The sequence below is a fragment of the Salvelinus alpinus genome, chromosome 17 (genome assembly GCF_045679555.1).
Source record: "Salvelinus alpinus chromosome 17, SLU_Salpinus.1, whole genome shotgun sequence".
In the NCBI taxonomy this organism is placed as follows: Eukaryota; Metazoa; Chordata; class Actinopteri; order Salmoniformes; family Salmonidae; genus Salvelinus; species Salvelinus alpinus.
Window position 1 is genome coordinate 34,116,371 of NC_092102.1, and position 243,793 is coordinate 34,360,163.

The following is a 243,793-nucleotide window of genomic DNA, read 5'->3' on the forward strand; positions in this document are numbered from 1 at the left end:
ACACACACACGCATATTCTCTCTCTCTCTCACACACACACACACACACACACACACACACACACACACACACACACACACACACACACACACATTCTCCCCCCACTCTCTTTAGATGTGAATGAGTGTTGGCGCTACCCTGGCCGCCTTTGTGCCCAGACCTGTGAGAACACCCCGGGATCCTATCAGTGTTCCTGCACCGCTGGGTTCAGCTTATCCAGGGATGGCAAGAACTGTGAAGGTCGGTCTGTCTGTCTGTCTGTCTGTCTGTCTGTCTGTCTGTCTGTCTGTCTGTCTGTCTGTCTGTCTGTCTGTCTGTCTGTCTGTCTGTCTGTCTGTCTGTCTGTCTGTCTGTCTGTCTGTCTGTCTGTCTGTCTGTCTGTCTGTCCTGCAACACCCCCAGCAGTACAGAGAAGGCTTTTGTTCCCCCGTCACACCTCTAGAGGACTGTAAGATTCGACTGATAGTAGTAGTGGATAGTGGATGTTGGTGGAGAGACAGAGACACAGACATATGTTGCATTCTGTGGTGTCATGGCATTGTTTTAGGAGTCTTTTTCCATCTTTGAATGTCTTACAGATGTGAATGAGTGTCTAACCAACCCCTGCAGTCAGGAGTGTGCCAACATCTATGGCTCCTACCAGTGTTACTGCAGGCAGGGCTCCTACCTAAGGGAGGATGGACACACCTGTGAAGACATTGATGAGTGTGCCCAGAGCATTGGCCACCTGTGTTCCTTTAAGTGTGTCAACGTCCCAGGGAGCTACCAGTGTGCTTGTCCCGAGTACGGTTACACCATGTCTCCCAACGGACGCTCCTGCAGAGGTGAGGAGACACTGATACACACATTACACACACACACACACGCACGCACACACACACACACACACACACACACACACACACACACACACACACACACACACACACACACACACACACACACACACACACACACACACACACACACACACACACACACACACACACACACACACACACATTACCTCTGAGCTGACTATGGTTTGGGTTACAGACATAGACGAGTGTACCATCGGGGCCCATAACTGTTCCTTGGCTGAGACCTGCTACAACATCCAGGGAGGCTTTCGCTGTCTGTCCTTCAATTGTCCACAGAACTACCGCAAATCCTCTGACATGTAAGTGACTGTATCTCTACTAATCCGATATCCCAGGACTCCTTGGAAAAGAGAGGAACTACAGTTGAATTGAAGAATTGTAATCTTTTGTGTTGTTGGAAAAGTTCAAACAACAATGAATGGACATTTTCAGAGGTATTTTCATGTTGCCCTCTGGGGCTGGAAAACTGTGCTCTCTTGATTTTCTCAAAGTTCAAAGTTCTTTAGAGGTTTTTCTCCAACTAGTGGAGTGTACGCAGGAAGGAACAATGTTTCCCTTGAGAGGAATGTGTCAGGCTGGGTAATCAGATCAATGCTGTGAAACAGAAAGGCCACAGTGGACACAGAGGCCATGATAGATCAGCCAGGATTCAGAAGAGCTGTCTGCGATTGGCTTTATTTCTCTTCTATCTTATTCTGAAATGACCTGGAAAAACAGTCAAGTTTTGCCTCTATGATTCTGCCCATTTGACTGTTATTATTTATGATGTGTTGATTCCATGACTGACTGACTGACTGACTGACTGACTATCTGGCTCATGTTTTGACTGTTCTCATTCTGTGAGTCTGTCTTTTTCATTATTTTCATTCTGATTAATATAGTTTTGAAATTCTGACTCTCTCATTGGCTGGTCCTCTAGGCGCTGTGAACGACAGAGCTGCCCCAACTTGCTGGACTGTCAGAACTCTCCTCTCAGGATCACCTACTACCACCTGAGCTTCCAAACCAACATCGTCATCCCTGCCCAGATCTTCCGCATCGGCCCCTCCCCCGCCTACTCCGGGGACAACGTCATCATCAGCATCACCCAGGGCAACTTGGAGAACTACTTTAGCACGCGGAAGCTGAACGCCTACACGGGCGCGGTGTACATGCACAGGCAGGTGCGTGAGCCACGGGACTTTCTGATTGATGTGGAGATGAAGCTTTGGAGACAGGGCACCTTCACTACGTTCCTGGCCCGGATCTATGTCTTCATCACGGCCAACTCACTCTAACAGACTGGCCCCCAGCCTCACCCTACTTCCACCCTTGTCCCACCCCCTCAATGGACAGCCCATCCCCTTCTATCCCCCTAGCCCTACACCTCAATGGACAGCCCATCCCCTTCTATCCCCCTAGCTCTACCCCTCAATGGACAGCACCTCCCCTTCTATCCCCCTAGCCCTACCCCTCAATGGACAGCCCATCCCCTTCTATCCCCCTAGCTCTACCCCTCAATGGACAGCCCATCCCCTTCTATCCCCCTAGCTCTACCCCTCAATGGACAGCCCATCCCCTTCTATCCCCCTAGCCCTACCCCTCAATGGACAGCCCATCCCCTTCTATCCCCCTAGCTCTACCCCTCAATGGACAGCACCTCCCCTTCTATCCCCCTAGCTCTACCCCTCAATGGACAGCACCTCCCCTTCTATCCCCCTAGCTCTACCCCTCAATGGACAGCATCTCCCCTTCTATCCCCCTAGCTCTACCCCTCAATGGACAGCACCTCCCCTTCTATCCCCCTAGCTCTACCCCTCAATGGACAGCCTATCCCCTTCTATCCCCCTTACCCTACCCCTCAATGGACAGCCTATCCCCCTAGCCCTACCCCTCAATGGACAGCCTATCCCCTTCTATCCCCCTAGCTCTACCCCTCAATGGACAGCCCATCCCCTTCTATCCCCCTAGCTCTACCCCTCAATGGACAGCCCATCCCCTTCTATCCCCCTAGCCCTACCCCTCAATGGACAGCACCTCCCCTTCTATCCCCCTAGCCCTACCCCTCAATGGACAGCCCATCCCCTTCTATCCCCCTAGCCCTACCCCTCAATGGACAGCCTATCCCCTTCTATCCCCCTAGCCCTACCCCTCAATGGACAGCCTATCCCCCTAGCCCTACCCCTCAATGGACAGCCCATCCCCTTCTACCCCCCTAGCTCTACCCCTCAATGGACAGCCCATCCCCTTCTATCCCCCTAGCCCTACCCCTCAATGGACAGCCCATCCCCTTCTATCCCCCTAGCCCTACCCCTCAATGGACAGCCCATCCCCTTCTATCCCCCTAGCCCTACCCCTCAATGGACAGCCTATCCCCCTAGCTCTACCCCTCAATGGACAGCCCATCCCCTTCTACCCCCCTAGCTCTACCCCTCAATGGACAGCCCATCCCCTTCTATCCCCCTAGCCCTACCCCTCAATGGACAGCCCATCCCCTTCTATCCCCCTAGCCCTACCCCTCAATGGACAGCCCATCCCCTTCTATCCCCCTAGCCCTACCCCTCAATGGACAGCCTATCCCCCTAGCTCTACCCCTCAATGGACAGCCCATCCCCTTCTATCCCCCTAGCTCTACCCCTCAATGGACAGCCCATCCCCTTCTATCCCCCTAGCCCTACCCCTCAATGGACAGCACCTCCCCTTCTATCCCCCTAGCCCTACCCCTCAATGGACAGCCCATCCCCTTCTATCCCCCTAGCCCTACCCCTCAATGGACAGCACCTCCCCTTCTATCCCCCTAGCCCTACCCCTCAATGGACAGCCCATCCCCTTCTATCCCCCTAGCCCTACCCCTCAATGGACAGCCTATCCCCCTAGCCCTACCCCTCAATGGACAGCCTATCCCCTTCTATCCCCCTCGCTCTACCCCTCAATGGACAGCCCATCCCCTTCTATCCCCCTAGCTCTACCCCTCAATGGACAGCCCATCCCCTTCTATCCCCCTAGCCCTACCCCTCAATGGACAGCCCATCCCCTTCTATCCCCCTAGCCCTACCCCTCAATGGACAGCCCATCCCCTTCTATCCCCCTAGCCCTACCCCTCAATGGACAGCACATCCCCTTCTATCCCCCTAGCTCTACCCCTCAATGGACAGCCCATCCCCTTCTATCCTCCTAGCCCTACCCCTCAATGGACAGCCCATCCCCTTCTATCCCCCTAGCTCTACCCCTCAATGGACAGCCCATCCCCTTCTATCCCCCTAGCTCTACCCCTCAATGGACAGCACCTCCCCTTCTATCCCCCTAGCTCTACCCCTCAATGGACAGCCTATCCCCTTCTATCCCCCTTACCCTACCCCTCAATGGACAGCCTATCCCCCTAGCCCTACCCCTCAATGGACAGCCTATCCCCTTCTATCCCCCTAGCTCTACCCCTCAATGGACAGCCCATCCCCTTCTATCCCCCTAGCTCTACCCCTCAATGGACAGCCCATCCCCTTCTATCCCCCTAGCCCTACCCCTCAATGGACAGCACCTCCCCTTCTATCCCCCTAGCCCTACCCCTCAATGGACAGCCCATCCCCCTCTATCCCCCTAGCCCTACCCCTCAATGGACAGCCTATCCCCCTAGCCCTACCCCTCAATGGACAGCCTATCCCCTTCTATCCCCCTAGCTCTACCCCTCAATGGACAGCCCATCCCCTTCTATCCCCCTAGCTCTACCCCTCAATGGACAGCCCATCCCCTTCTATCCCCCTAGCCCTACCCCTCAATGGACAGCCCATCCCCTTCTATCCCCCTAGCCCTACCCCTCAATGGACAGCCCATCCCCTTCTATCCCCCTAGCCCTACCCCTCAATGGACAGCACCTCCCCTTCTATCCCCCTTACCCTACCCCTCAATGGACAGCCTATCCCCCTAGCCCTACCCCTCAATGGACAGCCTATCCCCTTCTATCCCCCTAGCTCTACCCCTCAATGGACAGCCCATCCCCTTCTATCCCCCTAGCTCTACCCCTCAATGGACAGCCCATCCCCTTCTATCCCCCTAGCCCTACCCCTCAATGGACAGCACCTCCCCTTCTATCCCCCTAGCCCTACCCCTCAATGGACAGCCCATCCCCTTCTATCCCACTAGCCCTACCCCTCAATGGACAGCCCATCCCCTTCTATCCCCCTAGCCCTACCCCTCAATGGACAGCACCTCCCCTTCTATCCCCCTAGCCCTACCCCTCAATGGACAGCACCTCCCCTTCTATCCCCCTAGCCCTACCCCTCAATGGACAGCCCATCCCCTTCTATCCCCCTAGCCCTACCCCTCAATGGACAGCCCATCCCCTTCTATCCCCCTAGCCCTACCCCTCAATGGACAGCCCACCCCTTCTATCCCCCTAACCCTACCCCTCAATGGACAGCCCATCCCCTTCTATCCCCCTAGCCCTACCCCTCAATGGACAGCCCATCCCCTTCTATCCCCCTAGCTCTACCCCTCAATGGACAGCACCTCCCCTTCTATCCCCCTAGCTCTACCCCTCAATGGACAGCCCATCCCCTTCTATCCCCCTAGCCCTACCCCTCAATGGACAGCCTATCCCCCTAGCCCTACCCCTCAATGGACAGCCCATCCCCTTCTATCCCCCTTACCCTACCCCTCAATGGACAGCCTATCCCCCTAGCCCTACCCCTCAATGGACAGCCTATCCCCTTCTATCCCCCTAGCTCTACCCCTCAATGGACAGCCCATCCCCTTCTATCCCCCTAGCCCTACCCCTCAATGGACAGCACCTCCCCTTCTATCCCCCTAGCCCTACCCCTCAATGGACAGCCTATCCCCTTCTATCCCCCTTACCCTACCCCTCAATGGACAGCCTATCCCCCTAGCCCTACCCCTCAATGGACAGCCTATCCCCTTCTATCCCCCTAGCTCTACCCCTCAATGGACAGCCCATCCCCTTCTATCCCCCTAGCTCTACCCCTCAATGGACAGCCCATCCCCTTCTATCCCCCTAGCCCTACCCCTCAATGGACAGCACCTCCCCTTCTATCCCCCTAGCCCTACCCCTCAATGGACAGCCCATCCCCTTCTATCCCCCTAGCCCTACCCCTCAATGGACAGCCCATCCCCTTCTATCCCCCTAGCCCTACCCCTCAATGGACAGCACCTCCCCTTCTATCCCCCTAGCCCTACCCCTCAATGGACAGCCCATCCCCTTCTATCCCCCTAGCCCTACACCTCAATGGACAGCCCATCCCCTTCTATCCCCCTAGCCCTACCCCTCAATGGACAGCCCATCCCCTTCTATCCCCCTAGCCCTACCCCTCAATGGACAGCCCATCCCCTTCTATCCCCCTAACCCTACCCCTCAATGGACAGCCCATCCCCTTCTATCCCCCTAGCCCTACCCCTCAATGGACAGCCCATCCCCTTCTATCCCCCTAGCTCTACCCCTCAATGGACAGCCCATCCCCTTCTATCCCCCTAGCTCTACCCCTCAATGGACAGCCCATCCCCTTCTATCCCCCTAGCCCTACCCCTCAATGGACAGCCCATCCCCTTCTATCCCCCTAGCCCTACCCCTCAATGGACAGCCCATCCCCTTCTATCCCCCTAGCCCTACCCCTCAATGGACAGCCCATCCCCTTCTATCCCCCTAGCCCTACCCCTCAATGGACAGCCCATCCCCTTCTATCCCCCTAGCTCTACCCCTCAATGGACAGCCCATCCCCTTCTATCCCCCTAGCTCTACCCCTCAATGGACAGCCCATCCCCTTCTATCCCCCTAACCCTACCCCTCAATGGACAGCCCATCCCCTTCTATCCCCCTAGCCCTACCCCTCAATGGACAGCCCATCCCCTTCTATCCCCCTAGCTCTACCCCTCAATGGACAGCCCATCCCCTTCTATCCCCCTAACCCTACCCCTCAATGGACAGCCCATCCCCTTCTATCCCCCTAGCCCTACCCCTCAATGGACAGCCCATCCCCTTCTATCCCCCTAGCCCTACCCCTCAATGGACAGCCCATCCCCTTCTATCCCCCTTACCCTACCCCTCAATGGACAGCTAGTCTTCAGCACAGCCCTGCATTTGTTTCCTACCATACTGACCGTCTAGTAGACGAGATGCCCAGTTTTATAACACACTGATGATATCAAAAAGTCGTTTTGCACAGTTAACAAAAAAACGATTCAACTTAAGAAGTTAAGTTACCTGGCTGCCTTACAATCGGTCAACTAGTAGTTCGAAATGAGTTGACAAAACATAATATGAGTGACATTAGTTTATCAAGTTGATTCAAGTTGAAATCTTAGGTCAGTGGGCTAGACGTAACACTAGTTTTTCCAGTGTAGAGAAGGGCTCTCTAACCCCAGTTAACCCGATTCAGCTTATCAACCAGCTAATTATTACAATCAGGTGTGCTAGCTTCAGGTTGGAACGAAAACTTACAGGATGGTAGCTCTCCAGGAACAGGGTTGGAGATCCCTGGTGTTAGTGTGTGGCTGTCTTTAACCCACTAAGACAGGTTGTGTCAGGGCCTCAATCCAAATTCTCTCTCTTCTATCTCCCTTAAGCTGCTGTTCCTTTCTATCCTCTTGAAGAATGTTGTACCACTATGCTAATTTAATATCACAGTATATTATGACATGTATTTGTACTTACTGTATGTATTATTCAGACACATTAGATATGACTGGATGTATCATATTTTGTTCCGCTATTTTCATAAGCTGCAAATAATTTTTAGTAAAAATGAAAACTACACAAACTGTTTGATGTTCCGTGTCTACTGTATGACCTATAACAGTAGCTATAGCCGATGAACAGATTCAAATGAAATACAAGGCATGTTTTTTTACACATACAATCCAACTTAAGAAAAGTATTCAATTGAATTGACTTTAAATTAGTGCTACTCCTGTCTATGTTCACACAGTACAAGTGAATCCAGAAGTGGTTCCAATGTTAGCACCATGTCAGAACATGTTATACTGTTAATATACATGCTTATTTACATACCTTTTCACACCTCCCTAGTGAGATCACCACCGTGAGAGAGGTCTTTATTTACACTAGCTTACCGACAATATGAAATATAAAGAACATACATGCTTTATGATGACTAATCAGAACCAGGGCTGTTATCATAGTGTGAAATACCTGTAACAAAAACATATTATCTGATGTATATTAATATAATGAATCACTGTATGAAGCAGAGGATTTTAAAGTAGCTGTCCAGTGTTTCCAGATTTCTATGAATAATTCATTTCAGTATGAGTGAATGTTTTTTTTACCCCAACTCTGATATTGTAGCACTTGTTGAAAGAGTAACATCTCCATCTACAGGATATAGTGTGCTCTACACTCATGATTTAGTTCTACGCCATTGCTGCATGGCTGGAATTCAATACAACTCACAATGGCAATGTAAAAGATGCGTCATAAAGGCTTGGGTTTTGAGCCAAAACGGGTCCCGATTGTAAATTTTTTTCACAATCATATGGTTCGTTACTAATCCAATTCGTACAATGTGTTACACATTTGTTGTGGTTAAGATCTCGTTCAATCTCTTCAAGTGTCTGTTGACAAACTTCTGCCCATATACACTACCTGGTACAGTGGTAGGTTTTCACAGAACCCAAATTCATTCTGTGGTTTTATATGACCATGGCACAAACAACTGCTCTGTAAATACCACGATGCAGGTGGTAAGGTCAGAAAGAGTGTAGAATTCACATAAATTCTACAGAATGTGGGACTAATATTATTAGAATCTCAGAATAGAAACTTTTTCAAATGGTGTCGATAAAAGAAGATAAGATACCTCTTTTTTATTTGCTTCAGTTTGAGTTCAGGTCATCTGCTCCTCTAGCTCTGGGCTCTGAGGACCTTACCATTGTAAACACGGAAAGGGTGTGAGTGGCTCCTTGACAACTGTATTAATGTATATTGCACATCCAAACAGAAACGTTTGCCAGTTATCTGCTCACTAGAATGAGTTATGTTTCCAAAGGTCATTTCAACAAAAGAATCTAAATTACATTTTGTTTTCCACTCTCCCTTGTCTAATTTTAGTCTAGAGCTCTTCGCTTGGCTCTGAGAGCAAATGTGATAGCAATTACAGCACACATGCTTCAAAGCTAACCCATGTCTTCCACAGATACTGAGCTGTACAGTATGTACACTGTACTAAAATATAAACACAGCATGTTAATTTTGGTCCCAGGTATCATGAGCTGAAATAAAAGATCCCAGTCATTTTCCATATGCACAAAACGCTTATTTCTCTAAAATGTGATTACAGAAAGTGAGCATTTCTCCTTTGCCAAGACAATTCATCCAACTGACAGTTGGGGCATATCAAGAAGCTGATTAAACAGCATGATCATTACACAGGTGCACCTTGTGCTGGGGACAATAAATGGCCACACAACCATGCCACAGATGTCTCAAGTTTTGAGGAAGAGTGCAATTGGCATGCTTACTGCAGGAATGTCCACCAGAGCTGTTGCCAGATAGTTAAATGTTAATTTCTCTAACATAAGCCGAGGCGGCTTTTAGAGAATTTGGAAGTACGTCCAACTGGCCCACTGCAGACCAGCCCAGGACCTCCAAATCTGTCTTCTTCACCTGCGGGATTGTTTGAGACCAGCCACCCTGACAGCTGATGAAACAGGTGTTATGCACAACCAAACATTTTCTGCAGAAACCGTCTCAGGGAAGCTCATCTGCATGCTCGTCGCCTTCACCAGGGTCTTGACCTGACTGTAGTTCGGCGTTGTGACCGACTTCAGTGGGCAAATGCTCACCTTCTATGGCCACAGGCACGCTGGACAAGTTGGCCACTGGCACGCCGGTTTCAACTGTATCGCCAACTGTGTGGGCGAGCGGTTTGCTAATGTCATCATTGTGAACAAAGTGCCCCATGGTGGCGGTGGAGTTATGGTAGGGCAGGCATAAGCTACGGACAACGAACACAACTGCATTTTATCGATGGCAATTTGAATGCACAGAGATACCATGATGAGATTCTGAGGCCCATTGCTGTACCATTTACCTGCTGCCGTCACCTCACGTTTCAGCATGATAATTCACGGCTCAATGTCGCAAGCATCTGTACAGAAGTCCTGGAAGCTGAAAATGTCCCAGTTCTTCAATGACCTGCATACTCACCAGACATGTCACCCATTGAACATCTTTGGGATGCTCTGGATCACCGTGTACGACACCGTGTTCCAGTTCCCGCCAATATCCAGCAACTTCGCACAGCTGTTGAAGAGGAATGGGACAACATTCCACAGGCCACAATCAACAGCCTGATCAACTCTATGTGAAGGAGATGTGTCGCGCTGCATGAGGCAAATGGTTGTCACACCAGATACTGACTGTTTTTCTTATCCACTCCCCTACCTTTTTTTAAGGTATCTGTGACCAACAGATGCATATCTGTATTCCCAGTCATGTGAAATCCATAGATTAGGGCCTAATGAATTTATTTCAATTGACTGATTTCCTTATATGAACTGTAACTCAGTAAAATCTTTGAAATTGTTACATGTTGCGTTTATATTTTTGTTCAGTGTAGTATGTAACTAGTATGCACCTGTTGTAGTATACAAAATAAATCCTACTGACAAATATCAACAGACATAAACAGTTATGTGCTTACTGTACATGATGACTGTAGGCTGCTATCATGATGACATTCTTTCTCAACTCATATGGTTCAGCCCAAGACAAAAAGTGGTCAGCAGCTTTAGCTATACTGACCAACCCTACAGTACACTTTATGGGTGTATTGAGTGGCTCTCCCCTCCGCGTTCACTAGAGTCAAGTCCAAGCACTTCCTGCCATTGAGGTGCCATCCCACACGTACTTATGAGTGCACTGGCCTTGATCGATGGTCCCCTTCCCTAATTAACTTTATCTGCTGCTCTAGATTGGCTTGTGTTGTGTTTCAGTGGCTCAGTGAATCATGCATCCCAGAGAGGGGAAGTTAAAATCTCCTAAGGACAGTCACAGGAAGTTCTGAAGTCTCCTACACAAAGGGAGAGGGACAAGAGAAAGTTATAGGATTCAGGTTAGAGCCGATGACAATGACAACATGTTAGAAGGCCAGCAGTGTTTTGACCTTTGTGGTTCAGCGGAGGCCTTGATAGTGTTTACACACAGATAAATATATTTTCCTTCTATCTAACCAACATTAAGAAATGTAGAGCCTGTCGAAGGATGAATTAAGAAGCTTTCTGTAACGGTCGTCTGTTGAAGAAGGTGTGGACCAACGCACAGCGTGGTAAGTGTTTAAGCTGTCTTTATTAAAACTGAACACTGAGACAAAATAACCAAAAATAGAACAACACGAAACAGTTCTGTTTGGTGCAGACACAAAACAGAAAACAACTACCCACAAAAACCATGTGGGAAAAAGCTACCTAAGTATGGTTCTCAATCAGAGACAACGATAGACAGCTGTCCCTGATTGAGAACCACACCCGGCCAAACCACAAAGAAAATACAAAACATAGAAAATTAACGTAGAATGCCCACCCAAATCACACCCTGACCAAACCAAAACAGAGACATAAAAAGCTCTCTACGGTCAGGGCGTGACACTTTCATAATCAAACAAGGAAGCATCAAATTGTTCCTGAGAGTCTGAAATTCCATTAGTTTGGAATGAACCTGATGGAATCTTTAGCCTTATATAATGTAACCTTATACACATTCCTTACACTAATCAGATGCCACCTCAGCATCCTTGTTGTAACATGAAGATAAGCAGAAATGTGATTACCAAAATCAAATGTGATTCCTTCCCAAACTTAGGCCTACCTCCCAAGTAGAGAAATCTTTCCTGGTTAAATTGGATGAAGTAAATGCAGATAGTCACGCTGAAGTATTGTGACACTGCAGACTTTTCTATTTAGCTCCAAGATGTACTAGTCCAGATTGAGCTTGTAATTGGTATACGGTCGCTATCACAATAAGTGGTAGTAGAATAGAGGCCTGAGGGCACACTTTATATGTTGTGAATTCTGTTTTGAACGAATTGTAATGTTTTTAAAATGTATAACTGCCTTAATTTTTGCTGGACCCCAGGAAGATTAGCTGGCAGCAGCTAATGGGGATCCATAATAAATACAAATACAATCTGTGGTTTGTGAGGAGGGGATGTGTGAGTGGGAGAGGGGTTGGGAGAGGGGTTGGGAGAGGGGTTGTTGTAGACACGGTTGTCTTTGATTTCTCAGGTGGTCGTCACCTGAGGGGGAGTGTTAATGGACATTCTCAGCTCCAGACATGAACAGGCTAGTGCACCCTCTCCTCTGGCTAGTGCACACTCTCCTCTGGCTGCCTTACATGGAGGGAAGTGTGCATGATTAGAGGCACTGGAGCTAACTATCTGTGTTCCTCCAACGAACTCACTCCCTTAGAGTGCTCAGGCCAGCCCTGGCACTAGCACAGGTGTCACACACTAGTACTTTCAGAGAAGTCCGATCTGATATGTTACATTTTGGTTCCACATTTTGATTATGTATCTGTTGTCTTAAAACTCAGATGATTATTGATGTACTGTATGTGTTGTGTAGGTAGGCTATCAATCATTACATAGATGAAAACCACTACAGTATCAGAATCTGTAGTATCTTAATTGACAGAATGTGAGGATAATTTTGTCACAACGTCTTAATGATTTCAGGAAGTGAGGAGGAAGTGACTAAGCGAGCTAAGCCTGGAAGGCACTGCTCTGTGTTTGGTTTCTCTAGAGTTAAACCATGCAATTGGCTCTGTCAAGAGGTCAGACATAACTACAGGTACCTAAATGGGACATACAGTGGCTTGCAAGAGTATCCATCCCCTTGGCGTTTTCCTATTTTGTTGCATTACAACCTGTAATTTAAATAGATTTTTGTTTGGATTTTATATAAGGGACATACACAAAATAGTCCAAATTGGTGAAGTGAAATGAAAAAATATTACTTAATTAATTAAAAAATTAACTGAAAAGTGGTGCGTGCATATGTATTCACCCCCTTTTTTATGAAGCCCCTAAATAAGATCTGGTGCAACAAATTACCTTCAGAAGTCACATAATTAGTTAAATAAAGTCCACCTGTGTGCAATCTAAGTGTCACATGATCTGTCACATAATCTCAGTATACATACACCGGTTCTGAAAGGCCCCAGAGCAAGCGACACCATGAAGACCAAGGAGCTCTACAAACAGGTCAGGGTAAAAGTTGTGGAGAAGTACAGATCAGGGTTGGGTTTAAAAAATATATCTTTAACTTTGAACATCCCACGGAGCACCATTAAATCCATTACTAAAAAATTTAAAGAATATGGCACCACAACAAACCTGCCAAGAGAGGGCCGCCCACCAAAACTCACGGACCAGGCAAGGAGGGCATTAATCAGAGAGGCAACAAAGAGACCAAAGATAACCCTGATGGAGCTGCAAAGCTCCACAGTGGAGATTGGAGTATCTGTCCATAGGACCACTTTAAGCCATACACTCCACAGAGCTGGGCTTTATCGAAGAGTGGCCAGAAAAAAGCCATTGATTAAAGAAAAAAATAAGCAAACACGTTTGGTGTTCGCAAAAAGGCATGTGGGAGACTCCCCAAACATATGGAAGATGGTAATCTGGTCAGATGAGACAAACATTTTGCTAAACAGACACTATGTCTGGCGCGAACCCAACACCTCTCATCACCCCGAGGACACCATCCCCATGCTGTGGGGATGTTTTTCATCGGCAGGGACTGGAAAACTGGTCAGAATTGAAGGAATGATGATGGCTCTTAAATACAGGGAAATTCTTGAGGGAAACCTGTTTCAGTCTTCCAGAGATTTGAGACTGGGACGGAGGTTAACCTTCCAGCAGGACAATGACCCTAAGCATACTGCTAAAGCAACACCTGAGTGGTTTAAGTGGAAACATTTAAATGTCTTGGAATGGCCTAGTCAAAGCCCAGACCTCAATCCAATTGAGAATCTGTGGTATGACTTAAAGATTGCTGTACACCAGCGGAACCCATCCAACTTGAAGGAGCTGGAGCAGTTTTGCCTTGAATGGGAAAAAATCCCAGTGACTAGATGTGGCAAGCTTATAGAAACATACCCCAAGAGACTTGCAGCTGTAATTGCTGCAAAAGGTGGCTCTACAAAGTATTGACTTTGGGGTGGATAGTTATGCACACTCAAGTTTTCTTATTTCTTTGTCTTATTTCTTGTTTGTTTCACAATAAAAAATATGTTGCATCTTCAAAGTGGTAGGCATGTTGTGTAAATCAAATGATACAAACCCCCAAACAATCTATTTTAATTCCAGGTTGTAAATCAACAAAATAGGAAAAATGCCAAGGGGGTGAATACTTTCGCAAGCCACTGTAATTATCCCCAGGAATGGGTGACAAGAATTGGAAGGGAGATACTTTGGACTATACCCTGGGTAAAGAAGCTATCAACTGCTAAAGGCATAAGCAAGTATTAAGTAAGTGTAGGATCATCTGGGTTACATAACATGGAGTCTCTTCCACCATGTGCGATGGAAGTGTTCCTTTAAGAGCTGGGATAGAGATGCTGGGTGTCTGGTCCTTGGGAAGAGAGAGAGAGAGAGAGAGAGAGAGAGAGAGAGAGAGAGAGAGGAATTTGCCTGAGAGAATGAGAGAAGGTATGTGAGAGTACCTGTCACACCGGGGCTCCTGTGTGTTTGCTGTTTGTTGGTTAAGTTCCAATCGGATAACATTCCCAGTATCCTTGTTGACCCTTCTCTCTGATCAAAGGACTGGACTGTATCAAGTAACAAATAGGGTAATTGCTCCACTTACCCTTCTGGTGGGCTAAATACTATTCAATGTCATAGGTCTTACATCTCTATCCAAACTGGACAGATCTGGGACTAGGGATAGTGAACAACGGCAGATGAAAGAGAACAAGAAGGGAGCATACATTTTTTTGCTCCCTGCTTGGGAAGATTTACTGCAGTCCTAATGTCAAGTCAACCCATCAGCAACACAACCTCTGACCAATGGGAGACAAGCTGGAGATGAAGAATTTCCTAGTTAACTGCCATTTTGACAGTGTGCAATGCCAGAAAGGCAGACTTTTGACAGCACAAATATTGCTTTCACCATTTCTGATTTACTGTACTGAGCTTTCACCATTGGCAAATTTCATGCAGAGTAGATTGTTTAGAGGAATTTGTAATGCCAATATTTTTGTCCTTTAGCAGACACTCTTATCCAGAGTGACTTACAGGAGCAATTAGGGTTAAGTGCATTGCTCAAGGGTAAATCAACAGATTTTTCATCTAGTTGGCTCAGGGATTCAAACCAGAAACCTTTCGGTTACTGGCCCAACACTCTTGACCACTAGGCTACCTGCCGCGTGTGTGTTTCATTATTGATTTACAGTAAGTATCAAATTAAAAGTGATACGAAATGTATTTCTTCTCTTGCATTGAGAGAAATTACAACTCCATAAAAAGTATATTCTCTAACCAAAATAAAACTACTATATCCATTACTTACTTTGCAGCAAACATTTAGAATGTAATTCATGTTGTGTTATCAAACACTTAATACATGTAGAGATTTTACTTAACTGCCCTCTTATTCATACTGCAACGTACTGGTTCATCCCAAGATTAGTGTTGAGACTATAGTGTAGATAAAGAGTAGTGTTGAGACTGTAGATAAAGAGTAGTGTTGAGACTGTAGATAAAGAGTAGTGTTGAAACTATAGTGTAGATAAAGAGTAGTGTTGAGACTGTAGATAAAGAGTAGTGTTGAGACTGTAGATAAAGAGTAGTGTTGAGACTGTAGATAAAGAGTAGTGTTGAGACTAGATAAAGAGTAGTGTTGAAACTATAGTGTAGATAAAGAGTAGTGTTGAGACTGTAGATAAAGAGTAGTGTTGAGACTGTAGATAAAGAGTAGTGTTCAGACTGTAGATAAAGAGTAGTGTTGAGACTATAGTGTAGATAAAGAGTAGTGTTGAAACTAGTGGGTAGATAAAGAGTAGTGTTGAGACTGCAGATAAAGAGTAGTGTTGAGACTATAGTGTAGATAAAGAGTAGTGTTGAGACTGTAGATAAAGAGTAGTGTTGAGACTGTAGATAAAGAGTAGTGTTGAGACTGTAGATAAAGAGTAGTGTTGAGACTATAGTGAAGATAAAGAGTAGTGTTGAGACTAGTGGGTAGATAAAGAGTAGTGTTGAGACAGCAGATAAAGAGTAGTGTTGAGACTATAGTGTAGATACAGAGTAGTGTTGAGACTATAGTGTAGATAAAGAGTAGTGTTGAGACTGTAGATAAAGAGTAGTGTTGAGACTGCAGATAAAGAGTAGTGTTGAGACTGTAGATAAAGAGTAGTGTTGAGACTGTAGATAAAGAGTAGTGTTGAAACTAGTGGGTAGATAAAGAGTAGTGTTGAGACTGTAGATAAAGAGTAGTGTTGAGACTGTAGTGTAGATAAAGAGTAGTGTTGAGACTATAGTGTAGATAAGGAGTAGTGTTGAGACTATAGGGTAGATAAAGAGTAGTGTTGAGACTGTAGATAAAGAGTAGTGTTGAGACTATAGTGTAGATAAATAGTAGTGTTGAGACTGTAGATAAAGAGTAGTGTTGAGACTATAGTGTAGATAAAGAGTAGTGTTGAGACTGTAGATAAAGAGTAGTGTTGAGACTATAGTGTAGATAAATAGTAGTGTTGAGACTATAGTGTAGATAAAGAGTAGTGTTGAGACTGTAGATAAAGAGTAGTGTTGAGACTATAGTGTAGATAAAGAGTAGTGTTGAGACTATAGGGTAGATAAAGAGTAGTGTTGAGACTGTAGATAAAGAGTAGTGTTGAGACTATAGTGTAGATAAATAGTAGTGTTGAGACTGTAGATAAAGAGTAGTGTTGAGACTATAGTGTAGATAAATAGTAGTGTTGAGACTGTAGATAAAGAGTAGTGTTGAGACTGTAGATAAAGAGTAGTGTTGAGACTGTAGATAAAGAGTAGTGTTGAGACTGTAGATAAAGAGTAGTGTTGAGACTATAGTGTAGATAAAGAGTAGTGTTGAGACTGTAGATAAAGAGTAGTGTTGAGACTGTAGATAAAGAGTAGTGTTGAGACTGCAGATAAAGAGTAGTGTTGAGACTATAGTGTAGATAAAGAGTAGTGTTGAGACTATAGTGTAGATAAAGAGTAGTGTTGAGACTGTAGATAAAGAGTAGTGTTGAGACTATAGTGTAGATAAAGAGTAGTGTTGAGACTATAGGGTAGATAAAGAGTAGTGTTGAGACTGTAGATAAAGAGTAGTGTTGAGACTATAGTGTAGATAACTAGTAGTGTTGAGACTGTAGATAAAGAGTAGTGTTGAGACTATAGTGTAGATAAATAGTAGTGTTGAGACTGTAGATAAAGAGTAGTGGTGAGACTATAGTGTAGATAAAGAGTAGTGTTGAGACTGTAGATAAAGAGTAGTGTTGAGACTGTAGATAAAGAGTAGTGTTGAGACTATAGTGTAGATAAAGAGTAGTGTTGAGACTGTAGATAAAGAGTAGTGTTGAGACTGTAGATAAAGAGTAGTGTTGAGACTGCATATAAAGAGTAGTGTTGAGACTATAGTGTAGATAAAGAGTAGTGTTGAGACTATAGTGTAGATAAAGAGTAGTGTTGAGACTATAGTGTAGATAAAGAGTAGTGTTGAGACTGTAGATAAAGAGTAGTGTTGAGACTGTAGATAAAGAGTAGTGTTGAGACTAGATAAAGAGTAGTGTTGAAACTATAGTGTAGATAAAGAGTAGTGTTGAGACTGTAGATAAAGAGTAGTGTTGAGACTGTAGATAAAGAGTAGTGTTCAGACTGTAGATAAAGAGTAGTGTTGAGACTATAGTGTAGATAAAGAGTAGTGTTGAAACTAGTGGGTAGATAAAGAGTAGTGTTGAGACTGCAGATAAAGAGTAGTGTTGAGACTATAGTGTAGATAAAGAGTAGTGTTGAGACTGGAGATAAAGAGTAGTGTTGAGACTGTAGATAAAGAGTAGTGTTGAGACTGTAGATAAAGAGTAGTGTTGAGACTATAGTGAAGATAAAGAGTAGTGTTGAGACTAGTGGGTAGATAAAGAGTAGTGTTGAGACAGCAGATAAAGAGTAGTGTTGAGACTATAGTGTAGATACAGAGTAGTGTTGAGACAATAGTGTAGATAAAGAGTAGTGTTGAGACTGTAGATAAAGAGTAGTGTTGAGACTGCAGATAAAGAGTAGTGTTGAGACTGTAGATAAAGAGTAGTGTTGAGACTGTAGATAAAGAGTAGTGTTGAAACTAGTGGGTAGATAAAGAGTAGTGTTGACACTGTAGATAAAGAGTAGTGTTGAGACTGTAGTGTAGATAAAGAGTAGTGTTGAGACTATAGTGTAGATAAGGAGTAGTGTTGAGACTATAGGGTAGATAAAGAGTAGTGTTGAGACTGTAGATAAAGAGTAGTGTTGAGACTATAGTGTAGATAAATAGTAGTGTTGAGACTGTAGATAAAGAGTAGTGTTGAGACTATAGTGTAGATAAAGAGTAGTGTTGAGACTGTAGATAAAGAGTAGTGTTGAGACTATAGTGTAGATAAATAGTAGTGTTGAGACTATAGTGTAGATAAAGAGTAGTGTTGAGACTGTAGATAAAGAGTAGTGTTGAGACTATAGTGTAGATAAAGAGTAGTGTTGAGACTATAGGGTAGATAAAGAGTAGTGTTGAGACTGTAGATAAAGAGTAGTGTTGAGACTATAGTGTAGATAAATAGTAGTGTTGAGACTGTAGATAAAGAGTAGTGTTGAGACTATAGTGTAGATAAATAGTAGTGTTGAGACTGTAGATAAAGAGTAGTGTTGAGACTGTAGATAAAGAGTAGTGTTGAGACTGTAGATAAAGAGTAGTGTTGAGACTGTAGATAAAGAGTAGTGTTGAGACTATAGTGTAGATAAAGAGTAGTGTTGAGACTGTAGATAAAGAGTAGTGTTGAGACTGTAGATAAAGAGTAGTGTTGAGACTGCAGATAAAGAGTAGTGTTGAGACTATAGTGTAGATAAAGAGTAGTGTTGAGACTATAGTGTAGATAAAGAGTAGTGTTGAGACTGTAGATAAAGAGTAGTGTTGAGACTATAGTGTAGATAAAGAGTAGTGTTGAGACTATAGGGTAGATAAAGAGTAGTGTTGAGACTGTAGATAAAGAGTAGTGTTGAGACTATAGTGTAGATAACTAGTAGTGTTGAGACTGTAGATAAAGAGTAGTGTTGAGACTATAGTGTAGATAAATAGTAGTGTTGAGACTGTAGATAAAGAGTAGTGGTGAGACTATAGTGTAGATAAAGAGTAGTGTTGAGACTGTAGATAAAGAGTAGTGTTGAGACTGTAGATAAAGAGTAGTGTTGAGACTATAGTGTAGATAAAGAGTAGTGTTGAGACTGTAGATAAAGAGTAGTGTTGAGACTGTAGATAAAGAGTAGTGTTGAGACTGCATATAAAGAGTAGTGTTGAGACTATAGTGTAGATAAAGAGTAGTGTTGAGACTATAGTGTAGATAAAGAGTAGTGTTGAGACTGTAGATAAAGAGTAGTGTTGAGACTGCAGATAAAGAGTAGTGTTGAGACTGTAGATAAAGAGTAGTGTTGAAACTAGTGGGTAGATAAAGAGTAGTGTTGAGACTGTAGATAAAGAGTAGTGTTGAGACTATAGTGTAGATAAAGAGTAGTGTTGAGACTATAGGGTAGATAAAGAGTAGTGTTGAGACTGTAGAAACAGAGTAGTGTTTAGACTGTAGATAAAGAGTAGTGTTGAGACTATAGGGTAGATAAAGAGTAGTGTTGAGACTGTAGATAAAGAGTAGTGTTGAGACTGTAGATAAAGAGTAGTGTTGAGACTATAGTGTAGATAAAGAGTAGTGTTGAAACTAGTGGGTAGATAAAGAGTAGTGTTGAGACTGCAGATAAAGAGTAGTGTTGAAACTGCAGAATAAAGAGTAGCGTTGAGACTGCAGATAAAGATTAGTGTTGAGACTATAGTGTAGATAAAAAGTAGTGTTGAGACTATAGGGTAGATAAAGAGTAGTGTTGAGACTGGAGATAAAGAGTAGTGTTGAGACTGCAGAAAAAGTGTAGTGTTGAGACTGTAGATAAAGAGTAGTGTTGAGACTGTAGATAAAGAGTAGTGTTGAGACTGTAGATAAAGAGTAGTGTTGAGACTGTAGATAAAGAGTAGTGTTGACACTGTAGTGTAGATAAAGAGTAGTGTTGAGACTGTAGTGTAGATAAAGAGTAGTGTTGAGACTGTAGATAAAGAGTAGTGTTGAGACTGTAGATAAAGAGTAGTGTTGAGACTATAGTGTAGATAAAGAGTAGTGTTGAGACTGTAGATAAAGAGTAGTGTTGAGACTATAGTGTAGATAAATAGTAGTGTTGAGACTGTAGATAAAGAGTAGTGTTGAGACTATAGTGTAGATAAAGAGTAGTGTTGAGACTGTAGATAAAGAGTAGTGTTGAGACTGTAGATAAAGAGTAGTGTTGACACTATAGTGTAGATAAAGAGTAGTGTTGAGACTGCAGATAAAGAGTAGTGTTGAGACTGTAGATAAAGAGTAGTGTTGAGACTGTAGATAAAGAGTAGTGTTGAAACTGCAGATAAAAAGTAGCGTTGAGACTGCAGATAAAGATTAGTGTTGAGACTATAGTGTAGATAAAGAGTAGTGTTGAGACTGTAGATAAAGAGTAGTGTTGAGACTATAGGGTAGATAAAGAGTAGTGTTGAGACTGTAGATAAAGAGTAGTGTTGAGACTGCAGATAAAGAGTAGTGTTGAGACTGTAGATAAAGAGTAGTGTTGAAACTGCAGATAAAGAGTAGCGTTGAGACTGCAGATAAAGATTAGTGTTGAGACTAGTGTAGATAAAGAGTAGTGTTGAGACTATAGGGTAGATAAAGAGTAGTGTTGAGACTGTAGAAAAAGAGTAGTGTTGAGACTGCAGATAAAGAGTAGTGTTGAGACTGTAGATAAAGAGTAGTGTTGACACTATAGTGTAGATAAAGAGTAGTGTTGAAACTAGTGGGTAGATAAAGAGTAGTGTTGAGACTGCAGATAAAGAGTAGTGTTGAGACTGTAGATAAAGAGTAGTGTTGAGACTGTAGATAAAGAGTAGTGTTGAAACTGCAGATAAAAAGTAGCGTTGAGACTGCAGATAAAGATTAGTGTTGAGACTATAGTGTAGATAAAGAGTAGTGTTGAGACTGTAGATAAAGAGTAGTGTTGAGACTATAGGGTAGATAAAGAGTAGTGTTGAGACTGTAGATAAAGAGTAGTGTTGAGACTGCAGATAAAGAGTAGTGTTGAAACTGCAGATAAAGAGTAGCGTTGAGACTGCAGATAAAGATTAGTGTTGAGACTAGTGTAGATAAAGAGTAGTGTTGAGACTATAGGGTAGATAAAGAGTAGTGTTGAGACTGTAGATAAAGAGTAGTGTTGAGACTGCAGATAAAGAGTAGTGTTGAGACTGTAGATAAAGAGTAGTGTTGAGACTGTAGATAAAGAGTAGTGTTGAGACTGTAGATAAAGAGTAGTGTTGAGACTATAGTGTAGATAAAGAGTAGTGTTGAGACTGTAGATAAAGAGTAGTGTTGAGACTGTAGATAAAGAGTAGTGTTGACACTATAGTCTAGATAAAGAGTAGTGTTGAAACTAGTGGGTAGATAAAGAGTAGTGTTGAGACTGCAGATAAAGAGTAGTGTTGAGACTGTAGATAAAGAGTAGTGTTGAGACTGTAGATAAAGAGTAGTGTTGAGACTATAGTGTAGATAAAGAGTAGTGTTGAAACTAGTGGGTAGATAAAGAGTAGTGTTGAGACTGCAGATAAAGAGTAGTGTTGAGACTGCAGATAAAGAGTAGTGTTGAGACTGTAGATAAAGAGTAGTGTTGAGACTGCAGATAAAGAGTAGTGTTGAGACTGTAGATAAAGAGTAGTGTTGAGACTGTAGATAAAGAGTAGTGTTGAAACTAGTGGGTAGATAAAGAGTAGTGTTGACACTGTAGATAAAGAGTAGTGTTGAGACTGTAGTGTAGATAAAGAGTAGTGTTGAGACTATAGTGTAGATAAGGAGTAGTGTTGAGACTATAGGGTAGATAAAGAGTAGTGTTGAGACTGTAGATAAAGAGTAGTGTTGAGACTATAGTGTAGATAAATAGTAGTGTTGAGACTGTAGATAAAGAGTAGTGTTGAGACTATAGTGTAGATAAAGAGTAGTGTTGAGACTGTAGATAAAGAGTAGTGTTGAGACTATAGTGTAGATAAATAGTAGTGTTGAGACTATAGTGTAGATAAAGAGTAGTGTTGAGACTGTAGATAAAGAGTAGTGTTGAGACTATAGTGTAGATAAAGAGTAGTGTTGAGACTATAGGGTAGATAAAGAGTAGTGTTGAGACTGTAGATAAAGAGTAGTGTTGAGACTATAGTGTAGATAAATAGTAGTGTTGAGACTGTAGATAAAGAGTAGTGTTGAGACTATAGTGTAGATAAATAGTAGTGTTGAGACTGTAGATAAAGAGTAGTGTTGAGACTGTAGATAAAGAGTAGTGTTGAGACTGTAGATAAAGAGTAGTGTTGAGACTGTAGATAAAGAGTAGTGTTGAGACTATAGTGTAGATAAAGAGTAGTGTTGAGACTGTAGATAAAGAGTAGTGTTGAGACTGTAGATAAAGAGTAGTGTTGAGACTGCAGATAAAGAGTAGTGTTGAGACTATAGTGTAGATAAAGAGTAGTGTTGAGACTATAGTGTAGATAAAGAGTAGTGTTGAGACTGTAGATAAAGAGTAGTGTTGAGACTATAGTGTAGATAAAGAGTAGTGTTGAGACTATAGGGTAGATAAAGAGTAGTGTTGAGACTGTAGATAAAGAGTAGTGTTGAGACTATAGTGTAGATAACTAGTAGTGTTGAGACTGTAGATAAAGAGTAGTGTTGAGACTATAGTGTAGATAAATAGTAGTGTTGAGACTGTAGATAAAGAGTAGTGGTGAGACTATAGTGTAGATAAAGAGTAGTGTTGAGACTGTAGATAAAGAGTAGTGTTGAGACTGTAGATAAAGAGTAGTGTTGAGACTATAGTGTAGATAAAGAGTAGTGTTGAGACTGTAGATAAAGAGTAGTGTTGAGACTGTAGATAAAGAGTAGTGTTGAGACTGCATATAAAGAGTAGTGTTGAGACTATAGTGTAGATAAAGAGTAGTGTTGAGACTATAGTGTAGATAAAGAGTAGTGTTGAGACTGTAGATAAAGAGTAGTGTTGAGACTGCAGATAAAGAGTAGTGTTGAGACTGTAGATAAAGAGTAGTGTTGAAACTAGTGGGTAGATAAAGAGTAGTGTTGAGACTGTAGATAAAGAGTAGTGTTGAGACTATAGTGTAGATAAAGAGTAGTGTTGAGACTATAGGGTAGATAAAGAGTAGTGTTGAGACTGTAGAAACAGAGTAGTGTTTAGACTGTAGATAAAGAGTAGTGTTGAGACTATAGGGTAGATAAAGAGTAGTGTTGAGACTGTAGATAAAGAGTAGTGTTGAGACTGTAGATAAAGAGTAGTGTTGAGACTATAGTGTAGATAAAGAGTAGTGTTGAAACTAGTGGGTAGATAAAGAGTAGTGTTGAGACTGCAGATAAAGAGTAGTGTTGAAACTGCAGAATAAAGAGTAGCGTTGAGACTGCAGATAAAGATTAGTGTTGAGACTATAGTGTAGATAAAAAGTAGTGTTGAGACTATAGGGTAGATAAAGAGTAGTGTTGAGACTGGAGATAAAGAGTAGTGTTGAGACTGCAGAAAAAGTGTAGTGTTGAGACTGTAGATAAAGAGTAGTGTTGAGACTGTAGATAAAGAGTAGTGTTGAGACTGTAGATAAAGAGTAGTGTTGAGACTGTAGATAAAGAGTAGTGTTGACACTGTAGTGTAGATAAAGAGTAGTGTTGAGACTGTAGTGTAGATAAAGAGTAGTGTTGAGACTGTAGATAAAGAGTAGTGTTGAGACTGTAGATAAAGAGTAGTGTTGAGACTATAGTGTAGATAAAGAGTAGTGTTGAGACTGTAGATAAAGAGTAGTGTTGAGACTATAGTGTAGATAAATAGTAGTGTTGAGACTGTAGATAAAGAGTAGTGTTGAGACTATAGTGTAGATAAAGAGTAGTGTTGAGACTGTAGATAAAGAGTAGTGTTGAGACTGTAGATAAAGAGTAGTGTTGACACTATAGTGTAGATAAAGAGTAGTGTTGAGACTGCAGATAAAGAGTAGTGTTGAGACTGTAGATAAAGAGTAGTGTTGAGACTGTAGATAAAGAGTAGTGTTGAAACTGCAGATAAAAAGTAGCGTTGAGACTGCAGATAAAGATTAGTGTTGAGACTATAGTGTAGATAAAGAGTAGTGTTGAGACTGTAGATAAAGAGTAGTGTTGAGACTATAGGGTAGATAAAGAGTAGTGTTGAGACTGTAGATAAAGAGTAGTGTTGAGACTGCAGATAAAGAGTAGTGTTGAGACTGTAGATAAAGAGTAGTGTTGAAACTGCAGATAAAGAGTAGCGTTGAGACTGCAGATAAAGATTAGTGTTGAGACTAGTGTAGATAAAGAGTAGTGTTGAGACTATAGGGTAGATAAAGAGTAGTGTTGAGACTGTAGAAAAAGAGTAGTGTTGAGACTGCAGATAAAGAGTAGTGTTGAGACTGTAGATAAAGAGTAGTGTTGACACTATAGTGTAGATAAAGAGTAGTGTTGAAACTAGTGGGTAGATAAAGAGTAGTGTTGAGACTGCAGATAAAGAGTAGTGTTGAGACTGTAGATAAAGAGTAGTGTTGAGACTGTAGATAAAGAGTAGTGTTGAAACTGCAGATAAAAAGTAGCGTTGAGACTGCAGATAAAGATTAGTGTTGAGACTATAGTGTAGATAAAGAGTAGTGTTGAGACTGTAGATAAAGAGTAGTGTTGAGACTATAGGGTAGATAAAGAGTAGTGTTGAGACTGTAGATAAAGAGTAGTGTTGAGACTGCAGATAAAGAGTAGTGTTGAAACTGCAGATAAAGAGTAGCGTTGAGACTGCAGATAAAGATTAGTGTTGAGACTAGTGTAGATAAAGAGTAGTGTTGAGACTATAGGGTAGATAAAGAGTAGTGTTGAGACTGTAGATAAAGAGTAGTGTTGAGACTGCAGATAAAGAGTAGTGTTGAGACTGTAGATAAAGAGTAGTGTTGAGACTGTAGATAAAGAGTAGTGTTGAGACTGTAGATAAAGAGTAGTGTTGAGACTATAGTGTAGATAAAGAGTAGTGTTGAGACTGTAGATAAAGAGTAGTGTTGAGACTGTAGATAAAGAGTAGTGTTGACACTATAGTCTAGATAAAGAGTAGTGTTGAAACTAGTGGGTAGATAAAGAGTAGTGTTGAGACTGCAGATAAAGAGTAGTGTTGAGACTGTAGATAAAGAGTAGTGTTGAGACTGTAGATAAAGAGTAGTGTTGAGACTATAGTGTAGATAAAGAGTAGTGTTGAAACTAGTGGGTAGATAAAGAGTAGTGTTGAGACTGCAGATAAAGAGTAGTGTTGAAACTGCAGAATAAAGAGTAGCGTTGAGACTGCAGATAAAGATTAGTGTTGAGACTATAGTGTAGATAAAAAGTAGTGTTGAGACTATAGGGTAGATAAAGAGTAGTGTTGAGACTGGAGATAAAGAGTAGTGTTGAGACTGCAGAAAAAGTGTAGTGTTGAGACTGTAGATAAAGAGTAGTGTTGAGACTGTAGATAAAGAGTAGTGTTGAGACTGTAGATAAAGAGTAGTGTTGAGACTGTAGATAAAGAGTAGTGTTGACACTGTAGTGTAGATAAAGAGTAGTGTTGAGACTGTAGTGTAGATAAAGAGTAGTGTTGAGACTGTAGATAAAGAGTAGTGTTGAGACTGTAGATAAAGAGTAGTGTTGAGACTATAGTGTAGATAAAGAGTAGTGTTGAGACTGTAGATAAAGAGTAGTGTTGAGACTATAGTGTAGATAAATAGTAGTGTTGAGACTGTAGATAAAGAGTAGTGTTGAGACTATAGTGTAGATAAAGAGTAGTGTTGAGACTGTAGATAAAGAGTAGTGTTGAGACTGTAGATAAAGAGTAGTGTTGACACTATAGTGTAGATAAAGAGTAGTGTTGAGACTGCAGATAAAGAGTAGTGTTGAGACTGTAGATAAAGAGTAGTGTTGAGACTGTAGATAAAGAGTAGTGTTGAAACTGCAGATAAAAAGTAGCGTTGAGACTGCAGATAAAGATTAGTGTTGAGACTATAGTGTAGATAAAGAGTAGTGTTGAGACTGTAGATAAAGAGTAGTGTTGAGACTATAGGGTAGATAAAGAGTAGTGTTGAGACTGTAGATAAAGAGTAGTGTTGAGACTGCAGATAAAGAGTAGTGTTGAGACTGTAGATAAAGAGTAGTGTTGAAACTGCAGATAAAGAGTAGCGTTGAGACTGCAGATAAAGATTAGTGTTGAGACTAGTGTAGATAAAGAGTAGTGTTGAGACTATAGGGTAGATAAAGAGTAGTGTTGAGACTGTAGAAAAAGAGTAGTGTTGAGACTGCAGATAAAGAGTAGTGTTGAGACTGTAGATAAAGAGTAGTGTTGACACTATAGTGTAGATAAAGAGTAGTGTTGAAACTAGTGGGTAGATAAAGAGTAGTGTTGAGACTGCAGATAAAGAGTAGTGTTGAGACTGTAGATAAAGAGTAGTGTTGAGACTGTAGATAAAGAGTAGTGTTGAAACTGCAGATAAAAAGTAGCGTTGAGACTGCAGATAAAGATTAGTGTTGAGACTATAGTGTAGATAAAGAGTAGTGTTGAGACTGTAGATAAAGAGTAGTGTTGAGACTATAGGGTAGATAAAGAGTAGTGTTGAGACTGTAGATAAAGAGTAGTGTTGAGACTGCAGATAAAGAGTAGTGTTGAAACTGCAGATAAAGAGTAGCGTTGAGACTGCAGATAAAGATTAGTGTTGAGACTAGTGTAGATAAAGAGTAGTGTTGAGACTATAGGGTAGATAAAGAGTAGTGTTGAGACTGTAGATAAAGAGTAGTGTTGAGACTGCAGATAAAGAGTAGTGTTGAGACTGTAGATAAAGAGTAGTGTTGAGACTGTAGATAAAGAGTAGTGTTGAGACTGTAGATAAAGAGTAGTGTTGAGACTATAGTGTAGATAAAGAGTAGTGTTGAGACTGTAGATAAAGAGTAGTGTTGAGACTGTAGATAAAGAGTAGTGTTGACACTATAGTCTAGATAAAGAGTAGTGTTGAAACTAGTGGGTAGATAAAGAGTAGTGTTGAGACTGCAGATAAAGAGTAGTGTTGAGACTGTAGATAAAGAGTAGTGTTGAGACTGTAGATAAAGAGTAGTGTTGAGACTATAGGGTAGATAAAGAGTAGTGTTGAGACTGTAGATAAAGAGTAGTGTTGAGACTGCAGATAAAGAGTAGTGTTGAGACTGTAGATAAAGAGTAGTGTTGAAACTGCAGATAAAGAGTAGCGTTGAGACTGCAGATAAAGATTAGTGTTGAGACTAGTGTAGATAAAGAGTAGTGTTGAGACTATAGGGTAGACAAAGAGTAGTGTTGAGACTGTAGATAAAGAGTAGTGTTGAGACTGCAGATAAAGAGTAGTGTTGAGACTGTAGATAAAGAGTAGTGTTGAGACTATAGTTTAGATAAATAGTAGTGTTGAGACTGTAGATAAAGAGTAGTGTTGAGACTATAGTGTAGATAAAGAGTAGTGTTGAGACTGTAGATAAAGAGTAGTGTTGAGACTGTAGATAAAGAGTAGTGTTGACACTATAGTGTAGATAAAGAGTAGTGTTGAAACTAGTGGGTAGATAAAGAGTAGTGTTGAGACTGCAGATAAAGAGTAGTGTTGAGACTGTAGATAAAGAGTAGTGTTGAGACTGTAGATAAAGAGTAGTGTTGAAACTGCAGATAAAAAGTAGCGTTGAGACTGCAGATAAAGATTAGTGTTGAGACTATAGTGTAGATAAAGAGTAGTGTTGAGACTGTAGATAAAGAGTAGTGTTGAGACTATAGTGTAGATAAAGAGTAGTGTTGAGACTATAGGGTAGATAAAGAGTAGTGTTGAGACTGTATAAACAGAGTAGTGTTTAGACTGTAGATAAAGAGTAGTGTTGAGACTATAGGGTAGATAAAGAGTAGTGTTGAGACTGTAGATAAAGAGTAGTGTTGAGACTGTAGATAAAGAGTAGTGTTGAGACTATAGTGTAGATAAAGAGTAGTGTTGAAACTAGTGGGTAGATAAAGAGTAGTGTTGAGACTGCAGATAAAGAGTAGTGTTGAAACTGCAGAATAAAGAGTAGCGTTGAGACTGCAGATAAAGATTAGTGTTGAGACTATAGTGTAGATAAAAAGTAGTGTTGAGACAATAGGGTAGATAAAGAGTAGTGTTGAGACTGGAGATAAAGAGTAGTGTTGAGACTGCAGAAAAAGTGTAGTGTTGAGACTGTAGATAAAGAGTAGTGTTGAGACTGTAGATAAAGAGTAGTGTTGAGACTGTAGATAAAGAGTAGTGTTGAGACTGTAGATAAAGAGTAGTGTTGACACTGTAGTGTAGATAAAGAGTAGTGTTGAGACTGTAGTGTAGATAAAGAGTAGTGTTGAGACTGTAGATAAAGAGTAGTGTTGAGACTGTAGATAAAGAGTAGTGTTGAGACTATAGTGTAGATAAAGAGTAGTGTTGAGACTGTAGATAAAGAGTAGTGTTGAGACTATAGTGTAGATAAATAGTAGTGTTGAGACTGTAGATAAAGAGTAGTGTTGAGACTATAGTGTAGATAAAGAGTAGTGTTGAGACTGTAGATAAAGAGTAGTGTTGAGACTGTAGATAAAGAGTAGTGTTGACACTATAGTGTAGATAAAGAGTAGTGTTGAGACTGCAGATAAAGAGTAGTGTTGAGACTGTAGATAAAGAGTAGTGTTGAGACTGTAGATAAAGAGTAGTGTTGAAACTGCAGATAAAAAGTAGCGTTGAGACTGCAGATAAAGATTAGTGTTGAGACTATAGTGTAGATAAAGAGTAGTGTTGAGACTGTAGATAAAGAGTAGTGTTGAGACTATAGGGTAGATAAAGAGTAGTGTTGAGAACGTAGATAAAGAGTAGTGTTGAGACTGCAGATAAAGAGTAGTGTTGAGACTGTAGATAAAGAGTAGTGTTGAAACTGCAGATAAAGAGTAGCGTTGAGACTGCAGATAAAGATTAGTGTTGAGACTAGTGTAGATAAAGAGTAGTGTAGAGACTATAGGGTAGATAAAGAGTAGTGTTGAGACTGTAGAAAAAGAGTAGTGTTGAGACTGCAGATAAAGAGTAGTGTTGAGACTGTAGATAAAGAGTAGTGTTGACACTATAGTGTAGATAAAGAGTAGTGTTGAAACTAGTGGGTAGATAAAGAGTACTGTTGAGACTGCAGATAAAGAGTAGTGTTGAGACTGTAGATAAAGAGTAGTGTTGAGACTGTAGATAAAGAGTAGTGTTGAAACTGCAGATAAAAAGTAGCGTTGAGACTGCAGATAAAGATTAGTGTTGAGACTATAGTGTAGATAAAGAGTAGTGTTGAGACTGTAGATAAAGAGTAGTGTTGAGACTATAGGGTAGATAAAGAGTAGTGTTGAGACTGTAGATAAAGAGTAGTGTTGAGACTGCAGATAAAGAGTAGTGTTGAAACTGCAGATAAAGAGTAGCGTTGAGACTGCAGATAAAGATTAGTGTTGAGACTAGTGTAGATAAAGAGTAGTGTTGAGACTATAGGGTAGATAAAGAGTAGTGTTGAGACTGTAGATAAAGAGTAGTGTTGAGACTGCAGATAAAGAGTAGTGTTGAGACTGTAGATAAAGAGTAGTGTTGAGACTGTAGATAAAGAGTAGTGTTGAGACTGTAGATAAAGAGTAGTGTTGAGACTATAGTGTAGATAAAGAGTAGTGTTGAGACTGTAGATAAAGAGTAGTGTTGAGACTGTAGATAAAGAGTAGTGTTGACACTATAGTCTAGATAAAGAGTAGTGTTGAAACTAGTGGGTAGATAAAGAGTAGTGTTGAGACTGCAGATAAAGAGTAGTGTTGAGACTGTAGATAAAGAGTAGTGTTGAGACTGTAGATAAAGAGTAGTGTTGAGACTATAGGGTAGATAAAGAGTAGTGTTGAGACTGTAGATAAAGAGTAGTGTTGAGACTGCAGATAAAGAGTAGTGTTGAGACTGTAGATAAAGAGTAGTGTTGAAACTGCAGATAAAGAGTAGCGTTGAGACTGCAGATAAAGATTAGTGTTGAGACTAGTGTAGATAAAGAGTAGTGTTGAGACTATAGGGTAGATAAAGAGTAGTGTTGAGACTGTAGATAAAGAGTAGTGTTGAGACTGCAGATAAAGAGTAGTGTTGAGACTGTAGATAAAGAGTAGTGTTGAGACTATAGTGTAGATAAATAGTAGTGTTGAGACTGTAGATAAAGAGTAGTGTTGAGACTATAGTGTAGATAAAGAGTAGTGTTGAGACTGTAGATAAAGAGTAGTGTTGAGACTGTAGATAAAGAGTAGTGTTGACACTATAGTGTAGATAAAGAGTAGTGTTGAAACTAGTGGGTAGATAAAGAGTAGTGTTGAGACTGCAGATAAAGAGTAGTGTTGAGACTGTAGATAAAGAGTAGTGTTGAGACTGTAGATAAAGAGTAGTGTTGAAACTGCAGATAAAAAGTAGCGTTGAGACTGCAGATAAAGATTAGTGTTGAGACTATAGTGTAGATAAAGAGTAGTGTTGAGACTGTAGATAAAGAGTAGTGTTGAGACTATAGGGTAGATAAAGAGTAGTGTTGAGACTGTAGATAAAGAGTAGTGTTGAGACTGCAGATAAAGAGTAGTGTTGAGACTGTAGATAAAGAGTAGTGTTGAAACTGCAGATAAAGAGTAGCGTTGAGACTGCAGATAAAGATTAGTGTTGAGACTAGTGTAGATAAAGAGTAGTGTTGAGACTATAGGGTAGATAAAGAGTAGTGTTGAGACTGTAGATAAAGAGTAGTGTTGAGACTGCAGATAAAGAGTAGTGTTGAGACTGTAGATAAAGAGTAGTGTTGAGACTGTAGATAAAGAGTAGTGTTGAGACTGTAGATAAAGAGTAGTGTTCAGACTGTAGATAAAGAGTAGTGTTGAGACTGTAGTGTAGATAAAGAGTAGTGTTGAGACTGTAGATAAAGAGTAGTGTTGAGACTGTAGTGTAGATAAAGAGTAGTGCTGAGACTGTAGTGTAGATAAAGAGTAGTGTTGAGACTGTAGATAAAGAGTAGTGTTGAGACTGTAGATAAAGAGTAGTGTTGAGACTGTAGTGTAGATAAAGAGTAGTGTTGAGACTGTAGATAAAGAGTAGTGTTGAGACTGTAGATAAAGAGTAGTGTTGAGATTGTAGTGTAGATAAAGAGTAGTGTTGAGACTGTAGTGTAGATAAAGAGTAGTGTTGAGACTGTAGATAAAGAGTAGTGTTGAGACTGTAGATAAAGAGTAGTGTTGAGACTGTAGTGTAGATAAAGAGTAGTGTTGAGACTGTAGTGTAGATAAAGAGTAGTGTTGAGACTGTAGATAAAGAGTAGTGTTGAGACTGTAGATAAAGAGTAGTGTGGAGACTGTAGTGTAGATAAAGAGTAGTGTTGAGACTGTAGTGTAGATAAAGAGTAGTGTTGAGACTGTAGTGTAGATAAAGAGTACTGTTGAGACTGTAGTGTAGATAAAGAGTAGTGTGGCGACTGTAGTGTAGATAAGGAGTAGTGTTGATACTGTAGATAAAGAGTAGTGTTGAGACTGTAGATAAAGAGTAGTGTTGAGACTGTAGATAAAGAGTCGTGTTGAGACTGTAGATAAAGAGTAGTGTTGAGACTGTAGATAAAGAGTAGTGTTGAGACTGTAGATAAAGAGTAGTGTTGAGACTGTAGATAAAGAGTAGTGTTGAGACTGTAGATAAAGAGTAGTGTTGAGACTGTAGTGTAGATAAGAGTAGTGTTGAGACTGTAGTGTAGATAAAGAGTAGTGTTGAGACTGTAGTGTAGATAAAGAGTAGTGTTGAGACTGTAGTGTAGATAAAGAGTAGTGTTGAGACTGTAGTGTAGATAAAGAGTAGTGTTGAGACTGTAGTGTAGATAAAGAGTAGTGTTGAGACTGTAGATAAAGAGTAGTGTTGAGACTGTAGTGTAGATAAAGAGTAGTGTTGAGACTGTAGATAAAGAGTAGTGTTGAGACTGTAGATAAAGAGTAGTGTTGAGACTGTAGATAAAGAGTAGTGTTGAGACTATAGTGTAGATAAAGAGTAGTGTTGAGACTGTAGTGTAGATAAAGAGTAGTGTTGAGACTGTAGTGTAGATAAAGAGTAGAGTTGAGACTGTAGATAAAGAGTAGTGTTGAGACTGTAGTGTAGATAAAGAGTAGTGTTGAGACTGTAGTGCAGTTAAAGAGTAGTGTTGAGACTGTCGTTTAGATAAAGAGTAGTGTTGAGACTGTAGTGTAGATAAAGAGTAGTGTTGAGACTGTAGTGTAGATAAAGAGTAGTGTTGAGACTGTAGTGTAGATAAAGAGTAGTGTTGAGACTGTCGTGTAGATAAAGAGTAGTGTTGAGACTGTAGTGTAGATAAAGAGTAGTGTTGAGACTGTAGATAAAGAGTAGTGTTGAGACTGTCGTGTAGATAAAGAGTAGTGTTGAGACTATAGATAAAGAGTAGTGTTGAGACTGTAGTGTAGATAAAGAGTAGTGTTGAGACTGTAGTGTAGATAAAGAGTAGTGTTGAGACTGTAGATAAAGAGTAGTGTTGAGACTGTAGATAAAGAGCAGTGTTGAGACTGTAGATAAAGAGTAGTGTTGAGACTGTAGATAAAGAGTAGTGTTGAGACTGTAGATAAAGAGTAGTGTTGAGACGGTAGTGTAGATAAGAGTAGTGTTGAGACTGTAGTGTAGATAAAGAGTAGTGTTGAGACTGTAGTGTAGATAAAGAGTAGTGTTGAGACTGTAGTGTAGATAAAGAGTAGTGTTGAGACTGTAGTGTAGATAAAGAGTAGTGTTGAGACTGTAGTGTAGATAAAGAGTAGTGTTGAGACTGTAGATAAAGAGTAGTGTTGAGACTGTAGTGTAAATAAAGAGTAGTGTTGAGACTGTAGATAAAGAGTAGTGTTGAGACTGTAGATGAAGAGTAGTGTTGAGACTGTAGATAAAGAGTAGTGTTGAGACTATAGTGTAGATAAAGAGTAGTGTTGAGACTGTAGTGTAGATAAAGAGTAGTGTTGAGACTGTAGTGTAGATAAAGAGTAGAGTTGAGACTGTAGATAAAGAGTAGTGTTGAGACTGTAGTGTAGATAAAGAGTAGTGTTGAGACTGTAGTGCAGTTAAAGAGTAGTGTTGAGACTGTCGTTTAGATAAAGAGTAGTGTTGAGACTGTAGTGTAGATAAAGAGTAGTGTTGAGACTGTAGTGTAGATAAAGAGTAGTGTTGAGACTGTAGTGTAGATAAAGAGTAGTGTTGAGACTGTCGTGTAGATAAAGAGTAGTGTTGAGACTGTAGTGTAGATAAAGAGTAGTGTTGAGACTGTAGATAAAGAGTAGTGTTGAGACTGTCGTGTAGATAAAGAGTAGTGTTGAGACTATAGATAAAGAGTAGTGTTGAGACTGTAATGTAGATAAGAGTAGTGTTGAGACTGTAGTGTAGATAAGAGTAGTGTTGAGACTGTAGTGTAGATAAAGAGTAGTGTTGAGACTGTAGTGTAGATAAAGAGTAGTGTTGAGACTGTAGTGTAGATAAAGAGTAGTGTTGAGACTGTAGTGTAGATAAAGAGTAGTGTTGAGACTGTAGTGTAGATAAAGAGTAGTGTTGAGACTGTAGATAAAGAGTAGTGTTGAGACTGTAGTGTAGATAAAGAGTAGTGTTGAGACTGTAGATAAAGAGTAGTGTTGAGACTGTAGATAAAGAGTAGTGTTGAGACTGTAGATAAAGAGTAGTGTTGAGACTATAGTGTAGATAAAGAGTAGTGTTGAGACTGTAGTGTAGATAAAGAGTAGTGTTGAGACTGTAGTGTAGATAAAGAGTAGAGTTGAGACTGTAGATAAAGAGTAGTGTTGAGACTGTAGTGTAGATAAAGAGTAGTGTTGAGACTGTAGTGCAGTTAAAGAGTAGTTTTGAGACTGTCGTTTAGATAAAGAGTAGTGTTGAGACTGTAGTGTAGATAAAGAGTAGTGTTGAGACTGTAGTGTAGATAAAGAGTAGTGTTGAGACTGTAGTGTAGATAAAGAGTAGTGTTGAGACTGTCGTGTAGATAAAGAGTAGTGTTGAGACTGTAGTGTAGATAAAGAGTAGTGTTGAGACTGTAGATAAAGAGTAGTGTTGAGACTGTCGTGTAGATAAAGAGTAGTGTTGAGACTATAGATAAAGAGTAGTGTTGAGACTGTAGTGTAGATAAAGAGTAGTGTTGAGACTGTAGTGTAGATAAAGAGTAGTGTTGAGACTGTAGATAAAGAGTAGTGTTGAGACTGTAGATAAAGAGCAGTGTTGAGACTGTAGTTAAAGAGTAGTGTTGAGACTGTAGATAAAGAGTAGTGTTGAGACTGTAGATAAAGAGTAGTGTTTAGACTGTAGATAAAGAGTAGTGTTGAGACGGTAGTGTAGATAAGAGTAGTGTTGAGACTGTAGTGTAGATAAAGAGTAGTGTTGAGACTGTAGTGTAGATAAAGAGTAGTGTTGAGACTGTAGTGTAGATAAAGAGTAGTGTTGAGACTGTCGTGTAGATAAAGAGTAGTGTTGAGACTGTAGTGTAGATAAAGAGTAGTGTTGAGACTGTAGATAAAGAGTAGTGTTGAGACTGTCGTGTAGATAAAGAGTAGTGTTGAGACTATAGATAAAGAGTAGTGTTGAGACTGTAGTGTAGATAAAGAGTAGTGTTGAGACTGTAGTGTAGATAAAGAGTAGTGTTGAGACTGTAGATAAAGAGTAGTGTTGAGACTGTAGATAAAGAGCAGTGTTGAGACTGTAGATAAAGAGTAGTGTTGAGACTGTAGATAAAGAGTAGTGTTGAGACTGTAGATAAAGAGTAGTGTTGAGACTGTAGATAAAGAGTAGTGTTGAGACGGTAGTGTAGATAAGAGTAGTGTTGAGACTGTAGTGTAGATAAAGAGTAGTGTTGAGACTGTAGTGTAGATAAAGAGTAGTGTTGAGACTGTAGTGTAGATAAAGAGTAGTGTTGAGACTGTAGTGTAGATAAAGAGTAGTGTTGAGACTGTAGTGTAGATAAAGAGTAGTGTTGAGACTGTAGATAAAGAGTAGTGTTGAGACTGTAGTGTAAATAAAGAGTAGTGTTGAGACTGTAGATAAAGAGTAGTGTTGAGACTGTAGATAAAGAGTAGTGTTGAGACTGTAGATAAAGAGTAGTGTTGAGACTATAGTGTAGATAAAGAGTAGTGTTGAGACTGTAGTGTAGATAAAGAGTAGTGTTGAGACTGTAGTGTAGATAAAGAGTAGAGTTGAGACTGTAGATAAAGAGTAGTGTTGAGACTGTAGTGTAGATAAAGAGTAGTGTTGAGACTGTAGTGCAGTTAAAGAGTAGTGTTGAGACTGTCGTTTAGATAAAGAGTAGTGTTGAGACTGTAGTGTAGATAAAGAGTAGTGTTGAGACTGTAGTGTAGATAAAGAGTAGTGTTGAGACTGTAGTGTAGATAAAGAGTAGAGTTGAGACTGTAGATAAAGAGTAGTGTTGAGACTGTAGTGTAGATAAAGAGTAGTGTTGAGACTGTAGTGCAGTTAAAGAGTAGTGTTGAGACTGTCGTTTAGATAAAGAGTAGTGTTGAGACTGTAGTGTAGATAAAGAGTAGTGTTGAGACTGTAGTGTAGATAAAGAGTAGTGTTGAGACTGTAGTGTAGATAAAGAGTAGTGTTGAGACTGTCGTGTAGATAAAGAGTAGTGTTGAGACTGTAGTGTAGATAAAGAGTAGTGTTGAGACTGTAGATAAAGAGTAGTGTTGAGACTGTCGTGTAGATAAAGAGTAGTGTTGAGACTATAGATAAAGAGTAGTGTTGAGACTGTAGTGTAGATAAAGAGTAGTGTTGAGACTGTAGTGTAGATAAAGAGTAGTGTTGAGACTGTAGATAAAGAGTAGTGTTGAGACTGTAGATAAAGAGCAGTGTTGAGACTGTAGATAAAGAGTAGTGTTGAGACTGTAGATAAAGAGTAGTGTTGAGACTGTAGATAAAGAGTAGTGTTGAGACTGTAGATAAAGAGTAGTGTTGAGACTGTAGGTAAAGAGTAGTGTTGAGACTGTAGATAAAGAGTAGTGTTGAGACTGTAGATAAAGAGTAGTGTTGAGACTGTAGATAAAGAGTAGTGTTGAGACTGTAGATAAAGAGTAGTGTTGAGACTGTAGATAAAGAGTAGTGTTGAGACTGCAGATAAAGAGTAGTGTTGAGACTGTAGCGTAGATAAAGCAGCAGACAAAGCTAATTGCTATCACTTGTATTTGCCATTTTCTTTAGTATATTATATATCATATCAACCATGTCATTGAACACCTAGTGATAGCAATACATCTGATGTCCCATGCAGTCCCACAGTAAATGGGTAAAAACAAGCCTCCTTCGGATAACTGGATCAATTTTACATTTCAGAATCTGAATTGTGCAAGATGCAACAGGTACTTGCTTTCAAGGCTGTCTACATACCAGGGTGACCGCAGAGCAGTCTAATTCTCTCCTTATTCCAACCACCACCCCCTCCGGCTTTCTCTCTGATAAAACCCTGTACTCCTTCCAAAAAAACAACATTTCTTCGGGATGTGTACATTTGTTTGTGTTTACGCCTAAAACGACGTATTTTTTATGACACTTGACAAAGTCTTCCATTTAGAAAGAGAGTGAAAATGTAGTAGAAAAGGAGCCTCTTTTACATAGAGGAGCTGTGTTTTAAAATGGCCGACGTACAGCTGTCATACATTACAGGACCCGAGCAGCCAGAGAGTCAGTTTCGTTAGCAGGCATTACAAACAAACGTAAACATTCCCACTTGCCATTGTTCTTGTCGCTGTCATACAATAGTTTACTGCTCTGTTAGGGAGATTGATGCCTGTGTGTTTATCTATCCACTCTCTGAGTGACAGGTTATTATCGAGGCGTATTCATAAATACAAACAGCAATCAGCATAAATCTTGTCACTGCCACCGTTTAATACAATATGCTGAAAAAATAGGATTCTAAAGATGGGCCTGATTCCTTGTTATTTCTATCTAATTATATAACTAGTCACTGATGCACGCTCTTAAGACTCATACTCAACACGCCCAGATAATGGTCTTGTTCGAGGGGGGAATTTCCCACTCTTCACGTTATCTTATCTCCCCAATAGCCCGAGGAGCTGAATGGGCACCCGTCTACAGCCTAGGGGATCCAAAACCTCTGTTTGGAAGACAAGAAATACTGTATGACATTCAACAATGTCTCCACATGAGAGACAGACACTCCAAGCCTGTGGAAAGCCTCTTCAGACTGATACAGTGTCACTGTGTAGGCATGATGATCTGTTCTGAGGCCTGTCCTACCTCAGCAGTCTGGCATGGGTCAGGAATGTCACGTGGACATCTCAAAACAGCTTGTGGATTGTGTATAGTTTGCGTTTATTGTAAAATATTGTCTTTATGTCATAATGCCAACATTCCAGGTAATCTAATCTAAGGAAGTGGGCAGCACTCATTCACAGTAATGTAACTGTAGTGTAACCTGCATGTCCTTTGTGTTTCCTTTGTTACATTTCAACAGGTGCACATCTCACAACGTTGGCATAAAACCCAGTCTAAAACTGACCAATCATCAGTTTTCTCATACAAAACCTGAGTGTGGATCTGTACTTATAGGTCTACTGAGCTCCTGACAGCAGAGTTGGAGCTGATGGTTAAAAGATGATGACTATTACAGTTTTTCTGGTGTTGCTGCTCTGCTCTCTGTTTGGGCCACATAGCCATGATGACAGAGTGAAAGACATCACTAACCAGGTTCCCTATGTAGACAGACAGAGTAGCGTGGATGAAGATCAGATTGACAGGCTGGATGAAGCTGAAGGTGACCCTGGTTCTGAGCTGACGGGACCGCAATTTGGACTGAGCTGAGGGCTCTGAGAGACATGGTGGTAGAGCAGAGAGTTGAGCTGAGGTTCATGGAGGCCAGAGTGACAGCTGCTGAGTACCATTTGGACCAACAGCAGACAGAGAATGAAGGTGAGTGAGCTGAGAGACATGTTTATGTATATGTATATGTATTTGTCAAAGGAGGCTGGTGGGAGAAGCTATAGGAGGACAAGCTCATTGTAATGGCTGGAATGGAATAAATGGAATGATATCAAACAAATCAAACATATGGAAACCACATGTATGACTCGGTTCCATTTATTAAACTAAACTAGCCCTCTAGCCCGAGGGTAGAACTTCTGAGACCAGGCTAGTAGAAAACGTTCCCTACTAGCCCAGCTGGCCAGTGCCCAAAATGCTTAAGTTCCAGCCCTGAGTGCTACAGTAGCATACATTTTTGTATGGATGAATTTAAATTAATTGAGATATTTCCATAGAATAACAAAATCTCTGACGAAGGCCGTGAGACCGATACGTACGCTTATTAAAGATCAGTGATACTATCGAGAGCAGTGTGCGGTTTCCTTTTTCCTTCATCTTGTTCAACTGTTACCATGCACCTGCAAAAAAGATTGGTCAGATGTGCGAGTGCCTTTTGAACATAGAATAACAATAACAACAATATATTGTTCTTGTTATTTCAGCTCAAGCAGACAAGCTGATGGACATGGAGGCCAAGATGGCAGATGCTGAGACCCACGTGGAGGAACTGCAGACAGAGAATGAAGGTAATTCATGATTAATTAGATAATCAGGCAACAGTAAAATGAGCATTTATCACTAATGTTATGGTAACAAGGAATTAATACATTTGTCATTTTAGCACAAGCGGGTTTTCTGACAGGCAGGGGAGTCAGGATGACAGCTGTTGAAAGTCATCTGGAGGAACTGCAGACAGAGAATGAAGGTAAACAATGACAATTAAATACACAACAGATACAACGGATCACAAGCAACATGAACATTTCTAATGTGATTTTCTGCAAAGCACAAGTGATACATTAAGAGGACCACAATGAAAATAAGCCTTCAGGCTTTACTGTGTTTTATCCTCAATAATTGTTTATGTATGTAATGTTGTCTCTGGCTGGAGCAGCACTACTACTTTTAAATGTAAAAACATGTCAATTCATCCACCAATCAAATAGTCTTGGCTGTTGACAACAAATTAATTCCTGTTATCTTTAGTCCAAGTAGCAGAGTTGAGTGCAATGAGAGAGAATTGGAATACCACAGAGAGCCAGGTAGAGGGACTGAAGACACACAGTGACGGTAGATAAACTCACATAGAAGTAACATGTTTTCTTCTCTTTGTTGAAAATTATAACATGATAATAACTGCTCTCTCATAATTGTAATTTCAGCTCAAAGTGTGGAGCTGGGTGTCACAAAGGTCAAGCTCTGTGGAAGCCAGGTTGACAGCCAATGAGAAGAGCCAAGTGGATGGACTGGAGAGAGAGCAGGAAGGTCAGAGGTGGACTGGGGACAACACCATGTGCAGTGACTACCCACTGGGCACAGACATCAATTCAATGTCTATTCCACGTTGGTTCAACGTAATTTAATTGAAATGACGTGGAAACAACATCAGACTGTTAAACAGCCGTCACTAACACTGAGTAGCTGCTGCCAACATACTGACTCAAATCTCTAGCCACTTTAATAACTAAAAATTGGATGTAATAAATGTTTCACTAGTCACCTTAAACAATGCCACTTTATATAATGTTTACATACCCTACATTACTCATCTCATATGTATATACTGTACTCTATACCATCTACTGCATCTTGCCTATGCCACACAGCCATCGCTCATCCATATATTTATATATTTATATGTACATATTCTTATTCATTCCTTTACACTTGTGTGTATAAGGTAGTTGTTGTGAAATTGTTAGATTAATTGTTAGATATTACTGCACGGTCGGAACTAGAAGCACAAGCATTTCGCTACACTTGCATTAACATCTGCTAGCCATGTGTATGTGACCAATAACATTTGATTTGATTTGACTCAACCAGTGTGTGACCAGTGGGTAGATTTCATGGGAGTTGTGGACTGAAATAATATATACAGTATTTGTTGGTTTCAACACAAACAATGGAGCTGAGAGATCTGTCTGCCAGGTCAAACATCACTGAGAATCAGGTGGCTGAACGGGAGACGATGGTGGTGTTGCTGGAATCATCAGTGGAGGGCCTCCAGAGCCTTAATGATAGTAAATTAATATTGCACTGGAAAGTGTGTGAATGGTGAGTGTGAAAAGTCTGAGAGTGATAAAGTACAGCATGAGGGCAATACCTACTCCCTCTGTCCCGGTTTGAGTCTCAAACACTGCCTTTTAAAAAAGGACCACTTTGGTTGAGGTGGACATTACGTTATGAAAACCATCAACAAATTCCTCAGATAAAAGAGGAAAATGACATTGCATGAATGTGATCATTGTTTCCTTCCCTTTGGTGTTTCACATCATAAACCTCTGGGAATGCAACTGCATCACTGTTTAAGCTTTGACTCAGATCCATTCAGACGCTTTGTTGTGCAGTCAGTCAGATCATACATATTCACACACACACACACACACACACACACACACACACACACACACACACACACACACACACACACACACACACACACACACACACACACACACACACACACACACACACACACACACACACACACACACACACACACACACACACACACACACACACACACACACACACACACACACACACACACACACACACACACACACACCCTTCTTTATCAGTCATCTACTACAGCCCTGATAACCATTATGAACACCACTCTGTGGCTGAAAAGAGACATGCAAGTACTCCAGTTCCCTCTATTCACTGCCAGTGGCCGTGGTTACAACAGGTTATGTTGAGAAGTAGCATTTGGTCTCCCCCCTCTCCCTTAGCAAAGACTGCTGTGCATGTCTGTATCCCAGTGACGATGAATGATGTGAGCTAAGATCTCCACAGAGATTCCAACATGGTGTCAAAGCATGCCCTCTCTGTATCTGTGTCACATGACAAGTTGTCATACTATCCTTTGGTAAGGACACAGTAACATATCTACTTCCTCAAAGTATGATAGACACTTTTCTAAGAAGGTGAAAAGGGGTGTTATCTAGAACCTAAAATGGTTCTTCAGCTGTCTCCATAGGAGAACCCTTTGAATAACCCTTGTTGGTTCCAAGTAGAACCCTTTTGGTTCCAAGTATAACTGTTTTGGGTTCCATGTAGAACCCCTTCCACAGAGGGTTCTACATGGAACCCAAAATAGTTCTACCTGGAACCAAAAAGGGTTTCACCTAGAACCAAAAAAGGGTTCTCCTATGGGGACAGCCGAAAAACCCTTTTGGAACCTTTTTTCTAAGAGTGTATGCGATAAACAATAAATACAGTCAGTAGGCCTACACCAATTTCTTCTCGTGCAGTACGTAAAAGTCAAAAAGGCAGGCCCATGTCAGGTGAGAGTTGCTCGTCCCAGTCGGCAGGAATAATTCACCTGAGTTTATGGAAAGCGCCTGCAGTGCCTTGGAGAAGCGGTGGCTTCTTTGAATGTTAAGATCCTACCCCCAGCTACAGCCACAGTACCAAGAGCTCTGCTCTGCTGCACCAAAACTGGCTGATCAAACAGCTGCCAATATGAAGAGGACTGCCATATCCTCTCTGAAATGAATACACCTTTCTTGCGTCTCACTTTTTTTTCTCTCTCACTCATCAGGTCGATTTTTTTTCTCTCCCAATGGCATTTAATTCTACGTTGCATGTCCCCACTATAGACAGTTTGGATAGGGAGTTTCAAGACACTTTGCAAACAGAAAGAGCTGTTCAGAGAACCTCACTTCTACAAAGGTCATGAATCACATTGTGGTGCATTATCATCAGAGGGGAAGGGGGAAACCTAGTCAGTTGTACAGCTGAATGCATTCAATCGAAATGTGTCTTCCGCATTTAACCCAACCCCTCTGAATCAGAGAGGTGCTGCCTTAACCGACGTCATCGGCACGCGGGGACCAGTTGGGACATCATCAGGGACATCAGGCCAACTTATTACAGCCTTGTCATCAGGGACATCAGGCCAACTTATTACAGCCTTGTCATCAGGGACATCAGGCCAACTTATTAATGCCTTGTCATCAGGGACATCAGGCCAACTTATTAATGCCTTGTCATCAGGGACATCAGGCCAACTTATTAATGCCTTGTCATCAGGGACATCAGGCCAACTTATTACAGCATTATCATCAGGGACATCAGGCCAACTTATTACAGCATTATCATCAGGGACATCAGGCCAACTTATTACAGCCTTGTCATCAGGGACATCAGGCCAACTTATTACAGCCTTGTCATCAGGGACATCAGGCCAACTTATTACAGCCTTGTCATCAGGGACATCAGGCCAACTTATTACAGCATTATCATCAGGGACATCAGGCCAACTTATTACAGCCTTGTCATCAGGGACATCAGGCCAACTTATTACAGCATTATCATCAGGGACATCAGGCCAACTTATTACAGCATTCCCACTGAAAACCCAATATGCAAATCCATGTGAATGTGCAGTCCAAATCAAGTCTGACATTAAAGTAGAAATTGCAAACTTTAGAAGCCTTTTAAACCTCAAATACACTACACGTTTTCATTTGCTGCTGTGCAGGAAAATTCTCAGCAACAAAAGACCGGTCAAATGAAGATCCTACATCTTTATTCCCAGACTCCTCTCTATCATGTTGACTTTTAATTGTGTGTGCAGCTGTGAAAACCCCCAAGATTAACGACTCTTAGTTGTGTGGTTGGTGAATCAGATGGGTAGAAGAGACACAGAGGATGGTTAAGGCTTGTTAATTACCAAGGCAGGGAATTCCCTATTGGAAATAGTCAATCACAATGTTTAATTTGCACGAGCAAATCTTTCATCTAGGTGATTTTCTTTCTGTGGGATTGTTCAGATGTGAAGGCTCATTAATCGTGACAGTGTTGGGCAGGTTGCGTGCCACCTCTCTCTCTGATGGCTTAGCTATTGGGATCTATTGAACTGTGAATGTTATGGTTAGGGCTGGGTTCATCCGTAAACCATTAAAGTACAAGGGGCAGGACTTTCTGGTTTCATGAACTTACAAATGCAATACTTGTGTGTGTGTGTGTGTGTGTGTGTGTGTGTGTGTGTGTGTGTGTGTGTGTGTGTGTGTGTGTGTGAGTGTGAGTGTGAGTGTGAGTGTGAGTGTGAGTGTGTGTGTGTGTGTGTGTGTGTGTGTGTGTGTGTGTGTGTGTGTGTGTGTGTGTGTGTGAGAGTGTGAGTGTGTGTGTGTGTGTGTGTGTGTGTGTGTGTGTGTGTGTGTGTGTGTGTGTGTCTGTCTGTCTGTCTGTCTGTCTGTCTGTCTGTCTGTCTGTCTGTCTGTCTGTCTGTCTGTCTGTGTTTTCCATTACAGCCATTAACTTTGTCAGGCCTTCACAAGCTTTGCATCTCATTAGTAACATGTACATCAACAATCTAGTTTATTTGCACATAAGAGGACATTGTTGTTGGTAATATGTAGATCATGGCTATAAAATGTATTGTCAGGTCTAAGATGAGAATCGGAGTGTAGCCATGTTAGCAGCTTCTGCTAATCATAGGCCCATGAGTTCCACAGTAGGTGCTATTAGTGCTCTTTTCACCACTACAAAACATGTTTGGTGCAAGCAAAGCCCAGAGGCTCAACTGACAGTAGACGTGCATTCCATTCTGCCTGATTTAAAAGCAAAGTCTAATCTTTTTATGAATGACCTTGATCAGAGATGAGCATGAGGCATTTTCTTGATCAAATAGAAATTGGGTTTACAGAAAGGTAGGAGTTGTTTTACCATTGGAGGGGACCTACCCCTGATGATGAAAGAGTTAAATCTTCAATCACCCTGGTAAAATGATATGAGTGTATGTCGGGAGCTTCAGTGAAAATATAGTCGAGCCCAAGGGCTTCTTTCAGATGCAAATCCAAGCGTGTTCCATGTGGGTTTCAGAGGCCTAGCACCATAATCTGGTCTGAGCATTACTACAGTTTTGATTACCAAACACACACACGCACACACGCACACACGCACACACGCACATGTAACGGATGTGAAATGGCTAGCTAGTTAGCGGTGGTGCGTGCTAATAGCCTTTCAATCGGTGACGTCACTTGCTCTGAGACCTTGAAGTAGTGGTTCCCCTTGCTCTTTTGTGGAGCGATGGGTAACGATGCTTCGTGGGTGACTGTTGTTGATGTGTGCAGAGGGTCCCTGGTTCGCGCCCGGGTCGGGGCGAGGGGACGGACTAAAGTTAAACTGTTACATTGATGCTGTTGACCCGGATCACTGGTTGCTGTGGAAAAGGAGGAGGTCGAAAGGGGGGTGAGTGTAACGGATGTGAAATGGCTAGCTAGTTAGCGGTGGTGCGTGCTAATAGCCTTTCAATCGGTGATGTCACTTGCTCTGAGACCTTGAAGTAGTGGTTCCCCTTGCTCTGCAAGGGCCGCGGCTTTTGTGGAGCGATGGGTAACGATGCACACACGCACGCACACACGCACATGTAACGGATGTGAAATGGCTAGCTAGTTAGCGGTGGTGCGTGCTAATAGCCTTTCAATCGGTGACGTCACTTGCTCTGAGAACTTGAAGTAGTGGTTCCCCTTGCTCTGCAAGGGCCGCGGCTTTTGTGGAGCGATGGGTAACGATGCTTCGTGGGTGACTGTTGTTGATGTGTGCAGAGGTCCCTGGTTCGCGCCCGGGGCGAGGGGACGGACTAAAGTTAAACTGTTACACACACACACACAAAGGGCCAGTGGTGTAGTGGAGGGTATACTCAGGTAAAAGCCATATACCCACTTTTTTTTCAGTGGGTATTGTACTTACTTATACTTACTTCTTAATCCATACCGATGCGTATCAAAGTATTGTAGTGGAGGTATACGACTTATCAATTATGTAGTACAATAGAGAAATCATGCACAAAGTAGCCTACACAATCGCAAAGCACGTGAAATATATTCACATGGGTAGGAAAGTTCATTAGAAGAATGTATGAAAGCGTGAAAATGACCATATCTAAGTGGTCGCTTGTCAGAATCTTTTTTTTTAAGTGTCATATTCTTCTTGGGGTGTATATCAACAGACTTTAATAAGATTTCATGTTGCTAAAATGCTGTCAGTTCCAGCTACAATAGTCATTTACAACATTAACAATGTCTACACTGTATTTCTGATCAATTTGATGTTATTTTAAAGGACAAAATAAAATAGCTTTTCTTTTCTAAGTGACCCCAAACTTTTGAATGGTAGTGTAAGTTATTTTCAAAGAGGCGGTTAACAACAGCAAGTTCACTGCAATGAAAAACAGTTCCACCCACCAGATGATGATCATTTGAAACTTAACTTCTTGTTGAAAGTTATTCTTGAAAAGGGAGAAGCTAACAAATTAGCAACAACATCCTCCTTGATAACACCTGCTGCAGCCGGTGCAAACTAGCCGACAACAAAAGCTAGCTAGCTACACTGTTGGAAAACTACTGCTGGCTATTGCGCAGTGACCTTCTTCTTCTTCTTCTTCTTCTTCTTCTTCTTCTTCTTCTTCTTCTTCTATGATATCATGGCGGTCCGCAAACAATCGTTTTAGTGCATGCCGCCACCTGCTGTGCTGGAATGTACGATCAATCATGATGTGCCCAATTCTTTACTACCATGAAAATACAATTTAAGACCAAATAAATCCTTAACCCCCCCCCCCCCCCCCCCAACCCCATTAAACTTTATCTATATCATGCGAAACACTCCACCCTTAGGATTGTTCAGCATGTCAACAACCATTTCAAGAGAAACATCCGTTACCCCCAATATCGCTTTTGCTGTCTTCACAATAACCTTCAAACTGGCATTTCTGCTTTCCACAACCCGAGTCGTATTGATAACCTTACCAATAAACGCTATGAAGTCAACTTTCTTGAATTTGACATTTTTCTGGTCTCTGTCGTGACTCGGTCTCGGACCCCTTGTCTCCCTCCCGGTCTCGACTCGGTCCCCCCCCCCCTGGTCTCTGTCTTGACTCGGTCTCGGACCCCTTGTCTCCCTCCCGGTCTCGACTCGGTCCCCCCCCCCCCTGGTCTCTGTCTTGACTCGGTCTCGAACCCCTTGTCTCCCTCCCGGTCTCGACTCGGTCCCCCCCCCCTGGTCTCTGTCTTGACTCGGTCTCGCACCCCTTGTCTCCCTCCCGGTCTCGACTCGGTCCCCCCCCCCCCCCCGGTCTCTGTCTTGACTCGGTCTCGCACCCCTTGTCTCCCTCCCGGTCTCGACTCGGTCCCCCCCCCCCCCTGGTCTCTGTCTTGACTCGGTCTCGGACCCCTTGTCTCCCTCCCGGTCTCGACTCGGTCCCCCCCCCCCTGGTCTCTGTCTTGACTCGGTCTCGGACCCCTTGTCTCCCTCCCGGTCTCGACTCGGTCCCCCCCCCCTGGTCTCTGTCTTGACTCGGTCTCGGACCCCTTGTCTCCCTCCCGGTCTCGACTCGGTCCCCCCCCACCTGGTCTCTGTCTTGACTCGGTCTCGAACCCCTTGTCTCCCTCCCGGTCTCGACTCGGTCCCCCCCCCCCTGGTCTCTGTCTTGACTCGGTCTCGGACCCCTTGTCTCCCTCCCGGTCTCGACTCGGTCACCCCCCCCCTGGTCTCTGTCATGACTCGGTCTCGGACCCCTTGTCTCCCTCCCGGTCTCGACTCGGTCCCCCCCCCCCTGGTCTCTGTCTTGACTCGGTCTCGGACCCCTTGTCTCCCTCCCGGTCTCGACTCGGTCCCCCCCCCCCCTGGTCTCTGTCTTGACTCGGTCTCGGACCCCTTGTCTCCCTCCCGGTCTCGACTCGGTCCCCCCCCCCTGGTCTCTGTCTTGACTCGGTCTCGGACCCCTTGTCTCCCTCCCGGTCTCGACTCGGTCCCCCACCCCCTGGTCTCTGTCTTGACTCGGTCTCGGACCCCTTGTCTCCCTCCCGGTCTCGACTCGGTCCCCCCCCCTGGTCTCTGTCTTGACTCGGTCTCGGACCCCTTGTCTCCCTCCCGGTCTCGACTCGGTCCCCCCCCCCCCTGGTCTCTGTCTTGACTCGGTCTCGGACCCCTTGTCTCCCTCCCGGTCTCGACTCGGTCCCCCCCCCCCCTGGTCTCTGTCTTGACTCGGTCTCGGACCCCTTGTCTCCCTCCCGGTCTCGACTCGGTCCCCCCCCCCCCCTGGTCTCTGTCTTGACTCGGTCTCGGACCCCTTGTCTCCCTCCCGGTCTCGACTCGGTCCCCCCCCCCCCTGGTCTCTGTCTTGACTCGGTCTCGGACCCCTTGTCTCCCTCCCGGTCTCGACTCGGTCCCCCCCCCCCGGTCTCTGTCTTGACTCGGTCTCGGACCCCTTGTCTCCCTCCCGGTCTCGACTCGGCCCCCCCCCCCGGTCTTGGTCTTGACTTGGACTCGATTTGCTCCGGTCTTGGTTTTGAATCGGTCTCGCTTTAGGTGGTCTCGAACACAACACTGGCTCACACACACAACCAGAACTGATCCGAGACAGCGGTTTCTATGGAAATGAGGGCTTGTACCCTGGCCAGAGCCTAAAGATGCCTATCTCCTTAGAATCCTGAAAACACCTGATTGTACTCAGATTCAAATGCATTGCACTGAACCGGACAGAGAGGGACTGTTCTCTGGCAATACACACAGGAATTATTTTCCCTCGTGTCCGTGGTAACAGGGCCAATGATGTTCTATCAGAGACCAATACACTTGAAAATATCTCTAGTTGTCTACAATATGATTCGTTCTCTTTCCTTTTATAGCCAGTCTATTGGACAAAAGCATCATGAGAGGGCTATGCAGTCAAAACAACAACACTTTACGGGTAGTTAAAATCATCAAATTTCAAGATGTTTCACATCAACACAGGGTCCTCCTTTCAGTAATACCTTGATAATACCATAGAAATAACTTACTGTCATTACAGTTTCCATTTACTGTTCAAACATTACAAATCATTCTTGTCTGCATGACGTTGCACAATAATGATGGTTTAAAGGCACAATGCAGATGTTTTTCTCTCAATATCAAATAATTTCTGGGTAACAATTAAGTTCCTTACTGTGATTGTTTTCATAGCTTCTTAGCAAGAGAAATTTCTCAAGCAAGACTTTTGCTATAACTGTCTGGGAGTGGTCTGAGTGGGAGGGGAAAACTTCAAACTAGCTGTTATTGGCAGAGGTTTGGAACTCTCTTTTTTATTGGTGTATTAACTAATTTAACTCCTGGTGATGTCACCAGGCAGGCCTAAACTCCATCCCAGCAAAACAGGCAGAAATTGCAGGCAGTATTTTCATGTGGCTCTTACACTAAGGGCATTATCATAATTTTCACAGTATTATTCCAACCACATAGTGTGGAAATATACACTGATTATACCAAACATAATATTGAGCCCCCCCTTTTGCCCACAGAAAAGCCTCAATTCATCAGGGCATGGACTCTGTCAAAAGTGTTGCACAGGGATGCTGGTCCATGTTGACGCTAATGCTTCCCACAGTTGTGTCAAGTTGGCTGGAAGTCAGCAGCGTTGCAGTTCTTGACACAAACCGGTGCGCCTGGCACACACTACAATACCCTGTTTAAAGGCACTTACATTTTTTCATCAGTGGTTTGCTGACTCTATAATGCATAATCTGAGAAATAACCTCTTCCCCCTAGATGACTGTGTTATGTTGTGCAACCTTCTGAGTACACTAGTTGGCTTCCACCACAGTCTCCTCCAGGAAACAGTGATAGCAGGTTCATATTTACCTTGGCTTGGTGCTTATCTGCCTTGATGATATTTGTGTTATGAGAGACATAGTTCTGGGTGGCCTCAAGGGTCTTTGTGAGGCGATGCTTCGTTACACTCGGCCAATCTAGGTGAATTTCAATCACACTTTGAAGTCTGCGGAATCATGTTTATTTGCTTAAAGCGATGTCACCCTTTTCATATCAAGTGACCCAATTCAGTGTGACGTAAGTGTAGAGATAGTGTGTTGGGAATCAAAAGCTCAGCTGTTGAAGGATGAAAAATGTTTACCTTTGACACAGGAAGTGATACTTGGTCTAGGTGATGAACTATCACTGCCTATCGGTCATGGTAGAAACCCCTCATTTGGCTCGGCTGCTGAAGTATGTCGCAATCACTAGGAAGAATTTTCTTCCTTAGGTATGCAGCTTTTTGTTGTATTTAGACTTAAGAAGCTCTGAATTCCTAATTGAGGAAGAACTGAAAGTGTTGTGTTTCTGCAATAGCTGTAAGAATAATTGAACAGGCCCAGCCTTTGGAATGAGCAGTGTTACCTGCAGGGCTCAGTTTCTCCTATTCTGCTTCATTGACTTTAATATGGGCTTCTTCTATAGGTTATCTCCAGACTTGTTCACACAGGAGCAGATGACTCAAAACTTTGTAAAGGATGTATCATGGGAGCGGGGAGAAGCTTAGGTTGTGAAACAGCTTGATTTGTGTTGTCCTAAAACCCCTTATCAAACAATGGAGTAAATGCCACTCACCACAAATGAGTCTACCTAGAACATGTTTTTACTCACTTAGTTTTTGTCAGGAATGCTGCATGTTTCATTCACCCCTACCCTGTACACAGAAAGCTCTCTCTGCTCTGTCTCTCTGTTGAAACAGAGGGACACCCATGTAGTTGATCAATACTTTTTTATTGTTTCAGTAAGACTGGATAGGTGAAAGCAATTTGATGACGCAGAGTCGGCCATATTACTTTCACCTATCCACGGTAGACATACAGTGGATAGGTGAAACTGGTTATACACCTGGTTATACACCTGGAATGGAATCCATGTGAGAGTGTTGGGCCTTCATGCCGGTCACCTCTCCTCTGCTTTCCTCTCAGCTGGTGTCAGGCATTCCAGAGAGCTTCCTTCTGTCTCTCCCCCTGCCGTTAGTAACACAGCGGCTGTGGAATGCACACTGTCTGTCTGCTGTAAGTGGATTTGAAGGTTATACATTTTCTGTAGGTGAGCAATGGGCAGAGTTGTAGAATGATGATGAGTTGGGGCTTGTTTCAGGAGAAACAATGTAGCTGCTGGAGTAATGAGCTAGCGTTAAGTGTTTTCTAAAGGCATTTTTCCTCTTCGAGGTGCAATCGTTGTCACATCGCAAGACTGCGCTGCAGCACGTTGGACTTCAAAGAACATTTAAGTGGGAAAACGGTGTGTGTGAATTTCAATTTGCTATAATATTACTGAAATACAACATTTACCAACATTTTGGATGGATTGAGATAAGGAAATCAATGGATGCATACTGTCAGCTCCAAATTACGTAAGGTACCTTATTACGTATATTGTTCTCTAATACAAGTACTGTACAGGCAGGGATGATCACATACTGTGCAGCCATGACAACAGGTATGTCTTAAACAAACTTCCCACTGGGCAAAAACTGGTTGAATCAACGTTGTTTCCACATCATTTCAGCCCCAAGAAATCTATGTGATGACGTTAATCAATGTGGAAAACTGATTGGATTTGAAAAAAGTCATCAACGTAAGGGAATTTCATATTTTTTTCAGCCTACTTTTAACCTAAATTCAATGACATGGTGACATTTTTTGTTGATTTCACATTGAATTCACGTTAGTTGACAAATCAACCAAATGTAAATCAAAACTAGACGTTTAACTGACATCTGTGCCAAGTAGGTTGGTATTCTTTGGTATTTTATGACATGGAACCCGAATAAACAACGATAAACAAACCAAACTGTTTACCACAGTAATATTATCATTGGTGAACATAACAAGAAGCCAAATCAAACTCTGTCATCTCTCTCTCTACAATGTGCATGGGACACTTATATCTCCCATAAAACACTGTGCCGTGTACACAAGCTTCCCTACCAACACGCCCCAGGCTGGGGGAGGGGGATGACCTGGCAGGCAACTAAATGAAACTAATCAAACGTTAGAGAAATTTAGCTGGTGATGAGAGTGAGACAGAATCTGAAAATATGAAGCTTGATTAGTTAAAGTATGCAACACAGTGTACACTTGTTTGTATAGCTGTAAAACTTCATCAAGTGCCAGAGAAAGAGTTGGGGTGTTTTTGTATGACAGCTTTTTTAAATAAGCCAGGAAAGTCATTGGCTATGTTGACTGTTGTTTTTGCATTACCTAAGCATCTGAAGATCTGATATTAAATCATCCAGCTCCTGGTTGTTAATATAAATGGATTAACCTGCCAGATTAACCAGTCAATCTGTTTTTATTCTCCTCCACGTGAAATTAGTCTTCTTTGTGCAAAGTAAGATAGTGCGGGTCGATTCGGTCGACAGAGCATCTTGAAGGAATGAATGCATTGCTCTTCTTCTTATTGAAAACATAAATCCAAACACTACTAGAATGACTCGCTTCCCAGAAACCTCCAAACTCACTGCATTTTCCACTGTAAATGTATGCAGCAGCTCTCAGCCAATCCGGTCCTTCGTTTTCAAGATGAGGAGACATTGTGTGGCCATCTCTCTGACAGAATTACTGTCATGGTTGACAGGATGACTCTCTTAAAGCGATAAAAGAAGTGTTGATCCTGAAACAGCTGGCAGGCTGGTGGTGAGATCTTGACAGATTCTACTCTCACCTAACTTCTTTAGAATGCCACACTACCTCTGGTCCGTACTGAAGTTTGGTCGTTTCACCAATTCGGTGCCTTTTGATAAGTGCAACTTGGTCCCCAAAAAATTATGATTTCACCTCATTTTAACAATCTGTCATATGTTCACCTTCATAAAAAACATGTTTTCACATCCCAAGAGCTTAAATAAAAAACATATGTAAGTGCCTATTAAGTGCCAAATAAAGCAACAGGTTTGACCATAACAGGGTTGATGATTTCATCTTAAATCAGTCATAAATCCCCTTGTGACAGCTTGTTGTGGCAATCGAATGCAAGCTTCACAATTTATTATTTATTGTTAAATCATTTCTAGCCTGTCTATACATGGGTAACTGGGTTGAAGTGTTATGCTCGAACCGCTCAGTCTTCCACCACAAAACACCTGTAAATGGTCAAAAAGTGTAGAATCAGCTCACCTGTTTTCACTCTATGATTATACTATTAGATGTTCAATGTTTCTTTCGAAAAAAGGATTTGTTTACCATATTTAAACGAGGGTTCAGTTCACGCAACAGGGTTGAGTCACTAATCACTAAATGAGTCACTAATCACATTAAATAATAATCTTCAGAAATTACTTTGTCAAAGCAACAAAATATTTAAAGCTTTACAATGATAGTGAAACTTTGAGAAATGTTGCCAATTAAATGGGTTAAAATCTTCCTAGAAGTGACACAGGGTTGACGGAGAGACATTTTGAAATGCTGCATGTTTTTCACTTTAGCAAGCTTTTATTCATATAAAAAAATCGGATTTATTGAATTCTCGATGTGGTCTATATTAAAGGGCACTTCATTTAATATAACAGGCTTTTATTCAATATTCAGTGCACAATTTCTACTTAAAATATCAAAGGGACGCAAAAGGCACTCTTTTCATGGAACGACCCAGATCAGGCTCAGTCTGTCAGAATTATACTGTTTTCATAATGCGGACACTCCTGAACAGAAAATCATTTAAAAATATGATATAATTTTTGCACGCACTGTATATAGATTTTTCTATTGTGTTATTGACTGTAAGTTTCTTTATGTGTAACTCTAAGTGGTTTTTGTTTTTGTCACACTGCTTTGCTTTATCTTGGCCAGGTCGCAGTTGTAAATGAGAACTTGTTCTCAACTGACCTGGTTAAATAAAGGTGAAATTTAAAAAAAATTAAAAACATTGAAAAAATAATATACTTTATTATCCCAGAAGAATAATTTTTACTTGGACAATTCAAGAGTGCTGCTCCTTCCACATAAATACATAGAATCAATTGACACAAAATGCATTGAATAGCACCCCATGATACACCCCCCTCCCCACCCACACAAAAACAAATCAGTCCACAGAGTCTTTTGATGTCTTGTAGGCAGAGGAAGATGGGTTACATATACATCTCTTTATATAGTCTGGGCCCTCTACTTTCTTCTCTCAGAACTGTTCTTTCATTTGAGGGGAGATTTTCAAGCCTACTGTTACCTGAGGCTTGTTTTTATGGGTTTTGTAAACGTTTTAGATTGAAGGTCTTTGTCGACCAAAATATCACCAGGATTTTAGTCGAAACCTTCATAAAATAAAATGAAATTGAAGTGTCATGCATCACAATCATCATTCATTAATTTCAAGCAGCATTTTCACTCTAATTGCTTCAGCTTGACCCTCCTCTTGTCTCTGTCAGGTATCTAGTTGGAGGGATGGGAGAGAGCCTGTAAAACCAGAGACAACAGTAGATGTGCATGTTTGTTCACATACTGTAGCTGCCCCATTGACTCGCTCTCTTTCTCTCTTCCCATTTCTCTCGCTGTCTGTCTCCCTCTCTCTCTTCCCCTCTCTCTCTCCCTGTCTGTCTGTCTCTCTCTCTTCCCTTATCTATCTCTCTCTCTCTCTGTCTGTCTCTCACTCTTCCCCTTCCCCTCCTCTCTCTCTCTCGATATGACTAAAGTGCTGGAGGGACAGAAGCCATTTTTCATGTAATTACAGCAAACCTGCCTGACTGGCTCTAAGACGTGCTGTGAAAGGAGGGAACTTGACTTGCATGCACTGTACAGCCCACCAAGTCATCCTGGATCCACATACACTACTACTTCAACTGCACTGTGTAACTTCCTCCATCCTGTACTTACTATGGACCTGTCCTTTCATAAAGTGTAACATTATGCTGTAACATGAGTGGTTTTGTATGGGGTGGAGTGCAGCAAATGGATAGATACCATGGATTCACCTGTTCTACCGTTTATGTTCAATTTACAGTTTATTGGATTAGGCTTCCATGGCAGATTTCTATTCATTTCATACTACCATTGAGATAGGCATGAATTTAGGACCTTTTAACATTTAGCTTTTAGAAACCACACCCCACTCTGTTGTCTTTATATATTCAGAGTCATTTATCACAATTGTTTTCTTATTTTTGACTGATGATGTTCAATGAACATGCGTCCCCGTTGGTATTTCCAGACCTCACATGTTAGTGCTTAGATTTTACTCTGTTTTTCACTGTGAGCTTAAGATACCCTAGTTACTCTTGTAGGATCTTAATTTGATCACTATTTTGTTGCTGAGAATGTTCCAGCACAGCATTTCCTGTTGCTGCAGGATTATTTTTATGCTGTAGCAAACAGGCTCAAATGAAGACCCTGTATAACTTCATATCTAGAGCATCCTCGCTGAAAACATAAATGTCTTCATGATAGTGGAATTTTTCCACTGACATTGTACACATATATATCATCATATGACCCAACGTTGACAACTGCAGTCTGCTCTGAAAGGGGCATTAGTGGAATGGAATTCCCCCCAGGATAGATCTCTGCTGTCTATAGATATGGCCGCTCACTGTCTTTAGGGTGGAGAGCAGAGCCAGGCTTCAACAAAAACAGTCTTTAGTTTGACTCCGTCTTTTCTCAATCACCTGGGAAATACCTGTAGTTTCATCCCCTTTCTAACATTGCTATTCCTCTGTGTTTGATACAGTAATGAAGTGACTCAGTGAGTAATATTGTATTCACACTGTTAATGGATTGATGTATGTGACAAACAATGGGCAGAAGTGCCAGGTACACGGTGATCAAAGACTTGTGCTGTACAGCGCCTTCAGAAAGTTATCATACCTCTTGACTTAATTCACATTTAGTTGTGTTACAGGCTGAATTCAAAATGGAAATAGATTTGTTTTCTTACCCATCTACACACAATACCTCATAATGACAAAGTGAAAACATGTTTTAAGAAAATTTGGCAAATTTATTGAAAAAATGAAATACAGAAATATCTAATTTACGTAAGAATTCACACTCCTTTGCTATGATAGTCCAAATTGAGCTCAGGTGCATTCATTTTCCTTTGATAATCCTTGAGATGGCCACCTGTGGCCAATTCCATTGTTTGGACATGATTTAAAAAGAAATACACTTGTCTATATAAGGTCCCACAGTTGACAGTGCATGTCAAAGCAGTAACTATACAATGAAGTCCGTAGATCTCTGAGATAGAATTGTGATGAGGCATATATATCTGGGGAAGGGTATAAAACAATTTCTACAGTGTTTAAAGTTTCCAAGAGCACAGTGGTCTCCATCATTGGGAAATGTAAAAAATATGGAACTACCCAGCCTCTGCCGAGAGCTGGCCGTCCAACCAAACTGACCCACCGGGCAAGAAGGAACTTGGTCAGGGAGGTGACCAAGAACACAATGACAACTCTGACAGAACTACAGAGTTCCTTGGTTGAGATGGGAGAACCTACCAGAAGAACAACAGTCTCTGGATAAAACCAGGCACAACTCATCACCCGTCTAACACCATCCCTACCATGAAGCATGGTGGTGGCAGCATCATGCTATGGGGATGCTTTTCAGTGGTAGGGACTGGTAGACTGGTAAGGATAGAGGGAGCAATGAATGGAGCAAATCCTTGTTGAGAAGCTGCTTCAGAGTTCAAACAACCTTAGACTGGGTGAAGATTTACGTTCCAACAGGACAATGACCCAAAGCATACAGCCTGGAATGGCTTCAGAACAAGAATGTGAAAGACTTTGAGAGGCCCAGCCAAAGCCCAGACTTGAATCCCATTGAAAAGACTTGAAGATTGCTGTTCATTGCCACTCCCCATCTAACTTAACACCGCTTGAGAAAATTTGCAAGATAGAATGGGAGAAATCCACAAATCCAGATGTGCAAAGCTGATACAGGCATACACAAGACGGCTCAAAGCTGTAATCACTGCCAAAGGTGCGTCTACAAAGTATTGATTCAGGGGTGTGAATATTTATGTACATGAGATATTTCTGTATTTCATTTTCGATACATTTGCAAAAATGTGTTTTCATTTTTGTCATTATGGGGTATTGTGTGTAGATGGGTGAGAAAAACATTTAATTCATTTTGAATTTGGGCTTTAACACAACAACATGTGGAGTAAGTCAAGGGGTAGGAATACTTTCTGAAGGCACTGTATGTTATACTTGTCCATAACCCCAGGGGGCGACTGTCCCTTTCCATTCTCTCTGCCATGCAAACTGTGCTCCCCTATCACAGCAGCGTTAGAGCAAATCTTTTATCTGAGCTAGATCTGACCAAATAGGTACATACACTACCATTCAAAAGTTTGGGGTCACTTAGAAATGTCCTTGTTTTTGAAAGAATAGCACATTTTTTGTCCGTTAAAATAACATCAAATTGATCAGAAATACAGTGTAGACATTGTTAATGTTGTAAATGACTATTGTAGATGGAAACGGCAGATTTTTTAAAATGGAACATCTACATAGGCGTACAGAGGCCCATTATCAGCAACCATCACTCCTGTGTTCCAATGGCACGTTGAGTTAGCTAATCCAAGTTTATCATTTTAAAAGGCTAAGTGATCATTAGAAAACCATTTTGCAATTATGTTAGCACAGCTGAAAACTGTTGTTCTGATTAAAGAAGCAATAAAACTGGCCTTCTTTAGACTAGTTGAGTATCTGGAGCATCAGCATTTGTGGGTTCGATTACAGTCTCAAAATGGCCAGAAACAAATAACTTTCTTCTGAAACTCGACAGTCTTGTTCTGAGAAATGAAGGCTATTCCATCTGAGAAACTGCCAAGAAACTGAAGATCTTGTACAACGCTGTGTACATCTCCCTTCACAGAAAAGCGCAAACTGGCTCTAGCCAGAATAGAAAGAGGAGTGGGAGGCTGCGGTGCACAACTGAGCAAAAGGACAAGTCAATTAGTGTCTAGTTTGAGAAAACCTCAAATACACTACACATTTTACATTTCCTGCAAATTTCCTATAAATTTCTTCTGCAACATGGTGATCAAATTAAAATCCTACATCTGTACTAACGGACATCTACTACATTTGATTCACACAATCATCAGCAGCTTCTTTATCTATCTTTATTGGTCTCATGAACATCTTGAAGAACGATCTGGCCTTAATTACCGTTTACTCTACCTGGCACACCTCAGAGCCTGGCCACCCCTCAGAGCCTGGTTCCTCTCTAGGTTTCTTCCTAGGTTCCTGCCTTTTGAGTTTTTCTTACTAGGTTCCTGCCTTTTGAGTTTTCTTAGCCACCGTGCTTCTACTGTACTGCTGTTTGGGGTTTTAGGCTGGGTTTCTGTATAAGCACTTTGTGACATCTGCTGATGTAAAAAACCCTTTACAAATACATTTGATTTGATTTGGCTTTATTAATACATTTGATTTATACTCTGCCTTTCCCTGCATTTTTAAAAAAGACATTCAAGGGTGTGGATTAGGCTCCAAGTGGCAAGCCTTTCTCTCTATTCCAACAAAACAACCAGGATCCCAGAACTCAGAATGTCTGTATTACCCAGCGAATGGGAGGGATTTGTCCTGTGATGACTAGTCATTCCTTCAGACCTTTATGAATTAATCCCTTACGAAACAGTGGGCCCTGTCTCTATACAGGCTGGTGGAGTGAAGTCACTTAAGGCTGTTTTTTAATGCCTTTACTTAAGCAGTTCTTTGAAGGGTTGCCCTCTAGTACTACCCGGGGCAGAGGAGTGGAGAAGTTACCATAGACTTTTGGCATAGTCTTCTGAAACTTGGAGTAAAGCATTTATACATAATGTGACTATCTGCCTGCCAGACAAAGAAATATGATATAGAGCCCTCTAAAAAGACACTATTGGACAGGGCTTAAAAAGCCATGATGTATCTTTTATGAGCAAGTTCATGCCAACTAATGATGATGAAATCAACTCAGGTTGTGTTTTTCCACATACAGTGCATTCGGAAAGAATTGACTTTTTCCACATTTTGTTACGTTACAGCTTTATTCTAAAATGGATTAAATCAACCTACACATACACACACAATACACCATAATGACAAAGCAAAAAGTGTTTTTTAGACATTTTTGCAAATGTATTAAAAACTTTGCACATTTACTTAAGTATTCAAACCCTTTACTCAGTACTTTGTTGAAGCACCTTTGGCAGCAATTACAGCCTCGAGTCTTCTTGGGTATGACACTACAAGCTTGGAACACCTGTATTTGGGGAGTTTCTCCCATTCTTCTCAAGCTCTGTCAGGTTGGATGGGGAGCGTCGCTGCACAGCTATTTTCAGGTCTCATCAGAGATGTTCGATCGGGTTCAAGTCCGGGCTCTGGCTGGGCCACTCAAGAACATTCAGAGACTTGTCCCGAAGCCAATCCTGCATTGTCTTGGCTGTGCGCTTAGGGTTGTTGTCCTGTTGGAAGGTGAAAATTCGCCCCAGTCTGAGGTCCTGAGCACTCTGGAGCAGGTTTTCATCAAGGATCTCTCTGTACGTTGCTCCGTTCATCTTTCCATCGATCCTGACTAGTCTCCTAGTCCCTGCCGCTTAAAAACATCCCCACAGCATGATGCTGCCGCCACCATGCTTCACTGTAGGGATGGTGACAGGTTTCCTCCAGATGTGACGCTTGGCATTCAGGCCAAAGAGTTCAATCTTGGTTTAATCAGACCAGAGAATCTTGTTTCTCATGGTCTGAGTATGAAGGCACAAGGCGAGACCCAAATGCAGACACAGGAGGCAGATGGTTGGAGTCTTACAATGTTTATTAATCCAAAGGGGTAGGCAAGAGAATGGTTGTGGACAGGCAAAAAGGTCAAAACCAGATCAGAGTTCAGGAGGTACAGAGTGGCAGACAAGCTCGTGGTCAAGGCGGGTACAAAGTCCAGAAACAGGCAAGGGTCAAAACCAGGAGGACTAGAAAAAGGAGAATGCAAAAAGCAGGAGAACGGGAAAAACGCAAACTTCTTCCATTTAAGAATGATGGAGGCCAACGTGTTCTTGGGGACCTTCAATGCTGCAGAAACTTTTTGGTACCCTTCTCCAGATTTTTGCCTCAACACAATCCTGTCTCGGAGCTCTACGGACAATTCCTTCGATCTCATGGCTTGGTTTTTACCCTGACATGCACTGTCAACTGTGGGACCTTATATAGACAGGTGTGTGCCTTTCCAAATCATGTCCAATCAATAGAATTTACCACAGTTGGACTCCAATCAAGTTGTAGAAACATCTCAAGGATGATCAATGGAAACAGGATGCACCTGAGCTCAATTTCGAGTCTCATAGCAAATGGTCTGAATACTTAAATAAGGTATTTCTGTTTTTTATTTGTTATAAATTTGCTAAAATTTCTAAAAACCTTTTTCGCTTTGTCATTATGGGGTATTGGGTGTTGATTGATGAGGGGAAAAAATTATTTAATACATTTTAGAGTAAGGCTGTAATGTAACAAAATGTGAAAAAGTCAAGGTGTCTGAATACTTTCCGAATGCACTGTACATCAACGACAACATTATATTAATATTCTTGTAGGGAGCATGTTTGATCACTGGGGGAAAACATATTACATTGATTGCATCTCATCCTGGAATTTGATTAGATTTTTTAAACTATTATTGATGACTAAATAATTGAATTTCATAATTGTTCTGAGTCCACGACCAATGACACATATACCGTATCAAACATGGAAAGGGTATACTGTACTTCTCATCTTGAACTTTATTGAACTTTATTGTCTCATGATGTGTGTATGACTACATTATCTTTGCATGCAGCCTCCCCATATACTAGCTATATGTATTACAGTAGAGTTTTGATGTCTTAACTTGTCTCCCTCTCTTGCCTTTGAAGGTCTGCCACCTGCAGCAAGCTTCCACCAGTTAAAGGCTACATCAGCAGTGTAGATGTCTTCAGCCTGTACCTGGAAAAACTCAGCGTCATGCTGCATCTTGTAGAGGATTCTAGCTATCTTGCCAATGCTCATAATTTTCATAGATATCATAATCAAAGCAACCCTGATATATGCAGGCTCTAAGGCACACACACATATTTATCGAGACATTCTTTAGGAATCTGTCAATTTTATGAATCATTTGAAATCATCAACCTGTGGGCCAAAATTGTGTTGTTTTTTCATAGATGGATGATTCAAAAACAAACAAAAGCCACATGCTGTGCTGCATAATCCTGTATCAACCTGCTTAATGGTTACTGTGCTATGATGTACTCCATTAATAGTGAGTAAGGAAGGACAAATACTGGTGTTTATTCAGGCTTAAATAGACACAAATGTCAGGTAAGATTTTCAGTCAGGAAATACTGTGTCTTCATCATGTGGACTTGCTATGAGGGGAAACAGTTAAAGTAGAAATTCTATGAATTACAACATGCCCACTCTACCTGCCATTCTCTGAACTACTCACTGTGCCCCAGGCAGTCCTTTTGGAGTGTACCCATGGAGATAGAACAATATGGTCTACTGTATGATTGTACCCCTACTCTTTTTACCTAAGTCGGTTTTGGACTTGTCCCTGTATCACCAGCCATGACCTGCGGTGTTAAACCATCCCTCCTATTGAGATGCTACTGTAACTAGACCACCAGACACCTCTTTGTTGCTCTTCCTGTAATCAGAGATCAGTGCTTTTGAACAAGTGTAATTTATGATGGAAGTGATCGCTCAGGTATCTGTGCCGACTGACAATTACCACTCTTTTTCTTCTGAAGGAGGTAGGGGTGACAATAGTTCATGGTGATAACAGTATACTTTTCCCCCCTGTGGGACCGGCCTTTCAATAGACACGTCCTTCCACACCATCCCATTTATTATGCCTTCTCTAAGCACCCTGACATGTCCTGCTAATGTCTTCCTCTCCTCATTGCATGGTCTCTTGGTTGAAGAACAGCCTCCAGTCTTAACACTTCCTGCCAGAAATCCCTAGTGGGAGTTTGGGACTGTTTACTCTTAATGCAGTGTCACCATTTACCAGCCTTTTCTTTTCTTAGCGAATCTCTGGAGCCTAAACTACATGCCACTGTGGATGTCACACTCAAATAATGTATGCCTATTTCCTAACAATTGGGGAGTTCAAGTTCAATTCTTGGACCGACTCTCTTCTCTGTTTACATCAATGATGTCGCTCTTGCTGCTGGTGATTCTCTGATCCACCTCTACGCAGACGACACTATTCTGTATACTTCTGGCCCTTCTTTTGACACTGTGTTAACAACCCTCCAGGCGAGCTTCAATGCCATACAACTCTCCTTCCGTGGCCTCCAACTGCTCTTAAATACAAGTAAAACCAAATGCATGCTCTTCAACCGATCACTGCCTGCTCCTGCCCGCCTGTCCAACATCACTACTTTGGACGGCTCTGACTTAGAATATGTGGACACCTACAAATACCTAGGTGTCTGGTTAGACTGTAAACTCTCCTTCCAGACTCACATCAAACATCTCCAATCCAAAGTCAAATCTAGAATTGGCTTCCTATTCCGCAACAAAGCATCCTTTACTCATGCTGCCAAACATACCCTTGTAAAACTGACCATCCTACCAATCCTCGACTTCGGTGATGTCATTTACAAAATAGCCTCCAAAACCCTACTCAATAAATTGGATGCAGTCTATCACAGTGCCATCCGTTTTGTCACCAAAGCCCCATATACTACCCACCACTGCGACCTGTACACTCTCGTTGGCTGGCCCTCGCTTCATACTCGTCGCCAAACCCACTGGTTCCAGGTCATCTACAAGACCCTGCTAGGTAAAGTCCCCCCTTATCTCAGCTCGCTGGTCACCATAGCAGCACCTACCTGTAGCACGCGCTCCAGCAGGTATATCTCTCTAGTCACCCCCAAAACCAATTCTTCCTTTGGACGCCTCTCCTTCCAGTTCTCTGCTGCCAATGACTGGAACGAACTACAAAAATCTCTGAAACTGGAAACACCTATCTCCCTCACTAGCTTTAAGCACCAGCTGTCAGAGCAGCTCATAGATTACTGCACCTGTACATAACCCATCTACAATTTAGCCCAAACAACTACCTCTTTACCTACTGTATTTATTTATTAATTTATTTTGCTCCTTTGCACCCCATTATTTCTGTCTCTACTTTGCACTTTCTTCCACTGCAAACCAACCATTCCATTGTTTTTTTTTAGTTTTTATTTTACTTGCTGTGTTGTACTCACTTCGCCTCCATGGCCTTTTATATTTTTATTTATTTATACATATATTTGTTTGCCTTCACCTCCCTTATCTCACCTCACTTGCTCACATTGTATATAGACTTATTATTATTTTTTATTTTTTTTTCACTGTATTATTGACTATATGTTTGTTTTACTCCATGTGTAACTATGTGTTGTTGTATGTGTCGAACTGCTTTGCTTTATCTTGGCCAGGTCGCAATTGTAAATGAGAACGTGTTCTCAATTTGCCTACCTGGTTAAATAAAGGTTAAATAAAATAAATAAAAAATAAAATAAAAACTACAGAGTACTGTAATTAAATGACTCAACTTCTCTTTTTCATCGTTGATCATGTCCATCCTAATGATAAATAGAATACAGATGTAGGATCTTAATTTGATCACACTGTTGTTGCCGTAAATGCCAACTTGCAGTGTATTCAACGGTTAAAATTTCAACATAAACATTTCAGACTTTATTTGCCATCATAAAAAATGTATCAACCCCTACAAAAATTCCATACATTTTAATCCACACAATAATTCCCCTTTCCTGTTGTTGCAGGATTATTTTCCTGCTGTGAGAAACTGGTCAAATTAAGATCTTACATCAGTGCAATCATTCTGGAGAGACAAACTAACCTCTGATTGGTGTCTGAATGATACAATGATCCTCTTTTCCTCCATCTCTCTCTTTATCCTCCATCTTTTGTCCCGTTCGTTATCTCATTACCATTACTTAGGCTGACCTCAGAGCAGTGCACCCAACTGTGATCCTCTGCCACACACAACAACCTTTGACCTCCATGTGAACTGTAGAACCATCTACAAGTGTCACAAGGGGCCATTCCCACACTGGGCCTTTTCCAGGACATGTTTCCATGGGGGCTGAGGATAAGGTCAATTTCCCAACCAACCCCATACAATGGAAAGTGCTTTGAGCACCTGGTGGAAAAAAAATGTTTCTTCTTCTCGGGGGTACATTTTCAGAATAGCCTAACCAGTGTGTATAGGGAAACTGACCGGAGGTACCATTCATCAAAGCTCTTCACCACTGAGGTCTTTCAACTGTTGACAGCAAACACTGCCTGTCATTTACAGAGAGGGAGTCAGGGATGTAGAACTACTCTGGGTGGAAGATTCTCACCTTATCTACTGTTAAGTTTACTCTTTAATCAACTGAGTTCTAGGTTGTTTTTTTAATCTACAGTATGGTTCTTTTTAAAGCTGCAATTTGTAACTTTTTGGGCAACCCAACCAAATTCACATAGAAATGTGTGTTATAGATCTGTCATTCTCATTGAAAGCAAGTCTAAGAAGAGGTAGATATGTTCTATGTGCGCTATTTCTATGCTTCCTGTTCTTATGTTTCTGTTTTGTACTGAAATTTAGCAAACTATTAGAATGTTAGAAACCAGCAAATGGAGGCGGGATTTTTGGAGGTGGAGGTGTCATAATACCCATAAAACCTAGCAGTCAAACAGGGAAATGGTTCCAACTGTTTTTCCACCACTCATTTTCCCCATTTGGGATTTTAAATACACTTAAAATAAGGGCTGTGTTTCGTGTAGGATTACCCTGGCATGACGTTTTGATAACCATGTAAATCTCTCTCGGACAATGTGACTTTTATCAATATATTTGACTATTTACTCCCAGATTAAAAAATGTTAATTAGCATCAAAGTAGACATCATGCAAAACTACAAAACACCTTTGCTAACAGGTATTGTGTCAATTTAAAACCTGCACAGGACAGTTCACAGAATTGTCTATTTAAAGAAATGTAACCAGTTTATTCATTACTCCATTTAGCTAACATTAGATAGTTAATAAAGAGATTTGTTTGCCTCGATTCGGCAGTCCTGTCCAGATCATTATGGAATTTGTAGTTCTTTACGATAGCCATATTAGCAGCTAATTAACATTTCATTTTTGGGTGGTAAATACAGGTGAATATATTGATAAAAGTCACCTTGTCCTAGAGAGATTTACATGGTTATCAAAACGTCACGCCAGGGTAAGCCTTCACGGAACACAGCTCTTATTTTAAGTGTTTCTAAAATCCTCTGTAGGAAAAATGAATGGTGGAAAAGCAATTGGAACCATTTCCCTGTTTGACCGCAAGGTTTTATGGGTATTATGACTCATACTGTGGTACTCTCTTGTGCATCTATAATTGGGCAGAACACATTTTCTCTGCTATTACAGATTTTGTTGTTACAGCTAAATCATGCTTTGCTCTAAAAACACATACGAAGTTGAAACTCCCCTGTTGTGTATTTTACTATCTGTAAAACCAGAGGGAAAGGCAATGCTTATATTATTGATCTGACTGAGATCTATTCATGCCTGTCTCTTTGCGAACCAGTGGAATCATGAACAGTATTTTGTACATTATTTTCACCTGTGTCCCACAGATTTGCCTCACTGTGCCTTTTTAGTAGCACATTCACCACTCTCTCAAATGGCTAACTCCGCTCTCTCGCGGCACAGGCCGATGGCCTGAGAAGTGAAACGAACTAGGCCTACCCCTACTCCAGCTCGCAGTCAGCTCTGCTGACAATGTGTTTGCGAGATGCTGGACAAAAGGCAATTTTAAAACCTTCCCCCCTTATAAAACTGCTACCCAAGCAAGCAAAAACCGAGTCTCGGAGAATGAGTGCACAACTGGTAAATAGTGGCTTATAGATAGAGGATGTCAGTCAGTGAAGTGGCTATAGCTGCCGGCAGATACTTCTATTGCATTAACTTTGAAGGGCTCTGGCCAATATTTCTTAGCCAGCTAGGATGAAGTAAGATGCTAACGTTAAACGGAACCTACCTCAGCAGGAGCAAAAAATACGCTACCAAGTTCTCATAACTTTGATTTACAGAAAGTAGGCTGAGACAGACAGTGATGTGGCGCTCAGGGGTGAGGCTGATGCAGACTGCAATGCATGCAGGAGGAAGCAGATGAGACAGCGAGAGAGAGGAAGCAAGCAGAGAGAGAGGTTAGTACAGTGGTTCCCAAACTTGGGGTTCGGGCCCCATGTCCCTGAGAACATCTGTACTAATCATGTCAAACAAGTTAGGAACAAAAGAAGAAGATGTGTTTCCATATGAACATCTCCACATGGCCTATCGTCCTTATAGTCTACATTCAAATGCAATCAAAATGCAAACAATACAGTTTAAAGAATATCAGACATTTTTGTATCGTTGCTGATGCTACAGTATGTATCATTGTGAATAATTTCTCATATTTCCCCCCTTTCAGGGGTATAACATTGCAATTGTATAGCTAATAGGTTATGTGTTTGTAGATCAACTGAGGTGAAGGAACCTACAGCAGCTAAGGTGATAATGGCTGGGGTCATTTTTGCTTGTTTTTTCAAATAGCATTTTAAAGTTGTTTAAATGTATAGAAATGCAGTAAATGAGCTTCAACTTTAAAAAAAAATTCTGGAACCTCACTAAAACTCAAACCCCGGTTACAGCCTTGGGTGTTATCCATCACTTGGCACAACAGGAGTCGAGGAACAGAAGATGAATGATATAATAGCTCTGACCACATGGCTTAGTTATTTAAACTGGCAGCATCAGCTCAAAGTGTTACATGGCTCTCTGCAATGATACATTTAGTAGCAAGTCCGGGCAGGTAGCAAGATGCTGGAGGAGAGAATGCCTTGCAACTCCCTCTGAACCCATCAGCCAAGTGACAGGATTTGGAAGCTATGGCACCATCAGTAAAGTACACACAGAATGTTTATTCCACAATGACTTGTTTGTGCACCTTTCCTCACCGTTCTCTAAGACAGGCATCACCACTTCAACATCAAAGAAACATGACATTTGACATGTTAATATGAAGGAGTAGTCCGAAGAGTAAGTCTCTTTAATTGAAAAAGTGGAGAAGATTTGGCTCAATTTGAAGTTAGATGCTGTTCCTTTCTTCTTCCCAGTTCCCAGATCATGGGGTTACAGATGTTGGATCTTAATTTGACCAGTATTGTCGCAGCAAAATAATGTTGCAGCAACTGAATTTGCCCATTTAGTCCATAATGTTTGATCGGTAGTTAGGCTATTAGCTGGCCAAAATTAGGCTACATGAAAAGTGCAATACTGTTAATATAACATTGTGTTAGTGTATGTTTTCACTGAATTCATGTAAATCATGAAACTCATCTGCATTTCCTTCTGTGCAGGAAAATTCTCAGCAACAAAAGAGTGGTCAAATTAAGATCCTACATCTATGTGTGTTGAACCGGTGAGGTGAACACTAGTTGGAGAGGGCTTTCGAAATCCGTCGGCAACTACTGACTGACAGTGAGAGTGAGCAACTCTATGGTTAGTTATAAACCTTTTGCACTGTCAACCAGAGAGGAAAGCTTGGCTGGCTTGCCGGCAGACATACTGCTGGAGGAAGATCAGGGATATTTCCCAAGTGTCTCTGGGCCTTGTGGGGTTACACTAAGGTTGGTGTTTTTGTTCAAAACATCCCGTGTCAGGACGCCCGAGACGTCGGCAGATTACTGTAAGCTTGGCTCAGGTGACGTTATCAGAGAGGGGGGCGGGCATGAGGGCCTTCCATACCCTGTTTCAAACTACTCACAGAGAAAAAATGAAAAGTATCGCATGGGGCCGCTGAGATCTTTTGACGATACTGCATTACAGTATATTACACAGCTCATGGACAATCATCAAAGACGGTCTTTAAACAGTGCACTCAAAGGTCTCATTTCTTGATTGCTCATATGCATTGCTGTGCCCTGACTACATATTTCAGGAGCTTTCTCCACCACAGGGGCTGTTTGAACGGGTATCCTCCACTTGAATGTCCCCTAGATAGCTGAGAAGACCTCTGTCAGGGGCTCTTCCTGACGACAATTCCAGGAGGCTGTCATGCCAAACGTGTTTACATGGGAAATCAGATAGACCCTGTGAGGGTTGCTTGGAGGATCTCTCTTGTGGGGAGTGGATACTGTCGGCTATCTGCCGCTTCAATCGCATGGCCTCCAACACCACGCACACATTGTTAAGAGACTGCACAATGAGTGTATGTGCCCATATCTCAGAGAGACCTTGTACTCTACAATTTACTGCTGCAGAGCTCAGGTGCTTGTGCATGTCCCAACCAGAGGAAAAACAAAAGTACCTGTGACTGACAGAATCATGTGTCAGAAGATTTATGGACAGTGTGAGAGAGAGAGAGAGAGAGAGAGAGAGAGAGAGAGAGAGAGAGAGAGAGAGAGAGAGAGAGAGAGAGAGAGAGAGAGAGAGAGAGAGAGAGAGAGAGAGAGAGAGAGAGAGAGAGAGAGAGAGAGAGAGAGAGAGAGAGAGAGAGAGAGAGAGAGAGAGAGAGAGAGAGAGAGAGACAGACAGACAGACAGACAGACAGACAGACAGACAGACAGACAGACAGACAGACAGACAGACAGACAGACAGACAGACAGACAGACGAGTGGAAAGCACATTTTCTCTCTCCTCCCCCTCTCCCAAATTACTGTCTTTACTGGTGTTCTATGAGTGAAGTGCTTGAAACCAGCTAATTATTGTTCTGACACATAGAGGCTGGTTTGTTTTGAATTAAGATACTGTAAATAAGTATATATTTCCAATTTCTTTAAACTTTTAATGCCGTGAAATTGTGAGTCACCTCCCGCTACTATAGATGTCATTGTATGCATACCATATATAGCCAGCCTGTTCACAAATCAAAGCTGGAAAGATGAAATGTTATCGCTGGACTCTAATCCTCTGGATGGTTAGGTAGACTCACAACAATTAAGCTACACCCGCAATAACATCTGCTAAACACGTGTATGCTACCAATACAAATTGATTGGATTTGATTTGAAGTGAGTATGAAGAGTAGAGCTGACATTTTTATAGAATTAAATTCTGTGCCAAATCTGGTGAGCGGCACCAAAAGCCTTGAATTAAGATAAAATAAGTTGAACTCTGTGTTTTGTATGTCAATATTAGTGGTAAGACTACATTGCTGTCATCTGCATCTCAAATAGATGCCAAAGACTCACTGATGTTAGATTCCATCAGGTGAAACCTGTTGACGGGCAATCTCATCACTATTCCAAACAGGTGATATTGAGAATGAATAAGTTATAAGTGCTTTAAATGAATAATGAGTGATTTAGACGGTGGGTACTAGCTACAGCAGACTGAATGGCTGCCCTAATGTAGCAGGTCTCAGCAGCAGATAGGGAAGCCATGGCAAGCCTCCAGCAACAACACAGAGATACAGCCAGACTACTAACTATAAATCAGTCACTACCGCCAATCTCCAGGTAACGCAGGTGCTACCCCTGGCATCAATGTGTGTGTGTGTACATGTGTGTGTGTTTGTGCTTGTGTATTTGTAAACAAACCTTCAAAGAGTACAACCCCCCCAGTTCAGAGTGACATGTCTATTACACCCCTGAATGGTTTGGCAGTGACACAGTCTTGTTTATGGAGAAGCACAGTTAAGGGTATAATTAGTATTGCAGTGATCCTCTAACTTGATTAAGAGTGTCTGGCTTATGCCGTGATATCAAAGAACATGGGGTTTTGGTTTGATGAAACAGTGTGTTTGTGGGGGGTGTGGGAGAGACTGTGTCTTCTGTTGTGGTGTAGATCTTACTGAGTCACAAGGCAGGTGGATCACACACACACACACACACACACACGTACGTCCTTGCACGCACACACAAACGCACGCACACGCACACGCACACGCACACACACACACACACACACACACACACACACACACACACACACACACACACACACACACACACACACACACACACACACACACACAAACAAACACAAACAGATCCAATGTGAAGGCTTCTTTAGGTCACTGACAATATGACTGTAACAGCACCTCATTTAATTATTACTCACCATAAATGGATGCTGAACCATTAGGGGAGCTCTGACATAAGGATGCATCATTCACAGAATCTACCCAAGCCTGAGATTCTCCACAGTCATTGAAAGGTTAGCTGAAGACTAAGTGAGTGTGAATTGGCCTAAGATGACCCATATTAGATCCTCAGAGATGTAGAGGGCGGGAAGACTTCTTTAGACAATGTGATAATGTGGTGAGTTTTCAACACAAACCCTGGTTTAACTTTAACCAGGGCTGTTTAGCCAGCTGCCTTTTCTTATGCTGGACTCTATTGAAGCAATGAACACTGGAAGCTTTTCTCTCAACCACAAATAAGTCACAGTTACAACCCTCTTCAGGGGTCAACAATCGCAATACATTCCAGTATAATTTTTGTTAGAGTACTTCAGGTGCAGCCGGACCCCTATTTAGAGCGCTGGGCCCATATTCATAAAGTGTCTCAGAGTAAAAGTGTTGATCTAGGATCAGCCCCCCACCCTATCCATTCATTATTCTAAAAGGCTAAACTGATCCAAGATCAGCACTCCTACTCTGAGATGCTCTATGAATACGGCCCTGTAACAGAATATTACATCAGAAAAAGATTTTATTAGGGAATGAATGAAGGCCCTCACTGTAGGAATGTAAGTGGTCTTCACAAAATTTGTGAAATATTGAGCTATTGGCCAAATTCATATATAACTTTATTTCAGAGGGTCATTGCAACCAAGTTATCCGTTAACACCTTTCTCTCCCTGTTCTAGTTTTATTAGGAAAGTGGAAGTGGGCGATTGTGGGCTTGAGCATCGTTAACATTTCCCTGACATGTCAGCCGGCATCTCCTTTGGACTGCCTCACATTTTCTGGGGTGCAGAGGGAGTTGTTGTAGCAACTAGGGGCTTTAGGAGTGAATGAAGCAGATGTGCTGGTCATCTATCAGCTGACAGCTCCAACTCCTCCCTGCCTGAGCAAGTCATCACCACCGTGACAGCCAGCCCAACCAGCCTCATCAATTACACCAACATCCTACCATTAGTGCACAAACGCTTTTCTCCTCCGTTACATTCAACCGCGTCCTTCCCAGTCTGAGGCCAAGATGGGCCCTCAATTAAGTCTGAATAACTTTCGGCACTTTCTCCAGGAATGTCTCTTTTTCTTTTCCCCTGCTTACTTCACAGTTTGCAGCCATAGAGTGAACCGTGTCAGTGATTGATTTAACTCTAAGCATTTAAGCCTTACCATGATCACATATGATATCTATGGTCTATTAGCTTCATTGTCTTTAGCAAATAATAGTTTGCTCAATGTGGCGTGTTGTAGCCTAATGGCAGCATAAAACTGTCATACAATACAATCAACTTAAAGTCCAAGTAATAAAGCCCATAGTTAATTAATGTGTAGTTAACATGTGATTAATATGTAATAACATTGTGGATTTAGAGACCAGGCTATATTTAGGCTGAAAATCAGAACCAATTTGAGTTGCCTCTCTTGTCGTGCAAGTTCTGTATCATCTTCATTTGAGCCTGTTTGCTACAGCAGGACAATAATCCTGCAGCAACAGGACATGTGAATTATTATGTGGGTTATAATTACGGGTTGATACATTCATACATTTTTTTCGGCTAACTCAAGTCTGAAATTTCAAAGGGGAAATTACAAACGTAAGTATTTTTAAAGCTGAAATACACTACAAGTTTGACATTTCTTACAGTGCAGGAAAGTTCTCCTACAACAGGGTGATCAAATAAAGATCTGCAGGGTTAGTAGTGAAATGAAACCCTCAGAGTCATGGCTTGTTAGTCTTATCCTGTTCCTGTATTCCAACCATAGCAGTCATGAAGTGCAGTAAACAAAGCAGTTTGAACACAGCCATATATTCACAGGGACAAACACATGGTTCCAAATAACATACAGTATACAGTACAACAATGAAGTGACAGCAGTGGCAAACACAAGATCGTACATTTTCCCACATGGATTTAACAGAGGGATAAAGAGGGAAGAGTGTGATATTGAATTATGCCAGAAGAAATAGTATAAATAAGACATTTATATAAAAATAGGCTTTTTCAAAATATACTCTCTTTACCAATATTTACCAAAAAGAGTGTCTGGTTGAATATGTCTTGTTAAATTTAGTCAGCTTGAGGTGAGCATTGTCATTCAACACAGACAGTAGTGTTGATGCCCTTAGACCACAGTGAGGGATTCTCCAGACTAGCAGCAAACAGAAGGAAGACTAAGTCCACGTACAAAATGGCACCCTATTCCCCATATAGTGCACTACTTTTGGCCAGAGCCACTACAGAGGGAATAGGGTACGATTTCAGATTAAGCACAAACTCATGAGAAAGTCAATGTCAGTAGCCTATTACCAGCCTAACCTGGAACAATCTGAGCAACATAATATTCCAGGTTGACCTAATTCCAGTGTATGACTCTAAGTTCTATTTTGGATTGCATTAACAAACAAAACAATAACAAAAACTCTCATTGGGGAAGAACCCACCATCTACACAATTAAGACTTGCTCCATAATGGATAAAATCAGTAGTTTCTTTATGAAATAAATTAATATGATTTATTTGTCTCTAAATACAGTGTGTTAAATATTCCCGATGGCTGTTTAATTTCATTTGTGCATAGCATTTCTTATTGAGCTACACTCTTAGAAAAAAATGTGCTATCTACAACCGAAAAGGGTTCTTTGGCTGTCCCCATAGGAGAACCCTTTGAATAATCATTTTTGGTTCCAGGTAGAACCCTTATGGGTTCCATGTAAAATCCTTTCCACAGAGGGTTCTATATGGAACCCAGAAGGGTTCTACCTGGAAGGGTTATACTATGGGGACAGCTGAAGAGCCCTTTCAGAACCCCTTTTCTAAGAGTGTACAGGTACAGAGAACTACAGTAGTAGCACAGTCCAGCATTATATCCAGCATTGATTTATGGTGAGCGTTGGGGGAATCCATTCACTCTACAGTCAACAGATAGTACACATCCATCCATAGCTTTTTAACAGTCTCAGCATTGACACCTAGTCCAAAAACATAGGCTGGCTGGCTGGCAGATAGCGCAGTGTGTTATAGTTCATGTCCTGAGGCTGTCCCATCCTGCCATCCAGGACACAGTGTGTTTCCCTTTATGGTGATCTGTTGCAGGCATCTCAGTATATGTCCAATGAGAGGGAAGAAGGAGCATTGTGTGCAGACAAATTCGCTGTTGTTCCATCTTCTGCTTATGTCTACTGCTGCTGCAGTACTGCTGCAAAAACAGCAATGATCCATTACCTAAAAAAGTTTCCATTATGCACACACACACACACACATATACACACACACATATACACACACACATATACACACACACACATATACACACACACACATATACACACATACACACACACATATACACACACACACATATACACACACACACACACATACACACACACACACACACACACACACACACACACACACACACACACACACACACACACACACACACACACACACACACACACACACACACACACACACACACACACACACACACACACACACACACACACACCCGACGGTCCAATAAATACTGTCATTTGCAGGTGTACACCTCTGTCCTCTCGCTGCAGGTGTTGCATTTGACGTAGCAGCACCACAGGAACTTGCAGTTGCACTGCCACACGCGGGAGTACTGGTGTGTGTTGTACCCTCGTCCACAGCACATCAGGTCACAGCCGCTGATCTGCTGCGTAACAGTCTTATTACACATCCGGCCCTGCGTCCCCATACTGCCTGTCACCGGGTCCGCCTCGCAGTAGTTAGGGGACTTCTCAATGAACACAAGGTCTGTGTCCATGGGCTTCCGGTAGGAGTAGGGCTTCTTGATCTTGAGGAATTTGGGCCGCTTGTTGCGGCTGGCTTTGACCGGTTCCACGTGCACAGCATGGGCATACTTCTCTTTGAGAATGTAGCCGAGCTCGCGGAACTTGGGAAGTTTAGTCCAGCAGGTTTTAGTGGTGCAGGAGCCCGAAACACCATGACACTTGCATTCCAGATGCATGTTCTTCTCCAGGATCTAGACACACAAACAACCAGGAGAGAGGTTACCTTTACAGGCCTTGCAAACCATCTGCTGAAGCTTCTATCACTATTTATAAAAGTAGGTAATTGAAAAAGAAAAGCATCTGCAAACATACCATACTATTATGTTTATAATGCACTTATACTGCACGATAATGGCCCCAAGGGTTCCATGTTTATTGTCATAATAACATGATCCTCTGAAATCAAAACATTCTGTGCAGGCCCAAGAGTCAGTGGATGTTGAAGTAAATTACAGGCCTACATAGTTTGATTGCTGAAAATAGCAACATAGCACAGTGACATACTCTGAGACTCAGGTATGTAAACGTCAAGGAAGTGGGTAACATTGTGTGCACAGTGCAGCGTTAGATCAGTAACTAGCTACTTGTGAATACAACAGCCCTTTAGAAAACAGTAGCTTTATTCAGACTGTACACAGGAGCCATAATTCTGGATCAGGTTACAGTCTCCTTGTGTGTAGGAGTGAATGGACAAGCTGCTGAATGATGTGGATTACTGTTAAAGCCTGCTCCGATGACTATTACAAGTGTCTGCTATCTCAACCTGAAAAGGCACAGCCAACACTATAGCTACACTAATGTACTTGTCCCAATTCCTTGAACTAAATTGTATGGGGAGTTTGTTTGGTATCTACTATCTACATGCTAAAATAGATAGAGATTTGGAGAGTTCCCGCAATCAATGACAAGTGAAAAACCTTTAATTATGTTGCATAAGAACAATGCATATTGATTTTCCTTGTCCACAAATTCTAGAATCAATAAAACAGATTGTATTTTAGTGCCTTTTACTGGAAATGTATACAAATGCATGAAAGTGCGGAGAAACAACGGTCTTTGCAGTTAGGCCTCCGTGGTATACCAGACAACACTTGGCTTCCCAGTTCCTAATCCATCAGTAGCCCTGTGACCAACACTTGTGACAGGCTTTGTCTGGTCGTATTGGACCTGGGGGCTGTGAACCGCGCTCCTGCTCAGTGTCACTGCTTTGATTAGCATAAATAAAGGAGGGGGGATAACTATCAAAACAGAGAGGCCATTTATTACCAAGGAGAAGGAAAAAAGAAAAAGCCCAACTGATCTGAATCCACTAGTGTAGCCCGTCTCACTGTGAGAGGCAATTTAGCTGTCTAGATAAGCGGGATGAATTCAGGCCCCACACAGAAAGGCAACAGTGAGCTGTTGAGCACAATGTGTGAGTGAAGGCTTTTCAGTCTGTCTGGGTACGTGTTGGTGGTTTGAATCAGGCCTCTGTGGCACAGAAAGAAGAGAGAGAGAGGGGTAAGGCTTGACTCTGGAGGGAGAGGTGCTTCTTTCCTCTTCACTAACTCCAGTGTACTGCTAAGGTGCCTCGCCCAAGTTGTTTGGCACAATTATTCCGCTTCTTCTTTGACTTGCAGACTTGCTGGAGTCTCAGGGCTGATCTATTATTTGCTGCAGCCATGGATGCACAGGAGCCTTGATCTGAGAATGTGAACAGTCCCTAGTCCTTGATCCATCTTGGTTGTTTCTAGGGATTTGCCACAGTGTTAGTCATTGACAGACTACAAGCCATACAAAACAGCAGGTGACTCACATAAGTTGCTTTAAAGTCTTCGTTAGGCAGGTAACCGCTCCCAAGAGACATGGTGATACAGTAGATATGATTCTACGATGTTAGGAGAGGTTATGGACAATAAGTATCACATAGAAACCTGTGGCACAAGACTATCACACACAATAAGTGCTTGACTCTGCAATATCAGACAATCCAAGGAATTTAGGTATTGTGATAAACCTGAAGTAACTGTATCTTCTCCCAAAAGTGCAGAGCATAGGGAGCACTCTAGTGTACAGTGTCAATTTGTTTTCAGCCCAGAGATCTGGGTCGTAATCAAACCCTGCCACTTAAACTGCTCTTCCCCCCCTAAAAGCTTCCATTTATTTCACTGCCTGTTTAATCTTGGCCCCAATGCCCAGATCCTTGGCAAGGTCCACTCGCTTCTGAGCATGGTGGAGACTACTAAATCACAACAGCCATGGTTACTGAGGTCTAGCCTACATTCGGAAGGCCATGTCGTTAACCAACACTTCGGTCTCAGATTTAGATTCGGTCTTTACTTTCAAGTCTTCTCTGTACCCGTTTGGGTAAACTACAGCATATTTTATCTTCAAGAAACTAGTTCCTGATTACAGTAAAGAAATTATAAGAGATTACTGAGATTGTTCCGAAAAATCTATGTTTGTCTGATGTTTTCATACCACAAATAACGTTGTTGTTTTTTGAGTGAACTACCCTCAGATTTTGTTGTATTGAAATGTTTTTGGGAGAATGGTCCTACATCACCTAATTAAATATTCTGGGATCCAGTTTCGGTTTGCTGGGATGACATTTTTACCATGGAAAATACATGCTGCCTTCCATCTAAGATCCTTCCCTATGGAGAGAGAAACAGGAAATGGAGTGGTGTAGTCATGTACCTTGCATCCCACCTCGTTGATGTGAAGGTTCATCAGAGATCTGGCTTTCTGTTTGAAAATGCATGGAGCCTTCAATCTACAGATGTGCTATCTTAATTTGTTTCAGAGGATTTTCCTGCACAGCCGGAAATGTAAACTTGTAGTATATTTGGGATTTAAAAAGGCTCATAATTTCCACGTAAACATTTCAGACTTGATTTGCCCTAACAGAAAATGTATCAACCCCTACAGAAATGTCCATTAATTAAAATCCACATAATGATTAACATTTCCTGTTGCTGCAGGAATATTTTACTGCATTGAGAAACTGTTCAAATTAAGATAGCACATTTGTAAGAGCCTTCCCTATGGAGAAAGAAACAAGTTTTGGAGTGGGTGGTCACGTACCTTGCGTCCCACCTCGTTGTTATGCAGGTTCATGAGAGACCTGGCGTTCTGTTTGACCTCCCTGGCATCAACGAACACCTTCGAGAAGCCCAGGCCGTAGCTGATGTCTGCTGAACAGCCTCCCCACTTCCAGCCCTGGCCTTTACTGTAGAAACCCTGCTTCTCCGTATCACAGCTGCAGTCACTCAGGTTTCCCTGCGTACAGGCTGCAGTGATGGCGTGGGCAACTCCGGCCGCAATGATGGCATAGGTGAACGCAGCCTCTTTACTGCCTAGGAGAGAACATAGGAGGAACTTGAGTATTTTACTGACTTGCAGTTCATACTTTTAATGATGAATGAGTGTGATATCTGGAAGATATCTGATATCAGGAATAATGCATCTATTTATGGTGCTACAGCTGTATGTTTCACCACTTGATAAATAGAACAGGGATAAGGGAGGAAATCTGAATTTTCATTACATACTTCCGTCTAAATGGTGTATATAAAATATACTGTATACTGTATGTTGAAAAATAGCAATTTGAAAGCAGATTAACCATTAAGTGTGAGTGCTCATATCAAACTCTTTGTCAGTCTCACTCACGACCACTCAATGACTAAGGTAATCTGGAAACTGGCCTGCCTTTTAACCAAAATGGCTGTGAACTTCCAAGTCAATAAAGCAGTATGAATGAGAGGGCTTTGGAGAAGGAAGAGCTATTGATCCGATCAGAGCCTGGTACGCTCTGTGTATTCTTGCAGGGTGGATCTTGATCCAGAGGTTATCTCCCCAAGGTCCGACTAACAAATCATTTACGCACACTGGGGTGTTTGAATTATCGGCAAATAGTTTAAGGTTAACCTGCCATGATTTAAAGAGAGAGCTTCTTGCAAAAATATTTTAGTCACAGCATGTATTTCAAGGTCTCAAGATGATAAGTAAATAGGGAACAGGGAAACTGGCTAATACCAAGTTTTAATACCAAGCTTTAATGTACAAGTGCATACTTGTGTAATTTTCCAATGAGTTAGTTTAGTTTAACATTATTTCCTGATGCAAACAAATGGGTCGCAGATATCAATCTTATTATTAACCAAACATGAATTCTCTGTGTGCATGCATAGAGAGTGAAATATCTGCATCTGAAGTTATGTAGCTAGAGTATATACAAACAATAAGCTACTGATGGCAATATCCATCATATCTATGTAAACAAACTCCTCCAGTTGACATTTCCTCAAAACAAACATGATACCATCCTCGGTACTTTCTGGTGAACACAGATTCACTAGGTGCTGCTGCCCTGTTCTTGATAAACATCTTGGATCTGTGCCCTTGCCATTGGAAAAAAACTCATATTGAGGCATCAATTATGTGGACGTTTTTATAGATTCGATTGGCCCCGAGCCAAAAAAAGAAGGTGTGCCAGCATAAAGTCAGTCAGTTCTGGCTGCTCCGCTGTTCATTTTTCCCCAGATCATTGGTTCAAAACAAAGGAGGGTAGGAATTATTTAGTACTTTGTCATGAGACCTGAGTGGAAAGACCTAAAAGCAACGGAAGCAATGCTTTGAAGTGTTGAATATGAATACTCTTATTGCACGTTATATGTAGAAAAGTCTATTTTTAAAAAGTCTAATAAAATGTTATTTCAGTATTCATGTTGGTTGATACGCAACGCACACAATACTACTGAAAAACTACTGAAATACTAAAAACATTAGATGCACCTTGCACCCCTGCAAACAAAAAAACCCTAGGCTGCCTTTCCTAGGCCACAAGTGAGAGCATGCAAGCTCCACCCCACTCACGCTAGACATCAACAATGGCATTCATTTCTAACCACTAATCTGATCAGTGAAACCAATCTATTTTGCATGGTTGTCCATGCCAAACTCTTCAATGTCTTAAACCACTCATTCATGAAGAAAACATATTGTGAAAGACCACCGTTTTCACTTGAACAGCAGGAGAGGATTATGCCTTTCACACCAACAGCTGTAGATAGCAAAGACCTTTTCATAGTGCCAACCAACCAATAATATTGCGATCTGCTATTGAACGCACTAGTTGTGGATTTATAGTAATGCATTGTATGAAGGGAAATAAGAGATCAGAAGATGACAAGTAGCTATCCTGTAGTCTACACTCTTTAAAAAAAAGGTGCTATCTAGAACCTTAATGGGTTCTTCAGCTGTCCCCATAGGAGAACCCTCTGAAGAACCCTTTTTGGTACACGTTTAACCCTTTTGGTTCCAGGTAGAACTCTTTTGGGTTCTCTGTAGAAAGGGTTCTACATGGAAACAAAAAGGGTTCTCCTATGGGGACAGCCAAAGAACCCTTTTGGAACCCATTTTTCTAAGAGTGTAGCTACTTGTCATTGATGGTTTAAACACCAACAGTTTTCTATTACAATGCTATTAGTTACATGTGTTGTGTGCGACTCTGTTGAAGAGCTCAACTCCAGGTTGGGATAGGATAAGATCCTAGACTACATTCTAGTTGCACCCTGAATATGCAACAATCTGGTGGTTGCCACAGATTCACCATCTGCTGAATATCTGATCACATTGGGATCAACATCAGCTGCTCTGTTATCCAGAGTATCTGTGACTTTGTGCAATATTATGCACAGGAGCATACTCCAAGAAGTCCTTCAGACAACTCCAGGGCATGTTTGATAGGCACAACATGGAAAAGTTCTTATTGAACAAGTTCAGCCTCCATTGTACCAGCCATGAGCCTGCATCTACTGTAGGCCATCCCTGTGTCCCCAAATACATCCAATACATTCATCAATGCTATTGCCTGACCAGGTAGCTTCAGTACTTCATTTGAACCTTTCCTGTCTTTCATTATTCCCCTGTGTATGTTCAGTTTAGTATTTTAGGACTTTATTTCTCTGTACTTTCTATCCACTGTAACTTATACCCGTGGTAAGATTGTCGTCTTTACTGTGAGAGCCACAGCACCCAGTGATAGAGAAAGATAAAGACCAGTGAATATGTGTCTCAGGAGACTACGCTGCACTGAAAAGACAGGCTGTCAATGTTCACAAGAGCTTTGTTACTATGCTGGCTTCTGATACCTTTTGGACTTGTTCAGTTCCTCTCCTTTCTCTCACTCTGGCTCTCTCTTGTAAGACCAGTGTTAGACTTTAGAGATAGGAAGTAAATGACACAGCTTCAACCTAACCATGATAATTTAGGTTATTGGGAAAATGTGTATGCTGTTACAATTAAGTTGCCTGTTGATACTTCTAGTGTATAGCCTATGGGAAACGTTTTTAAATCTCTCAGTGAACATATTGTAATTGCCTCAGCATGTTGCTCTCAAATGGACACGTAATACTCTTTCTCTAAAGTGTGTCCATGTTATCGACGCACACATAATGCAAGTATATATAGCCTAAAGACAGGAATGTATACGCACTGGTGACATTAAAAAGGGGAAATATATTAGCACCTATGAGTCCGTAGATAATATTCAGAAAATCAACAAACGATTTGTGTCAAATATCATTTGAATATATAGGCTATGCCAGGTTCTCAAAAGGATACGGGACATTTGGCTGCATGCGGCACTGTGCGCTCTTGACGCACAATGCGAAAGCTAATCCACAGGCCTATATATATTATACAATTGGGGAAATTTTCAGTAATGAAATGACATTTAAAAATTCTCTAACCAAACTTGAATTGATTTGCAACATACCCACTTTCAACTCTTTTCCGAAGACCGTTCTCTCTCCAAGCGCAGAGCAGTTCCAGCGCCCATTTTTGAATTGAAACTGACACTCGTTGATCCCCATTTGGGCTCCCTCTCCGATGACAATAATGGCATCGGGGCGACTCTGGCAGATTATCCGCTGTCGGGGAGCCAACCCGGGAATCTTGTTACAGATTATACTCGCACCTAGCGCGACCACGGATGAAAAACCACTGTGAGGGTACAAGAGTTAGACATGGAATTAAAGTGACTGCCAGATATTGCTATATGGACAACATGGTTTTCAAACTCCTAGATACAACCGTGTATATTAAAGCTTTATTACATGTTTATAATATGAAATAGGGTTATACATTCATACAATTTAAAAGCACAGACTTAATGTTTTCCTTGCCTCTTGAGGTTATTGGTTTGTAGAAATACGAGACATATTCCCTTAAACTCAATGAACCTGTCTTTGAGTAATCTACAAGTGTGTTACAAAATAGAAAGGACTAAACTGAAGCATTCTGTAGCCTAATTTATAAACTTAATGTATTTGATTTGTATGGGCCAAGAGATCGGAATAAACTTCGTCATGTGGTTTCTAATTGTAAAAACTCAGATTTTCCATCAACTCGATAGACTTTTTGGAACAGAATAATTAAACAAACTCTCAGAAACCTTGCATTGTTCACGGGCCAATGTCAAATGAACAATGAACATAATTTACGTAGATGGATAATTACAATAATTGAAAGAAATTTTAATTTATAGAAACGTAGCCCGTGGAACAAAATGACAAAATGACATCCGAAACGTTCTGTTATAGTCTATACTCTTTATGTTTTATATTTTGATATTTAGGAACATAACAATGTGAGATGAACATGCCTATGAGAATCAAACTCACCCGATTTTCAAATAGACAATCCCAAGGCAAAGCAAAACCCGAAAAATCCAGCGTCTAGTTTTCCGACTCATGGTGCTTCCACTCTCAGTTTCATGCAATGTGTAAGCGAAAATGATGAATAGATAGATATTCTCCGATAGTCACTGTCCAAGTATCCAAAGTTACTCCAAGTCGATACCAACGAATATCCCCAATAGTTACTCTCAATTATTTGATATAGTTTCCTAGCTGTAATGATTTCCGTAAATTCCCCTTAAGTGTCCCCTTTGCTGCGCCGGCTTGTCATTGCGAGGGTGTCACAGGTAAAACTAAGGATGAGAAAGTATTGTAGTGTGATTATCTCCTTCTCACAGTTCATTTGCTACCCGCATGATCTATATATCTGGCTCATATATCCGGGGCGTGTTCAGAGAAGACATAGGGCCCTACTGTGGAATCCCGCCTGGGCTGAATCTCTCCACAACTATTCCAGTTGTGTCAGTTCACCTACTCAGTAAGCCTTTTACCTGTCTAATAAATGAAAGCACACACGCAGTGGATAGTGATGGTTGTACATCTTGTGCGTTGATAATGAGAATATATTATTTTCACTAATGGCGTATGATTATCATTAAATAGGCTACTACTTTGATTTCTGTAGCGTCAAAAAAAACTGTGTCTATGTATGTTATCTTTCCTTTATACTTCAAAAATAAACATAGCCCAACTCGAACTGCCGAACTCATCTCAAATTAAATTGCATGCATACATTTTCATTGCACTCACTAAATAAATTGTCCACATAACCTACTTTGAATTAAAACATGTCAGCAAATGGTCACCTTTATATGTACCATGTTGGCACAATTTGTACATAACTTGCTTACCTGTGACAGCTCCTTCCTTCATCACATACGTCCAGCGCATCCTTGCGTCTCTGTTTTGGATAAGTTTTACCATTTATAATAGCGCCATCTGCAGACGAATTAAGATAGGTAGCGTTGAAAACTGAATAAAGATTCGCTGAAATTATATTTGACAGCCAGCAATACAGCACATCTGTAAAAAGTAAAATTATTGTCTGATTTAAGATTTGTCGTTTTTTCCAGAAAATTATTTAATCCGAGCATCAAGTGTCTGTAAAGTAGCTAAGAGAGTCACAATAAACTCTCAGAAGCATAAGTAAAAATTCTAGTTTTGAATATAGCCTATTCTCTATCTGTTTCAGAATAACGTTCCACATATTGTTGCTCTTTTGTCAAGCGGTTGCTTTACTTTGAAACATAATGCTATTATTCATTTGTAATATATCTGTTGATAGATTTGGGCAATTCCACGATAACGGAGTACTCAGATGCAAAGTTTGGTAACATAATGATGGTTTGTGCTGTTTGTGCCCTTATTCTCTTTCCAAACTTTGCATCTGCACTGTTCTTCAAGTAAATGTGTTTTTGTCAAAGTTTCACTGGAAATTGTTAAAAGTGGTCCTTCTGCATATAGTTGTGTGGTTTGTTTAACTTTGCAATCATTGTTTTTTGTTTGATGTACATTTTAAAGTGAAAAATCCAAATCTCAGTGTCACTCTGTTAACATGGAATTGCCAATTTAGGCTATTTCAATAAGGCTGCATTTACACAGGCAGCCCTATTTGGATTTTTTTTGCCACTAATTGGTTTTCTCTATGTTCGACATCAGCATTAAAAATACTAGATACAAGTCAGAGATCCAGGGTAAAGTGTCGAGTTGAGACGTTTAATATCTTAATTTATTTAGATTCTCGAAACCTGTTACTTTAACAAGCTTGTCCCCAAGTGCCATTTTGTCAGTTGTACTCATTTTCATGGTTGTGTTTTTAATGTCTTTTTGGTCTAACTGCCACACATTTCCTCCCACTTCAGTTGAGCAGGTGGAGAAATTGTTGGTATTTGAGGGCAAGACCTCGGACATCCTTCTGGAAGGGAAGGGCAGCAACACTCTGTAATACATTTCTATAGCACTTTTCATAATCTCAAAGCACTTCAAAAGCTCAAAAAACAAATAAACAGTTGTGTAGCTACTGAACCTTCTCCTTCACAAAGTATGGCACCCCCTTGTGTGATGCCTCAGCAGCTCTGGCCACCAGAAAGCTCACCACACACAGTTCAGAGTAGTAGCCAGTCGTCCTCACTACGAGCCCTCTGTCTCAGTACTGCATTCCTTTACTGCATCTCACATTCCTTTCAAGCTTCAATTGATGTTTTCAAAAGATCGGGAAACAGCAGCCAGGTGAAACAAAAAAAGCTGGTACAGTTAGTGGTGCACGACTCCAGGATTTGGATTTGTGATTGGAGTCGACTCTTGCTCAACTCCAACGGTTGGAGTCATAGGAGTCAACTCTTGCTCGACTCCCAAAACACAAATTTAATGGATGCTCATACACACCATCTCATTTTAATTTAACCTTTAATTTATCAGGGAGTCATACTGAGACCAATATCTCTTTTACAGATGAGCCCTGAATTACATTAATTACAGAAAAAAAACACATCAATATAAATACAAAATGCAAGCAAAAAGAACAACATGGTCATAAAAAACAAACATTCATCAGTAATAAGGTCCTCAATCACCTTTCTGAATTGCACTAAAGGCACCAAAATATCAAATTTAAGAACATTTTGAAGATTGTTCCACAAATAAGGTGCAAGAAACCTAAAAGCTGATTTACCTAACTCAATAGAGACCAAAGGAATTTCCGAAGTTAACCATCCCTGAGACCGGGGGTGGTAACTCATATGTCTAAAGTTCAGTAAAGATGTTCGGTAAAGTCAGTGGCGTATATTCATGGACGCCAAGCGAAGCCAGGCTTCCCCAAAAAAGTAAGTATTTTATGTTTTTATTTTCATCTTACGTCTCTCGGTGTTTCATAATTTTCCTTAAATTCGCAAGAGTCTGAATGTATCTCACAGGAGAAAGCATCCGAGCAAGTGAAACAGCACCCCTCTGTCACTCTACGTGTAGGCCATCTATTTGATACTGTCAAGTCCAAACGAGTATGACCTTGTTGCCGCCCTATCCTAAATTAGCCATGGATGGAGGTAGGGATTTGGTTTGATTTAATTCTCTGTACTGGCCAATGATTATAATGGCGATTCTGATCCAAGCATTTATTCATACATTGTTGTGCCCCTGGCCTGAGAGGATGGAAGTTCAATATGTAGTTAGAGGTAGAAGGCTAATGTTAACTAGAGGACGATTCACACAGGATTCTTTTTTCCAAACTGCCCTCTGTAATTCTTTTTTTTTTTCTCAAATTGAATTGACTCATGATGGAAGCCTGGAGGTTTTTATTGTAGTCGTGACGATATTTCAACACCGTGTCTAGACGATAATAGGCTACACTGATAACTCGTGCTTGGCTGCAAAATGTATAGGTCTCCCTATAATATTTACATTTATGAAGTGTGATCATAATCATTATTTTAGCGATCTATAAATGGTAGACATCCTTCCTAATAACAATGCCCAACATCCTGCTGCTTTGCGCTGCTGAACCGTATTTGCACTTGACTGTTTATGGATGAGAAAGTTTTCCACAGTTGTTTACACACGTTTGCTGAATCTTTGCCCCATTTTCCCAAAACACAAAACCACAAAATGCAAAACTCTAGCAAATCTCTAGCAAAAGCAAACACTGCATTCAAAACTGTTTTCTCTCTTTCCAAAATATTTTTTTTGTGCATCAAAATGACACATGAATAGATCTGTCTACCAACCAACAACACACTGATGCATATCCCATCAGTAGGTTTATGCCTTTTGCATTTTCAGCGTTACACTGTAGCCGGCTGTAAAATATTGTTACAGTAATGTATACCTACTCAGATATACATAAATAAACACACACAAATGCAATACAGTAACAAAAACATTGTCATTTACTTCCAAAATGCAGTATTTTTGAACACTTGTGTTTTGTATGGAACACTTTCCATGCCCAACAGGAGAAAACCAGGAAAAACATTCAGGAAGATAAAGGGTTTTCTGTAAAAAAAGAAAAATGAAAGTGGCTCAATTTTTCTAAACTCTAAACACAAAAAGACAAAAACACATGCAAAATGTAAGGAAAAAGACATTAGGCTGCATCCTGCCTCCTATTTTGGTCTGGCCACAGCACCTCATCTACATCACAAGCGATGTTCTCCCTGGCTAAACAGCAGGGAAAGAATCTTCTGGAGTGACGGATCCAGCCACCACGTCAACTTCACCGCATGCATCCTCCATTGCCTGGGGAAGAGGCATGTGTGCGAGGGGATGGCGGTCATACACCTTCCATCGCCATGCAGAAAAAACTATTCAATTGCGTTTAGGAATGGAGAACATGGTGGGAGGTATAGAACAATAAATTGTGGGTGTTCGATGAACCAGTTGCGGACCAGATCAGCCCGGTGGAAACTCACGTTGTCCCAGATGACAACATACCTGGGCTGCTCTGGTCCATCCCTCCACTCGGCTGGAATGAGGATGCCATGTAGTGTGTCCAGGAATGTGATGAGAAGGGCGGTGTTGTAGGGACCAAGGTTGGCATGGTGATGGAGGACGCCTTGCTGGCTAACGGCTGCGCACATGGTGATATTCCCTCCACGCTGTCCAGGGCCATTCACAATGGCACGGGGGCCAATAATGTTCCGTCCCCATCCCCTTCTTTTGGCTGGGTTAAAGCCAGCCTCATCAATGTAAATATAAACGTCCTGAATTGCAGCAGCATCCAGCTCTAAGACTCTCTGAAACAGACAAGACAATATGTGACAGACCTAGAGCAGTCAATATGGTGAGGCACAATACACTGGATTACAGTACTGTAATGTGTCTATACAGTGCTGATATGATAGTAAATTCACAGTATAGTACTTGTACATATTCATAGCGCTGTTCTTTAACTCTCTCTGAGTTTTTCTCAAATGGCACCTTGTAGACCTGTTTCATCCAGATTCGGTTGCGCTGTAATACACGGTCCAATGTAGACAAGCCCACCTGGTGAATGTTGTTGAATATTGTGTTGTCTGCAATTATGTGGTTCTGGATTTCTCATTGTCTAATGGTATTGTTTGCCACCACCATGTTCACAATAGCGTTCTCCTGTTCTGGTGTGAACAGCCGGTGTCTTCCACCATGGCCTGGCCATCTCTCAGTTCTGCAGAAGAACCACAAATATGATATGATTGGTTACAGTAAGCTAAAATAATCTATTTTCTTTCAATATGAAATTATATTACTGTAATATAGGCCTACTGATATTTCGGACTGCAGAATACTACAGTATACATACATAAAGAGCATAATGTAGATGGTAGGTAACTTACCGATTGTCATTTCTGAATGTACGGATGATAGATGCAACTGTGTAGCGGCTCAGGTTGGGCTGAACTCTCTGCCCAGCCTCCCTCATAGTCAATCCATGGTTGAGCACATGGTCAACCAATGTGGCCCTGATCTCATCTGAGACAACTGTACTTCCTCGTCCTCCTCTTACTCTCACTCCTTCACCTCCAGCTCTTTCTTCACCATTGACATCCATTTTCCTCCAGAACAGGAGAGCTCATCTGTGGCCTTTTCTAGTGCTAAAGCTCTGATTTCTAAGTGAACCATTCAGCAACTAGTGTTTACACCTGTGAGGAGTGGGTGTTGCCAATTGGTGTATAGAGCTTGGCATTGTGATTGGCGTTGCTTTCCAAAGGGACTAAAGAGATTTTAATTTCGAATGTTGTGCCTAATATAGAGAACTGTGTGTAGTGTTTTGCAAAAAGTGTGATATAGAATTGAAAGCTGAGTGTAAAGCTGGAATTGTGCTTGCAATTTTGGAGACTTGGTTTAGGGATTTGGTACATGAGTTTCAGGTTTCTGTGATTGCGTTTCAAGTTCCAATTTTAGTGTGTAAACAATTGGGAAAACTGTAACTTGCCATTTCCAAAAAGTTTAGCGGGGATGCTGCTTTGCGATCTATTGCCTAGGACAGGGCTCTCCAACCCTGTTTGTGGAGAGCTACCAGGTTTTCATTAAATAAGCTATAGGCAATACTTTTTATTGGACATTTAGGCCTAATTAAACTGATGCATTTGGCAATGTTCAACTTCAATTCACTGGCACTATAAGAATATCTTAGCCATAATCATTGATAGCCTAATATATACTTCATTATAAACTGGGTGGTTCGAGCCCTGAATGATGATTGGCTGACAGCCGGGGTATATCAGACCGTATACCACGGGTATGACAAAACATGTATTTTTACTGCTCTAATTACGTTGGTAACCAGTTTATAATAGCAATAAGGCACCTCGGGTGTTTGTGATATATGGCCAATATACCACGGCTAAGGGCTGTGTCCAGGCATTGCGTCGTGCATAAGAACAGCCCTTAGTCGTGGTATATTGGCCATATACCACATCTCCTCGGGCCTTATTGCATATACTTTTGGTGAATTTACGAGGCATTGCTAGATACAGATTACCAAAATATAGCCTAAGTGCACGGTTCCGACCGCCTCTCTACCTGCTCTCTCTCCCTCTCCTGGTCCTCTTTCTCTTTGCTATGAAAATCGCTAAATATGTGTTTGGTCTTCGGTCTGTCGCGAGTAGAATAGCTCAGCCTACTCATTGATAGCCCCTACTTTAGTGAACTTGCATGAGACATTGCATGCAAAGAAATTGCGAAATACAGCATTGCGTTAGCCTATAGCCTACATCTTTTGATTATCGATGCACGATTCGGACTTTCTCCCTGGTTGCCGACATGCCTACCTATGCCTGGCTGTGACCCCTCCGTCTCTCGCTAGGTTGCTCTTTCGTTGCTGTGAAAGATGCGAAAGTGTGTTCACGAAGTAGACTACGGAAAATAGTTTCCTCCGTTGCAACAATACTGAATGTTAGGAGTCGATTCCAGCATGACACCCAGAAATGGGAGTCGACGAATCGATTCATTTGGAGTCGACTCCCCACTACTAGGTACAGTGTCCAGATGCATAATTCGAACAAAAACAATTAGCAAGCTAGCTACCCATGCCAGCTACCCATGCCAAAAAGAGTAGCTTCAAGGACCCTAATGGACCAATCTCCTTCATTTATGTGGTAAAGTTTTCAGTCTTATTTGTTGTGCGTATCTACTACGGATGATAATAACCATGGATAAGATTGGATTGTTTATTTTGGTGCTCTACTAGTATCAGGGAAACTCATGTCAGCACAATGCATAGTATCTGCAGTGTTCTAGATCAATATTCTATTCTCCCCTAGATGTATTCTTTAAAATACTTTGGCCCTTGTTTAGCCAGGATATCTCATGGAATAAAAATCTATTTGTAAGAGTGTGTGGAAATGGATTGTCTCTCAGGATCGTTTACGTGTAGTCACTACGTCTCAGGACCTGTCCTTAAGAATGTGGAAAACTGACAGAGACGAAGGGCTCAGCCTGGAAAGTCGATACTACTTACTGGGAGCCTCTCACTCCATGTCCAGGTACAGAAGACATTTCCATCCATCAAGGAAACAAATAAGATAGTACATTCTGTCTCTGTATTTAAGTACTGTAGTGATGAACTGATGTACATTTCATGTTGTGTGTTTACAAAGCATTCATAATGTGGTCTGTGATTACTGAAGCATTTTGGCATCAGTGGAAGCAGTGGATATGAAGGATGTCCTTGAAGGATGTCCTGAAGGCCTACTCTTTCAACTCCCGTGCAACACTCCTCCCTGTGGGAGGACTTCACAGGTTCTACAGCAGTTCGCACCAGTCACTGAAATGTCTACATATGTACGAGCAGTGGTGTAAAGTACCTAAGTAAAAATACTTTTAAGTATTACTTAAGTAGTTTTTGTACCTGTACCTTACTATTTATATTTTTGATAACTTTTACTCCACTACATTCCAAAAGATTGATTTCCAAGATGGCGAGGCAGTCAGACGTCTTTGTCTTTGTCCTGTCGTGTCCCTTGTATATATCATTTTATATATTTTTCTTTGCATATCTTTAAATATTTTCCTAAACCTCAACTTCTAAATACTCTCCTGCAACCCGCCTCACCCAATGTGGCGTGGATCTGTTTTTTTTTCTCTAAAGTATTTATATTTACTTAGGATCTGGAATCCCTCAATTGAAGCTAGCCAGCTAACTAGCTACCAGCTATCAGTCAGCAAACCACTGCTAGCAGTCATCAGCTAACCTTTAGCTCGGAAAGAAATCGCCTACTAACTGCTAGCTTGTTAGCCCCGCCCTGCTAACTGTCTGAATCGCCGTGTCCCCAGCCAGCCCAACGACTCACTGGACCCATATGATCACTTGGCAACACATGCCTCTCTCTAATATCAATATGCCTCATCCATTACTGTCCTGGTTAGTGGTTACTGTCTTATTTCACTGTAGAGCCTCTAGCCCTGCTCAATATGCCTTAACCAACCATGTTGTTCCACCTCCTACATATGCGATGACATCACCTGGTTTAAACGTCTCTAGAGACTATATCTCTCTCATCATTACTCAATGCCTAGGTTTACCTCTAATGTACTCACATCCTACCTTTGTCTGTACACTATGCCTTGAATCTATGCTATCGTGCCCAGAAACCTGCTCCTTTTACTCTCTGTTCTGAATGTGCTTGACGGCCAGTTCGTATAGCCTTTAGCCATACCCTTATCCTACTTCTCTGTTCGTCTGGTGATGTAGAGGTTAATCCAGGTCCTGCAGTGCCTAGCTCCACTCCCACTCCCCAGGTGCTCTCATTTGTTGACTTCTGTAACCTTAAAAGCCTTGGTTTCATGCATGTTAACATTAGAAGCCTACTCCCTAAGTTTGTTTTACTCACTGCTTTAGCACACTCTGCCAACCCAGATGTCTGAATCCTGGCTTAAGAAAACCACCAAAAACCCTGAAATCTCCATCCCTAACGATAACATTTTCCTCCAAGATAGAACTGCCAAAGGGGGCGGTGTTGCAATCTACTGCAAAGATAGCCTGCAGAGTTCTGTCTTACTACCCGGTCTGTACCCAAACAATTTGAGCTTCTACTTCGAAAAATGCACCCTTCCAGAAACAAGTCGCTCACTGTTGCCGCTTGCTATAGACCATCATCTGCCCCCAGCTGTGCCCTCGACACCATATGTGAATTTATTGCCCCCCATCGATCTTCTGAGCTCGTGCTACTAGGTGACCTAAACTGGGACATGATTAACACCCCGGCCATCCTACAATCTAAGCTTGATGCCCTTAATCTCACACAAATTATCAATGAACCTACCAGGTACAACCCCAAATCCGTAAACACGGGCACCCTCATAGATATCATCCTAACTAACTCGCCCTCCAAATACACCTCTGCTGTTTTCAATCAAGATCTCAGCGATCTCTGCCTCATTGCCTGCATCCGTGATGGGTCTGCGATCAAACGACCACCCCTCATCATTGTCAAACGCTCCCTGAAACACTTCAGCGAGCAGGCCTTTCTAATCGACCTGGCCCGTGTATCCTGGAAGGATATTGACCTCATCCCATCAGTAGAGGATGCCTGGTTATTTTTTTTAAATGCCTTCCTCACCATCTTAAATAAGCATGCCCCATTCAAGAAATGTAGAACCAGGAACAGATATAGCCCATGGTTCTCTCCAGACCTGACTGCCCTTAACCAACACAAAAACATCCTGTGGCGTTCTGCATTAGCATCGAATAGCCCCCGTGAGATGCAACTTTCAGGGAAGTTAGAAACCAATATACACAGGCAGTTAGAAAAGCCAAGGCTAGCTTTTTCAAGCAGAAATTTGCTTCCTGCAACACGAACGCCAAAAGTTCTGGGACACTGTAAAGTCCATGGAGAATAAGAGCACCTCCTCCCAGCTGCCCACTGCACTGAGGATAGGAAACTCTGTCACCACCGATAAATCCACTATAATTTAACATTTCAATAAGCATTTTTCTATGGCAGGCCATGCTTTCCACCTGGCTACCCCTACCCCGATCAACAGCACTGCACCCTCCACAGCAATGCCCAAGCCTTCCCCATTTCTCCTTCTCCCAAATCCAGTCAGCTGATTTTCTGAAAGAGCTGCAAAATCTGGACCCCTACAAATCAGCTGGGCTAGACAATCTGGACCCTCTCTTTCTAAAATTATCTGCCGAAATTGTTGCAACCCCTATTACTAGCCTGTTCAACCTCTCATTCGTATCGTCTGAGATTCCCAAAGATTGGAAAGCTGCCGCGGTCATCCCCCTCTTCAAAGGGGGTGACACTCTAGACCCAAACTGCTACAGACCTATATCTATCCTACCCTGTCTTTCTAAGGTCTTCGAAAGCCAAGTTAACAAAACAGATTACCGACCGTTGCAAATCCCACCGTACCTTCTCCGCTATGCAATCTGGTTTCAAAGCATCCTTCACTCATGCTGCCAAACATACCCTCGTAAAACTGACCATCCTACCGATCCTCGACTTCGGCGATGTCATCTATAAAATAGCCTCCAACACTCTACTCAGCAAATTGGATGCAGTCTATCACAGTGCCATCCGTTTTGTCACCAAAGCCCCATACACTACCCACCACTGCGATCTGTGCGCTCTCGTTGGCTGGCCCTCGCTTCATACTCGTCGCCAAACCCACTGGGTACAGGTTATCTACAAGTCTCTGCTAGGTAAAGCCCGTGCCTTATCTCAGCTCACTGGTCACCATAGCAGCACCCATTCGTAGCACACGCTCCAGCAGGTATATCTCACCGGTCACCCCCAAAGCCAATTCTTCCTTTGGCTGCCTCTCCTTCCAGTTCTCTGCTGCCAATGACTGAAACGAACTGCAAAAATCACTAAAGCTGGAGACTCTTACCTCCCTCACTAGCTTTAAGCACCAGCTGTCAGAGCAGCTCACAGATCACTGCACCTGTACATAGCTCATCTGTAAATAGCCCATCCAATCTACCTCATGATACTGTATTAATTTATTTAACTTGCTCCTTTGCACCCCAGTATCTCTACTTGCACATTCATCTTCTGCACATTCTACCATTCCAGTGTTTAATTGCTATATTGTAATTACTTCGCCACCATGGCCTATTTATTGCCTTACCTCTCTTATCCTACCTCATTTGCACATGCTGTATATATTTCTTCTACTGTATTATTGATTGTATGTTTGTTTTTACTCCATGTGTTGTTGTTGTATGTGTCGAACTGCTGTGCTTTATCTTGGCCAGGTCGCAGTTGCAAATGAGAACTTGTTCTCAACTAGCCTACCTGGTTAAATAAAGGTGAAATAAATAAAAACTTCCGACTTCAACTGTATCTTTACTTTTACTCAAGTATGAAAATTGGGTCTTTTTTCCACCACTGTTTACGAGTAGTTTAATCACTGCTATTGTGCCTGCTTTATAAACCATTTGTTTATGCAATTGACATTGTAATCAATAACTAATGCAGATTAATATTGCCATTATGTTAAGCCTGCCCATGCAAGAATGAATGGGAAAACCATTGCAGTTTACCGTGCCATGATACTTTATTTTTGTGTAATACCACATTTCTGTACAGGGATGGTGATAATCACTGAGCTGGCTTTATGTGGAGATGAAGTGTGTTGTGTTGGATGTTACATGTTCAATATAACTACAAGTCTTTAAGGCATATACTGTAACAAATACTCCCCCTTGATCTGCTTAACAAAACCAAACTGACACTTTAATTTTAAACTCTGAAATAAACTGCATTTCCTTGGGTCTGCATTGTAACTGTACAATATTGAGGTAAACAAGTCATATATTATATACAATACACTTAAAGTACAATATGTGATGACAAAATAACAAAAACTGTGGATTCAAAACCCAAACTGCGCAGGAAGGCACAACATACAGTGGCAAGAAAAAGTATGTGAACTCTTTGGAATTATCTGGATTTCTGCATAAATTGGTCATAAAATTAGATCTGATCGTCATCAAAGTCACAAAAACAGACAAACACAGTCTGCTTAAACTAATAACACACAAATTATATTGAATACATAATTTAAACATTCACAGTCTAGGTTGGAAAAAGTATGTGAACCCCTAGGCTAATGACTCCTCCAAAAGCTATTTGGAGTCAGGAGTCCAATCAATGAGACGAGATTGGAGATGTTGGTTAGAGCTGCCTTGCCATATAAAAACACTTCCAAATTTGAGTTGCTACTCACAAGAAGCATTGCTTGATGTGAACCATGCCTCGAACAAAAGAGATCTCAGAAGACCTAAGATTAAGAATTGTTGACTTGCATAAAGCTGAAAAAGGTTACAAAAGTATCTCTAAAAGCCTTGATGTTCATCAGTCCACGGTAAGACAAATTGTCTGTAAATGGAGAAAGTTCAGCACTGTTGCTTCTCTCTCTAGGAGTGGCCGTCCTGCAGAGATGACTGCAAGAGCACAGCGCAGAATGCTCAATGAGCTTAAGAAGAATCCTAGAGTGTCAGCTAAAGACTTACAAAAATCTCTGGAACATGCTAACATCTCTGTTGACGAGTCTACAATACGTAAAACACTAAACAAGAATGGTGTTCATGGGAGGACACCACGGAAGAAGCCACTGCTGTCCAAAAAAAACATTGCTGCACATCTGAATTTCGCAAAAGAGCATCTGGATGTTCCACAGCGCTACTGGCAAAATATTCTGTGGACAGATGAAACTAAAGTTGAGTTGTTTGGAAGGAACACACAACACTATGTGTGGAGAAAAAAAGGCACAGCACACCAACATCAAAACCTCATCCCAACTGTAAAGTATGGTGAAAGGAGCATCATGGTTTGGAGCTGCTTTGCTGCCTCAGGGCCTGGACAGCTTGCTATCATTGACGGAAAAATTAATTCCCAAGTTTAGCAAGACATTTTGCAGGAGAATGTAAGGCTATCTGTCCGCCAATTGAAGCTCAACAGAAGTTGGGTGATGCAACAGGACAATGACGTAAAACACAGAAGTAAATCAACAACAGAATGACTTCAACAGAAGAAAATACGCCTTCTGGGATGGCCCAGTCAGAGTCCTGACCTCAACCCGATTGAGATGCTGTGGCATGACCTCAAGAGAGCAGTTCACACCAGACATCCCAAGAATATTGCTGAACTGAAACAGTTTTGTAAAGAGGAATGGTTCAAAATTCTCCTCCTGACCGCTGTGCAGGTCTGATCCGCAACTACAGAAAACGTTTGCTTGAGGTTATGCTGCCAACGGAGGGTCAACCAGTTATTAAATCCAAGGGTTCACATACTTTTTCCACCCTGCACTGCGAATGTTTACATGGTGTGTGTTCAATAAAGACATGAAAACGTATAATTGTTTGTGTGTCATTAGTTTAAGCAGAATGTGTTTGTCTATTGTTGTGACCTAGATGAAGATCAGATCAAATTTTATGACCAATTGATGCAGAAGTCCAGGTAATTCCAAAGGGTTCACATACTTTTTCTTGCCACTGTATATGGCTGTTTAATATATAACAAGTCTCTACATAGGGACAGTCTGGAACAGAATCCAGCAGGGCTATGGGGTCAGCATAATGGGGCCAGGAGGCATAAATGGTACCTCATCCTCCTCTATGGCTATAAACCTCATGTCATGTAGGACCAGCCTGAGGATCTCTGTCATGGCCGGATACACCGCTGAGCATTGTCCCATCTGTGAAGAGTCAAAACAGCTGTTTATACCGCTTTAAACTACTGTTGTTAAAAGGGAGAACGCTACATCATCTAGTATTCTACCTTGGTGAAAGCCTTGATGGTGCGCTCCAGGAAAGCAGCCTCCACCTCTTCTGGTATTGTGAGAACATGAGCCATACAGTCCAGAATGCACATCAACATCTCCCTGGGAGCCTGGAGGGGATGTGGTCAAATAGAATACAGCTTTATTGTTGAACGAAAATGTGTCTTGTGTCTTTCCGAACACCCCCAGAAACTGTGGGCCTTTTGTGGGGAGCAATTATGGGGGGTTTAAGTGCCTTGCTCAAGGGCACAAGGTAGGAGATGGTACATGGGATCAGAGACCAACAGCCTTCCAACTGCAGGTTTGGTTCAATTCCCATTTTTGTGTTGCCTGGCCCGGGGCTTTCGGCTGCTCTAACCTCTAGGCAACTGCTGTACCCAAATGAATAGGTTAACTGAACAGAAGTAGTCAGTAGATTCACACAGTATTTAGCAAGTCCAAGTTTTCTGTGGTAGATCTATCATGTACAGTAGGATTGGGCCCAGAGTGAGAAGCCCTGATGTGGCCTACAATAAGTGCTGCTGACCTGGTCCAGTGGTTTGAAGACAGCCTCTGGGTTTGCAGGGTCACTGTCGTTAAGGTCCAGTTTCTGTACATCTCTGACGGAGATGACTGGCTCCTTCAGCTGCTCCAGCCAGGTCCACATCAGCCCAGAGAGCACAAACGGGTCCTTCTCCAATGTACACAGCCTCTCCCACGCCCCTCCCATGTTTAACCCGGACTGCAAACAGATACAAAATAGACAATCATTGCTGCCCAAGCACACAAAAGGCCAAATGGAGTTAACCTAATGGCACTGCAGTATCAAAAAGGAAAATCAAACCTATAGGAATTTCCTTTATGTACAAATGTAGTTGTCAGATAAGGGTCAGGTAAACATGAGTTGTCAATTGTGCTATGTTACTCTATAAGTACCATTACACATCTAATAATATTTCAGTATATAGAAATATAAGTATATTGTATGGACAGTATTTTTTTTAAACGATGCGATTAAATATAGAGTTCCTACCTGCCAGGCGTGGAGTCTCTCCCTGTGTTCCTCCTCTCCATCCAGCTCCAGATCCACAGCCAGGGCCTGGGCCACCAGCACCCGCCTGGCCTCCTTGGACAGCTCTGTCTGGATGGTGATGAAGGGCACCTCTGACTCCTCTATCTGAAACACCTGGGACACATTCTCATTTTTCTCTAACATCTCCCTCTGCTTCTTCCTCCACCTAAACAACATGCTGCCAAACGTTTTCTGCTTAGGGTGGCACTCAGACTCGCTGCTCTGGCAGGCTTTCTGCCTCTTCTTTAGGAGTGGGGATCCCTCCGCCAGGCTCTTCTGCTCCCAGAGGGACCCATGGGGGAAGGATCCATTTTGGGAGCTGTACGTGGTGGTGACAGGGCTGACCGTTGCCAGGGTTCTATGCAGGGAGTTCAGGGAGGGAGAACAGGCCACAGGCACGTTGCTAGCGGACATAAAGTTGGAGAGAGGTTGGGTCAGCAGGTGGAGTTCAGAGCCTAGCCTCTGCACGTCTGACTCGCTGTAGCTCAGGCTCTTGCGGTGGTAGAAGAGGGCCGGTTCGTTGGCGTGTCGGTGTTTCGTTGGGGGTCCCGGTAAGCGGGGCCGGTCCCCCATGCTGCCTCCCCCGAAGCTACCCTTGGTGAAGCCAAAGTCGTAGTAGCGCTCAAACTCCATCTCCTCCTCGGCGGTCATGTCATTGACGTCCAGCATATCCTCCTCGATAACCTGACGGTGCTCAGCGATGTCCAGCAGCAGCTTGCAGATCACATGGATGATCTTGGGCAGGTGCCTGAGCTCCCGTCGCTCATAGCCGTGCAGCATGTGTCTCTGGCGGGTCAGGAACTGGGACAGGGTGACTGGGTTAGTCCTGGGCTCAGCGCAGGAGAAAATACTCCTGATGGGGACCAGGAACTGGGCAAACTCCCGCACGCAATACAGCTGACCTCTGGTTTGGATGGAGTTGGGACGTTTAGAACGTACAAACACGATGGCCTGGTCAGCGGTCATCCTGGTGGCGAAGACCAGGTAACACGCTAACAACACACCTGAGAGAAGACACAGGCAAAACCATCAGCGTTAGGGTCAGTCGTGACCACAAAGCATAGTCATTTTGATTACTATGACTGTCAAACTTTTTTGTCCTATAGTACATTACCTGTTCTTCCCAGACCAGCATGACAGTGGACAGACATTTTCCCCTCCTGCATCGCAAAGGACATGACTTTCACCATGTCCAGGATGGATGTGAGGGAGGCCACCCCGTAGTCATTCCATCCAAAGTTATAGAAATATACTGGAGTATAAGGACAGTCATTATTTTACCATTCTCATGGTAAGTTTGCCTTTGGCTTCTTTAGTTTTCCTCATTGTAGAGAAATAGTCATAAACTTACTATCATTCTCCATGAACACCTCAGGTCGGTAGGAGAATCCACTCTCTGGTTCCAGTGTGTTGGGACCACAGCTGGCGTGTTCCCCTGGTCTCTGCAGGTTTATCACGGTCTTTAGGCCACATCTACACACACACACTGAATTAGGAATCTATTATTTTATCTTTACTAGCTGTATTGAACTGATTTATGAGGACAGTAAATCATGAAATAGTAAATCTATTAAATTACCTTTTAAATTGGTCAATGATGTTGTACTTTTCTATTAATGCAGTAGAGGGCCTGGCCATGGCAAGTAGGTTCTCTGTGACCCTGAAAAGAAAGGCATGCTTCTGCATAAAACGTATGGGTATAATCCACTTACGTTCAACATACACATTTTCATAGAGCCTTTCTGATTCCTACCAGGAGGAGTAGAGGCCTTTGATGGCCTGCTCGTCCTCGCTCCAGCGGTCAGGGTCCTCATACTTGCAGTTCAGACCTCCACACCCTATGGAGCACTGTGTGGCTCCAGGTATGACATGACGTATCACCTCCCCGACCAACGTGTAATTCGCCCGGGGGGTTCTGACTGGGAGACACAGGGAGGATTGGGGGTTTTATAGGAGAGATGAGGGGTGATATCAAGGGTGGTGGGATGGTGGTGTTTGTAGAATATCGTCCTCTGTCACTTCAACCATCTGACCTCAGCAGTTTCCGCTCAGAATTATATTTGATGTTGTAGTCTGCTTGTGGAGACATGTTGGAAAGAACTGATACATTCAATGGACTACCATACAGGTATCATACACTACATTGTTTCTTCTTTCTGAATCCAACTGCAGAATCAACATCTGTGATTGGATTAGCACATTGTAAATAAGTAGTGTCAAGCTTAACTATGAGGTGTTCACAATGTAAAGAAGTAGTATCAAGCTTAAGTATGAGGTGTTCAGCCATTTACAGCTAGCTAATCTGTCTGGCACACTCCACCAGACGTAACCGAATTACTGTAAAAATAGCAACACAAAAACCTATTTCAACTCTTCATACATACTGAACAATTTGTTTTATTAACAGTATATATTATCCTCTATGATATAGTATAGGCATACCTGACTCCATGAACCGGTAGGGGACTCCACTGCTCGTCTGAGGGTGGAGTACTAGAGGACGGAATACTCAGGCAGACATCCACTGCCATGGCAGTGCCTTGGCATGCGCACACGCACACGCACACACACACACACACACACACACACACACACACACTCTAAGATAAAAACCTAAACACATTAACAAAGTAACAGCAACCTCAAAATAGTAAAATAAAGTATCCTCAGCACTTACACCTGTAGCAACAAGGATGTGGAGCTAGTGATCGTCAGCATCTTCAGACATCAACCTAAAACGACTCCACATGCCCACGTTGGACCACAGACAGTAGTCTGCTCAGATGCTTTAAATCTAAGCTTTAGTAGTCCTGCACCACCACAGGTCTTCAGTTAATCAGCCTGGATTATCTCTGGAAATTAGGGTTTGGCAACGACACCATCCACTGCATTCGTTATGCTCATCTCTGGACTGGCAGTGCCATGTATCTCACCAGGAACAGGTATTTTGATCCATGGGAATACAGCATCCTGGGCTGCCTCCGTTGAGAGGAGTCAGAGAAAGGAGGAACATCAGAGGTGTAGGTTGAACCGTGGCATGGCTCTGGACGTTAAGACACCTCCCTGGACGCTCCTCTTCTCTCCTCCTTAGTCATGTACTGTACCTCCCTCAGGAGGAAGAGCAGCAGGTCTATTCCTGACTCCTGGATTAACCCACTAATCTCATTACTGTACAAATAGGTTCAACAGGCAAAAGCCCGTGGCCAATCCACCTCACAATAGAGCAAAAATGACTGGTCATCTCTGACCATGTAGATTTGAACTCCCTTCAGTTCATAACCACCCTGAGATAACACTTGTTAGTCGGATCAATCATCCAGAGATATCATGTGATCAGAAATCAATACATCCAATGTATAGTATGTTTACACCAAAATATTAACTGTACTCTCATTGAGTCATTCAGTGTGCTATGCTGCACTGTATATCAATCCTACACACAAAGAAAATCCTATGGTACATTTTTTGGTTGATGGGATTAACAACCAAAGTGAACTGTCATTGACTGTGATATCCAGGTTCAGACACTGTAAAGAAGATTGAGTCGATCCTATTCAGGTAAGGGGCAGGACCTGAATGAAATAGGAAGCACAGTGTCAAGTTCGATCATGATTTGCTTACCTGAGGTACTTGAAAGCTGATTATGGATCCGTCTAAGGGAAAGATACGACACTGACGCATCTCAGGCCATTCTGCAACAATGAATGGTAATTGGGAAGGGAAAGTGTCCTTGAGGTCCCTCTGGTAAGATAGAACCTTCTGGTAGGGTAGAACATGTTGCTTACAATGGCTTTCACAACAGATGAATGTGTGACATGGTAAGGATGATAAATTGATTAGCGGATTAACAGTCCTGCACTTAACTGATTGTGTTGTTCATGAAGGATTTAAGGTTACTGTAATCTCTTGTATTATCTGATTAGCTTAGTACTTCAGTCTAGTTGAATCCTCTGATGACACAATGCGCCTTTAATTTGGTAACACTTTAGATACATTTTTATTGTGTAGTTACATTGTAATGACTCTAGTAACATTGTATTACTGTGCTGTTACATTGTGAAATTATATTGTGTGGTTGCATCCACAGTGGAACAAAGACTCTCCATATGTAAATTGTGACTAAATTCTACTCCTTTTCTGCTTAATTGTACTCTTTTCTACAGATATCTAATTGTGTAGGAGTCTTACATAAGAGGGTGATACATGGCCTCTGGATGAGAGGATATCGTTGAGAAGATTAGCCTGGCCTGATGAATGAGATCATAGTGTGGGACAGCTGTCCAGGCAGGCCTAACCAGGGACAGACACAACTAAATTAACATCTAGAAACAACCTCTAGTCCCTCCCCCTAGACACTTAATCTAGATCTGAACGCTTTCGCTAAGTAAACAAAAACTGCATCACTTTACAGAAACAGGAGATCGGCTCGTGCCCTATTGGCATTTCTGGCTCAGACAAGGCTAGAAGTACCCTCCGATAGCCAGGGGGTTACCGTGGTTTCCTGCAGAGGAGAAACATGGACCTGATGGCTCCACCACCTGGCTACAAATGGCAGTGACAGGCAAGGATTCCAGAGCAGGAAAATAGAATGAATCCTCACTTTGTTTATAAAGCAGCTCAGATTGCAATATGTCAACTATTTCACCTAATAAAAGGAGTCACATCAATGTATATAATTCAAATCTTTTAATTTCATTTTATCTTGTTCTTACTTCCCTCCAAGTTAAATAAGGAACCATAGTGTTCTAAAAGTCAACATACAGTATAAACATGAATTCAAAATGTAAAATAACAAATGCACATAAGGAACTGTGCCTTTCACAACCAACAGTACCGTAATCAAGTGAAACAGCATCATGATAAAGGTAATAGAATCACAAAATGTATTTATACTGTAATATTATTACTCCACGTAGGATGAGAGAACAATGGGTTAACTCAACCAATAAAGGATCAACTTAATATAAAATATTATATTGAGCTGTTACCTCAATGTGACACAGCACAATATCCAGTGGTGGAGTAAATGAAGTCTAATTGCTGAATTGAATCTTAAAATTATTTGGCATCTGACCATAGAAGCACATAATGCCCACTGCCTGAGAGCTGCCTGAGAGATACTGAGCAGGTACAAGTTGACTCTAACTATTGATACAGGATAAGATATAGTTGTTTAATCCTAAAGGTTATAAATAGGACTGAGGGTAAGGTAATCTGATTCTAGATCTGTGATTAGGGGCAACTTCTACCTTCACCAAGAGACCCAGCAGTCTCTTTTTGGATGAGGTGATCAGTGCTGGGTGTACCGGTCCTGTTTCTTTCCTCTCTGATCCCCTCTGTGGCTCTCAGCTGACATGCCAGCACACACTTATTTCTTCTTCTTTCTCGGAGGCCCTTTCAGAGAGAGAGAGAACGAGAGTAGAGAGTAGTTAATGAACAACACACTGACACAAAGGTAACCCCCTCTTCTGACAACCTGACAAAGCAAATTCAGAGGCCTCGTGGTACTCTAGGACAGAAACCCTGCTACATTGAGATGGTGGGGGCATCTAAACAGTGTGGTTATTTTCCTGTCATACAGTCAGAGAGCTGTCCCACCTGCAGATACTGCAGTGCTCTTCCAGATCTTGTGGTTGAGTTTCTCCCCCAGCAGGTAGAGGGGGGCCATGGTGATGGACGACACCCCCAGGAATATCACCAGGCCCATAGGACTCAGATGCTCCATGATGGGGTACACCCAGATACCAGCCACATGGTGCACCCACAGAACCCTGAGAGAGGGAGGGGGGAGGGGTTATAGGAAGATGTCCAAATGTTGTTAAAGTATCATAACATTCAGTCAAGAAGTGGAGGAGTAAGAGGCGGCCTCGAAGAAACAGAGCATTTTTCGTCAAACCACAACAACTTAACAATGTGATTGCTAGAACCTTACTTACCATCCCAGATAAAGAACAACTAAGACGGACAGACCTAGAAGGCCTCTCATCTTGCTGCCATATCTATGAGGCTGAATATACATCTGCAACAGCGCCAATGGCAGGGTGACAGTATGCTGTAAGCAGAGGGAAAAGACATGACTGAAATAAAGACTGACAGAAACCAACCCTATCATCATAGCCCCACGTGTAACAAATGTGTAATAGTTCATTGCATGTTTTGATGCATTGTGGCCACATAAACAAGGGTATGTCATGTTAGTGTTAGGCAAGAACTAAAAACATGCATCACCTGGAATAGATTGAGAAACAATAGGATAGACTGGAGGAATAGGTCAGGCCATTATGTACTCAGCAATGCCTGCTTGTGAAACATCTACAGCAAGTGTCTGTTAGACTTTTGTAAATCAAATCAAATTGTATTGGTCACATACACATGGTTAGCAGATGTTAATTTGAGTGTAGCGAAATGCTTGTGCTTCTAGTTCCGACCGTGCAGTAATATCTAACAATTTCACAACAACTCCCACGTGTAAAGGAATGAATAAGAATATGTACATATAAATATATGGATGAGCGTTGGCCATGCGGCATAGGCAAGATGCAGTAGATGGTATAGAATACAGTATATACATATGAGGTGAGTAATGTAGGGTATGTAAACATTATATAAAGTGGCATTGTTTAAAGTGACACATTTATTACATCCAATTTTTTATTATTAAAGTGGCTAGAGATTTGAGTCAGTATGTTGGCAGCAGCTACTCAATGTTAGTGATGGCTGTTTAACAGTCTGATGGCCTTGAGATAGATACTGAAAAACAACTTCTCGGTCCTAGCTTTGATGCACCTGTACTGACCTCACCTTCTGGATGATAGCGGGGTGAACAGACAGTGGCTCGGGTGTTTGTTGTCATTGATGACCTTTTTGGCCTTCCCATGGCATCGGGTGCTGTAGGTGTCCTGGAGGGCAGGTAGTTTTCCCCCGGTGAAGCGTTGTGCAGACCTCACTACCCTCTGGAGAGCCTTACAGTTGTGGACAGAGCAGTTGCCGTACCAGGTGGTGATAAGGCCCGACAGGATGCTCTCGATTGTGTATCTGTAAAAGTTTGTGTGTTTTCGGTGACAAGACAAATTTCTTCAGCCACCCGAGGTTGAAGAGGCGCTGTTGCGCCTTCTTCACCACGCTGTCTGTGTGGGTGGACCATTTCAGTTTGTCAGTGATGTGTACGCCGAGGAACTTAAAACTTTCCACCTTCTCCACTACTGTCCCGTCGATGTGGATAGGGGGGTGCTCCCTCTGCTGTTTCCTGAAGTCCATGATCATCTCCTTTGTTTTGTTGACGTTGAGTGTGGGGTTATTTTCCTGACACCACACTCCGAGGGCTCTCACCTCCTCCCTGTAGGCCGTCTCATCGTTGTTGGTAATCAAGACTACCACTGTAGTGTCGTCTGCAAACTTGATGATTGAGTTGGTGGCGTGCATGGCCACGGAGTCATCGGTGAATAGGGAGTACAGGAGAGAGCTGAGAACGCACCCTTGTGGGGCCCCAGTGTTGAGGATCAGCGGGGTGGCGATGTTGTTTCCTACCCTCACCACCTGGGGGTGGCCCGTCAGAAAGTCCAGGACCCAGTTGCACAGGGCTGGGTCGAGACCCAGGGTCTTGAGCTTAATGATGAGTTTGCAGGGTACTATGGTGTTAAATGCTGAGCTGTAATCAATGAACAGCATTCTTACATAGGTATTCCTCTTGTCCAGATATATTAGGTCAGTGTGATTGCGTCGTCTGTGAACCTATTGGGGCGATAAGCAAATTGGAGTGGGTCTAGGGTGTCAGGTAGGGTGGAGGTGATTTGATCCTTGACTAGTCTCTCAAAGCCCTTCATGATGATGGAAGTGAGTGTTCCGGGGCGATAGTCGTTTAGCTCAGTTACCTTAGCTCTCTTGGGAACAGGAACAATGGTGGCCCTCTTGAAGCATGTGGGAACAGCAGACTGGGATAGGGATTGATTGAATACGTCCGTAAACACACCAGCCAGCTGGTCTGCGCATGCTCTGAGGACGTGGCTAGGGATGCCGTCTGGGCTGGCAGCCTTGCGAGGGTTAACACGTTTAAATGTTTTACTCACGTTGGCTGTGGTGAAGGAGAGCCCGCAGGTTTTGGTAATGGGCCGTGTCAGTGGCACTGTATTGTCTTCAAAGCGAGCAAAGAAGTTGTTTAGTTTGTCGGGGAGCAAGACGTCAGTGTCCGCGACGGGGCTGGTTTTCCTTTTGTAATCCGTGATTGACTGTAGACCCTGCCACATACATCTCGTGTCTGAGCCATTGAATTGCGACTCTACTTTGTCTCTATACTGATGCTTAGCTTGTTTGATTGTCTTGCAGAGGGAATAGCTACACTGTTTGTATTCGGTCATGTTTCCGGTCGCCTTGCCATGATTAAAAGCAATGGTTCGGGCTTTCAGTTTTGCGCGAATGCTGCCATCAATCCACGGTTTCTGGTTGGGGAAGGTTTTAATAGTCGCTGTGGGTACAACATCACTGATGCACTTGATAATAAACTCGCTCACCGAATCAGCGTATACATCAAAAATGTTTGTCTGAGGCTATCCGGAACATATCCCAATCCACGTGATCGAAGCAATCTTGAAGCGTGGACCAGCGTTGAACAGACCTGAGCCCAGGCGTTTCCTGATTTAGTTTCTGTCTATATGCTGGGAACAACAAAATGGAGTCGTGGTCAGATATGCCGAAAGGAGAGCGAGGGAGGGCTTTGTATGCGTTGCGGAAGTTAGAGTAACAATGATCCAGAATGCTGCCAGCCCGGGTCGCGCATTAGATATGCTGATAAAATTTAGGGAACCTTGTTTTCAGATTAGCTTTGTTAAAATACCCAGCTACAATAATGCAGCCTCAGGATATGTGGCTTCTAGTTTACATAGAGTCCAATAAAGTGCTTTCAGGTCCGTCGAGGTGTCTGCTTGGGGGGGATATACACGGCTGTGATTATAATCGAAGATAATTCTCTTGGTAGATAATGCGGTCAGCAACGAATCGCCCTTGCCGTCTCTGCCTGGCCGGTTCCCCTCTCTCCACTGGGATTCTCTGCCTCTAACCCTATTACAGGGGCTGAGTCACTGGCTTACTGGTGCTCTTCCATGCCGTCCCTAGGAGGGGTGCGTCACTTGAGTGGGTTGAGTCACTGACGGGGTCTTCCTATCTGGGTTGGCGCCCCCCCTTGGGTTGTGCCGTGGCGGAGATCTTTGTGGGCTCGGCCTTGTCTCAGGATGGTAAGTTGGTGGTTGAAGATATCCCTCTAGTGGTGTGGGGGCTGTGCTTTGGCAAAGTGGGTGGGGTTATATCCTTCCTGTTTGGCCCTGTCATCGGCCAGTGTCTCCTGACCCCTCCTGTCTCAGCCTCCAGTATTTATGCTGCAGTAGTTTATGTGTCGGGGGGCTAGGGTCAGTTTGTTATATCTGGAGTACTTCTCCTGTCTTATCCGGTGTCCTGTGTGAATTTAAGTATGCTCTCTCTAATTCTCTCTTTCTCTCTCGGAGGACCTGAGCCCTAGGACCATGCCTCAGGACTACCTGGCATGATGACTCCTTGCTGTCCCCAGTCCACCTGGCTGTGCTGCTGCTCCAGTTTCAACTGTTCTGCCTGCGGCTATGGAACCCTGACCTGTTCACCGGACGTGCTACCTGTCCCAGACCTGCTGTTTTCAACTCTCTAGAGAGCAGGAGCGGTAGAGATACTCTTAATGATCGGCTATGAAAAGCCAACTGACATTTACTCCTGAGGTGCTGACTTGCTGCACCCTCGACAACTACTGTGATTATTATTATTTGACCATGCTGGTAATTTATGAACATTTGAACATCTTGGCCATGTTCTGTTATAATCTCCACCCGGCACAGCCAGAAGAGGACTGGCCACCCCTCATAGTCTGGTTCTTCTCTAGGTTTCTTCCTAGGTTTTGGCCTTTCTAGGGAGTTTTTCCTAGCCACCGTGCTTCTACACCTGCATTGCTTGCTGTTTGGGGTTTTAGGCTGGGTTTCTGTACAGCACTTTGAGATATCAGCTGATGTAAGAAGGGCTATATAAATACATTTCATTTGATTGTAAGGAATTCTAGGTCAGGTGAACAAAAGGACTTGAGTTCCTGTATGTTGTTATGATCACATCACGACTCTATAATCATAAGATTATGATTATCCCTGCCCTTCTTCTTACCAGAGAGATGTTTGTTTCTGTCGGAGCAATGCGTGAAGAAACCAGGTGGCTGTACTGACTCTGATAACGTATCCCGAGTGAGCCATGTTTCCGAGAAACAGAGAGTGTTACAATCTCTGATGTCTCTCTGGAAGGCAACCCTTGCTCGAATTTCGTCTACCTTGTTGTCAAGAGACTGGACATTGACGAGTAGTATACTCGGGAGCGGTGAGCCCGTCCACGAAGCCTGACCAGAAGACCGCTCCGTCTGTTCCTTCTGCGGCGCCGTTGTTTTGGTCGCCTACTGGGATCCGATCCATTGTCCTGGGTGGTGGTCCAAACAGAGGATCTGCTTCGGGAAAGTCGTATTCCTGGTCGTAATGTTGGTAAGTTGACATTGCTCTTATATCCAATAGTTCTTCCTGACTGTATGTGATAAGACTTAAGATTTCCTGGGGTAACAGTGCAAGATATAATACATTAAAAAAGTAAATACTGCATAGTTTCCTAAGAATGCAACGCGGCCAACTCTGTCGGTGCCATCCTGTACAGCTCGCAATGTGTTAAAACCAGTTCTGACAAGGTATTCTACTGTTAAAATTGTAAAACTGACCAGGTGTGTACAGTACAGGTGCAGTGGAGACAGAGGCCACAGAGTGAGAGGTGTGTCCATTGTGCTGACAGATTACTAATGTAGTCTTGATGGCTCAGTTGGTTGGAAAACACTGGCAACACCACATTGTTGTGTGACTGGCTACATTAATTCATGTGAAATGCAACCATAATTGAAAGATCAGAGACACTGTTCAAAGCATGTGAATCTGACCATAACCCTATTCAGAAACATCTACCCTTGAATTACTAGGACATGACTTCTTCAAAGATCCATGTGATACAAAGCCACACTGACCTGCACAACCAATTGGATACAGCCCCATATTTAACAGAATACATTGGGATCACACAGTCAGTACAAAGTCCACCATGTGCAGTACGTGCACATGATTGTGACACTTACCATAGCATGGTTCAACCAGATAGGAATAATGTCATCAAGAAACTTTGGAAACACCAGCTCTCTGTTGTAGTGATATATCGACCAGAAGGACAAGAACACAAACTGGGGATTAGAGATGAAGAGAAAATTGGTTATTATGTCCAAATACATGTTTTCAGTAATACCAGTTTAGATGTACTGTTGATTATACACGTCATAAATGTAGTCAAATGTGCACACACACACAAAATATAAATATAGACATTAAAGGCACTTACTGTCCCAATAGGAAAAGCCCAAATAGTGAAAATGGTGTCTCTTAATTTCACTAAGAGGAGAGGTACACCACACCTCAAATTTTTGGATGGCAATATCAGGTGGATAATGTCAATCAAAACAACGAGTCCGAAGAACACTGTCTGCAAAACCTTGGGAAAAATGATGCAGAAATGGTTAGACTACCATTACTTAGGACACCGCCTCTAGCAATATGGCTATATAACACAGCAATGCAATTATAGAATTGTCTCACTTGGCTCGAAGCCACAGCAAGGTAAAAAATGATGTAGGGTAATACAATAACGCGGATGTGTAAACTATTTCTAAAATTTTCTAACATAACATAGCCACCAACCACACTCACCAGATTGAGGAAAGTCAGATATTTCCAGCGGCCTCCGTATGTTTTAGCTCCTGGGTGGCCCTGTGTGATTTTCAATGAGCAATTCGCCGATAAGGTAAAGACATACCATGAAAATATTACTACATGAATAAGGAGATATGATCCCCATGACATGCTCGTAGCCATTTTGACAGCTTTTGAGCTTCCGCACAGATAGAACAATGAGACAGATATTTCACCGGATGTATAAATGTGAAGCATCCGGTTGCCGTTTCCACTCTCTACCATATAATGACGAGAGGAAGCCCAGTGGCCGTTTGTTTGTTTTTAACTCTTGTCCTTCCTCTACCCTCAACCTCTCCCATATATTTATGATGTCCATCCAGTTTAATTTCTATTTGCCATATCTTTCAAACTGTGCTCTTTCAAATAAGTTCTTAACCTATATACGTTTTACGGGCACAGTATGTTTGAAATTATTTATCTTGCTGTTATTAGTTGCTATTAGTCCCAACCTTCAGCTCCATTCAAGCCCTCCCATCTGTCTCTTAACGACATCCATATTGGATGTCTAGTTGCCATATATTTTACATCTGTGCTGTGACGTTTCTCAAAAGTTCTGAGCCTTTCCATTGTAAATAAACATTTTTGCAAAAAGTATTATTATATTGTTGATCGATTGACTATGACTTTTCAGATCGCCAAGTAGTGCTATCTGCAGGGTTAGCTCCAGGTAAATATTGCAATTCTTCAGCCATTCCTGGACCTGTGACCAAAAACAAGCTACATATGGACAGTACCAAAACAAATGATCTAATGATTCTGCCTCTTCGCAGCAAAATCTGCTGCGCTGGGAAGGTTGTATCCCCCATATAAATAACATTTTGTTGGTTGCAAGAATTCTGTATAATAGTTTAAATTGAAAAATGCAACATTTTGAATCTGGGTCGTTTTGCGTCTCAGTTCATAAACCATGTGCCATGGAATCGGTACGTCAAAAATCTCTTCCCAACCATTTTGCAATCTATAAATATATGTTTTAGTTAGCTGCATGTATGACACCCGTCGTTTTTATGATATAATTTACGAAGATTATACTTTTTTCTTTTTTTTAATCAATAAATAATGTTTTTTTTTTATCAGTTAGTATATCGGAGTCCAACCACAATATTTGTTGTATTATTTGTTCTGTCTTTTCTGGTGGATTAAATTGAAATTACAAGCAACTTTCTATGGCTTGTTTTAAAAAATAGTGATATTTAAGAGATTATCTCTTTTTCAAATAACTGAAAGTGAGAGGTTGTAATTTGAATAATGGGAAAAAGGCCTTTCTTGAACATAGGGTGAGACATTCTTACTAATTTGCTAGAGAACCAGTTTGGATTTAAGTATAACTTTTGTATGACTGAAGCCTTTAGTGGGAGGTCGAATTCAATTCATTATATAAATAGGCCCGTTTCATTTTGTCTGGCTTGCCTTTCCAAATAAAATGGAATCTTTTTTTCTCATAAAATGTTTAAAACTGTTCGCTAGGTGTAGGTAAGACCATGAACAAATAGGTAAACTGGGATATGACTAAATAGGGTGATTTCAGGGTGATTTTTCCACAAATAGAAAGTTATTTACCTTTCCATGGTAGCAAGATCTTATCTATTTTTGCAAACTTTCTATAAACATTTATTGGAGTGAAATTATGTATTTCTTTCGGGATATGTATACCGAGTATATCCACATCACCATCAGACCATTTTATTGGTAAACTACATGGAAAGTAAAAGTAGTATTTTTTTGTGATCCAATACATAATATAGTAGAATTATCATAATTTGGTTGTAATCCAGAGAGGTTATAAAAATGATCTAGATCCTCCATGAGGCTGTGGAGGGATCCAAGTTGTAGATTTAAAAGAAAACATTCATCATCAGTGTACAATGACACCTTGGTTTTTAGCACTGTATTTCTAATCCCTTGATATTATTGTTGGATCTGAAATTAATAGCTAACATTTCGATGGCCATAATAAATAGATATGCCAATAGTGGGCAACCTTGTTTCACTCCTCTTGACAGTTAAAAACTTTCTGAGATGTAGCCATTATTTACCTAGGGTTACTATAGGGTTACTATACATAATTTTAACCCATTTTATAAGTGATTCTCCAAAATTGAAATGTTCCAGGCATTTATATATAAACTCCAGTCGTACTTTATCAAAAGGCTTTTCAAAGTCTTATCTCCAATGTATCATCCCTGTAAAAAACCTGTCTGATTAGAATGAATAATGTTCGACAATACCTTTTTAATTCTATACGCTATACATTTTACAAGCATTTTTGCATCACAACACAACTGTAAGGAGGCTCCAATTTTTTTAATGGACTGGATCTTTATATTTCCCACTCATTATTACTGTTTCAGTAATAATGAAATCAGACCTTGTTGAGTGTCTGATAATCTACCATTTGCATATGAGTGATTAAAACATGCTAATAACGTCCTCTGAGTATATCAAAAAAGGTTTGGTATACCTCAACTGGTATACCATCCAGCCCTGGAGTTTTCCCGGACTTAAAGGCTTTAATTCCTCTGTAATTTCACCTTCGCATGAGTCATTCTGTATGGCTGTTAATTTTACATTATTAATAGAAAACAAATCCGTACAATTAGCTTTGGTTAGAGGAGATGAAGGAGACTGAAACGAAAACATATGCTTAAAGTACTTTGCTTCCTCTTTAAAAATATAATTTGGCGAATCATAGGTTACTCAGTAATTTGTAACAAGTTTCAGTAAATTATTTTTAGAAGTATTTCTATGTTGAATATTAAAACATAATTTACTGCATTTTTCCCCATATTCCATCCAGTTTGCTTTATTCTAATATATTACACTTGATCTTTGTTGATTAAGTTCCCCCATTTCTTTTTGTTTTCCGTCCAACTTATTTTGAGCCTCTATGGTACAGTTTTTATTGCTGTCTATCTGTTCTGTTAGAGTCGCCCCCTAGACCTTCTATTTCCTTTGTTAGTACTGACTCCTTTGACCTAAATTGCTTTTGTTTTAGAGATGAGTAGCCTACTCAATTGCATGGCCTCTAAAGGCACATTTAAAAGTGGCACATTTAAAAGTGTCCCATACAATAAGCGGATTTGCTGTACATATGTTATGTCGGAAAAAATCTGTTATAAATTCCTCTGTCCTAGTTAAAAAACAAGTTATCATCCAATAGACTTTGATTACATTTCCAATATCCTCACCCACGTGGAAATTCAGCAAGAGTAATGTATATGCCAATTATCTGATGGTCCGACCGCATTCTATCCCCTATCAACACTTTTTTCACTTTTGGTGCCAACAAGAATGATATGATCGTCCGCTATGTATATCTCAGTAGGTCAGGTTATTTAAGCCTCCATATATCTATGAAACCATGACATTCATGATTTTCTTAAGAGCATGAGGGTGATAGTTTGTAGTGTGATTTCCTTTACAGTCCATTAAGGTATTTAAAACAGTATTATAATCTCCCACCATAATAATAGAGTCTTGTATTGCTTGCAGGATTGATAATGTATTATATATATTTTCAAATAAGCGATGATCATCATTATTTGGTCCGTAAAGGTTAATGAGCCACATCTGTTTATGGTCCAATAACATATTTAAAATCATCTACCTTGCAGATCTGTTTGGACAATTTGCACATTCAGATCAAAATGACTGTTAATTAATATCATCACCCCTTTTGAGTTTCTTTACCCATGGGAGAAGTATATTTCACCCCCCAGTCCATTTTCCACTCACCTTCATCTAAAATTGTAGAATGAGTTTCCTGTAAACAACATATATTATATTTCTTCTCTTTGAACCAGGTAAATATTGTTCTTCTTTTCTTATTATCTGCTAAGCCATTACAATTACAACTAGCTTTTTTTTTTTACCCACTATGATTAATATGTTCTCATTGGAAACGACAGGCTGTGGTCTATATTGGGTTAGTTATACAAATCTTTGGAATCCGTGTAGCAGTGTGCAGCAAAGAACCTAAATGTACATCAATAACACAACCTAGAGGCCGGGTGCAGTACTCCTCAACGGTCAGAAAGATCCAATGTAACGATTTTAACCGCCAGAGACAAAAACAATACTAACTAACAACCGTAAGCGCACGGTACAGTTCACATTATGACTAATATTACATCGCGTGCAACAGCACAAATAGAATGTTGCAATGTCCTCAGGGTGCGTAACTTGCTCATCATCATTTCTACAGCATCGTCGGCTACGGGGTATGGTGTCAAATCCAATTCAAAAATTAAACGAGCACTAGATGGCGCACGCGAGTAAAATGAAACATCATTGCGCAAGCAAACAGTCGAGAGAAGAAAGTTGGTCGACCAAGCAGAGGTCAGGACAGGTCCCAGAAGTATACATGCCCGCCGAGAGCGCAGATTAAATTTGAGAGTTTGCAAGTGTGACATTGAGCGAGCAGAACATCATTGCCACAGCTCAAAAATAGACATTTCTTAAACAGTACATATAGAACTGTAAGCAAAGAAACGTGATTCAAACGTCTAAAACTTTATATGAAAGCATAAAATTGTCTACCAGCAATAGTAATTTATCATTGTAAAGTTTTCTATCTCAATTTCTCAAATTGTTCTCTCAAATCGTGGCAGTTTTGGGGTTGGACCTCGGCTGATGGGGGCGGGCTTAAAGGCGGGTGCGTGTCTAGAAATCTTCGATTGGTCACTTTCACCGGAGTGTAGGACGAACTAACAAATTCCTATCATTGGCAAGTCCTGTGATGTGATTGGCTATTATGAGCCTTCTGTTTGTGATGCACTGCAGAGCGATTTGATTGAGTTGATTGGTGCGTTGCAAAAAGCGGGCAGAACACAAGAGAGAAAAAAACAAAGAACACAGTAGAGGCCTGGGTGCAGGTCTTGTGTATAATGATGCTTCAGACAGACATGTGTGGGGAAGTGGATGCTGAGTTTGAATCAAGCAGTGTGTCTAGCAGTTGGTGAAAATGGATGTCCTGAATGGACAACAGTAGTGTCGAAAACTGTAACAAAAAAGTCTGTCAAAGTGACCAGGAGTGGTCTTATTTTCAACTCATTGTATTTCTGAAGAACAGAGGAAAATTGCAGTGGACCTCAAAAGAATCCAGACAGCAGAAGTTTCGTCCTTTGAACTTCGGAGTAGAGCACCTGTCAAAGGAGTCATCGCAGGGGTTCAATTTGAATACCTGAAGATAATTCCTGGTGTGGTTGCTGCCCGGCATCTGACCCACCGGGTGAATGGAGAAAAATAAGAAAGTCTGTCCATCCTGTTGTTTTTTGATATAGAGCATCTACCTACGCATGAGAAGCTTGGTTATGTCAGATGGTGGTGGTGGGGATCATGATCCCGAGTTCCTGGAGTTCCCTGTAAAGGTGAAGGAGATTGGGGTGGCAAAAGTTAGAGCAACCATTCGAATCTCCTATAGAAAGGCAATTCAAATAATTGAGAAAACAAGTGATGCTAGTGACAATATGGTAGTGGATGCACCACAGCGTGTAGTAAATGTTTCCTGGCAGTCAAAAGATACCCTGTGTGTTAAGGTGGATTTTGTGGCATTCATTGCCACAGTTATAAACTATAAGTCTAAAATAAATCTAAGAAACTGGACATTATTGTGGCTGCGGCAGAAAAGTTTTTGGGACTTAAGGATTTTACATCTGAAGACTTGCAAGGGGTACTGGCGCCGGAAGACGGCCCACCCCCCCAGGCTCCCCTTGAGCCTGTGTAGGGATCAGATATGGTCGTTTTTTTGGTAGTTTGTTTCAGTTTTTTTGAGGGAGGATGCTGTTTCCATCCCACACAGTAGGTGGCGGGATGCACATTCAATTGGGCAATCGCCAATATACCATAGAAGAGCTGTCTTTTTAGCTAGCTAGTAGGTTTGAGCAGTAAGCGCCAAACAACTTGGGAAACCCAGCAGCTTGATAACCAAATAAATTCTAATAGGTATACTATACGTTGAGTTCAGTGGAATCTACTTGCTAAAGTCAGTTATAGCTTATTACTTGTTAGTCAGAAATGTGTGTCTGTAAAAGCAGACAGTCAGCTCTAGCAAACACCATAAAACAAGTCCACTAATTACAGGCAGGGGCCAATGCTTAGGTTAAGCCCAAGGACACACACAGCACATGGGGAATGTTGAATTACATGAAGACACAAAGGGAAGAATCTGCTACAGTTCATTCAGTACATAACAAGTCTCAAATAATAGAATATTAACTGACCTATGATAAACTCAGGTTAACATATCAGCTTTATTCGCCAAATACATTTGCATGTACAGGAATGACTGAAATGGTGCTGCCACAATAAACAAAATACAGACAGACAATAAACAACATTTACAGACCAAAAAATATATAGATGCAGAATCACATACAGTATGTACACTGTGAGTGCTATAAGCTACATTATAAATGATGCATGTAAGAGATGTGCAGAGAGTGCAAAGAGCCATGTGCAGTTCTGGGATGATAGTGCAGTGAATAGTCTGTGGATGAATAGCGCAGAGTACAAAGTCCATGGATGACAGGATCATCGTAGACCAGGTTGCCGGCTGGATGAGGGCCATGGCACAAGGGGAAGAAACTGTTCAGGTGGCGTGAGGTTTTGGTCGTGATTGACCTGAACCGTTTGCCAGAGGGGACGGAAGGGGTTGGCAATGATCTTTCCTGCACGCTTCCTTGCCCTGGAGTCGTGCAGGACCTCGAAGGAGGGCAGGTGGCAGCCAATGACCCTCTCAGCAGACCGGACAATCCGTTGCCGTGATGGAGGGGCTGAGGATGGACTCGTTGATGGTTGTTTACAACTGCACTGAGGAAAACAGATTTGTTTTATAGTAATTGTCTGATTGGGAACTACAATTGTCTTTCAATTACAGAATCTCAAATTATTTCAATTTGTCATTGGAAGTTTTATTGAAAACTGTCAGTAATACAGGAGTCAAATCGCAGGGAGTCTCATCAGATCAGATGATATCAGCAAGCCAGAGCCACTACAGACACCCTGGTTCGAATCCAGGCTGTATCACAACCGGCCGTGATTGGGAGTCCCATAGGGCGGCACACAATTGGCCCAGCGTCGTCCGGGTTTGGCCAGTGTAGGCCGTCATTGTAAATAAGAATTTGTTCTTAACTGACTTGCCTGGTTAAATAAAGGTTCAATTAAATAACATCTGTGGAAAGAGCACAAGTAGAACAACATATGTAAGTGTGACCACAGAAGGCTGCTGAGGGGAGAACAGCTCAAAATAATGGCTGGAACGGAGCAAATGGATTGGCATCAAACACCTGGAAACCATGTGTTTGATGTATTTGATACTATTCCACTCATCATTACCACCAGCACGTTATCCTCAATTAAGGTACAGCACCACCAACCTCCTGTGCTGCAAACAGAATACATTTCCACCTAAAACAATGACATGAGCTCTGTCCCAATGAATCTCTGCTCAACTCCTCACATCCTTCTCAAAACCCATTGGAGGAAGTCTGAGGCGAGGAACCTTGGGTCGTCTCCTCCAATGGGGTTGAAGATGTCTTGATCACCCTCTGGCTGTTGTCCAGACAGAGGTAGCGTTGGAAGGTGTCCCACGCATTGTTTGTGGCCACGTCACCTCCCCCAGAAACAGTGAAGATCTCCAGGTTCTTAGTGTCAGCATAATCAATAATCAGCAATAATCAGCATAATCTATAGAGAGTGCAGAACAATACAGGATATGGAATTAGATTTAGTATGGAGTCGAAGTCCCAACTTAAAATCCTTGTACAATTCGCAGCTGAGCCATTGTTTTGTGGGGGGCAGGGGTATATCAGCTTTAATATTGCAGATGTATTGTGGCCTCCATCAATGTAATTGTCTGGATTATTTCCAATCCCGCATACATTTTATTTCGTAAATATGTATATACAGTGCCTTCGGAAAGTATTCAGACCCCTTGACTTTTTCCATATTTTGTAAGGTTACAGCCTTATTCTAAAATGTATTAAACTGTTGTTTTTCTCAATCTACACACAATATCCCATAATGACAAAGCAAAAACAGGTCTTTAGACATGTTTGCAAATGTACTCAAAATAAAAAACTGAAATATAATTTCAATAAGTATTCAGACCCTTTACTCAGTACTTTGTTGAAGCACTTTTGGCAGTGATTACAGCCTCGCGTCTTCTTGGGTATGACGCTAAAAGCTTGGCACACCTGTATTTGAGTATTTTCTCCCATTGTTCTCTGCAGATACTCTCAAGCTCTGTCAGGTTGGATAGGGAGCGTTGCTGCACAGCTATTTTCAGGTCTCTCCAGAGATGTTGGATCGGGTTCAAGTCCGGGCTCTGGCTGGGCCACTCAAGGACATTCAGAGACTTGTCCCGAAGCCACCCATGCGTTGTCTTGGCTGAGTACTTAGGGTCGTTGTTCTGTTGGAAGGTGAACCTTCACCCCAGTCTGAGGTCCTGAGTGTTCTGGAGCAGGTTTTCATCAAGGATCTTTGTACTTTGCTCCGTTCATCTTTCCCTCGATCCTGACTAGTCTCCCAGTCCGTGCTGCTAAAAAACATCCCCACAGCATGATGCTGCCACCACCATGCTTCACCGTAGGGATGTTGGCAGGTTTCCTCCAGACATGATGCTTGGCATCCTGTCTCAGAGCTCTACAGACAATTCCTTAGACCTCATGGCTTGGTTTTAGCTCTGACATACACTGTCAACTGTGGGACCTTATATAGACAGATGTGTGGCTTTCGAAATCATGTCCAATCAATTTAATTTACCACAGGTGGATTCCAATCAAGTTGTAGAAACATATCAAGGATGATCAATGGAAACATGCACCTGAGCTCAATTTTGACTCTCATACTGTTGCAAAGGGTCTGAATACTTATGTAAATAAGGTATTTTTATTTGTTATTTTTAATACATTTGCAAAAATGTCTAAAAACCAGTTTTTGCCTTATCATTATGGGGTATTGTGTGTAGATTGCTGAGGAAATTGTTTTATGTAATCCATTTTAGTATAAGGCTGTAACGTAACAAAATCTGGAAAAAGTCAAAGGGTCTAAATACTTTCCGAAGGCACTATATATATTTTCCTTTATTATTTTCCCGTAACCCTACCACCCCTCCCTTAATTGCACGAAACTAATGGACAACAACACTTCGCCTACTACATGCTATATACATTTTACGGACACAGTATATTTTACAATAGTTATCTTGTTATTTTTAGTCCCACCCTTCAGCTCCATTCAACCCCTCCCATCCATCTCTGCATGCCATCCAGTTTCTATTTGCCATATATTTTTCAACTGTGCTGTGATGTTTAACAAATGTTCTGAACCTTTCTATTCTCATCGTTCCAACAGATTATAAATTAAAGATAACAATTTTTGCTAAGAGTACTCAGCGCTTGTGTGGCCTACCACTTCGCTGCTGAGCCGTTGTTGCTCCTAGATGTTTCCACTTCACAATAACAACACTTACAGTTGACCGGGGCAGCTCTAGCAGGGACGAAATGTCACAAACTGACTTGCTAGAAAGGGGGCATCCTATGACGTTGAAAGTCACTGAGGTCTTCAGTAAGGCCATTCTCTTGTCTATGGAGATTTCATGGCTGTGTGCTCAATTTTATTCACCTGTCAGCAACGTCTGTGGCTGAAACAGCCAAAGTCACAAATTTGAAGGGGTGTCCACATACACTATATATACAAAAGTATGTGCTGAGTTGTGTAAGGCATAAGATGAGTTGGTGACTCACTGATCCAAACTTGGCGTCTTCTGCCTTGTTGGTGTAGTGGTCCAAAGACAAAGAAGAAGCCTGACTCCACCAGGTGAAATGTTTTCTCTCTACACACACTGATCTGTCTCCCGAGAACAACTGGAATGAGAGAAAGGAAAATAAGATATTACAAAACTTCACAGAGAGTTCAATTGGAGTGTAAATGTCTTTACATCTTAATGTTGCATTCGAGATAACAGTCCATTTACATACTGCTGTAGCTGTATCAAAAGAGGCAACTATGGATAATCATTTAGCTAAATAAAGTGTGATACAAAAGTATTGGGACAGTGACAATTTTTTTGTTTGTTTTGGCTCTGTACTCAAGCACTTTGGACTTGAAATGATACAATGACTATGAGGTTCAAGTGCAGATTGTCAGCTTTAATATGAGGGTATTTTCCTCCATATCAACACTTTTTGTACTACTACGATTATGATATTTGTGCATCTAACTTTCTCACTCATTATTCATAATTCATTCAGGACTATCCGTAATCATGGTAGCATCCACATTAATGGTACAATGCTCTTAGTTAAACCAGGAACGGTATAGAAAACTAAACCACCTTGGCTTTGGTTAAACCACATGGTTAACATTAGTTAGTTAGCTTCCTAGCTAGCTGACGTTAAAGGAAACTTACACCCAAAAACAAAATGTTGGTATTTGTTTCATTAGTCCACTGTTGTCATAGTCCCAAAATGTTTTGGTTGTCAGCAATCACGTTTTCAAGATATGTAACTTTCAAAATACAGAAATCAACCCCGTATGATACATTTTGCGTCACATATACAAAATGCCCCATATACTACCCACCACTGCAACCTGTACGCTCTCGTTGGCTGGCCCTCGCTTCATACTCGTCGCCAAACCCACTGGCTCCAGGTCATCTACAAGACCCTGCTAGGTAAAGTCCCGCCTTATCTCTGCTCGCTGGTCACCATAGCAGCACCCACCCGTAGCACGCGCTCCAGCAGATATATCTCACTTGTCACCCCCAAAGCAAATTCCTCCTTTGGCCGCCTCTCCTTCCAGTTCTCTGCTGCCATTGACTGGAACGAACGACAAAAACCTCTGAAACTGGAAACACTTATCTCCCGCACTAGCTTTAAGCACCAGCTGTCAGAGCAGCTCACAGATCACTGCACCTGTACATAGCCCATCTATAAATAGCACCAACAACTACCTCTTCCGCTACTGTATTTATTTATTTTGCTCCTTTGCACCCCAGTATTTCTACTTTGCACACTCATCTACTGTCAAATCTACCATTCCAGTGTTTTAATTGCTATATTGTATTTACTTCACCACCATGGCCTATTTATTGCCTTTACCTCCCTTATCTCACCTCATTTGCTCACATTGTATATAGACTTATTTTTCAACTGTATTGACTGTATGTTAGTTTTACTCCACGTGTAACTCTGTGTTGTTATATGTGTCGAACTGCTTTGCTTTATCTTGGCCAGGTCGCAGTTGTAAATGAGAACTTGTTCTCAACTTGCCTACCTGGTTAAATAAATAAAAAAGTATTTATCTTGCTCCTTTGCACCCCAGTATCTCTACTTGCACATTCATCTTCTGCACATCCACCATTCCAGTGTTAAATTGATATATTGTAATTACTTCGCCACCATGGCCTATTTATTGCCTTACCTCCCTTATCCTACCTCATTTGCACACACTGTATATAGACTTTTTCTACTGTATTATTGACTGTATGTTTGTTTATTCCATGTGTAACTATGTGTTGTTGTATGTGTCAAACTGCTTTGCTTTATCTTGGCCAGGTCGCAGTTGTAAATGAGAACCTGTTCTCAGCTAGCCTACCTGGTTAAATAAAGGTGAAATAAAAATAAATAAATAAACATGATGCAAATAGCAGCATCAAATGATGCAAATTGCATCACTCTATTTTTTTTTTATACCTTTATTTAACTAGGCAAGTCAGGTAAGAACAAATTCTTATTTAGAATAACGGCCTACCCCGCCCAAACCGTCCCCTAACCCGGACGACACTGGGCCAATTCAAATCAAATCGAACAGGTGTAGATCTTACAGTGAAATGCTTACTTACAAGCCCTTTACCAACAATGCAGTTAAGAAAAAATAAGTGTTAAGTAAAAAAATACATATGTAATTTAAAAAAATCTATAATTAAAGAGCAGCAGTAAACAGTAGCAGTAGCAAGGCACAGTAACAGTAGCAGGGCTATATACAGGGGGTACCAGTTCAGAGTCAATGTGCGGGGGCACAGGTTAGTCGAGGTAATATGTACATGTAGGAAGAGTTAAAGTGACTATGCATAGATAATAAACAGAGAACTGTTCAGGAGTCTTATGGCTTGGGAGTAGAAGCTGTTAAGAAGCCTTTTGGACCTAGACTTGGTGCTTGGGTACCGCTGCCGTGCGGTAGCAGAGAGAACAGTCTATGACTAGGGTGGCTGGAGTCTTTGGTAATTTTTAAGGCCTTCCTCTGACACCGCCTGGTATAGAGGACCTGGATGGCAGGAAGCTTGGCCCCATTGATGTACTGGGCCGTACGCACTACCATCTGTAGTGCCTTGCGGTCAGAAGCCAAGCAGTTGCCATAACAGGCAGTGATGCAACCAGTCAGGATGCTCTTGATGGTGCAGCTGTATAACCTTTTTGAGGATCTGAGGACCCATGCCAAATCTTTTCAGTCTCCTGAGAGGGAATAGGCATTGTCGTGCCCTCTTCACGACTGTCTTGGTGTGTTTGGAACATGATAGTTTGTTGGTGAAGTGGACATCAAGGAACTTGAAGCTCTCAACCTGCTCCACTACAGCCCCTTCGATGAGAATGGGGATTGTGCTCAGTCTTCCTTTTCCTGTAGTCCACAATCATCTCCTTTGTCTTGATCACGTTGAGGGAGAGGTTGTTATCCTGGCACCACATTGCCAGGTCTCTGACCTCCTCCCTATAGGCTGTCTCATCGTTGTCGGTGATCAGGCCTACCACTGTTGTATCGTCGGCAAACTTAATGATGGTGTTGGAGTCGTGCTTGGCCATGCAGTCATGAGTGAACCGGTACTGAGCACTCACCCCTGAGGGGCCCCTGTGTTGAAGATCAGCGTGGCAGAGGACAACATTGAAAAAAGGACAGATCTTAGGCTGGTGTCTCACCTCAGACTTGTTTGTCATGAGAGTTCCTGCCATTAGTCATAGGCTACAGACAATATAGAAGCAACATTAGCAAATACTCAATTATCATTTCTAAGCTTACATTTACATTTACATTTAAGTCATTTAGCAGACGCTCTTATCCAGAGCGACTTACAAATTGGTGCATTCACCTTATGATATCCAGTGGAACAACCACTTTACAATAGTGCATCTAACTCTTTTAAGGGGGGGGGGGGGTTAGAAGGATTACTTTATCCTATCCTAGGTATTCCTTAAAGAGGTGAGGTTTCAGGTGTCTCCGGAAGGTGGTGATTGACTCCGCTGACCTGGCGTCGTGAGGGAGTTTGTTCCACCATTGGGGTGCCAGAGCAGCGAACAGTTTTGACTGGGCTGAGCGGGAACTGTACTTCCTCAGAGGTAGGGAGGCGAGCAGGCCAGAGGTGGATGAACGCAGTGCCCTTGTTTGGGTGTAGGGCCTGATCAGAGCCTGAAGGTACGGAGGTGCCGTTCCCCTCACAGCTCCGTAGGCAAGCACCATGGTCTTGTAACGGATGCGAGCTTCAACTGGAAGCCAGTGGAGAGAGCGGAGGAGCGGGGTGACGTGAGAGAACTTTGGAAAGTTGAACACCAGACGGGCTGCGGCGTTCTGGATGAGTTGTAGGGGTTTAATGGCACAGGCAGTGCCAGCTTCTCATTTATTATTTTAAAAAGCACGAAGACCAGTAGAATAGGTGATGTCCTTCCTGCCTCCGGAAGGACAGAAGCCTGGGATGGATACAAGGGGGCCTGGGGTAGATTACATGGGGCAGGGGCTGAACGTGAGGCAGGAGGGAGCGCTGGAGGTACCTGTATGTTCAAGGGTTCATACATAATACATACAGAGAATACATAAGTGACAGCTACAGTACTAACCATTCCCAGCACCATGAGAACAAATCTACAGCCAAGCCGCAGCATGAATGGTAAGTGACAGCTACTAGATGTAGTTATGTAGCTATAGGACAAAGAATGCATAGGCCTATATGACAAGATACAGGAAGGGAGTGTCATCATGGAAGGGTTTTCATCTTTGCAAAAGTACACACTGCATTTATGGAAAGCATGTATATAAAGTTGTGTAGCATTCAATGCATGTCATATCTACATGGGCAAATAGTAAGATTAACACAATGCATATCTTCCATTATTGTAAAGTATTCATGCATGCAGAACGTCAAGGGAATTGAATAGCCTACCTAACATTGCAACAACACGTTGCAGACGCATATCTATGTCTAGATTGAAATGCAAGGCAAATATCACGGTTTTCACAGCGTTAAACTAGCTAACATAATACATGTATTAGCTAATACTAGATTTATTGTACCATATACTGGAAAATTGTGCCATATACTGGAACCGAAAATAAACTACTGTACGCTAACGTTACTGTACTGTACTTTAGCCTGCATCGCGTGCACATGCTTTCACAACGTTATCACAACTGCCCAAACGTTTTATACCATACAACAAAGCACGATTTTAAGCGATAGTACGCATTAAAATAGTTACGATTGTAAAAATATTATTAAAAAATGCAGCCAAGTTGTGGCTGATTCTAACGTTAGTTAGGTAACGTTACCGATGACAAAACCAATGCTACTTGCATCATAGGTAGATGACACCAGAGATCGCACCGTATAATAATGTTCACAATTCAATTTTACATTCTTACAACTTCACAGATGTAGCAATAACATTACAATGGATTTCATGCAGCTTATAAAATATACTTACGCTGTAACTCTCTCTTCGTGTGATGTAAACAACAATGATCCGATCAGGGGAAAGCGTCATGGCCGCCGCTAGTTTTTTGAAAATTCTGGTTGGGGCAGGGTCTAAAGTCAAAGGGCAAATATGATTGGACCACATGTCAAACAGGAGATGGTGGTTGGATACAATTATTTGCGACTGTCTCATATTCCCATTGGTGACTTTTCGCTAGTTGAGACAATTTGACAAGCTGAGGCAACGTTAACATATGTTTCCCATGCCAATAAAGCCCCTTGAATTGAATTGACTAGCTAGACATCGGATTGGCTGACAGTGTTGTCAGTCATTTCACTGTTGAGCTAATCGAGACAGAGAAGAATGCGCTCCAAAAGGCGCATAGGCTCAAAAGAAGCGCAATGAGCATATTCACTATTTATTATTGTTGGGTCAGTGCCACCTGAAACTTTGTTTTTGGACAATAATTTCCTCCTCCAGGTTAGATGGACTTCAAATTGCACAATTTGTGTTTTCCCTTTTCATTTTTATGAAAATGTTTTTATCTGTTTGTCAGATGTTGGCCTATACTACCCTGCATTTTTTGTCAAATAAAAAATAGGATTCTGCTAATGTCTCCAGACAAAGTCTGGTAGAATTGTTTGAAATGTGTTTATAAAGACAAAAGGAGAAGAAACAGATATGATATTTCCTATAGCCTAGGCCTACTCTACGCCACTACACTGCAGTTTAAAAAAATAAATATTATTAGCCTAAATTATATTAGCCCAATCTACTCATCACTTTAGGAATAGCAAACCATCTTACACAAGTCTGCAAATGCAATGATAGATTAATGGAATACTTTATTATAAAGCTGCATTTTTATGGTGAAAATTAGCTTCCCCAAACTTGAAACTCACATGCCGCCTATGGGAGAGGGACAGAGAGAGACCCAACTCAACTCAAACTAAACTGTCTATCGTACTGTCTAACTCCAAACCCCCACAACTGAATAGATAAAAGCACATCATCAGCACACCGCTTACAAAGCAGAGCTGATAGCTCTCCATGCAGAATGAGGCCCAAATAGAAATATTCCATGTTTTTTTCTCTCCCCTTCCCCAATTCCATTATCATTTAGATCAATAATGCAACTGGATTTATTTTGTACCATTTTTTTTGCAACACCACCCATTCTTGCAGTCTTACCATCTCACAACCATTGGGTGCTGCAGCACCTCCAGCACCCCTACTTCCCGCGGCAATGGGGCTTGTGCACAAACGCTCTTACAGGGTATCTCATAAAGCCTAGCTGACATGAGAAGGGAGAGACTCATAAACATTTTTTTATTTGGATGAAGTGGGTTTCCTTACTCCATCCACCATACAGGTCAGTCAACGTGCACCAATCACTTAATCTACTTTTTCAGGTATAGGCCTATCATCTGCATCCATTTAATGCAAAACCCCATAAATAACCCCCTCGACAGGTGCTTCGGAAATCCATACACATAAAAAAAAAGCACGCTCATGGTTTGGGCCCCAAAAGCCACACATGAAAAAGTACTTGAAACCTTTTGTAGATGAATGTATGTCAAATGGAAAAATCTTGAAGGTGCTATTGTAAATAACAAAGTCTGTCCTTTAATTTTAGTCAATGACTCAGTTGCTAGACCTCTTCTTCAGAACTTTAAACAGTTTAATGGGGAATTTAGCTGCACTTTGTCTCCATAAAGGTACTGTAGCAGCAAAAGGAAGAGGGCATACGCGTGCATATCCTTTTGAGGAAAACAGTCAACTCAAAAATCCGCCTCAGACTGACTTATTTATAGATTCAGCACTAGAGTCTGGCAAAGCTGGAAAGGGAATTAAAGACCCCAGTATTTTATCTTGGCTTGGAACATTTTGTTTGTTCATGCAAACCACCAAGCTGAAGGTTTATTACATATTTTTTTGAAGTGTGAATAGATGTCAAGTCTTACTGGACCTTCTCACAAAAAAGTCAAGAAGAAGCCACTGTATCTAGCATAGGATATAGAATATGTACATGAAAAAGGTCTTTACACAAAAACATAAAAGTATGGAATATGAATAGTTGTTAATAGTTCTTTATTTATTTATTTTTTAAATTGTACATTTAATTAAAGAAGAAGCCACTGTATCTATATAGCATGGCATTTGAACATGGAATAATATTAGGCTATGTCATGTTAATGGACAAGTGTAAATACTATACGTGTGAAATTGTCTGTTGCAAGAGATGGTCCAGTGATACTTGACAAAAAAGTAGGCTATCTAAAGAAGCCACTGTATCTACCATGGAATATGTACATGGAATATGTCATGAGACAAGAACATGAATGTATAGAATATGAAAACTTAAAAAACCCATTTACACCTACATTGATGTGTGAAATTAAATGCTTATTAATGTGAACCTTGTCATAAAAATAGCTTGAAATTTGAAATTTATTATTGTTTCTCCTTTGTGTGTATTACATTATTTTGTTATAATATTAACAATCTGGTCACCTTGTAGACTATATGTCAACGCCAAGTATTTACACGCATTTCTGGAATATATTGTCAGGCATACGCATTATTTACATGCATTCCTGGAATACATTGTCAGACATGCACATTATTTACATGCATTTCTGGAATACATTGTCAGACATACACATTATTTACATGCATCTCTGGAATACATTGTCAGACATACACATTATTTACATGCATTTCTGGAATACATTGTCAGACATACACATTATTTACATGCATCTCTGGAATACATTGTCAGACATACACATTATTTACATGCATCTCTGGAATACATTTTAAAGCATTACATGTATTTGAGCAAATATGCAAATGTATCTACATGTATTTGAAATGTATTTGAAATACTCATACAAAATCTGAATAAGACCAGGGGCCATATGTGTATCAAGCCTCTTAGAGTAGGGGTGCTGGTCTAGGATCGGGTTCCTTCTGTCAATGTAATCGTATTTATAGTGATCTAAAAGGCTAAACTGATCTTAAATCAGCAGCACTGCTACTTTGAGATATTTGATATGCCTACATACGCCCCCCAGCTCTTGACTTCAAACGGATCCCCCCAGGTAAAATTGATCCAAAACAACTACAATAAACGAATCTAGGGATTTCTTAGTTTCCATCACAACTTTACTTATTTTGTTTCCTTTCTTTTTCATGACTGTAGGCCACTCATTCTCACTCTCTGTACACTCAACTTAACATGTCCCGCCATCAGTTTCGAACAGAACATACAGTTGAAGTCAGAAGTTTACATACACTTAGGTTGGAGTCATTAAAAGTTTTTCAACCACTCCATGAATTTCTTGTTAACAAACTATAGTTTTGGCAAGTCGGTTAGAACATCTACTTTGTGCATGACACAAGTAATTTTTCCAACAATTGTTTACAGACAGAATATTTCACTTATAATTCACTGTATCACAATTCCAGTGACATACACTAAGTTGACTGTGCCTTTAAACAGCTTGGAAAATTCCAGAAAATTATGTCATGGCTTTAGAAGCTTCTGATTGGATAATTGACATAATTTGAGTCAATTGGAGGTGTATCTGTGGATGTATTTCAAGGCCTACCTTCAAACTCAGTGCCTCTTTGCTTGACATCATGGGAAAATCAAAAGAAATCAGCCAAGACCTCCACAAGTCTGGTTCATCATTGGGAGCAATATCCAAACGCCTGAAGGTACCACATTCATCTGTACAAACAATAGTATGCAAGTATAAACACCATGGGACCGCGCAGCCGTCATACCGCTCAGGAAGGAGACGAGTTCTGTTTCCTAGAGATGAATGTAAATCAATCCCAGAACAGCAGCAAAGGACCTTGTGAAGATGCTGGAGGAAACAGGTACAAAGTATCTATATCCACAGTAAAACGAGTCCTATATTGACATAACCTGAGTGGCTGCTCAGCAAGGAAGAAGCCACTGCTCCAAAACCGTCATAAAAAAGCCAGAATACGGTTTGCAACTGCACATGGGGACAAAGATCGTACTTTTTGGAGAAATGTCCTCTGGTCTGATGAAACAAAAATAGAACTGTTTGGCCATAATGACCATCGTTATGTTTGGAGGAAAAAGGGGGAGGCTTGCAAGCCGAAGAACACCATCCCAACCGTGACGCACGGGGGTGGCAGCATCATGTTGTGGGGTTGCGTTGCTGCAGGAGGGACTGGTACACTTCACAAAATAGATGGCATCATGAGGGAGAACAATTATGTGGATATATTGAAGCAACATCTCAAGACATCAGTCAGGAAGTTAAAGCTTGGTAACAAATGGGTCTTCCAAATGGACAATGATCCCAAGCATACTTCCAAAGTTGTGGCAAAATGGCTTAAGGACAACAAAGTCAAGGTATTAGAGTGGCACTCACAAAGCCCTGACCTCAAACCTATAGAAAACCTGTGGGCAGAACTGAATAAATGTTTGAGCAAGGAGGCCTACAAACCTGACTCAGTTACACCAGCTCTGTCAGGAGGAATGGGCCAAAATTCACCCAACTTATTGTGGGAAGCTTGTGGAAGGCTACACAAAACATTTGACGTTAACCAATTTTAAAGGCAATGCTACCAAATACTAATTGAGTGTATGTAAACTTCTGACCCACTGGGAATGTGATGAAAGAAATAAAAAATGAAATTAATCATTCTCTCTACTATTATTCTGACATTTCACATTCTTAAAATAAAATGGTAATCCTAATTGACCTAAAACAAGGAATTTTTTACTAGGATTAAATGTCAGGAATTGTGAAAAACTGAGTTTAAATGTAGTTGGCTAAGGTGTATGTAAACTTCAGACTTCAACTGTACGTTTCCGCCATCTATTTTTTAATTTAATTTTATTCAACAGTAAAATGCAAAACACAAAATACAGAATAGCCAGAGGGATTACACAAAGAAATAAGGAAGATAAAAATATAGAAAATAATAATACATCCATATATCAAATACAGACATGCAACGGATACATTTTTTAAACTTTCTTTTTTGCATACGTTTTAATGATTCTAAATAGTTTTCCAAATCAGATTTTTTTTTTAAATAAATGTATTTTTCTTCATAAAATGTGATTTTTTTGTGTGAAACGTTTTCCTAATAAAATAAAGAGATTTATGACATACTGACGTTTAATTGTGGAATCGGTGTAGTACAATGTCAAACTTAGATATTTCTATGGTTGTATGCATTTTGTTGCCAATATATAGTTTCACATCAGTCCAGAACACCTCACTATTTAAACATTTACAAAATAAGTGTTCAATAGATTCAGTTTCTAGTTCACAAAAACTATATTCACTGGTAAAATCAGGTATATATTTAGAAATCAAGCTATAACACGGAACCCAAACCGGCTGCGACATCGTGCATACATTTATTTTGTCCCTCTACACCAATCGCGATCACGACACTCAGGTTAAAATATCAAAACAAACTCTGAACCAATTACATTAATTTGGGGACAGGTCGAAAAGCATTAAACATTTATGGCAATTTAGCTAGTTAGCTTGCACTTGCTAGCTAATTTGTCCTATTTAACTAGCTTGCTGTTGCTAGCTAATTTGTCCAGGGATATAAACATTAGGTTGTTATTTTACCTGAAATGCACAAGGTCCTCTACTCCGACAATTAATCCACACATAAAACGGTCAACCGAATCATTTCTAGTCATCTCTCCTCCTTCCAGGCTTTTTCATCTTTGAATTTATATGGTGATTGGCAACTAAACTTTCATAGTATTACCACGACAACCGGCAACACAATTCGTCTTTCAATCACCCACGTGGGTATAACCAATGAGGAGATGGCACGTTGGTACCTGCTCCTATAAACCAATGAGGAGATGGGAGAGGCAGGACTTGCAGCACGATCTATAAACAACTCAATGTTTATATCCCAGGACAAATTAGCTAGCAACAGGAAGCTAGCTAAATAGGAAAAATTAGCTAGCAAGTGCAAGCTAACTAGCTAAATTGCCATACATGTTTAATGCTTTTCGAACTGTCACCTAATTAATGTCATTGGTTCAGAGTTTGTTTTGATATTTTAACCTGCATGTTGTGATCGCATTTGATGTAGAGGGACAAAATAAATGTATGCACGATGGCGCACTCGCGCAGCTGGTTTGGGTTCCGTGTTATTAGCCCTTGGCAACGCAGATGCTCGTTGATGAGCGCGAGCAGTGTGGGTGCAATAATTGAATAACAGATTTCTAAATTTATTTTGCAATGCTGGCGCACGCGACGAGAGCGGTGGTCAGCCTATATTACACGGGTAGAATCTATGGATAATCTTAAAGGTGATCTCCTTTACGTTATTGGTCACCATACATTTGTGTGGAGTGAGTCAAGCACGGCGCCAGTTTAAATGAAACGATTGAAATCCCCCCCAAAATATATATCCCTTATTAAACTATTGTTTAATTTCTTATCTACTAAACCTATGCCATTCACCTGGATATTGCTTACATTAGATGTTCCAAAATATGCATTATTCTGAAGTAAGATTTTATCCCACTAGGTATAGCTTTTATAACAGTGTCATATTCCTTGCTTGAAACCTCGAAGTTGTATATTTCCATAAATTCTCTCTGCTTAAATAGATTCCCACGAATACTAACTAATTGGCTGACAAGGACAATCTTTTTTGAGAACCAATTACGGTAAAATAACATCTTGTTTCTATGTAATATCGACCCATTATTCCATATAAAACATTTATGAGGTGAAAAGTTCTGTTTATACAGCAAAGACCAGCACATTAAAGCCTGTTTGTGAAAAGCCACCAATTTCACAGGAAGTTTACCCATGTGAGGGATTTGTCTGTGGTACTACATTTCCCATCAACCACCATTCTTATCTCGTACTCTCAGCTGAGTGATCTGACAGCGACCGACCGCTTCTTCCCCAATCGCTCAGCAGCCGGGGAGAGGCGAAGGGCAAAGGAACAGCAATCAAGGAGCAGTTGTAGGGGATAATGGACAAGCCTCCCCTTCCGGAAGAAAGCAAAGAAACCAAAGCTACATGACCGAAAACGTAATTCCCAAAGCGGCAACGAGAAACACAAGAGTATCAATCATGCAGTTCAAATACAGAAGAATCGAATAATCTATTCCAACGAAAGGGTTCTCCGTGATCCTTCAAGTTTGGAACCGCTTCAAGCCGTCCCGTCCCCACATTGTACGTCGCTGGCGCATTGGCTGCGGTTGATCGATCACCATCGTCCATAGTATGTCCGTGGAGGACCAGCGCTATTCCGACGCGATGCGGGTGCTAGAGGCCGGACCGGAGTGGCTACGAGCCGAGATCGAGCGCCTTTCCCGGGAGCTGAGTGAGACTACCCATGAGAAGATCCAAGCGGCGGAGTACGGGCTGGCGGTACTGGAGGAGAAACAGCAGCTGAAACAGCAGTATGACGACCTGGAGATCGAATACGAGACCGTGCGCCAGGAATTGGACATGCTCAAAGAGGTAGGCATATAAGTAGTAGTCTTTTACTGGGGTCTATTTACTGCATTAAATGTACAGTGCTATAAAATACCATCGATTTTATGTTTGCATGAATGATATAGGCCCTATGCGTATTTATTATTGGCAGCTGTAAGCCTAGCCTATGATATGTCCTGAAATGTTTTTTTAGCATTCTATTCTGACCAGTACTCCCCACCCCACAAGGTCAGCTGTAAGGGGTGAGGAGATGATGACGTATTTGTAACCTTGCCTCATGCTCTATCAGTGATTCCCCTGGCCTCTGTGGGTGCATTGATATTCTTGCCATACTGCCTCTTCTCTCTAGCCGTGCTTAGTAATATTTGCATGCCCATACAGTGTTTGCTGTGTATAGTCATTTTCTGTGGGATTTGAAATGTGAACTCTAATACATTGCACCGCTGAAATAGTACTCTGATGAAGATGAAGATGAGTTACCTGACCAATGCTGAAAGTTCTATCATCACAAATGTATTTGAGTAATGGTTATCCACTGACACCCTGCTTATTAAGTGCTTTGATAGTCTATGAAAAGCGCTGTAGAATTGTAATAAATGATTATTATTAATGTGTAACTAATTAAAATGTGGACATTCACTCCATTGCTTTTGGTTGATATGGTTTCATTTCTAATTTACACACACATGAAAGCTTTCAAATGCTCATTAAGACAGTACTCTTACTAAAGCAGTCTCCCAAACCAGAGGACCTGAATGATCTGGTATTTCCAGTACGGTTTGAAAGAGGCGGGCATGTGGTTTTTGAATTTTGAAAGTTCCCGCCTGAAAAGAGGAAGGATGAGTAACTTATTAATGGAGGAAACTAAAGGAGTTCCGACCATTCAGAAATGGGAGGAATGCTGACTGTTAGTCAGGGCAGGGAGACAGGATAAAGGACTGTCCTGTGTTTCCAAACTGTGAAAACCCCTTTCCCACTTAAATTTCACATGCCAGTCCTAGATCTCTCTTCCCTTTCCTGGCAGAGGTTTCAGCAGCCTTGTGATTTTGATTAGGAGAGAGAGAGCAGGGTAAGAGATGGGTTAGGGAGTAAGAGAGTCAGAGGGAACCGCTGCAGCGGCTGAACAGCTCACGTGTCCCAGGGCAGTTTGGTAGAAAAAGGGGATGCCCTTTTTAGCACTGAGGAGATTTCTTCCCAGAGCGTCACTTCATGGCCTGGATGAGTCGCTTCCTGCTATGTGGAATCCATTTCTGAGGGGTTCCACTAGTTAGCACAGCCACAAAGTCAGATTCCACAGCCAAAAAGTCCAAATTGGCTACATTTGGTTTAATTTAATTTAATTTGGTTTAAGGTTAGGGTTACATTTGACATTTATATTTTAGACATTTATCACGACTTACAGTAGTGATTACATACATTTTGATACTTATCTTAAGGTTTATAAATACAATTGTAAGAAGATTAATTCTGGAAATGGGTGGGGTTTATGACTTTGTGGGTATAGAAGCTAGTGACGACTCAGATCTTACATCCCTCTTTCGTCCCACATGACTAGAATAGACCAATCATTCGTGCTCAGTTGGCCGGGTACCCCATGATGCTGCACTCCTCCTTGCCTTGCTTAACATGTGCACAGCTCCCTTGGGTGTGTGAATATGTGAGTGGGATGAGGATTGAGATGGAAAGAGAAAGGGAGGGAGGCAGAGAAAGAGAGAGAGGCAGAGAAAGAGAGAGAGGTACCCTTGGCTGAACAGATATGACGCAGTAAAATCTGAAGGAAATTAGCTCATTGTTTCTCTCTATCCCCCCTCTCCTCAGTCTTCTCTCCCATTTTCTTTCCTTCCCTATTGCATGTCTCTCTTTCTCTCCCCCTCTCTCTCCCCTTCTTCCTCTGTGCATAGTGGCTGGGTTTTAGAGAGGTTTTCTTGGGGCTGTCTCAGAAGCCTCTCTTCTGTGTTCCCATGCATTCCCCTGGCCAGAATCTCAGAATAACAACATGAAACCTCTGAATAGAGGAAACAGACTGGAAACAAGCAAGAATGGTAACCATGGCAGTAAAAGAGAGAGAATGGGATAAACTGGTTGCTCCTAGATACAGATGGAGTGCTTTTGTTTTTCTTCTGCTTTCTTGATTATTTTCCAAGACAATAATTGTTTCAAAAAGCAGTCTGAATCACTGCATTTTTGTCTGACTTATGAAGTTAGTGACCCGTTGACTTTGTCACTGATATGGAGTAATGAACAAATGTCCAATATCCACTGTTTGTGCAGTGATTCTGGTTTGATGATCAGTCAAAGTTTGTCCATTTGGAAATCAGTTCATTGTTTGTCTGGCTGCCATGTGTGGGCCTATTGTAGATATTGATTTTTTTTTTAAACCTTTTATTTAAGTAGGCAAGTCAGTCAAGAACAAATTCTTATTTACAAACACGGCCTAGGGAAAGTGGGTTAACTGCCTTGTTCAGGGGCAGAACAACAGATTTTTACCTTGTCAGCTTGAGGATTTGATCTAGCAACCTTTCGGTTACTGGCCCAACGCTCTAACCACTAGGCTACCTGCCGCCCCATTTGCATTGAGTCATGCCTGGATCCGAATGGTGTGTCGAAATTGAATTGATATTTTGCCATTTTAGTGACTACCCTCGATGTAGCCTAGCTAAGGAGATGACATCATTGCCATGATAAATGTGTTTCTTCCGCTCCGCTTGGTAGATGAAACAATGGTTTTATTACTGCCAGTGTTAGATGTATGGTCAAGTCCTGGCTGATACTAGCCTTCTGTCCAACACTACTTTTTTAGTATTAGAAATCCCAGAGTGCAAAGAACCTTGGTGTGACCTTGGAAAACACCCTGTCATTCTCTGCGAACATCAAAGCAGTGACTCGCTCCTGCAGGTTCATGCTCTACAACGTCTGTAGAGTACGACCTTTCCTCACACAGGAAGCAGCACAGATCCTGATCCAGGCACTTGTCATCTCCCGTCTAGACTACCGCAACTCTCTGTTGGCTGGGCTCCCCGCTTGTGCCATCAAACCCCTGCACCTTATCCAGAATGCCGCAGCCCACCGGATGTTCAACCTTCCTAAATTCTCCCATGTCACCCTGCTCCTCCGCACACTCCACTGTCTTCCAGTCGAAGCTTGCATCATCTTCCAGACCATGGTGCTTACCTACGGAGCAGCAAGAGGAACTGCACCTCCTTACCTTCAGGCTATACTCAAACCCTACATCCCAACCTGAGCACTCCGTTCCACCACCTCTGGTCTCTTGGCCGTCCCACCCTTACGAGAGGTCAGCTCCCACTCAGCCCAGTCAAAGCTCTTCTCTGTCCTGATGGAACAAGCTTCCCCCTAAAGTCAGGACAGCAGACAGCAGAGTCTCTACCATCTTAGTAAAACGTCTGAAACCCTACCTCTTTGAAGAGCCCAGCTCGACGCCCCCGACGCCCCCCTCCCTACTTCTATTTTCCCACTAGCACGGACTTTGCTGATAAATACTATGCTGAGGGAAAATGTACATGATACGATTGCAATGTGTTGTTGTTTCACCTAGCTATCTTAAGATAAATCCATTAATTGTAAGTCGCTCTTGATAAGTGTCTACTACATGACTAAAATGTAAAAATGTTTAATGTAAGAAATGTCCCATCTGTGTAGCCATTAACCACAATAATAACCAGAGGGCAGTGATATCCGGGGATTGTTGTGTTGTCTGGTCTTGTACCTTTAGGGTTAAACGTTGGCCGTAGGTCATTGGTCAAGGTTTATTGTAAAAGGTGACTCTAAAAGGAAAAACATTTCCCCTCCCCCTCCTCCATCTTCCCCCTCCCCCATCCGCCCTACGCTTTCTCTCCCAGCCCTCCTCTCCCTCTGTGGTGGTGTGTGGAGGCAGGAAGCTCTGTTATCAGGAAAGAGGACGGGGGAAAAAACAGATCCTTTTCAACTCTGACTTCCTTTAGTTCGCTGTGGGATAGCAGCTGGATACCTGGTTAACATTGTCAGAGACAAGAGAGGCCTGTCCGACTGGTGTCTAAAAATACACCTTATCTATATCTGTGGGAAATATAATAATCATTCAAAATGTCTTCATATTTCATATTATACAGGAAGCCTGAATTGAATTATCTGTAACAGAAGAGACGAGTTGTTCTGTTGAAACAAACTCTTAGCTCACATGGCCTCTAGAAGTACAGTGCACTAATGCAATTATAGGTCTTCAGTCACAATGGGTTGTCTGAATTCAAATAGCTCATTTATTTTTGCCTGCCACTGTGTGTTGAGTTAGGGCAGTGCTATTAGTAGCAATTCTGGTTTACTGCTATTAGTTTTCTATAGCGACTGCAAACGGTCTAGCTGACCTCTACAAACAGAATGTTGGCTGTCCTTTGTCTCTAGGGGTATTTAAGACTGTTGGACTACTGTCTAGTCAGGTAAATGTCATGTTGAATGACCATTTTCTCTGGAGATGGTTGTACCTGGTTACTATTTACCCTGCTGAATACCATGTTTGGTTTTCCTTTCTCTTTGGCGGTCCTCTCTGAGGACTTAGACAGGTCGGAATAAAAGACCTGGAAGATTTATACTGTCTGTCCAACACTGAACCCTGTCCAGATGACACACACACTCAGCCTGTGTGTATGTCTCTGTGTGTACACCTAGTTCATATTTGTTGCGTGTTTAAAAAGTTTTTAAAACTATTTTGTTCCAATCTGGGTGGAACAAGCAGGTCAGAAGTCATCTTTGGCAGTGAGCAAAGTCCAGCTGCAATGGTGTACAGTAGGTCAAACCCCGGGGGCAGTCAACGACAGACCTGAAGAAGAGGACACACACACTAGTCAACACGACTTGGGAGGCAGTGTGCCTGTGAATAAGTGTGACTGAGGCTGCTGCTGCAGAATGGCATATAATGGAACATGAGAGACCATCCATGAGGCTATAACTATGGATGGATTTGATATAGTATATTTTGAGGATATTTTCTGTTTTTCTATAGGTCCATCCGCTGAATACTTACATGTTTTCCCCCTCATGTTGTTTTCACGTTTTCTAGAAGACAGTGTTCTAGGAATCCTCCTGCCCTCCTAATTGCTAGTCGCCCTGACTTACTGTTCCCATCCTATTCCATAGGACTCATAGCTATAACATAAGGTTGCGATCTCTCTGTTTGGCTTTGCTTTTGACTCTTGTCATTGTTTGTGAGTGAGTGGACTGGTGGCAAGCTAACTTTCCCTCCCTAATCTTACACCCACCTCACAGGGGTAGAGGGTGCTTACTGCTTGGTGACTGTTGCTAGCTACCCATTGATAGCCCATAGCGAGGGGAAGTGGGTGGCAGTCTGAGCTAGCCGCTACGGCTACGCTGGATTAGAGTGTCCATCTGTTGTCCAGTGTGACCTACATCCTGGGTCACTTGGCTCCCAGCCCCTGTGAGGTGTTTTGGGGTGTTTCTCAGTAGTTTAAAGTGGATTCCTCTCCTCGTCTCCTTTCCGGCATCTCCTTCGTCTTCAATGATCAGATCGTATCAAAACACAACATACATTTTTTTTCATATTGTAGGTTTATAAGAGGAGGTTTAGTACTTCCTTTAGTTCTATAAAGTAATAAAGGAACTCACCACCCTGTGATGTGAAGACTGTGGACTTTCACCTCTTACATTAACCATTTACACTCGTGGGAATTGGCCTATATGGATAGAAATGTTTCTTACTGAAGAAATATGAAAAGCATATGCCCAACAATGGTAGCCATTGAAAGGGAACAGTTTGGATATTATGGGGAAATGATTAGACCAAAAGGTGAGGACAACAGTTCACTGGACACAAGACTGAATCCAATCATTACACTATTGATTTTATGTGCATTGTACATTTCATTTGTTGATATCGAAATCTGAAAATACTCAGGATATATTCAGTAACATGATAAGACTATTCTGTGGGGTAGGTGCAACATAGGACAAAAACATTACAAGGCTTTGAGTGAGAGGACTAGCTGGTGTCTCCAAGTGGACACAAACCTCCAAAGTGTGCACAACTCCTAAGCAATTTCAATTCACTTTTATGACGTAAAGAAGAGTTTTCAACTATAAGGTACTTTTTTGAGCTCCTAGCTGTGCCGTTGAGGAACTAGAGCAAGCACACCTGTAGTTGTTTCATTTGGAACACAACCCTGCATCCCCGCCATCACACAATTATTGTTGTTGTTTATGGAGTCCAAGAACGGTCCATTAGAAATCGCAATCTGGGTTAGGTGGGAAAGATTTAAAAGCTTCTTCTGTTGCCAACATGATTAGCTAAGTTATAAAATACGATCTTACAGTGTTAGACTTTCACAAGGCAAATTAGAGAAACAGATGGTCATTTTGGTGCACATAGAAAATAGTCATGAGTGCATTGAGGTGCGTGTGCCCCGGCAAATTTTCTGCACAATGAACACTCACTCACTCACTCACTCACTCACTCACTCACTCACTCACTCAGCTGTGGAATTCTCCCTGACAATCGGAGTCCAAGACAGGGTTAAGTTTAATAAAAACTGTCCGCTCTGTCCTTGACTCGCTGGTCTTTGTGTGCCTGAGCCCGATGGGGTTAACAGGTCTTGGGTGTCACAGACGAAGGGTGAGTGAAACGCTCACAGAGGAGAACAAAATACAGATTGAGAGAGGCGTCCCATTGTGGCCATATTTGAAAGGACAGGTCACTTTTAAATGCCAATTCACTAACATACATATGTCCTTCAACAAAGATGTTTGGTGTGACTTTAAATTCTTCCACTGTGTTTGACCTAGGATCCCCATTGGATCCATTTTAAAAATAGGAGGAGGATAACACAGTCCCATCTGCTGCCTTATAAGGGAAGAAATGTCGGAAAGTTTGATTGTAGTCCAACGGTTGGATTGGGCTCTGGTAGTAGGGAGTGTTTGTCTGGTGTGTTTGCCCCAGTATGGAGCCCTGATGGTGGGGTTGGTCAGAGATGGACAGGGCCTCCCTCCATGTAGCCATCAAACCGTGTGTGTTTGATGGGAATTCTTCTCTAAACTATGTCCCTCCTCCTGCCCTCTCCCCGTATTGTAGAGGGTATTTTAACAAGCCCTTTCATCTGTGGCGGCCCTGCGCCGGACATCCACTCCGCAATTAAGGGGTAATCTTTTCTAAATGGCACTAAATAAAGTCCCAAATCCCCTCCCTTCTGGGCCTAAGAGGATGAATCCCAGCCACTGTGCTCAGGGCTTACGGAGGTCTGGGAGCCAGGCCAGAGCCCAGCGACACTCCACGCTCAGCCCAGGGAAGGGAGGGCCTGTCTGGGTGCCCTGCTAGCCTACTCGACTGTCTGTCTGCCTGTCTGTCTCCACCGGGTCTGTCGTGCTTCTCTGGTGTCCTATAGATTAGGCCAACCTGAAATGAAGTCAGATAGAGGATGTGTGGGTCCAATGTGAGGTAGAGCAGAAAGCAGTGTCAGCAATGTCTCAAAAACAACCTTCAGAAAAGAGTTCCACTCTAGATTTGTCAAGTGAAGCCAACAATCTGTATCTGGTGTAACTAAAATCACTTGGACCGAGCTACCATATATGGTGCCTTGGACTGTACAAAGACCCGACTGCTGTTAGCCTTGATGAATAAATGGCTTTTGTTTCTACCATCAGTGATGGATAAAGGACCAGCAGGCTGTATTAATCACAGATCAAGTGTATGTTGGTTGCTGGGTGTTTAAGTCTGAGGTACTGTACAGTGAAGCACTTTGAGTTGTTTGGTGGCTCTACTGAAACAGGAGCTGAGTGTAAGTGAAGCAGAGCACAGGGCCAGGGTGGCTCTACTGAAACAGGAGCTGAGTGTAAGTGAAGCAGAGCACAGGGCCAGGGTGGCTCTACTGAAACAGGAGCTGAGTGTAAGTGAAGCAGAGCACAGGGCCAGGGTGGCTCTACTGAAACAGGAGCTGAGTGTAAGTGAAGCAGAGCACAGGGCCAGGGTGGCTCTACTGAAACAGGAGCTGAGTGTAAGTGAAGCAGAGGACAGGGCCAGGGTGGCTCTACTGAAACAGGAGCTGAGTGTAAGTGAAGCAGAGGACAGGGCCAGGGTGGCTCTACTGAAACAGGAGCTGAGTGTAAGTGAAGCAGAGGACAGGGCCAGGGTGGCTCTACTGAAACAGGAGCTGAGTGTAAGTGAAGCAGAGGACAGGGCCAGGGTGGCTCTACTGAAACAGGAGCTGAGTGTAAGTGAAGCAGAGGACAGGGCCAGGGTGGCTCTACTGAAACAGGAGCTGAGTGTAAGTGAAGCAGAGCACAGGGCCAGGGTGGCTCTACTGAAACAGGAGCTGAGTGTAAGTGAAGCAGAGCACAGGGCCAGGGTGGCTCTACTGAAACAGGAGCTGAGTGTAAGTGAAGCAGAGCACAGGGCCAGGGTGGCTGTATTGAAACAGGAGCTGAGTGAAGCAGAGCACAGGGCCAGGGTGGTTGTATTGAAACAGGAGCTGAGTGAAGCAGAGCACAGGGCCAGGGTGGCTGTATTGAAACAGGAGCTGAGTGAAGCAGAGCACAGGGCCAGGGTGGCTGTATTGAAACAGTCAATCAATCAAATTATTTATAAAGCCCTTTTTAAATCAGCAGATGTCACCAAGTGCTTATATAGAAACCCAGCCTAAAACCCCAAAGAGCAAGCAATGCAGATGTAGAAGCACAGTGGCTAGGAAAAACTCCTTAGAGAGACAGGAACCTAGGAAGAAACCTAGAGAGGAACCAGGCTCCGAGGGGTGGCCAGTCCTCTTCATGCTGTGCCTGTTGGAGATTATGAGAATACATGGCCAGATTAAGGCCAGGAGCTGAGTGTTTGTGAAGCAGGGTAGTAGCTGGGTGGTGTGGCAGGGGGAGGAGCTGTGTTTGTCTCTTCTTCAGTTATGAGGTTTGGTGTAGGTGTGTCTCTGGTGGGAGGGTTAGTCAGGTGAACTGTTGCTGTTTGCTTTGGGAGACAGCAGCCATGACATCAGCAAGAGTAAAGGTTTAGAATTTCAGGTGCCTGGTATTATGTTTCAGGTGCCTGGTATTTCCAGGGTATAACTGTCTGTTAGATCACTTCTCTGGGTTTTACTGTAGTGCAACACACATGATGGACAGCATGTGGAGACTGACTGCCCCCTTGCCTAGCTAAGTATATAGTACCCAGGATGATGTCATTACTGACTGGAGTGGAAGCTCTCTCGCCACAATCAGATATCAAGTAGCTTACCTGTGTCTCGTCAATATCCCTCTCACTGGCCAAGTCTCAGTCTTATCAGATTTGGTGTGGTAGAAGTTCATGTTCATGGGAATTTTGACTCACTTCAGCCACCGTTTCTAAACACATGCCCTGTTGAGTCCGCCACCTCTCTGTTGTGGTGGGAGCCATGGTGGGGCCATGCCCCCCGCCCCCAGGATGCCACCCTAGAGCGGGTTAAATTCCAGACCCCCATCTGCCCTCTCTAGTGCAGTATGAACCCCAGATTACAGCATCGGGCCATATTAGCTGTATTTAGCATTCGGAGGGTATTAGACTGAGGATAACGGCAATTTGGGGTTTTCCTCAACCACCCGGAGTACCCCTGGAATTCAGCAGGGCATAAAGAGACAGTGTGTGTGATCTGATTGACTGTGTGTGTTTGTGTGTGTGTGTGGACTGGTGATTGTTTCTTTGGACATTAGATCGAGGCAGCTCTGAATTAATGATTCCAGTCACAGTGCATTGAGAGTAGCAGTACAGTGGCCCAGCAGGGTCATTCTTCCACTAGTGTAATCCTATTAGTGGAGCACTATGGCCAGATCAGGCTATAAGTAGAGCATGAGGTCATCATGGCGGGCCTGAGATCCTCTGTCACGATGTTAGGGTTTAAACAGAAGAGCTCTGGTCTCTGTGTACGGCTGACATTCTCCTGCCTCCTCCACTCATCGCCTTCATAAATCCCTCAACACAAAGAACCCAATGTGTGTGAATGGGCCATCTGAGACCATGTGTGCATGCCTGTGTGCGTGTATGTTACAGAGTTGGTGCTGTAAACTGACGGAGGGGAGCCTCTCATTTCTCTCCTTCCCCACTTCTCCCCACTTCTCCCCTCTCTCCTGTCCTCCTCCTCTTTCTGTTGTTCTTTATCTCTCTGTCATCACATTCTGTCCGTTCCTCAACTAGCTGATTAGGCTAGACGTTTTGTCTTCACCACAGAATGTACTCTTCAGCACATTTTTTATCTAACTTGTGTCTCTTAATTGTCTCTCTCAAATGTGTCCTATATCAATGATTGTGCTAATGATTATTATTACACATATTCTGAGAGTGAAAGGCTTGTTAGTCCCATGATTTTCACTGCTGTTCAGCTAGACACTGGATACTATCACTGGTGTTCAGCTAGACACTGGTTACTGTCACTGGTGTTTAGCTAGACACTGGGTACTGTCACTGGTGTTCACTTAGACACTGGGTACTGTCACTGGTGTTCAGCTAGACACTGGGTACTGCCAGTGGTGTTCAGCTAGACACTGGGTACTGTCACTGGTGTTCACCTAGACACTGGGTACTGCCACTGGTGTTCAGCTAGACACTGGGTACTGTCACTGGTGTTCAGCTAGACACTGGGTACTGTCACTGGTGTTCAGCTAGACACTGGGTACTGTCACTGGTGTTTAGCTAGACACTGGGTACTGTCACTGGTGTTCACTTAGACACTGGGTACTGTCACTGGTGTTCAGCTAGACACTGGGTACTGCCAGTGGTGTTCAGCTAGACACTGGGTACTGTCACTGGTGTTCAGCTAGACACTGGGTACTGTCACTGGTGTTCATCTAGACACTGGGTACTGCCAGTGGTGTTCAGCTAGACACTGGGTACTGCCACTGGTGTTCAGCTAGACACTGGGTACTGTCACTGGTGTTCAGCTAGACACTGGGTACTGTCACTGGTGTTCAGCTAGACACTGGGTACTGCCACTGGTGTTCAGCTAGACACTGGGTACTGCCACTGGTGTTCAGCTAGACACTGGGTACTGCCAGTGGTGTTCAGCTAGACACTGGGTACTGTCACTGGTGTTCAGCTAGACACTGGGTACTGTCACTGGTGTTCAGCTAGACACTGGGTACTGCCAGTGGTGTTCAGCTAGACACTGGGTACTGTCACTGGTGTTCAGCTAGACACTGGGTACTGTCACTGGTGTTCACTTAGACACTGGGTACTGCCACTGGTGTTCACTTAGACACTGGGTACTGCCAGTGGTGTTCAGCTAGACACTGGGTACTGTCACTGGTGTTCAGCTAGACACTGGGTACTGTCACTGGTGTTCAGCTAGACACTGGGTACTGTCACTGGTGTTCAGCTAGACACTGGGTACTGTCACTGGTGTTCAGCTAGACACTGGGTACTGTCATTGGTGTTCAGCTAGACACTGGGTACTGTCACTGGTGTTCAGCTAGACACTGGGTACTGTCACTGGTGTTCAGCTAGACACTGGGTACTGTCACTGGTGTTCACTTAGACACTGGGTACTGTCACTGGTGTTCAGCTAGACACTGGGTACTGTCACTGGTGTTCACCTAGACACTGGGTACTGCCAGTGGTGTTCAGCTAGACACTGGGTACTGTCACTGGTGTTCAGCTAGACACTGGGTACTGTCACTGGTGTTCAGCTAGACACTGGGTACTGTCACTGGTGTTCAGCTCGACACTGGGTACTGTCACTGGTGTTCAGCTAGACACTGGGTACTGTCACTGGTGTTCAGCTAGACACTGGGTACTGTCACTGGTGTTCAGCTAGACACTGGGTACTGTCAGTGGTGTTCAGCTAGACACTGGGTACTGTCAGTGGTGTTCAGCTAGACACTGGGTACTGTCACTGGTGTTCAGCTAGACACTGGGTACTGTCACTGGTGTTCAGCTAGACACTGGGTACTGCCACTGGTGTTCAGCTAGACACTGGGTACTGTCACTGGTGTTCACTTAGACACTGGGTACTGCCACTGGTGTTCACTTAGACACTGGGTACTGCCAGTGGTGTTCAGCTAGACACTGGGTACTGTCACTGGTGTTCAGCTAGACACTGGGTACTGTCACTGGTGTTCAGCTAGACACTGGGTACTGTCACTGGTGTTCAGCTAGACACTGGGTACTGTCACTGGTGTTCAGCTAGACACTGGGTACTGTCATTGGTGTTCAGCTAGACACTGGGTACTGTCACTGGTGTTCAGCTAGACACTGGGTACTGTCACTGGTGTTCAGCTAGACACTGGGTACTGTCACTGGTGTTCACTTAGACACTGGGTACTGTCACTGGTGTTCAGCTAGACACTGGGTACTGTCACTGGTGTTCATCTAGACACTGGGTACTGCCAGTGGTGTTCAGCTAGACACTGGGTACTGCCACTGGTGTTCAGCTAGACACTGGGTACTGTCACTGGTGTTCAGCTAGACACTGGGTACTGTCACTGGTGTTCAGCTAGACACTGGGTACTGCCACTGGTGTTCAGCTAGACACTGGGTACTGCCACTGGTGTTCAGCTAGACACTGGGTACTGCCAGTGGTGTTCAGCTAGACACTGGGTACTGTCACTGGTGTTCAGCTAGACACTGGGTACTGCCAGTGGTGTTCAGCTAGACACTGGGTACTGTCACTGGTGTTCACTTAGACACTGGGTACTGTCACTGGTGTTCAGCTAGACACTGGGTACTGTCACTGGTGTTCAGCTAGACACTGGGTACTGTCACTGGTGTTCACTTAGACACTGGGTACTGTCACTGGTGTTCAGCTAGACACTGGGTACTGTCACTGGTGTTCAGCTAGACACTGGGTACTGCCACTGGTGTTCAGCTAGACACTGGGTACTGTCACTGGTGTTCAGCTAGACACTGGGTACTGTCACTGGTGTTCAGCTAGACACTGGGTACTGTCACTGGTGTTTAGCTAGACACTGGGTACTGTCACTGGTGTTCACTTAGACACTGGGTACTGTCACTGGTGTTCAGCTAGACACTGGGTACTGTCACTGGTGTTCAGCTAGACACTGGGTACTGTCAGTGGTGTTCAGCTAGACACTGGGTACTGTCAGTGGTGTTCAGCTAGACACTGGGTACTGTCACTGGTGTTCAGCTAGACACTGGGTACTGTCACTGGTGTTCAGCTAGACACTGGGTACTGTCACTGGTGTTCAGCTAGACACTGGGTACTGCCACTGGTGTTCAGCTAGACACTGGGTACTGTCACTGGTGTTCACTTAGACACTGGGTACTGCCAGTGGTGTTCAGCTAGACACTGGGTACTGTCACTGGTGTTCAGCTAGACACTGGGTACTGTCACTGGTGTTCAGCTAGACACTGGGTACTGTCACTGGTGTTCAGCTAGACACTGGGTACTGTCACTGGTGTTCAGCTAGACACTGGGTACTGTCATTGGTGTTCAGCTAGACACTGGGTACTGTCACTGGTGTTCAGCTAGACACTGGGTACTGTCACTGGTGTTCAGCTAGACACTGGGTACTGTCACTGGTGTTCACTTAGACACTGGGTACTGTCACTGGTGTTCAGCTAGACACTGGGTACTGTCACTGGTGTTCACTTAGACACTGGGTACTGCCAGTGGTGTTCAGCTAGACACTGGGTACTGTCACTGGTGTTCAGCTAGACACTGGGTACTGTCACTGGTGTTCAGCTAGACACTGGGTACTGTCACTGGTGTTCAGCTAGACACTGGGTACTGTCACTGGTGTTCAGCTAGACACTGGGTACTGTCACTGGTGTTCAGCTAGACACTGGGTACTGTCAGTGGTGTTCAGCTAGACACTGGGTACTGTCAGTGGTGTTCAGCTAGACACTGGGTACTGTCAGTGGTGTTCAGCTAGACACTGGGTACTGTCACTGGTGTTCAGCTAGACACTGGGTACTGTCACTGGTGTTCAGCTAGACACTGGGTACTGCCACTGGTGTTCAGCTAGACACTGGGTACTGTCACTGGTGTTCACTTAGACACTGGGTACTGCCACTGGTGTTCACTTAGACACTGGGTACTGCCAGTGGTGTTCAGCTAGACACTGGGTACTGTCACTGGTGTTCAGCTAGACACTGGGTACTGTCACTGGTGTTCAGCTAGACACTGGGTACTGTCACTGGTGTTCAGCTAGACACTGGGTACTGTCACTGGTGTTCAGCTAGACACTGGGTACTGTCATTGGTGTTCAGCTAGACACTGGGTACTGTCACTGGTGTTCAGCTAGACACTGGGTACTGTCACTGGTGTTCAGCTAGACACTGGGTACTGTCACTGGTGTTCACTTAGACACTGGGTACTGTCACTGGTGTTCAGCTAGACACTGGGTACTGTCACTGGTGTTCACTTAGACACTGGGTACTGCCAGTGGTGTTCAGCTAGACACTGGGTACTGTCACTGGTGTTCAGCTAGACACTGGGTACTGTCACTGGTGTTCAGCTAGACACTGGGTACTGTCACTGGTGTTCAGCTAGACACTGGGTACTGTCACTGGTGTTCAGCTAGACACTGGGTACTGTCACTGGTGTTCAGCTAGACACTGGGTACTGTCACTGGTGTTCAGCTAGACACTGGGTACTGTCACTGGTGTTCAGCTAGACACTGGGTACTGTCACTGGTGTTCAGCTAGACACTGGGTACTGTCACTGGTGTTCACTTAGACACTGGGTACTGTCACTGGTGTTCACTTAGACACTGGGTACTGTCACTGGTGTTCAGCTAGACACTGGGTACTGCCAGTGGTGTTCAGCTAGACACTGGGTACTGTCACTGGTGTTCACTTAGACACTGGGTACTGTCACTGGTGTTCACTTAGACACTGGGTACTGTCACTGGTGTTCAGCTAGACACTGGGTACTGTCACTGGTGTTCAGCTAGACACTGGGTACTGCCAGTGGTGTTCAGCTAGACACTGGGTACTGTCAGTGGTGTTCAGCTAGACACTGGGTACTGTCAGTGGTGTTCAGCTAGACACTGGGTACTGTCACTGGTGTTCAGCTAGACACTGGGTACTGCCGCTGTTGTTCACTTAGACACTGGGTACTGCCAGTGGTGTTCAGCTAGACACTGTGTACTGTCACTGGTGTTCAGCTAGACACTGGGTACTGTCACTGGTGTTCAGCTAGACACTGGGTACTGTCACTGGTGTTCAGCTAGACACTGGGTACTGTCACTGGTGTTCACTTAGACACTGGGTACTGCCAGTGGTGTTCAGCTAGACACTGGGTACTGTCACTGGTGTTCAGCTAGACACTGGGTACTGTCACTGGTGTTCAGCTAGACACTGGGTACTGTCACTGGTGTTCAGCTAGACACTGGGTACTGTCACTGGTGTTCAGCTAGACACTGGGTACTGCCAGTGGTGTTCAGCTAGACACTGGGTACTGTCACTGGTGTTCAGCTAGACACTGGGTACTGCCACTGGTGTTCACTTAGACACTGGGTACTGCCAGTGGTGTTCAGCTAGACACTGTGTACTGTCACTGGTGTTCAGCTAGACACTGGGTACTGTCACTGGTGTTCAGCTAGACACTGGGTACTGTCACTGGTGTTCAGCTAGACACTGGGTACTGTCACTGGTGTTCACTTAGACACTGGGTACTGCCAGTGGTGTTCAGCTAGACACTGGGTACTGTCACTGGTGTTCAGCTAGACACTGGGTACTGTCACTGGTGTTCAGCTAGACACTGGGTACTGTCACTGGTGTTCAGCTAGACACTGGGTACTGTCACTGGTGTTCAGCTAGACACTGGGTACTGCCAGTGGTGTTCAGCTAGACACTGGGTACTGTCACTGGTGTTCACTTAGACACTGGGTACTGTCACTGGTGTTCAGCTAGACACTGGTTACTGTCACTGGTGTTCGGCTTAGATTCACTTAACCATACATACTATTTGTACTTGCACTGACCCTCACCTGGTTATGTAATGTTTCTGGAGATAGGCTCTCTATTCTCTGCCTGGTCAAGAGTAAATGCCTGTCAGTGTCAGGGTGGTTATGTGATGCTGTTTCTGCAAGTATACTGTATGTTATATAAATGGATCAGATGTGTGTGTGTGTGTGTGTGTGTGTGTGTGTGTGTGTGTGTGTGTGTGTGTGTGTGTGTGTGTGTGTGTGTGTGTGTGTGTGTGTGTGTGTGTGTGTGTGTGTGTGTGTGTGTGTGTGTGTGTGTGTGTGTGTGTGTGTTTACTTGACTCCCGCCTGCATAGTTCCTTTTATGAAAGTGTATGAATTAACTCTATTATCGGATCGCCATCAAACCCTGTTTATGCTCTCTGCCTTGCCAAGCGCTCCAGGCGACCTGAGATACAGTAGTTTAGTTTACACCCACACACCCTTAACGGATCCAGGGAAACAGCCTTACCACCCTACCCCGCTCCTCCCTGCTTGTTGTGAGCAACACTGTACCTTCCCTCTCCCCATTTTGTGATTTAAGACCTACAGTGCATTCTGAAAGTATTCAGACTCCTTGACTTTCTCAAAATGCTGTTACGTTACAGCCTTATTCTAAAATGGATTAAATACAAAAAAATCCTCATCAATCTAAACACAATAACTCATAATGACAAAGCGAAAACAGGTTTTTAGAAATGTTTGTAAATGTATAAAAAAAATTAAAACAGAAATACCTTATTTACATAAGTATTCAGACCTTTTGCTATGATACTTGAAATTGAGCTCTGGTGCATCCTGTTTCCATTGATTATCCTTGATATGTCACTACAACTTGATTGGAGTCCACCTGTGGTAAATTCAATTGATTGGACATGATTTGGAAAGGCACACACCTGTCTATATAAGGTCCCACAGTTGACAGTGCATGTCAGAGCAAAAAACAAGCCATGAGGTCGAATGAATTGTCCGTAGGGCTCCAAGACAGGATTGTGTCAAGGCACAAATCTGGGGAAGGGTACCAAAAGATTTCTGCAGCATTGAAGGTCCCCAAGAACACAGTGGCCTCCATCATTCTTAAATGGAAGAAGTTTGGAACCCCCAAGACCCTTCCTAGAGCTGGCCGCCCGGCCAAACATTGAACTCGTTGGCCTAAATGCCAAGCGTGACGTCTGGAGGAAACCTGGCACCATCCCTACGGTGAAGCATGGTGGTGGCAGCATCATGCTGTGGGGATGTTTTTCAGCAGCAGGGACTGGGAGACTAGTCAGGATTGAGGGAAAGATGAACGGAGAAAAGTACAGAGAGGTCCTTGATGAAATCCTGCTCCAGAGCGCTCAGGGCCTCAGACTGGGACGAAGGTTCACCTTCCAATAGGACAACAACCCTAAGCACACAAGATAATGCCAAGATAATGCAGGAGTGGCTTCAAGACAAGTCTCTGAATGTCCTTGAGTGGGCCAGCCAGAGCCGAACATCTCTGGAGAGACCTGAAAATAGCTGTGCAGCGACGCTCTCCATCCAACCTGACAGAGCTTCAGAGGATCTGCAGAGAAGAATGGAAGAAATTCCCCAAATACAGGTTTCAAGCTTGTAGCATCATACACAAGAAGACTTGACGCTGTAATCGCTGCCAAAGGTGCTTCAACAAAGTACTGAGTAAAGGGACTGAATACTTATGTAAATGTGATATTTCAGTTTTTCATTTGTAATAAATGTGCAAACATTTCTAAAAACCTATTTTAGATTTCTCATTATGGGGTATTGTGTGTAGATTGATGAGGGACAAAACGACTTAATCAATTTTAGAATAAGGCTGTAACGTAACAAAATGTGGAAAAAGTCTTTATCAAATGTCATGTCTCTGCTTCAGAGCCCGACAACAAGACATCTTTCTTGCACCCAGCCCTCCTCAGAGGTTAAGATAAGAGAGATAAGGCCATACTTCAAGGGCATCTCTAGAGGCATCAAGTCTCAACCCTGCTTGGCCTCCTCACTCCTAACCCATGGCGTCTTGACTCCCTCCGTCCGCTCTCCCTCAGCTACCTCCCTGTTGCTCCTCACAGCTCCTTCCCTCTATTGAATTACAGTCCAACCATGCATCCTGTTTACCTCAACACAGCCCTAGCTGGTTAATTATAGGAGTACGGAAGCAGCTGAAATATGGCTCTATGGACCAGACCGGACATCTTTGAGAGAATAGGAGGTACAGAGCAGAGGCATAGAGTTCATTAAAATCCCTGTCCACCCCCTTTTATGTTTTGAATACTGAAGATGGTAGCCTGGCTACCCATACACATTGCTCCGTCCAAACGCCACACCCACAAACGTTTCATCCCCAAAATGAATGTATTGCGATAGACAGAGCAGGGAATTCAATAACGTATGAGTCGTCAGACAATGAAGATGGGTGTTTGTGGAAGCAATGTGTTGGTTTTCTCTCAGTGGGGTGTTTAAATACACTGTTTCCTGTTCTGACTATCGCCAAGGAAACGGAGGATACCTACCCCTCTGAGCTGATGCTGTGATGTGGTCCTTAACCAGCATCTACTAATGTGTTCTAATTTAACACACATATACTCACGCTCTAGTATGTGGATGAATGTGCTAATGACCTGGCTATTACACACGTGCTCAGTGCTGTATGAGAGATTGGATCCGCCTCCCCTCCTGAGCCTCTCCCCCAGGAGAACACCCTCAGGGCATATAGGGGGAGAATTGGCCCTGGTGGTGTATAAGAAGTCCCCTTGGGGTACGGGAACATGCCCAAAAACTAAAGAGGGGCACGGGGGGAGGGGGTATTATTAGCATAATACAGAGCGCAGGGATAATTATGTTTATTGCATTAGTTGACACATACACACACACACACACACACACACACACAGGTGTGACCAGCCCCACCCCTATCTTCAATCGAGGGGCTCAGACATGGAAAGGAGAGCTTATATTGGGATGAGGTGTCAGACTCAGTGATGAAATACCTCCGTTAATTTATGCATCCATCCATCCATCTTACACTGCAGCCTGCGGCTCACTGTTTGAATGACCATGTTGAAGAGCTTGGGGGCACTGTGTGTATAGTGTATCTGGGTGGGTCCATGGTTTGCCTTCTGAGTCCCACCACACTACCAGACCCAGCTCCACTGGGCCACCCTCTCATTCCAGGCTATGGCCCCAGGCCTTCTGTTAACACCCCCCCCACCATCCCACTCCCCCGTATTCCACCAGGCCCTCAGTGAAAGTAGGCCAGTCAATTTGGGTCCCTTCTCACTCCCTGAATATCTCCCCCAGTATCCTCCTTTCTCCGCCTGGGTGTGTGTGGAGCCTGGGTGTGTGTGGAGCCTGGGTGTGTGTGGAGCCTGGGTGGGTGTGGAGCCTGGGTGTGTGTGGAGCCTGGGTGTGTGTGGAGCCTGGGTGGGTGTGGAGCCTGGGTGGGTGTGGAGCCTGGGTGGGTGTGGAGCCTGGGTGGGTGTGGAGCCTGGGTGGGTGTGGAGCCTGGGTGTGTGTGGAGCCTGGGTGGGTGTGGAGCCTGGGTGGGTGTGGAGCCTGTGTGGGTGTGGAGCCTGGGTGGGTGTGGAGCCTGGGTGGGTGTGGAACCTGGGTGTGTGTGTGGAGCCTGGGTGTGTGTGTGGAGCATGTGTGTGTGTGGAGCCTGGGTGGGTGTGGAGCCTGGGTGGGTGTGGAGGAGAGCGGACCATAGTCAGGGAAACCCAACTGGAACACTGCTATATGTGCTATTGTATGTCAGACATGTAGGAGGGGAGGCAGGGAGGGATGGTGCTAGAAAATGGGTGAAGCAGGAGGGGTGGATCAAGACCGATCACAAGGGACTAGGAAGGGGTAGGGGGATTGTGTGTGTTTTGGAAAGGAGGGTAGGTATGGGGAGATTGTAATTGGATGTGTGCCAGTCTCTCAGGGGTCCTTGAGAACTGGGACTAAGAGATGGAGTGATGGAGTGGGAGAGGGGGTGGGGTGGCAAGGCCCAGTGCCAGGCTTTCCTGTGGGAACCAGCCTGCTCTCTTTTAGGTGTGAATAGAAGAGAGCAAAACCCTGCTCGGTTACACCAGAAGTCTTCCTAATGAGTTTAAAGAGCCACGACTCAGAAGGGAAGTGCTTAACCATTGTTAGGCTGTGTTAGGAGGGATATGTGGCCTGCATTTGCACTGTATTTCTCTCCCAAGTATTTCACTGCATTGTGTATGTTAGAGTTAAAGTATATTAAGGTAGACTAATGATGAGATATCCATCATTTGACAGAAAGTCAATGCAGTTCTTGGAAGTGAACATCCATGCATTTCGCTTGGACTAATTTCTCACTTAAAGGATAGTGTGCATATGAAACCTAGCAATTTGTCATTGTAATGCAGAATGGTTAATGCATGTGACATTGTGTCTGTCTGTGTGTCTGTCTGTCTGTCTGTATGATGGATTGGGTCTCATATGGCAGGTCTGTACCTTCCTGACCTGACAATTAACCCCACTGGGAGAGAGGGCAGGAGTGACTAGCCCCCCACACCCAGAGACCAATTACTGCTAGTGGGAAAGGGGTCATTATTCTCTGTCTGTGGTGGGGGGGGGCTAGCCAAGAGACTGGGTTGGTTGGGTGGGTGGGTTAGCAGATAGGAATTGGGGTGGATCGGTGTGGAATCGAGGGTGAGGGGTTGATGGGTGTGGAATCGAGGGTGAGGGGTTGATGGGTGTGGAATCGAGGGTGAGGGGTTGATGGGTGTGGAATCGAGGGTGAGGGGTTGATGGGTGTGGATTTTTTTTTCTTCTCACCTTTATTTAACCAGGTAGGCAAGTTGAGAACAAGTTCTCATTTACAATTGCGACCTGGCCAAGATAAAGCAAAGCAGTTGGACACATACAACAACACAGAGTTACACATGGAGTAAAGCTAACATACAGTCAATGATACAGTAGAAAAATAAGTCTACATACAATGTGAGCAAATGAGGTGAGATAAGGGAGGTAAAGGCAAAAAAAAGGCCATGGTGGCGAGGTAAATACAATATAGCAAGTAAAACACTGGAATGGTAGATTTGCAGTAGAAGAATGTGCAAAATATAAATATAAATAAAGGGGTGCAAAGGAGCAAAATAAATAAATACAGTAGGGGAAGAGGTAGTTGTTTGGGCTAAATTATAGATCGGCTATGTACAGGTGCAGTAATCTGTGAGCTGCTCTGACAGCTGGTGCTTAAAGCTAGTGAGGGAGATAAGTGTTTCCAGTTTCAGAGATTTTTGTAGTTCGTTCCAGTCATTGGCAGCAGAGAACTGGAAGGAGAGGGGGCCAAGGTAGGAATTGGCTTTGGGGGTGACCAGAGAGATATACCTGCTGGAGCGCGTGCTACAGGTGGGTGCTGCTATGGTGACCAGCGAGCTGAGATAAGGGGGGACTTACCTAGCAGGGTCTTGTAGATGACCTGGAGCCAGTGGGTTTGGCGACGAGTATGAAGCGAGGGCCAGCCAACGAGAGCGTACAGGTCGCATTGGTGGGTAGTATATGGGGCTTTGGTGACAAAACGGATGGCACTGTGATAGACTGCATCCAATTTATTGAGTAGGGTATTGGAGGCTATTTTGTAAATTACATCGCCGAAGTCGAGGATCGGTAGGATGGTCAGTTTTACGAGGGTTTGTTTGGCAGCATGAGTGAAGGATGCTTTGTTGCGAAATAGGAAGCCAATTCTAGATTTAATTTTGGATTGGAGATGTTTGATGTGAGTCTGGAAGGAGAGTTTACAGTCTAACCAGACACCTAGGTATTTGTAGTTGTCCACATATTCTAAGTCAGAACCGTCCAGAGTAGTGATGCTGGACGGGCGGGCAGGTGCAGGCAGCGATCGGTTGAAGAGCATGCATTTAGTTTTACTTGTATTTAAGAGCAGTTGGAGGCCATGGAAGGAGAGTTGTATGGCATTGAAGCTCGTCTGGAGGGTTGTTAACAGTGTCCAAAGAAGGGCCAGAAGTATACAGAATGGTGTCGTCTGTGTAGAGGTGGATCAGAGACTCACCAGCAGCAAGAGCGACATCATTGATGTATACAGAGAAGAGAGTCGGCCCAAGAATTGAACCCTGTTGCACCCCCATAGAGACTGCCAGAGGCCCGGACAACAGGCCCTCCGATTTGACACACTGAACTCTATCAGAGAAGTAGTTGGTAAACCAGGCGAGGCAATCATTTGAGAAACCAAGGCTATCGAGTCTGCCGATGAGGATGTGGTGATTGACAGAGTCGAAAGCCTTGGCCAGGTCAATGAATACGGCTGCACAGTATTGTTTCTTATTGATGGCGGTTAAGATATCGTTTAGGATCTTGAGCGTAGCTGAGGTGCACCCATGACCAGCTCTGAAACCAGATTGCATAGCGGTGAAGGTGCGGTGGGATTCGAAATGGTCGGAAATCTGTTTGTTGACTTGGCTTTCGAAGACCTTAGAAAGGCAGGGTAGGATAGATATAGGTCTGTAGCAGTTAGGGTCAAGAGTGTCCCCCCCTTTGAAAAGGGGGATGACCGTAGCTGCTTTCCAATCTTTGGGAATCTCAGACGACACAAAAGGGAGGTTGAACAGGCTAGTAATAGGGGTTGCAACAATTTCGGCAGATCATTTTAGAAAGAAAGGGTCCAGATTGTCTAGCCCGGCTGATTTGTAGCGGTCCAGATTTTGCAGCTCTTTCAGAACATCAGCTGACTGGATTTGGGAGAAGGAGAAATGGGGAAGGCTTGGTCGAGTTGCTGTGGGGGGTGCAGTGCTGTTGACCGGGGTAGGGGTAGCCAGGTGGAAAGCGTGGCCAGCCGTAGAAAAATGTTATAGAAATTCTCAATTATAGTGGATTTATCTGTGGTAACAGTTTCCTATCCTCAGTGCAGTTGGCAGCTAGGAGGAGCTGTTCATATTCTCCATGGACTTTACAGTGTCCGAGAACTTTTTGGAGTTCGTGTTGCAGGAAGCAAATTTCTGCTTGAAAAAGCTAGCCTTGGCTTTTCTAACTGCCTGTGTATATTGGTTTCTAACTTCCCTGAAAAGTTGCATATCACGGGGGCTGTTCGATGCTAATGCAGAATGCCACAGGATGTTTTTGTGTTGGCTAAGGGCAGTCAGGTCTGGAGAGAACCATGGGCTATATCTGTTCCTGGTTCTAAATTTCTTGATTGGGGCATGCTTATTTAAGATGGTGAGGAAGGCATTTAAAAAAAATAACCAGGCATCCTATACTGACGGGATGAGGTCAATATCCTTCCAGGATACCCGGGCCAGGTCGATTAGAAAGGCCTGCTCGCTGAAGTGTTTCAGGGAGCGTTTGACAGTGATGAGTGGAGGTCGTTTGACCGCTGACCCATTACGGATGCAGGCAATGAGGCAGTGATCGCTGAGATCTTGGTTGAAAACAGCAAAGGTGTATTTGGAGGGCAAATTGGTTTGGATGATATCTATGAGGGTGCCCGTGTTTACGGCTTTGGGGTGGTACCTGGTAGGTTCATTGATAATTTGTGTGAGATTGAGGGCATCAAGCTTAGATTGTAGGATGGCTGGGGTGTTAAGCATGTTCCAGTTTAGGTCACCTAGCAGCACGAGCTCTGAAGATAGATGGGGGGCAATCAGTTCACATATGGTGTCCAGAGCACAGCTGGAGGCAGAGGGTGGTCTATAGCAGGCGGCAACGGTGAGAGACTTGTTTTTAGAGAGGTGGATTTTCAAAAGAGAAGTTCAAATTATTTGGGTACAAAATCAAATCAAATGTATTTATATAGCCCTTCTTACATCAGCTGATATCTCAAAGTGCTGTACAGAAACCCAGCCTAAAACCCCAAACAGCAAGCAATGCAGGTGTAGAAGCACGGTGGCTAGGAAAAACTCCCTAGAAAGGCCAAAACCTAGGAAGAAACCTAGAGAGGAACCAGGCTATGAGGGGTGGCCAGTCCTCTTCTGGCTGTGCCGGGTGGAGATTATAACAGAACATGGCCAAGATGTTCAAATGTTCATAAATGACCAGCATGGTCAAATAATAATAATCACAGTAGTTGTCGAGGGTGCAGCAAGTCAGCACCTCAGGAGTAAATGTCAGTTGGCTTTTCATAGCCGATCATTAAGAGTATCTCTACCGCTCCTGCTGTCTCTAGAGAGTTGAAAACAGCAGGTCTGGGACAGGTAGCACGTCCGGTGAACAGGTCAAGGTTCCATAGTCGCAGGCAGAACAGTTGAAACTGGAGCAGCAGCACGGCCAGGTGGACTGGGGACAGCAAGGAGTCATCATGCCAGGTAGTCCTGAGGCATGGTCCTAGGGCTCAGGTTCTCCGAGAGAGAGAAAGAGAGAATTAGAGAGAGCATACTTAAATTCACACAGGACACCGAATAAGACAGGAGAAGTACTCCAGATATAACAGACTGACCCTAGCCCCCCGACACATAAACTACTGCAGACCTGGATAGTAGGACAGAACTTTGCAGGCTATCTCTGCAGTAGATTGCAACACCGCCCCCTTTGGCCGTTCTATCTTGTCTGAAAATGTTGTAGTTAGGGAGGGAGATTTCAAAGTTTTTGGTGGTCTTCCTAAGCCAGGATTCAGACACGGCTAGGACATCTGGGTTGACAGAGTGTGCTAAAGCAGTGAATAAAACAAACTTAGTGAGGAGGCTTCTAATGTTAACATGCATGAAACCAAGGCTATTACCGTTACAGGGAATAGGAGTGGAGCTAGGCACTGCAGGGCCTGGATTCACCTCTACATCGCCAGAGGAACAGAGGAGGAGTAGGATACGGGTACGGCTAAAAGCTATGAGAATTGGTCGTCTAGGACGTCCGGAACAGAGAGTAAAAGGAGCCGGTTTCTGGGGGCGATAAAATAGCTTCAAGGTATAATGTACAGACAAAGGTATGGTAGGATGTGAATACAGTGGATAAGGCATATTGGCATTAAGGAGAGGCATGCTTAGCCGAGTGATCATAAGGGTCGAGTGAGTAGTGAGGTTGGTTGGGGTCACGGCGATTCAGACAGCTAGCCGGGCCATGGGTAGCAAGCTGGCAGAGGATGGAGGTCTGTTTTTAGCCACCTCGTGCGTTTCCGTCGGTAGATTAGTGGGGTTCCGTGTGGTAGAGGGGACCAATCCAATTGGAATAGAGGGTGAGGGGTGGATGGGTGTGGAATAGAGGGTGAGGGGTGGATGGGTGTGGAATAGAGGGTGAGGGTTTTGGGCCATAAGCGGGCAGAGAGAGGGAAGGAAGGGATTTGGAATGAGGGATACATCGGGTGAGTGAATAAATGAGTTAGGAGGTGGGGATGCACAGGAAGGAGGCAAATCTGGTATATCGTTTACCCCTCCCTCCCTCCCTCCCTCCCTCCCTCCCTCCCTCCCTCCCTCCCTCCCTCACCCTACTCCCTTCATCACATCCTAATTGATTAGACATGTCTGAGTAGTGATATATGGGGCTGTGATGATGAAGGAGAGGTCTCGTATACAGTATTTGTCTAATGTAAGATAATCCAGCTTAAATGACAGCTGGCTTTCTGGATTGATTTTTAAATGATATCTGTTAAGTACCAGCTCAACCCCCCCCCCCCCCCCCCCCGAATGAGCCTGTGCTGCACTGAGCGTCTCTGATATGAGTCATGATATCAACACCAGAGACGGGCTCTGATATGAGTAATGGTATCAACACCAGAGACAGGCTCTGATATGAGTAATGATATCAACACCAGAGACAGGCTCTGATATGAGTCATGATATCAACACCAGAGACGGGCTCTGATATGAGTCATGATATCAACACCAGAGACAGGCTCTGATATGAGTTATGGTTTCAACACCAGAGACAGGCTCTGATTTGAGTAATTGTATCAACACCAGAGACAGGCTCTGATATGAGTCATGATATCAACACCAGAGACGTGCTCTGATATGAGTAATGATATCAACACCAGAGACAGGCTCTGATATGAGTAATGGTATCAACACCAGAGACAGGCTCTGATATGAGTCATGATATCAACACCAGAGACGTGCTCTGATATGAGTCATGATATCAACACCAGAGACAGGCTCTGATATGAGTAATGGTATCAACACCAGAGACAGGCTCTGATATGAGTCATGATATCAACACCAGAGACAGGCTCTGATATGAGTAATGATATCAACACCAGAGACAGGCTCTGATATGAGTAATGATATCAACACCAGAGACAGGCTCTGATATGAGTAATGGTATCAACACCAGAGACAGGCTCTGATATGAGTAATGATATCAACACCAGAGACAGGCTCTGATATGAGTAATGATATCAACACCAGAGACAGGCTCTGATATGAGTAATGATATCAACACCAGAGACAGGCTCTGATATGAGTAATGATATCAACACCAGAGACAGGCTCTGATATGAGTAATGATATCAACACCAGAGACGGGCTCTGATATGAGTAATGATATCAACACCAGAGACGGGCTCTGATATGAGTAATGATATCAACACCAGAGACGGGCTCTGATATGAGTAATGATATCAACACCAGAGACAGGCTCTGATATGAGTCATGGTATCAACACCAGAGACAGGCTCTGATATGAGTAATGATATCAACACCAGAGACGGGCTCTGATATGAGTCATGATATCAACACCAGAGACGGGCTCTGATATGAGTAATGATATCAACACCAGAGACAGGCTCTGATATGAGTAATGGTATCAACACCAGAGACGGGCTCTGATATGAGTAATGATATCAACACCAGAGACGGGCTCTGATATGAGTAATGGTATCAACACCAGAGACGGGCTCTGATATGAGTAATGGTATCAACACCAGAGACGTGCTCTGATATGAGTAATGGTATCAACACCAGAGACGGGCTCTGATATGAGTAATGGTATCAACACCAGAGACGGGCTCTGATATGAGTCATGATATCAACACCAGAGACGGGCTCTGATATGAGTCATGATATCAACACCAGAGACGGGCTCTGATATGAGTAATGATATCAACACCAGAGACGGGCTCTGATATGAGTCATGATATCAACACCAGAGACAGGCTCTGATATGAGTCATGATATCAACACCAGAGACGGGCTCTGATATGAGTCATGATATCAACACCAGAGACGGGCTCTGATATGAGTAATGATATCAACACCAGAGACAGGCTCTGATATGAGTCATGGTATCAACACCAGAGACGGGCTCTGATATGAGTCATGATATCAACACCAGAGACGGGCTCTGATATGAGTCATGATATCAACACCAGAGACGGGCTCTGATATGAGTCATGATATCAACACCAGAGACGGGCTCTGATATGAGTCATGATATCAACACCAGAGACAGGCTCTGATATGAGTAATGGTATCAACACCAGAGACAGGCTCTGATATGAGTAATGGTATCAACACCAGAGACAGGCTCTGATATGAGTAATGATATCAACACCAGAGACGTGCTCTGATATGAGTAATGGTATCAACACCAGAGACAGGCTCTGATATGAGTAATGATATCAACACCAGAGACAGGCTCTGATATGAGTAATGATATCAACACCAGAGACAGGCTCTGATATGAGTAATGGTATCAACACCAGAGACAGGCTCTGATATGAGTAATGATATCAACACCAGAGACAGGCTCTGATATGAGTAATGATATCAACACCAGAGACGTGCTCTGATATGAGTAATGGTATCAACACCAGAGACGGGCTCTGATATGAGTAATGGTATCAACACCAGAGACAGGCTCTGATATGAGTAATGATATCAACACCAGAGACAGGCTCTGATATGAGTAATGATATCAACACCAGAGACGTGCTCTGATATGAGTAATGGTATCAACACCAGAGACGGGCTCTGATATGAGTAATGGTATCAACACCAGAGACGGGCTCTGATATGAGTAATGATATCAACACCAGAGACAGGCTCTGATATGAGTAATGATATCAACACCAGAGACGGGCTCTGATATGAGTAATGATATCAACACCAGAGACAGGCTCTGATATGAGTTATGATATCAACACCAGAGACAGGCTCTGATATGAGTAATGATATCAACACCAGAGACAGGCTCTGATATGAGTAATGATATCAACACCAGAGACAGGCTCTGATATGAGTAATGATATCAACACCAGAGACGGGCTCTGATATGAGTAATGATATCAACACCAGAGACAGGCTCTGATATGAGTAATGATATCAACACCAGAGACGTGCTCTGATATGAGTAATGGTATCAACACCAGAGACGGGCTCTGATATGAGTAATGGTATCAACACCAGAGACGGGCTCTGATATGAGTAATGGTATCAACACCAGAGACAGGCTCTGATATGAGTAATGATATCAACACCAGAGACGGGCTCTGATATGAGTAATGATATCAACACCAGAGACAGGCTCTGATATGAGTAATGATATCAACACCAGAGACAGGCTCTGATATGAGTAATGATATCAACACCAGAGACAGGCTCTGATATGAGTAATGATATCAACACCAGAGACAGGCTCTGATATGAGTAATGATATCAACACCAGAGACGGGCTCTGATATGAGTAATGATATCAACACCAGAGACAGGCTCTGATATGAGTAATGATATCAACACCAGAGACGGGCTCTGATATGAGTAATGATATCAACACCAGAGACGGGCTCTGATAGGTGCGCCTGATGTATGCAGCCTTAGAATCAGTGCCCTCCCTTGAGAGAGTTTCCTTTCCTCATGGTCAGTTGTAGATTTAGCAGCCAGACAATAGACTGCATATATAACCTCTAGAGGACAGCCCCCTACAGCTGCTTGCCTTTTTTTCTATAGACTGCTACATATAAATATCCTCTAGTATATTATACAGATGATTCCTTACTATTCAATAGACTGGATTAAAACCACTACTAGAAAAAAACATGCCCCTCCCTTATTATTCAATAGACTGTATGGATTACTAGTTTAACCCATCCGTTACATACATTTCTGTTGAGACCGGAGGCAAATAAGCAGAGAAAATTGCTTGGAGATATTTGGGTTCCCTCCTTTGCGTTGCGAAACAGCACCCTGCCAGAATAACTGTTTTTTCTCTGGTAGGGAGAAATAACACAAATGTTTTTCTGTAGACTTTTAACTTCCAGTGTTTTTTCTATGTAAATAAACCACTAACTCAGTTCAGGTCGAACCTGTTCAGAAAACTACCCTACCTCCTCACCTCACATACAGTGCATCAATCTACACACAATACTCCATAATGACAAAGCAAAAACAGTTTTTTTGAAATGTTTGCACAATAAAAAATTCACTGAAATATTACATTTACATAAGTATTCAGACCCTTTACTCAGTACTTTGTTGAAGAACCTTTGGCTGAGATTACAGCCTTGAGTCTTCTTGGGTATAACGCGACAAGCTTGGCACACCTGTATTTGGGGAGTTTCTCCCATTCTTCTCTGCAGATCCTCTCAAGTTCTGTCAGGTTGGATGGGGAGCGTCGCTGCACAGCTATTTTCAGGTCTCTTCAGAAATGTTGGAGAGAGGCTGGGCCACTCAAGGACATTCAGAGACTTGTCTCGAAGCCACTCCTGCGTTGTCTTTGCGGTTTGCTTAGGGTCGTTGTCCTGTTGGAAGGTGAACCTACGCCCCATTCTGAGGTCCTGAGCGCTCTGGAGCATTTAAAAAAAATCAAGGATCTCTCTGTACTTTGCTCCGTTCATCTTTCCCTTGATTCTGACTAGTCTCCCAGTCTGTGCCGCTGAAAAACATACCCACATCATGATGTTGCCACCACCGTGCTTCACAGTAGGGATGGTGCCAGGTTTCCTGCCGTTTGGCAGGAGGGCTGTTATGTGCCTTTTACTGAGTAGTGGCTTCCGTCTGGCCACCCTACCATAAAGGCAAGAAGTTGTTTGTGCTGATGTTAAAGTGAGGGCCGTTGTACAAAACATGTAATCAGCAATTGGATCATCTCTAATGAATCAGAGTATCAAAGCCAATTAGTATTTCCTAAACGCTGCTTTGCACACATGTTCAGGCTCTGGCCCAACCCATCAGTTTCTGGGACCAATCAGAACTCTTTGATTGGGTTTGCATTCGAGAAGTCATCGGGAATGAGATTAAATCCAGACTCATCGTGGAGAAGAAACGTTAGTGGGCGTGGCATTTGGCTGGAGCAATGTAAATGGGTAGACAGGCAGGGCTAATAGGCCCCGCTGCTAAGATCCACCCACAGATAACAACGTATTAAAAAAAGAAAAACGTGTTTTAATGCAGAGCTCTGTTGGTTAGTGCCACGGCAAAGTCCATAATGAGTGCTTTTACCCTGTAATAACACAGTACTACTGACCCACTGAGGCCCAGCCCGATACAGATGCAGACACTGTCTCTCTCTATCATCTAGTACAATAACAGTGCAAGGTTCTAGGTCCTTCCATTGCAGGTGTTTCACTAAACTTCCAATTGACACATTTAACCTTTCTCCTCTTCCCTTTGTTGTTGCTGTAAAATAGAATGTGTTCTCAGCTTACTAACCTGGCACTATAAGGGTTAAACATGAAGATAGCACACTGACAGAATCGCTAACACAGCTACTAGTAGTACATTCATTGAATAAGAAATTAGGCCTTGGTGATTCTCTCCAATCACATCTGATTATAGCACTAATCAGACTTAAGTGGATTGCCTGAGAGCCACAGTAGTCTATTCCCTTTGTTGAGAGGAGGCACATAGATATACACTGTTCTGTCAGCTGTGTAAAGGGCCTCCTGAGTCTGATTCTAGTACAGAGACACTGTATTGTGTGTGTGTGTGCGTGTGTGAGCGAGTGAGTGAGGGGGTTTCATTCCTCCAGCCTCTCTCTCTGCGTCTGGCATTCTCCATCTAACGTGACCCTCCAGCCCTTCTATTATAGAGAAATTATGGGGGGGGGAATCAATACAGTTACGTATCGCAATATTATATTGATATTTGACTCCAAGTATCGATTTGTAAAAATAAAGACATTTAAAAAATAAATATATATATGTTATACTGTAGGCAGTGCTAGTTGGCTGTACCTGCGCCAAAACTCCTGTATTTTTCATCCTATAGCTTGTTCTTCATCAATAGTGAGCCAACATGTTTTCAACGCTTCTATTTCCCTGACTGATCAAAACTTCTCTCATGGCTCTCTCTTTTCTTTCCGTGAGCAATATGTTTGGAACATCAAATCGCAACACAATTGCAGTATCGTATCGATAAGAATCGCACCTTACTATTGTGATAATATTGTATCGTGAGGTCCGTGGCAATTCCCAGCACTACTCTGGAGGTGTGTACACTCCCGGGCCTGCAGTAGTAGCTGTTTTTAGGGGATGAAGTTCAGATGTCTCAGCCCCCTCATCTTCTGGCAGTTTAATCTCATGATGAGGAGAGAAACACAAAAACACTTTGATCCCCAGCAAGATAAAACACTTTGATCCCCAGCCAGATAAAACACTTTGATCCCCAGCCAGATAAAACACTTTGATGATCCCCAGCCAGATAAAACACTTTGATCCCCAGCCAGATAAAACACTTTGATGATCCCCAGCCAGATAAAACAATTTGATCCCCAGCCAGATAAAACACTTTGATCCCCAGCCAGATAAAACACTTTGATGATCCCCAGCCAGATAAAACAATTTGATCCCCAGCCAGATAAAACACTTTGATCCCCAGCTAGATAAAACACTTTGCTGATCCCCAGCCAGATAAAACAATTTGATCACCAGCCAGATAAAACACTTTGATGATCCCCAGCCAGATAAAACACTTTGATGATCCCCAGCCAGATAAAACACTTTGCTGATCCCCAGCCAGATAAAACACTTTGCTGATCCCCAGCCAGATAAAACACTTTGATGATCCCCAGCCAGATACAACTATTTGATCCCCAGCCAGATAAAACACTTTGATTATCCCCAGCCAGATAAAACAATTTGATCCCCAGCTAGATAAAACACTTTGCTGATCCCCAGCCAGATAAAACACTTTGATGATCCCCAGCCAGATAAAACAATTTGATACCCAGCCAGATAAAACACTTTGATCCCCAGCCAGATAAAACCCAATTCTGCTGTTTGTCTGTGAGTTTCAATGCTTTAGTGTGCGTTTGCCTGTTGTGTCTAACCTCTCACACACTGCTCCCTGGGCTCTTTGGTATAGTTTTTCTTCCCATCACTGTGTGTTTCGAAACCCCAGCAGTACTGAGAACTCTAAACACTGTCTGGAGGAAGAGCGAGCCCCAACATGGAGCACCAGGTGCTGGAGTACACCTGACTGCAAGGCAAATAGGACAAATGAAAATGCGCAATAGCAAGTGTGTAAAAAGTGTGTGCGCGCATGTGCATGAATAATAGCCCAATGGCTCTTTTCAGTGCAGAGAATCAATGTGGCTTTCTGCCAGACAATAGCTAATGTCTTTGCCTCCGTTTATCTCGTTTTCTCTCTCTCTCCTTTCCCCTTTCTCTCTCTCTCACTTTTCTCTCTCTCTCTCCCTTTTGTCTCTCTCTCCCTTCCCTCTCTCTCATTTTCCTGTCTCTCCCTTCCCTCTGTCTCCTTCTCTCTCACTCTTGGAAATTATGATTCTCTCATTCTGAAACAGGTCCGTACAATGAAGGACCTCGTCGTTAATCAGATCATCATCGTTTTATCTCCTGATAGATGACTCATGTCTGGATCTGCTGAGAGTTGGAGGGAAAATATGTTACTTGATTTCTATCTGTAGAATTGTATGTACTATAGAACAGGCCCAGTTGTCACGGTAACATAGCCCAGATCACATGTTTTCCATGTGACATGATGAAAGCCTACTGAAGGTGTTCCATGATGAAGGAGATGAGGTTTGAAATATAGGGAATGAACAGCGTTAACCATGTTGTGATGTGAGGAATCTACTTTCTGCATTTCTCTCTTTCTCTCTCTCTCTCTCGCTGGTGAGGAGGCTCATTCAGACAGAAGTGATAATTAGCTCTCTGTTACTCATTAACACGTTGCCATTGGCTTTGAGATCACTGTAGCACATCAACCACCAGTGCCACTGCTCTCTGGGTACATGAGTAGCAGAACCACACATATCCATGTGAAAGGCTTAACATTCCTCACCAAGGCTTTATAGGAGTAGCATGCAGATGAGGGAAAAACAGGGTCAGCTCTTTTGTTTAGCAATAGAAATGACCTCAGATGCTGTCAGAGGGAATGAGGGAATGTGAGAGAACCTCAAGTGCCAGGGTCAGTGTGTGTATGTCCATTATGAAGAACACACTTGTAGAAATCCATAATTGTAAGCATTTGGCAATGGGCACTAAATATAGAAACTGCAGACACACCTCGAAGCTGTGAGAGGTAATGAAAAAACTGTCTGCGCAGTGCTCCGGGAATGACAGAGAGAGGCAGAGAGGAAGGAAGAGAAAGAGCGAGAGCGAGAAAGAGGGAGGATGTTTCTGTTTGTGAATTGTGATTCACGAAGCAGGAAGAACCACTGAGTTGCACTGTTTTTCTCTTTAACCTTGTCTCGTATGAATCATCCTGAACCATCCGCTAGGGAAACAGAATGTAAGCTTGCGAGATCAGGATGGTTTGTACGAGGCTAGCTATAACCTCCCCTCTCCACTGCTCTGTTCTGAAGACACTCATAACCCTGAAAAAATGTTGCCTTTAGCCAATGTGTGATTTGGTTTTGTGTATTAGAGGGGGCCCCTTTTGCGAATAAGCAGATTACTGCTAACATGCGCTAATTGAGTGACTGTCAGTGACTGACATAACAAGTCGAAAACTGCTGATACACAACCACATTCTGAGGGCCCTAGTTGCCGTGGGGCCCTACGCACAACGCATAGTCTGCGTATACGTGCACTGAAACACAGAGCAGTCTTCAGGGAGCTGAGGCACTGCAGAGGCATGCAGGGTCGAGTCACTGATTATTATCAACTGCTATGTGACTGACTGCCTGTCTGAGTAACTAGTACAGGCCCTCTCTCTCTCTCATTATATAACACTACTACCTCTGTGTGTGTGTGTGTGTGTGTGTGTGTGTGTGTGTGTGTGTGTGTGTGTGTGTGTGTGTGTGTGTGTGTGTGTGTGTGTGTGTGTGTGTGTGTGTGTGTGTGTGTGTGTGTGTGTTACTGTATAAACTGGTTAGTGTGTGTGTGTGTGTGTGTTAGATACAGTATTTAACTGGTTTAAACCTGGTTGTCAGTATTTTTGTTTCCATAATCAATCTAGTTGAAGCTATGTTTATCTTCAAATCTCTCTGTCTCACTCTGTTGCTGGTCCAAAGGTCTTGGTGCCTACTGTACCTTCTCTCTCACGTTTCTGGGCTGTACTGCGGGTGGTGGTGGTGGCCTGATGGGTGTGTTGTGTGTTGTGCCCTGCCAGCGTGGTATTGCCCTGTGAGCGTACCCAATGGTGTCTTATCGGATACAGCCAGGGTGTGTACCATTCGTTTAGCTATCAGAATCTGGCATAGAGATACTGTCATAGTGAACAGTCCTGGGTTTGTTGTTAAGCTCATTTTGCAATTTCTGTGTTATTTTTCTGCAGTACAGCAGTGTATTTGTGTTGTGTGTTGTGTGTTGTGTGTGCTGACTGACCAGTCACTAGGTCAGTGTGCTACTCACATTCATCCAGCCCCTGTGGAGACTGCAATGTAGGGGCCAGAAAACACTTAGATCGTCCTTCCTTTACTCTGTCTCTCAGAGACAGAGACAGAGACAGAGACAGAGACAGAGACAGAGACAGAGACAGAGACAGAGACAGAGACAGAGACAGACAGACAGACAGACAGACAGACAGACAGACAGACAGACAGACAGACAGACAGACAGACAGACAGACAGACAGACAGACAGACAGACAGACAGACAACAAGGGGAAATAGAACAAGAGAGAGAGTCTCTCTCTCTCTCTCTCTCAATTCAATTCAATTTGCTTTATTGGCATGACGTAATAATGTACATATTGCCAAAGCTTATTTTGGATATTTACAATATAAAAATAAAAATGAGAATCAAAATTGACAACAGTAACAACAATAACCAAGTGTCAAAATAACCATACATTCAACAATAACAATAAACATACAGTAACCCTGAAAACATGTGCAGGTTGATTGGTTTGTCAGACACTGTCCCTCAACTTATCTCTCTCTCTCTCTCTCTATCTCTCTCTCTCTATCAATAACATTTTAATCTCTTTCCCCTTGCTAGCTTCCTTTGATGTCAATATTGTATTTTATTTGATTAATTAACTTTTTCCAGATCTGGGTTCTCTTTCTTGCTTTTTGTACTCTCTCTCTTGTTCTATTTCCCCTTGTTGTTTATCTCTGTCTGTCTGTCTCTTCACCAGTATTGTTCAGGGACAGTACATGGTCAGTACAATCACCATGGGTCAGTGAGTTCCGAAGGCTTACAGTATAGCCAAGGTCAGCCGCCTGACCTCTGGGGCACCATGAGAGTTATTTAAGATACTCCTCATATAGGCAGGGTTTAAGACGTTTTCAGAAGATGGGCAGGGAATCTACTGTCCTGACTTTAGGGGGAAGATGGGCAGGGAATCTACTGTCCTGACTTTAGGGGGAAGATGGGCAGGGAATCTACTGTCCTGACTTTAGGGGGAAGATGGGCAGGGAATCTACTGTCCTGACTTTAGGGGGAAGATGGGCAGGGAATCTACTGTCCTGACTTTAGGGGGAAGATGGGCAGGGAATCTACTGTCCTGACTTTAGGGGGAAGATGGGCAGGGAATCTACTGTCCTGACTTTAGGGGGAAGATGGGCAGGGAATCTACTGTCCTGACTTTAGGGGGAAGATGGGCAGGGAATATATTGTCCTGACTTTAGGGGGAAGATGGGCAGGGAATCTATTGTCCTGACTTTAGGGGGAAGATGGGCAGGGAATCTACTGTCCTGACTTTAGGGGGAAGATGGGCAGGGAATCTACTGTCCTGACTTTAGGGGGAAGATGGGCAGGGAATCTACTGTCCTGACTTTAGGGGGAAGATGGGCAAGGAATCTACTGTCCTGACTTTAGGGGGAAGATGGGCAAGGAATCTACTGTCCTGACTTTAGGTGGAAAATGGGCAAGGAATCTACTGTCCTGACTTTAGGGTGAAGATGGGCAAGGAATCTACTGTCCTGACTTTAGGGGGAAGATGGGGAGGGAATCTACTGTCCTGACTTTAGGGGGAAGATGGGCAGGGAATCTACTGTCCTGACTTTAGGGGGAAGATGGGCAGGGAATATATTGTCCTGACTTTAGGGGGAAGATGGGCAGGGAATCTATTGTCCTGACTTTAGGGGGAAGATGGGCAGGGAATCTATTGTCCTGACTTTAGGTGGAAGATGGGCAGGGAATCTACTGTCCTGACTTTAGGGGGAAGATGGGCCGGGAATCTACTGTCCTGACTTTAGGGGGAAGCTTGTTCCATCAGGACAGAGAAGAGCTTTGACTGGGCTGAGTGGGAGCTGACCTCTCATATGGGTTGGAGGGCCAAGAGACCAGAGGTGGTGGAACGGAGTGCTCAGGTTGGGATGTAGGGTTTGAGTATAGCCTGAAGGTAAGGAGGTGCAGTTCCTCTTGCTGCTCCGTAGGTAAGCACCATGGTCTGGAAGATGATGCAAGCTTCGACTGGAAGACAGTGGAGTGTGCGGAGGAGCAGGGGGACATGGGAGAATTTAGGAAGGTTGAACATCCGGTGGGCTGCGGCATTCTGGATAAGGTGCAGGGGTTTGATGGCACAAGCGGGGAGCCCAGCCAACAGAGAGTTGCGGTAGTCTAGACGGGAGATGACAAGTGCCTGGATCAGGATCTGTGCTGCTTCCTGTGTGAGGAAAGGTCGTACTCTACAGATGTTGTAGAGCAGTGTTTCTCAAACTTGGTCCTCAGGACCCCAAGCGGTGCACATTAACTTTTTTGCCCTAGCACTAAACAGGTGATTCAAATAATTAGGGCTAGGGCAAAAAAACTAAATGTGCACCGAGTTTGAGAAACACTGTTTTTGAGCGTGAACCTGCAGGAGCAAGTCACTGCCTTGGTGTTTGCAGAGAACGACAGGGGTTGTCATTCAGGGCCATTTTGTTGTTGTATGTTTGTTTTTGATGGAAGATGGAGGGGATAGCAGTGTGGGGTTAAACAGGAGTTTAAGGATCATCACAAGGTCAGAGATTGGAGAAGCTGATCCAAATCTGAATAGCATTGATCCGGATAGTGTGGGCTCCAACAGGGTTTGGCCCTGAGGCAATGTTTGTTAAAAGAACTGGAATCGATTAGTTCACCACAGGCCTTTCTCAGTGGACTGCAGCAGTGCATACACATGTAGAGAGAGAACAGATAAGAGGCTTAACTTAGTCTTCTGCTAGTTTCATCTTCTGCTTCTGAAGGTCTTGCTGTATCTCTGGAGGATCTCTCCCTTCTTCCAACCGCAGTGTTGGCCCTGATCAACCCCCTCTAACAAGAAGCCTGCTTCTCTCCCATTGGAACATGAGGGAAAACATAGAGTATCTCAGACAGCTGGAGTTTAGTTTGACACCACAGGCTCTGCTTCTTAAAGGTTTAAAATATTGATTTGTTTAAACCTGGTAGAGAGCATGAAGAGCAACCCGTTCCCTTTCTACTCGTTACAGGTTTAGAGGAAGGCGGTGTGTTTGTGAGTGGGAGGGATGAGGGATGAGGGGATGATGCTTGTTGGAGTAGAAGATTGAACTCTTTGACCCTGCCCTCCCTAGTACCCTACTCTAACCTGCCCTCCCTAGTACCCTACTCTAACCTGCCCTCCCTAGTACCCTGCTCTAACCTGCCCTCCCTAGTACCCTGCTCTAACCTGCCCTCCCTAGTACCCTGCTCTAACCTGCCCTCCCTAGTACCCTACTCTAACCTGCCCTCCCTAGTACCCTACTCTAACCTGCCCTCCCTAGTACCCTGCTCTAACCTGCCCTCCTTAGTACCCTGCTTTAACCTGCCCTCCCTAGTACCTACTCTAACCTGCCCTCCCTAGTACCTACTCTAACCTGCCCTCCCTAGTACCCTACTCTAACCTGCCCTCCCTAGTACCCTACTCTAACCTGCCCTCCCTAGTACCCTACTCTAACCTGTCCTCCCTAGTACCCTACTCTAACCTGCCCTCCCTAGTACCCTACTCTAACCTTCTCTCTGAGCTGATGTATAGCTTTAAATCAGGTGGTCTTTGGGCTTAAATAGTTAGTAGTCAGTCATCCTGACCAGGAACTGTGTCTAGGATCATAAATGATCTGACTAACAAAAGAGTCTGTCTTAACTATTGAACAATGGAGGATTTGTTTGCTGATCTGTTGGCCAATCAAATTCTCCAATATCCTGGTTGTCATACTCAGTCCACATTTTTAGGAACCTGCTAGTTGATACCAAACACAGGCCTCTGTCCGCACCAGATCTTTATTTCCAGTAACTAGAGTTTCAAGTTTGTGTGATTAATTAATTAGAAATCTTACTCATGAGAGTCCAAACAGAAATCATTAGCCGTACGAATCTCCTACCCTTTGAAGATTAGTCACAAGTTTCTCTCTCATATAACGAGTAATCATATCCCCTGTGATTCTGTCTGCTATAGAAAGGGATGGAACGAAAGATAGAACAAGAGATGGTGAGAAAGAGAAGCAGACAGATGGAGAGGAAGGTTAGAGATGACACCACATCATCTGCCTCCTCAGAACATCACATGATGATGAAGCTAACTGTGATGATGTGCCTTGCGGACTGCCTGGGGTCCTTTAGGGATCAGAACCCAGCAGGAAGTCTGGTTAGATCCATCCCATAATATATGAGTTAATGTGGAATCAGACCCTGTACACTGCAGAGGGCCAAACCTCCTGAGGCTTCTGTCTTCTCCCATTCAGCATGCTGGAGCTTGTATCTTGTTTTCACATGGTACCACATAAATCTGACTGATTCTTTCTCTTAAGTGTCAGTTGTCACGTACCATACAGATCTTTGTGTGGTATCATGTATGCCCATTTTATTGGCCATATCACAATGTGCTAATTCCCACTCACATCCTCTCACAGTTAACTAAAACATATGGTGCTGTATTGAGGTGTCTGGGATTCCGCATTAAGATTTGGATTGCGTGTGCACCTACCCCCCCACCCCCCAAAAAAAGTTACCAAACACGTAGGGGTTGAGATTAAGGGGCTTGGATCAGCAGAATTTGGCTGGGTGCCCCCCGTTTGAAGCCTGCCTGCCTGCCTGTCCCCCCGGTCAGTGTCCCCCCCCAATCCCCACCACAAACACCCAGATTATAGTGATAGGATTCCCCTACTTTCTGATTTGGTTAATCCCTACTTTTAATGACAATCTAATCAAAGATGGTTGATGAGGTTTGGGTGGAGAGGGGGGCTAGATTTGGGGCACACTGTATGGTGTGTGTGGTAGAACTCATAACGTGTGGATACATTATGTAGACGGACTATAAATCTGGTCATTTATCATCTATTATGGTATCCCAAGGTCTATGAGCTCAGTGTTGAGTCTGTGTGGACACCTAACGCAATGCTGGCCTTCAGAGGGGCATGTAGGGACATGTTCATAAGAGACCTCCAGTTCCATGAGGCCTGTGTTTACATTCTTCTAAGCCATAAGCCTCTCCAGGCCTGTGGGTATGTGTGCTAGCTAAGGTGTAGGTGGCCTGAGGTCCTTGACTTCTTGTTCCATGCTACAGCCAGAACCATTAAACCCTTCTAGAGTCATTCCAGGCTTCCATTGAAAGCATACCGTTGTTCTCAACCAAAATGTTTATCTGATCAACGATGCCATCTACTTTCCTGCACCCTCTATCTCTCCCCAACACGTGAGATGTCCATCATGCACTAGACATGGAGTGTGTGTACTGTAGAGTGTATGTGTAGAGTGTGTGTAGTGTAGAGTGTGTGTAGTGTATCTGTAGAGTGTGTGTATGTGTAGAGTTAATGTGTAGAGTGTGTGTACTGTAGAGTGAATGTGTAGTGTGTGTGTAGTGTAGAGTGAATGTGTAGAGTGTGTGTAGAGTGAATGTGTAGAGTGAATGTGTAGAGTGTGTGTAGTGTAGAGTGAATGTGTAGAGTGTGTGTAGTGTAGAGTGAATGTGTAGAGTGAATGTGTAGAGTGTGTGTAGTGTATAGTGAATGTGTAGAGTGTGTGTAGTGTAGAGTGAATGTGTAGAGTGTGTGTAGTGTAGAGTGAATGTGTAGAGTGTGTGATGTGTAGAGTGTGTGTAGTGCAGAGTGAATGTGTAGTGTGTGTACTGTAGAGTGAATGTGTAGAGTGTGGGTCGGGGTCAGAGAGGAGAGTAAAGGGAAAGGGGGATACCTAGTCAGTTGAACAACTGAATGCCTTCAACTGAAATGTGGGGGGCTGTCATAATCGACATCCACATCTTCGGCGCCCGGGGAACAGGCTTAAAGCAAGGTCAAATGTCTGATTGACTCAGGCGAATCCAGACATGGGGATTGTAGTCCAGCTGAGAAATGTAAATCTCTGTTGGATAAATCACTGCTGTTGGGCATTGGAAATTAAATATGTAATGGAAGGATGAGTATTATTTTTAGAGCGAGAGAGACACAGGGAGCGAGAGAGAGAGACACACAGGGAGCGAGAGAGAGAGAGACACAGGGAGAGAGAGAGAGACACAGGGAGCGAGAGAGAGAGAGACACAGGGAGCGAGAGAGAGAGAGAGAGACACAGGGAGCGAGAGAGAGAGAGAGAGACACAGGGAGCGAGAGAGAGAGAGACACAGGGAGCGAGAGAGAGAGAGACACAGGGAGAGAGAGAGAGAGAGAGAGAGAGACACAGGGAGCGAGAGAGAGAGAGACACAGGGAGAGAGAGAGAGAGAGAGACACAGGGAGCGAGAGAGAGAGAGAGAGACACAGGGAGCGAGAGAGAGAGAGAGACACAGGGAGAGAGAGAGAGACACAGGGAGCGAGAGAGAGAGAGAGAGAGACACAGGGAGCGAGAGAGAGAGAGACACAGGGAGCGAGAGAGAGAGAGACACAGGGAGAGAGAGAGAGAGAGAGAGAGAGACACAGGGAGCGAGAGAGAGAGAGACACAGGGAGAGAGAGAGAGAGAGAGAGAGACACAGGGAGCGAGAGAGAGAGAGAGAGACACAGGGAGCGAGAGAGAGAGAGAGACACAGGGAGAGAGAGAGAGACACAGGGAGCGAGAGAGAGAGAGAGAGAGACACAGGGAGCGAGAGCGAGAGAGAGACACAGGGAGCGAGAGAGAGAGACAGGGAGCGAGAGAGAGAGACAGGGAGCGAGAGAGAGAGACAGGGAGCGAGAGAGAGACAGGGAGCGAGAGAGAGAGACAGGGAGCGAGAGAGACACAGGGAGCGAGAGAGAGAGAGACACAGGGAGCGAGAGAGAGAGAGAGACACAGGGAGCGAGAGAGACACAGGGAGCGAGAGAGAGAGAGACACAGAGAGCGAGAGAGAGAGAGAGATACAGGGAGCGAGAGAGGTAGAGACACAGGGAGGGAGAGACACAGGGAGCGAGAGAGGATGACACAGGGAGCGAGAGAGGATGACACAGGGAGCGAGAGAGGGAGACACAGGGAGCGAGAGACAGGGAGACAGGGAGCAAGAGAGAGAGAGACACATGGAGCGAGAGAGACACATGGAGCGAGAGAGACACATGGAGCGAGAGAGACACAGGGAGCGAGAGAGAGACACAGGGAGCGAGAGATGGAGACACAGGGAGCGAGAGATGGAGACACAGGGAGCGAGAGATGGAGACACAGGGAGCGAGAGATGGAGACACAGGGAGCGAGAGATGGAGACACAGGGAGCGAGAGACTCCTAACCTAGAGTCTCTCTGTGTGGTTGGACATTTCTGAACAGGCACTGTAAAAGGGCTGCCTCGTGGTCTATTAAGAAATTAAGGCCAAAGTCCAGAGAGCGGCAACCATTAATAGTGAATAAACACTCCGTCACCCACCCCAAGCCATTAAAGACCAATAGAATCGGGTGAAACAAAACAGACTAGTGAATACAAGCCGTCTCACACTGTCACACTCTACACTCTGCAGGTTGACGTTTATTGGGATTAATCTTGTCCTGGAGGCAGAGCTGAAGGAGTTCCACTAGATGGCCCATATACAAAGTCAAAATTATATATCGTAAAAAATCATGAAACAAAAATGTAAGGTTAGCAGTGTGGTTAAGGTTAATTTTAGGTTTAAAATCAGATTTTCTGACTTTGTGGCTATGCCAGCTAGTGACTACCCTGAAGAGCTACCTCCAGTACATGAGTCATCCCAATAATGGCCAACCTGCTAACACTCCAGCCTCGTGTCCCTGAGGTAGTAGTCATCTTCCCTTTCTAAACTCCATCTGCTACTTTCAATCTGGGGAATTTGGATGATTTCCTCATTTGATATGCCTGTACTCCTAAATGACCTTAAGAGCATTAGACTAAATTCTATAATCAGAGAGGGATGGTGATATTTGTCCAGGGGGTTTCCTACAGCCTAAATCTTCTGTTTTATTAGAACTGCCTTCTTCTAAGTCTCTGGTGAGCATGTGGAGCGGGGAGGAAGGGGGAGGGAGAGCAGTGAGGTCGGTAGGGGCAGGACAGGAGAATGATGGCGGGATAGAGGCGGGACAGGGCGATGACGGCGTCCAGATGGAAACTGCTATGACTGAGTGGTTCTCTCTCCAGGGTAGACTATTTTAGGAGGCAGGGTTATTGGTGCAACACTTCTCTCTCCTCTGTTCTGTCCCCAGCTGAACCTCAGCTGTAAAAGTTGGCTCATTTCGAAATGGCAGAAATTCCAAATGGGAAAAATAGCTCATTCATCAAACCCTGACCTCTCTCTCTCTCCAGGCGTTTGGACAAGTCTACTCCAACCATAAGAAGGTGGCTGCAGATGGGGAAAGCAGGGAGGAGTCTCTGATCCAGGAGGCGGTGTGTAAGGAGGCCTATTACGAGCAGCGGGTCTTGGAGCTGCAGACGGAGCTCCGCCAGGCCCGTAATGTCCTCACCAACACCCAGTCAGAGAACGAACGCCTGGCCTCCATCACCCAGGAGATGAGAGAGGTGAGACGAGAAGAAGAGAGAGAAAGAATAGATTCAGTTGCCACAATCTACTGTAGATACAAGTTTGCATACAGACTAATATATCCCATCTGCACCTGGTATTAAAATGCTTCCTGATATCTGGACGGGTGTAGCCTCGATGCACAAAATACAAATTGGCTGCGTTCACACTGGCAGCCCAATTCTTATCTTTTTCCACTAATTGGTCTTTTGACCAATCACATCAGATCTTTTCACATCAGATCTTTTTCAGAGCTGATCTGATTGGTCAAAAGACCAATTAGTGAAAAAAAGATCAGAATTGCGCTGCCTGTCTAAACGCAGTATATGTAATCATAACTTGATTGAATCTAGATTTTAGTTAACCATCACTAACCATGACTGGATTAGTTTGTTGGACCATTTGTGATTGGATTTGATAATAGGTATAGACTGGGTATATGAGATCAGATCCTTACAATATGTGCATGAATGCAATCAAAATTACACTTGCACATGCTCAACTACACAATCGCTGGCACACACACACTCTTTCACCTTCACAAATAAAATCAAAGTTGATTTGTCACTTGCACAGGATACAGCAAGTGTAAACAGTAGTTAAATGCTTGCTTGCAAGCTTGTCAAGCTCTTCAATTTCTTCCTCAACAATGCAGTTCTATTGCACATCGGAAAAAAATAAATACACAAGAATATACACTGAGTGTACAAAACATTATGAACACCTGCTCTTTACATGAAATAGACTGATCAGGTGAATCCAGGTGAAAGCTAGCTAGCTAAACAATGAACCAGCCCCAGCTAGCAATGAGGAATGAGCCCTGAAGCGGCCCTCTTCCAGGGGGCCAGAACTGATTGAATCGGCCCGGTGTCGGACTCGGCCCAAGTACTGAATGACTGCCCAGAATCGGCCCAAGTACATCGGACCGTTTTTGTCTACCGGAATTCAGCCGACTTTGACCGGCATCTTACCAGAATCCCCCCAGAAGCAGCCCGATGCAAATGTAAATAAATGTATACAAAATTACCAGATTGAGTCATTTTAAATATTACTATTATACATTTTATACATACAAATTATACCCATCCACAAAAAAACATTTGGTCCGAAAAAATACCATACACCTGGTGACCGTGTCAGCGTGCATGCGCCTGGCCCGCCACAGGAGTCGCTACAGCATGATGGGACAAGGACATCCCGGCCGGCCAAACCCTCCGCTAACTCATGTGCGTCGCCTCATGGGTCTCCCGGGCGTGGCTGGCATGGGTCTCGAACCAGCATCTGTAGCAACATGCAGTGTCTTAGACCGCTGCGCCACTCGGGAGGCTCCATCCACAAAGTTTTTAATGCTTATCAATTGCCTTGCATAAAGTATCAAAATACTAAAATACTACACAGGACTCTTAAAGAATTTCATTTAAATGTTGATTGTATTTTTTGTTCACAGAAACAATGAGAAAATATGGAAAAATAAATATTGAAATGCTAATTATAAAAAGCCCATGTAATCATCTGCCAGAGAGTAGCCCCAATCGGCTCGAGACCCGAGTAATATATTTGAGCCAGATAACTATCACCGGAATCGGCCCGAGCCTCAAGTAATATATTCATTTGGGCCAGATAACTCTCACCGGAATCGTCCCGAGCCCCAAGTAATACATTTGGGCCAGATGACTCACACCGGAATCAGCCCGAGCTCAATCCCCACATCCTAGCCATAAGTAATACTGCCGAAGGCGGCCCAGACGCCCACATGACGTCGGCCGAGTCTGACTCTCAGCCGAGTGCCCCGACTCTCAGCCGGAATCGGCCCAGATCCACTGTGCTAGCTGGGATATAACCCCAACTCATACTACTACCAATACAAACATTGTCATAGCTGTAGTATGAGGACTGTCAACACATACTGAACCGCTCATGTTATAGACAGAAGCGAGCTACATGGCAGACCAATCCGAACTCATCTCCCGGCATTTCTGCCCATCCATTATCTCAGCCAATCATGGCTAGTGGGAAGGTTCCTGTCTTTTTACATGTATAAACCAACAAGGCTTGTAATTTAACAATGGTATACAAGTTTGTTAATAAGGCACATGAAATTTCACATGTTCCAGAAGGTATTTCTGCCCCAAAATAAATGTTTACGTTCAAATGCCTCTCCTGTGAAGTAGCGACGTGTGACATACGCCTAGTTTCATGAAACGAGTCACATGTATAGTAAATTAAATACTGCAGTAGCTGTTTTCAAAGTATTTCTGTAATTTTCTTTTCATAGTTGGTGAAATAATCGCACAAAGTCAAAGGGAATCCTATATATCCCACCTTGCGCTGCAACACTGCCTGGTTGGGGGCTGTACGCACCTGAAGAGCTGAGTGAAAGATTTATTTCTAGAAACGCTGTGCACAGGCATAAAAGTTGGTTTCATTTACTTACATTGTTAGTAGGTTACATTGTTAGTAGGTTACATTGTTAGTAGGTTCATTTTAGACAACACTGTACACATGCATAAAAGTTTGTCTAATTTACTTATTGTTAGTAGGTTACATGGCTGGTAAAAATTCTGAGTGGCTTGTACATTTTTTAATCTATCTGCCACAGTGGCTGGAGTACCAAAAATATAATTTTAGGCCAAGATCATTATCAGTAGTAATAAATTAGAGGGATACTGGTGGCAGATGTGTAATCAGGGTTAAAGTGAGTGAGCAGCAGGATAAGTATAATAAATTGTAGCAGCAGATACACATACCTGTACTAGCATTGAAGTGTTCCCAATTAATCAAACTTGCCCTCACTTGCACAATGTACACACCCATATATATTTGCTATACATCCAGATACTGTTTACTGTGGCTACTACACCACAGTTTCAGACTTGCGTGACTGCAGTGCTACCGATAGAACTCTGCTTGGCGTGTCCAGGCAGGACTAATCACACCCTGATGGTTTCAGCCCCTGTGGTGAACTGGCACAGATCAGGCTGATTTAACTAGCGCCATCTTGGCTGTCATATTGATGTGGTCCTGTGACTGCAACCCTGGGGATCTGGGCAGGCCTGAAATGACAGAGGGAGAGAGCAGGGAGTGCTCTGCTGGTGAGTGCTCTGCTGTGGTGTGATGGAGGGAAAGGTTAACAACCACTGCTGGTGAAAGGCAGATCATACTTGAGTATAACTTTTTGCCTCAAGGCAAATATATCAGACATTGGCTATAGTACATTTACTGTGGTTACAGGTTACTTGTTGCTTTAGTAATGGGTGAAATTTATGCTGCTGCACTGGGACTCATTGCACAGGGTACAGGCACTAGGTCCTGAGACTGGCAGCACGTGCCCATCATCCAGCTCTGGCGTCAGTGGCGTGACTCTCCTCTCACATCAGATCTGGCATTCCTCCCTTGCCTGAGAGCGCCAGCCGTGCCATCCGCCTGCCCTCTTGTCTGCGGAGGGACAGATAAGAGCCAATTATCGAGGAATGTGTATACAGTGAGTGTGTGTGTGCACATGCATGGATTTGCCTGTGTGTACTGTGGGTGTGTCAAGGTTGAGCCAGAGGTGAAGAGATTGAAATAACAAGAGGGGCAGGCAGGTTGAAAGGGGGCCCAGCCCCCCTCGGCAAGGTGGGGAGCTCTGTCTGACACAAAGAGAGGGAGACAGAAAGAGAGGGAGAGAAAGAAAGATAGAGGGACCTTTAGATTGAAGAGTTGTGTTCCCTTGGCAGGAGGGATGAAGGGTAGAATAATGAGGAGTGATTTCTGATTCACTGGCTGTTGAGGAGGAACAGGAGAAGGCCAGAGTGTAGCCCTACTGCAATCTAGGAGGGGACAACTTATCCAGAACGCTGCAGGCCGCCTGGTTTTCAACCTTCCCAAGTTCTCCCATGTCACCCCGCTCCTTCGCACACTCCACTGGCTTCCAGTTGAAGCTCGCATCCACTACAAGACCATGGTGCTTACCTACAAAACAGCAAGAGGAACTGCCCCTCCCTACCTTCAGGCTATGCTCTAACCCTACACCCCAACCTGAGCACTCTGTTCTGCCACCTCAGGTCTCTTGGCCTATGGGAGGGCAGCTCCCACTAAGCCCAGTCCAAGCTTTTTTTCAGTCCTGGCACCCCAATGGTGGAACCAGCTTCCTCCTGAACCTAGGACAGCAGAGTCCCTGCCCATCTCTGAAAGCACCTGAAACGCTCAAAGAGTATCGTAAATAATCCCCCTCCTCACCTCGACCGACCAACCCCCCCCCCCCCCCCCCCTCCTCTGAACCAACAGACTTTGCTGATAGCTACTTTATTGAGGAAAAGTGTACTTACTATGCCTGAGACCCTAGTTGTCCCACCTAGCTATCTTAAGATGAATGCACTAACTGTCAGTCACTCTAGATAAGAGTGTTTGCTAAATGACTCAAATGCAAATGTAAAATGGGCAGTGTGTAGCCCTAGCGCAGTACAAGAGGGGAATATACAATAGTACACGCTTAGTAAGGTTATTATAGTTTTGTGTTTTTCCATTAATGGCTTTCTACCCCTCCCCACCACCAGCCCAAAACTGCTCCTGTCTCTCTCTCCTGTCCTATTTCTGTAGTTTCTCAAAGTCTTATTTTGTCAACAGAAAATCAGAAAGCATGCTATGAGTTCCCATCTCTCTCTCTCTCAATTCAATTCATATTTGTTTTTACATTACCAAGACAAGTGCAATAGATAAATAACAAAAGTGAAATAAAAAATCCGAAATGAAGAATTAACATTACACTCACAAAAGTTTCAAAGGAATAGAATGTCATTTTAAGACGATGTACAGTGTTGTAACGATGTGCAAATACTTAAAGTACAAAAGGGAAAATAGATATTAATTAATATGGGTTGTATTTACAATGGTGTTTGTTCTTCACTTGTTGCCTTATTCTTGTGGCAACAGGTCACAATATTGCTGCTGTGATGTATTTCACCTAATATACAGTTGAAGTCGGAAGTTTACATAAACCTTAGCCAAATACATTTAAACTCAGTTTTTCACAACTCCTGACATTTAATCCTAGTAAAAATTCCCTGTCTTAGGTCAGTTAGGATCACCAGTTATTTTAAGAATGTGAAATGTCAGAATTATTATATAGAGAATTATTTATTTCAGCTTCTATTTCTTTCATCACATTCCCAGTGGGTCAGAAGTTTACATACACTCAATTGGTATTTGGTAGCGTTGCCTTTAAATGTTTCGGGAAGCCTTCCGCAAGCTTCCCACAATAAGTTGGGTGAATTTTGGCCCATTCCTCCTGACAGAGCTGGTGTAACTGAGTCAGGTTTGTAGGCCTCCTTGCTTGCACATGCTTTTTCAGTTCTACCCACACATTTTCTATATGATTGAGGTCAGGGCTTTATGATGTCCACTCGAATACCTTGACTTTGTTGTCCTTAAGCCATTTTGCCACAACTTTGGAAATATGCTTAGGGTCATTGTCCATTTGGAAGACCCATTTGCAACCAAGCTTTAACTTCCTGACTGATGTCTTGAGATGTTGCTTAAATATATCCACATATTTTTCTTTCCTCATAATGCCATCTATTTTGTGAAGTGCACCAGTCCCTGCTGCAGCAAAGCACCCCCACAACATGATGCTGCCACCCCCGTGCTTCACGGTTGGGATGGTGTTTTTCGGCTTGCAAGCCTCCCCCTTTTTCCTCCAAACATAACGATGGTCATTATGGCCAAACAGTTTTATTTTTGTTTAATCAGACCAGAGGACATTTCTCCAAAAAGTACGATCTTTGTCCCCATGTGCAGTTGCAAACCGTAGTCTGGCTTTTTTATGGCGGTTTTGGAGCAGTGGCTTCTTCCTTGCTGAGCGGCCTTTCAGGTGATGTCGATATAGGACTCGTTTTACTGTGGATATAAATACCTGTTTCCTCCAGCATCTTCACAAGGTCCTTTGCTGTTGTTCTGGGATTGATTTGCACTTTTTGCACCAAAGTACGTTCATCTCTAGGGGACAGAATGTTTCGACTTCCTGAGCGGTATGACGGCTGCGTGGTCCCATGGTGTTATACTTGCGTACTATTGATTGTACAGATGAACATGGTACCTTCAGGCGTTTGGAAATTGCTCCCAAGGATGAACCAGACTTGTGGAGGTCTAGAATATTTTTTCTGAGGTCTTGACTGATTTCTTTTGATTTTTCCATGATGTCAACTGTGTATAGGAGTTTATCGAAGTTTGATTTGTTTTCGAATTCTTTGTGGGTCTGTGTAATTTGATGAAAATATGTTTCTCTATTATGGTCATACATTTGGCAGAAGTTCAGGAAGTGCAGCTCAGTTTTCACCTAATTTTGTGGGCGGTGTGCACATAGGCAGACCTACCTCTCAAGAGTAGACAGGCTATCTCAATAGCAAGGCTAACCTCACTGAGTCTGTACACAGTCAAAGCTTTTCTTAATCTTGGGTCAGTCACAGTGGTCAGGTATTCTGCCACTGTGTACTCTCTGTTTCGGGCCAAATAGCATTCTAGTTTGCTGTAATTATCTTTTTGTTTTCTCATGATTTGGTTGGGTCTAATTGTGTTGCTGTCCTGGGGCTCTATGGGGTCTGTTTGTGTTTGTGAACAGAGCCCCAGGACCAGCTTGCTTAGGGGAGTCTTCTCCAGGTTCATCTCTCTATAGTTGATGGCTTTGTTATGGAAGGTTTGGGAATCGCTTCCTTTTAGGTGGTTGTAGAATTTAACGTCTCTTTCTGGATTTGGATAATTAGCGAGTATTGTCCTTATTCTGCTCTGCATTAATTATTTGGTGTTTTACGTTGTACATGGAGGATGTTTTTTGCAGAATTCTGCATGCAGTCTCTCAATTTGGTGTTTGTCCCATTTTGTCTCTCTCTCTTTCATTCTTTCTCTCTCCTTTTGTCTCCCCCCCCCTCTCTCTCACCCTTCCTTGTTTAACCCCTCTCCTCAAATCCCTCCATGTTGGGATTCAGCAGATTTGGTTAAACTCTGCGACAGCGTTTTGCTGCTCAAGTATAGCGATTACTCCAGTTCTGGGAGGGGAGAGGGTCTGAAGACCGTCTCTGAGTGAGTTTGACACCCCGTCTGTTTGACCCCCCCGTCTGTTTGGAAAACGTCTGTTGAGAGCTTAATGAATCCCAACACTTTGCTTTGAGCCAGCTAAAGACTGGTGTTTATTACGGAGATTTGGGCAAAGAAGTCCTTAAGACGACATATACTTCACATGGACTTACGATTTTTGACAGATCCCGGATTTCTCCATTATATAGGCCAGTTGCTACTTGGCTCTGGGACTGAAATTAGTCTTAAGATTGGCTTTCTGGAAACCAGATGTCCTTCTCCAAAATGTAGCTCACATGTTTTTATACTTAGGCTGTGTGATTGAGGTCTAAAATAGGAGGCCCTTCTGAGTAAACACATGAAAACCTCCTGTCTGCAGGAACACAAGAATCAGCCCCCACTTAATGAACACATGAATCCACGTATTCCTATGTACTTACCCCACTTACATCGCTCTTTCGCTGTGAATACAGAGAAGCTGATTTTAGAGCCATATTAATGCTGGGAGCAAGTCTTCAGTAACAAAGTGCTGTTACTGGTGCTCGACTGGTGTCCTTGTGTGTGGCTCTGTCTGCCTGAAGGAGCCAACTCCATTGTGAACACACACACACACACACACAGGGACTGGTGCAGTGGCATGGTGGGTGGCCAGGGCTAATTGGCTAGATGGAGGGGGTTGGAGTGTAAATCTCACTATGTGCAGGAGATAGTGACACCCCTCCACTGGCACTTTATGGGCACCGGGAGGGGAGGGGAGGTGAGGTAGCGGGCGGAAGGCGGACAGCGGGTGGATCCAGGGCACTGAGGCTGGCATTGTGATGGGGACTGAGGACTCTGAAAGGAACCTTTGTCAGCTAGCTTTAAAATTAGGCAGCTAGGGAAGGAGGGAGAAAGGGAGAGGGTGGCAAGAGGACCTGGAGAGTGTGAAAGAGAGAATAGGAGAGGGAAATGTGAGAGAGGTTTAATGAGAATAAACAGAGCCCCTAATCGTGATGTGTTTGTTTATTTTTCTGGGAAATGCTTGGCAAACCTGCTTTAGTCGGGGGGATGATTTTATCCAAACCTCTGTCAGTTGATCTGTCATGAGACTGGTCACTGTTTGCTTTGCCCCGTGACTGTTGACCTTCTTTATCTATGAGAGATTTGAAATAGAAAAATAGGTAGTCTCTAGACAGCCTTAACAACCCTTGATACAGTACCTGTCTGCTATATCGGATGCAGACATTTTTATGATACATAATTGTGTCAGAAAGGTTCAGGCACCATGTGAGAGGTCATTTTCATGATGTCCCATAGACATTAATGACCAGTGCTGTCAAAATTCTGTTTTTCCTTTGTTTTATATAATATTGTCACAGATGACGAAACTAACATTGTAAAAGTGTGACAAAATGTTATCCATGTTATTTCCTGATTGTATTTTCAACCAGAAACTATCTACAGAGGCCCTTCTAATCAACAGGTTTGCATGGGCAGGAGTTACTGCTTTCCATGGTGACATCACCATGCAGTAAATTGGTTATTCTACAAAGGGTTGGTCAAAACAAACATTGTGATTGGTTGAGACGCGTTCTAAGCCATACTAAAAAACCTGTTTAGCACGGGTCAGCCTATGACTTAAAATGGGAATCTTGTTTTCTGTTACATCTGAGAAATCCCTGTGCATCCACTGTCCCATCAGCCCAGCCAGCCAATTCATTAACTTGATCTCCACTGTAAAAAGCATCTAGACATTATTTCCCAAATGCTTCAAGTCTAACCTTGCTGTCTGTATCTGCACATTTGCAACATTGTTTCAATATTGAAATTCGATCTCCACTGTCCTATTGGGAATTAACCTGACAGTCACAATTATGAATAAGTATAATTTTTATGGATATATACAAATAAATGAAATACAGCTACGTTGCTGTTATTCTTGCTGCAGTTTGACGTGACTGTGTAAGCCGTAGTTGGCTAGCTAGCAAGCAAGGGAGGAGAGCGTTGCCAGCCAGCATGGCAACGGAACATTTAGAACAAACGACTGGGTCACGTTCATAGATATGGAACAAAAAGACTTAACGTCCGGGTCGGGTCTCTGGCAACCTAACCAATAGAATTAACGGCCAGCCGGCTTGGCTAGCAACCGTAGATGTGTCCGGACTAGGCCTATATTTTTGTTGAGGGATGAAATAGTAGCCTATGAATACATTTATCAAAATAATGTTTTTATTTAATTGGTAACCTGTTGTAGAAAAGCAATTGTACACTCAAAGTTGTGAAAACAACTTTTTTTAGCACGGCTGTGCAGATCTACGGTACGAGGCGGACCACTGCACAGCCGTTGTTTGGCACTCCCTCTCGTGTACAATTGCTTTAATAGACCAATAACGAAGACAGTTCCAAATCTCTCTGCCAATAACAGCTAGTTTTCCCTCCCCACTCAGACCACTCCCAGACAGTCCTAGCAAAAATCTTGCTTGAAAAATAGGTTTTTTGCTAAAAAGTTATTTTTGCCCATTTTAATGGAAATCTATTACTGTACGGTACTTAATTGTTACCCAGAAATGATTTAATATTGATATAAAAACGTCTGCATTGAGCCTTTGATCACCCACCCTACTGAAACTCTGTGACCTTCTCTGCTCAATAACCATCAATCACAGTTAACCTACTGCTATATTGGTATACTAGTAGTGGCACATGCACTGCTCAGACGTGTAAAGCATCTAAAACAGCAGCTGTCTATTACTAGAACTATCTGAGAAAGCCTAGGAACGCCTCCTCCCTCCCCCTCTCTTTCTATTGATCATGTTGAGCATACTGCTAGTATGCAGCATTCATACGTCACATTTAGAAGCGTCTGCCATCTGTGAGGCCCATCGACACCCAGCCAGTTAGTTGGAGCAGGACGGAATGGGACCCAGAGCCTTGGGCAGTGAAAAGCCACATTTATCTGCCACGGTGCAAGCTACAGTACAGGATTAGAGCCACACAATGGGGCAGTAACACAGATAGGCGGTGCACTGTAATGGCCATGACTCCATTAGACTCGACCTTTAAATAATTCACTCAGAGCCACAGAAATACTTATTCCTTATCACTACACTATTTAGTGTCTGCGGACATGGTAGCATATATCCGTTTACAGTTACCCTGTAGAGGATGGGGATAGACAGTCTTAGTCGTGTAGCCAGCACCTTCCTAATATTGCAATGCAACCCCCCAAAGCTCAACACGGGAAACTGTTGAGTGTGAAAAACCCAGAAGCGTTGCTGTTCTGGACACACTCAAACCGGTGCGCCTGGCACCTACTACCATACCCCGTTCAAAGCTTGAATATTTTGTCTTGCCCATTCACCATCTAAATTGCCACATACACAATCCATTTCTCAATTCTCAAGGCTTAAAAAAACCTTCTTTAACCTGTCTCCTCCCCTTCATCTACACCTCGTAGACGGTCCATTTCACAAGCTTGTTTATAACTCTTAAATTAGCTGGATTATCGACCAAATGGAAGAGAAGGAGTGAGATACAAGGATAAGAGCAGGAAGGAGAGGGCATGAGATACTCTGGAGGAGAGAATTTTTCATTCTGATGTGTCATTTTGATATGTTAACCTCTTATTAGGCTGCTGTATGTTTAGACTGTAGAATGGCTGCAGCTTTTGAAACGTTTTAACATCCTTAAGGCCAAGAAAGAATGAAGGTTCTAGAATGACAGAAGTTACACTGATGGAGGGTTTTATAATAGAGGAGTAGCTCTTTATAGGAGATGGTGTATGTGTAACGGATGTGAAATGGCTAGCTAGTTAGCGGGTACGCGCTAGTAGCGTTTCAATCAGTTACGTCACTTGCTCTGAAACCTAGAAGTAGTGTTGCACCTTGCTCTGCAAGGGCCGTGGCCTTTGTGGAGCGATGGGTAACGATGCTTCGTGGGCGACCGTTGTTGATGTGTGCAGAGGGTCCCTGGTTTGCGCCCGTGTCGGGGCGCGGGGACGGTTTAAAGTTATACTGTTACATATGGAGGTAGAATGATGATGGGGTGGCGGTTCTTTCTTCCCCCTAAATATTAGCTGACATGAGCCCAATATAATAAAGCTCCCAGAAGGCCCTGGGGTATAGGTGTCTTCTACGTTATTGTCTCTCTTCCAGGACTGTCACCATGAATGATCTCCTCCTGGACTATGATAGCAAGAGGAGGGAGGGAGAGAGTGAGGAGGACAAGAGGGGTAAATCAAATAAATATCTAATCAAATCTAATTTTATTTGTCACATGTTCTGAATACAACAGGTGTAGACATTACAGTGAAATGCTTAGTTACAAGCCCTTTACCAACAATGCAGTTTTAAGAAAAATACCTACAAAAATAAACAGTAACAAATAATTAAAGGGGGAAGAGAAGGAGAGAGCGAGATGAGAAGGGAATAGAGATGAAGGGAGAGAAAATGTGTGTGAAGGGTAGAAAGAGAAAAAAAGGGGGAGAAGGGGAGAGTTAGAAGGGTGGATGTGGTAAAGAGACCGATACAGATTCTCCCCATTACAGAACAGCTCTAGCTTTGACCTGATGCCATTGACCTTGTAGATCAGTTTACAAGGAGCCAACCTACCCTGGTGTGAAACCAGGGGCACTAAGCCCTCGAGATGTTCCCTGGGTAATCTTCCCACCCCGCCCCACATACCTCACCCACCCCCCCTCTGCCCAGTTCCGTATGTCTCTCAGACTGATGGATATTTACTGTATAGTCACGAAGATACCTTTAAATACCTTTTAACAACCTTTTTTTAACTAGGCAAGTCAATTAAGAACAAATTCTTATTTACAACTGCCTTGTTCAGGGGCAGAACGACAGATTTTTACCTTGTCAGCTCTGGGATTCGATACAGCAACCTTTCGGTTACTGGCCCAACGCTCTAACCACTAGGCTACCTGCCGCCCTGAATGATTCGTAATGATGTTTGTCTTTTCGTATCAGGTTTAAAGGGCCGGACTCAAAGTGTGTCACTGATTTAAGCCACCGGTCCAGCAACACCAAAGTGATTGTTCATGTTCAATCAATCAATCAATCAATTTTATTTTATATAGCCCTTCGTACATCAGCTAATATCTCGAAGTGCTGTACCCCAAACAGCTAGTAATGCAGGTGTAGAAGCACGGTGGCTAGGAAAAACTCCCTAGAAAGGCCAAAACCTAGGAAGAAACCTAGAGAGGAACCAGGCTATGAGGGGTGGCCAGTCCTCTTCTGGCTGTGCCGGGTGGAGATTATAACAGAACTATGCCAAGATGTTCAAAAATGTTCATAAGTGACAAGCATGGTCAAATAATAATCAGGAATAAATCTCAGTTGGCTTTTCATAGCCGATCATTAAGAGTTGAAAACAGCAGGTCTGGGACAGGTAGGGGTTCCGTAACCGCAGGCAGAACAGTTGAAACTGGAATAGCAGCAAGGCCAGGCGGACTGGGGACAGCAAGGTGTCATCATGCCCGGTAGTCCTGACGTATGGTCCTAGGGCTCAGGTTCTCAGAGAGAAAGAGAGAACGAGAGAATTAGAGAGAGCATACTTAAATTCACACAGGACACTGGATAAGACAGGAGAAGTACTCCAGGTAACCAACTGACCCTAGCCCCCCGACACATAAACTACTGCAGCATAAATACTGGAGGCTGAGACAGGAGCGGTCAGGAGACACTGTGGCCCCATCCGAAGAAACCCCCGGACAGGGCCAAACAGGAAGGATATAACCCCACCCACTTTGCCAAAGCACAGCCCCCACACCACTAGAGGGAAATCCTCAACCACCAACTTACAATCCTGAGACAAGGCCGAGTATAGCCCACAAAGGTCTCCACCACAGCACAAACCAAGGGGGGGCGCCAACCCAGACAGGAAGATCACGTCAGTAACTCAACCCACTCAAGTGACGCACCCCTCCTAGGGACGGCATGAAAGAGCACCAGCAAGCCAGTGACTCAGCCCCTGTAACAAGGTTAGAGGCAGAGAATCCCAGTGGAGAGAGGGGAACCGGCCTGGCAGAGACAGCAAGGGCGGTTCGTTGCTCCAGAGCTCATGACCTACTGAAGAGATAAGTCTTCAGTAAAGACTTAAAGGTTGAGACCGAGTCTGCGTCTCTCACATGGGTAGGCAGACTGTTCCATAAAAATGGAGATCTATAGGAGAAAGCCCTGCCTCCCGCTGTTTGCTTAGAAATTCTAGGGACAATTAGGAGGCCTGCGTCTTGTGACCGTAGCGTACGTATTGGTATGTACGGCAGGACCAACTCGGAAAGATAGGTAGGAGCAAGCCCATGTAACGCTTTATAGGTTAACAGTAAAACCTTGAAATCAGCCCTTGCCTTAACAGGAAGCCAGTGTAGGGAAGCTAGCACTGGAGTAATATGATCAAATTTCTTGGTTCTAGTCAGGATTCTAGCAGCCGTATTTAGCACTAACTGAAGTTTATTTAGTGCTTTATCCGGGTAGCCGGAAAGTAGAGCATTGCAGTAGTCTAACCTAGAAGTAACAAATGCATGGATTAATTTTTCTGCATCATTTTTGGACAGAAAATTTCTGATTTTTGCAATGTTACGTAGATGGAAAAAAGCTGTCCTTGAAACAGTCTTGATATGTTCGTCAAAAGAGAGATCAGGGTCAAGAGTAACGCCGAGGTCCTTCACAGTTTTATTTGAGACGACTTTACAACCATCAAGATGAATTGTCAGATTTAACAGAAGATCTCTTTGTTTCTTGGGACCTAGAACAAGCATCTCTGTTTTGTCCGAGTTTAAAAGTAGAACGTTTTCAGCCATCCACTTCCTTATGTCTGAAACACAGGCTTCTAGCGAGGGCAATTTTGGGGCTTCACCATGTTTCATTGAAATGTACAGCTGTGTGTCATCCGCATAGCAGTGAAAGTTAACATTATGTTTTCGAATAACATCCCCAAGAGGTAAAATATATAGTGAAAACAATAGTGGTCCTAAAACGGAACCTTGAGGAACACCGAAATGTACAGTTGATTTGTCAGAGGACAGACCATTCACAGAGACAAACTGATATCTTTCCGACAGGTAAGATCTAAACCAGGCCAGAACTTGTCCGTGTAGACCAATTTGGGTTTCCAGTCTCTCCAAAAGAATATGGTGATCGATGGTGTCAAAGGCAGCACTAAGGTCTAGTAGCACGAGGACAGATGCAGAGCCTCGGTCTGACGCCATTAAAAGGTCATTTACCACCTTCACAAGTGCAGTCTCAGTGCTATGATGGGGTCTAAAACCAGACTGAAGCATTTCGTATACATTTAGAGGCCATGATTATTTTCATCATTGTGTCAAGAGATATAGTACTAAAACACTTAAGTGTCTCTCCCGATCCCAGGCCCTCGCAGAGCTGTGCAGATCCAGGACAGCTAAGCCCTGGAGGAATACGCAGATTCAAAGAGGAGTCCGTAATTTGCTTTCTAATGGTCATGATCTTTTCCTCAAAGAAGTTCATGAATTTATTACTGCTGAAGTGAAAGCCATCCTCTCTTGGGGAATGCTGCTTTTTAGTTAGTTTCGCAACAGTATCAAAAATAAATTTTGGATTGTTCTTATTTTCCTCGATTAAGTTGGAAAAGTAGGATGATCGAGCAGCAGTGAGGGCTCTTCGGTACTGCACGGTACTGTCTTTCCAAGCTAGTCGGAAGACTTCCAGTTTGGTGTGGCGCCATTTCCGTTCCAATTTCCTGGAAGCTTGCTTCAAAGCTCGGGTATTTTCTGTATACCAGGGAGCTAGTTTCTTATGACAAATGTTTTTCGTTTTTAGGGGTGCAACTGCATCTAGGGTATTGCGCAAGGTTAAATTGAGTTCCTCAGTTAGGTGGTTAACTGATTTTTGTCCTCTGACGTCCTTGGGTAGGCAGAAGGAGTCTGGAAGGGCATCAAGGAATTTTTGTGTTGTCTGAGAATTTATAGCACGACTTTTGATGCGCCTTGGTTGGGGTCTGAGCAGATTATTTGTTGCGATTGCAAACGTAATAAAATGGTGGTCCGATAGTCCAGGATTATGTGGAAAAACATTAAGATCTACAACATTTATTCCATGGGACAAAACTAGGTCCAGAGTATGACTGTGGCAGTGAGTAGGTCCAGAGACATGTTGGACAAAACCCACTGAGTCGATGATGGCTCCGAAATACTTTTGGAGTGGGTCTGTGGACTTCTCCATGTGAATATTAAAATCACCAAAAATTAGAATATGATCTGCTATGACTACAAGGTCTGATAGGAATTCAGGAAACTCAGAGAGGAACGCTGTATATGGCCCAGGAGGCCTGTAAACAGTAGCTATAAAAAGTGATTGAGTAGGCTGCATAGATTTCATTTTTTTTTGTAAATTGAAATTTGCTATCGTAAATGTTAGCAACACCTCCGCCTTTGCGGGATGCACGGGGGATATGGTCACTAGTGTAACCAGGAGGTGAGGCCTCATTTAACACAGTAAATTCATCAGGCTTAAGCCATGTTTCAGTCAGGCCAATCACATCAAGATTATGATCAGTGATTAGTTCATTGACTATGACTGCCTTTGAAGTGAGGGATCTAACATTAAGTAACCCTATTTTGAGATGTGAGGTACCACGATCTCTTTCAATAATGGCAGGAATGGAGGAGGTCTTTATCCTAATAAGATTGCTAAGGCGAACACCGCCATGTTTAGTTTTGCCCAACCTAGGTCGAGGCACAGACACAGTCTCAATGGGTATGGCTGAGCTGACTACACTGACTGTGCTATTGGCAGACTCCACTAAGCTGGCAGGTTGGCTAACAGCCTGCTGCCTGGCCTGCACCCTATTTCATTGTGGGGCTAGAGGAGTTAGAGCCCTATCTATGTTGGTAGATAAGATGAGAGCACCCCTCCAGCTAGGATGGAGTCCGTCACTCCTCAGCAGGTCAGGCTTGGTCCTGTTTGTGGGTGAGTCCCAGAAAGAGGGCCAATTATCTACAAATTCTATCTTTTGGGAGGGGCAGAAAACAGTTTTCAACCAGCGATTGAGTGCTGAGACTCTGCTGTAGAGCTCGTCACTCCCCCTAACTGGGAGGGGGCCAGAGACAATTACTCGATGCCGACACATCTTTCTAGCTGATTTACACGCTGAAGCTATGTTGCACTTGGTGACCTCTGACTGTTTCATCCTAACATCGTTGGTGCCGACGTGGATAACAATATCTCTATACTCTCTACACTCGCCAGATTTAGCTTTAGCCAGCACCATCTTTAGATTAGCCTTAACGTCGGTAGCCCTGCCCCCTGGTAAACAGTGTATGATCGCTGGGTGATTCGCTTTAAGTCTAATACTGCGGGTAATGGAGTCGCCAATGACTAGGGTTTTCAATTTGTCAGAGCTAATGGTGGGAGCCTTCGGCGTCTCAGACCCCGTAACGGGAGGAGTAGAGACAAGAGAAAACTCAGACTCAGACTCCGACTCGCTACATAATGGGGAGAACCGGTTGAACGTTTCTGTCGGCTGAATGAGCGACACCGGTTGAGCATTCCAACAGCATTTCCCTCCAGAAGCCATGAGAAAGTTGTCCGGCTGCGGGGACTGTGCGGGGGGATTTATACTAACGTTACTATCTGTACTTACTGGTGGCACAGACGCTGTTTCTTCCTTTCCTACACTGAAATTACCCTTGCCTAACGATTGCGTCTGAAGCTGAGCTTGTAGCACAGCTATTCTCGCCGTAAGGCGATCGTTCTCCTGTATATTATGAGTACAGCGACTGCAATTAAAAGACATCATGTTAATGTTACTACTTAGCTTCGGCTGTTGAAGGTGTTGACGAACCATGTCCAGATAAAGCGTCCGGAGTGAAAAAGTTGAATGAGGGAAAAAAGTTGCGATGGAAAAACTAAAAATATAAACGGTAATTAAAAACAAAAACAAAACAAAAAAACGTAAAGTTGTCAGCTAGCAAAGTAAAGTAAAGTTGGCAGCAAAACGCACAGCAACAAAACGCTGGATCGATTGGGCTGATAGTAAGTCTGCACAACAGCTGTCAGGCTTGCAGCCATGCACTACAGTACATGCTCCAGTACACACACACACACACAAATGTACACTCATATGAATGCACATACATGCTCACGTGCCTATGCATTTTCACACTAATATGACCCCTGGACTCACACCGAAACACTAATTCACATTTATGTGCATTCATGCACGATATCACCCCTCTAGACTTACACACAAACACGACCACACACAAAGGGAAGACTAGAGAGATCAGAGCAACACACCCACCCACACAGTAAAATATATATATATTTTTTTAATGTGAACTTGAGTGTGTTCGCCCCACTAATGGTTTCTGGGTGTTGAATAGAATGACAATCGCTCCCAGCAATAAGCAGGATGAAAGAATATCTATTTTCTCCCAGATTCTGACTGTAGAATGGGGCTACAGACCTACAGTATTCCTATGGAGCCATAGAATTCTCTGTTTACAGAATCTGTGACGTGGGGGTTGTGATGGTATGTTTGATTCCTTTCCTCTTTCCTCCTGGGGTTAATCCAGCTCTGTACTGGGCTGTTTCAGATTCAACATGGGCTGATGTAGTGACCTTCGCTCTGCAAAGCCTTGCTGTCTCAGGGGCATTTCCATTGTCCTCATCTGCTCTCTAGGCTCCTATACAGCTTCTACAGCTTTGAGCAACACTGTTTCACTAGAGATCTGTCTGTAAACAGAGCCGGACAAGGCTGCTCCTTTTCTCTCCTCTCCATGTGACAGATAGGCCTAGATCTAATTATAGTCGTGCGGTTGGCTCAGTGTTAAATTCAAATCTCCCTACCATCACATCTAAGTCAATATGACACCAATGCTGATGAAAATTTGCAAATCATCTTGATTGGAGGTGCACAACACACTCCCTGCCTGTCGTCATGATCTGTCAGACCGTTACAGAGAATCCCTATACCAGATTTTTGACAGGGTTGTTAGCATTAGGGTTCTCAGAGTCAAAAGAAAATGGTCAACCTTTACATTCACTACTACTCCAGTAATCACTTCTTTCAATGAAAACAGTTCACATTTCTTGCCCCCATTCGTTTAACCTTTCACGAGCCTCTACCCCGGGTCCGGGATCACCCCCCACCCCCCCCACACACTGATTAGCATAGCTAGCATAGCTTCACAAGTAGATAGTAGCATCTAAATATCATTAAATCACAAGTCCAAGACACCAGATGAAAGATACAGATCTTGTGAATAAAGCCACCATTTCAGATTTTTAAAATGCTTTACAGGGAAGACAAAATATGTAAATCTATTAGCTAAACACGTTAGCAAAATACACCACTTTTCTAACTCCATCAGTTTCTTACTACTTCAGGTGCTATCACCAATTCGGCTAATCTAAGATATTGATAGCCACAAACCAAGAAAAAAACTCATCAGATGACAGTCTGATAACATATTTATGGTATAGGATAGGTGTTGTTAGAAAAAAGTGCATATTTCAGGTAGAAATTTTACATTTACATTTAAGTCATTTAGCAGACGCTCTTATCCAGAGCGACTTACAAATCACAGTTTACAATTGCACCGACCATCACAAATCGACTAGAATTACTAGATAGAGCAACGTGTATGACCAATTTACTCATCATAAAACATTTCATAAAAATAGACAAAGCATAGCAATGGAAAGACCCAGATCTTGTGATTCCAGACAATATTTCAGATTTTCTAAGCGTTTTACAGCGAAAACACAATAAATCGATAAGTTAGCATACCACATGTGAAAACGTTACCAGAGCATCGATTCCAGCCAAAGAGCGCTATAACGTAATCACCGCCAAAATATATTAATTTTTTCACTAACCTTCTCAGAATTCTTCCGATGACACTCCTGTAACATCATTTTACAACATACATATACAGTTTGTTCGAAAAGGTGCATATTTAGCCATACAAAACCGTGGTTATACAATGGAAATAGTCACAACTCAAGCCTCAAAATGAGGAACGTCAGCTTTCAGAGTGATCTAGTTTAATCGAAAGCTAATCATATACTTGACTAAAAAATACAGGGTTGACAGGAATCGAAAGACAAATTAGTTCTTAATGCAACCGCTGATTTACATTTTTAAAATTATCCTTACTTTTCAATACAGGGTTCGCCAAGTGAAGCTATACCAAACAAAATGGCGAAATATGCGTTTAAAATATTTCGACAGAACAACGATTTATCATATTAAATATTGCTTACTTTGAGCTGTTCTTGCATCAGATTCTTGGGCAATGTATCCTTTCTATGTTATAAACGTCTTTTGGTCGATAGATGTCCTCTGTCCTTGGAAATATCCACTAACGATCGAACGGGACCACAAAACGTGTCCAAAGTTTCAGAGTGCACAACAAAGAAATTCCTCAAAATCGCACTAAACGGATATAAATTGCTATAAAACGGTTCAAATTAACTACATTATGATGTTTTTAACAACTATAACGACTGAAAACATGACCGGAGAAATATTGCTGGTTAGACAACGATTTGGAATGAGGCAAGTCCGATGTCCTTCACGCTTCAGGCGCGCGACGAGAAAGGGAGGTCCCTATACATTTTGTGGTTTTATAATGGCTGTGATTGTGCAATCGATTCCATTCAAAACGTGATGACGTACAGACACCCAGAGGAAGACGTAGGCAGTGTCGGTTTCTTCATAGCATTCACTGTCGCCTTAAAAACAGACTCCAGATCAGGGGTAAAAATTTCTGAAATCTGACCCCTGTCATGAAAAGTGCTGTAGATATTGTTCTGTACCACTCAGAGACAAAATTCCAACTTCTATAGAAACTAGAAGGTGTTTTCTATCCAATAATAACAATAATATGCATATTGTACGATCAAGAATTTAGCACGAGGCAGTTTAATTTGGAGACCCAAATATGCTAATGCGGAACAGCACCCCCTATAGTTCCAAGAAGTGAACGCCTAATGCCTTCTCGCCTTCTGACCAGCAGAAACACAAACAATTATTACAAGACCACTTCTGGTTACCCTCACCGATTCCACAGTACCGAACTCTGTTTTCACCCACCCTGAAACCACAAATGGATCAGCCAAAAGGCAAGGGTCCACTTTTTCCATAAACTTCACTCCTACTGTCACAGACTCATCTTTATCCTGACCCTCGGTGCAAGCCTAGGGCTCTGAGAACTTCACCACCGATACTTCGCCCTCATTCACTTCCATTTCTCCTGTCTTCAGCTCACTCTGCTTACACTTCCTACCATTCTTGTTTAACAAATCATCTCACATTTTTAACTGACTCAAGCTCACCGTCTTCCTCCCTCTCTCTCTTAGACCCCCTCTGCCTCTCTTTTTCCCTCCATTCCTCCTCCATATTCCAAGTATATGTCTCCTTATGATAATACTGCACTTCTCCTGACATACATCTTGTTCTTGCTTTCTCAAGGGACACCATTTAACTGGCTGTCACAATCTCCGTACAATCAGCACGAACACCTTGGGATGTAGGTGCATCCCACTTATAAAGCAGCTGCTTCATCTTGATGTTCTTCTTTATCAAAAGCTACCGCAACATTTTTATATTTAAAACAAGCGCGCTCTTCTAACCACCATCCCTGTGTCGATAGCTCACCACATGTGATTCGTGGTGATCTGTGTCCTCCAGCTTGCTGTCATCACCAGACTGTCCATTTACAAATCAATCAATCAAATGTATTTATAAAGCCCTTCTTACATTAGCTGATGCCACAAAGTGCTGTACAGAAACCCAGCCTAAAACCCCAAACAGCAAGCAATGCCGGTGTAGAAGCACGGTGGCTAGGAGAAACTCCCTAGAAAGGCTGGAACCTAGTAAGAAACCTAGAGAGGAACGAGGCTATGAGGGCTAGTCAGTACTCTTATGGCTATGCCGGGTGGAGATTTTAACAGAACATGGCCAAGATGTTCATAGATGACCAGCAGGGTCAAATGATAATAATCACAGGGGTTGTAGAGGGTGTAATAGGTCAGCACCTCAGGAGTAAATGTCAGTTGGCTTTTCATAGCCCATCATTCAGAGTATCTCTACCACTCCTGCTGTCTCTAGAGAGTTGAAAACAGCAGGTCTGGGACAAGGTAGCATGTCCGGTGAACAGGTCAGGGTTCCATAGCCGCAGGCAGAACAGTTGAAACTGGAGCAGCAGCACGACCAGGTGGACTGGGGACAGCAAGGAGTCATCAGGCCAGGTAGTCCTGAAGCATGGTCCTAGGGCTCAGGTCCTCCGAGAGAGAGAGAGAGAGAGAAAAAAGAGAGAGAATTAGAGAGAGCATACTTAAATTCACACAGGACACCGGATAAGACAGGAGAAATACTCCAGATATAACAGACTGACTCTAGCACCCCAACACATAAACTATTGCAGTATAAATACTGGAGGCTGAGACAGGAGGGGTCAGGAGACACTGTGGCCCTGTCCGATGATACCCCGGACAGGGCCAAACAGGCAGGATATAACCCCACCAACTTTGCCAATGCACAGCCCCCACACCACTAGAGGGATACCTTCAACCACCAACTTACCATCCTGAGACAAGGCCGAGTATAGCCCACGAAGATCTCCCCCATGGCACAAACCCAAGGGGGGCGCCATCCCGGACAGGAAGATCACGTCAGTGACTCAACCCACTCAAGTGGCGCTCCCCTCCTAGGGACGGCATGGAAGAGCACCAATAAGCCAGTGACTCTGCCCCTGTAATAGGGTTTGAGGCAGAGAATCCCAGTGGAGAGAGGGGAACCGGCCAGGCAGAGACAACAAGGGCGGTTCGTTGCTCCAGTGCCTTTCTGTTCACCTTCACACTCCTGGGCCAGACTACACTCAATCATAGGACCTACTGAAGAGATGAGTCTTCAATAAAGACTTAAAGGTTGAGACCGAGTCTGCGTCTCTCACATAGGCAGACCATAGGCAGACCATTCCATAAAAATGGAGCTCTATAGGAGAAAGCCCTGCCTCCAGCTGTTTGCTTAGAAATTCTAGGGACAGTAAGGAGGCCTGCGTCTTGTGACCGTAGCTTACGGGTAGGTATGTACGGCAGGACCAAATCGGAAAGGTAGGTAGGAGCAAGCCCATGTATTGCTTTGTAGGTTAGCAGTAAAACCTTGAAATCAGCCCTAGCCTTAACAGGAAGCCAGTGTCGAGAGGCTAGCACTGGAGTAATATGATCAAATTTTTTGGTTCTAGTCAATATTCTAGCAGCCGTGTTTAGCACTAACTTATTTATTGCTTTATCCGTGTTGCCGGAAAGTAGAGCATTGCAGTAGTCTAACCTAGAAGTGACAAAATCATGGATACATTTTTCTGCATCATTTTTGGACAGAAAGTTTCTGATTTTTGCAATATTACGTAGATGGAAAAAAGCTGTCCTTGAAACAGTCTTGATATGTTTGTCAAAAGAGAGATCAGGGTCAAGAGTATGTCGAGGTCCTTTACAGTTTTATTTGAGACGACTGTACAACCATCAACATTAATTGTCAGATTCAACAGAAGATCTCTTGGTTTCTTGGGAACTAGAACTAGCATCTCTGTTTTGTCCCAGTTTAAAAGTAGAACATTTGCAGCTATCCACTTCCTTATGTCTGAAACGCAGGCTTCCAGGGAGGGCAATTTTGGGGCTTCACCATGTTTTATCGAAATGTACAGCTGTGTGTCGTCTGCATAGCAGTGGAAGTTAACATTATGTTTCCCGAATGACATCACCAAGAGATAAAATATATAGTGAAAACAATAGTGGTCCTAAAACGGAGCCTTGAGGAACACCGAAATTTACAGTTGATTTGTCAGAGGACAGAACTTGTCCATGTAGACAATCTCTCCAAAAGAATGTGGTGATCGATGTTATCAAAAGCAGCTCTAAGGTCTAGGAGCACGAGGACAGATGCAGAGCCTCGGTCTGACGCCATTAAAAGGTAATTTACCACCTTCACAAGTGTAATCTCAGTGCTATGATGGGGTCTTAAACCAGACTGAAGTGTTTTGTATACATTGTTTGTCTTCAGGAAGGCAGTGAGTTGCTGTGCAACAGCTTTTTCTAACATTTTTGAGAGGAATGGGAGATTCGATATTGGCCGATAGTTTTTTATATTTTCTGGGTCAAGGTTTGGCTTTTTCAGGAGAGGCTTTATTACTGCCACTTTTAGTGAGTTTGGTACACATCCGGTGGATAGAGAGCCGTTTATTATGTTCAACATAGGAGGGCCAAGCACAGGAAGTAGCTCTTTCAGTAGTTTAGTTGGAATAGGGTCGAGTATGCAGCTTGAAAGTTTAGTGGCCATGATTATGTTCATCAATGTGTCAAGAGATATAGTATTAAAATGTGAGTGTCTCCCTTGATCCTATCACAATCTCTTTCAATAATGGCAGGAATGGAGGAGGTCTTTATTCCAGTGAGATTGCTAAGGCGAACACCGCCTTGTTTAGATTTGCCCAACCAAGATTGAGACACAGACACGGTCTCAATGGGGATAGCTGAGCTGGCTACTCTGACTGTGCTAGTGGCAGACTCCACTAAACTGTCAGGCTGACTAACAGCCTGCTGCCTGGCCTGCACCCTATCTCATTATGGAGCTAGGGGAGTTAGAGCCCTGCCTATGTTCGTAGATAAGATGAGAGCACCCCTCCAGATAGGATGGAGTCCGTCACTCCTCAGCAGGCCTGGCTTGGTCCTGTTTGTGGGTGAGTCCCAGAAAGAGGGCCAATTATTTACAAATTCTATCTTTTGGGAGGGGCAGAAAACAGTTTTCAACCAGTGATTGAGTTGTGAGACTCTGCCGTAGAGCTCATCACTCCCCCTAACAGGGAGGGGGCCAGAGACAATTACTCGATGCCGACACATCTTTCTAGCTGATTTACACGCTGAAGCTATGTTGCGCTTGGTGACCTCTGACTGTTTCATCCTAACATTGTTGGTGACGACGTGGATAACAATATCCCTATACTCTCTACACTCGCCAGTTTTAGCCTTAGCCAGCACCATCTTCAGATTAGCCTTAACGTTGGTAGCCCTGCTCCCTGGTAAACAGTGTATGATTGCTGAATGATTCGTTTTAAGTCTAATACTGCGGTTAGTGGAGTCGCCAATGACTAGGGTCTTCAATTTGTCTGCGCTATTGTTGGGAGGCTTCGGCGTCTCAGACCCCGTAACAGGAGGAGGAGAGACCAGAGAAGGCTCGGCCTCTGACTCCAACCCGTTGCTTAATGGGGAGAACCGGTTGAAAGTTTCTGTCGGCTGAATGAGCGACACCAGTTGAGCATTCCTACAGCATTTCCCTCCAGAAGCCATGAGAAAATTGTCCAGCTGCGGGGACTGTGCGAGGGGATTTATACTACTATCTGTACTTATTGGTGGCACAGACGCTGTTTCATCCTTTCCTACACTTAAATTAACTAAGTTCCGGCGCCGAAAAGAGATGGCCGCCTCGCTTCGCGTTCCTTGGAAAATATGCAGTATTTTGTTCTTTTATGTGTTATTTCTTACATCGGTACCCCAGGTAATCTTAGGTTTCATTACATACAGTCGGGAGGAACTACTGAATATACGATTAACGTCAACTCATCATCGTTCCTACCAGGAATATGACTTTCCCGAAACGGATCCAGTGTTTTGCCTTCCACCCAATACAATGGATCTGATCCCAGCCGGCGACCCTGTGCGACGCCGAAAAAGGGGCAAACGAGGCGGTCTCGTGGTCAGGCTTCGGAGACGGGCACATCGCGCTCCACTCCCTAGCATACTACTCGCCAATGTCCAGTCTCTTGACAATAAGGTTGATGAAATCCGAGCACGGGTAGCATTCCAGAGAGACATCAGGGATTGCAACGTGCTCTGCTTCACGGAAACATGGCTAACTCAAGGGACGCTAACGGAGTCGGTGCAGCCAGCTGGTTTCTTCATGCATCGCGCCGACAGAAACAAACATCTTTCCGGTAAGAAGAGGGGCGGGGGGGTATGCCTTATGATTAACGAGAAGTGGTGTGATCATCATAACAACACACAGGAACTCAAGTCATTCTGTTCACCTGATCTAGAACTCCTCACAATCAAATGTCGACCGCATTATCTACCAAGGGAATTCTCTTCAATCATAATCACAGCCGTATATATTCCCCCCCAAGCAGACACATCGATGGCCCTGAACGAACTTTATCTGACTCTTTGTAAACTGGAAACCACACACCCTGAGGCTGCATTCATCGTAGCTGGGGATTTTAACAAGGCTAATCTAAAAACAAAACTCCCTAAATTCTATCAGCATATCGATTGTGCTACCAGGGCTGGAAAAACCCTAGATCATTGTTATACTAATTTCTGCGACGCATATAAGGCCCTCCCCCGCCCCCCTTTCGGAAAAGCTGACCACGACTCCATTTTGTTGATTCCAGCCTACAAACAGAAACTCAAACAACAATCTCCCGCGCTCAGGTCTGTTCAACGCTGGTCCGACCAATCTGAATCCACGCTTCAAGACTGCTTCGATCACGCGGATTGGAATATGTTCCGCATCGCGTCCAACAACAATATTGACGAATATGCTGATTCGGTGAGCGAGTTCATTAGGAAGTGCATTGACGATGTCGTACCCACAGCAACGATTAAAACATTCCCAAACCAGAAACCGTGGATTGACGGCAGCATTCGCGTGAAACTGAAAGCGCGAACCACTGCTTTTAACCAGGGCAAGGTGACCGGAAGCATGACCGAATACAAACAGTGTAGCTATTCTCTCCGCAAGGCAATCAAACAGGCTAAGTCCCAGTACAGAGACAAAATCGAGTCGCAATTCAACAGCTCAGACACAAGAGGTATGTGGCAGGGTCTACAGTCAATCACGGATTACAAAAAGAAAACCAGCCCCGTCGCGGACCAGGATGTCTTGCTCCCAGACAGGCTAAACAACTTTTTTGCCCGCTTTGAGGACAATACAGTGCCACTGACACGGCCCCCTACCAAAACCTGCGGGCTCTCCTTCACTGCAGCCGAGGTGAGTAAAACATTTAAACGTGTTAACCCTCGCAAGGCTGCAGGCCCAGACGGCATTCCCAGCCGCGTCCTCAGAGCATGCGCAGACCAGCTGGCTGGTGTGTTTACGGACATATTCAATCAATCCTTATCCCAGTCTGCTGTTCCCACATGCTTCAAGAGGGCCACCATTGTTCCTGTTCCCAAGAAAGCTAAGGTAACTGAGCTAAACGACTACCGCCCCGTAGCACTCACTTCCGTCATCATGAAGTGCTTTGAGAGACTAGTCAAGGACCATATCACCTCCACCCTACCGGACACCCTAGACCCACTCCAATTTGCTTACCGACCCAATAGGTCCACAGACGACGCAATCGCAACCACACTGCACACTGCCCTAACCCATCTGGACAAGAGGAATACCCATGTGAGAATGCTGTTCATCGATTACAGCTCAGCATTCAACACCATAGTACCCTCCAAACTCGTCATCAAGCTCGAGACCCTGGGTCTCGACACCGCCCTGTGCAACTGGGTCCTGGACTTCCTGACGGGCCGCCCCCAGGTGGTGAGGGTAGGTAACAACATCTCCACCCCGCTGATCCTCAACACTGGGGCCCCACAAGGGTGCGTTCTGAGCCCTCTCCTGTACTCCCTGTTCACCCACGACTGCGTGGCCATGCACGCCTCCAACTCAATCATCAAGTTTGCGGATGACACTACAGTGGTAGGCTTGATTACCAACAACGACGAGACGGCCTACAGGGAGGAGGTGAGGGCCCTCGGAGTGTGGTGTCAGGAAAATAACCTCACACTCAACGTCAACAAAACAAAGGAGATGATTGTGGACTTCAGGAAACAGCAGAGGGAGCACCCCCCTATCCACATCGACGGGTCAGTAGTGGAGAAGGTGGAAAGTTTTAAGTTCCTCGGTGTACACATCACGGACAAACTGAATTGGTCCACCCACACAGACAGCGTTGTGAAGAAGGCGCAGCAGCGCCTCTTCAACCTCAGGAGGCTGAAGAAATTCGGCTTGTCACCAAAAGCACTCACAAACTTCTACAGATGCACAATCGAGAGCATCCTGTCGGGCTGTATCACCGCCTGGTACGGCAACTGCTCCGCCCACAACCGTAAGGCTCTCCAGAGGGTAGTGAGGTCTGCAGAACGCATCACCGGGGGCAAACTACCTGCCCTCCAGGACACCTACACCACACGATGTCACAGGAAGGCCATAAAGATCATCAAGGACAACAACCACCCAAGCCACTGCCTGTTCACCCCGCTATCATCCAGAAGGCGAGGTCAGTACAGGTGCATCAAAGCAGGGACCGAGAGACTGAAAAACAGCTTCTATCTCAAGGCCATCAGACTGTTAAACAGCCACCACTAACATTTAGCGGCCGCTGCCAACATACTGACTCAACTCCAGCCACTTTAAAAATGGGAATTGATGGAAATTATGTAAAAATGTACCACTAGCCACTTTAAACAATGCCACTTAATATAATGTTTACATACCCTACATTACCCATCTCATATGTATATACTGTACTCTATATCATCTACTGCATCTTGCCATCTTTATGTAATACATGTACCACTAGCCACTTTAAACTATGCCACTTTATGTTTACATACCCTACAGTACTCATCTCATATGTATATACCGTACTCTATACCATCTACTGCATCTGCCATGCCGTTCTGTACCACCACTCATTCATATATCTTTATGTACATATTCTTTATCCCTTTACACTTGTGTGTGTGTGTAAGGTAGTAGTTGTGGAATTGTTAGGTTAGATTACTTGTTGGTTATTACTGCATTGTCGGAACTAGAAGCACAAGCATTTCGCTACACTCGCATTAACATCTGCTAACCATGTGTATGTGACTAATAAAATTTGATTTGATTTGATTTGATTTGAATTACCTTTGCCTAACAATTGCGTCTGAAGCTGGGCTTGCAGCACATCCTAGCCATAAGGCGATCATTCTCATGTATATTATGATTACAGCGACTGCAATTAGAAGGCATAATGTTAATGTTACTACTTAGCTTCGGCTGGTGGACGACCTGACGAACAATGTCCGGGGTGAAAAAGTTGAATGAAAAAAGTTGAGCGAGGCAAAAAATATAAAACGGTATTTAAAAAGTAAAAAACGTAAAGTTGGCAGGTAGCAAAGTAAGGTTAGCAACAAACCGCACAGCAGCACATAGAGTGTCAAGATACTTTGTTTATGACAGGGTTTGTACCATAATGGTTTACGTCACCGCCCTGGGATCTAAAGGTCCTGAGTTCACCTCTCGGAGGATACGTTTTGACCATTCTCTGTCGTGTATAGTTTGGACACCCCCGCCCATACCAGTCACAACACACACACATACACAGACCGGGGCACACACGCACGGTGTGTACTTATTTTCAATTATTAGATGGCTCTTAAAAGTGCATCGTTGAGTGGCAATGAACAGGGAGTGTGATGTGTGTACTACTTTGCACGTCTTGCTACTACGGAGGAGAGAAAGGTGGAGACTGGAGAGACCAACTCCCAACTCTCAAGGAATACATCATTGCCCTCATCCGTCAGATGCACTCCACCCCGCTCCACTCCACTGCTTAATGGCAGGGTGGGGGATTGTGTTCCCTGAAACGCGTACACCAGCAGATTGACAGAGCCCCGGGCCCCCTCTATGCGCTTGTTTATCTTCTGGTCTCACTGGAACATCTAGCTCCACCATTGTCCCGGGAAACATTCGGATGACCACCTCTAAATCAGCACGTCTGTGTCCCCTTGGTGTATCCTGAGTTGTTTCCACCAAGGTGGATGACAAGGATGTCAGGGGGAGAAGTATGTGGCACAGCCCTCTGTTGTTGCAGAATACCGAGCAACTAATGTAACAGTCAGTAATGTATGGAAATAGTTCATGGATAGGCTACATGTTGATTATTTGTGTATTTTCCAGGAGCTTGCACGATTGTCTTGTTAAAAGAGGTCAGGGAAATGTTTTGCAGCTTACTCCATATTGGCTTAAATAAGCTTCTGGTTTTTCGCTTCCCTCTGGAAAATCAGCTGTTAATATAAATGAAATACTATTAACTACATTATTTCTGCTGACATTTGTCATTGTGTATTTTTACTTTACTTTACAGTATTGCTGTGTTATGCTGAATCATAATGTTGTATAATAATGTTACATAATCACCTTCCGGTGTAAAAAATGTATATGTTTTAAGTGAGAAGCAGGCATTGGTCTGAATCTGAAAAAGAAAGGAAATTCACATGAGCAAAGCAATGCGTACATCACCCATGCTCTACCAAGGTTTTCTAGCACACAGCTTTGACCTACTACAGTAGCTATGTTGGTCTATTGTACTTCCAACAATAGGTTGCTTAGGATTCAAACCTTCTCAAACAGTCAAATCCATACTCTTCAGCGGGATAATGGACTTTACATTGTCCTGCTTTTTAAATCATATGTATATCATTAGGCTATTGTGAGTTTGTATTATTGTAGCATCATCATCTTTATTGCAAAAATAAATACAAAATACACACAAATTTAAGCTACATAGTAATTTGACTGAGGTAATGAACTGTCCATTGTTCAGAACCGCAATTGATAAAACAGGACCATGTTTGAAAAACAAGTGGTTCTGAGCTTATGTCAATATTACACAGGTAAACGGTTCGAGAAATCAGTAATGCAGACAGGCTCTATAGACCTCTATATCTATATGAGTGACTGTGTCCATCACACCACCGCTTGTTGTTATGTTGGGTACCTACTGACCTGATGGTGTTGTCAGTATATAGCAAAGGTTTGCTTTCATATTAAAAAAAAAAGCTTGAAAAGGTAGTGAAATGGAGTAATGTCTTAGTGTTGGGTGGGAAGAATGCAATACATTACCTTGTATGCGGTACAAATCACATTATTGTGAGCCAGACAGTGCTATTATATCAGTAATCCCGCTTCGTGCCATCTGGGAATGTTGTACCTTCTTTTCAGGGAAGGGAAATGGGAAAAGGTAGTTAATGTGGGATTTTCATGGAAACACACACTAGATATCCCATAGTATTAAGACCAAGCCACAGTCTAACCACAGTTTCAAAACCCACCTAATCTACAGCGGTATTAAGCTGTAACCTCTAACATAGTGATTTACCAAGTTATAGAGCTATTTTCAATAACGGTGATTGTGAAAAGCTCAAACACTTTAGGCACTAACTCAAAGCTTTGCTGAGACATGAGCTGGTTAAGACTCAGTATGCTGTCGAAGGCAGTTTTAGTTGTGAAATTGGAGCTATAGATGTGAAAGTGTTCAGTAGAGTTCCAGTATGACTGAATCAGCTCAGAGGGAGCTCTGACCTCTAGAATCTACTGAGCCAGTGCTTTCATATCCTTTACAGCAGCACCCACTGCATCCCATACAGAGAGAGGATTAGACCACAGTCAAGGACTTATCAGAGGACACAGAGATATACACACATACTGTATACTGCACATAAGGCTTAATTTAACACTACAGCTATGCTTGTACTTGTGCACAGTTTGCACACATTAACATTAATGCTCTTAAGTATTATCCAAACACACACACACTCCCCAGTTTGAGGTTTGAGTGTGTGTGTCTGAGTGAGGCAGTTGGTGTGTGCCTGTAGTGACAGCAGGCAGAGAGTCTTCATAAACTTCATTAACATAAATCTCTTTATGTTAATCAGAGACCTCCCATTGACAGGGTCCTTAATGTGGGACGTCAAATGTCAACAAAACCAGAAACCCCCAGGGGAGGGCTCTGTCATTCGTCTGAGTAAATATTATTCACGTTTTATGGCAGCCACACACTCAGCCACCATAACCCCCGCTGTGTAACTACGGCTCACCTTTTCTGTCCGGCAGAATTGCAGACACCCCTTCACGCAGTCCCCGAGGACCTCTGCATGGTCAGTGATGGCGGGAGCAGAGTGGGCTCTTACGGACAGCAGGGTGGAAGGTCAAAACCCTCGTTTGCATCCTAATCAGTTTGAGGAGCCTCTTAATCAGTTTGTGTGGTGGTCTGTATTCATTAAGGCCAGACAGCACTGACCCTCCAGCTGAGGCAACTGACCCTGGACTGGAAGAGACCGTTCCATATTACTTAGACTGGACCACCTGGCTATCTTTGTCTATCCTGAACATGACAAATCACTGTAGAGAAAAGGGAAACAGACCTGCACTGTAGATTGCGCTAACATAGATTTAGCCTGCTCCTGGACTTAAGTAGTTCACTATTTTACAACATGATGTTAGATGGTTCCTCACCTTGATAGTAGTCTATGGGCCAGGAGAAATTGTAATCCAAAGTTTGGTTTTCTTTAAACAGTCACTACAATCTTCAGCTAACTTTAGCCACCGCTAGCTAAAAATATATGGAAGTGATGGGGGCATGACCAAAATCACCTGAAATCTCCTCAAATAAACTCCATATTTGGTTTGATGTTACTTCAAGGTGATTTGGACATTAAAAAAAAGTTATGTTCACATGCCCCTATCATTACCATTGATTTTTAGCTAGTGGTGGCTAAAGTTAGCTGAAGTTTGTAGTGGCTGTTTAAAGAAAACCGAACCATGGATTACAATTTCTCCTGGCCCATAGACTACTATCAGGTTGAGGAACCATCTAACATCATATTGTAAAATAGTTAACTACTCCTTTAAGTCTCTACTCTGGAACTCTCTCCATTGAACATGCTCTTAAGTCCAGAAGTAGGTCTGTGTCATTGAGATTGCCTTATTTTGACCCTGTGTGCAGAAACGCTCAGGCCTGCAGCTGTGCTCTGTTAATTTGAGCTTTCTGAGAAATGTCAGTGGTGTCACTGCTAAATGTGTTCTATAGGTGAAGGAGTTACACTGCTGAGTGTTGTTGATAGGGTCCAACTAAATGAGTCAGAATGTCTCGTATGGGGCTTAGGTCTTGACTTCAGCACAGCCGTCATGTCATTTACATTTTACAGATAAGCAGGCAAGAGCCCCTTCTACATTCCAACTTGTCTCATTATAGTCAGTATATTTCAGTCAGCCTAACCTTCATTTACTGTGCAGCCTTAACCTGGCTATTTAAGCGTAGCCTACCATTCAAGTGTGTTTTTAAGTACTAAAAGACTGTTAGAGGAATGTACACCAGGGCAGGGAAATACACAGACATTTAAGTGTACTGTAAAGTCTATAGACTGTAGGTAATGGTTTAGCCACTGTAGTTGTATGGCGATTGTATCAATTCCTTCCTGCCTTCCCAGCTGGAGATTCCGAGGTGTAATTACAATGTAGTATTATCGTGATTGGTGTGATCTGTATTGTAGATCATGCATTATTCATCAATGCACCAATACCAGGATTTTCACACAGGCAGGATAGACTATGCCCACGCTCATTATACATGCACACAACCTCATGAATATTCATGAGTCTTCATCCAACCATCAACATCAATCGGGCTATGCGCTTAGTGATTAATTATTACACAGAGATAATGAGGAGCATGTACTTCCTTCAACTGGGATTTAGCATCGCTCTGAAAACATGCTAACGGTGGAAACACATTTTTCTACAGATATAATGGTATCTGCAAGCTAAGATAGTAATTACATAGTAAGTCCTATTAGATGGGTAATGGAGAGTAATAAAGACAAATTGGTTGATTAAATTGGTTAAATTGATTAAATTGGTTAAACTGATGAGTCAAATTACTGAGATGTTTTCGTAGAATGCATTTCAAACTTTCACACACACGCACACATACTCCCTCAGCACCTGTTCTTAAAGATAGTGACCCCTCTGATTTGTGACTGGAGTGACGTGTGTGTTGAGGGACAGTCCTTTTTCACCTTAACTCGGTCACCTGAAAGGATTAGAGGTTGTGTGTCACGCTACACACATGCACGCATAATCAAAGAGACCCCACTGCATGGCTGAACTCTCAAAATGAATGGATTCATACACTGATAACTGCATAAAACAGGTTGCACATGCTCGCTCTCAAAGTCACACACATATACATTCAGAGCAAGCACCACACACACGCCTTTACTGAGTATCTCCTTACTGTAGAGCTTTTATGTAGCCTAACCTTCAGACTTATGTTCCCTGCATTTGTAAGCGAAGGGGCGACTGGCTGGGATGGGTAGTGATGGGGGATGACAGGGGAAGGTTTAAGGGGTGGTAGGGGAGGTATTCGAGGCCAACGGAGGGGAAGGAAGGGTTATGAAGGAGGACAGACAGGGGGACAGAGAGAGACGATGAGGACACAGGCTGGCTGCTCTGCAGGGCTTACAGTATCTGATCCTGTTGGCTTTGAGCCTGTCAGCCTGTCATCGGAGGAGGGGAACAGGGAGTTATCTCTGAGTTCTCTCTCTCCTCTCTTCCCTCGTTACATTCTTACCTTCAAGTGATTAATGGAGACAAGGCCAAGCTCACTGCAAGGTGGGAGATGCTGCATTCAGCTGTATCTGTATTACAGTAAGCATGTTAATCTGTCAGGTATTGATAACACATGCTAACATCTGTACTACATCGAGCTGCTCCGACATCTTTATGTGTCAATACATGTAGGCTACTCTACTCAAGTCTAACATACAGTGCCTTCGGAAACTATTCAGACCCCTTGACTTTTTCCACATTTTGTTACGTTACAGCCTTATTCTATTTTTTTTATCCCTTTCTCTCCATCCCTCCCTCCTCTTCTCCCTCTGTCCCTGTCCTTCACCCCTACAGAATATCCAAGTGGTGGAGCTGCAGCGGACTCGTCTGCGTGATGACATCAAAGAGTATAAATTCCGGGAGGCACGTCTGCTGCAGGACTACACAGAGCTTGAGGAGGAGAACATTTCCCTGCAGAAACAGGTTTCCGGGCTCAAACAGACCCAGGTGAAGAGCAACACCACTATACCGGGGAGAGGAGGGGGGGCAGCTAGGTTGGGACATGGGGATGTGGGATAGTAAGTAGATTAGGTAAGGGAACATCATTCTGAAGAAACGGGTCTCTTTGCTCAACAGAGGGATGGGGTGGGGCTAGATGGGATGGGGGAAGGGAGATGAGATCAACCCATCAAGCATTTCACGGTAAGCATTTCACTTTTGTATTCGTCTCATGTGACAAATAACATTTGATTTGATCTTTACATCACAGGAGGTTGGTGGCACCTTAATTGGGGAGGATGGGCTTGTGGTAATGGCTGGCGTGGAATAGGTGGAATGTTATCAAATACATTAAACACATGGTTTCCTTGTGTTTGATGCCATTCCTTGCGCTCCGTTCCAACCATTTTTATGCACCGTCCTCCCCTCAGCAGCCTCCACTGCTTTACTTGCACTCTCTTGCTTCTGTAGGCTACTCCTCCACTCACACTTCATTATGAACCCCTCCTCACTGCGTATAGCTGAATCTGCTCTTGAGGCTCAGTTAACCCAGGCTCTCTGAACCTAGGCTTTGCACTACTGTCTACCACACACCCCAGTCTATGTGCGACTCACAGTTGTCCATGTATACACACCATAGATCTCTGTCTGTCTGCACTCTCCAGTGTCTGCTGCTCACATCGACCTGGAATACACTGATTTAATTCAGATTATGGAAACCACACTCAGATTTAATAAAGAGATAAGCCTTTATGTGGAGACCTATTTGCACCTGGAGAGAGTCTGAATGTGACACAGTTTAATGTAGTGTTTCTGGTAATCCCCACTTCTAGCCAGTTTTCCCTCCTTAGGCCACAGAGACGGAGAGAGATGCGGTGTTGCAAAGCAAATACTCTGAGTTTAATTCACACCAATGGCAAGAGTTAAACCAGACACAAAATATAAGAGAATTTACAAATAGGGGATTTCCTTTCGAAATAGTTTTTTTTATGTGGGAACTGCTAACACTTCACATGCCGCATATCCAGGGATTATGTTTGTTAAATTTAAAGGCATGATTTTAAAACAGAAGGCTGTAGGCTATAGTATTAATTGGCAAATGTAAGATTACAGTACCAAATCCTATTTAAATGAAAAGGCAATTTTGCACTTTTAAAAGCCCTCTTTTTATGGTGACAAAATGAGTTGATTAAACCAGTATGGTTTCCTATTTCCATTTCCCCTATATAAGCCCACCTCTATGCTTTTATTAACACCTACCTGTCTGTCCCGCCCCTACAGGTGGAGTTTGAGGGTCTGAAGCACGAGATTCGTCGTCTGGAGGAAGACACCCAGTTCCTGAACAGCCAATTGGAGGACGCAATCCGCCTGAAGGAGATCGCCGAGCGACAGCTAGGGGAAGCCCTGGAGACCATCAAGACTGAGTGTGAGCAGAAGGCCGCCCTGAGGAAAGAGCTCTCCCACTACATGAGCATAGGAGACTCTATGTACCACAGGTACATACACAATCAAATGCACCAATTCCATCTGTAACACCTCATCCATCAAAACCCTGTACAATATAATAAAAAGCATTATGAGAATAACTGTGAAATTCATGTTATCATGTTCTGGTCCTCTCACTCTTCCCAGCCCCCTCAGCATCTCTCTGGATGGGCTCAAGTTCAGCGACGACGCAGCCACGGAACCCAACAACAATGAGGCTCTCCATGGTTACGAGAATGGTTTCAGCAAGCTTGCCAACGCCATCACTGAGGACAACCGTGCGTCCACGCCCAAGAAGGGTGACCTGTTCCGCCCCGTCCCCAGCCTGGTAGATGACCTGCTGAGTGAACTCAACATCTCTGAGATCCAGAAACTCAAACAGCAGCTGCTGCAGGTACGTAGACAGTTAATTTCAGTATGACTGTGCATGAGAGGGATAACAGTCAGGAATATCCAGCTGCTGCAGCTATAACCATAGTGTTTCAATCATTCAGTGAATCTGTTACACTGTGTATGATATGAATGAATGTCAAGGTTTGAAATTACTCATTGATATTAAAATGTTCAAAACAAAATTTGATATCTTCAAAGCCTACGGGAATGTCGTAATTTGTTAAGTTCGTCATGCCCAGTACCCTCAGTCACCCTCGTAATTCAAATGTTTGTTGGGAGTGGGCAGTAGAAGAATGAACTATTGACTGCACACTGTGTGTAGACTCACTTAATATACACTTTCCCAGTGTATTCGAAGGCCCAGTCTACACACACTAACATACATGTAAATTAGTTATGGCGATCCTATCAATATTCTCTTCTGAGATCCAATAACGGTGTACATCAGAGTGACCTGACCAATGCAGTTAGCTCCTATTTATAGCCTAGTGGTCAAATAGGAGCTAAGTGCAATGGTCCGGTCACTCTGAGGAAGACGTTAGTCACCTGTTGTCATTCTGTTCTCATCCTGTACAATGGATCAGTGTGAGCTAAAAACAATGATCTGCCTTTTAGGTTGAGTGCTCCAACTGCTTTCTGCCATGAATTAGTCCTTTTAGAAGTGTTTCTTTGTAAGCCCTTCTCATGATTTTTGTCATTGTTGTTGAGCACCCCTCCTTTCCTGTTTGCTGAAGCGAAGACCCACCCGAACGCTGTACATCAATCTTCCCCCGCAAGGGTCCAGAAGGATATTTATTCAATAGTAGAGCTGTTGAGAAGGCTCAATCGATCCCTTGCTGATTCATTAAGTGTCATTGGTCCAGACAAGCCAAAGGGAGATCAAAGTCAATTACAGCATAGAATCAAAAGCAATAAAACACCATAGAACTCCAATACTTTTACACATAGCAAATACTGATGAGGGCTTTTCTGTCATGTACTGTAGATCTCTGTATAGCCTCATCAGATCTAAGAGCCTACATACAGTACCATCCATTGGAATCAGAACGATTTCCTTGACTACTCCAAGCCTCTTGTTGGAATGTGAAGTCGGTCGGTCGACTCGGTCAGTCAGTCAGACAAGTGTGTCCAGTGGCTGCACGCCCCTCCCCCCCAACCCCCGGGAGGCCACACACATGAGGCGCCATCTGTCAGAACATCAGAATACCACAGCTGTCTCCATGGTTACCAGTGTGTACTGGTTGGATACCTGTGGGTGAAAAGACTCAAGTCCCCCCCCAACACATCACAATGAGGTTGTCACCAGGTTGCCTCTAGGTTACCATAGCATTGCCTTGGTATGAGTACCATGGCATTTAACCCAATCCGGTCCTTTGATACTGAATTTCTGAGGCAGCAGCAGGCCTTAGTGTTCAGCATTAAGCCAACATAGTGTCAACCATCCCTTTGGGTCTCCTCCACTGGCCGGAATTGCAACAGGGAAACCCAAAACTCTACTCAATAATTCAACTGCTCTGATGCCATTCTCTCTCCTCATCCTATCAATCACAGACCGATTAATCAATCCCAGACATCCGCTCGCAGCAGGTCACCCTACTCTTCAGTTACAGCAGAATCAATACTCCCACTGTGCAATCAGATCCAAAATGGCTACCGTGGGAGTATGATTCTCACTCATGCGAACCAGTTGCTCTTTTACACAGTAGGCCTAGTGGCCCATATGCCTTTTACACATTTAGGTCACGTCCATCTGCATTAGAGGATGGAAGATGAGTCCTAGTTGTAAGCAGCAGGCATCTTTAATATGCCAAACATCTACTCTGAGGAAATAATTTGATTAAGTTAGGGAGAAATTAGGGAGGGGGACAGATTGAGGGTGGGGTATGGTAAGGGGGGGGCGGGGTATGGAATCATCACATAATAAAGTTTGTATATACTTTACTTAAAAATACAGTATGCTGAGAGCTAAAAGTTCCTTTCCTGACTGTTCATGTCTAAATATTCTAGATAGATATTTATTAAACCATTTCCTCCTTTTGAGTCCTGTCATCGAGACATATTCATCCCAGCTGAATAACAGAGTAAGATGAACAGTGATACTCATCTATTATTGACTCACCATCAGCCCCTGAAAATAGCTGGGTGCCTCCGAGGCCTGCACTACTCTGTGTGAGTGCTTGTGTGTGTAAATGGACCCAGCTCTGGTCCCTCTGCCAACACAGAGTTGAACCCATTCCAGACTTCTCCAAGGTCACACAGGCTCTGAATTGGCACAGAGACACACTGTCTTTGGTTACATACGTAGTGTCCTTAGTGAGTCCTTCAAACCACCAGAGATGTTATCTGTTATATTGAAAAACAGACACCATCATCCTTCAGGACATTCATTTGCATTAGGTAGTCTGAGACAGAGAGGTATAGAGCAACACAAGGAAATGGGAAGATTATGTCTGCATAATTATGTCTGAATTCTAATGTTTATCAATTGTCTCAGTCACTTTTCTGTCCAGACACTTGCCTTACCAACTTAATAAATCTGTCTTATGTTCTGTCTCCCCCGTTTAGATGGAGCGTGAGAAGGTGTCTCTGGTGTCCACGCTGCAGGACTCCCAGAAGCAGTTGGAGCAGGCCCACGGGGCCCTGGAGGAGCACCAGGACAAGGTCAGCCGTCTCACCGAGAACCTCAACGCCATCCGGAGGCTACAGGCCAGCAAGGAGCGCCAGTCAGCCCTGGACAATGAGAAGGAGCGCGACAGCAACGAGGACGGGGACTACTACGAGGTGGACATCAACGGACCCGAGATCCTGGAGTGCAAGTACAAGGTAATTGAACATGTATACACACACATATACTGTATGCACACACAAGCACACACACACGTTTGTTTTACTATCCTTGTAGGGACCAAACAATTGATTCCCATTCAAAATCCTATTTTCCCTAAACCTAACCCTAACCCCTAAACCTAACCCCTAACCCGGGGCGGCAGGGTAGCCTAGTGGTTAGAGCGTTGGACTAGTAACCGAAAGGTTGCAATTTCAAATCCCTGAGCTGACAAGGTAAAAATCTGTTGTTCTGCCCCTGAACAAGGCAGTTAACCCACTGTTCCTAGGCCGTCATTGAAAATAAGAATTTGTTCTTAACTGATTTGCCTAGTAAAATAAATTTAAAAAACAAGTTCTAAGCCTAAAACAGCCCTTTTCCTTGTGGGGACCGGCTAAATGAATTGTCCTTGTTTTACTATCATTGTGAGGAATTTTGGTCCCCACAAAGATAGTAAAACAACACACACACACACACACACACACACACACACACACACACACACACACACACACACACACACACACACACACACACACACACACACACACACACACACAGACACACAGACACACAGGCACACAGACACAGAGAGAGAGAGATGTTGAAGCTATTCCTGAAACTCTGCCTCTGATGGGCTCAGGTTGCAATGTCGGAGGCAGGTGAGCTAAAGGAGGAGCTGAAAACCCTGAAGGCAGAGTACCAGTCCTGTCAGTCACACTACGAGGAGGAGCGAGGCCGTCTGGAGACTCATGTCACAGCCCTTGGAGAGAAGCTGGCCTCTCTGGAGAAGACCAGCCACGTGGAGAGACAGGAGAAGGCCAGGCTGGAGAAGGAGCTGCGCAAGGTGAGAAAAATATTTTTCTTTTTGTGTTATATTGGTGAAATCTGTAGTAGATTTTTTTTAAACTTTTCTCTGTGTATGAATTGTGTATATATTTTTTTCTCATACTTGCAAACCAGATTTCTCACTAATGACTGGTTTATTAATTGATAAAGTGTGTCTCTTTCTATCTGTAAAGGTGAGTGACGTGGCGGGCGAGTCCCAGGGCAGCCTGAGCGTGGCGCAGGACGAGCTGGTCACCTTCAGCGAGGAGCTGGCCACACTCTACAACCACGTGTGCATGTGCAACAACCAGACTCCCAACCGCGTCATGCTCGACTTCTACAAGCAGGGCAAGGGCGGGCGCACCAGCCCTGAGGGTCGCGGACGCCGCTCCCCCATACTGCTCACTAAGGGCCTGTTTCCCGTCCCCGACGCTGCCGACAGCGCCCTGTCCCCTGTCTCCTCTCCCCCCTCGCCCCGGGAGCCAATGAACGTGTACAACCTGGTGGCCATCATCCGGGACCAGATCAAGCACCTCCAGCTGGCGGTGGACCGCACCACAGAGCTGTCCCGTCAGAGGATGGCCTCTCTGGAGCTAGGCACAGTGGCTGATAAGGACAAGGAGGCCTGCATGGGGGAGATCCTCAAACTCAAGTCCCTCCTCAGCACCAAGAGGGAGCAGATCGCCACCCTGAGGACCGTGCTCAAAGCCAACAAACAGGTCAGATACTGAATCTCTCTGTTTGTATCTCCCTCCCCTCCCCTAATAATCAAAGTCAGGAGACTGAGGCAGGGAGGTGGCTGTCTGAAGCGTGTTCAGCTGTCACAGCAAATGCACTGCAGCTAAAAGTCATAACAAAACACCATGTAGAGACAGCTGGTGGCTGTGGGTTTGTGTCCATGTGATAGAGTTAGGAAAAGATGAATGCTCTCCAAAGCAGACACATCCTGCCAGCCCAGAGCCCCAGTCTGTGTGTGTCCAGTTGCTGGTATTTGGTATTTTATTAGGATCCCCATTATCTGTTGCAAAAGCAGCAGCTACTCTTCCTGGGGTCCACATCAAACATAATACAGAATGACATAATACAGAACATCATTAGACAAGAACAGCTCACGGACAGAACGACATACATTTTAAAAAAGGCACACGTAGCCTACATATCAGTACATACATACAAACTATCTAGGTCAAATAGAGGAGAGGCGTTGTGCCGCGAGGTGTTGCTTTATCTGGTTTTTAAACCAGGTTTGCTGTTTATTTCAGCAATATGAGATGGAAGGAAGTTCCATGCAGTAAGGGCTCTATATATTACTGTACTTTTCTTGAATTTGTTCTGGATTTGGGAACTATGAAAAGACCCCTAGTGGCATGTCTGGTGGGATAAGTGTGTGTGTCAGAGATGTGTGTAAGTTGACTATGCAAATAATTTGGGATTTTCAACACATTGATGTTTCTTCTGAAAAGAAGAAGTCTGGAGTTGGTGTCAGCTCTTTGAAGACGGTGTGTTCCTCAGCTCCTGAACCTGTGGAAAGACTCTCAGATGAAAGCCTGTCTTAAAAAGACACACTTGTAGTCTTTAAATCCAGCCAGCTCCCCAATGAACTGCTGTGCAAGTAAACCTTCAGAGGTCACAGCACTAAAACGGACTATAATGACATAAATCAAGTTTATTTTATTTTATATAACCCTTCGTACATCAGCTAATATCTCGAAGTGCTGTACAGAAACCCAGTCTAAAACCCCAAACAGCAAGCAATGCAGGTGTAGAAGCACGGTGGCTAGGAAAAACTCCCTAGAAAGGCCAAAACCTAGGAAGAAACCTAGAGAGGAACCAGGCTATGAGGGGTGGCCAGTCCTCTTCTGGCTGTGCCGGGTGGAGATTATAACAGAACTATGCCAAGATGTTCAAAATGTTCATAAGTGACAAGCATGGTCAAATAATAATCATGAATAATTTTCAGTTGGCTTTTCATAGCCGATCATTAAGAGTTGAAAATAGCAGGTCTGGGACATGTGGCGGTTCCATAACCGCAGGCAGAACAGTTGAAACTGGAATAGCAGCAAGGCCAGGTGGACTGGGGACAGCAAGGAGTCATCATGCCCGGTAGTCCTGACGTATGGTCCTAGGGCTCAGGTCCTCCGAGAGAGAGAAAGAAAGAGAGAAGGAGAGAATTAGAGAGAGCCAAGATTTTCAAAATGTTCATAAATGACAAGCATTGTCAAATAATAATCAGGAATAAATATCAGTTGGCTTTTCATAGCCGATCATTAAGAGTTGAAAACAGCAGGTCTGGGACAGGTAGGGGTTCCATAACCGCAGGCAGAACAGCTGAAACTGGAATAGATCTGCAGGAAACTGGAATAAATCTGCAGGAACAAGACTCAAAATGACCTATTGCAGTTGGTCTGACCCGTTGTTGTGTTGTGTCCCCCCTGCAGACGGCTGAGGTGGCGCTGGCCAACCTGAAGAGTAAGTATGAGAACGAGAAGGCCATGGTGACGGAGACCATGATGAAGCTGAGGAATGAACTCAAGGCCCTGAAGGAGGACGCCGCCACCTTCTCCTCACTCAGGGCCATGTTTGCCACACGGTAAGAGGAATACGCTATCACACTTCCTGTTTAAAACACATTAGGAACACACTATCACACTCCTAGTTTAAAACTTACGTTAAAAACAAGTTATCTCGCTCCTTGGCCACACAGTAAGAGAGTAGTCAACGATGCTCCAAGAACAGATATTTACATATGCTCTCTCTATATACAACGGTAACAGATTCATCTGTGCACATGAGATCAGGCTTGAGACTTTATGTATTCTTTATGTTTGCCACACTACAAGACTCAAAATGGCCAGAAACAAAGAACATTCTTCTGAAACTCCTCAGTCTATTCTTGTTCTGAGAAATGAAGGCTGTTCCATGCAAGAAATTGCCAAGAAACTGAACATCTCGCACAACGCTGTGTACTACAGCACAAACTGGCTCTAGCAAGAATAGACTGACGAGTTTCAGAAGAAAGTCATTTGTTTCTGGCCATTTTGAGCCTGTAATTGAACCCACAAATCCTGATGCTCCAGATACTCAACTAGTCTAAAGAAGGCCAGTTTAATTGCTTCTTTAATCAGAACAACAGTTTTCAGCTGTGCTAACATAATTGCAAAAAGTTTTTCTAATAATCAAATAGCCTTTTAAAAGGTTAAACTTGTATTAGCTAACACAACGTGCCATTGGAACACAGGAGTGATGGTTGCTGATAATGGGCCTCTGTTTGCCTATGTAGATATTCCATTAAGAATGTGTCATTTCCAACTACAATAGTCATTTACAACATTAAAAATGTCTACACTGTATTTCTGATCAATTTGATGTTATTTCAATGGGCAAAAAATTAGCTTTTCTTTCAAAAACAAGGAAAACTCTCTGACCCCAAACTTTTGAACGGTAGTGTACATATCATGTATTTAACATGTTTTAAAAAGCTGTTGCCATGAGATTAAATGGAAAGATTGATTGTCCAAAACACCTGTCCATCTGGCCACTTTTAATAAGTTAACCTACCAGTAACACCACAGAGACACCATCCTAACACCACAGAGACACCATCCTAACACTACACTCACAACAAGGTCAATCTCTGTTTAACAGCACACGCCCTATTTACCATATGGTAACAACGTGTCCATAACATGCTTTTAATATCACACAGGTTTAATAGGAGTGTTGTTTTTCTCTGTGAATCTGGGCCAGTGGAGGATGGCCATAAGATGGACACATCTCTAATCTGTATGATAATAATGCTATGACGGAGAAGCAGTGTTTTTGACCAAGTGTATCAGATGATGGGGCTACGTTAAAACCCCTTGTTGGCTAAGTCTGCTGATTCCCATAAGAAGCAGGCCAAAGGGTTACCCTTATAATCCCTACCTCAGTCTAGACTGGATTACTACCTCAGATACACTGTACTGCACTACAGTCTCAACGTAGTGTGTGTGTGTGTGTGTGTGTGTGTGTGTGTGTGTGTGTGTGTGTGTGTGTGTGTGTGTGTGTGTGTGTGTGTGTGTGTGTGTGTGTGTGTGTGTGTGTGTGTGTGTGTGGTGGGGGTTCTATGTTTTGGGTGGATGGGTGTGACAATGACTATGAGTATCGTTACACATGTGTACAGTATATTCATGTACTGCACATTATTGTGATACTTTTTTTGCTCTGATCTCCCCTCTTCTCCTGCAAACCTCCCTGGACCAGATGGCGACTCTGAGGCAGTCTCTCTCTGTCTTTAAGACTCCCCAGCTTACAGCAAAGCTCATGTCACGCTGTGCTGAAAGTAGAGGAGAGAGGAGAGGAGGGCTGCGCTATCCACAGAGAGTGTGTAGTCAGCACCCCTCATCTTTAAAGTAGGGTAATGCTATATCTTCACTACCAGTCCATTAGCTGGTGTTACTGAGAAACTCCATATAGCTGCAGTAGCTAATCGATTAGCATGGTGGAGAAAACTGTCTTCCTCTGTAAATATTTTGTTTCTGTTGTCATAACGATTTGGTGCAATGCAGGGCCAGATGGTCTGATGATACAGGTGTTAAACCACCCCTCTGAAGACATGAGAGGAATTCAGCTCTCACTGAGCACCTCAGAGGCAGCCATTTAGAAAATAACTGACATTGTGCTTAGAATAGCTAGAACCAGAGATACTGTATGTAATGACGAGATGGTCTTGTCTCCATCCTAACAATGTGAGTCGTTGTCCCAAAGGCAGGAAGGCAGGCGGTCTACTTATCGGTCTGCTTATCATTGTATTTTGACGTGGACCCTCTCGCTTCGCCTCTACCTCTCTGCTGGCACTGAACAATCAGGGGTTTCGAACCTAGTGGCCGTTAAGAGGTAGTGGCTATTAGTAGCAGAACGGGGGTGTTAGATACTGTATGATACAGAGGAAAAGGGCAGCACCAGAGAGGGGCATGTTAAATGTTTATTTCCCTGGTCTCCATCCTTGTCCTCCTATGCTGTTGTAAGAGACTGAAGATGCTGATAACACAACATAACTAAACCAAACATAACATAGCTCAGCTCTGCTCTGGGGGACTCATGAAATTGGCCCTTAGCCTCCCCCTCAGTCTTAACCTTGTGATTGTTTTTGTTATTCCCTATATAGTGCACTATAGGGAATAGGGAGCCATTTCGGACGCGGCCTCAGTATGTTCAGGGCTGTGTTCAGCCTGGGTATTGGTGGTGGTGGTGTTCAGGGCTGTGTTCAGCCTGGGTATTGGTGGTGGTGGTGTTCAGGGCTGTGTTCAGCCTGGGTATTGGTGGTGGTGGTGTTCAGGGCTGTGTTCAGCCTGGGTATTGGTGGGGGTGGTGTTCAGGGCTGTGTTCAGCCTGGGTATTGGTGGTGGTGGTGGTGTTCAGAGCTGTGTTCAGCCTGGGTATTGGTGGTGGTGGTGTTCAGGGCTGTGTTCAGCCTGGGTATTGGTGGTGGTGGTGTTCAGAGCTGTGTTCAGCCTGGGTATTGGTGGTGGTGGTGTTCAGGGCTGTGTTCAGCCTGGGTATTGGTGGTGGTGGTGTTCAGGGCTGTGTTCAGCCTGGGTATTGGGGGTGGTGGTGTTCAGGGCTGTGTTCAGCCTGGGTATTGGGGGTGGTGGTGTTCAGGGCTGTGTTCAGCCTGGGTATTGGTGGTGGTGGTGTTCAGGGCTGTGTTCAGCCTGGGTATTGGGGGTGGTGTTCAGGGCTGTGTTCAGCCTGGGTATTGGGGGTGGTGTTCAGGGCTGTGTTCAGCCTGGGTATTGGTGGTGGTGGTGTTCAGGGCTGTGTTCAACCTGGGTATTGGTGGTGGTGGTGTTCAGGGCTGTGTTCAGCCTGGGTATTGGTGGTGGTGGTGTTCAGGGCTGTGTTCAGCCTGGGTATTGGTGGTGGTGGTGTTCAGAGCTGTGTTCAGCCTGGGTATTGGTGGTGGTGTTCAGAGCTGTGTTCAGCCTGGGTATTGGGGTGGTGGTGTTCAGAGCTGTGTTCAGCCTGGGTATTAGTGGTGGTGGTGTTCAGAGCTGTGTTCAGCCTGGGTATTGGGGGTGGTGGTGTTCAGGGCTATGTTCAGCCTGGGTATTGGTGGTGGTGGTGTTCAGAGCTGTGTTCAGCCTGGGTATTGGTGGTGGTGGTGTTCAGGGCTGTGTTCAGCCTGGGTATTGGGGGTGGTGGTGTTCAGGGCTGTGTTCAGCCTGGGTATTGGTGGTGGTGGTGTTCAGGGCTGTGTTCAGCCTGGGTATTGGGGGTGGTGTTCAGGGCTGTGTTCAGCCTGGGTATTGGGGGTGGTGTTCAGGGCTGTGTTCAGCCTGGGTATTGGGGGTGGTGTTCAGGGCTGTGTTCAGCCTGGGTATTGGGGGTGGTGTTCAGGGCTGTGTTCAGCCTGGGTATTGGTGGTGGTGGTGTTCAGGGCTGTGTTTAGCCTGGGTATTGGTGGTGGTGGTGTTCAGGGCTGTGTTCAGCCTGGGTATTGGTGGTGGTGGTGTTCAGGGCTGTGTTCAGCCTGGGTATTGGTGGTGGTGGTGTTCAGGGCTGTGTTCAGCCTGGGTATTGGTGGTGGTGGTGTTCAGAGCTGTGTTCAACCTGGGTATTGGGGGTGGTGTTCAGGGCTGTGTTCAGCCTGGGTATTGGTGGTGGTGGTGTTCAGGGCTGTGTTCAGCCTGGGTATTGGTGGTGGTGGTGTTCAGGGCTGTGTTCAGCATGGGTACTGGTGGTGGTGGTGTTCAGAGCTGTGTTCAACCTGGGTATTGGGGGTGGTGTTCAGGGCTGTTCAGCCTGGGTATTGGGGGTGGTGTTCAGAGCTGTGTTCATCCTGGGTATTGGTGGTGGTGGTGTTCAGAGCTGTGTTCAACCTGGGTATTGGGGGTGGTGTTCAGGGCTGTGTTCAGCCTGGGTATTGGTGGTGGTGTTCAGAGCTGTGTTCAGCCTGGGTATTGGTGGTGGTGGTGTTCAGAGCTGTGTTCAGCCTGGGTATTGGTGGTGGTGGTGTTCAGAGCTGTGTTCAACCTGGGTATTGGTGGTGGTGGTGTTCAGGGCTGTGTTCAACCTGGGTATTGGTGGTGGTGGTGTTCAGAGCTGTGTTCAACCTGGCTATTGGTGGTGGTGGTGTTCAGGGCTGTGTTCAACATGGGTATTGGTGGTGGTGGTGTTCAGAGCTGTGTTCAGCCTGGGTATTGGTGGTGGTGGTGTTCAGAGCTGTGTTCAGCCTGGGTATTGGTGGTGGTGTTCAGGGCTGTGTTCCGCCTGGGTATTGGTGGTGGTGGTGTTCAGAGCTGTGTTCAGCCTGGGTATTGGTGGTGGTGTTCAGGGCTGTGTTCAGCCTGGGTATTGGTGGTGGTGGTGTTCAGGGCTGTGTTCAGCCTGGGTATTGGTGGTGGTGGTGTTCAGGGCTGTGTTCAGCCTGGGTATTGGTGGTGGTGTTCAGGGCTGTGTTCCACCTGTGTATTGGTGGTGGTTGTGTTCAGAGCTGTGTTCAGCCTGGGTATTGGTGGTGGTGTTCAGGGCTGTGTTCCGCCTGGGTATTGGTGGTGGTTGTGTTCAGTGCTGTGTTCAGCCTGGGTATTGGTGGTGGTGTTCAGGGCTGTGTTCCACCTGGGTATTGGTGGTGGTGGTGTTCAGAGCTGTGTTCAGCCTGGGTATTGGTGGTGGTGGTGTTCAGAGCTGTGTTCAACCTGGGTATTGGTGGTGGTGGTGTTCAGGGCTGTGTTCAGCCTGAGTATTGGTGGTGGTGGTGTTCAGGGCTGTGTTCCGCCTGGATATTGGTGGTGGTGGTGTTCAGAGCTGTGTTCAGCCTGGGTATTGGTGGTGGTGGTGTTCAGAGCTGTGTTCAACCTGGGTATTGGTGGTGGTGGTGGTGGTTCAGCCTGGGTATTGGGGTGGTGGTGTTCAGAGCTGTGTTCAGCCTGGGTATTAGTGGTGGTGGTGTTCAGAGCTGTGTTCAGCCTGGGTATTGGGGGTGGTGGTGTTCAGGGCTATGTTCAGCCTGGGTATTGGTGGTGGTGGTGTTCAGAGCTGTGTTCAGCCTGGGTATTGGGGGTGGTGGTGTTCAGGGCTGTGTTCAGCCTGGGTATTGGGGGTGGTGGTGTTCAGGGCTGTGTTCAGCCTGGGTATTGGTGGTGGTGGTGTTCAGGGCTGTGTTCAGCCTGGGTATTGGGGGTGGTGTTCAGGGCTGTGTTCAGCCTGGGTATTGGGGGTGGTGTTCAGGGCTGTGTTCAGCCTGGGTATTGGGGGTGGTGTTCAGGGCTGTGTTCAGCCTGGGTATTGGGGGTGGTGTTCAGGGCTGTGTTCAGCCTGGGTATTGGTGGTGGTGGTGTTCAGGGCTGTGTTTAGCCTGGGTATTGGTGGTGGTGGTGTTCAGGGCTGTGTTCAGCCTGGGTATTGGTGGTGGTGGTGTTCAGGGCTGTGTTCAGCCTGGGTATTGGTGGTGGTGGTGTTCAGGGCTGTGTTCAGCCTGGGTATTGGTGGTGGTGGTGTTCAGAGCTGTGTTCAACCTGGGTATTGGGGGTGGTGTTCAGGGCTGTGTTCAGCCTGGGTATTGGTGGTGGTGGTGTTCAGGGCTGTGTTCAGCCTGGGTATTGGTGGTGGTGGTGTTCAGGGCTGTGTTCAGCATGGGTACTGGTGGTGGTGGTGTTCAGAGCTGTGTTCAACCTGGGTATTAGGGGTGGTGTTCAGGGCTGTTCAGCCTGGGTATTGGGGGTGGTGTTCAGAGCTGTGTTCATCCTGGGTATTGGTGGTGGTGGTGTTCAGAGCTGTGTTCAACCTGGGTATTGGGGGTGGTGTTCAGGGCTGTGTTCAGCCTGGGTATTGGTGGTGGTGTTCAGAGCTGTGTTCAGCCTGGGTATTGGTGGTGGTGGTGTTCAGAGCTGTGTTCAGCCTGGGTATTGGTGGTGGTGGTGTTCAGAGCTGTGTTCAACCTGGGTATTGGTGGTGGTGGTGTTCAGGGCTGTGTTCAACCTGGGTATTGGTGGTGGTGGTGTTCAGAGCTGTGTTCAACCTGGCTATTGGTGGTGGTGGTGTTCAGGGCTGTGTTCAACATGGGTATTGGTGGTGGTGGTGTTCAGAGCTGTGTTCAGCCTGGGTATTGGTGGTGGTGGTGTTCAGAGCTGTGTTCAGCCTGGGTATTGGTGGTGGTGTTCAGGGCTGTGTTCCGCCTGGGTATTGGTGGTGGTGGTGTTCAGAGCTGTGTTCAGCCTGGGTATTGGTGGTGGTGTTCAGGGCTGTGTTCCGCCTGGGTATTGGTGGTGGTTGTGTTCAGAGCTGTGTTCAGCCTGGGTATTGGTGGTGGTGTTCAGGGCTGTGTTCCACCTGTGTATTGGTGGTGGTTGTGTTCAGAGCTGTGTTCAGCCTGGGTATTGGTGGTGGTGTTCAGGGCTGTGTTCCGCCTGGGTATTGGTGGTGGTTGTGTTCAGTGCTGTGTTCAGCCTGGGTATTGGTGGTGGTGTTCAGGGCTGTGTTCCACCTGGGTATTGGTGGTGGTGGTGTTCAGAGCTGTGTTCAGCCTGGGTATTGGTGGTGGTGGTGTTCAGAGCTGTGTTCAACCTGGGTATTGGTGGTGGTGGTGTTCAGGGCTGTGTTCAGCCTGAGTATTGGTGGTGGTGGTGTTCAGGGCTGTGTTCCGCCTGGGTATTGGTGGTGGTGGTGTTCAGAGCTGTGTTCAGCCTGGGTATTGGTGGTGGTGGTGTTCAGGGCTGTGTTCAGCCTGGGTATTGGTGGTGGTGGTGTTCAGAGCTGTGTTCAGCCTGGGTATTGGTGGTGGTGGTGTTCAGAGCTGTGTTCAACCTGGGTATTGGTGGTGGTGGTGTTCAGAGCTGTGTTCAGCCTGGGTATTGGTGGTGGTGGTGTTCAGAGCTGTGTTCAGCCTGGGTGGTGGTGGTGGTGGTGTTCAGGGCTGTGTTCAGCCTGGGTATTGGTGGTGGTGGTGTTCAGAGCTGTGTTCAGCCTGGGTATTGGTGGTGGTGGTGTTCAGAGCTGTGTTCAACCTGGGTATTGGTGGTGGTGGTGTTCAGAGCTGTGTTCAGCCTGGGTATTGGTGGTGGTGGTGTTCAGAGCTGTGTTCAGCCTGGGTGGTGGTGGTGGTGGTGTTCAGAGCTGTGTTCAGCCTGGGTATTGGTGGTGGTGGTGTTCAGAGCTGTGTTCAGCCTGGGTATTGGTGGTGGTGGTGTTCAGAGCTGTGTTCAGCCTGGGTATTGGTGGTGGTGGTGTTCAGAGCTGTGTTCAACCTGGGTATTGGTGGTGGTGGTGTTCAGGGCTGTGTTCAGCCTGAGTATTGGTGGTGGTGGTGTTCAGGGCTGTGTTCCGCCTGGGTATTGGTGGTGGTGGTGTTCAGAGCTGTGTTCAGCCTGGGTATTGGTGGTGGTGGTGTTCAGGGCTGTGTTCAGCCTGGGTATTGGTGGTGGTGGTGTTCAGAGCTGTGTTCAGCCTGGGTATTGGTGGTGGTGGTGTTCAGAGCTGTGTTCAACCTGGGTATTGGTGGTGGTGGTGTTCAGAGCTGTGTTCAGCCTGGGTATTGGTGGTGGTGGTGTTCAGAGCTGTGTTCAGCCTGGGTGGTGGTGGTGGTGGTGTTCAGGGCTGTGTTCAGCCTGGGTATTGGTGGTGGTGGTGTTCAGAGCTGTGTTCAGCCTGGGTATTGGTGGTGGTGGTGTTCAGAGCTGTGTTCAACCTGGGTATTGGTGGTGGTGGTGTTCAGAGCTGTGTTCAGCCTGGGTATTGGTGGTGGTGGTGTTCAGAGCTGTGTTCAGCCTGGGTGGTGGTGGTGGTGGTGTTCAGAGCTGTGTTCAGCCTGGGTATTGGTGGTGGTGGTGTTCAGAGCTGTGTTCAGCCTGGGTATTGGTGGTGGTGGTGTTCAGAGCTGTGTTCAGCCTGGGTATTGGTGGTGGTGGTGTTCAGAGCTGTGTTCAGCCTGGGTGGTGGTGGTGTTCAGAGCTGTGTTCAGCCTGGGTATTGGTGGTGGTGGTGTTCAGAGCTGTGTTCAGCCTGGGTATTGGTGGTGGTGGTGTTCAGAGCTGTGTTCAGCCTGGGTATTGGTGGTGGTGGTGTTCAGGGCTGTGTTCAGCCTGGGTATTGGTGGTGGTGTTCAGGGCTGTGTTCAGCCTGGGTATTGGTGGTGGTGTTCAGGGCTGTGTTCAGCCTGGGTATTGGTGGTGGTGTTCAGGGCTGTGTTCAGCCTGGGTATTGGTGGTGGTGGTGTTCAGGGCTGTGTTCAGCCTGGGTATTGGTGGTGGTGGTGTTCAGGGCTGTGTTCAGCCTGGGTATTGGTGGTGGTGTTCAGGGCTGTGTTTAGCCTGGGTATTGGTGGTGGTGTTCAGGACTGTGTACATCCTGGGTATTGGTGGTGTTCAGGACTGTGTACATCCTGGGTATTGGTGGTGGTGGTGTTCAGGGCTGTGTACATCCTGGGTATTGGTGGTGGTGTTCAGGGCTGTGTACATCCTGGGTATTGGTGGTGGTGTTCAGGACTGTGTACATCCTGGGTATTGGTGGTGGTGTTCAGGACTGTGTACATCCTGGGTATTGGTGGTGGTGTTCAGGACTGTGTACATCCTGGGTATTGGTGGTGGTGTTCAGGACTGTGTACATCCTGGGTATTGGTGGTGGTGTTCAGGACTGTGTACATCCTGGGTATTGGTGGTGGTGTTCAGGGCTGTGTACATCCTGGGTATTGGTGGTGGTGGTGTTCAGGGCTGTGTACATCCTGGGTATTGGTGGTGGTGTTCAGGGCTGTGTACATCCTGGGTATTGGTGGTGGTGTTCAGGACTGTGTACATCCTGGGTATTGGTGGTGGTGGTGTTCAGGACTGTGTACATCCTGGGTATTGGTGGTGGTGGTGTTCAGGACTGTGTACATCCTGGGTATTGGTGGTGGTGTTCAGGGCTGTGTTCAGCATGGGTATTGGTGGTGTTGAGGGCTGTGTACATCCTGGGTATTGGTGGTGGTGTTCAGGACTGTGTACATCCTGGGTATTGGTGGTGGTGGTGTTCAGGACTGTGTTCAGCCTGGGTATTGGTGGTGGTGTTCAGGACTGTGTTCAGCCTGGGTATTGGTGGTGGTGTTCAGGACTGTGTTCAGCCTGGGTATTGGTGGTGGTGTTCAGGGCTGTGTACATCCTGGTTATTGGTGGTGGTGTTCAGGGCTGTGTTCAACCTGGGTATTGGTGGTGGTGTTCAGGGCTGTGTTCAGCGTGGATATTGGTGGTGGTGTTCAGGGCTGTGTACAACCTGGGTATTGGTGGTGGTGTTCAGGGCTGTGTTCAGCCTGGATATTGGTGGTGGTGCTCAGTCACTATACTGTCTGGGGCCTGCTAATTTGGCCCTATAGAATGATGGTGGGGCAGGAGGAGAAGGGGTGGAGGCCTCTTTGAGAAACTTTAAGAGGCAGATGGCCACGACTGACCCACGTTTCCCACACTCCCCCCTTTTCTTCCCTCCATCCCCTCATCCGTCCTCCATCTTCACAGCAACACATCCTAGAGGGAGAGAGGGATGGAGGGGTCTTTCATTTTAGCTTCTCTACAGGGACTTAATTTGAGTCTTTCTCATTAAAATTGCATTTTTGACATACTCTGTCGAGTTAAAGGTAGATTTTTGGATTTCTGAGACTTTCAGTGGACTGCCTCAGTTTGGAGTGTGTGGCCTCAGAGTGAGGGAGTTAGAGTGAACAGAGTGAGGGGGTTAGAGTGAACAGAGTGAGGGGGTTAGAGTGAACAGAGTGAGGGGGTTAGAGTGAACAGAGTGAGGGAGTTAGAGTGAACAGAGTGAGGGGGTTAGAGTGAACAGAGTGAGGGGGTTAGAGTGAACAGAGTGAGGGGGTTAGAGTGAACAGAGTGAGGGGGTTAGAGTGAACAGAGTGAGGGGGTTAGAGTGAACAGAGTGAGGGGGTTAGAGTGAACAGAGTGAGGGGGTTAGAGTAAACAGAGTGAGGGGGTTAGAGTAAACAGAGTGAGGGGGTTAGAGTGAACAGAGTGAGGGGGTTAGAGTGAACAGAGTGAGGGGGTTAGAGTGAACAGAGTGAGGGGGTTAGAGTGAACAGAGTGAGGGGGTTAGAGTGAACAGAGTGAGGGGGTTAGAGTGAACAGAGTGAGGGGGTTAGAGTGAACAGAGTGAGGGGGTTAGAGTGAACAGAGTGAGGGGGTTAGAGTGAACAGAGTGAGGGGGTTAGAGTGAACAGAGTGAGGGGGTTAGAGTGAACAGAGTGAGGGGGTTAGAGTGAACAGAGTGAGGGAGTTAGAGTGAACAGAGTGAGGGAGTTAGAGTGAACAGGGTGAGGGAGTTAGAGTGAACAGGGTGAGGGAGTTAGAGTGAACAGAGTGAGGGGGTTAGAGTGAACAGAGTGAGGGGGTTAGAGTGAACAGAGTGAGGGGGTTAGAGTGAACAGAGTGAGGGGGTTAGAGTGAACAGAGTGAGGGGGTTAGAGTGAACAGAGTGAGGGGGTTAGAGTGAACAGAATGAGGGGGTTAGAGTGAACAGAGTGAGGGAGTGAGACTGAATAAATGTGCAAGTCTTTGTGAGACCCTTTTGTATAATGCAAGCTCCCAATGTGTGTGTGTTTGTGCGAGTGTGTGCGCGCTGTGGTATCAGTTTACAGTAAGACCCTGGCTCTTACATTCCTAAGACATGTCTGGACATGCCTGCTCTCAGCAGCCCTCAGCGCTATACACACAAGGCAAGACTAATGATCAGACCAGCACCTACAGTTAAATCATACAAGCACACACTCTCATTCTATACTTAACAAAAATATAAACGGTACATGTAAAGTGTAGAAAAAAGGAGGAAGGGAAGCGGTGCTAAGATACTGTACACAATAGTAGGTTTTGGTAGACAGAAGGTATTAAGGTACACAATAGTAGGTTTTGGTAGACAGAGGGTATTAAGGTACACAATAGTAGGTTTTGGAAGACAGAGGGTATTAAGGTACACAATAGTAGGTTTTGGTAGACAGAGGGTATTAAGGTACACAATAGTAGGTTTTGGTAGACAGAGGGTATTAAGGTACACAATAGTAGGTTTTGGTAGACAGAGGGTATTAAGGTACACAATAGTAGGTTTTGGTAGACAGAGGTGCTCTTTGGTAAAAGGGACAAATTGATCATCAAAAAAAAAGGAGGACCAAGGCACTCTTTATATAATGAAATAAAATGCCTTTATTTGTATGGCATGTTCTGCTACATGGCCTTCATAAGGGGGTACTCCCTGACGAAGGCCATGCAGCCGAAACGTGTTGCCGAAACGCGTCAGCATTTTTCATCTTTGTTTCCACTGAACATGCCATACGAATAAAGGCATTTTAATTAGCTACATGTAAAGTGTTGGTCCCATGTGTCATGATCTGAAATGAAAGATCCCCAACATTTTCCTTACATACAAAAAGCAAATTTCTCTGAAATGTTGGGCACAAATTTGTTTACATCCCTGTTAGTGAGACTTTCTTCTTTGCCAAGATAATCCATCCACCTGACAGGTGTGTCATATCAAGAAGTTGATTAAACAGCATGATCATTACACAGCTGCACCTTGTACTGGGGACAATAAAAGGCCACTCTAAAATGTGCAGTTTTACAATGCCACAGATGTATCAATGCTGACTGCAGGAATGTCCACCAGAGCTGTTGCCGGAGGATTTAATGTTAATTTCTCTACAATAAGCCGCCTCCAATGTCATTTTTGAGAATTTGGGAGTACGTCCAACCGGACTCACAACCGCAGACCACGTGTAACTACGCCAGCCCAGGTCCTCCACATCCAGCTTCTTCACCTGCAGGATCGTCTGAGACCAGCCACCCGGACAGCTGATGAAACTCTGTCTCTGTGTTTCTGTCTGTAATAAAGCCCTTTTGTGGGGAAAAACTAATTCTGATTGGCTGGGCCTGGCTCCCCATTTGTGGGACCTGGCTCCCAAGTGGGTGGACCTATGCCCACCCATGGCTGCGCCCCTGCCCCCCAAAAATCCATAGATTAGGCCCTAATTAATTTATTTCAATTGATTGATTTCCTTATATGATCTGTAACTCAGTAAAATATTTTAAATTGTTGCATGTTGCGTTTATATTTTTTGTTCAGTATATCTTTGTCTTCCTCTGATTTCCATCTTGTTCTTAATTTCATTGTTGGTTATGTTATTCCTTCTTTCTATCCCCCCTTTTCTGTTCCCACATAGCCAGAGAACAGCTGAGGGGAGTGTGTTGGTCTGAGTACATAGTCCATGTGACAAACAAATGAGCTGTAGTGCTGTGTGCCTGCACCGCATTTGTCAGTATGTTTAGGGCGTGTGCGCCTGTCTGTGTAGTCCATACCCTCCCTATGAACGCCTCGTCATATTTCATTCAGCGCGTGGGTGTGGATATGAGTGAATTCCATGCACATGTGTATACTCTGTGCGCATATGTGTGTGTGCAGTGAGCCTGTGTGTGTGTTTTCGTTACCCCTGGCTTCTATAGATCATCTGAGACGTGGAGTCTCTGTTCCTCACTACTCTGAATGTGGAGACTGTTGTTCTACAAAGGGCCAGCCGCCCCCCAGACACCCAGGGCCATTGTGGCCCGCCACCCCTCTCTATCAGGCCAAGGATGGCCCCATTGTAACTCCTCATCCCCAGAATGGAACCCTGTATTTTTTCCCGGGAAAACCCACGCCCTCTTACACCCTCTCCCCAGCATGGCTAGTCCATCTTAAAGGGCACTGCGTCTCCTGGGAACCCCCCTCACCCCCATTCACCATCTCACACTGGGTCAAATTAAACTGCACTGATCCCTATTGTCTGGGTGTGTGTCCCACTGGGAATCAGACTGCAAGCCCACAAGGGGGGGGGGGGGCTGTGTTTGTGTATATGGGGGAAGAGAGGAGTGCCCATGTGCAATAACACAACACCTCAACGGGCCAATAGTGAGAGACTCAATAACACAATGAGGTCTTATGTGAACAATAAGAAGAGGCTTTCAGGCATTGACTGGGGCAATGGTAAAAACTACAACAGACCTCAGCAACATGGTTGTCGTGTTGTCGTTTTATAGATTGTTATTGACACTTGGAATTGTAGAGGAAAACATTCCAATCCGGCAGATCGAACAGGCAGTGTTTTTTGTCGCATAGTTTACATTCAGAGTAACCTGGAATTCCTTTGATAGAATTCAGTGCCAGGGAGTGTTCTAATTGCAGGATGTGTGGAGACCTGTGGGCAGGATTGAGGGAGTGCTTTGAGATGCCATTTCTTTGGTGCCAATGTGAGTTAGGCTAAAGGACAGCTGGGGTGGAAGGTAGGACGCAGATATCTCTGCAGAGGTGTGGCTAACATCATTACTGGGGAATGTCAATGTCATCACAGATAGCTGTGTCAGCAGCATTGAAATGGGACTGAGAGAGAGAGAAAAGGGAGAGAAAAAAGTGACAGCAGGTAGCGAGAATAGAGGAGTTTGATAGAAGGCTAGAGAAAGGCAGGGGGAGGGAGAGAAGAGGAAATAAGAGAAAGGATGAAGGAAGGATGATAAATGAAGGAGGGGATGACAGAGAGATGATGGAGAGATGTAATATGAGGATGCAGGGAAAGGAGAGAGAGGGTAAAAGAGAAAATGGCATAATGAGTAATAATGAGAGAGGAGGGGTTGAGCAGATTAGAGACAGTGATATGAACCCCTGCCTCTACATTCCGGGCAGCATGACCTAGTTTTTCACACCTGCCTGGCTCTAACACACTCACATCCACACACACCAGATCACAACGGTATAGAAAGGGTAGAATTAGCATCACAGCACGAGATAGAAAGAGCGAGGGAGAGAAAGGCAAAAGAAGAGTAGTTCATATCTTGGGCTATTTCCCACTAATGTGAGAGATTGCATGTTATATTACATTGACGCTAGAGAAAAGGTGAAGACAGATTAATATAAAAGAAGCATCAGAGATAGCGAGAGGACAGTAAATCTAGGTCTGTGAGCTCAGAAGTACATTTGAAGTCGGAAGTTTACATACACCTTAGCCAAATACATTTAAACTCCGTTTTTCACAATTCCTGACATTTAATCCTAGTAAACATTCCCTGTCTTAGGTCAGTTAGGATCACCACTTTATTTTAAGAATATGAAATGACAGAATAATAGTAGAGAGAATGATTTATTTCAGCTTTTATTTCTTTCATCACATTCCCAGTGGGTCAGAAGTTCACAATACACTCAATTAGTATTTGGCAGCATTGCCTTTAAATTGTTTAACTTGGGTCAAACGTTTCGGGTAGCCTTCCACAAGCTTGCCACAATAAGTTGGGTGAATTTTGGCCCATTCCTCCTGTCCGAGCTACTATAAGTGAGTCAGGTTTGTAGGCCTCCTTGCTCGCACATGCTTTTTCAGTTCTGCCCACAAATTTTCTATGGGATTGTGGTCAGGGCTTTGTGATGGCCACTCCAATACCTTGACTTTGTTGTCCTTAAGCCATTTTGCCACAACTTTGGAAGTATGCTTGGGGTCATTGTCCATTTGGAAGACCCATTTGCTACCAAGCTTTAACTTCCTGACTGATGTATTGAGATGTTGCTTCAATATATCCACATAATTGTTTTCCCTCATGATGCCATCTATTTTGTGAAGTGCACTAGTCCATCCTGCAGCAAAGCACCCCCACAACATGATGCTGCCACCCCTGTGATTTATTGTTGGGATGGTGTATTTCGGCTTGCAAGCCTCCCCCTTTATCCTCCAAACATAATGATGGTCATAATGACCAAACAGTTCTATTTTTGTTTCATCAGACCAGAGGACATTTCTACAATAAGTATGATCTTTGTCCCCATGTGCAGTTGCAAACCGTAGTCTGGCTTTTTTATGGCGGTTTTGGAGCAGTGGCTTCTTCCTTGCTGAGCGGTCTTTCAGGTTATGTCGATATAGGACTCGTTTTACTGTGGCTATAGATACTTTTGTACCGGTTTCCTCCAGCATCTTCACAAGGTCCTTTGCTGTTGTTCTGGGATTGATTTGCACTTTTCGCACCAAAGTACATTCATCTCTAGGAGACAGAATGCGTCTCCTTCCTGAGCGGTATGACGGCTGCGTGGTCCCATGGTGTTTATACATGCGTACTATTGTTTGTACAGATGAACGTGGTACCTTCAGGCATTTGGAAATTGCTCCCAAGGATGAACCAGACTTGTGGAGGTCTACAATTGTTTTTCTGAGGTCTTGGCTGATTTCTTTTGATTTTCCTATGATGTCAAGCAAAGAGGCACTGAGTTTTAAGATAGGCCTTGAAATACATCCACAGGTACACCTCCAATTGACTCAAATGATGTAAATCAGAAGCTTCTAAAGCCATGACATCATTTTCTGGAATTTTCCAAGCTGTTTAAAGGCACAGTCAACTTAGTATATGTAAACTTCTGACCCATTGGAATTGTGATACAGTGAATTATAAGTGAAATAATCTGTCTGTAAACAATTGTTGGAAAAATTACTTGTGTCATGCACAAAGTAGATGTCCTAACCGACTTGCCAAAACTATAGTTTGTTAACAAGAAATTCATGGAGTGGTTGAAAAACGTGTTTTAATGACTCCAACCTAAGTGTATGTAAACTTACGACTTCAACTGTATCTCTTCCAGTCTTGCACCTCTCCATCCCTTGCACCTCTCTCGTTTTCTCCCTCTCCCTTCTTCTTCTCTCTCTCCCTTAGCCCACTCCTTAGGTGATGCAGGAGGGACATTTCCTCCTTTGTGCGTGATCTATTATTAATTAACTCACTCCGTGCTCAGACTCCTCATATTGTCATGCAGACAGACAAACTGAGGCACACGGTAGAGCTTCATTCAGAATGAATGTTAATCACAACCATAGAGTTTTTAGTCCTCATCAGCATAGACCACATGAAAACCGGGAACACATTCAAATGGGCTGTATGTTAGGCTAATAAACTCTGCATATATTACCATACTGTGTTTGGATATTAGCAGCACAAAGTGAGTCATGTGTAGCTGGGCCTTGAGATGAACAGTGTACCGTTTGGTGAAGGGGGGGGGGGGGGCTGTGAATAGTAAATACATCTCTACATTCTCTATTGTCTCAGTGAGGTCTTGTGGGGGTGAAAGGAGTTCCTGTTGTTCTTACAGGATGACGACAGTTTAGTTGCTTGGGGAGATGGAGAGATAGTCTGGTGAAATGACAGTGCCGTAGACTTCAAGGTTCTGGTAGACACCTTAAGGGCTCTATCTGGTGGTGAAGACAGGCACTGGGGACGTAGGTCAAAGGTCAAGGCGAATATAGGTCAATACGTGTTTCTTGCATTGGTATTCAGAGGGCTCAAAGGGCAGTGAAATCTTTCAGAAATGGCCACAGACAATATGAATAGTCTGAATTGACTATATGACTATATGTCTGTATGGTTCACTACCCATGGTAGTGAACCATACAGACAAAGTCCCTGCAACACTGTGCCTTTGGCTGTTTACAGTGCAGGTTGCTACTGCCACCTACTGGATGGCCAATGAAAATGTCACAATTGTCATCTCTGGTGTTCAAGTTCAAAGACTGGAATATCACTTACTTTGGAGACAAATGCCTGATTCTAATGTGATCTCTCTCTCTCTCTATCCCTCTCCCTCTCTCCCCCTATCACTCTCTATCTCTCCTCCCATCCCATCCCTCTCTCTCTCTCTCTCTCTCTCTCTCTCTCTCTCTCTCTCTCTCTCTCTCTCTCTCTCCATATCCCTCTGTCTCCCATCTCGCTCTCTCTCTCTCTCTCCCTATCCCTCTCTCTCTCCCTATCTCTCTCTCTCTCTTCCCTGTTTCCCTCTGTCCCCTGTGTCCTCCTCTCTCTCTCTCTCTCTCTCTCTCTCTCTCTCTCTCTCTCTCTCTCTCTCTCTCTCTCTCTCTCTCGCAGTGCATGCTGGGAGTTTTTCGGAGTTTGAGTGTTTGGTGTGGATGGTTAATGCAATATTTGTTTTAGCGGTATCCACAGTTTTTTCAAAGTTAGGGTGGAAGAGGACAGAGTAAGTTTCCTGGGGTTTGGAAGGTGTGGTGTGCGCAAATTTGGTTGGTAGGCTAATTGCTAGTGGAATATTTGTAAGGGGTGTGTTGGTGCCAATTTCACCTCTCTACCCCTTCGACAAGAGTGGTAGTTGCAAATTTGCCTCAGTTTATTACGGATGATCAAATCAGGAAAGAGCAGAGTCAGTTTGGTAAGTTTGCTAGCGGTTTTCGTGTCGGCAGGTTTTCAGGCAGATGCCGTTAAGCACGTTGTTTCGTTCCGGAGGCAAGTGTTTATGTTTCTGAATAACAACGAGCAACAGCTAAATGTGCATTTTAAAGTGAGGCATGGGGAGGGGCTCTATGCAGGGTTTGCCAGCACAGATAGTCTATGGTGTTTTGAGTGTAGGGATTTGGGGCATAAGAGCTTTGCGTGCCCACATAAAGGCCATAGACAAGGTGAGGGTACAAGAGCCAGTGGGGGAAATCGAAGTCAACGTGCAGGGGTTAATGAGATGCAGACAGCAGAGGCTGGGCCTAGTCATGCCAGGGATGGTGGTGTAGATTAGGCTGGGCGTAGTCATGCAAGAGATGGTGGTGTAGATGAGGCTGGGCCTAGTCAGGCTAGAGATGGTGGGGTAGTTGAGGCTGGGTCTAGCCATGCTATGGATGGTGGGATAGCTGAGGCTGGGTCTAGTCAGGCTAGAGATGGTGGGGTAGCTGAGGCTGGGTCTAGTCAGGCTAGAGATGGTGGGGTAGCTGAGGCTGGGTCTAGCCATGCTATGGATGGTGGGATAGCTGAGGCTGGGTCTAGCCATGCTATGGATGGTGGGATAGCTGAGGCTGGGTCTAGTCAGGCTAGAGATGGTGGGGTAGCTGAGGCTGGGTCTAGTCAGGCTAGAGATGGTGGGGTAGCTGAGGCTGGGTCTAGTCAGGCTAGAGATGGTGGGGTAGCTGAGGCTGGGTCTAGCCATGCTATGGATGGTGGGATAGCTGAGGCTGGGTCTAGTCAGGCTAGAGATGGTGGGGTAGCTGAGGCTGGGTCTAGTCAGGCTAGAGATGGTGGGGTAGCTGAGGCTGGGTCTAGTCAGGCTAGAGATGGTGGGGTAGCTGAGGCTGGGTCTAGTCAGGCTAGAGATGGTGGGGTAGCTGAGGCTGTGTCTAGTCAGGCTAGAGATGCTGGGGTAGCTGAGGCTGGGTCTAGTCAGGCTAGAGATGGTGGGGTAGCTGAGGCTGTGTCTAGTCATGCTAGAGATGGTGGGGTAGCGGAGGCTGGGCCTAGTCATGCTATGGAGGGTGGTGTAGATGAGGCTGGGTCTAGTCAGGTTATGCTAATGGATGAGGAGAGTATAGTGGGGAAGTGTAAGAGACTAGGGGGGAGGAGGAGGGTGTCAAGCGGAAAAGGAAAAAGGGTGTGGTCAAAGGTACCATGAAAACTTTGCCTGGTGCTGGGGGAGATGCCCTGACCAGAGAGGAAGGGCAGGTGGTCGGGATGGGAGATAGAGATGAGGAAAGTGAGTGTGAGGAAGAGGATGAGGAGTTATTTTTTTCAGACTCCTCTTCAATTGGCCCGGAGCTGACAGCCAGTCAACCAGAGGGGTCTAAGTACACGTTGAGAGAACTGACAAGGTTCCTGAATGAGACTAAGGGGAAAAAAGTTAATCTTGAGGCTTTTTTTCTCGATCCTAGAAAGTTTGTAAGATCAGTACAACATGCTATGAGAAATGAGGGGCATGGTGTCCTCTCACCCAAGAAACGGTTTAGGTTGAGGAAGTGGGTCACAACAGTGCGTAAAGGGTTACCTTCAGACACTGTTTAAATGTTTAATTTCTTTCTGACACTGGGGCTTTTTGAGCTTTGCTATTGGTCTATTTCTCTGCTGGCTTTTCTCCCACTTCTTATGGAGACTCTTCGGGTAGGCTCGCTCAATATAAATGGCGCCAGAGATGCGGGAAAGAGGAGTGTGTTGGGTGAATATGTAAAACTAAAAAAAGTACAGGTGTTGTTTCTGCAGGAGACGCATAGTGATGTGGTGAATGAAGTTGATTGGGGGCTCTGGTGGAAAGGGGCAAGTGTGTTGAGCCATGGGACAAATCTTAGTGCAGGGGTGGCAGTCCTTTTTGCACCGGGTCTGTCTGTAAAAATTTGCTCCTCAAAGGAGGTGTGTAGGGGAAGGTTGCTTGTTGTTTAAGCAGAAATTAACAACATGGGTTTTTTCTTTATAAATGTGTATGCGCCTAACACAGGGAGAGAAAGAGGGGTTCTATTTGGGAGTCTTAGACAGGAACTCTCACAAGTAGCACCTGAGGAGACGCTGGTGATCGGAGGTGACTGGAACTGTACAATGGATTTTACAAAAGACAGAAATGGGGAAGAGCCTCATTCAGTGTCAGTGGGAGTGTTAAGAGACATCATTAAGCAGTTTGACCTAGTGGATGTTTGGAGAACTAAACATCCAAACACAAGACAGTATACATGGGTGAATGTTTTTGGGTCTAGGGTGAGTGCAGCTCGACTTGATCGTTTTTACATGTCCAGGTATCAGAGCAATAGGCTGCTGGGCGCTACCATTCTCCCAGTGGGGTTTTCGGATCACCACATAACCATGGCTCGGCTGTCTATTTCACCAAGGCCCCGGCTGGCATCCTATTGGAAGTTCAATGTAAAGCTCTTACAAGATGCCACTTTTTGCTCAGGTTTCCAGACTTTTTGGGAAAGGTGGGGGCAGCGAAGAGAGGAGTATGAGTCTCTGAGTCAATGGTGGGATGTGGGGAAAGTGCAAATTCGGCTTTTCTGTAAACAGTACACAGCTCTCTCATCCTCAGAGGCTAGGAGAGTATTGGAGGAACTAGAGCGGTGTATTAGTGAGATGTAGGTAGAGATGGTGGGGCAAGGCAATGTAGGCCTCCAGGCTAATTTAGCCGAATTACGTAGGGACCTGGGCAGTTTTTTCCAGGTTAAAGCAAAGGGAGCACTTGTAAGAGCTAGGTTCTCCATGCTCAAGGAGATGGATGCACCCAGCTCCTTCTTCTTTGGTTTGGAAAGACAGAGCGGTGAAGCCAAGGGTATGCATTGTCTACGGCTGTCTGATGGGCGGGTGACCTCTGTGGTGGGGGAGATGCACTAGCAGACTGTGGAGTTTTATACTGAGTTGTATAGGGCAGAAGTGTGTGATCCTATGTGTGCTCAGGTCTTGTTCGCAGGACTCCCTAAGCTCTCTCTGGCACAGAGGGATGAAATGGACATTCCTCTGTTGTCCCATGAACTGGCAGAGGCCGTAACCCAGATGGACTCCCAGTGGAGTTTTATTTAAAAAAATTGGGGAATAATTGAACATGACTTCTTTTGCGTGTTGCGTGAATGCGCCGGGGTAGGAGAGTTGCCGATGAGCTGCCGTCGGGCGGCTCTGACTCTCCTGCCCAAAAAAGGGGACTTGTGTGAACTTAAGAACTGGAGGCCTGTGGCATTACTCTGTGCGGACTACAAGATATTTGCCAAGGTCCTCTCTAACAGATTGAAGTCCCATTTGGACTCGATAGTACATAAGACCCAAACATATTGTGTACCGGGACGCTCCATCGTGGACAACTTGTTCTTAATCAGGGACATGTTGGACTTGTCGAGAGGTTCAAATGTGAACTTTGGACTGGTCTCTTTAGATCAAGAGAAGGCTTTTGATAGAGTGGACCATGAGTATCTGTTTAATGTGATGTTTGGGTTTGGGAAGGGTTTTGTGACCTGTGTGAAGCTGTTGTATGCTGGGGCGTCATGTATGGTTAAGGTGGGAGGGGGGCTCAGTAGGCCAGTCTGGGTGAGACGGGGCATTAGACAAGGATGCCCTCTATCTGGGCAGCTATACACACTAGCCATTGAGCCTTTTCTAGGACTGCTACGCAGGAGACTGCAGGGACTGTGCTGGACAGGCATGGATGTGGTGACAGGAATAGCAGTGTCAGCATATGCAGATGATGTTTCTGTGATGGTCAGGGATGGTCAGGATATGAAGGCACTAGAGACTAGTCTGAAGGTGTACAAGGGAGCTTCTTCAGCTAAGGTGAACTGGGGCAAGAGCAAAGCTCTATTATGTGGGGCTCTCCTCTGCTTCCAGGGGGTTTGCAGTGGGGTTGTGAAGGGCTTAAAGTGTTGGGGGTGTACCTGGGCTCGGAGAGGTGGGTCAGGAAGAACTGAGAGGGGCTGTCACAGGCAGTGGTGTCAAGACTGGCCAGGTGGAGGTTGCTCCTGTCCCAAGTGTCATATAGAGGGAGGGTGCTGATAATCAACAACCTGGTGGCATCTTCCCTGTGGCATAAACTGGCTGTCCTCAAACCCCCCCCCCCCCCGGTCTGCTTGCAGACCTGCAACCCAAGCTGGTGGACTTTTTCTGGTTGGTCCATCACTGGCTAAACCAGCCATCACTGGCTGGTTTTCAAAGGCTGGGTGACCTGAGACTGCTGGGAGAGGAGGGGTGGAACACCCCGGAAGTCTTGGCACAACAAACAGGAATAACGTCTCTTAGGCTGCTAGAGAGATTCCTGGAGGAGGTCCAGGAGGCACTGTCTGAGCCGGTAAAGGGGGTGTTTGAGCGGCCAAAGGGGGAGGGGCCACCAATGTTTTCGTCACTGCAGGTGACGGCAGAGACTGGAGACTGGCAAGGGGGTCTGGAGGACTTGTTAGATTTTAACATTCCGTGCCTGGGGGAGTTTGGGGGGGTGGGAGGTAAAGCCCTCTACAACCTCTGCGTTAAGGTTAGGAACATTAGGAGCCTTACAGGAGTGAAGGCACATCAGTGGCAGGGGGTATGTGGGGTGAAGAGTATGGTGGGTTTTAGATGGAGGGGGCTCTACAAACCCCCAGTACCAAAGAGGTCAGGGGACCTCCAGTGGAGGGTTCTTCATGCAGCCCTGGCCACTAACAGCTGGTTGGCACAGGTTGAACCGGGAGTCGGGCAGGGGTGTCCTTTCTGTGTAATGAAAGAAACTGTGATTCATGTGTTTTCTGTGTGCACCAGGTTAATGCCATTAATGTCTCTGTTGGAATGTCTCTGTGACAGGTTGGGGGTGGTTTTATTGTTGGGATGTTTATAATGGGATACAGGTATTCGATTAAGGAGAAGGCCAAATGTGTTTTGTTGAATTGTCTGTTTGCTCAGGCGAAGTTTGCTATTTGGCTAACAAGGAGGAACAGGGTCAAAGGTGGGGGGATAACAGACCCTTTACTATTGTTTAATGGGATGGTTTCTGCACGCATTAGGGTTGAGTTTGAGTCCTACAGAATGATAAAAAGTGTGGAGATGTTTCAGGAGATATGGTGTGTTGGGGGGCTGTATAGCTGGGGAAGATGTATTGGATATACGGTTGTAGAAGTGGTAAGGTTTTTTGGTTATTGTGATGTTGTGATGTTGGTTTGTATCATGTGGTAGATGGAAAGGTGAGTATGGTACATGTATGCAGTACAGGATATATTTTGGTGTTTTATTTTTAATGGGTGGTGAGTTTTTTTAAATGAAATGAGAAAGTTTCAGTAAAGAAAGACAAAAAGTCAAGTCTCTCTCTCTCTCTCTCTCTCTCTCTCTCTCTCTCTCTCTCTGTCTCTCTCTCTCTTCCCCTATCCATCTCTCCCTCCATCTGTCTCTCTCCTTATCTCTGTATCTCTCTCTCTCTCCTTCTCTCCTGTAGCTGTGATGAGTATGTGACTCAGCTGGATGAGATGCAGAGACAGCTGTCTGCGGCGGAGGATGAGAAGAAGACCCTGAACTCCCTGCTCCGTATGGCGATCCAGCAGAAGCTGGCCCTGACCCAGCGCCTAGAGGACCTGGAGTTTGACACCGAGCAGACCCGCCGCGGAGGCAAACCAAAAGCCAAAACCACTAACGGCAGAACCACTAACGGGCAGACCAACGCCGTCAACAACCCCCGCATAAGTCACGGCCTCACCTGTGCCGGGATCGGCCGCCCCAACGAGCCCAACGCCATGCCCAACTGCATCCGTGGAGGCCCTGTGGTCTTCTGCAGCGAGAAGTACAAGATCTACTGCGACTGAAGCGGCTGCGTTGTCAGCACGGGACTGCTGTGTACAGAGGGGAGGAGCCCGAGGCTCTCCCCTGCATTAATGTTAAAGAGCCCCACTATGCTCGCTTAGCTCCCTGCCTGCCCAGCCTGTAGCCTCATAGGGCCTGGTGTGTGTCTAACCTACAGTACATAAGTATGCCCATGGCCACGTATGGCCGCTCACGTCTGCTAGTGTAAACGCTTAGGGGAATGCAGATGTGTATGTACAGTACAGTGTGCACTAGAAGTTTGGGACTGTTTTAGACATAATGTATGGCATGTGGATAGGGTCTCAACCGGCCGCCGGTGGCCTTCTGTGGATATTATGGGGTGCTGTACTTATGATGATGTAAAAGGTAGCAGCATTTGTGCTTAGTGTGTTCTGAACCCCCTGAGTGTGTTGCCTGGTAACTTTAATGCACTTAGGGGGTGGGGACTTGGGAAGAGGGTGTCACTTTAAGGGGTCATGTGACTGAAGTTGACATCCTCTCCTTGTGTTGCTCGCCTGTTGGTGTTGGTGCTCCTTCGATAAAGCCCCCCATTCTCCTCTCTCTCCTGGCCCCCCAGGACTGAGCCAGCCCAGCAACCCGCTGACCAATCAGGTCGCTCTTTAATGTTTACATAAACAAATGAAACAAAACAATATGCAAACTCCCCCTGCTGTTGCTTAGGGGAGTCAAGTGTGATTTGCTGGGTTTTCTAACTGAATTTCAAAACTCTCAAAGCGGGTTGGCTGATGATTAGTGATGTCGGAGGTGGGTGATAAAGGAGCACCTAAGACCACAGGTGTTTAATTTCAGGATTCATTCAGGCCAATCGCATGGCATTGCAGCTGAGAATGCTACTGAGCTTTTAACTGTTTTTCTATGTAAAAAGGTGTGTGGCACAGCACAAGCTATGTACTACAGGGCTCTACATTTTAACCAGAGCACTTATTTAACGTCTGCTGAAAGAAACGGAGGGCTATTCCATGTGACCCAGTATATGTCATATTGGTGTTCTTTCAGAGCCATATTACTAGAGAACGAAAGCAAGACGAAACGATCTCTACACCTAAATTAAGTGCACTTCAGAATAGGTGCCTCAGGTTCTAACTTCTATTAGAAAAGGATATAATAACTGTGAACAGATACAATATAGTTTTGATTGATGGTGATTTTTGTAACATCAGTAAAGATCCTAAAAGAGCACAAAAATCAATGGCACTCAGATCCGGATGATAATTCTGCAAACAAAACCGACAACCCTCGGCAAAGTGCCTGTCGACCCAAACACTTGATATCAACTATATCTATCTATGGATGTAAAGCCCTGTCTTTGTGTCTGTCAGCCTAATGCTCATCTCTCCCTCTATCTTCTTTCCCTCTCTTTTTGGAGGCCCTTTTAAGCTCTCAAATGAACTATGTGTGGTTATGTGGCTGAAAACCCTGTCCTCCTCCTCATGTCTCTAACCTGTGTCTCGTCGCTTGGTTGTCATGACAACCCCTCTCTCTCTCTTTTAGATTGTCAGCAGCTTGCTCGCCCTGAAACGCCACTCTCCCTTTATGTGGGGGAAAAACGGAATATTATCAGGTAACGTCCTCACGCGTATGCGTGTTCTGAACCCTGCGTGTGTGCGCGTGTGTACGTGTGTGTGTGTGCGTGTGTGTGCGCGTGTGCGTGCGTGCGTGCGTGCGTGCGTGATATGTGAGTGATCTCAACTCCGGCACTGTGTAGGTATGTTGTTTTCTGAAAATATTGCAAATGGAGGGTAGTTCATTTCTGAGATGCTGTTTGTATGCAAGAGGACAAACCAATATACTGTCTTCATTATCCCCAAAAAAGCTTTAAACCTTGCAAGCTTGTGCCAGGCAGATTAAAAAATAAATAAATAAATGAATGTGGGGCTTGTGTTAGATAAATCCATGTTGTACATAACCACACATTGTTAGCTTTATGATGCTAAAAGCAGAGTTGATGCCAGGAAATCCTTGAAGATTAATCAAATTATGCTTTTTCTACCAGTAACATATAAAAAACTATATATTCTTAATGATATGATTGTAATCAGGTTAGAATCTTCTAGGATCCTCCTAGGCCCCCTCTCTCTGGAATAGAGAGGGAGAGCTTTCGTTCCTCCGAACGAGGGACATCCCCAACCCTGCTTGAGTTGAGTATGTGCTGTGCTGCCCTACGAGGCCTTTAGACACACAACACAGTATGGAGACTGTGTTCACATCAGACAAACACCTCCACTGAGTGAAAATCACTCTTCGGTTATTGTTCCACTTAAGTGACAGCGATAGATTCACTCTTTGTTTATATCAGTTTGCGCTGAGTGTAGAGACTAGGAGAGGACAGAGGAGTAATACTAGTGTTTAAACGATGCTGGTCATGAATTTGATACTGTGTTTGGAGACATGGGTTCCAGGGTTATTTGAGGGAGATGCTCTAAACCCTTGGTGATTCAAAAAAATGATTCCTGTTTTTATATGAGGTTTTTGTTTAACTACTTTGTCTCTAACTGTGGAATCTTACCAGTGGACATTGATTCAAATTAGTTGACCCTCTATCCCTCTTCCCTTGTTTCAGCTCTTTGGATTCACTGAACAATAGATAGATTTAATAATCCAGGATGTGATTGTGGCTAGAGAGACCCCCCCCCAGTTCTCTTGGTCTAGTTTGAAATCAATGTCCGTTTATCTGATGTCATCAATAGAATTCCACCAGAATTAAGCTCCTCCTACCTCTGTCTGCAGGCTCTGCCCACATCAACGTTGAGTTCTCTCACACGCTCTTAATTAGATTTTTGATTGGTTGAGAGCCTGCATGCAACAAATTTAAAAAACATGCCCGTTCTCATTAACCTGCATGCCATTTGGGAAAAGCCCTCCTATGACTGACCTGGTTCTGGGGTATGGTTTAAACTCTGGGGGGGTCTATGTTTTGGAGGTGTCAAAGGTCATAGTACTTGTGAGGTCATCGGCTTCTTGCACTTGCTTGTCTTTCTCAGGCAGAGTGCTTTTACATCAGCTCCTCGAGAACATATTGACATGATGTTGATATGACAGAGTCTGCCTCAAGACAACTAACCCAGTTTGCACCTACCTGTAGTTAGTAGCTACTATAACTAACTGGGGCTTCGGCATTCATCTTTTTACTCTTTCTTATTTCGTGTTTTTGATTGGAATGGCATCATTACTGACCAAGTTAATGTCTAAATTGACCAATAAGGCACATTTTTATGATTTCTATGTTTCTTCATTTAGTAGTAATTTAATTCTGCCCGGATGAGGATCCTCCAACTCAGGATCCTCTAACACTGCCGACGTCACATTCAGTGTTCCTGAAAACAGCTAGCCCTAGAGGCCAAAATGGTAAAACCCGACCAAACAAAATCTCTCATATGAATATGAAATATTCCTCCAAGTTGCCCTTTAACTCACTATATAGCATGATCTATATGTCCTCTATGGCCTCTGTAACCTATATGACCTCTAACCTCTATGTCCTATGTGTGGGAATGAAAGGGTATTTCACATTTCCTAGTGCTGCTGCCGGAAGACGATGCTCACAAGTACAGTGAACTCTGCCCTCCTAGTAAAATGATGATCAGAGTTTGTGATTGTTTGAGTTATCCCTCCCATGAGAAGCCAGGGGAGTCGGGGTTTTCCTCAATGTAAATCAACAAACAGTTATGTCTGGTTTGATCTTTTTATTTTTTTATATATATTTTTTCTTTAACCTGTGCACTTTTATTATAGGATTATAACTTTATATTATTAACCTAGGAAAGGTTTAGTGCTATGGTTTGTGAGTTATTTAGTCAAGTATACACATATATGAATAGGAATATATTTCCTCCTATATGTTGTCTCTTTGTATCATCCATAGAGACCATTTACTCTCCTAGAGCCACACCGCAAACCAGAGTCCTACTGTTAAGATTCTGAGAATTTATCCAACTGAATAAGCATCCTTTTATTGTTATGTCTCATCATATTATTATTATTATTATGCTGTTGGTTTGATTTTATGTTTGTTCTGCTGCCATGTTCTAAACAAAATCCAGGGTGAGCAAATTCTGGGGTTTTCATGTATTTATTATTCCTAGGAATAGTTCAAAGATAACGCGGAGAAACTTGACGACACTCTGATTCCACAAATGGTAAGAAGTTCTTGGGGGAAGAAATGGAGTGACAAAATTATTTAGGTTTTTCCAGCTTCTTACCAGGGTGTTACACTGATAAGGGATCACTGGCTCACAGAATTCTCTGCAAGTGCAACGATTAAATTCCAAATTGGAATTGTTTCATTCTCTCTTTATTTATCGTGCCAAATCTTGGTACATCATTTAGGTTTGAAAAGAATCAAGAATCAGAAAGAAAGACAAGTCGTACATCAGTGAGAAAGGTATAGTTTGGGTCCGGGGCTTTCTGTCCTAGCGCTGCCCAGGATTTGTTTTGGGTCTGTTTTGTTCTTCGTTCTGACCAGTCGTGCCTTTCATTGTTTCAAGGGAGAATCGTAGTCTAGTATTTTTTGTTCGTTTTTTAGGTGAGGAGGTTTGGGTTTAAAACTACTTTGTAAGCACCAATAAATGCAAAGATGAGCCCTTTTTGCAGGGGTGAGATGATAGTTTTCAAATTAGCTCAATTCAATTGATATTGTGTTGAATTCTGCAGGTCAGTGATCCTAACAGAAAATTCAGGGGTATTGAGAATTTTTATTTTTATCAAACTGGGAACCAAAATAAATCCCTTTGGCCTCCTATTGAACAAAATGTTCCAAACACCACTACTGTGTTTTGGGTAGGTCAGTGTTCTATTGGAAACATCTAGGTGATCTCGAACTTTGTTTGGTTAAGGTAATGTGCTATCAATAGTATTGTTGGCAAATGTGCAGGGAGCGCATTTTGTCTTTTGTTTGTCCATTTTGAGTTTTTAATCTTATTTTTTATTCTTGAAACTTGTTTTTATACATCTTATTAAAGTGTTGTGATTTCAGGAAACAGAAAACAGATTTTGCATCAACAAGCTTGAATTGTGCCATTATTGCCAATGCTTGTTTGTTGAGGCGTAAAAAGTTATCAATACGGTTGGGAAGCAAAAACAAAAGAAGAAAATAAAGTGCAATTTTTATGCTGTTTTACAAGGAAAATAAAAGTTTTCTGTTTACTGGATGCAATAGCACTGTGATAATACACTAGCTGTGTAACTTTATATTGTCATATTGTGTTTCAGTATTGATCCATATTGAGTTTGATACCTTTATATGAAATAACGACTTCATCTGTATGTTGGTATGTATTTGAATTGTTATGCAGTACGGTATTCTTCTCAATAATGTGCATTATGATTAGTGGCATATTCATTACAATTTAATGTCATATGCATGTTCATCAGTCATGGGAACCTTTACACAGAATCGAAAACAAACCTATAACTTTGAAGATGTTGAAAAAATTATGAAATAACTGAGTTTAGTCTAATGTAATACTGCTGAACTAATCCTATGAAGTGTTGTTTTCCTATAGAGAAGTGGTATGTCTGTGTAAAGGTAGTCATACTGGCTAAAATCAATAAATGTGACTAAAAAGACACGGTGTCCTGTGTGTATTTTCATTACTGTGTTAAGTCAGCAATGTTGTGCTGCTATTTTTATTGACTTGGCCAAAGCTTTTGATACAGTAGATCATTCCATTCTTGTCGACCGGCTAAGAATTATTGATGTCTCTGAGGAGTCTTTAGCCTGGTTTGCTAACTACCTCTCTCAACGAGTGCAGTGTATAAAGTCAGAACATCTGCTGTCTCAGCCACTGCCTGTCACCAAGTTTGTACCCCAAGGCTCGATCCTAGGCCCCACGCTCTTCTCAATTTACATCAACAATATAGCTCAGGCAATAGGAAGCTCTCTCATCCATTTATATACAGATGATACATCTGGGGCGGCAGGTAGCCTAGTGGTTAGAGC

General features: G+C 43.8%; 5 protein-coding genes and 2 long non-coding RNA genes across 11 annotated transcripts in view; 2 read left to right on the top strand and 5 right to left on the bottom strand.

The window, feature by feature from the left end:
* LOC139542813 (fibulin-2-like) overlaps positions 1–3,080 on the top strand; it is a 64,114-nt gene extending 61,034 nt beyond the window's left edge. For both annotated transcript variants that reach the window (XM_071348673.1, XM_071348674.1), the window contains 4 exons: positions 115–240; positions 579–824; positions 1,036–1,159; positions 1,780–3,080. In XM_071348673.1, the coding sequence (XP_071204774.1) occupies positions 115–240; positions 579–824; positions 1,036–1,159; positions 1,780–2,137 (854 nt within the window). In that variant the 3' untranslated portion in view covers positions 2,138–3,080. The remainder of the gene's footprint in view (positions 1–114; positions 241–578; positions 825–1,035; positions 1,160–1,779) is intronic.
* A 67,817-nt stretch (positions 3,081–70,897) lies between these two features.
* LOC139542814 (protein Wnt-7a) lies at positions 70,898–81,094 on the bottom strand. The gene is made up of 4 exons (XM_071348675.1): positions 80,667–81,094; positions 79,760–79,986; positions 76,063–76,334; positions 70,898–73,187 (listed from the first exon to the last, which is right to left on the bottom strand). The coding sequence occupies exons 1-4, from the start codon at positions 80,735–80,737 to the stop codon at positions 72,705–72,707; spliced, it is 1,053 nt and encodes a 350-aa protein (XP_071204776.1). The 5' UTR covers positions 80,738–81,094; the 3' UTR covers positions 70,898–72,704.
* A 1,976-nt stretch (positions 81,095–83,070) lies between these two features.
* On the bottom strand, positions 83,071–87,560 carry LOC139542815 (uncharacterized). The gene is made up of 2 exons (XR_011668550.1): positions 85,988–87,560; positions 83,071–85,818 (listed from the first exon to the last, which is right to left on the bottom strand). It is a non-coding gene; the product is annotated as an uncharacterized lncRNA (long non-coding RNA).
* Positions 87,561–92,140: 4,580 nt separating this feature from the next.
* Positions 92,141–99,117, bottom strand: LOC139541867 (protein tyrosine phosphatase domain-containing protein 1-like). Its single transcript, XM_071346757.1, has 10 exons — positions 99,058–99,117; positions 97,879–98,036; positions 97,190–97,384; positions 97,016–97,096; positions 96,788–96,909; positions 96,551–96,688; positions 95,398–96,440; positions 94,912–95,106; positions 94,385–94,495; positions 92,141–94,301 (listed from the first exon to the last, which is right to left on the bottom strand). The coding sequence occupies exons 1-10, from the start codon at positions 99,115–99,117 to the stop codon at positions 94,167–94,169; spliced, it is 2,238 nt and encodes a 745-aa protein (XP_071202858.1). The 3' UTR covers positions 92,141–94,166.
* A 990-nt stretch (positions 99,118–100,107) lies between these two features.
* LOC139542816 (androgen-dependent TFPI-regulating protein-like) lies at positions 100,108–107,500 on the bottom strand. Its single transcript, XM_071348676.1, has 6 exons — positions 107,226–107,500; positions 106,861–107,010; positions 106,604–106,705; positions 101,373–101,488; positions 101,035–101,207; positions 100,108–100,830 (listed from the first exon to the last, which is right to left on the bottom strand). Exons 1-6 carry the CDS (start codon positions 107,490–107,492, stop codon positions 100,805–100,807), a joined length of 834 nt encoding a protein of 277 aa, XP_071204777.1. The 5' UTR covers positions 107,493–107,500; the 3' UTR covers positions 100,108–100,804.
* A 6,002-nt stretch (positions 107,501–113,502) lies between these two features.
* LOC139542818 (uncharacterized) lies at positions 113,503–122,101 on the bottom strand. Of its 4 annotated transcripts, none has more exons than XR_011668551.1 (3): positions 121,961–122,101; positions 117,017–117,136; positions 113,503–114,956 (listed from the first exon to the last, which is right to left on the bottom strand). It is a non-coding gene; the product is annotated as an uncharacterized lncRNA (long non-coding RNA). The 4 variants fall into 4 exon arrangements; XR_011668552.1 differs by lacking the exon at positions 121,961–122,101 and adding an exon at positions 117,995–118,193; XR_011668553.1 differs by lacking the exon at positions 121,961–122,101 and adding an exon at positions 117,855–117,986.
* A 6,788-nt stretch (positions 122,102–128,889) lies between these two features.
* On the top strand, positions 128,890–243,420 carry LOC139542819 (protein bicaudal D homolog 2-like). Its single transcript, XM_071348677.1, has 10 exons — positions 128,890–129,462; positions 172,167–172,379; positions 206,179–206,331; positions 207,604–207,818; positions 207,955–208,201; positions 210,766–211,023; positions 211,668–211,871; positions 212,047–212,571; positions 214,291–214,442; positions 237,473–243,420. The coding sequence occupies exons 1-10, from the start codon at positions 129,223–129,225 to the stop codon at positions 237,834–237,836; spliced, it is 2,571 nt and encodes an 856-aa protein (XP_071204778.1). The 5' UTR covers positions 128,890–129,222; the 3' UTR covers positions 237,837–243,420.
* The last annotated feature ends 373 nt before the right edge of the window (positions 243,421–243,793 follow it).

Excerpts from the sequence above, each read along its gene's own strand:
- LOC139542814 (XM_071348675.1), bottom strand. The coding sequence starts at position 80,737 with ATGAGTCGGAAAACTAGACGCTGGATTTTTCGGGTTTTGCTTTGCCTT. Across the intron at positions 79,987-80,666 it reads ATTGTCTATTTGAAAATCGG|TGGTTTTTCATCCGTGGTCG; the intron begins GTGAGTTTGATT and ends GTACCCTCACAG. Across the intron at positions 73,188-76,062 it reads ACAACGAGGTGGGACGCAAG|ATCCTGGAGAAGAACATGCA; the intron begins GTACGTGACCAC and ends TTGTGTGTCTAG.
- LOC139541867 (XM_071346757.1), bottom strand. The coding sequence starts at position 99,117 with ATGCGTCAGTGTCGTATCTTTCCCTTAGACGGATCCATAATCAGCTTT. Across the intron at positions 96,910-97,015 it reads ATCATTGACCAATTTAAAAG|ATGTGGCCTAAAGACCGTGA; the intron begins GTAATTTAATAG and ends GTGTGTGTGTAG. Across the intron at positions 95,107-95,397 it reads AGAGACTCCACGCCTGGCAG|TCCGGGTTAAACATGGGAGG; the intron begins GTAGGAACTCTA and ends ATCTGTTTGCAG.
- LOC139542816 (XM_071348676.1), bottom strand. The coding sequence starts at position 107,492 with ATGGTAGAGAGTGGAAACGGCAACCGGATGCTTCACATTTATACATCC. Across the intron at positions 106,706-106,860 it reads GGGCTTTTCCTATTGGGACA|TTTGTGTTCTTGTCCTTCTG; the intron begins GTAAGTGCCTTT and ends TCTAATCCCCAG. Across the intron at positions 100,831-101,034 it reads GAGCACTGCAGTATCTGCAG|GGCCTCCGAGAAAGAAGAAG; the intron begins GTGGGACAGCTC and ends TCTCTCTGAAAG.
- LOC139542819 (XM_071348677.1), top strand. The coding sequence starts at position 129,223 with ATGTCCGTGGAGGACCAGCGCTATTCCGACGCGATGCGGGTGCTAGAG. Across the intron at positions 129,463-172,166 it reads AATTGGACATGCTCAAAGAG|GCGTTTGGACAAGTCTACTC; the intron begins GTAGGCATATAA and ends CTCTCTCTCCAG. Across the intron at positions 208,202-210,765 it reads TCAAACAGCAGCTGCTGCAG|ATGGAGCGTGAGAAGGTGTC; the intron begins GTACGTAGACAG and ends TCCCCCGTTTAG.